Here is a 288,358-nt window from a genome sequence, read left to right as displayed (position 1 = left end):
GTACCATAGCCCACTTAGGCTTAATCATGCGTTGCTAATTCCAGGGCAAACTATAATCTTCCCACATCCTGCAACAGTTCGTCAACACAGCAAATTCGGTATGTAATTAATTGATACTCTCTCTGTGCCATGCACAATAACTCGTAAGCATTTTCTACATCTCTTGCTTACAGAGAGTTGCAAATACTAAGAACATAAAGCTAATTTACCATAGTAGTATTTGTGATTATCATTGGAGATTGGGAGCTAATTGGTCACACTAAGACAAATAAAATTTAGTGTTACTGTTCCCCTTTTTTATGTGATGGAACTGAGATATAGATCTGAGCTGCTCAAGGAAATAATAGTATTTGGCAGCATGGCTGCTGTCACATTAATGTCACTTTAATATATGCCTAAGATAAATATAGTGGTATAGAAAGTAAAACAACTTTTCTTCAATCCATTCTACTGGATATATACAGTACATACTGAATGGGCTCAGATCAACTTCAGAGCATACAGCCATCCAGAGGAATGGTAGGCTGGAGAAATAGTCTGACAAGTCTCTGAAAAGTCCAACAAAGGGAAGTGCAACCCCCTGCACCTGGCAAGGAGCCATGCCATGTATCAATACATGCTGGGAGTCACTCAGCTGGGAAGCAGCTTGGCAGAAAAGGCCCTTGAGGTTCTGTGGACACCAAGTTGACCTTGAGGCCAGCAAAGTGCCCTTGCGCAAAAGAAGGTTGCATTAGACAAAGTGTTACCAGCAGGTCAAGGGAGATGATCTTTCTCTTCTACTCAGCTCTGTGAGGCCACACTTAGAGTTCTGTGTCCGTTTTGGACCCCTAGTACAAACAGACATGGACATACTGGAGAGAGTCCTGTGGGAGCCCAACCCAGCTTCAGCAAAGGAAAACAAGGGTTGACAAAACCTCGTGATCTGAAGGAGCTGGACCCTTCTCACAAGACCTGTTAAGTTCTACCTTATGGATCAAGCCTGGCTCCAGCAGATATCAGAAAAGACTTTTGAGATGATTGTAATCAAACCATGTCTAAACCCCTGTAATTCCTCTATCCCCCATGTAATCCTACTATAAGAAAAATTAACTATTTAGAAATTGCAGTAAAAACTTGTGTAATTCCATAATTAACATAACTCGTCCCCTTCATTAACATGTCCAGCCCAGATGCCTTTAAAATAGTGTTCTTGTGTTCAATAAACTATTCCAGTTCCCCCATACTGGATCGTGTCTAGCTTTTATTTTTCAGACCGCCACTGAGTCCAGCAAAGGGACATGAAGATGATAAAGGAACAGGAGGATCCTTTGTATGAAGAGAGACTGAGAGAGCTGGGATTTTTTAGGCTGGGAAGGGAAAGTTCTGGGGGGTATCCATCAATCTGTACAAATATCTGAAGGAAGGATGCAAAAAGGACAGAGCCAGGCCCTTTTCAGTGGTGCCCAGAGACAGGCCAAGAGGCAGCAGGCACAATCTGGAACCCAGGAGGCCCTGTTTGAACTTCAGGAAACTGACATTTCCGAGTAAAGATGATGGGCCAACTCTTTCAGAGCACCTAAATGATTGATAGGGAGTGAGAGAGAGTTTTACCTCTCCTAGGCCTTTTCCTTGTTAAAAGTCAGGCCCTTGATATTTAATCATTTTTCAAGGGACTATTCTTCAGCTAAGAGGACTAAAACAATTATGTTTGTCTGATATTTCTAGTAAGTGCTCCTGAGAAACACAAGCATCACTGCTGTCCCTAAAGGAATGGCTGGTCACAACCATGAACAGAGCAGTGAAACATAACATAAGTTTGCTGGTGTGAATGCATGTGTTCCTACCTAATCTGAACCTGATCTTACAAAGACCCACGTGTCAAACATGATAGGCAGCTACACATACTGAGTTACGTAAGTTCCCCTCACCCCTTTAAAGCCATTCATCTGTTTGGACAAAGACAGATCTCTCATCCTGACTGTCTGCAAGGAGGCCATAGAGGTTTATGTTCCTGGTCACTAAGGTTCTCACACTTGTCCATGTACATCTACCCCTGGCTGCAAGTCCTTTGAAAGGAAGGCAGTGGTCTTCCATCCACAAGGGTGGTGAGACTCTCTGAGTTCGCAGGGTGTATCCTCATGCAGTTCGGCAGACAGGGTGAACTCAGAGACCTGGTTCAAGCCAGCCTGCCAAACCTGCAGCAGATTACAGTCATTCCAACTCATACTTTACATATCAAACTAGTTTTTCTTGATTTCTGGTCATGATTAGAGTATGAAGCTACCATCCTTGGTTTATGGTGACAAAGAGATATACAGCCTGATTTCTGGGGCCTCACATTGGGTTTTTTTCCCAATCTATCATGATCAAATTTTCATTCAGGGTTAGTAAGTACCTGCAGAGATATTTCTGTAGGTGTAACAAAAATCTGCATTAAAGAGATCTTATGGAGATTGTTCCTTTTCAGTTTCTCTGCTGATAAACTTTTGGTTTGACGACTCAGGGGGAGAAGACCATCTTAAGATGGCTGAAGGGCATGGGCAGCTGCTATCCAGGACTGAGTTTTAAGCATATGTATGTGGGGTTACTTGTGGCAGAAAGAGGCATGAGAGAGAAGTTTGCCTTGAAATTAAAGCAGAAAGCTTCAAGCAAACCTTCACATTTGTTCTGCTACTGCAGACAGGGACAAAATATACCTCAGAGAGAAAGAAAGTGAAATTCAGAGGAGGTAAAATGGAGCTCCTGACAACTTTGGCACTTCTCTTGTAAATCTGTTTCTTTCTGAAATCTGTTCTTGAAAATAGATGCTGCAAGTCCTATGTGGAGTATAAACAAGACTATTTGGGGAACACAGTAGACTTCCTACAGCTCCTGAAGAAAGCTACTTCTCTTTAAAGCCGGAAGTAGTTTGGGAGAGAGGTGTTTGCTTGCTTTCACTCAGCAGCTCTCCAGCAGGCTGTCTTTGAAACTCATCCAAGTTGTCTGCTTTAGCCAAGTGTTGCAACTCCCTGCCACTCTTCTGCACCAACATTTTCTACGGAAGCATGTTTCCCACTTGGCTAGTCTTATCCCAGGTGGAAAAAGGGAAGTGCCATTTACACATTAGAGGGAAAAAGAGATGGAGTTGACGATTTGAGTTCAGCTGAGGAGGGCACAGAACATGGTAATGGTCCTGCCTAAGTATCATGGTTGTTCCTCTGGCTCTGGAGCTCTTTTTTACACACCAGACAGGGTGAAAGAACTCAGGTTAGGTGCCTGGATGAAATCAACTTATTGCAGAGAAAAAAAGTATGTCCAAGACTTGCTGTTCCTTTCTGCTTTTTGCTTCAGTGTTTTGGGTTTGTTTTTGGGTTTGTTTTAATTTTTTTTCTTGTCTGGTGTCCCTACCTAGTGTTTTTCTGTTTCTACCCTGAACTCCTGCCCTAAACTTGCCCTAGAATTGCTGTTTCCAGGCAACTTGGAAACTGTTCCTCCTTAACACCCATATATCATTGGGTGTTAAAAAATGGGTATTCCAAAGATGCTAAAATCAAACCAAGGACACTTCAACTCAATGGCATAGCTGATTTGACAGCTGAGAATTCAACAGCTCCAAATTGTGAGGGAAAGCACAATAGAGATCACAGGAATCTTTTGCCATCATTAATAGTGTGTGGTCTCGAGGGAAACATACTCTGAACTTTGGCTCAGTTGCAACCAGAAATTTTATGTGTCACAACCCATAATTATTATTACTTGTCTCTGACTCCTCTCTACTGAATGTTTGTGAGAGGGAAAAAATTTTAAAGCATTTTAAAATTTTGTGACTGTGGAGAAGAATAAAACAGAGATTACAGGAATGTTCCACCATCCCCCTGAAAGGTCCTAGGGGAAGAAAGTGAGCCATGAGAAACTGTATTTCCCCTTCAGTGAGGCTGAATTTTTGTGGACACAATAAGGTGAGGTTATGTGCTTTGACTGCCACTGACAGCAGAAGTCTTCTCCCTGTGTCCAAAACAGCCTACATCTACTCTATTACTTTCCTTTTGCCAGCACCAATGCTAATGCTGCTGTGCTGCAAGCTGAGACAGAGATGTGAACTTGTTGCAGAAAGGAACTTGAGAAAAATGTTTGTTTTCAGCTGGATGGGCTCTTGATGTGTTGTGAGAGCTGAACAAGAATTAACACTAGCACAAGGAGGTACAGGTGACTGCATACTTGAGGCAGAGATAAGGGTGAAGCTGAATCCTCCTGACTCTCCTGCTTCCCATCTCCAATGCATCTGCATCCCAAGACACAACATACCAACTGTTGATGCGCCTTGCTCTGCTTCCATGCTTTTGTATCCTTCTTTTCTGATAGTGACACCCAGTGGCGGGGGGGTGAGTTGGGGGGGGATAGCAAATTGTCTGAAATCAGGCTGACGAAGGGACTACCAATTCAACACTGAACTGTGCTTGGTGAATGGATAGCAAACTAATTCTTCTTGACTTTTCGCTCTCTGAGAGCAAATTGCAGAGAGCTACACATAACAATCATCACTGTGACTAATTTTCAGGATCCATAGCATAGGGGCCATAGCATCAGTGTTACTGAAACAATATATGGGAAAGAGAGGAGATGGCCAATGTTACCTGATGGTCTATAGTTGGATGGTCAGAATACAAGCAGAGGAAAAAACTATTGTTAGGGTAAAAAATTTTCACAATGCTAACATAGTACTTGCTGTGGACCCTATTCTTGCAAGGTATTTGGGGAAACTGAGTACTGCCATGTGGGTGATTATTTCCTGTGGGTTGCCAAACAAATGAATCACAGGACTGGCTTGATCAGTTACTTATTCTATTAAGTCTTAGGGTGTGCATACCATAATTCTATTTGGCTTAATCATGTTCAAGGCTTGCACACAAGGAGCTCATGCACATAGAGGAGGCAGTAAAACCTGGCTTGAGAACTGAAGTCCAGACGGCCAGTAATTGCACAGTAACTAGAAGGTCAGCAACTGGAAACCTTTCCTCTTAGCCCTCTTGCTCTATTACCAATGTTCACTGCCACTGAATTAATGAACCTTTCAAAGCAATAATGAAATTAATGGAATGTGTCTGAAAACAGGAAAGGGGTGAGATGTTAGAATATTTTCATTGTTAGCAACCTAATTTTTTAAACTTTGGCCTATTTAAGAGTAGGAAGAGAGTAACAATGAGAATATTATAATGCTTAGGGCTAGAAGTAGCCACAAACTGAATGAGAGAAGTGAATGGTTGCGGAGCCAACATCCTTCAGAAAACTTGCTCCTGTCCCATCCTGTAAAGGAGTGACACAACTTTCTGCTGGAAAGTTCTGTTGAGCCTTGGTTTATGGTATCTCAATAAATGAGGTGAAGGTAAGAATGGGTGCAAAAACTTATTCAAAGTATAAAGCAAATGTGAATGTGAGACAGAGTTTAAATTGTTTGATTTAGAAAGACTAGATAGTGGGAGGGTGTGCACATAGAGGGAAGATTTCCTAAAATCACGAATGAGAAAGATGATGATGATCCTGTCCTTGTAACGAAAGAAATAAGAGAAGTTGTCAACTAAGACAAAATCTGCTTTTACAGGAAATAAATTTTACTTCTGGAACAGTAAATTTTCTACAAGGAAAAAAATTAAAGTGTAGAGAATCCAGAGGTTGGTTTTCCTTGTTTTGTTTGGGATTTTCCGTAAGGTAGATTACATTCATACCATGTTTAGAAGCATAAATCTACTGTATGCAGTTGGAGATTCAAGAGACTTGTTCAACAGCATTCTCAAGTTGAAGCTCTACCAGGAAAGGGACAGTTAAATGTACTGCAGATTCTCCCATCATCGGTGCTGGTATGCTAGTTTACAGGACACTGACCCCACCCCCCAACAGGCACACTTAAATGCCTTATATGCTTGAGCATATACATGTTATATACATGAGTAGATCTGATCCTGATATAAGCATTTAAGAAACCTCTGTCATCTTTCTGCATCATGCATGTCATTGGTCAAGTTTTCTGACAGAACACTGAGTGAATGAATTGCCATTGTGTCACAGTATGGCCAAGGCTATGTTACCCTACTTTTACAAAATAAAAAAGGGAAATCATTACAAGCATCAGGTAACCCTGAAATTTAATTGTAGTGAATGGCCTTGGATAACTTGCATTACCTCTCCCCATTTTCAACCTTACAACCTGCAGGGTAGAGCTTCCATTTTGGTTAACTCTTGTCTCCCAGTAGGCCTATGTTGATTAAAAACTTTGACTGTATCTTAAGGGGTAACATACTGTAATTCTTGTCTGCATTAAAAATTGGACTAGGTTGATTTTCTCAAGGATTTTATTTATTTAAATTATTATATATATTTTGACTATACATTTTCAAATTATTGTATATCATTAGATTACACACATATCAGTAGAAAATGCACAATATTATTTTAACAATACATGTATTCCCAATGTAGGGAAGGCCAAGTGCTATCAGTTCATGTTTCACATTACACCGAAGTTGTTTATTCAGATATCTAAAAAGCACCCCACTACCTAGTAGGAACTGGAATTTCATGTAGAACTGTCTGGGACATTCTTCTAGATGATTACACAGATAACATGCTGAGGAATGCAGCACTGCTAATAGAGTATTAGGAAAGTAGTCATTACCATAAATGACTGTATTTTTAAGAGTGACTTTTTCTAGCAGGTTTATCTAAAGGGTTATTATGTAACACAAACAGCCCACAGCCGTTGCATTTTTATGAGGTAAATCTGACTCTGTGACACTGTCTAAACCCACTGACCTCAGTTAGCCCATTCAAGTGGGTCCAAGAACAGATGACCTTTGACCAACATTCACCTCTTCTGTTGTCTCATGAGGCTACACAAACAGTTCAGGGTTTTTTTCATGTTTGAAATACAGCCTCATGTTCTTTTACGTTAGAATAGAATACTATAATTCTAGTTGGAAGCGACCTACAGCAATCATATAGTCCAGCCGCCTGACCCCTTCAGGGCTGACCAAATTCAAGCCTATTATTAAGGGCATTGTCCAAATGCCTCTTAGACACTGACAGCCTTGGGAGCACCCAGCTCCTCTCTAGGAAGCCTGTTTCAGTATCTGACAACTCTCTCAGTAAAGAAAAGTTTCCTAACATCAACTCTAAACCTCCCCTGGTGCAGCTTTGAACCATTTCCATGTGTCCCATCACTGGATCCCAGGGAGAAGAGACCAGCACCTCCCACTTTCCCTCCTCAGGCAGCTGTAAAGAGCAAGGGGGTTACCTCTCAGACTCCTTTACTCCAAACCAAACACAGAGTATTCAGCTGCTCCTCACAGCATATGCCTTCCAGCCCTTCTACCAGCTTTGTTGCCTTCCTCTGCACAGATTCAAGTGGGGCACCCAGCACTCTGTGTGGGGCCACACCAATGCCAAGCACAGTGGGATGATCCCCTCTTCTGACCAGCTGGGTCTGATGGTCCCCAGGACGTGGTTTGCCCTCGGGGCTGCCCGGGCACACATTGCTGACTCACAATGAGCTGCTGCCCAACAGCACCCCCAGGGCCCTCTCTGCAGTGCACTATCCAGCTACTCCTCTCCAGTTTATACTTGTGCCCCACATTAGCCCAAACCTAGGTGCAGAATGTGGCATTTGTTTCATGCCATTGGTGACTGCCCAATGCTCCAATCTATCCAGATCCCTCTGCAAGGCCTCTTATCCTTCCAAAGAATCAACAGCACCTCCCAGTTTGGTATCATCAAAAAACTTGCTAATGATGCACTCAACTTCTGCATTCAGATCAATCCTTGATAAAAAGAATTGGCCTTAGAACTGAGCCCTGAAATGCTGGTGGTAACCAGTCACCAGCTAGATGTAGCCCCTTTCACTAGAACCCTTTCAACCCTGTTGTCCAGCCAGTTCCTTATGTAGTGCACAGTGTACCTGCTCTTCTCACAGCTGGACTTGTCCAGAAGGATGCTGTGAGAAACAGTATTGAAAGCCTTACTAAAATCCAGAAAATCTACATTCACTATCTTCCCTTCAACCACTATGCAGACAATATCATAGTAAAAAGATACCAAGTTGGACAGCACTTTCCCTTTTGTGAATACCTTGACTGTGCCTGATGATTTCGTTGCTCTTTAAATGCCTTTCAATAACACCCAGTATGATCTCCATAATTTTCTGGGTACTGAGGTTAGACTAACTGTAGTTTCCTGGGTCTTCACTTATGCCCTTCTCATAAACTGGAATAATGTAGGCTAGCTTTCAGCTCCCACTCAGTAATGAATTCCCCAGACTCCTAAGGCCTTTGATAGATTATTTCATCAGGTAAATGGACATGCATATTAAGTTCCATACTAGCTGTATTTTAGAAGAGAGTTCTGGTCTAGGAAGAAAAGATCATGAGTTTTATTTGGAACTTTCCAAGCTTTAAATTTTCATGACCATAGTAGAGGAGTATTTGTAATTGCTTCTTAAAATTGTTTTCATCTAATAGATCTAAAATGTTGTACCATTATTTTAGTGGTTTTAAACTTAGACTGACCATAGGCTTTTCTAATCCAGTATATACCACCTCTGCTGACATGCCTCTGCTATATGGTTCTGAAGAAGATAAAAGAGCGCCTCACAGTTAATACCTTGGAAAATAATTTATTCACCTTTGCCTTTTATTTTGAAATAAAGGCTGTGTTTTCAAGATTTACTTGATTGTGCCTAAAGAATTGCCCCAGATTTATTATTTTTAATAATATACTGACTATAACATGTTGGCAATTCTGATTCTGCTAAAAAGCAAGTAGATATGATCCATCTTGTTACTCGTTCCTTAGGAGCTGAAAGAATGAAGTGACAAATTGTCCACGAAATTAATTTGACTAAAATAGACACCAAAGTATGCTCTGCTTGGCATTATACCTGAAAGGCTCCTGGTGATGTAATGCTATCTTTTCTTACACTTCCAAAGCACAATATTATTTGTATCTGGAAAAAGATCTATGTTTTTCTGGGATAGAATAGCTGTTACATAAGAGATTACTAAGGCAGTAATTCTGATTAGGGTACAGATGCTTCCTAAATTACATGTAGGTATGTCTGGAGAAGGAAGACAAGGAAAGGAGCCAGAGGGGAAAGACTATAGTTAGGTTTGCTTAATTTCATTCCATCTGAGTCATCATAGCATATTCAGAGCGATGAATAGAAAGACTAGCAGGAAATATTAATATATCAAGAAATTATAGGTTTTGATCAGAAGCAGATGTGCAGAAATTACTCGAAAGGGTTGTTAGCATCAACAAGTTGTATAAGATACGTCATTGTCAGTCAGCATCTTTTGAATTGAATAGTTTGAATTGTTCCTGATTAGAAACCGTATGGACTTTGCAGGACCACTTTTTAGAGAACACCCGCTACTACAAATAATGGCAGTGTTAGAGAACTGCTTCTACTCTTTTTTGTTATGAAAATGGTGAAAGTCATTGCAATTGTAAAAACTATAAGTAAGATTTGTTATTCATCTAGAACAGCTGAACTATTTTTGATGGAGGTCTTCATTCGAAGGAAACTTCAGGTACGTATTTAAACTATTTAAAAATATGTTTTGTTTATGTATTATTGTAGTGTATATCATGAACTCTGCAAGTTTTATAAAGTTCTGTTCTCTGAAAGGAAGCATAAATATAAAATAGTCTGTAATATAGACTTCTGTCTCCCTACTTTTGTTTTGTTTTGGTTATGCATACAGAAGCCTTTAACTTCCAGGACACTTGTAATTATTCTGTGAACTCTTAAAAGTATTCACAGAAATCCCATTTGAATTGTGGCTGGGATGGACGCAAGGATTCTCTGCTAAACCTCCTGATGTTCTAGGGAATCAGGTTATCAAGAAGTCATGGCGTCACCAATGATCTCAGTGAAGCACAGAACATTCCCTAGCAGCAAAATTATCTGATAGTGTGGTGCTACTGGTATGTTTAAGATCTCTAGTAAGTTCTCTGAGGTAAGAGCCACATGATCCAGTTAAATTGCTCTTGAACCCTGTGACTTGCCTGGGGATCATGAAGAGCACGGGAGGTGTGCCTGCAGCATACTAGAAATCAAGTTCCTTTCTGTGTTTAAGGCTAGACACAAACTAGAGGCTGTGGCTGTTTGTTGCATCATTCTGTTCATGATACAAGATTACTGTCAGAAAGACAAGTTTATTTGAAAAGAGAACACATTATTTTCACAGTGTTTTCCATGTCAAATACCCAATGGCAGGGTATTTGACATGGAAAGGGTTACCCAAGTACCTGAGACATAAAAATATGTTCTATCCAGAGCTACAGAGTCCTATAACAGGTCTTGTCCAAATCCACTGTGCTGTGGCAAGTACCAAATCTTTTCTCAAGGACCTTGCTGAGTTTAGTGTTAGAGGATTGGTGATTAGGTACATAATGCGACTTAGTCCCATTCCAGGATAACCTGGTCCTTGTAGACTTCACTGTCCTTCACTGGTGATCCTCCTTTTGCATGGAACAATACCAGGACTGTGCTATGCCAGAGAAGAAAATGTAGGGCAAAAATTCTATAGAAGCAGAAAATTTTGGATTGCCATCAGGCAATCCACTGAGTTCAGACACCCCCCAATATCCAGAGCATGAATGAGATATACATCTTTGTGAAGTAACAAAATGCTATTGTTTATGACCCATGTGACAGAGTTTGCTGAACAGCATTGCAGCAATAAGATATCATAGATATAAAATATGATAGTGCTAGCTTCAGTTCTGTGCTGAGAGGTGGTCTGTAGCTGGGGATAATGATAGAGAATGGGAACAAATTAAGATAACTCCCATTAATCTGCTTTTTTATCAGTCTGGAATTGCTGTATCCCTGGTCTGAGTCATAGGCAAAGAAGTGAAAATAGTCAATTGCTCCAGAAAAAGTTTCTATGCTGAGCTCCTCTTCTACCCACAGCTCTTCAAATTTCTTTTCTGATTTGATTCCTAAGAATCAAGTCTAAAATAAAACACTCCCAAAGTAATTTTGAACTAATATCAAAATAGATTCAGTAGCATTTTCGCATTCTGAAAACTGTGTGCCCTTGGGGTTGCAGAGGAATAATCTGGGCACTATGTGTGACCAGAAGCAGTTGATATTTAGAAATGCTGAAGTTCTAATAGATGCAATGGATATCTCTATAGATTTAGTCACATCATATACCTTTTTATGTATGACTTTCCCCATGTGAAGATACTGTGATGTTGTGTAGAAGGGATATACATTCTACTTTGTCACAATTATTTAACAAACATACCACCAAAGCAGTGTCTGTTCTAGTGATCGCCTTCCTGTCTTCCATCCTTCTTTCTGTCTTTCTTTTTCCAAAGAAGTTTTGCCACAGGCCCATGGAAATATTTTTCTATTAGCTACACAAAAGAGCACAAACAAACAGAACTTCAAACACATCAGTTCCATTGGTTGCCTTTGCCTTGGGTATAATGAAATAACTGAAATGACTCAAGCTCAGTAAATACCACTGTCCCTGTGTATGTTTAAACTTTTCCAGACTCTGTTTCAAAACCTCTATAAAGTGCAAAGAAAAAGACCTAAAATACAGCTTAGTCTAAATAGCGACCTAACTAAAGTGAAAGAAACTAATCCTTTGGATTAATACAGTAATTGACTACATATGGACACAGATTACAGGGCTACAAATTAGAGCAGACTAACTGCTGGTTTTTAGAATTAATTATTTATTCCAGAGGGACAGAGAACCACTTCTATTCTGTTTTCAAACAGTGCAGAGTGGTGAATATGTGATGTGGGAGCACTGACACTGAAAACCATTTTGAGGTAGTAGAGTACAAAGAAATCAACATGACAGTCAATGTGAAACTCTTGGTATGCATATTAAAAGTATTATGCAAGAGAAGGAATGTAAATTGTTAATTAATATGTAAATTGTTAATGCATCTGAAAAGTTAAAAAACTTGTTGAAGGGAATCCTAAGAATGAATCAACGATTGGAAAAAACGTGACTGGCACTGAAAAGCTTAAAAAGTACAGTCCATACAAGTACTGAAAAAAATAAAAATGAGAAGTGCCACTTTACAACTGTTAAGTGTCTTCATAAGGAGAAAATGCCACCTTGACAACAGCTCTGTAAAGTACCTGAGAATGACGTAACAAGAAACAGTGGCTTAGTACTTAAGCCAATGTTAATTTTAAATGAAAGGACTGATATTATCTGTAACAGCAGCGTTGATTAACTGGGGAACAAAATTCCTCAACAAATGGTAAATTTTTAATCCTCAATACTTTCTGGAACACAGACTCTACCTAAATGTCTTTACCCAAATCCCTGATACGTGGAGAGTTATAAGGATCTAAGATATTTGGAAGGCCAGGCTATGTGATTTTAGGGTTGCTTCTGGCCTTAAATTGTAGTAATCTCCTTAATTTCAAAGAAGCAGAGAGCTCAAGTTCAGTATGTGTGAGAACAGGGGTGGAGAGGAAGGATAGTGAGAAATAAAGGAAGGTAGAAACAGCTAAACATAGTCAAGATCAGAACTTATCATGTACAAGCGTCACCTTTTGCAAAAATGGAAATAAAGCACATTTTGTGTTTGACTTTTTTCTTGTCTTTGTCCTCCTGCCCTGGCTAAAGCCAGAGGTGGAGAACAACCTATATTCCAAGGAGTTTGTCAGTGCTGTGCTAGTCAGCTGGAGAACTATTAAGTCAGTAGGAAAAGTGTCTGTGCCTCATTAAACTGTTCCTTGTATGTTGAAGCTGAAACTGCTTTACTCTTTGTGCTACCATTGCAGTGTATCCTCCCTTGTTTTATAAAACGGAGCACAATTCCTAGAATCATAGAATTATAAAATGTTAAGTGGTTGGAACGCACCTTAAAGATCACCTAGTCCCAGCACTGCCAGGGTTGGGACATCCACTACCTCCTTGGGCAACCTGTTCCAATGCCTCACCAACCTCACAGTAAGAAATTTCTTCTTAATATCTAACCCAAATTTCCCCTCTTTCAATTTGTACCGTTGTCCTTTCACTACAGTTCCCACCAAAGAGTCCTTCTCCAGCTTCCCTGTAGCCCCCTTCAGATACTGGAAGGTTGCTATGAGGTCTCCACTCAACCTTCTCTTCTCCAGGCTGAACAGCCCCAACTTTCTCAGTTTGTCTTCATAGCAGAATTCAGGTAACTCTAAACTAGATGCCTATGAGCCTTTTGTGATAGAAGACTGGTACCTTGGCCTCCATTTACACAAGTGACAAAGATTAATGATCTTGTAGAAATCGAGCTCTACACCTATTCTACAACTCTATAGATGAAATCTAACATTAATTCAGATGAAACCAAGATTTAGTTTTTTTATCTGGTATGTTAACTCTGGTATGGTCAAAGATTGTCAGTCATATGAGGTGTTTTGTTTATCCTTCGACTCTTTGAATTACTTATGTGCACCTTGCTGGCTTAAAAATAATTACATATGAAGTTACTTCCTATGAGATTGCACCAAATAGTGATGCACCTACATATTTAAAAGATAATAAATCTAATGAAGCATTTCGTGTCTTTATTTAGATAGTATATTGTGCAAGAAGTGGTTGCAAAGTACACAACTAGTTGAAATACACATCGTCACAGGCTTCTGTCCTGACTGTTTCTGGGTATTGGCTAGTACTGTAATACCATCTTGAGTTTTAGTGACTGGGGCTAAGAGAGTTAGCATCTGCTGTCTCATAACTCTTACACGCTTCTTTACTGCACATATTAAAGGTATTTGCCTCGAAAGTTATACAATTTAGGATTCTGGGCACAACTCTGTGTGACAGAGAGAGGCCGCCCCGCTTTGTTGGAGAGTGGACTAACTACAGCAAGACCCACTTACGAAACAACTGTTACTCAGGATAAAGTGAAAGCTAATGTAAGATAAGATTTGTAATTTCTGATACATATTATTTCATTCATCTTCTCTTTTCTAGTAGTGTTACTTTGATGTGATCTGTACTGTGACTGAGGATGGGGTTCCATATCTATAGAGCACAAACCAAAAGAAGGTGCTGCAGTGCCAGAACCCTGTGCTGTCCATGAGCCCATAGACCTGTGTTTTGAGCAAGTCACTAGTCACTCTTTCCTGAGAGAAACTCTCCATGTAAATATGTGAATAACAGCACTGGTACAAGGGAAAAAGATGGACTAAAGAGAGCTCAGGTTTTTTCGTATTGCCTTAGAATTTCTCAATCAGCTTCTTTTTCTCAGTATTTTAAAATTCTTCTAACTGTTTTCTCATTTGCAAAGGTAAAATTCCATCTTTTCCTTCCTGTATTTCAAGGCCAAGGTGGTGGCTTTCTGAGTGGTTATCTGTTTCAGGTTTTTTTTTTTTTTAAGCAAGGGACTAAATGCTGCACCACCTTGATGTGTAGTAGACCAAAAATTAGAAAGACAATAGAACAAGAAAGTGTGAAGAAACTCCCCATGAGAAAGGTTTTATGTAGGAATATTTGTGGTAGGTTAGCTGACTGGGATTTACTCAGTTTTTTGAGCAGGTTTTCTCACCTATAGTGATGTCTGTGATGACTTCATTGCATTTAAAGCTTGCTCAGGTAAATAAGATGGAAGACACAGTAGTGACATCAGTTTAAAATTCCCCAGAAGGATAACATTTTCAACTGCTCAGAGAGAAAAATAGCTGTATTTACTGTCAGTTTAATGGTTCAGGTGTTTGGAAGTGCAGCACACACAGAGAAGAGATATGGAAGTCATAGGACTACAGAGTCTGTATTCAGAGACAAGATGCATTTTGAAAATTGTTTGGTTTGTATCACCGAGAGGCAGAATGTAGTGGGTATTGAGTTCCTGGCATTGATTTGAATATTCTGTGATATGTAAGAGGGCTCATGCATCAACTCCCTTCAGAAAACGGCTCAACACATTCATTCCTGGCCTTTGGCATCTTGAACAGGCCCACACTCTCTTTCACTAGGGAATACAAAAGCCCAAGGATCTCACCTGGACCACAACTGATTGCAAACAATTATATATTCAGCATCTATAATCAGGGAAGTAGGATTCTGGCTCAAATTGATGTAACTGATCTCTGAGGGATTGGCCCAGATACAAAAAGTTTCCTTTTTGTATAGAAACATTTTGTACCAGAAACAGAGAAAGTAAATGTAAACTCTCTTAAGGGTGTCTCAGACCTCTGCTTTGAGCAGAAAAGTTTTAATTTCAGAATTGTCTGAATTTTTCTAATAGTCATAAATATATTCAGAATAAATTATCACATAAACCAGTAAAGCTTTATATTCGCTAACACAGAACCATCTTAGGGTGAGAAAATAAAAACCAGTTTATGTTGTGCTGTTATTACTTCTGAACCAGAACTCTGTTCCAAAGGAAAGTATCATTTCAGCAGGTATGTAGGACATAGATATCAGAACTTTTCTATGTCCAAATACAGGTTAAATAATTTTCTGTTTGACTGAGCCTTTTCAACAATTATTATCTTCATATTCAGCTGATCTAACTTTCAAAAAAGCTGAACTCCTATGAATTCTGATGGAGAGCTTAGCCATAGAGCAATAGATATCACCCATATAGAAGACTTTTTGCTTAGACAGAGGACGTCTGCTAACCATCACTTACCATATTGTAAGTCAATGGAGAGAAATCATGCAGTAAATGATGCTTATCATGATTAGCCTCATTCCTCTCTGTTGCTATCTGCAAAGTTCTACTGTCACTTCAGAATCTTGAGAACAAGTCCAAATCATCTGCTCATCTATTTATGTGATTTTTTTTTAGTTACAGAACAATGTAACATGTTTTGTCCAAAGGTGGCAGGATTTTTGTGGGGAAAGAGGAACCTTAATTAAAAGCTTTTTCAAGGAGTCCCTCCGTGTCTCAGATTGCAAATCATTATGTAGAGCAAGACATTATTTTCTTCCAAGCTGAATCACTATGTTCCAGATATTTTGGATGAAATTTGCTCTAGCTACTAGTCCTCATTTCATGCAAATGGCTTAACTCTGAGGAGCCAAAAGTGTGGCACAGTTCAAGAGAATGTGAATAAAACAAGCAGACAAAGAAGGATGCATTTTTAAAAAAATTATTTATTTCTATTACAAGAACTCTGTTAGCTGATAAAGTAGCATTTTCAAAATAACTAAATGAGACTCATTGTCTGAGCCAGGGTGCAGTCAAGCCTGGGAATGAGAACAAGGTATATAATTTTATGGACAAACTCCCTGACATTTAGGGGTAGCAGCTGCATTCCAAGGTTGTAAATCTGGCCTCATAAAGCCTGTGCACTTTTTATACGTAGGCTCTGATAAACACCCAGGTGTCAATGGCTTAGCTAAAGATGAGAGTTTAGGTGGGGATTAGGTTGATGTTTGTAGCCACTTGAACCAAAACCTAGTTCAAATGGCTTGTATTTCATTAAGGTTACCAAATATATATATCTTCTCCAAACAGAGATACGCTGAGCAAGTATCTCAAGTTCAGGCAGAGATGAATTCCCTCAAGCCCTTCCTGTCCTCCACTAAGATCTCTGCTGCTGCCTTGTGTTCATTTATTCTCATTGCAGCAGAATGGCTAAGGCATCCTCACCACCGAGCTGCCTGTGGTCCTAGAGTAACCATCAAGACTGAGAGTTTAAAGTTTAAATAAACATTTGAGGTAGTTGTTTGAGGTAGGCCTTTTTGTGCTGAGTTGTTCTAGGTATCTCTCAGTTCAGCACATTTTTTTTTAGTGTTAGAAAAATAAAATAGACTGTTGTTCCTGTCTCAGACCAAATTCATTACATTTACTTTCAAAAAAATAAACCAACACCACCCCTAAATCTTGAGCCTTTACATGGGAACTGATATGAAGGATTGCTTTCTGGATGGTTAGGAAATTTAGGTAGATTTATTAGTATTTGGGTCATTTTCAGTAATTTTTCGCATGTGTCTTTGCATTTGTAGAAATTTATGTGAAAAGGTTTCCCATTTAGGCTAAAAAGCCATTGACCCTGTCCACATGTTTTTGGATGTTTTTTCTCCCTCTTTAGCATGGAGGAGCCCACAGAGTCTTCCTGGCCCAGTGGGAAGAAAGAAATACAAGTTTTGTGCAAAGTAAGTGTATTTCTGTGAAATTCTAAAGTTTAGTTTTTGTAGTCCTGAGAGGTTCACATATATTTGTCTATATCTGACACCTTTTCCATAGGCCATCAGATTTGCTGCCATTTCAGTGTTGGGCCTGTTTTCTCAAGGACAGTATTGCTAAGTCTTTGGGGGAAAAGAGGAGTAGAAGGGAAGGGAAGGGAATATATACCTACCCCTTCCCCCCCCCAAAAAATAAAAGAACTACAAAAAGAAACTGGTCAATATATGTATCCTGCTACTCTTGCCAAACCTATGCTGCTCAGCTCTGTGTCCTGAACAAAATTATGTTAATCTTTTGCAGGTCACTAACACACTTGTCAGAACTGTTGTTACCTAAACTATCAGCCAAGACAGTCCTTGCTGGATTGAGGCAGCTCTTTGAGTAAGAGATGGGTGAATGAAACGGCACCACTTCTGAGACCATCACTAAAGTACTGTGTAGAAAGCTACAGCTTTCCTACCACAGGGAGCAGATGCTCTGTTCAAATAAAAGCAAGTGGAGTTCTGTCCTTGTTTTAGTACTGTGACACTGTTAAAGTATTTAAACAAACATACATGGAACGATACCCTCAAAATCTGGAAGGGCTATCTGAAAGTCAAACTGAAATCATAATTAGTGACCAACCTTCAGGCTTTAAGGATTGCTTTGAGGGTTAATAACGAAACAAAAAAAAGCTTTCATACTGGTATGTACTTCCAAGAGAAGTGACAAAACCTCATTGCTTGAGTCATCTTAATATGAATAATTGGTGAGTAACACAATCAAACATGTCTGGGAAGAGTAAGCCTAGTGAGAAATGAGCTGAGATTAATTCCAGTATTAAAAGGTAGGAAAGACACAAAAGGAGGGAGCTTCTCCCTGTTCTCTTCCTTTGTTGACTGGGACTTCCCTACAGATTAGCAATAACATTTCAGAGCATGGAAGTACCAGGCAAGTGATATTTTGCTACTCTTCATTATAATTGTAATCAAAATATATTTAACACTTCTTTACTAAAATGGTCAGGTTTTCACCATTTTCACATTTGGGCTTCTGTCACCCGCAGAAAAAAAAAATCTGTAATAAAAGAACCTGATTTCATAATTCTGGGACACTTCCATAGCCTTGTTACCAAAGTTCATCAGATCTGTACAAGTATCTAGCCTTACATGTGCATATCCAGTCAGGTGATGAGCACCTACTTTAAAAATAATTTCAGATAATATATAATATATTTTACAGAAGTTTGATTAATGTTTTAAGTAAGGCATATTGCATTTACTGCATCTTCACAGAATTTTAATGGTAGACTTTAAAAATTCATTTTAGGCATTTTAGTATCATGAACAACCACTGAGAATAAAAACAAGAGCATGTTAGGCACAGATGCAAACAATTTTAAGGCAAAGGTAAAAATATACAGTGACCTTATTCTTAAAAATAAAGCAATAAAATTAGTTAGAGTGGCCCAAAAGAACAGAACAGAAGCCCAGAAGATTCAGGTACAGTGATAAGAGATCCTTCTGCACAAACAGAGCTCTGTAAGGCCACAAAACAGTCCCCTCAAGCATAGAAGGCCAAGCTTTTGTAATCTAAATGATTTAGACTTCAGAAATGGCTAAAAGTGTGATTTTGGACTACCTAAGGTGGATCCCAATGAAATAAAATTCCAGGATTTCATGTATATTTTCTTCTGAGAAAAATTATTACTTTAAGCTTGACTTTAGACCATATTTGTAATCAGCTGACAGGGCTTTTTTTTTCCTATATGTAGTTCAGATTTAATCTGAGTTCATTCTTGACTCTCTCTAGGAGTAACAACTGACAGGAAGACCACCAATTTTCTTGAGGAACCTGCTAAACTGAAGAACATCTACATTGTCGCCATCTACATTGCTGCCTATTTCTAACACTGAAGACATCATAGTCTGCATGGATAGAGAGAAGCTGTAATGACTTCAGAACAGCCCTTTTTTCTATGAAGTACTCAGAAACCATGGAGAAACATATGAAGGGAACTTAGAAGCCTTGGTAGAAGGGTTTCTCCCATCTTTTTCTGGTACACTTGTGGAGGATCAGGATCTACTTTCCATAATGGATTTAGGGTAAATGATGAGCCCTAAATCTTTCAATGTTTCATTGAGACTAACATCCAAATACACATACATGATACCTTTGTTTCCTTGTGCTGAAAGACAGCAAAACAGAGGTCCTGGACTGTAACTGCAGATGTTTATATCACCCACTGGACTATTGAGAACTATTACAACCACTTAATTATCTTTTTAATAAATCAGGTATCTCACTGCTGGTAAAGATGAGTTGCTGACAGCACTACCTGGTGTTATGCAGAACCAGTGAATGCTGAAAAAGTGCTAACTATCAATTCAGGCATACTCCAGTCCTTTTCTGAATCCTTTCAGCTCTTTCTTCTTTGGTTTCTGTACGGCACTTTGCAGATGCAGGTCAGAGAGACTGTCCTTTTTCTAATTTGGTTCTTCAGCCTTGTGTATCTGTGGTGCAATACCTGTTGGCAAGATTCTCTGTTACCCCGATCTTGCCCTTTCAGCATGTTTGTCAGTAACTGCAGGCTTGACTTCTCAATTTCTTAAGCACAGCCCACCCAATTAAAAGCAGGCAGAAGGGTTTTCATTTGCTCCCTATGAAAAGCATGATGCCGCATGTTGTTATTACATTTTCTTAGGGTATCGCTTTAATTTACTTAAGTTAACAAACTGATAAAGAAGTTTTTTCTTTTTTTTTTTTTTTTTCATTTTGGCAAATAAACCTGGCTGGATCCATACAGGGAGAACCCCTGTGGCTCTCAGTATCAGAGATAATTACAATGGGCATGCAGCCAAGTTTTATTTTCCCTAAAACTTATTTATTTCTCTTAACAATGACATCTTTATCTTCAAACTTTCCAGAGGGGTCATTATGTATTGTATTCAGCTGCAGCTCCCATGCTGGGATGGAGCAAGATGAAAGGTTTGAATATTTAATTAGGATTCTTTTTTTACCCAGATTTCCTGGTTAGAGCAGAACGATGGGAATCAAAGAGACAGCTTTGTGTTCTCTCAGTGTATTTCCATCTGTCAGAAAGAAAGCATTTGGTTACTGAATTTTGTACTAAGACAAGAATCACTGATCCAGTTTACTTGAGACTGGTTGATGAGCTTGAAATGGGAACAGAAATTCAGAAATAATGCCAGGAATATGTGCGATTTCTGCATGGATCTCAGATGTCACATGCTAGAAAATGATTTGAAGGTAATTTGACACCTTGTACAAAGTCTGGTCAAGTGTAATAAATGTGCAATAACCCTGGAATGCTGAATTACCACCTGAGTCAGAATTATACTTCTTTTGTGACACTTTCATCAGCTCTCTAGTAATTTAAAAGCTGAATTATCTTCCAGTTATGCAAAATGTCTATAAAATGATCTATAAAAGGCAGATAATTTATATATATATATATCTTGAGAGTTCTTAAGTGTCTGCTGTCTTGAGAACAAAAACCACTAACCAAGTCTGGTTTGCTGATGCAGCAAAACTCATTTCCTGTAACAAATGTATTTATTTTAAGACTATGAATAGGCAATTTTTATTGTTCCAGGCTCTGGCAGCCTCCCCTGCTCCAAGCCTTGAAGGGTAACGAGCTATTCAGAAGCTTCTTGCTTGTAAAACCTGTGGTATTTATCAGAGGGATAATACGCCTTCTTGTACTAGTCTAGACTGAAACATTTTTTTAGAGGAAATCTTCTAGGGCCTGTATGTTTGGATAATGGGCACAAGACTGTAGCTGTAGCAGAGAATAAACTTGCCAAGCTGGACTGGAAATGGCTGAATGGTGGGGATTCAGCACTGAGATGGTTAATTTATTCATATGTCTCTAGGTGCAGTGGGGGAGACAGCCTTGTAGGACAAAGTGGATGCTGCCCAACTTTGATGGAGGCAGCCCCAGAGCTTGTTAATGAAACAACAACATCTGAGCTGTAAGCAGGTATAAATGCAGAGCTGAAAGGACAGTATCAGGATACCCAAATGATAGAAAATGATCCAATAATGGTCCTGAACCATGTTAGAGATTCACTGAGGATCTCAAAGAGCTACCAAAAATTACCTACTAAAGGATGTTTTATTTTATTATCCCATGACTCAGTTTTTTGATACCTCTGGATACTCTGCTTTCACTCCAAGAGGTAAACTGTACCTACACTGTCTAAGAAACCTATGTACCTAAACTGTGTACTTATGATAACTTAAAAAGACCATAAGTTAATTTCGTCCTTGAAATGTAGCCCACTCTCAACTCTTTTTCACAATTTCTCATTCTGATTTGATTTGTCTGGATTAATAATTGAGAAAGATCACATTGTGATAACCTCTGCAGACATGTTTCAGTGCTGTAAGAAGCAATATGGATTCAGATGCTGCTGCTTTTCCTATCTGAAGCTCATTCTCACAGATGTTGCTACAGAGACATGCCAGAGGAAGCAATGTAAGCAGTCTTAGGGAGGAGCCTCCTCTATGAACAAACACAATCCCTGAGAGGAGAATGCATCTGAAGTTCTTGTACATCCATATAGCCCTCAGGAGCAGTAGTATTTTTTTTTTATGGGTTCACCTAAATTTAAGGGTGAATATTACATTTTACTCTGTGAATTTTTCAAAGATGATATCACTTTTTAGAATGATTTCACAGCAACTCTGTGCATTGCATGGAAATTGCATCCTCCTGTTCCAGAAAAAAGTCTGAAAAAAGTAGGGAATATAGTGATTTATGTGCAAAATGTAGCTATGGTCAATTTCCTATTTATGAACAAGATACTTCATTTCTCTGTGCCTCAGTTTCTCCATCTGTAAAATGCAAATTATTTCAGAACCATAAACAAAGGCTGATGCAAAATTTGTTGAAGTAACAATTCCAAGTACTTGAGGTACTCACATAGAAGCTATCAGAGAAGTGTAAAAATATGAGTGGGAACAGAAGTGGAATAAACAAGGTGCTAAAACACTTTAATGAGAAATATTGGCGGTGAATATTGTTCATTCTGAGTGCCAATTAATTTCACAGCTGTAGTACCTACTTTTGGGTCAAAGTAAAATGAACACTGCACAGATGAGAAACTAGACCAGATCTTACAGTCCTTCTCACAGGACAAAATCCAGACTGTCTTCTACAAAGTCACTCCTAACAAGAAAATGAGATGAGAATCTCGAGAATTTCCTGAGACTTCAAAGAAATCCTACACTTCATCTCCCTTGTTCCATGGATACTCATTACTTATTCTCATGGAAATCTTTGAAAATCCTGTATTTTCCCAAGTATCTCTTGGTATATCTGTGGCTGTGCTGTGGATTTCTAATTGTTGAAGTGCTCCTGGCACATCTGATATGGTGTGATAGACAATAGGAAATCACGTGTTGGAGGAGAGGCTGCTCCTCACCGTGCTGTGATAAAGAAACCAGCAGTTTGGTGAAGGAGATAATGGAAAAAGGAGATGATGTCAAGAGAAGATCAGCACAGTGCCTTGTTGCATGAGAGAATCATCTTTTCATTGTACTGTTAATCTGAATTATCCCTGAAGAACAGAAAATCTCTGCAGGACAGATGGAAAAGAATGCAAATCCAAAACAATTGTTTTCATTTCCATATTTCATTTCTATTTTCATTTCTCCAAATTATATACCTTGCACATTGTATTTCTTCTTTCTATAAAGTTGTGTTTTTCCCTCAAGATGCTACTGGGTTGAATTGTCATTTGATAAAAACTGGAATAGTGCAATAAATGCCAATAGTTAATTTATGTTAGACAATGATCTGGCCACCGTATCTGGTAATTGTCAATACCACAACCTATGAGTGTAAGGAAATAAGTTTAGATGAGAAATTTCCTACTGCTTTTTATACTGACCCATCGATTCCTTCTCAGTGTCTGTGGTGTATATGTATATATATATATATATACCTGTGGTGTGTATACATATATATGTATACATTATGCTCATATATGACTGTACTATGTGTATATTAGAATTTATTTAAATTTCTTTCCTGGTAATATCAAAATCTACTCCTACTGAAATTAACACCACAGATCTTTCCATCCTATTGAGTTTCCAACATTCTCCTTTAAAACTGTTACTGGTCCATTGTCTAATTTCAGATTAAGAAAGCATGAAAGCTTCCAAAAAAGGGTCACTTATCTCTTCATCTACATGTTTAATGAAAGCAACTTTTCAGACAGTTAGACATTTTTCAGATCAAATCTGCTAGAGATGGTGGTCTAATCTTACTCTTGATTACTTCACTGTAAATATAGTGACATTTCATTGAAGGCATTTTAAATGAACTACTTTTATGAGGAAAAAAACCCCTGTTTAAATAGAACCATTATGAGGCTGATGAACTCCTTTACATCCTACTCACACTATAAAATAAGATTGAAGTGGGACATAAGCCTTGTACTGCTTCTCTGTGCATGATGAACTGCTCTTACTTACATGATGAATGCTAAGTAGGTACATCCACTCAGGTTCCATTTTGCCCCATTAATCGAGACTGTAAATAGTAGGTAAGATTATAAACAGGGATTAATATTAATATTTATTTCTCCCTTTGTTTGTCCTTTCTAATGTTTGCAAACAATTATTATCTTTGTTATGCTTCCACTTGCATTTCATTATATGAATAGCTCTTTTTCATCATCCTCCAAAATCAAGAGGAAATTTCTCCTTTAACTCCTGCACCAAAACGAAACACTAAAAAACCCCAACCCTGTTATAAATTATGCCTTTGGCTGTATGGCTTTGCAGAAAAGAGTCGGGGGGTCCTGATGGATCACAAGTTGAACACAAGCCAGCAGTGTGCCCTTGCCACAAAGAAAGCTAATCCTCAGCTACATTAGGCAGAATGCTACCAGCAGGTCAAGGGAGATGATTCTTCCCCTCTGCTCAGCTCTGATGAGGCAACACCTGGAGGCCTGTGCCCAGTTCTGGGCTTCCCAATACAAGAGGGACATGGAGCTGCTGCACAGAGTCCAATAAAAGGCCACTAAGGCAATTTAGGGACTGGAGATTCTTTCCTATGAGGTGAGGCTGAGAGAACTGCGACTGTTCTACATGTACAGAAATCTGAAGAGACTGTTTAAAGAAGGCAGAGACAACCTCTTTCAGTGGTGTCCAGTAGCAGAAAAAGAAGCAATCAGCACAAACTAAAATATATGAAGTTCCATCTGAACATTAGGAAATGTATTTTACTGTGAGGGTAATAAAGCACTGGAGCAGGTTGCCTAGAGAAGTTGGGATTTGCTGCATTTTCTGTTATTTTGAGGCTGTAGGTCCAAAGCAGTTTCTTACTTTTAAAATTCTTCATGGGTTTGCTTGTTGTTTGTATGTTCTTTCTGCCCAGTCTGGAAGTTCTTCTTACTCCCTCTGCCTTCTCCTCTGATGAACATAAATCTTTCATTTGCTCTGTCTTTACTCTCTGCTGTGACTTGATTCTTTTCAAAATCATTTTCTCTCTTTCTCAAGCAAAATCCCTAGATTCCTCTACTACTTTTGCCTTCAGCAAATAATTTTGGAATGTTGTTGTGGGAATTTCAAATGAAGTTGTAGTGTGTAAATGGAGACATTTTTGGCACAGAGTCCTCCCCCTGGATCATTTGAATGGTGCTTTTCAACCTCAGGGTGAAAACTATTCAATATAAGCCACTAGTACACTACAAACTTGAAGAAAATGAAATTAGTTCTCCAGTTTACATTCATTGGATTAGGGATAAATCTATACTTCTTTTTGCCTAATGCTGCCAATCTAACCAGATGATTGAACAAGACAGAGGAGATCCAAGAATGATCCTTGATCCAGCTTGGTATGTCAAAAAAAGAAAAAGCAGGGGAGATTAGGGTGGGAGGGTAGGGTAGGAGGCTGGGACATTACTTAAGAACTTAAGAGTAGTTCATTATTGTGGGATCTTGATTATAATGGATCAATTTGAAAAAAGTACTGGAAAAAGTGGATGTTATTTTTTAATTCTATCATCAGGTTAAAAGACTCAGTAATTCACACGGTTACATGCCCATGTGAATGGGATCACGGATCCCAGCTGATGTGTGGAAATAACACTGAGTTGCTATGATGGAACACATACACCATAGTCTCGTGCAATCCCAACAGCACAGTTAGAGTTATATAACAAACGACAGGATAATTTTACAGCATGACCATCCAGATCCACTAAAAGACTAGAACACCTAAATGCCCAAGCCTGTGATCCACAGTTGCTCTACCTAATCTATTTCAGTGAGAAGATGCAGTTGTTTAAGATTTTGTTGACTGGTTTATTTTAGATCCTAGGATACTGCTGCTATGCTTGCCCATCAGATCACACATATGCGACTTAGAACCAATATATGGCACGTGGTAAAGCCTATCTTTGATAAGGCCATTAAGGAGACTAAAGTTCTGGATCACTTTAATTTTTAGGCATTTTATATTTGTACATTCTTACTTGCCACTAAAATAATACCAAGCAATAAGGCCCAGGATTTGTGACTTCTGCCCTTGGAGTTTCAGAAAATTGAAGTCACAGGTTCATTCTGTATTGTATTTAAGAAGGCCTTACAACCCAGGAATAGCCAGATGCCTGATTCTTCTGACAAGGTCCCCAGCAAGCAAAGGAAAACTGTGTTTAGGGAGGAAGTGGCAGACAGTGATATATTTTCCTTAATTAAGGTGGCTCTTGTGAGTATTTAGTTTGAGATTTGGATAGCAAGGCTCTCATAAAATTGATCTCATGTGGTCTAAACTTGACTTATGGACCATTTTATGGTCTATTAGATTGACAATACTAACTAAAGACTGCTTAGCATTGTAAAATGCCAATATATGTGATTCCATGATTATATAAAGATCCATTTTTTGAAAACTCTCACCCAGGGTTAGTCCTTGACAGATGGGGAAAAAAGAGTGCACTTTCTATCTACACGGAATGTGTTCCCTAAAAAAAAAACATTTATGTCAGAAGGATCAGAATGTCCTAGTAGTCAAAGAACTTAATTTTGAAGGGCTTACTATGATCTGTGGGTGAATATGTCAGTGTAAGAGGCTGGTTTCCTGTCCATGTATAGTAATAGTGAGACTGGTTTTGTCTGTTCTTGATATTCTCCTCTTAAAAAGGAAGCCCAAAATTGTGATGAAGAAGAGAACCACAGCAATGAAGGGAGAACTAAAAAAGATATGTGACAGGAAGACATTTAAATATTTCAATTTTTTAGAGTATAAAGAAGTGAATATGTGACCCAATGATGGTGGAAAATGCAGAACTATCAGATCACAAATAGCTCTTTATCCCAATTGGGTAGTGTAAAGAAGGGTCAGGCAAACATCAATTAAACATTATCATAGCCATGGGAAAAAACAGTCCAATGTATCTCGTAGATTCATTATTCCTGAATTAATCAAGATGAGATGCCTTTCTAGGAATGATTCTTCAGTCAAGTGTAAGGTAAACTCACTAGTGGGTCAAGAGGTGAAATGTAATGTCCTTGACGGTAAAGATCAATGTTCCCTCTTCTGCCTTAATTTCCATGGCAATATGCTCATGGCTTTTTGTGAAAAGACTTGGTCTTATTTCTAGTACTTTGTATAACCTGCAGATGATATTTGGAGGCCCCATGTTCAGACTTGGGTCCACAAAAGGAGAGCTTATTCAGAGGATCTAAATTCAGGATATGAGTTCAGAAGAAGAGAAGACATGTAGTCTCCTACTTGGTAGGTCTGATAGACTGATCTTTTATTTTGCAATAATATTTTACCTGTCCAAAAAAATCCAACCATTGCTTCTCAGTACAAACTGCAGGCAACTCAGCTGTTGACTATTCTTACTGTAGTCCTCTTCATTGGGGAAACCCACACTTGTTTATCATGATAATTGTTATTATTGTTATTGCTATTAGTTTGTTCTTGTTATGAGTCCACAAAGATGACAGGTTAAAATAGTAACAGTTTTACAACATATAATAGAGACAGTAAGGTTATATTATAATTACTGTCCTTTTTAACAGAGCAACATGAATAGATCTATTTTTAAATAGCTTATTTCAGATAGTGCCTTCTCATTCATATCTGTCGAACTAGCTGATTTGTCTGAGTAAACCTGATTTTCTTATTTTTAATCTCCTGTTCACTTGCAGTTAGTACGCTTCAAAGAGGACTAGAGTCTGTTCTCAGCAACAGAATTGTTTATAAATGATCAATCTGTTACAGATCGGGCAGTATAGGTTTGGCTAAAAGTTACCAAAATGCAGAGAGAGAGAGAGAGTTGTACAGATGTAACTAAAATTCTAGTATCAGCCAGCAGCATGTATGATTTCTAGAGTCACTGTAAAAAAACCCAACCTTACTCAGCATGGTCTGAATTTAAGGGATTAACTTTAAGAAGCAAACAGCTTTATCACTGTTAGCTAAGTACACTTGGTCTTGTATGAGATATAAATAACAGACCAAACTGTATTAACTAGTTGAGGCACAGATGCCAACCCATTGCACTCATACTTGTGACTTGCTTTTACAGCAGTTGACTAGAAGACATTACATTACTCTGTTCATTCAAGGAAGAGAGATCATGGAAGAAACCAGAAAGAAAACTCAGTATGTTTTCATGAATCTGCATGTTTCAACTGAGAATATTTCAAGAACAGAGTTTTCTTATCACCTGAAAAAGGGAAATGAAATAGCTAAGCTCCAACGCTTTTTGAGAGCAGCTCTGTATTTCAGCACACCAGGGGGAGTGATTCCTCTTTGAACAGGCCCCAGTTACAGATCGGCAAGGTCTAGAAGATGGTGATTTCTCATTAACTCAGTGCAGCCCTTTCAGTAACACTGAAGTGGAACAGCTTCATACACACAGCACAAAGACCTTGAATGCCACAACAAAATGTAAATTCTGAGACAGGTGCCATTTTTTCCACAGATTTGAAAAGTGAAGGATTAGACTAGCTTTTTAGTTGGACATGAGGTTTGCTCCTCCATACTGTCTTTTAATGATATCCAGAGATTCAAATTTACATGTGGTCTGCAATCCTCAGGATGCTCGGAACCCATGAATAGTTGCTAGCATGGAAAATGTGATCAGCTGATTTCATTGCTCTTCTAGCATCACCTGGTTTCAGGAAAAGGAAAGAACCCAGATCTCTGGCTTGAACCCAGATCTATCGCCTAGCTGCATCTGTATGTGTAAAAGTCGTGTAGTTGACCGGTGAGAAAGCAAGCCAAAGGCAGAATGGATTCAATCTGGCTGCCTTCACTTAGAGTATCCCTCAGGTAGACTTGGCTGGAATTCCCAACCAAGGAGGATCCAGTGGTAGGGACAGTTCTATCCTTATTTGCTTATTAAAGGTGAGTTCCTTGGTGTTTCTCATCATTTCCCACCACACCCAGAGGTTTCATTCAACTTTATAACATATGAATTTTCTGGGACTAAGGAAGCTACAGCAGTTTCTTTCTTTCTAGATAGCCCTAAGTGCTGAATATATTTGTACTAAACAGACAGCCTCTTTCAGCATTTCTCTCCACGAAGCAGCTTATGCTCCCTAAATTAGCCTTAATATAGTGTTGTACTAAGTTTACATCCTTCAATTAAAAAAAAACCCAAACCCAAACAAACAAACAAACAAAACCCAAACAGGGTCTGCAAGCCATTTCACCTGCATGTGCACTAAGGATACTCAGGTTCAAAACATAGAAATCCCTCTGTAAGTCAGACCATCATGGAGTCTTTCCTCAACATCATTTCAGGTATGGATGCAAAAATCTTAGTTTACATGTTTGTCTTTGAACACTTTGGTGAGCGGGGCCTGTTTCAGAATAAACATGCCACGGCTTAGTGAGGCAGGGAGTGCACAGGCATGTAGCTCCTGGTTGAGAATTTCACTTGGCTGCCAAAGCGGCATAGGTGGGAACTTGCTTGCCCGACATGCTCTTTGGCAGCACAATACATTAACTGACATACTGGTGCAGATCCAATTATCTGTCTGGGAGGCTCTCCAGCAACTGACACTAAAAAGGTAGGTTCAAGGAACCTCATCAGGAATAATTACAAAACAACTTGCCTTAAGGTGAAGTTTCTTCCTGTTTCCAGACAGTGAGAAGTTGATGTTCAAGCTATTAGTCTTAGCAATATATTCTTTTTAACTATAGGTATGACTCTTCTGAGCTTTCATTAAAAATACCTAATGCCCTCAAGAAGGTCTGTGCATTGATCCTTGTGCATTTAATTTACTCATTATTCTTATACACTGCATACTATAGAAATCATACAGAGTAAAGGCAGGCAATAACTTGTTAATCTCCCATTACTCCTCTGGCAAACAATATGGCTCTGTAAGACTTTTTGGCATTGTTTCTCACTGTTCTGGTGAAGGACAGATATCAGGTGCCTAGGTGAGCCCCACTCCTTTCCCTCCTGATCCTTATCCCTACCTGTTGAGGGTGCTCATATACTATAGGACATCCCAGATGACTGTGGAAACAGAATGTAGCATTTCTGTTTTCAGACAATTGAGAAAAGTAAGGTCAGGATATTTCTAACGCTTTTGCCATGACTGCCTTTCCTCCATGCTTGGAGAGTTGAGGAGTGACATGATGACAAACAACACAAGTTGCATTGCAACATTAGGACATTTGCATTCCAACCTATGGAAGAAAATAAGCACTTGAAAATAAGGAACAGACTGGGAATAAAGAGAATGGAGAGACTTAGAGAAAAGAGTTATCCATTTGCACTCAGTTTGTGATGCCAAGTCTGTCCCTGTGCAGTTCTAGCCACAGCCATGACACCTTGATACTTGACTTGGAACTATCATGGGGAGATTTCAAAATGCCTTAGAAGAGGAGGAAGAGGAGATCTATGACAGCCAATCACTACATGCCTTCCTTGGTATAGCAAGTAAATCCCTTTCCACTGACTGTGAAAACAACTTTGCAATACACTTCATATGCTAAAGTAAATGTTGTACTGCCTGAATTACCAGTGAGCAGGTTAATTCACTGCAGCTCCCCACAAGGGGCTACTAAACCTCATTGACAATAGAATAAGATTCAGACAAGGCTCCCATAGTGTATTTTCTGCATAAAAATTTCCGCCAGGCTGAAAAGAGGCCGTAGGATTTGAACTAGATCGCTAATTTCTCCACTGATCCTGGCCACCCAATGGAAAAGAAAGGCTGCCACGTTTCCCCAAATGGCACGTAGAACTTCTAGAATATACTCATATATAAAGATGCATATATGCACTGTTGTCCTCTGGTGAATATATATGGAAGGTGCTAGAGACCACAGATTCCCCTCAACATCTTGTGCTCAATATGCTTTCTGAAAAGGACAACACTTGTTCTGTCTCAGATGCCGTGGGTGGAGCTGACAGTCAGTCAGCATACATGGGACTGGATGTGTGAGTATTACAAGTTTACAGAAACCCCTTAAAAAGCACAGACTGAAATTTTCTAGGGTTGGACTCTAGGCTGATGTGTGGGGTTTTTTTAAACCTTCACACTCTCTTTGTACTGCCATGAATGTTTTATTCATGTTTCCTTGTATTGTTTTTGTATTGACTTTTTTATATCTTGAAAGAATGCCCTGCTGTTTTCCCTCATCAGCTAAAAAAAATTAATTATAATGTTGCTCTAATGGCTTAACAAAGAGCCTGAACTGTGTTGGCTATTCTAGAGCAACTATTCTGGAGCACCTCCCATCATATTATTGGACTCTTCAATCACTATTAAACATGCCTTTAGACCGAAAGTCTTCAATTGCTGGGTTGACTGGGGGAATCCTTAAATCTGTACAGGAGTAGTATCTTAAGTAGTTGTGATATTCTAACCTTGACAGCTGGAGAAATACAGTAAGTTCATGACTAGCTCACAGTGAGCCAGCAGATGAGCACATATTGGAACAGTCAGGGTTATTTCCTCTCTAGACACAAAAAAGGTACAGTCATTGGGGTCTTGTTTAACAGGGACATTTCTATTTCCCTTCCTATGTATTAATGAGGTAGCAAGTGTATAGTTTTCCCCAAGTGTATGAGTTTTCCTCTCAAGCTCAGCTTCATGTTTTCTTACTCCTGCATAGGGATAGACAGAGAGATATAGCCCTGAAACTCTGCCCCTTCTCAAAGCAGATCTTTCCTTAAGTCTGTCTGAAGGGGTATATAAGCTCTGCCATTCTGGTCACTCTCACGTACCTCTACCAAACAACATAGTCAATCTCAAGAACATTGTTAATGATTTTTAAGGACTGAAGTGACTTGTGGGACTGGTACCATTCCCTGATCACTTTTGACAAAAACTTGTGAGTTTCACCTTCCTTGTTCCAATTGTCTATTTAAAGTTCACTACCACAGGTCTGCATTTTCTTCAAAACCAATATTCAAACAGCTGTGCCCAAGGGCCAGGGTGAGAAAAAGAAGTATTTTTCAAGAGCAAAGGATTTGGATTTTGTCACACTCTTCAGTGTCTGTAAGGGGGTCAGAAGAGAACAAAATCAAAATTCTGGGTACTCCGGATTTCTGAGTATCATGGCTTTCCTCGTAAGAATAGGCTTGTGAGAACCAGAACCTATTTGTTTCCCTCTCCACTTGTAGATCCAGCAGGATTGGTTCTACGAATTCTTATTTATCCATTCTGTTGCAGTCGCAGAAATAGGGTTGTGTAGCACCAAGGATGGACTGTTCCTCACATAACCAGAAAAGATCAGTAATTTCTACCATGGAGCAGATCCAAGAATAGCATGTGAAATAGCATTGAATTTTGAACCCTTTACTCTCAACTTCTTTACTAGGTAATGTGTTATTGCTTACGACATATTGTGCACCACCTGGAACTTCAGTTCTGGACTGAGCTGGCATACCAAGTGATAGCCTCATGCTCCATCTGAATAATAATCTCTCAGACCATTCTTCTGAAAAAAATGCTAATTTTTTTGCCTTTATTATGTCTTTGTAGCTTTGCTGGGCTCTTGGCCATAGACAAAGCCTGCTGATGACTTTGTAAACTTGTCAGATACCTTTCGTTGGCAGAGAAGAGGCAACAGGTGCTTGTGATCTGTCCAAGTTATTATCCCATCTCCGCCCCATGTTATTATAACCTTCCCACCCCAAACCCATTCCCAATGTATGTTGTCAGCCACATTTAATTGCCACCAGTCATTTAGCTCTGCTTTCAAATCATAGCAAGGCTTTGTTTTTGTTCATGGAACAGGACATGTAGCGTGCACTCTGGGTGCATTAAGTCTTCAAGTAGCATACTGACGATTTTTTCTTACAGTGAAAATCCCTCTGAATTCCCCCAGAACCTTTCCAGAGTTTGAGACTAGTGGAATAAGGATGGTGTAAACATCACACTTCAACCGGTTCAAGTTGATTCAAATGGACTCGCATGAGCTGGATACTGTTTAGAATCTTCTTTTGGTGACCGACGAGGGTGATGCCAATACGTTGGATATCTCTGCAAAAGAACAAAAGACACGGAAACTGTTAAAATGGGCTGCTTGTTCTCAATGGTCTCAGTCCATTTTGCTGTACATCCAAATCAATGCGTATGGATATATATGCGCATATATCTGTATATTCTAAGAAACTGCTGACAAGGGTTCTGCTTTTGCTTGACAAATGTGTGTGGGTGGAGGGGGGGTGTTGGCAGAACTTGGTAGGTACAAAAAGAAGCAGTGGAAGTGGGCCACAAAAAGGATCAGAGGATTGGAACTCCTCTCCTTTGAAAAAAAAGGAGAGTTAGAGTTGTTCAGCCAGGAGAAGAGAAGGCTCCAGAAAGACCTTCTTGCAGCCTGTCAGTATATAAAGGGGGCTTACAAGAAAGATGGAGAAAGACTTTTTACCAGGCCCTGCAGTGACAGGACAAGGCACAACAGTTTTAAACTGAAAAAGGGTAGTTTTAGAGAGACAAGAAAGGGTAGTGAGACACTGAAACAGGTTGCCAGAAGAAGTTCTGGATGCCCCATCCCTGTAACTATTCAATGTCAGGTTGGACAGGGCTCTGAGAAGCATCATCTAATGAAAGGTGTCCCTGCTCATGGCAAGGGTCTTGGACGAGATAATCTTTAGAGGTCCCTTCCAATCCAAACCATTTTATGATTCCAAGAATGTTCCTTTTCCTGGCTCCTGTCTTCTAAGTAACACTTCAGTACAGTAGATGGTGTGGCTGATTCTACATATCTACTTAAAAGTGGTTATTACCTGTGGTAGCTGTCATGAACATTCTGATGTAACAGTTTCTCTGCAACACTGACAATATGTTTTCTAACGCACACTGGATCAGTACTAGTGCTTATAGAAACACACTACAAATGTATCATGGTATGGACGATGCCCAGAGGCCCTAGCAATATGTAAGAAACAGCAGCTACTTTGCTCTGGCTTCCATCTCCTTTTTCACGTGTATATATTCTCCACATAGCTCTTACTGAACATTTCTCAGACTGCTTTCACTTTCTGCATGGAAAACTCAGTGTCTGGTATCTTTTGCTCTCTGTCCCACTACTTACTCTAGAGTCATGCGTGATATGACATCAAACGTCATCAGACCAGCCTGGTCAAAATTCTCCTTGTAACGGCCCATCTTGATAGCATCCAACCACTCATGGGCATTGCTGAGTGAAGGGAAATCTGGAGGACAGTTGCTCAGGAGAGGCTGAGATGGTCTGCAAAAGAGGCAGGTTCTAAAACCCAAGTTATCAACTTCAGCTGACCACACTAGTAAAGTAAAAGACATGAGAGGAAGAGAACACAATCTCTGAAGTGTACAGAATGAAGAACCATGGCATTTGTTCTTCATGCCCTGATTCATGAAGTCCCACCATGATATGCTGTTTCTTGGCTATCTGTGTCCCTTTTTCTGCCTAAAAACAGTCAACCAACCCAAGAAATTGATCCTTCCCATTGCCCATTCTTGCTCAGGCACATTCTCTTCTCCTTGCCCATAATCTTTCCACACTTTCTGGGTCTAAGCCTAGTGGTTGGGCAAAGAGCTTCAGTGATGAGGTTTCTGAAGGAAAGATGAGACCTTATATACCTTTTCAACTTTGTGACTAATTCTCCCTCTCCTAAATGCTTTCCTTGGATCAGATAGTAACCTATGAGAGAATGAGTGTGTTGTTTCAGCTCCAACACCCATCAGATAAAAGCATAGTAGTAAAAGGCCAAAGAAATGAATGTTCACACATGGTATTTGCTCTTCTCCCCATCGTCTGAATCTGTCCTGAAGCTATAACACTTGCTGCTTTTAGTAAACCAGAAGTCACTAGATACTTTCCCCCTCCCCCAGATGTGGAGTGCATTCCACAGAGACAAGATTTATAACCACAGGGAAAACCCTCCAGGCCAGCAGGATGTAATTTTGTCATCAGCCCAGCAGTCATCTAACCTTGGCACCACTTATTCCGCTGAGACTTCTCCTTTGCTGACCTCCTGCCCCCTGTTCCATCATGTTGCAAAATGCAGTTGGGAAAATACAGGATGCAAGCTGCAGTTCTAATTATTATTTTCTGGAGAATTTCTTCTCTCCATAAGGTCTTCTTTTCCTTCATCATCTCTTGTGGTTACACAGTATTGTGTGATCACAGAATATCTTATGCAACCACACACAGATTTGTCCCCTACCTTCATTCCCTAAGATCCCTCACTCATTCATCCTCAGTGCAACTCACTGAGATTTATCTCCTGTCACATTCAGCACTCACGACTCCTCATCACCCATTAAATGAATCAGGATACATATTTCTTCCAACCTGCTTTCTCTTTTTTTTTTTTCTTCTTTTTTGTTCCCAGTCTCAGATGGGAGGGTTGGAAAAAAAATGATTTATTGTTTTCTGTTCCTCATGATGCCTATCAAGAGCCAAGTCCTATTATTTTGCATTTAATCCTCATCTCACCTGCTGGTCCCAGTGCCAATGGCTTTCAGGGCAGATGGCTTGCGAATCATTTTATCTAGGGCACTGACTATCTGCTCAAACTTGGGTCTCTGAACCCGTTCCTTCTGCCAGCAGTCAAGCATCAGCAGGTGCAAAACAGTTGGGCAATCTGGGGGTGGTGGCAGGCGATAGTCCTGGTCAATGGCATTAATTACCTGCAGCAAAAGAAGAACAAGGCTTTATCATGGCTGGGAAAATAAAAGACCTTCAGTGAGTTGGTGTTTATGATTTTTCTCTGCTTGAACTGATATAGAATAGAGAGGCGGATGTACATTCTCACCACTTCTAAAACTTACATCCTGATTGGACATGTCCCAGTAAGGTCTTTCACCATAGGACATCACCTCCCACATTACAATGCCATAGCTCCAGACATCACTGGAGGAGGTGAACTTGCGATATTGGATAGCTTCAGGGGCAGTCCAACGGATAGGGATTTTGCAGCCCTAGAAAGCAGACAGAAACCAACCATAACATTAGTGAGATAAGGACTATTTGTGAAAATGACATCAGTGAAACAGCACAACACAACTCTGAGCATGGGGTGACAGTCCAGTTGATTCTGTCTTGTAGACACTTGGTTTAAATTCAAATCATGTTCAAGGTTTCAACCTTGTTTTATTGACAAATCTAGATGAAAAGAGAGAATCATGCCTCCTTTCTGCTACAGACCTCTACTTTACAGCATTTGAAAGCAACATATAGTAAAATCCTCCTGAAAGTTGCAATCACTTGGAAATCTAAAGCCATTTAAATAATCCCAACCTGCAACACTATACTCAGTGGCTAGCATTAGGTTCTTTCTCTTTCCATCTTTAGGTATGACTGGCAAGATGAAGTATCATTCAGGTGCTGGTTCTTCAAAACGGATATATCTAAAAATTGTTTTGCTTTTCAGTGACTGGATTCTTCTGCATCCCCTTCATATTCAACCCACCTGTTATACTCCCACCCTTTTTGTAGTATGTGTATAAAGTGCCAGAACTTCATAGACAATAAGTTCATTTGATGGTTAGTTATAAGCCCATAAATATACTTAGGCCATTTATCTTTTCTGTAGGAAAAAAAGAACTCTTTCCTCAAAGGGTGGTGGTACAGGATTTCAATCTCTCTTTCAGTCCTTTATCCTTCCTGTAAAAAGCTAATGAATGGAGGAAGATAACAGCTACATCAGGCTATGAGGTTTGACCTATTCACCATCATGCCAAAAAGAACTTCACCTGGCAGAGTGAATCAGATATTGCTACCTTTGTTTTTTGCTGGTTTGGAACAAATTGCCCCAGAGACAGAAGGCTCTACTCCACTGTTCTCTATGGTCTCAAGATGGACTAAAAAGGGTACACCAAATCAAAGAGGAACACAGAAAATAACTATAGCTGTCAGCACTGCTGACTAATTCACACCATTGCAGTAACTCACCAGACCTCCAGTATAGGTGGGATTTGAAGCATCGTCCTCCAGAAAGCGGGACAACCCAAAGTCTGACACCTTGCACACCAGGTTACTGTTGACTAAGATGTTACGTGCTGCCAGGTCACGATGCACATAGTTCATGTCGGAAAGGTAGCGCATGCCAGCTGCAATCCCCCGTAGCATTCCTACCAGCTGTAACACACTGAACTGTCCCTCCTTCTGCTGCAAGTGAGGAGGCAAAGAGAAGCTTTTATGATCACAAAACACAAAGCCAACAGGGAAGATTAACAAAAAGCAAGGTAACAAGGTGGATTTATGAAGTTAGAGAACATAAATGTTAACTTCAGCCAAAATCTGAAGGTTCAGGGACAGCGAATAAAAAAGTGCTTAAAGTAATCAGTCTAAAATGAAATCAGACACTAGTAGTTATCTTTTTCTGAAGGTAATTCTCCTATTGTGGCCACATTCTCCTTTAGCATCCTATACCCAGTTGCACTAAGATGACTAAATGAATGGCAGTAGACAATTCTGCTCTTACTAAGATCTTTACAATGGGCTCTATGCAGTTCTACACAATGGGTTCACATACTCTTCAAAATGTACCTGCCAAAGGATTTGTGGTTGAATTAGTGTATGAACCAGTAAAAAAGAGAAGTGAAGCAACTATACCAAAAAAATGCCTGCATTTTTGTTTCATTACTAGAAAAAGCATTGAAAACTATGAGTCTAAAAATAACTGCAAGATTCATTACTTCATTACAATGTTGAAACTTGAAAATATTCTGTGGAATAAAGTCTTATATACATTACTAGAAAGGCAAACTGGAACATGCACATAAGCAACTGAAAGGCTGTGTACAAAGATAAACAATTTGGTACTGTTTACGTTAATTATTGCAGTTTGAGAAGTCTAAAATACTGAAAAAATGTTATATGATGGTTGAGCTTTTGAAATATTTTCACCACGATGGCCCAAAACCACTTACTCTGGTAACTTGCTATTATTTCTATTGCACCTAAAGAGGGCAATTGAGGACTTAAAGAGATAGGAGTGAAAAAGAAGAACAGGCAAAATTATCAGATCTGAGACTGGTACACATCAAGATGAAGAGGTAACGACTGTGGGAGACTCTGGTTGTGGTACCCTGAGGAAGGAATCCAGTGATCCGTTCTCCATGAACTCTGTGACAATCATGACTGGTCGGCTCTTGGTGACCACACCCTCCAGGTGGATGACATTGGGATGCTCAAATTGCCCCATGATGCTGGCCTCGCTCAGGAACTCGCGTCGCTGTTCCTCTGTGTAACCCGACTTCAAGGTCTTAATAGCTACTGTGTATTCACGCTTCCCTGGGTGTTTTAGGCGCCCAAAGCACACCTCTCCAAACTCTCCTGTCAGGAAGGGAAGAAACATACCTCAAGTAACGAAACAGCAATGAATTTTAGTCAGGTGTACTAAAGCATTCTACTGTGGACGACTTCAGGCACTGTTTGGAAATAGGGTTATTAGGACTGTTCAGATTAAGGTAAAGTTCTTGATGAAGATTGGAGACTACATATTCAGGGTTCAAATGAGGAATTCTGAGTTTTAGGGTGTTTTAAACTTGGTTTGGAGCCAGCATCTAAGGGTAAGTAGGTTAAGATGAATTTTGGTAAAAATGAAGGTTAGCAATCCTGACACACTTGATGTACCATGGGTCCATGGGTCCATTTCAGCCCCGTAGTGTGCCAGGTCTCAAGGTGAACAAGAAGGCACTTTAAAATCTGGAGATTCTCACACTACCTGATCCAATGACCTCCTCAATCTTGATGAGGGACACATCAATCTCCTTGGCAAATTCTCGAATAGCTTCATTGGGATCTTCATAGGTTGAGGGATCAATATAATACTTCACTCCAAGTCCTGCAGCGGAGGAGACAGCCCAAAACATCACCAGAATAAAACCCTGAGACATATAGGTGTTAATGATTCCTGAAAAGAGACAGGCCCTTGCCTTCTGTTGCTCAAAACCACTTACCTCGTGTACCGATATACTGCTGCAGGCGGTCTGTGTATGGAGTCTCTCGCCTTTTACTGCAGGACATAAAGGAAAGTAAAGTCAAAACACACACAAGAGTCTCTCACAGGATGTCGGGGTAGGCTTCTCAATGCAAGGCTCAGAGAACCCTTGAATTTAGGGGTACAAGATGGGTGTTAAGATCCTGTCCATCTCCAGGTAACCAGTTCATGCTTGTTTTCTATGTGGTGGTTTTTACACCACTGTTTGCATCCTCACTTTAGATATGACAAATGAGAGGGCCTCCATCACTACCCTGAAAAAAAATATTACAGTTTAACATCACTGTCTTGGAAATTTTCTTGCTATTCAGGCTAAATTTGCATTTTAATTTCATCAAATTACAACAAATGATTCTTTTTGATAGCAATCTAAGCCATCTCCTGTGATGCCTTTTAATTTCTTTGAAAACATTCTAAGAGCCATTTACTCTAATACTTAATTTGTATAGATTTCTCCCAGTTGTTTTTCCTCCTGGACTCCTAACAGCATTTACGTTGGCTATTCTTTTCATAAGTATGGCACCCAAACACAACAACAAAGAGCCAGAGGGACAGAAATCTGTACCATGATGTTATTTTTGCATGTGCAGATCAAAACAGGTATTGTCTTTATTACTGTAATCTTTATTGCATGTATGCAACTAATTTCCAGTAAGTATAGGTGGTCCTTCTCAACACAGGCATTTCTCAGATTTCATTCTCTCTTTAAATGTATGCAATTCAAGCATTTTTTCCCACACGATCTAATTATTTTCTAAGTTTCATCTTATTCTTTGTTTGCTCTAAATATATTTTCCAATTTCAAGCCACTTTCTTTGTTCCCAACAGCGTTCATTTTTTCCTCAAAAATCTACAATTCATGCTAGTTTATAATCATCATATTAATTAGATCAAACTCTGTGTTATCCTGCAGTATCTCTGCTGTACGCACTGATTTGTGTCAACCCATATGTTTTGCTGTTTCAGCACAAGACCTTTTAGTTGCTGATTCAACTAGCATCTGAACGCAGAGTATCATGAAACGTTATTTTTCCTTATGAACATAGCTAATTCTGTCATTCCAACAGATAACTGCATTATTCTTACTTGTCAGGCTTATCTCTTAAAATTCTGCTAAAATTTCAAAACCACAGACAATTCTACCTTCAAATTCTGTTCTGTTGCGCAAAGAAACTGGCTTTACTGGGGGCACACACCTAAGAGCTCTAACTCTGCTTTTACACCTGAAAGTCAGGTCTACTTTAACTTTTTTTTTATGGATTATCTAACATATTAATGGTTTTCCATCTTAAAAAAACCCCAAAACAATTAGTTAAAATAGCTGTTTCACATTGCATATTGCCTGAAAAATGTGTATCAATAATTTATAAAAACAAGCTAAAGTTATAGCATTTGACTCTACATATGTTCAGCTTCTTAAAGAACTACTCATTTCAAGTGGTGTTCCTCATTACCTGCATCTTCAAACTTACTTTTCTTATAGAGGACAAATTTAAAATAGAAATTTGGTATCTCTGCTTCTTCTGAAAAATTGTCTATTAACTGTACATTATCCTTTAAGTATAAATGGATCAATTTTTTATGATATTTCCTTATATGTATATTTACAGATACCCATAAATGTCTTTCCCCAACACAGTTTCGGTAGTATTAACTTATTCTGGGTTTAGTTTATTTTTTTTAGAAAAATATATGCTTTATTGAGTTGTGCACAAAATATCACATTTCCAGCTGTAACAAGAATTGATATTTTTAACAGTTCAAAGCTACAAAAGAAGGCAACAATTCAATTATAACAATATTTTATAATTTTTTTCTTTCTGGAAAGAAAAATATTAAAAAAGAATATACACAGAAGGAGAAAACAAATGCGGAAAAGGGAAGACAACAAAAAAGAAATCATTAAAACTAGATGTCAATTTCTAAAGTTAAGTAGTTTATACATTTTTTAGGTCAGCAGAAAAAGCTAAAAAGTCCCTCTTGTGCAGAGGCACAGTAGAGAAAAGATACAGAATCCATTACTGACAATCTAGGGGATTAAGTTCAAACCTCAGTAAATTCAAGGAGTGGGTAATGACTGTTTCTTTTCTTCAAATAACAAAACCCCCATTGTTTACTTTTGTATCTCTACGAAAGCAGCAACTCTTACTTTTTTCTCTTTAAAATTCGTCCTTCTATTTTTGCTATAACCGATTATCTCTACAATTACTTATATGCCCTTTATTCTTTCCAAAATGGAAAGTGGTGCCTGTTTTCTTTAACCTATATTTTATGAGTTAGTGTTTCATGGAACCATAGGGTTTTACTCCTCAGCAAATGAGCCCTTGATTCTTGGTGACAGGATATTTAGCACCTTCTAAATAACTAGATCTGAATACTTATTCCACCACTCCTTCTCCACTACAGTTTCATTCTCCACTTGTTGCCTAAAATGCAATTTACAGTCCCTTCTTTACAGTGATACATTTAAATACCTTTTGAGCACCAGCTTTAAAATATTTTCCTTGTGTTCATATTGCTAACTAGCCAAATATCAGCTGAGTATTTGAGTGGTTTACCAAAGAGAGGCTTCTCAGATAGGAATAATGGGGCAGATCTTTCCTTAATTACAAAATGGCATCTCAAGGACATGTGGAAAAATGTAGATCAGGTTGTTTCCCTTGGGACGGGGTTATGTTGCGGGGGTAAGAAAGTTCCACTGTCTGAAGTGCACATGAGCAGGTCAAGGAATTCACCTCTTGAAGATGATGGCAAGGATGGCAATGGCAGCAATTACCAAGAAGGCTAGACCACCGAGTGCTGACCCCACGATAAGCGGCAGTCGGTCCTGCACCATCTCCGAACGTTCCCCTAGAACGGAAGACACATGCATATACACACACACAGATGCAGAGGACAGGAATTGTCAGAGTTTCCCTTCTACTCAGCTGGGTCTCACCTGTAATTCCATCCCTACCAGCCCTTTGGTTCCCAGTCACTGTGCTTCTCCAGTGCCTTCCTTCCTACTTCTAAAAGGCCAGCGCTCCTGAGTCCACTTTTCCGTCCCCCGGTCCACTGACACCTAACTAGCCACTTAAGTATAGGCTAGCTCTACACCTGGGCTTTGATCCCATTGTCACCTATCAATTTAGCTTGCAGATGACATATATGAGTACCTTTGATCCATACAAACTGATTCCATACCGCTGGAAAGCAAGCTTCCTCATATATGCCTGTGCCCCATCTATCTTTGTGTCCTATGTCCCACCTGTCTTTAAGACTTTCACAGAGCTTTCAGCTCTAAGATATCTCATCCCGTGACCCATGTAAGATGTCCAGCTGGAAGTCAAACTACAGCTGGATAGTGCTATGTACTGCAACATCTCCCTAAAGAGAGTTCTACTGACATACTCTGCTCCTGTTGGTTAGATGTACAGAGGCAACAAGGAACAGGACTGGGGAGTATGGCAGTAGTGTAAACAATACACTCTGATAGCATGAAGCTTCTTTGAGTGAACAAATCTGCATATGCAAATTAAGATATACAGAAATACAAGTTGAGCAGGAGTGTCTGGTAGGAGTCCTCCAGAGGATAAACTAATACACTCAGGGACACACACAAGTGACAGATGATCATATACAGATCTGACTACAAAATGGTAACACTTACCTCCCGTTAAAGTCTGGAAATACATCTTCCCACTGTATGGGCCATAGCCCACTGCTGTTCTAGCTCGTACTTGGAAGGCATAGATCTTGCCTGGGCTCAGACTTGATATGGTGGCCATGTTGGTTTCACTAGTTAAGGTGAATGAATTATCCTCATCTTCTGCCTGTGAATGTCAGTGACCAAAAAAGAATGTGAAACTTCTGCCCTCGCTGCTCACTCTCCTCATCAAGGCATGATAGTTTCCACATCAGCCCAATATTCTCTGAACCTGTTACAGAGCCTCCCAACCACAGCTGCTATTCCAGACCTTACTTTCCCACACACTACTCATTCCTCACTGCTGCTTTTCATTCCCTTAGGCCTGGGCTTCTGCTAAAGACTTCCTAGGCTCTGATAAAGACTTTCAATCTAAACAAGAGTGAGAGAGAAAACTACCTGGTCCTGTGATTTGCTTTCTACAAACTCCAAACTTGTATTCTCCTAGGAGAATCCTGAGTAAGAACACGTGTAATGCTGTATCCAGGAAGCTGCTAGACATCACAAATAGCAGTCCCTTTTACCACTAGAAAAACAGTAGCCCCGCACAATCCTGCAAAAATATTTATGTGAAAGATCAAGAATATGGAATGGGAGCTTGTCTGAATAGCCCCACATACCTCTTCCCCTCAAATCAGACGGATTAGGAGTCACAAAACATGTGAATGGAGGACAACTCTGTATTTGCCACCCTGCAATTCCAGCACACAAAGAGGTAACTGGTATTTACCACTTAGTGAATGAAAACGTGCATTCCTCCTCAAAAATTTTCTTGGAGACATCTGCCCAGGCATAAATGGGGACACAAGACTTCCCTCACAAACATGACAGACTTTTGCAGTCAGTCCAATTCCAATAAACACATTTAGAAAATTGAGTTCCTTCTGCTGTTACCTGTGTCAGCTGGTGCTAAACTTATTGTAAGCCACAGCTTTTATGTTTAAGCAAGTGTCTTCTATTTGTTTTAATTTGCAATGTCCATAGATGTTTCCAAGTCGGGAAATGCACATGGACTGATGTCAGATGAAGTGTGTATTACTTCTGGTAATAATTCTGCTACAGTTTGTTCTTTCCTCCTCTGTTCTTTCCTCCACCTTGTTCATTGCATCTCCCAGACAGAAGATTTCTCTGTTCTCTATAGAACAATCAGCACGGTATCACTTTCTACTCACCTTATCAAAGTAGCGTAGCTGGTAATCCAGGATTACTCCATTGGGCTGGTCTGGTTGAGGCCATGACAGTGTGATGCTATTGGTAGTACGACTCACCTGATGCATCATAGGGACTGCAGAGGGGACTGAAATAAAAGAGAGAAAGGAGAGATTGCAAAGGGACAAGCTTAACAATGAACTATGATTGAATATTCATTATGATGAGTTAATAAGTTAGGTCATCTTTTCCTTTAATTTCCCATAATTTGCATTATGAAGTGCTTTGTAGAATAACCAGAAGAAATCTGGCACAATACTACTCTGCTGGGAGATACAGTCATTGACAACACGGACAGAAAGAAAATGAAGAAATCCACATCCAACCGATCATGCACAGGAGCTAAATTACCTGTATTGTAGCTGGAACATAATCTTCAAACTCACAATTTTTACATCAAGCTGAGAAGATGTTCAGTGCCACTGCCTTGTTTTAAGATCACACTTGGACAAAGAATGTGATAGTGGTCAGAACAGAAGCAGAACACACTACCACCCTTCTGCTTCTCCCCCAGATTCTTTGCCTGGGGGAAAAAATCGTGTATTGTCTACTGGAGCAACGGAGGCCTTTCACTATCAGATCATTGCTGCAAACCAGAAGACAGAGGCAGATGAGACCACTGCCACATTAAGGAACAGACTTTGGAGCATGCCTCAGTTCAGTTGCAGACCCCAGAGAATGAAAGCACTTCATTTTCATAGCTTGGTATGCAGCCTTCTGTTCAGATCAGCTCCTGGATCTCAGACCAATCTGTGTCAGGACTGTTGCCTAGATGTCAAAACTTTTACTGTATTTGAGACCCTCAGTCCTTATGTGGGGCATTGGAATATGGAAGTCCAGTCTGAATGGGCTTCTAACTATCACTGCTGCCTGGGACCACCACCTAAAGGTCACTGTTAAGTGTGCATGTGTAGGAACATCACATACAGTTTTTTCTGTCTCTCTAACCTGGAACTCATTAAATCAGTAGGCAGGAAACACAATACTATCTTGAAGATAATATGAGTAATAATTTCAAATACTGTTCATGGAACCAAGATTAGATTACAATGAGAAACAATACAAGGGACTACCTGGAGTAGTTTTACTTTTCATTTTTTTATCTTCTTAGAGGCACCACTCACATGTTCTGAAGACACCAGAAGTTCAGAACACCTATTTAATGGCAGGTCCTCTCCTAAGTAGTTGGCTCTTCAAAAAAATGTCCTCAGAGTAGGAAGGGAGATGAATGGCTGCTAAAGCCACTTGTATGTGAAGCTTCCTGGAGAATAGAATTTCACTTCTACCAAAAGCATCCATGAATCCATGTGCACACACATGCATACTCTCCAGTTTCATGCAAAAGCTAAAAGAATGTGAGTTACATCTTAGGAAGAGTTTTTCAAGCAAAAATTCCAGGATAATTGTAAGAGGATCTTTCAGCCTGTCAGCTGTCTGTGCACAAAGCTCTTCTCAAGTTTTGCTTTCTCTCTGAAAGCAAAAAAGTCATGTTGCCAAGAAACCTCAAACAGAGCAGCTAGGGAATCCTCATTTTCCTAATGGATGCAACATTTTCAGCAATGCTTAAATTTTCCAGAAAAAGAATACCAATGAAAAGCTGCCACCTAACTCCACTGGTTTTACAAAACAAAAACCATAAACTTCCTTGATGTGAGGAATGAAGCAGAGACATTTGGTAAATGAGCAAAACCTGCAGAAAAGTATTTTCTTCCCTCATTAATTGTGAGAAAGATAAAAGAAATGTTTTTAATAACAAGATAAAATTATTCAGAAAAACATAATTCAGATGGGCTTCAAACAGCTCAGGCAAGTGGGAACTAATTTAAAAATGTAAATGAAACAAAAATGTAAGAGTATAAACAATAAAACGTTTTCTCTTCTCCTTACTCCTTTTATTTTTTTACCATTGCTTGTCTTTCAAACAAGACTGCACAACTAGTTCACCTGAGGTAATAGGTCAGCTAGCACTCGATCAAGACAGATTCTGCTACATTTTAATGTTACAAAAAGTTTAACTCCCTTGTGATGGGACATAAAGCACACACCAGCAGAGGAGCAAATGTAAATGCACAGCTACACTGTCAGGGAAGAGTCCACTTCCTTCTAGTTTTGGATGAAGATTTTGCAGATTGAGCAGAGTTAAATCTCCCCTCAATTCCTCTCCTTATGCCCTCCAACAGTTAATTCTTCCCGTCCTTATCATTCCTTCCTGATCCCCAATTTTTCCCCTACCTGAAAGAAATAATCAAAGTCAACTAGCAACATTTGACCTGCATTTTAGCAAAAAACATATCCATTCTGACACGAATACGTGCTATGAATTTTCAGCTACCCATCAACAGGCTATCTTTTGCCAGCAGTAAAGAGACTCAAGCTGGCACTGTGCATAGTACATTTAGGCACAGTAAAATCTGCAACAGAACAATGATGCTAAATGGCACTCCCCTCAGACAGGCAGCATGCATAAGCAGGTTATAACTAGTTGAACTAGACATACTGGGAAACAACAAAAAATCACACAAGTGTATCTTTTGACCATGTGCCACAGACTTCTAGAATCTTCCTGCTATATAGGTATGTCCATCACTCAGGGTAATCAGATGTTGTGGTGGGGATGACCAGGATAATGCAGTCTGTTGTATTAAAAAATACTAATTTCAGTGATATGTACCTAATAAGCAGACACCACTTAAGGAAAAAGCCAGTAAAAATTCTCAGAAATAAAATCAGATATGAATCAACGCAAGGCAGGTTGTCTTTAATCTGCGTCTCTGAGACAGAGTTCAGATTTTGATACGTGTGCCTCTCTTTTAAGGACAAAAATTACAAAACACTGGCCAGGGAGCTCTCCCATCACTTCAAGTAAAAGAGATATCAAGATTTCTACACTGAAAAATTTTATACTAATGTGATGTGAATATTAATACTAAGGTGATGTGAAACGTGAACGTAATTGTTGGTGGACTAAGAACCTATTTCCTGTCAGAAGTGTATTATAAAGTTACCCTCCCAGTGTTAATACAATAAGAAATACAAATTTCAAGGCTTTATGTCTATAGACATTCAAACTACCATACCTGTGCTGCCACAGAAGTGCTAGATGAGTATTTTCCTTTGTATGCACGCCAACTATAAAAATGTTTATAACAGAACCTTGCTTTCAAAGCTTTGTTTTGTGTACACAAATGTGTCCAGCTCTATGTTGATTTGTCACTTTTATTCATTTTGTTCTTTTCACATGGAGTTTATACACATTGACATGTTAGGTCCCTGTCTAATGACAGCTGAAATCACAGGGCCTGATTCAATCCAGAGTAGGCGGTTGTATTAAATGATCATTGTAGGTGACTTGCAACTATTCTATTCTATTCTATTCTATTCTATTCTATTCTATTCTATTCTATTCTATTCTATTCTATTCTATTCTATTCTACTCTACTCTACTCTACTCTACTCTACTCTACTCTATCCTATTTACTGAGACGAAAAAACATGCTGTGAGATCAGACCTCTAATTAAGACTGAAAAAACAATGCTTTTTGTACACTATTTATAGAATAGCAAATGTATGGAAATTTCTTGTACATATAGACATAGTTGAAGCTGTAAAGCAGTCCAAACACCAGTTAAATTCAACTCTCAGGTTCTATATTCTGTGAGTTGTCAGTTGCAACTCTTCTACATCGTGGGACAAATTTTTTCCGGGTATCAGTGGATATAGTGGATTTAAGATAGTTTGAATACCTTGAAAATGCTACATTCCCTGAGTTACTAATGTTTGACAAGTTTCAGCTGTTTTCTAATAAAGGTGATGTCCTTGGCTGTGGTACCTGCTTAGACCAGCAACACATGCCTGCAAGACTAAAAATCTTATCTCAATCAACAGAGTAGGTAAGGAAGGAAGGTGAAGGAAGTGCAGACTCCTGTAACAGTACATGGAGATCCCTACTCATCCAAAGCACAGCCAAGTGCCATTCTCAGTAGATGACGAACATCTCTGGCATGTGACATTCAGTCCATATTCCATGCAGATACTTCAGGAGAGCAGATGTGACCCCTGTGTGGAGAAGTCCCATAGCATAAGGTCTATGAGGAAAGAGTGGGTCCTAAAAAGCTAGTTCATATGCATGGGTTACCTCTTCCACGTGCAAAAGCAAATCAGCCCAACAAGCAGGAATTCAGGCAAAAAATGCCAGGAGGCCTGCATGTTTGAACAAGGAGTTCCTAGCTAAACTCAAACACAAAAAAGGAAGGATACAGAAGGCAGAAGCATGGACAGGTAGCCTGGGAGGAACACAGAGGCACTGTCCAAACATGTAGACACATGGCTGGGAAAGCCAAAGCCTACCTGGAATCACATCTGGCTACCAAGGTCAAAAGCAAGAAGGGTTTCTCTAGGTACAGAAGTAGCTAAAGGAAGACCAGAGAAAATGTGGGCCTACTGCTGGGTGGCACGGGGGTCCTGGTGACACAGGATATCTTCTTCACATCAGTCTTTACCAGCAAGACTGGCCTTTAGGAATGTCAGGTCCTGCAGACCTGGGGGAAGGCTGAAGCAAGGAAGACCTTCTTCCTCATACCAGATCAGGTGACTCAATATTTACACAAACTATATAATTTCATGGGCCCTGGTCAGATGCATCCATCAGAGAAGCTGGTTGATGTCATTTTGAGGCCACTCTTGATAATCTCTGAATCATCATGGTGACTGTGACAGGCACCTGAGGACTAGTGGAAAACAAATGTCATTCCTCTTCCCAACAAGGGGAAGAAGGAGGCAGCTAATCCTTACCTTCGTCCCTGGGAAGATGGAGCAACTAATCCTGGATACCTTTCTGGGCACACAAAAGACAAGAAAGTAATTGTGAGCAGGCAGCATGGATTCTCAAAAGGAAACTCAGGCTTGATCAGTCTTCTAGGATGAAATTTCTGGCTTGGTAGATGAGGGGAGAGCAGTGGATAGTGATTTTCTTGATATCAGGAAGGCCTTCCACACTGTTTCCCATGATATCCTCATGGAGAACACAGTGTGGGCTTTAAGAACTGTCTCCCATAGTGTCCTTACAGATAACCCAAACTTGATGAAGTGTGGGCTGGATGAGCAGACAGTGACGTTAATTGAAAACTTTCTTAACAACTGAGCCCAGACCAGTGGAAGGAAGTGACAGAGCAATGGACCAGGCAAACCAGAGTTGTTGTTGACTCTCCAACCTTGGTGATAGTTCAAAAGTGTTCTGGATGTGGTCATGGGCAATTTGCTTGAGGTGACCCTGATAAACAGAGGGGTTGTAGAATATGTTCTCCAGAGGTCTTTTCCAAGCTTGTCCGTTTTCTGATTCTTTCCAGGTAGTTATGTGTCTTCTTCCCCTTCCTTTTCACCTCATAATCTTCTGCAAGTACACAGTTTGATCAACCTCAGCTATGCCTCTAATGTTCTCTAATATGCCTCTATATTCTCTAACAGTAGCCCCAAATCTACCACTTTCACATTCTTGTTTGTCCTTGTTACCACTTCAGGTATCCTATTTTCCTCATATTCTAAACAAATGACATGAAGATCCTAGCTTTGTTCCACACAGCTTCCCACATATCATCTTCAAGGAAGATCAATCTGAATACAACATGGAAACTCCCTTCTTTATGTGTTTATTATCTTATCTTTATTTTGAAAATGTCCTGTGTCTTTTGTACACATTTCATTTTAGCTCTGACCCTTTCTCTAAATACCTGAAAATACTTTAGAAGTATCTTGGATTGTCTTCTGTCGTAACCTTGTACTTTACTTCCTATGGGGGAAGAATGCTTTAGAAGGGCTAATTAGTTATTTTCACTTCTCTTATCTCTATTGTTAATACTTTTTATGTATGCATTCCACTCATATTTAATAAAGAGGAAAAAAATCCTTTAGGACAAAAGGTGCCATGTTTTACTTTGTACCTTCTATTTATTCTTGCTCAAAAGGTTTCTGTCTTCATTCAAACAGTGGCTAATACCTGAATTGTGAAAACAAGCACATTTTTTCTCTGCTCATGCTGCAGAGATCAGGCATAGTAAAGAGAGAAACTGGAATAGCTTCTTTTTGTGGAGTGACCACAGAAACTGTTATTAATTCCCAGTCATAGCTGGGCAAATCTGCTGAAGATGGCTAAGTTGACAAATGTCATTAATGCCACTAAGGGGAAAATTAAACCTTAAAACAGTATTTTTGTTGTTCTATGTGAACAGAAAATGAAAAAGTTAAATTCTTAGGGACCTTTGGTGAATGCTGAGGGCTGGCAATTATATCATAAATAAGCAAATAGCTTATTGCTTTGAAGAACAATGTAGTTCGTTCAGAGGACAATGAGCACTTACATTCCACTTGCTTTACCTGCTGGTTTTAGACTGGCAAAATACAGTACGTAGGTTTTGACAGCTCTCTTCTTATTCCTTTCTTGTTTTGAACAAGAAAATACCTTGCCTGTGTTCCTGCTCTTGCCAACTAAGTCTACTATATTCCTTTGGCTCTCTTTGGAAAAGCAAACATCTTCCAGTAATTCATCCACTTCCCTTCATAATCTCATAATCACACTTGGCATAAAATTCTTTTCCTCTTCTCATACCATGTCATCTGAAAATCTTCTTTCAGGTCCTATTAAATTTCCTGGCATTACCTGTCCTTGTCCCCATTCAGCCTCTTACACAAACCTTCAGACTGTCTAGCACTCATTTCTGCAGTGCTAAGATTTTTGGTATTCCCAGGTCCCACTGCTCTGATTCCAACTGATGCAAAAGGCTGCTACATTTCTTTTCACAGGTACAAGGCAACCTGGTCAAACAACCTTTACCCTCACATACCTCCATTAGCTCTCATAATGTCTCGATTCAGTTAAAAAACAGTCCATTTGCTTTTAAAAGTATTGATTTGCTCCAACATTTGAGTCTCTGCTGTCTTTCTCTTTTCCTCTTCTTTCTAGGAATGTAACAACTGCCTGAATGAATAAGTTCAGTAGCATGTCTCTGGCAACAGACATTACTACATGCTTCAGTGCAAGGAGTAAGAAAAAAAATGGACAGATAGTTAAAGCTGTGCACAGAGAAAGTTTCTTTAGAGTCCTTTAAATGAAAACCTGACTTCTGTCCTGAGACATTCGAACACATATTTGTTTACCCTGATAAGTACACTTGAAGATGTTCGAATAATGAATAAAATTGTAGTCAGGGGTTTTTTTTTAATAATATGGTTGGAGTTTAAGTTCTTTGCATTCTTTGTGTCAGGTTCCCACCTGTGAAGAAGTGTATCTTCATTAGAATTACATAATAGCCTTTCCTCATGTAGTTCCTGCTATTTAGAACATCCAACATTTTTCTATATATCCTTATACTTCTTCAGGTATTCACCCTCAGCACTTCAAACCTGAGCTGAAAGCAATTCCCGTCTCTTGTCTCATCTCCTTACAGTTCTTCTGGTAATTAGTAGATCATACTTGCATGTCCAAACAGGTTTTCTTATTACTATCCAAACAGGTTTCAGGTTAAGGTTGTCTTATTATAGTAAAGGACATTTTTCAGTGCCAGCCCTTTTTATTCTGATTTCAGACACATAGTCACTGAAGAACAGGAACACCATAATCAGTCTGCCACAGAAAATGTGATTGTGTAACCAAAAGATCCCATCACACTTTGAAGAAGGGCCTGAAGACTCCGAGGGGTAAAAAACTCTTAGACGAACAGTTTTGGAGACAAAGATGAAGCGTGAATAGGTACCATGGGAAAAGAAAAAGTATAAATGTTCCAGCACAGAATATTGCCTAAGATACCTCTAGGGGGGCAGGTATATTTCTTGGATCAGCAATGGAAGAAGCAAGAGAACTCGGACTGATGTATGAGTAAGCAGAATATTCAGAAACTGCCAGGATTGGAGGGTCTTTTTTTCATCATCTTTAATTCAACAGAGAGAAAATTTTTGCTATGGCCCTTTATTCTTTCTCCAGTTTGCTTTTTTTGGTACCCTTCATGCTTTGCTGTACCTTTTTGGTTTCTTTCTGCATGTAAGGTCCTGAAATTTCCATCTCTGCTTGTATAACAATAATAGGAATAATAATAATTGTTATAATAACACAACAACCATAAGCATTGCTAATGTGAAAAGCTGCTGAAGGGATCAAAAGGAAGGGGTATGGTTGAGACAGTCCACGTGATGGAGGAAGCAGGGCCTTGTTAGTATGAGCTGTCACCACAAATCAAGGGCAGCTCATCTCAAGCTCACTCCTAACAATCCCGAGAAAGAGGAAGGAAAAAAAACCTGCAACCAAACACAAAAAAGAAGCCACTCAGTACACATGGCTGTTTAAGAAAGTTGGTCTCCCTTGAAACTGATTCAGCACAAAAGAGAGGCAACGTAGAGAGAAACACCCACATACCCAAGACACCCTGAGACACCAAGAGATACCTGGAGAAATAGGAGTGGTCAGAAAAATCAAACAGAAGAAAAAGAAGAGCATAGATTTGGTGATTCCAGGAAGGAGAAGAAAGTAGATGCTCAATTAAATTATCTCTGATATAGATGAAGACAGGTGAGATGAGAAGTATGAAGAAAGAGAATTCTGTAGGATGTTAATAGAATACCCACCTGTCTCCAGGAAAAGCCAAAGGAACTGCCTGGAATTACCATACAAATTACCCAGCCACATTTTACTGTAAACGAAAACTGATCACCCACTTGCAGCCAGCCTCTTAAGGGGACCAGGCACCCTATAGATGCTCTGCTACTCAGTGTCAGGTAACATTTCAAAGGGAAGAAACAGATGATGTCAATCCCCTGGCATCCCCAAACAGTAGGAAATTACTTGGGGTGTATATATATTCCCTTTCTTTCTATATCATGGAAGCAGAAATGATAAGATGTGATTTAACCAAGATCATGATGCCATATCTGGTATCACAGCACTTTTCTTGAGATTTATCAAAACCCTTGTTTTGCAGGGGCTTCCACGTGACACTCTGGAATCTCATTTGGGATTTGTTTCAGTTTAACATTTACACAACTCTAAATGTTTGCAGACATTTTCTGTCACTCAGTTCAAAATGTTCCCCCTCTTTCTCCTCCTCATCACATTACTCCTCATTATATCCTGTTAAACAAGCTGTGTACAATTCCTCTCCATATTAGCTTATACATGTCTGTAAAAAACAACATATGCCCAGTCACTTAATGTTGACATTTAGCAGAACTCTATGCCTGTACATATGTAGCTCTCTCCAGCTCCAGTCCCTGTAAATGGTATTTACAGACTCTGACTGCCCACACAAGTCATTAGTATCTTGGTTTAGTCATCCCCATGGTTTAGTTCCTAGTTACAAGGATCACAACATCTTTGAATATAACTGTACAACATATTTTGATATTTCTACCATGCAAAAAGCAAAACAAAAAAAAGTTTCTTATTAACAGGAGAACAGTACTCCAAGGCTACGTATCAGAACAGGAAAGTTGAAAAGGCAAGAACAAGGGAGAAAAAAATACATACAATGCAGAAGAGCACAGAGCAATTTCAATAAAACGGGAATGGTGATTCTGCTTCTGGATTTTTTTGTCAAAACTCCATATAATGGCTCTCTAGGTATTGTAAAACTGTAGTTTTCACATCCTTTTATGACCCACCAGACCACACAGTATTAACACGTGCCATCCCAGGAACATGTACATTTAGGTGATGAGAAAATATCATTGTATACATTCTTTCTTGTCATACAGCACCTCTCTGTAAATTTTAACTGTACTTTCATCTTTAGACAGTGCTTATCTATTTTCCACCTCCTTATTTTGATATGCAGAAAGGCAAAAGTGGATGGATTTGATGAAACATTCAATACTTCTTGTTAAAGTGCAGTAGAGTATGACTGAAATGAGGAGAATGGAAGGTGGTATACAGAAACAAGAGAGGACGGAAAACTAGAGTACCTCAAAACATAGAAAGACAAAAAAGAAATGTGAACAGGTGAAACATGTTAGAAAGTCTCACTGAAGAATAAGAAGATGAAGTGGAGAAGAGTAGGAGACAGAGAAGATGAAGAGAAATGAAGAAATGCTCACTAACACCTGCTCTGGCAAGCTGATGCTCACAAAATCCTTGTCAAACCCTGGCAGTATCCCTTCTCCTGCACAATCAAACAACATTCTTTGTCTGATGTACAGAGCTACATCTCCCATTGGCATCTTCTCCAGGGCAGCTTTTTCCTCAATAATCACATCAGCTGCTATACTCATTTTTCTGCCAAGAAGGAAGAATGGAAAGCCCATTCAGAGAAGGAAGGAATGAGAAGGGCAGAAGTGAAACTGTGAAGCTAGCAGAGCACAATAAAAAAGGGCAAAACACACAAGTAAAAAGACAAAGCAAAGCAAGTGAGAGACAGAAGTAGAAATTTTGGGACTTAGACACAGGGGTCTCCTCACCTGACTGGCTGGTGCTAACATTGATGGTGGCATAGTGGGGTGCTTCTGAACTCAATTCAGTCACCAAGTTGACAGCCTGGATCTCAAAGGTGTACTGCACACGGGCCAGGAGGTTGGAGACTTGCACGCGGCTTTCTGTCAGGCCCACTTGGCGTGGTTCAAACTGAACACTGTCCCCACAGCGCACGCACGGCCCTGAGGACCCTGCTGGGCACACTTTGCAGATGACATTGAAGAAAACATCCTTGCGGCCACCCAGGTCCCTCGGGAGGCGCCAGGTCAGGAGCACATTGGAGCCAACAATTTCATAGCTAAGGTCACGAGGAGCAGAGGGGATGCCTAGAAGAAAGAACGAAAGATCAAAACCCCGTGAAGGAATGGGAAAGAGGTGGGGGAGGGGAGAAGACAAAGCAAGGGGAAAAGAACAGAAGAACAAGTTGCTTTTTATTCTCATTCTTACTCTTCTCTAGTTGTTTCTTTGAACAAGGCTAAGAAAAACATATTCTTTGCTACATCAAGCACACACATAAACAAAGGAACAACTTTATGATCACATTTTAGAGAAATAAAATTATAAACAAGGGTCTTTGTTTCAAGGGTGTGACTTTTTCATTTCCCTAAAAGAACATTGTTTAGGGAAATGTAAATCCTTTGAAATTTTACACAAGTTTAATAAATATATATCTCTACTGAGATCTTGAATTCTCTCCTTTGGCACCTAATATCTCTGAACTTTCTCAGACTTCAGTTAGCCTGTTCCATCTATTACAGGAACTGGACAACAGTTTCCCTGGGATTATTCCTGATGTCAGCCAGATTCCTCAACGGTAATGGGGATAAACTCTGACAGCTGAAAAACTGCCCATTCTGTGCATCCAACACTTCTCCTGCAATCACAGTGAAGAGAAGAAGGAAAATGCAGAGAGTCAGAAGAAGGTATGGGGATGACAATGGGACAGAACACTGCAGCTAAAATGTGAAAAGTTCAGAGAGGTAAAATAGGCAGCATCATTGCACTGCTAAACCTGGGTGCAGACACAAAGCAAGAGGGGAAGGGCAGGGACACAGAGGCTCGGTGACGGGAGGGGCAAGGAAAACATTATTTACAGAACATTTCCCTCTGAAGGCTCTAATGAAATCCAAGAATCCTCCTTCTCACCACTACTCTGTAGTCAAGAAATACTGATGAAAAAGCAAAACATTTGCCCTGTCTAACACTGAGCAATGTAAAGGATGTCATCCTCTATTAGTACAAGTGGATGAGGTCTTTGGGGGGGGGGTCTCTCTGGCTGCAATTTAGTTCATTGCTGGAGCATTTGAGTATTTCCAATAGTTATATTTCCCATGTTGTTAAAAATATAAATGATGTTGGAAAATTGCACACAGAAGACTGTCACATAATGTATTACTGAAAGATGAAGTATTTGTACATCAAGAAATGTCAGAATTATGTTTTCTTTTTTGATCTTAACTGGGCCCACTCAACATTTGCATTGTGGTATAGTATTTAATTGCATGATCATGCACTAGTTTCCCCTGACCATTCTTACCACAGTCAATCCAAAGGATAGACAACTGCTCAGGAAAAAATAATCCCTGCAAATTAGAGACTGCTTGATGCTGGCTGCTGAAGGTGGATTCTGTGCAATACAGGAAGCAAGGGATTACAGAAGAAAACCCACAATCACATTTCCTAATTTCTGAGTATTTAACTTTAGAGCCATACAGTGTTTCCCTGTCACTTCTACAAAGTTCAAGGGTGATGCTTGATACATTATTTAAACTATATTTTTGAGTGCTGATAGGTACCTTTATTTAATTTTCTACATCTACTTATTCTTTCTTGACCTATTAATAAATGACTGAAAAATGTCATAACTTAACTGATGAGAACCGCTGAGAAGCTAATGGAAAAACAATCTATTTTTCCATAAATAAAATTCACAGAATTTGAATTTTGTGTAGTAAATATGGTCTTCACACTTTGAATGATACAGGGAAGAAAATATTGGTTAACTCCTTCAATGAATACCTCGTGTATGAAATGAGTTTAGCATTTCATGAGAAATTAGTATGCCATTTTCCCATGAAAAGCTGTACCTTATGCATACTTGCAATGGACTTATTTAAGATTGCATGAGTCATCTACAATTTGACATTTTTTAATTTCTGAAATCTAGTATTGCAACACTCCAGTATTCTCAAAACACATTTTCACCAATGTATCAGCATTATAAAAAGCATGTAGGAACACTTCTGCTTTGTCATCCACATGCAGTGAGTGGATATACCCTGCAGTAAACTGCACGAGCAATGAGAAGTTTTGGATTATTCCAGAGGTCTTGAGGAGAGGTGAATTGCAACTCCCCTGAATCATTTGGGCACATCCTCTCTCACTAACTGCCCTTCTTGCTTTCAGACACTTTGTCCAAATACTTACCAGTGCAGGGAGCATCAGAATTGTCTGAAGCAGATCGATAATAGCGGTTCTGACACACACATTCACGGGAACCTGGCAGTGGAGCGTGGCTGTGGGCAGGGCATAGATGGCAGGGGTCATCTCCCACAGACACTTTAAAGAAACCAAGTGGACAGGCTAAGAGCAGAAAAATGAGAGAGACAAAAGCAGGAGAATCATTAATTCAGATTTCAGAAACATTGCAATCTTATTACATTTAAGTTGTGCTGCTTCTGCAGGTAGAAGTTATTACACAGAGTAGCTACTACTGTTTTTGATGCTTTATGGAGCACATATTATTCAAGTTGCAATTTCAAAACAGTTTATTCTATGTAAGTGCTTAAACTGATTCACTGGTAGATGAAAGAGATCCAGTCCAGAGACAGCTTTGGCCATCTGAAATAATTGTCTTCTCATTACTCATTCAAAGACCTTTAAAATTGGAGAAACCAAAGAGCACAGTCATGTGATTTTCTGGAAATATCATACAGTTACATATATTACCCACATCCACTTCCCCCACCCAACACACCTATAGTAATTGCTTAAACTAATATACACTACCATGGCGGATTTTACATCAAAATGAAGGGCAGACACTAAGATTGGCAGTCCTGCTGTTTTCCTGTAGGTCTGAAAACTTCCCAGTAATGGATAAAAGCATCTTAATTAGTCAAATTTTATCTGCAAATGCATAGAAACATGTATATGCAACAAGCTGAAACAAGGAGGGAAATCCATCCTACAGAGAAAGAAAATATAAAAACAATAACATAACAATATGGGAGTATGGTACACTCTAGGTTTGGGAAAGATGCTATGCTGAATTACCTAATAGAAGGTGCTGGGAGCTTACACTGAAGTGCTAGGATACAGTTTTTACCATTTTTATCTAGGTTTTATGCAAGTTTTCTAAAGTTGATTTTCTATAAATAGATCTATATATAGATCTATAAATAGATCCAGTTCTTTTAGATTTTATGGACTAATAAGCTAGGTGAAAGTTCATTTGCAGACTGACATTTGGTTAGTTAACTTCACAATAAAGAGCATTTACAAGGAATGGGACACTTTCAGATAGACCTCAGCTGAGCATTTGATGTCAAAACACACAAAGGACACCCTCAAGAGAGCAAACTGCTCTAGTGGTTACCAGAAGCAGAATATTCCCAAGGATTGCGGATAGCAAAAAATTATCTGAAAAAAACCCAAACATGTAAGAGAAGAATATTGTACACAGGTGTTATATGAAATTAGGATCATATGTGTTCAATTCCCTTTGCAGTTACAGGCGCAGTCCAGACATAACAGCCCATAACATCTGTGGAGTCCCATCAGCTTTATACCTCTTCTTCAGCATGTTACTTCATCTTCTCTCTCAAAATTCTTCTTGGCTGCAGAGCAACCTCCATATGTACAGTGATAAGAATAGTAAGTCCTGAAACAGGTCAGACTGTAAAAGGGACTTCAACAACTCTGAATGATAGTTATTAAATAGGAGAACACTGGTTCTTCCCGGCACTCAAAAATTGACAAAATTCAGTGTCATTGCTGCAAAATTCATTGCTATATGGAAAGGAAAAGGGAAGAAGAGACTGGAGTTTTTTCATATGATGTATGATGGTAAGAAAAGAGCAACTGCCTTTGACTTCAGGTCTGTATCCAGCAGAAAATCAAATCATTCTTATATGGAAAGATATGTCCATATGTTCCGATAAACAAAAAAATAAGATTTTGTCCACTTTATGAATTATACCCCTTTCCCTCAGTTTAAGACTCTGCTAACAGCCACAAACATAGAATATAATTTTTCACACTAATTGGCAAATGCACCTGTACTGAAACTATGAGTATTATGAATTGGAAGTTCTCATTCAACTCACTGCAGCATCATTCAACCAAAATTTACCACTTTCAGGGATCTTTATTTATTTCAAATTTGAGAATCCTGAGCTGAATGTGAATTTTTTTCTTACAACTAATTTTATCTCATCTGTTTTTTCTTGCATCGAACTCCTTCTCAAGCTTTTGTCAAGGCTTAGAACTAATGGCACATTCATTCCACTTGTCAAGGTAGACACTGTAGAAGGTTTCTTTTCTTTCATTCAGTACTACAGCCTGATATCAAGTGGGACAACAACCTTGCTGCTAGTCACAGTAGTAAAAATGAATAGGTAATGGTAATATCTGTCATCTATGTGATGCTAGAAGGAAATCTGTAGAGGATATGGACCTTACCCCTGCCGTGCAAAACCACATTTACCCTACAAGGGCAGTGCTAAGAGAATTCAGGTAGATTCATATTTAGCCCAATTGCAAATCATATGAAAAGCCAGCAAAGCTGTGAATTTGTCTGGTATTTAGTAAATAGAATTTATTTAAAAATAAACACGTTGTGTTAGAAATAAACAAATATTTATTTTTACACAGTTCTTTGAAGTCTACCAGCAACTTGCTCTTGAGCCTGGGTATGCAGGGATGAGGTCTGCAGGGGTGGCACACTATTGATGAATTAGACAAAGATAGTAAGCAAAAGTGCAATGTTGTAGGTTTTACGTAAAGGAACAAACATGTAGCTCTACTATCTCGGTAAAGAAAGCCAGTTTATATAAGGTAGAACAAGTCTGTTGCTTAAAAGGCTGTGCAAGATTTCATCAATGCTATGGGCAGTCACTCCAAGTGGCCATAAGCATTCAAAAGCTGCTTATAAAAACCAACCAAGTAACACACAGAGAAAGAATACAACAGGGATATGGTGTCAGCTAATGGATAACAATGTTATCCTCATGATATGAGTATATCCTCATATCACTGACACAGTACACTACTGTAGAGACAGCACTTTGGAATAGGTATGTATAACAAATACTAGAGATCAAACACCTACATCTGTTCTTTCTTATTTGCTTCACAAAATCTAATTTCATCATCCGTGCACCGTGCTTGACATTATCTGCCTGAACTATATGCAAAGGTATATTATTGCCGACTTCCTAGAACTGCCCAGTGTGCTGTCACACTTAGGTGATTTCTTGCTACCTATGAGCTCTCTTACTCATTGAGGTAGCATCTATTTTTGAATGAAGTTCTGGAACTGTAAAAGTCAGTGAATGAAGAATTGTTTATTTATGCTGAAGAGATATGACAACCTGAAAACAGGTAACGTTACAGTAAATTACAGGTTACAAGAACAATACACGAACTACAGTAGCAGGCTTCTGAGAAAAACTTCCAGTATGAGCAGCAGACAAAAAAGAAGGAAAAAGGCCTAACCACATTTAAGAAGGAACCTGGCCTGTTTTTGAAGTGATTTGGTGATACAGGTACCATTTAGAGCAAAGTATGACACAATGTACACATTTCCAATGTCTCCACACCCAACACTCCCTTGTCCTGTATTCAACTTCAGCAGAGTGTGAAGCAGACACATAGGCTCTTCTATAGTAAGCACTCCACTACAGCTCAGTAAACTGAACAAATAAAACTTCACTGTAGCTGTTTCACCAAAACCCCACAAATTTTAGTAATGTCTTATCTGGTAGTCTGGAGGAGATTGATGTCTTGGCTACACTAGCATGTCTCAGAGGGCTTTAGATGCTTACTTGTGAAAAACTGAATGGAGCTGTGAGCTGACAGCTGGAATTAGCCTCACATTCAGAGGCACTGATCCTCAAGGGGGACTTCAACCACTCTAATATCTGCTGGAGGAGGAACACAGCAGGTCATAAGTGATCCAGGAAGTTCTGGAACACATCAGCAACTACTTCCTGACCCAAGGAATAGAGGAGGCAATGAGAGAGGTGCTCCCTGGACCTTATGCTCACAAACAAGGAAGGGCTCATTGGTGATGTGAAGGTTGAAGGTAGTCTGGGCTTCACTGACCATGAGATGATGGATTTCAAGATCCTGAGGTCAGTGAGCAAAGCAAAAAGTGAGCTCAACATGTTGAACTCTGGCAGAGCAGATGATCATCCCTTGGTGATCTGGAGGATTCCCAGAAGGTCTATGAGGAAAGAGTGGGTCCTAAAAGGCTAGTTCATATGCATGGGTTACCTCTTCCACGTGCAAAAGCAAATCAGCCCAACAAGCAGGAATTCAAAAAATGCCAGGAGGCCTGCATGTTTGAACAAGGAGTTCCTAGCTAAACTCAAACACAAAAAAGGAAGGATACAGAAGGCAGAAGCATGGACAGGTAGCCTGGGAAGAACAGAGAAGTACTGCCCAAACATGTAGACATATGGCTAGGAAAACCAAAGCCTACCTGGAATCACATCTGGCTACCAAGGTCAAAAGCAAGAAGGGTTTCTCTAGGTACAGAAGTAGTTAAAGGAAGACCAGAGAAAATGTGGGCCTACTGCTGGGTGGCACAGGGGTCCTGGTGACACAGGATATCTTCTTCACATCAGTCTTTACCAGCAAGACTGGCCTTTAGGAATGCCAGGTCCTGCAGACCTGGGGGAAGGCTGAAGCAAGGAAGACCTTCTTCCTCATACCAGATCAGGTGACTCAATATTTACACAAACTATATAATTTCATGGGCCCTGGTCAGATGCATCCATCAGAGAAGCTGGCTGATGTCATTTTGAGGCCACTCTTGATAACCTTTGAATGATTGTGGTCATGGTGAGATGTGCTTGAGTAATAGTGGGTAGCTTGGGCTCATCTTCGTCCTTAGGATGATGATGGAACAACTAATCCTGGATACCTTTCTGGGCACACAAAGGACAAGAAAGTAATTGTGAGCAGGCAGCATGGATTCTCAAAAGGAAACTCAGGCTTGATCAACCTTCTAGGATGAAATTTCTGGCTTGGTAGATGAGGGGAGAGCAGTGGATAGTGACTTTCTTGATATCAGAAAGGTCTTCCACACTGTTTCCCATGATATCCTCATGGAGAACACAGTATAGGCTTTTAAAAAACTGTCTCCCATAGTATCCTCACAGACAACCCGAACTTGATGAAGTGTGGGCTGGATGAGCAGACAGTGACGTTAATTGAAAACTTCCTTAACAACTGAGCCCAGGGGGTGATGAACAGTGGCATGAAGTTTAGACAAAGGTCAGCATCTAGTGGTGCACCCCAGGGCTCAATACTAGGTCCAATATTGTTCAATATCTTCATTAATGAAATGGATGATGAGTGTAGCCTCAGCAAGTGGGTTGATGACAAAAGACTGGTAGCAGCAGCTGATACACCAGCAGCCTGTGTTGCCATTCAGAGGGACCTTGAGAGCCTGGAAAAATGCATTGACAAGATCCTCATGAAGTTTAGCAAGGAGAAGTGCAGAGTCCTGTACCTGGGAAGGAATAATCCCATGCATGCTGGGGGCTGACAACCTGGAAATCAGCTTTGCAGAAAGCATTCTGGACGTCCTGGTGAACACCAAGTCATACAGGAGCTAGCAATGTGTCCTTGTGACACAGAAAGCTAAAATGGTATTCTGGGCTGCATTAGGGGAACTGTTGTCAGCAGGTCAAGGAAGGTGATCTTTCCCTTCTACTCAGCTTTGGTGAGGCCCCACTGGGAGTCTAGTTCTGGACTCCCCAGTAAACTAGAGACATTGACATATTGGATAGCAAAGGGCCACAAAGATGGTTAAGGGAATGGTGCATTTTTCACAGAAAGAGAAGCTGGGAGAATTGGGATTGCTCAGCCTGGAGAAGAGAAGGCTTTCAGAAATCTCATGAATGTGCACAAATACTTGAAGGGAGGATGCAAAGAGGGCAGAGCTAGGCTCTTTCAGGTGTTGCTCAGTGACAGGCCCAGAGGTGAAGAGCTCAAATTGAATCACAGGTGGTTCTCTCTCTGAACACATGGAAACACTTTTTACCATGAGGGTGACTGAGCACTGGAGCAGGTTACCCAGAGGGGGTGTACAGTCTCCCTTCTTGGGGAAATTCAAAATTAGCCTGGACCTATTCCTGGGCAACCTGCTAGAGGTGACTCTACTTGGGCAGGGAGGAGTTAAAGTGTCCTCTAGAGATCTCTTCCAAGTTCAGCTATTCTGTGATTTTCCTTAAACATATGCAAATTAAAATGTGTGGAGAGAACCCTGTGGCCTTGGCTGCCTCACTGCCAGATCATTCACCACATTTGTGATTGTGGGTGGACAGGGAATAATGAATGGAAAGTTCTTGACACTAGGCTACATCTCATTTCAGATGTTCAGAAGTGAAATGAGAATAGGATTGTCAGGTTCTCTTTGAGGGAGGAATCTGAGAAAAGACTTTGAACAAGATAGAGAAAAGCGTAAAAAAAAAGCAATAAGAAAGAGGATTCCCCTGCCTGGTTCCACTCACATTGCAGAAATGGCCGTTGAAGAATTATGGAGTGGAATACTGAGCAATTTAGGAGGAAAGATCTCTCCACAGTGACTATTTTTTTATTGTCTAGTGAAAAAAATAATTACTACATAAACCTATAATCTCACGCTGTTACTTCCAGGAGGGATGGCAGATAGAGAGAAATGATCATGCTTTGAAACTCTCGTTCTGCCCCTGGGTATTTCTATTTCCAGAAGAAAAACAGCAAAATGAAATCATACAGCATATTGCAAGCAAAGCTGATTTACAGTAATTAAATATGATTCACATCTCTCTCACCTTCCTAATGAATATATACCTAAAAAAAATACTATGACTTAAAATTTGTTGTTACTTATACTTTACAACTGCAACTGCAATTCAGTCCAAAAAGGCTGGACTGAATACAGTAGACACTAACTGGCCTCCAGCTAAAAGATGCTCAAGAATGGCCTTCAAGAGCAGGCACTGCAGCTATCACAAACTTTCTGCTTCCATCTAAACCCTGCCTCTGCATCCAGTCACAGACATGCTTACATTCATGAGCACCTTTATCTCTTTTCAAAATTGTCTAAGATAGGCTAGCTCACAGCACTCAGGACCTTAGCCCACAGATAGCAATAGTAATTGTTCCCATGACATGGAGTTTTTCCTGGCATTGCCTCAGTCCAGTCACTATAAATAGTCAGGTCAAGTCAGGAGGAAAGAGAAAAAAATTCCCTGGCAATTTAAATAGGCAAAAGCCACTTCCCTTTATTCAAGCAGCCACAGTGAGCCTAGAGCCGTCTTTATACTCACAGACAGAATTCATCTCTCATTTATTTCTGAAGGATCTTACCTTACATTCCCTTCTTACTGCAGATCATGGCATCAGGGCCACTTGCTCTGGTCTTAGAACATCTGCAGATGACTGTTGTGTCACTGGAGATAGTTATAGCAAATATCCAAGCTGAAGCAAGTCCACCATCACTAGAACTCGCATGTTTTGCCTTAGTGAACATTACCACTTCAGGAGAAAGACCCAGAGAAAGCCTGAACAAGAGCAGCTTCTCCTGAAACACCTCCACTGTGTGCTTGCAGAACAACTTCACACAAAACACCAACATCAGCCAAGCCACTGAAGGCCTTGTCACCAGCGATAGTACAACTTATCACCCCCCAGGCACCAGGACTTTCCAAGAAAACACAGATCTAGCTCTCATTGATTCACAATATCCAATGCAAGGACAGAGGGTTGCAGAGCTAGCACCTCAGGGGGCAGAGCAAGCTGCCACTTCCCATCAAGTCAAGGCTACTATGAACGAAGAAGGCAGAGTTCAGAGTGCGCAAGCGCTTTTCCTTCAGCTTGTCTCAGTTGTTTTTCATATCTTGGCACAGTGTCAGAATGCCACAATAGTTCAGCTCGGCACAGCTCATCTCAGACATTGACCCAGTTTTCCTCAGCTACAGCACTCACCCCTGTGTTGCCTGTGTTTGCCTGACTGCTCACTGGAGACAAGTTCCACCCGGGAGGCCAGAGAAGCAGTTTCTGACAGACTACTAATAATAACAAATATCAAAACCAGCAGAGAAAAGTGCTGGAATCACGGAGTGGCATGGGGGAAGAGGAGTAAAGAAAATGAAAATCAGGAGAGGACAGACCTAAAACCAAAGAGGTTAAGAAAGAGAAAAATGCATTGGAAAGCTCACTTGGACAGTAAGGCTGGAGAGGAAATATTCTGAGAACTAAACAAAATGCAGCAAGGGAAGAAGGACCAAGAAGAGTAGTTGGGAACTTCAATAGGGCTTTATGTACTCCCAGTAGTGGTTTTAGGGAATGTCATAAAGATGAAACTGACTTTTCGTACACAGATATGATTTGGAACTGAAGTGGGACACAGGGAGACATTTAGAAAAGCATAAAATTGCTCTCTTCTTTACTAAGACAAGTGATCTGTTTCTTATATGGGAGTTGTGCTCCCAGGTGTACTGTGGGGCAGCAAGAATAAATACTATATGTGAGAGTATTGAAGATGAAGAATGTCAAAGCTGGCATTGGAGTCAAAGCGGGAAGGATAAATGGACATAGCTGAATTTGCAGCCTAGGGAAAACTGGATGTGCAGAGTTACAGAGGGCCTCAAACGAGAATGACTCCAAACAAGGGATGGAGTTTGGCACTTAGAGGGCAGGATGACGGAAAGGAGTTAGTAACTGATAATATTGTAGAAATATGATGTAGACATTTAGACATTACATCTGTCATAAAGCAAGATAGATACAATAATTAGCATGCAGAAGACACACCAGAAAAGAAAACATTAAGTATTTTTTAGATAAAACACTGCTTTTTTCCCTCACCCAGAAATAAGTCTATGACTAGCTCATGGTGATAGGAAGCAAATTCCCACTGGGCCAGGCTGTTACTGTGTATCTTGCATCCTATTCTGAGAGAGATGGGATCAGACAGAGGTAGAAGCAAGTCATGGTGAAGCAATAGCACCCTGGGTTGATCTAGTTTCATTGTTGCTACAGCTGTTTGGGTGGGGAAGAGACAGTGGAAAATAAAAGACACATAAGGAGAGAAAAGTATGGATTTTGAGTTGTAAAGGAAAGCATCAAATCAACTGAGATAAAATAAATGAAGTGACTAAGAACCCTTTCCTGCTGAACTGTTGATAGGAGATCAGTTGAGTAAGGGATTTTTTAGTTAAAAGAGGCAGAGCTAAAGCAATTACTAGCTAATTATATATGGGAGGACTGCCAGGGAATGCGTTGCGTGAAGGAAAAAAAGGCAAAAACAAGAGAGGAAAGATTTGGGCAGGGTAAGGATGAAATATGAGTCTAGAGCAAGCACTTGATACAAGAAAAGCAGCAAACTACTTGAAAAGCACCAAAATGTATGTGTATGTAGCAGAAAAACTGATGAAAGGAGCAATATGGAAGGGGGAAAAAAAAGAAAAAAGAAAAAAGTAATCTAGCTCAAGGCGCCAAACATTATTGTCAACTGTGACTTTACCTTGAAATTAAAGCTCTTATTCAGGAGAGGCTAACACACTGGTTTTTTTCATTTTGAAGAAGAGTAGGCTGCAGGGTGGGAACTTACAGCTGGCATCAGCCACCTAATGGGAGGATATGAAGAAGGTGTAGGCACAAGGTGGTAGAACATGAGATAACACACACAAGCTGTAATAACCTCTTATTACATCTTACTAAAATCTCCTTCTACATAGGAAAAAGTAATTTCACCACAGGTGTTGTCAAACACTGGAACAGTTGCCCAGGGACATTGTGTAATCTTGATCTTTAGGAATAATGAAAACTAGATTGGAATAGGCCTTGAGTGACATAACCCAATTTGGTCCTGCTTTGAGCAGGGGTTGGAGAAGATCACTTCCACAAGTCCCTGCAATGTAAATTATGCTGTGGTTTTAAAGGAAGTATCTTTTAAGTGATTAAAATTTGAGAAAAGCTTATTGTGCTTTTTTCTTTGCTAATAGCATGTGCATATTTTTATCAGACTACTGAAGCTTTTGCTTTAACATAAATCTTAACATTTTCTTAGACTTGTACACTGAAAAAAAGTTTATCTAGGTTGGTCAGAAAGGGCATCTTTCAATAATAAAAAAATAAACATGAAATACTCTTCCCAAATGAGAAGTCAAACAGCTGTGTGCACAGTTGCTAGCTCCCCTAGTTATCGGTAATAGAGATGTGATTCCTTCAGCAACCAGAAGGGACTACATATAGCCACAGGACATGGGCACTTTTACGGAATCCTTACAGCTACTACAGATGACAGGCAGACCTTTTGCTTGCTTAATATCCCTAGGGAAAGAAGAGAGAAGAAGCAGGCATGTGGATGGCTAACCTCTCTCACTCCTCCTCCTCAGCCAGACATAGGGAGAAAATTGGATTAGAAAGATGGTGGGCAGAGGTAAAGAAGTTATAAAGACACGGAGTTTGTTTACCAATTATCATCACAGGCAAAACAGACTTGGCTCGGGGAAATTTAATTTAATTTATTGCTGATTAACATAGATTTGGATAATGAGAAAACAAAAACAAACATTGAAACAACACCTTTCCTCCTCCCTGTCCCAAGTTCAAATTAACTCTTTCCACTCCAAACTTGTTCCCTCCTCCTCTCTCTGGCTGTTGTTTTCTATCCCCAGTTAAATACATTTGTACAGAGGTGCCACAGATATAGCCAATCAGCTCAGCTCTGTCCTGAGCTCTGTCCTTAATTCAGAAGTCAGCTTAGCACTTTATCTAGCAGTCATTTCTCTTCTCCTTTTTGTCCACACTGCAATTTCTGAAGTATTTTTAAAATGTCTCAGTCATGAATTCTAAATATTATTTTCAAAAGCATCTGGTAACTTAAATCCTATATGACTTTTAACAGCAATGATAAGCAGCAGGCAGTGTATCCCAAGAAACACATTATTTAATTGTTTGCGGGGATGGATTCGGGAACAACTGTTTTCAGTAACGAATATGTGAATCGGAGAGAAGGCTTGGGAGAACAGCCAATCAGTCCAGAATTTTGGGAACCAGTAGCCTAGGATAGCCTAATCACACAGAACATTCCGCTTCCAGCCTTCTAGGAGGAAAAACACAAGCTGCAGAAAACCTTGCCAGGCAAGGTTGCCTGTGTGTATATATCTACCCAAAGAAAAGGAGATTAGGTCCCAACTTTCTTTTTTTTCCTCTTCAAACTGCCGTTCTCCTTTCTGACTGTTCAGCATGAGAAGTCTGCTCAGATAAGGTCAAAAGTGAATCCCACACAGAGCACATCCCACATCACCCAGAGGGCTTACTAAAGGTTGTTGGTTCACTCTTCTATCTAGTTGGAGAAATTTGCCATATAGTAAAATACAGCAGGCAGTCTCATAAAACTAATAAAAGAAAGTATCTTAACTTATGATAGGGGGTAGGGGGAAAAAACAAGGGCTTTCTATCTTTCTCCTCAGAATGGCTCTTGGCAGATTCTTTGTTCTAAATAAAGAGATAACAGCTGGTCCGGGAAGGACTCCACAGGCTTGCATATGGTGAGGGGGAAGGCAATGCCCACACACTCTTCTAATAAAGTGTAAGAAGGAAACTTGCTTCTCCTTCCTATCCTTGGTTGATTCTTCAGTCTTATTAAGAAGAGCTCTCTGCGGTATCATCAGTAGAAATCTGCCCTTGGGCTATTGCTTTTGTTCTGTATTTCATCTACAACACTGTAGCAGCTCTGTATCATGGCATACTTCTGTTCTTAGGAAGGGAGAACATACATATAGAGGGGAAGTGCTGGAAAGGACTCCACACAAAGAAACACCAAGCAAGGGGACAAATTACATGAACTGAATGTGGCTCCATTCAGACAGGACAGCAACGTATTGTTAGCAGGACAAGAGATCAGGAACAAATGATGAAGCCAGAGGAGTTTACAAGAAACATGAGCAGAAAAAAAATACCCTCTAACATTAAGATTCATTATTTGGTTGTCTTTGGCTGCTCTAAGCTGCTCATGGAATCTTAGGAAGTAATTGATGGGAATGAAGTTTTGTACCTTGATAGACTGTCATTGTTTCAGTTATTCCTTATAGTGTTTATCATTTTCATCTTTCTCCAGCTTTTATGATAATGAGGCTGCAAGGGAGTATCAGCTTTCACTGAATGGTATGAAAAATAGAAGATAGATTTTTTAAAATTTTATCTACCGAGCCTAATTCCCTTATTTTTTGAGTGCTTAAGACTACTATCTGACACTAAATTATTGACTGGCAGTTTATCTAAACTGTGAACTAGTCATGTGACTGATGCAGACAGCAGAACTAGTGCCATATAGAGCTGCTCTATGTCCACCTGAGCTTACTGTCTCAGGAACAGCACTATAGCAATGTAGTTACATTTCTCTCAGGATGAGCAGGATAAAAAGGCACACACATTTTAATTATTCTCAAAGTTTAAACAAATGAAAAGCACTTACCAATTTTAATTGCTTTATAAGTCTCCAGCACAATGACCTGTATTTTAATAAAGCTATTTTACATGACCCAAATCACTTCATGAAGCACGAATGTAAAGTATCATATTGACAACCATTAATTATCTGTTGCATTTGCACTTGGCGTTAACCAGGATATTTGTACACCTAATGTTTGACTCGAACTCTTATTTGAATAAATTATAATCCAACTTTAAAATTGTGTCTGCAGCCAAAACTTGTTTCCACATTACATTTATTTTTTAGATTAGTAAGGGTGGTGCAGCAACACTTTATATTGCTGAGAGCTTTTGAGTAGATGCATATTAAAACACAGGAAGCATGAGAGGAATGTTCTACAAAAAATTACATAACCAACATAAGCAGTTTCCTCTAATGGACAGTCTTAAGCTTGAGATAGGAATACACTCATGACATTAGACTGGGTGTTCAGGCTTGGCCAGATTTTGGCCCAGTATCACTTCTGGGTGATACATAATTTATTCTATTTCCTCCAACAAACACAGAAAATACCATGGGCCCCTGGGCAGAGAGTACATTATTGGTAATGATAATACTATTATGACTATTCTTTCTTGTCAGGTCAGCCCTGCTACATGTTCCCTCTCCCATGACCAGGGTGCTGCCATTTGCCTTTTTTTTTTTTTTAATTCCTAGTTCCAACAGTACTAGCAAAAGCGCTCAAACTAGCTAGGACAGTAGAGTGTATTAGCTCTGAGCTCGGCCCTGCTCCATGTGGCATGTTTCTTCTAACACTGTTGCCTCTTGGTAAAGAAGTGGAGTTTTGGTAGGTCTGGCTAGTGACAACTCCTGGTAATTCTGTATAAGTAACCTAACAGGCTGTCTCTTGTGGCAGCTTGAACTAAGGCCTGAGTGGAGTTTCCAACCATGTTGTTATCACCAAGAAGCAGTGTCCCAGCTTTAGTCAGGACAAGGTAATTTCTGCAGTGGCTGGGAGGGGGTGTGGCTGAGGGGGCATGACCAGGACCCAGATGTTATTCTGCACCACCTAGGGTCATTGCCGGGGGCAGTGGGACAGGACTCTCTCTTCTGAGGAGAAGGGTGTTCTTTCTGGTCTGTAGAAAACGTGGCAGAGAAGAGCTGATTGGTATTTGTATATTGTCATGGACTTTCCATGTAAATAATTTCTTTGTCTTATACCTTTGCTTATTAATATTGTTGCTGTTACTGTTCATTTTCTTATCTCACTGCTGTTTCCAGTAAATTGCTCTAACCTCAAACTGTGATCTTTGCCTTTTGTGCTTTCAGTCTGAGGGAGACGGGGAGCAAGAGGAACATGGTTTTAGCCAGAGCACTAAATTGAAGAATACCACTCCTAACTAAACCCCTCCAGCTCCAGTTCGGGGTGCTAAAAGTGTCAGAAGAGACTGCTAGTAGGCATTCACTGTAAGAAATAGTTTAACCTCCTAGCTCTGTGAACTTTTCACTAGTACCAAATATTGCTGATACAGAGAACCAACAAAAAAGGGGCTGCCTAAAGGGTGGAAAAAAGGTTCTCTCACCTTGGCAGGCTCGTTCATCATCAACAGGCTGGTAGCCAGCCTTGCAGGTACATCGTCCAATGGCCACCATCCACTCCCCTTCTCCATTGCAGTGCAACCGAACACTTGAAGACCCAGTCGTGCTTGTCTCTTCAGCATTTGGCACACATGTCCCTGGTGACTCCACCAGCGAGGTCCTCTCCCCTCCTGCAAACGTTTCAGGAAAGGAGGCAAATCCTTTCACCACAGCTGGGCACTTGTAGAAAAAGACTTGGACTGCCACCAGGGACATGCAGGCTCCTGAGTCCTGGAAGGCCAGGTAAAAGCCATGCTTGGTAAGTGGTCCAAAGCTACGCACTTTAACATTCATCTTTACCACCTTCCCAGTGCTGTCCACCTGGGAAAAGCTTTCATCAGCTGCAATAGTATCCACTTTGGTCCAGGGGCCCTCACGCCACTCTGGCAGGTCCTGAGAGGCTATGTCAGCCTCCGACTGGTGATAGTAGAGTGTGAAAGTCTCCTTGCAAGAGGAGGCCACAGTGCGCATGCTGGCACAGTCTCTCACTGAGAAACGGAGGCGGACATGGACTCGGTGGGCTCCACGTCGCTCTATGAAGTGAGTACGCAACCAGTTGTTCTGACCTGGTTCAGCCACATTACAGACTTGAAAGGTCCGGATCAGGCGCTTCTTGTCATCCAGGACGCTTACCTCATCCCACTACAATGGAAATAAGGGAAAGAAAAGAAAAAAGAAACTGAAAAAAAAAAGATTCAGTGTTCAACTGCATCAAAAATACGGGACAGGTCTTTGTCTTCCCCTTCCTTCTCCTTGCCAGTCTTGTCTATGACAAGACTTGAACCTGCTGATGCCATGTGCAGCACAGCACTCTACACAGGACAAAGTATGACCCTGTAAAGAAGAGTGGTCAAAGTTTTGAAGTAAGAACTGTTGTGACAGAAAACATAATTAATACAAACTTGTCACATGGCATTCAGAATCTTAAAATGAGACTCACTTTCTTCCCTCCTATTTCCACATGTCTTATCTCCAGAGACAAGACACAAGTAAATGAGACAGAGCAACAAGACATTGTTCTTTGGAAAACACATTGAAGTAGAAGTCCCTTCTACCCAGCTTTACCACAGCTGGAGCTATCCTCTGACATCTCCTATGCACACAAGCCACTCTGCATGACCACTACAGGGGCAGGCCCAGATCTGGTTTGTGCCAGGAGGAAGGCACAAAGGAAGGATAGAGAGGGGTTACTGTACTGGAAGCGGGTTACTCTACAAAGCTGTAAGAGAAACCCCTCCTTACCCTCTTAACTAGTTTTATAGAATAGGTACAAGGTCCTGAGTATGACAGAGGAAGTGCACAGTGAGACAGAAGAGAAGAGACCTGCTCAAGCATTCTCGTGAAGATCTGACCAACAAACTGCTCGCAACAAGATCTGCATTAAACCAGCACCAAGAAGAAAAATTGGCAAGTTATGGTCATTAGTGACTGTCCTGTGTGAAACAGAAGCACCCATTTGCAGATCAGAACATCTTTTTAGGCAAGTTTGCTGCCTCCCTGGGGCCTAGTTTAGGGCTGTCACCAGATGACAGAAGAGCTTAGTACAGCCTTCAGACTATTATCCACTCCTGCTTTTTCACATGGGTACTAGTAATGTCCCAACAAAAAGTACAAAGTTGATCAACAGAGATTTTAGGGCCTTGGGAAGAACGCAAAAAAATTCAGGAGCACAGGTAGTGTTTTTCCCAATCCTCTTAGTAACCGTGAGACACTTTGGAAGAAACAAGTGATCTCAAGATATCAATACCTGGCTTCAGGACTGGTGCTTCTGCCAAAATACTTGGTTTTGTAACCATTGAGGAATCTTTGAGACATGAGGTATGCTGGGACCTGACAGGATCCACTGTCCCAACAGGTGAAAGGTATCTTTGCTCATAAACTGGACAGACTGATTAAGAGAGATTTAATCTAGAATTGATGAAGGAAGGGAATATCAACAGGAGAGCTGGAGGTAAACCAAGAGTTGGCATGGTATAGCCTGGGGATAGCAGTGCTAGTGGAAATATGTATGCTGCTCCCGGGAGCATGGAGGGCTCAGGAGCACAACTGAAATGTTTGTACATCAATGCACACAATACAAATTATGGAATCATGGAACATCTGAGTTGGAAGGGACCCACAAGGATCATAGAGTCCAACTCCTAGCCCTGCCACAGTGTTCCTTGGACTCAATTCTAGAGCCAGTTCTGTGCAAGGTATTAATCAATGACCTGGATGCAGGAGTTGAACTCACCATTAGCAAGTTTACTGTCGAGACTAACCTGGCAAGTGCTGTTAACTCTCTGGAGGGACAAAAGAGCTTGCAGAGGGATCTGGATAGATTAGAGCATTAGGCAGTCATCCATGGCATGAAACTTAACAAGAACAAATGCCAGATGCTGCAGTTGGGATGGAGTAACTCTGCACACAAGTATGAAGTGGGAGAGGAGTGGCTGGAGAGCGCCCTGCAGAGCGGGCCCTGGGGGTGCTGGTGGGCATCAGCTCAACGTGAGTCAGCAGTGTGTACCCGGGCAGCCCCGAGGGCAAACCATGTCCTGGGGAGCATCAAACATGGCATCATCAGCTGGTCAGACGAGGGGATTATCCCACTGGGCTCAGCATTGGTGTGGCCTCACACAGAGTGCTGGGTGCAGTTCTGAGCCCCACCATTTCAGAGGGGTGTGAAGGTCCTGAAATGAGTCCAGAGGAGGGCAAAAAAAGCTGGTGGATGGGCTGAAAGGCATATGCTGTGGTGAGCAGCTGAGGGTTCTGGGTTTGTCTAGCTTGTAAAAAAGGAGGCTGAGTGGCAATCCCCTTGCCATCTGCAGCTTCCTGAGGAGGGGAAATGGAGAGGGAGGAGCTGATCCCTTCTCCCTGGAGTCCAGTGATAGGACGCATGGGAATGGTTCAAAGTTGCCTTAGGGGAGGTTTAGAATCAACATCAGGAAACATTTCTTTACCAAGAGGGTGGTCAGACACTGAAACAGGCTCCCTAGAGAGGCGGTCAATACTCCAAGCCTGTCAGCATTTGACGATGCTCGTAACAACATGCTTTAACTTTTGATCAGCCCTGAAGTGGTCAGGCAGCTGGACTAGGAGATTGTTGTAGGTACCTTCCAACTGAAATATTCTATTCTACTCTATCAGTACGGAGGGATAATTATTTATATTAGGACAGAGGAAGGCAGACAGTAAGGAGGTGACAATAGTATTCCACCCAGTATCCTCCTCTCTTAACAATCTGGCTTTGCACAACACATTGTGTTCAAATTGTTCATATGTACAAAATCCATGAACAAAGTCTCATTGCTTCCAGTTTCCCTTTCTTCATCAGATGCATGCACATCTTCCCAGCAGAGGCACAGTCAAGAAGAGGACAAGGGAAATGCTTACCCCATCAGAAGGGTGTGTGGTCCAGCCAATCTCTGAGGTCTCTTGAGTTGTATCCAGAAGTATTTCTGTTTATATTTAAAAAAATTAAATAAAAAGAGTATTTTGTGCTATTGCAAGTCAGACTAAAATCTTATCTGTTCCTCACAAGATTGTCTTGTAGAGGGCTTCCATACACCAAAAATATACATTAATGTTTTGAGATTAAATATGACAGTTATGTCCACACTAGTAAATTAAGATGGGCCAAGATGGGGGTAAAGGCACTGGGCACATAATCATGCTAAGTCATGATTAGCAAGTTGCTTTGCAATGTTCTGACCAGACTTTCCCAGGCAAAGTGTAAGCACACTGACAGCATGGAGCAGAGTCATCATAATGAGCAGTATATACAAGGTCACTCTCTTTTTGGAAAGGAAAAGATGAAACAGAGAGATGAGTTACATGAATGCATGCCAGTCTCCTTAGGACTAGGGTTGCCTGTTTCATTCGCAGGTGTAAATGTGGACACAAGGCCAAGACACGTTTGTTTCCAGTTCTGGAACAAAATTTCTTTTGGAGTTTAGGATGATGACCCAGTTGATCCTGTAATGGATTCACTTTGTTCTGGATCTGGGCATTACATTGCAAGCCTGTGTAGGAGTCCCAGTTTTATCAGAAAAATTAGTATTAAATAGTCTGTTGCATTATCCTGCTCAGGAGTAGGGTACATGCAGAGCTTCACAGGCCAAGTTTATTCCCACAAGTGGTCTGCATTTCCATTGTAATTGAATCTACTACTGGAGGCAGATACTAGCCTTGACTGCTCTTGGACTTGTTATTCTCTATTTGGGAACAAAGAAATACAGAAGAACTTGTGACAGTGCAAACTATAAACGTATCATTCTCCAAAATACTATGTCAAGGTCTGAGACCATCCTAGAAGTTACTAGTATGGAAGCATGCGCACTATACTTTGTACATTTATAGTGAGGACATAGAAGAACAACAAGACTCCCTTGAATAGATACTTACATGTGTTGATAAACACTGTAAAAATCAGTTGCTTTTTCTTTAATTCTGGAAAGCTTTATTTGTTTATTTTGACTTTCCTATTTCCATTTTGTTACTTTAAAAAACCAAAACCTTACAAAACTGATCAAAAAAGCCAACCCAGAACCCAACAGCAACAGCCACCTTATTTACAAATAGGATTCATTATTCCTATTCCCCTTTTAGAAGTTTATAGATATGACTGTTCCATGTTTTATGCAGGAGAGAGATTCTCAATGGTTTCTATTTCCAATTTATGGATTGTTGATGTCACTATCCGTACCAATGCACCTGGGGATTCATTCCACATTAATCATCAGAAAGGAAAGACTAGACTCATCTTAAAGCAGACATGATCAAGTGAGCAAGTTTATCCAGACCTCAGCCTTCATCAATGTCCCTGAACTATGCTCCCTATATTCCTACAGAGACCTTATATTTCTTAGACCTTCCTGAAGAGCTGATTCCTTGATTCAAAAGCAGTGCAAAATACCTGGGCAGGCTTGCGAAAACTGGAAGGAGCTTACTGGTTAAGCACAACCTCACTAAAATTGTCTAACAGACCTTGAGAAATGCTGAGCAGCTCAGTACTCAAGGGTAACTTGGCTCAGATGGTTACTCTGAGCAGCAGAACCTCTGCAAAAGGCCTATACCTCCCTGAGGCACAGGCTTCCCTAGGCTGTCCTGGCAGCAGAGGAACTTGGCATTCCCCCACGCCCATTACGGTCTCAACTGCATGATCTGGCATAGGGGTTGCACTGCATCATGTCATTACTTTGCCACTGGGTTCCCAGACATTGCCTTGATATGGTGAAATAATATGCAAGGTAATTTTTCAACACAGAAAGAACATTTTTTTTCTAATCAGGTCTGAGTCTCCCATTTACCAAAGTATAATGCCTCTACCCCACGGAAACTCTAGGAGAAAATAAAATAGAGAAAAGTTAATCAGGGCACAGAAAGTCAGATAAAAAGTGAGAAAGGAAAGAAGAAGAAAGAAAACAGAGAAGACTTGCTCAGCAGACTGCTTGCCATGTCAAGCATATTCTCCAGATAGCTTCTCACCAGTGAGCAAGGTAATATTTATCAAGCACATAAGTATTTCACAAGCAAACAGAAATAGGTAGCCTGAAGCAGACAGAACCGTCCCTCTCACAGTGAATATTTTAAGTCAGAAAGCATTAGGAAAATAAGAAAAGTACACAAGAACTTTGTGTGCATAAATCTCATTTCACAACCTGCAGTCCAACGTCCCTCACTATTTTTCTTCTCTTTCTTCCTCTCCTACTGGCTCCATGCCTTGAATAAGATCCCCAGTCACACCAGCTGCAGGCACACTCACAAACCTAACAAGCTGTTAAACTGCTCTCTAATTCTGAGGACAACAGGCACAGTATGGTTCATGTTCACATGGCTAAGAATTCCAACTTCCAAAGAAATGCACGGTCACATCCAATCATCTCTGAGGAACAGTCCTTGGTCCACTCTACCTTCCAACTTATGTGTAGACACTGTTTATGATAAGATTAATTGGCATGGGCCAAATGCATGGATGTGCTAATAATTTAACACTATGAATGTGTACAGGCAAAAGCCTTCAATCTGCCACTTTACTAGTACAGATGACTGATGTATCATTTCAGATCCTCAGTGTGTTCAGTATTCTGCTACCCATCAGCATAGATATAAATGATCTGTTCAGCTGAATTTGCCAATTTGGAAAAAAAATGGCTTTCACCCCTTCTATCTTGCTCAAAATCAAGGATCTTGCAAGATCAGGTTAGACCTAGGCTCAGTCCAGTCCCTGATACTGCTAGAGGCAACACTGATTGAGGTCATCTCAGAGTATCAATAGAACAATATTACATTCTACATTAAAAATGAGGAATAAGCAAGATATCTGAGCAAACTGGAGGCTTTTAAACACATGAAATGATGACAATTCTTTTTTGACTTCTGCTTTAATTTCAGTTTTGAAGAATGATATTCCAATTTCATATTATGAGTTATTTTAGTTCAAAGAAGAGAAAAATAACTGATGAGAGATTCTCCTGTATTTCTCTTCCCTAAACTAAAAAGAAAAAGATCATCTTTTATAGAAGAGTCAAATGGGTTCATTACAGTCTCTGTAAAACAAAATTTTAAACTAGTTAAACTCTCATTTAAGTATCCTTTGTTCTTGCAGGTCAGAAAAAGTGAAATAAAAATCCCCAATACTTAAGCTAGTACTAGTCTATATTTACATCACAAATTAATCTCTTGGGCTACATTATACTATAATGTCAACATCAAGATCAACTGGGCAGAGTGTGGAAATTGCTATTACGGATCAGGATGTTCAAAATAGGCCTTTAATGATTTTAAGATTTTGGATAGACTGCACCTTCAAGTAAGACTATTTAGTGCTTGTGTTACAGGCAAAATGTTCTCCTGATGTGAGAGGATGACAATTCACTCAAGGATCATTGACCCTTAGACAACCTTCATGAAGGCTTTCTAAATTGAAGAATACTTCTCCTCAGTGCCTTAACAGTGCAGTGGTGCAAGAGCGAATTATACAACCCAAGCCTGCCCAAATTATAGCCAATGACAAGAAAGTTGATCCTGAGAAGACAGTAAAAGAATCTCTTCACCTGTGGGATGAGAATCTGGTGCAAAGAATGACAACACCACAGAATTACAGAATGAAACAAGTTGGAAGGGAGGTACCAGTGGTCATCGTTATCAACATGCTGCTCAAGGCCACGTTAAATTACAGTAGGTTGCTCAAAACCTTGTCCAGTTGAATTCTGTATATATCCAAATGTACATGTACATTGCTAGATAAGGCGAAGGGCAGTAGAGTAAAAGGTAACATTCAGAGAGTTCACTTTGCTATGGAGTTGAATGCCCCAAGTAGCAAAGCTCTAGCAGACTTCTTGAAAAGAACTGAAACACTACTGAGCTTATTCTGCCTTCTATGATCATGCCTTGACCATGCTGCTGCAGCTTCATGTCTCTGGGTACAACCAGTAGCAAGGTTGAGTGTGTATTCCCTACAGGCACACACACAAACACATGCAGGCACTGCACACATGTGAATGGCCAGCCACAAAGATTAACACAGGCAGACAGAAACACTCACCAGTCATGCAAATAGAAACAGCACCACCAATGGCCTCATCCTGCTCCCCTTTCCGGGTGGTCAGGATGAAGGTCTGTTAGTGGGAAATATATATGCATTTCTATACAATACAGATCCCTGCAATAACTGTCCTTAAACATTTAGCCTCCACTAGCTGACCTCTGGATCTGCGGTCTCTATGTATGCTGACACCTGAAGCTTGCAACCCTACTCCTTTTGCTAGTATTCAGACAGCCTCACTCACTGATACATCCCTTCACACACACACACAGGCATGCTGTGGATCTTCTACTAACTGGTTTCAAGCATGCAGCCTATCCAGTAGCTAGACCTGGATTCTTGTTCTCCTGGGTTACCGACACTTGGACTTGTGAGCCTCCAAGGTCTGCAGCCAGTTGCTGTAGTGCTGTCCCACTCCAGAGAACCCTACTTACACACACAAACACATGCACAGGCACACATACTATGAATCCCTCCATTAATTGGTCTTAGACAGCCTACCCAGGAGATGGCCTTTGGATCACCTTGTCTCCAGTTGCACTGATATACACAATATATAGACAGGACTCTCAAAGAACCTCCAGAATTTATGGTGACCTGGACCTCCTGATTCCCTCAGTAGACAGCCCCCTCCATCTGTCTTGCTCACAGAGATGCACACATACAAACCAGTGTTTCATTCATCTTCTAGACTCTCTGGCCTTTCCCTGGTTTCTCAACCCACTTACTCTACTAATAAGCTAGTCTGGCTTGATATAGAGATTACAGACTCACTAACAAAAGGTCATCTGTGGTCCAACCTGAGTTCCTAGCACTTGATTTTCATCCATTCCAGGCTCTCCAGCTTCTGGTAGCACTGACTCATGGGCCACTACAATCTCTGGTTCAGCTCCAGTTGCTGGTATATAAATGTCCATGTACACACATACAGCTGCAGACTGTTTACACAACTGGCCCCTTATCTCTACTTTCACACACATAATCCTCCCCAAAACCACCTTGATCTTTCCCTTTCCCCACCTATGATTCCTCTCCTAAACAACCCACAATAAGTTTTGTAGAAGCCCTAAATGGTCTTCCTTACTTCCCCTAATAAATACCATGGCCCCTCCGGCAGTAACCGCCTTCAGTCTCCACGGTGTTCCAGAGAGCACTTCCATTGACTTAATGCTTTCCATTCCCACTCCATGGGCTGATCACACTCCTCTGATAGCCCTGGGAGAAGCTGGGTCACAGTGCTTGTTTCTCTATTAGGTTATTCAGATTCCACCGCCTTTCTTTGTTCCTCTGTGCTCCTTTGAGCATGTGGAGAGGACTCTTTTATCAGGAGCCTTTTATCACTCAACTGAACAAATATTTTTATGCATGGGGTTCTATCACCTGGAGACAGAATACAGTCAAACCTTTGGGAAGCCTTAAATACACTAGAACTTCTTCCAAAACTAAACAGCTATTGTGGTGAAGTAAAATCAACGGCCAGTGACATATGCAACTGTAACAAGTATTCTATTTTTCAAAAATTAGTTGATGAAATAAGTAAAAAAACAAACAAAAATAGTAAAAAAATCCTACTTGTTCATGAACTACCCAAAGATTGATATTATTTTTTAAAAAAAACCATCTTTTTTAAAGTTAAGCTATGACTTAACACAAAAAAAACAAGTTGCAGGTTATAAAATATGTCTCCTAATATAAGAGAATATATACAAACCCAATCTATATGAGACAAAGGAATTTGAATTTTTTCTTGGATAAATCTATATTTTGAAATAATTCTGCAATCAATGATCTTGTATTACTTCTGCACTCCTATACAATTATTTTAAAAAAGCTATTTGGAGCCAATGGGATATGTGTTTAGTAAGTTCCATGAAGTATATATTATTCTGACTACTTGCTGTCAGAGCAAAATGCTGATACTATCAGAACATCAAAGTTGTCATCTGAAAGAAGGAATTCTCACACCCCAACCAGGAGTTATGTGCCATCTGTGAAAGAGAGAAATCACAGCCAAATGGTCTAGGATATGGAAATACACAGCTTTTTGTAACACAGATTTTAAGCTTTATGAATGACTGTGTGTTTTTCTCTTTACCTGCCCTTTTCTTTTGTTAAAGCTCTAAGGAAACTGCCAAGACTAGCATGTTGTGCTACTTCATCTACTGATGTCAAAAAACGCAGACATTGGGAAATTTAAAAAAAAAAAAGTTTCACCTTTGCATATGAAATCAAATTAAATTACTATCTACAACTTTTCTAGTGATAAAATATAATGTGTACTCTTCTGCAGCTTAAGATGTTCATTCTGTAAACACCCACTACTGAGTCTAGAAATTGGATCCAACCATCACTGCCATCAAACTGGCTACTTTTGATGACAGTGTGGCTTCTGGTGTTTATCTATGTTTTCCTGCTTACTTTTTTGCATAGACATTAAAAAGTGAGTTTATGTCTTCCACAGTTTCACTGAAGCATGTATTTTAAGTCCCAGATACCCTACACTACAAGAATGCCATTCTTTCTCCTTGAAGGTTTAATTAGCTTTGAATATAAACAGTGTTAGTTGCAGCATGAATAGTCTCTACTGTCCTACTGGCCTCTGAGCAGCAAGGGCTAGCCTGCAGTTTGGGAGTAGATTCATCACAGCACTATGGTACGTGCCTGGGAATATGGATGTCCGAGCACAGGGAACACACACGAATCTACTCTGGAAGAAAACAAATCAAACAGAGCTGCTGAGACCGACCAAGAGGATAACCTCCTGTCTGTTTCCCGTTTGCAAACAAGCTGCACATCCAGTCAAGTCTCCTTCACCTTCTACATGTCTACAACAGGATATTCCTCTGGGAAAGCCCTGGGCTTTCCAAGCATGCAGTAAAGATTTTGGCACGGAGGTGCATGCCAGGAAAGAACTTGGAAGAAAATGTTTGCTAGGATTTTAATAACTCATGTGAATCACAAGTAGCCAAAGTAAATTAACACTAATTTAAACCTTTTTTTGTATATACTAAACTGTATACAATAAAACAAAAGACAAATGTATTTTTTTTCTCTGAAAATTCCTTTCGAGGAAAGTATAGTTTTCCTCCACTTCAAAGGCAAGTCAATTTAAGCAATCAATATATTATTTTCAACAGCCTAAGATGACAACCAGTTAATAGAAAAGACAGGGGAAAAAATGAAATAAGAATGTCTGACCTCACTACCTTTTTCTTTCATGTTCCCTTTTGCCAAGGAGACACTTTCAAAGCAAAGAGGTTCTACCAAGGCAGAATAATTTTTCTCTCTCTATCTTGCACTTCTGGACGATAGTTAGAAAGGTTGTCCAGCCATTCTGCAGGCTGGAGAGCTTGTTGTAAAATAAATGCAGTCACTTACATACATCATTCCTTTGGAACATATTTAATGAGTTCTGCAAAATGAACTCTGCTTGTGTTTATAGCTGTAAACATTTATAACTCATTCAAAGCAAAACCAATATTCCACATAAAATTCATCTCAGCGCCCTAGTAAGAGCTATTTCATTAACAAGTTATCACTAGCTCTCACCTGTCTTGACTGCAGCCCATCAGGCATTCTTAAATTCTATGTTTCACTAACTTTTACAATCAGAAAGGTTAACCTAAAATGTTAACTTAAATGTTAAGTGATAAATTGTAATTACATACATATATAGATTTTCAAAGAAATAAAATTTCTATGTAAGTGTCTTTGAGAAAAGGGAAAAATCCATTACTTCACCCAGCACGTAGCTCAAAAATTATGCTCTCCAAACTAAATCCTCAAAAACTTTTGCAGAGCCATAAACATTGGGAAATGTAATTGTAATGAAAACTTTCATGCAATCCTGTTTCCTTTTATAAAGCTAAAATAACAAGTTTACAAATGTCTTCTGTTTGGCAAAGCAGTTTTCCTTCATGTTTCCCATGCAGGTTTTTTGTCTACTGTGAAAATCATGTCTGGAAAACTTTGGACAGACATGCTCATTCCTGTTGAAATCAGTGTGTCCAAATACTAGAGCTGTATCAAATAAATTCAGCCTAATGATTCCTTTTTATGCATTAAAACCAACAACAATAACAACAAAAGCATCTTCAACTGCTTACAAGAATTTCTTTACTTCTGAGTCACGAAGGAGTCTGAAGTTCAACTAGGTCCTGTAAAAGCATGCTGCCTTCCATTCATCAAAAGTATTCTGCATAAAAAGTATTTGCTCTCTTCATACTGCATATAAAGATGGCTTGAATACTTTGACTACTTCTCTTCCCCTCTCTACAGTTTCTCCTTTTCTTAATTATTTATAGTAAGGTTTATAAAATTTCAAACAAAGCTTAGTTTGAGAAAAAAGTGATTTACATTCAGACTGTGAAATCTAACTCAAATGCCTGAGAAACACTTGGAAGAAAAATTACCTTGACTGATTTTCCCACTCAATTTTCTGCAGTTAGAGGTGAGACATATTTTAGACACCATATAAAACTTCTAACAAACACTACAAAAACTAAAGACCATGCTGGATATTCTCTATATTTTTCAACTAAAATCTGAAACCTGAAGTTCAAGTTTCTACTCTATATAGTAATGAGTCAACAAATCAGCCATGGGCTTTTTTTCTTCCTTATGGACAAACCTGTACTAAAGCAAAGCTTTCTACATAGTTATCATCAGACTTTCCTTCCCTACTGCATAATTTTTCTTTGACTTTTGACCACAACAAAAATACTTACCTCTGAGATGCAAATCAGCTTTGGAGTGCAAACCTAGGACCATGCAGCACGGTCACAATGAAGGTGCTGACTCCCCTGACTCTGAATTGAGAGTTAAAAATCAGCTCATGGGAATCTTTACTACTTCATCTCCATAGGCAAAATTTTAAATTTTACTGTTGTATTTTAATCCAACCAATTCAACTACGTGATCTGTGAACCTGTATCACACAGTGCTTTCTCAATTCTTTTATCTCTACAAACTTACAGGAGTGAGTACAGAATTCAAAAAATGTCAGTTCCTACAGGCATCACTGAGTTGCTTCATATTTGCAGAGAGAATTAACATTTTCTCCCCCTTTTCTATCTCAGTTCACACAAGGAATTACACAGTACTTTGTAAGATAATTTTAAAATCAGTAATTAACAGAATTTCAGAGATTTAAGAATTTGTATTGTAATCTTATATCAATTATTTTGTCTCTAAACTCCTCCCCCACTCCACTCCTCTCCTATTAAGAGAAGGGATGCTTTAACAAGCTTTCCTCTTTTTATTAGACCTCACACTACTCTCTTTTCCTATCCTCTAGGTCTTTCCTTGTCTTCCTTTGATTCCTCCTCTCCTTTTTCAGAGGCTTTTAGAAATGCAAGAGATGAACATTCATCACAAAGCAGTACAGTTCATTGAGCACATGTAGCTGCAAGGATATTTCTTGGAACAAACAAGAGGACTGTTTACAATACCTCTGCCCTTCTCTAAGTCTCTTCCACAGCTCTCATCTTACCTCCTGCTCTCATCGCCCTCCCTCCTACCATTTATTCTTTCTTCTAGTGTTTTCTTGGCCTTCCTTTTCTACCCACGTTTTCCCTACACTGCCTTCACTGCTCTCTCCCTCCTCTCCTCTACAGGCTGAATGTGAACTGCCTCTTCTTGTTAATGCAAAGCATTCTCTCCATATCTATTATCTGAGGCAAGTTGTTCAAATGCGAGAAAAAGACTCTTGATTTCAGCCCACTGTACGCTGCCTTCTAGAACAGCCTAAATATTCAGAGATTGTTTCACAAAACAAACACAGTGCAAGAACAGGAACACAAGAATCAAATACATGCAAAGCATAAACAAGGAGCTTATTTCCTGAGAAAAAAAATTATTCTTTGAGGCCGTCATTTCTGAGACAGCTAGCAGTGATGTTCGTTAATGGTCTTTCATAAGAGGGTTTGCCTCTCCCACTAGAAACAATACTAAAACTTTTACATCTCAAGAGATAGTCATCAACCATCAAACAGAAAGACATGTCCTCAACGCTCATCTGGACTAGGATAAGTATACTGGAGAGCACATTTTTCTTATTTATTCTTTTTTTTAATCTCTACAGAAAACTTCATTAAGTTGTTGCAATATATAGCATCCGTTCTTACCTTCTAGTGAGGTGACTAGATGAAAGCAGCAGACCATCCAGATCCAACCCATTCCCGCCACTCTTCTTGCACTGATGCCACCATTAGAATCCATGAAGATTCTCTGTGAATACCACCATCTTTAACAAACACACACCACTCCCTTGAAACGGTCAGAGATTTCTTGGAGTGTTTTAATATCTTCCCAAATCAAAGCACAGAGGCCTTCGCACAGAAATACTGTTTAAGGAAAAACAGAAGATGGAAACAGAAATCAGGCCACAATAATACAAAACTGACAGTTTTTATACATCCACTCCATCACTTACTTCTTCCGAGATACAAGTGAAACAGAGTAGCACAGACTCAGCATTTACCACATACCCGGCCCTCAAGACTTCAGTCAGTCACAGGTGTTCTGCACACTGCCCGTACAGATTTTGAGACATTCATGGCATCAGTGAGAGAGGGTTCCCACATCAGTGTTAATCTGTACCACAGTATAGGCTGTGCTCCTACTTAAGTTCTGACCCTTCGCATCTCCAGCAATGTATCTTAGAAGGCGTGCATTCCATTTCCCCTGTATGTTTTTCAAATTCTGTCTCATTTTGCCTTTTCAGGACTCTGCAGGGCAGTAGCTATGACAGGAGAGCTTTTGCCAACACAAATCTGCATGGCTGACACACTTGTAACTGTGTATCAGATGTAGGCATTTGTCCCTTTAAGCATACGACTGCACATTACTGAAGCTGGACAGTATTTTTCCCATTGGTATGTTGTACATGAGGAAGCGAACATTGTGATATTTAAGGTCAAATAGGGAGACTGTTACAGCCAGAAAAAGCAGAAAAAGTCCGAGTTTATCATCTTAAGTGGGAAAAAAATCGAAACAAAACTCTACCACTACCATTAAGAATCTGACACGCAGGCTTATCTCACAGAAAAGGAGCAGCATGTGGCCTAATCTAGCATTGCATGAGATCAATCCAGCACAATAATTTTGCTAAGCAAGGTAATTTTGGCTCCATCTGACCAATTCTCAGCCCACCAGAGAAATATCACAATAATATGTAGGTTGCATGCAAAAAGCCAGTATGTTTTGTTTCTTCAGGTGCTCTTTGCGCAGAGCATTGAAAATACTTCAATGTCTTCAGTGAGACAGTGAAGCGTAGCTAAGGAGAAAGAAAAATGTCTCAGGCAATATAGAGAAATGGCTCAATAACTTGGCTGAAACAGCAGAGGGAAGAGTTGTAATTAAAAGGGGCAGCATCAGCGCAATTATCTGAAAACCTCGCAATGTGGGATTTGAGCAAGTTCGGCATAGCAGAGGAAAAAGCAGCCTGGGGAGCATGCAAAAAGGCAGTGGAGTGCAATTTGATTTGCTTTCCTGGAGAAGGGGAGAAATTACTGAACAGGATGGAATAGTTCTCTCTTACACTGCCCCCAATAAGAACCTAGAACACCAAATACAGTTGAACTCTGGGCATTACTAAAATGTAAGGAAACTAAAGAAACCTCAGCAAGAGGCAAAACCTTTGATTCATGACTTATAATAAAAGAGAAAAATAAAATCACTTAAGTATAACAGAGGAATAACGAAGATAGTATAATATACAGGTACTGCATATTAGTTAATGCATGCACCACGATGTATCACAGAAGAAAAACACCACTGCATGTAACTGTAAAAAGGAGAAAATTTCAGGCTGAATGGTCAGAAGGCACTTCTTTACAGAAAGAACTATCCAAGCACATAGCAGTGTTCTCCTGGAACAGGGCTGAAGACTGTTGCCTGAGCCACAAAAATCAAGACTGGGTACATCAGAACCAAGCCTGCATGAGTATTCCATATGGAGACATAAATACTCACCATTTGTACTGACAGTCAATCTGTAACATTATAATATCTAAAAGCTTTTTTATTAGGCCAGTAAAATCCTGAGAGATGGGGACTTTTAAACGTTCACTTTGAAGGCAAATAAATGCAGAAACAGAGGTCAAATAAACTGAACACAACTTTGATTTCAGTCAGTGGGACTGCATTCATTTACAGAAGGTTTGAAGACGGTTCACAACCCCGATTTTCTCATGTCACATAACAAATGAGTGGCAGAGCAGAAGACAGAATCCAAATATGCTCTGGCTGCTGAACTTCAGGCAAAAGTACTGAAATTACCACAGATATAACTAAAAAAAAATCCCTTGTACACAAAACCAGACATAATTTCTGGTTTCAAGGAAACCGATTTTTCTGCTTCCCTCCTGACCTGCATCTCTCTCTTACAACACCTATTTGGCTTACTCTGGTCAATTCTGTATCCCAGCAAAGTTGCATGGCTCTTCATGAGGAATCATACAGCCGTTGTCTGGATTAGACTGGAATTTATTTCTCCCTGAAATAAATTGTGGCTAAATGAAAAAGCTGGTTATGATTTAGTAGTAAAAAATAGGTGAATTTGCCTTTTTTCTTTCTTTCCTTTTTTTTTATTTATTTTATTCTGCCTCTTCCACACCTCAATGAAAAATGCTTACTCCATAACGAAGGAGAGAGACAACATTATGGAAGCATTTAAGGGAGAGTAGGAGGGAAGCGCTAGCCTCTCTGAATTAAAGAGTACCAAGCCCCTAAATTGCTAACCACTGCCCTGCCCTTCCCCCTAGCACTTGATGTGTATAGAATCTGACTACACCCAAAGACGCTCATCTTTCATTCTTCAGTTCTCCTACTATTTCTTCCCTACACCAAACTACGTAAACAGAAACCTCAAACCATCCCAGCTTTTAAACCACCCTCTTCTCTTGTCCACACAAGCACCTTTTCACAGCCTTCTCAGCTATTTACTTCTTCCAAAACTGCTTTCAGAGAGATTACTTCTTCTTGCTACGGAATCCACTATTCCCCATTCTCCCCCAAATCCAACTGCAAAGTAATACACCTTGTCACAACAGGATTCTCAAAAAAAATTTCCTTAAATACCCCTTCTCATCCTCTCTCTCTTCCAACTACATGAACTTGCTGGTCATGTACCATCTGTCAATCCTCTTACGCTAACTCTTCCATAAAGGATTCTAAACCACTTTTAGGCATATATTTCCTTAGGTAGTGGAATTATCTCAATCTCCTTGGAAGTCCTGAAAATCCTAAAACATCTGAAAAGCATGACAGCTCCTGAGGATCCCAATGTCTTTTAATGATTCAGCTCTATAAAACTGTGAAGATCCCAAGCAGTCAGAAAAGACGAGTCACTTTTGCTTTAGTACCAAGCTCCAAGAGATGGAAGATGGAAGTCTCCAGGTTATCTGCTTACATTATTCACCAGTGCTATCATGGCTGTTTACTTTGGCACTATCTCTGTGCCACTGTACCTGGATTACCAAAATTTATGTTCAAGATCCCAATAAGAGAGATGAATACAATCATTACCAGTATTTTCAAGAATATTGGTTTCTTAGTGGAACAACCAGAGAGGAGAAGAGTTCTTTGGGAAGCTTGTCAAGATGAGTTTTGAACATTGCCAAGGATGGAGATTCCTCAGCCTCTTTGGGCATCTGTACCAGCGCTAAACTAATTTTTTTTTTGGTATTTTTTTTTTCATGGGGGATTTTTTTCTTCCTTATATACAGTCAGAATCTCCCTTGCTCTATTCCATTGTTTATTTCAACAGCTCTTGCCCAGCATCTCAAAGCTTCTTATACCCCAAACGGCAAACAAAAACGATTTCAGCTGGAAAGCCTCAAATGTGAAACATAATATGCCTGGCTTAACTGGCATTGTTTAAGGTCTGTTTCTTCTCGCCAGACAGAACCCGTGCTGTAATGTCTCACTTTTTCTGAACTCAGTCTTGAAGTGGGAACACTTTAGTACAATCTCCAGGCAAATGATGCTCAGTGCTACAGAACAGATAGCAATAGTGTCCCCATATGTAATAAACCAATTGACATTATTACAGTTCTGAGCTCGTGGGATTTCTCTCACAAAGGGGGCTGCTGTGTGCCCATGCTATATCGAAACTCTGGCAAAGTATTTAACACAGTCAGTATCTCTGAGGCAGTTTCCTTATGCAAATAAAGGGTTTCCTCAAAGTTCAAGCACCTGAAGAGCCATCGGCACTAGTGTTGCTTAAACAGGTCAGCGTTAATTCAAAATTCTCTTATATCAGTACATGTGTTTTTATTAGAAAGGTAGCAGATTTTCTCCTAGGTTTGTGTAGTCATTTATTTTAGAGTACCCCAATGGTATGTGTCTTGAGTCTCGACGGAGGTGGTCATACATGTGAAAAATCTAAGATGGGTCTCCTTAAAATGGACAGATTTTTTTTCTTCTGGGCTTGCATGACACTCTGAGACTGATCAAGGGCAGTCACAACTATATAAACTGTGTTAATTCTGTTCTGCTGGACCTAAGCTTTAAAGAAAATACCTTGTTCTCTAATCCTTTTGATTCTATCCATAAATCTTTAGAGAGACCTTCACTGAAGCATGTTCTAGCTTAGTATGCAGACAATATGTAGTCATAGATGAGAAAGTAATGCACATTGACCCTATTCCCCTCTGACAGATACCCTGTGCAGAACCTGACATCAAATAGCATTAAACATGCATCTGAACCATGCACCTGGTCTGGCTTCTGCAGGAGGAATTCAGGCATACCTTTAGGATTAAGAAAAAAACTTGAATTGTTCAGGCACTGCACAAGCCTCTTGAGAAAATACGAGGGCCTGACAGATTCTTCTTCTCCATTAATGAAATGTAGCTGTTTCTTTGAGTTCTGTCAAATTAGAGCAAACCAGAGGCATCAAGAAGAACTATCAGTACCACAGCCCTAATCTGTACAGAAGACCTATGGGCAGTTCAAATATTCTGTTTCTTAAAAGCTGATAGGAGATCGATCCACTGCAGAGAGGATGCTCCATCCTGCACTACTTCGTGAAAATCCCAACTCTAATATTGGTTCAAATACTTTATTCCCAGGAGGTATGGAGGCAAATGGAAACAATGGACATGTCAACACAATGTAAAAATTGTCAGTTCTCAATCAAGAGTTCCTGACAGTCTTCCTTATTGGAAGAACACTTGTGTTTTTGAATGTGCAGTCAAGAGAATAAAAATTCTGCACGCTTTAGTGCAAACTACATTTCAAAACACAAGCTAACACTGAAGTAGACCAATGTGCACCTAACCCAAGTTTTCTCTGTACCACCAGTGCCAGGAAGAGCTACATGGAGATGGCTTGCAAGTCTGGCCTCTACGTGATCCACTCCCCCTACTATTTCTCCAGTATCCACAAATATAAGACAAGGGTTACTAGAAAATATCCCTCAATACATGCCCATTAGTACCTCTTTAGGAAATTATCCAATCCCTGTTTTGAAATTGCAACAGATTTGGAAATATACATATCCTCGTGCAACAAAGTATTTTTATATATTTAAAATTGTTCTACTAATAGAAGTTGAAGTAGTAACAATGCCAATTTTTTTTAAGCTTTCAATTCTTCTTAACTGTCCCAAGATCTTTTCCAAATCATCTTGTTTCCTCCCACTGAACAATGCTTCTTCCTCATTCATTGTTAACTGACTCCTCTAAGCTTATCTCACAGTAGAAATCACTATATGGGTACAACTTCCCTCTGCCACATTCGATTCCACATATTTCCCCCATATTTGTCATACTTCTTCATACAACGCACCTCAAAAATACTTTGGGGCAGAGAAAATGCTGTACCTTTGCAAGCACAGTCTTCCCTCCTCTTGCACATTTTCCGTTGTGACTCATATCAGCTTAATATTATCTCTGAGTAAGAAGCATTAAGAAGATAAATGAGCACAACATCTGGGAGAGTCAATAAGCTACTATTCCAACTGATTTGTGCTGCACACAGATTCATCACATTGAATCTGTGTATAGAAAGTGGAATTAATACTTCTCATTCATGATAAATAGGGAACCACGACAGTGTTATACATCAAGGAAGAGGTCTTCCCTCCTTCTTTATTGCCCCCAGTGTTCTCCCACTATAATTGCTCCTTTGCCACTGAGATGCCCTTGCAGCTATGGTCACACATCTCAGGAGGCTAAATCTCACAATGCTGTTGTGAAAATCTGTCATTCAGTGCCTGTCCAACACTTTGAGCATTATATAATACTGCCTACCTTCTTCCTTAGACAATAACTACAATAACTGCTATTCATAGAAATCTTTCTACACCCCAAACAGGAAATGAATGGGGGGAGAGCAACACATAATTTATTGCTCTGGGCTTTAATATTATGAAGTTAATGTGTTTTCTTCAAAAAATCTATCACTGGGACATATATAGCAGCACAGAGAAATGTTCAATTAAATAAATAAATCATCTTGATAGTTGCTGTATATCCTTTTATTTTATGTTACTATTTGAGATTATTTTTAATTACTGCAAAATACTTTAAAAATATCTGAGAGGAAAGTAGAATTGGTAACAAAGCCTTGTGGATTTTTTATGGTCTGTTCAGTTTATTAATGTAATTTTGAGAGAAAGGTTCAAGGTGAAATATATAACTAAGCTTAAAGAAATTCTTCTTCAACAGCGTACTTCATAAAATATTTCCTCTAGCTGGCTTGATCATTTGCTTCCTACAGATTATCTAAATAGAGCTGCGTCTTTTGGGATTTCTTAAGTTTACAATGACAATCCAAAGGTTAATTTTGAATGTCCTCCAAAGAAAGGCATTTATTTCCTTGTTTACCATGGAAACACCAGGAGGCTTGAAGCTGATCTTCCATGTTCTGATTATACATTTCCTAGTGGGATCCAAATTAAGAACTTTCATAGGGAAAGTTCCCTCTTATAGGGAAGTAAGAGACACTTCTCATGAATTTTTATTAAACCCTTGAGGTTCAAATAGGGAGCCCAAATTAGAAGCATAATCACTCAAATGACCTCTACAGTCAGTGGACTGAGCTGAATCATATTCAGTAGGTAACTAAGACCTGCACTAATTAAAAAAAGGGAGCTATGGACAGCTGAACAGCTCCCTCCAGATGACTCCCTAGGTGCAGCCTAAAGGTATCTGGGGAGATTCTGAGCCTCTGTGCTGCCTTCCAACTCACACAGGTGGCCACATTTGCATTTCTTTAGATAACTACCGTACTTTCCCTCAAATCTCATTTCTCTGCCACAACACATACTTGGCTGGAGTAGGCTCGCAGCGCTGCTTGTGACTCTAGTCTTTCTTCCTAACCAAAATTCATTCACAGCTGCCCTGTGTTTCCATAGACTCTCAACGACTTCACATTACGTTTCTGCTATGCCCAACAAAGATGGACACTGATCCCTTGAAATTATAGCAATTAGAAAAAATATTCAAATTAAAGATACAGAATCTTCCTTCCATCTATTAGGTACTTAAATTACATGTATATTAAGTACAATTAAGTTCCTGAATAAAATCTCTTCCCAACTCACAAGATTTCACTTCATTGACAATTTATATAGAGAGCTGTGCACTTTTCAAAGAAACACTGGTCATTATACTCAAGTTTCTAACATTAATGCCTAGAAGCAAAATTCCAGCTCTAGAATATTAATAACATTAAATAATAAAATATGTCAAGAAACTAACTGCTGTGTTTGTTATCCATCACTTTCCTGATAGAAACTCTCCTAAAAAATAACAGGAATTGGAGTGATACAGAAATCACTCCCTTTTTATTTCCATACAGTAAATAAAGGAGACTACACAAAGAAGAGAGAGGAAAAGAATTAGCAGCTGTCTATCACATTTCTCTTCTTTGATTGAAAGAGAAGATGACAACCGTACCTGCTGGGTAGAGTTTCACTGAGCTGTTATCAATTTTACTCTAATTTCTCAGGATACTTCTCTCAGTACAACTGTGCACAGATCCTTGCAATGCACTTTCATCTATGCGGAAATAAACATGATGTTTTCAACGTCAAGTATGACTTACCTTTGTACGAAAGAAAAAAGGAAGACATAAGGCTTCAGAGATAAAAAAAATACGCAATTCACAAGCTCTAGGGCACAGCAGCAAACCTTTCTCAAGCACTGTGTAAAATGCTGCATTCTAAGCACAGGATTTTATGATTACGGTACTAGACTTAAGTATCTGAAGATCACCACATTATTAACTTCTAGGTAAAAATAATCTGTGGTAGTAAAAATCCTTTGAAAAGTGATATTTCCTTTTCTGGTATAACTGGTAATAACTAAGTTTAAACAAACACTTCAAATTTCAAATTTTATGATAGAACAAGTTTGAAAACAACATGGGAAAAGATGTATACTATTTTGGCATTAAAAAAGGGAAAGGAAATGAAACTTTTACAAACAGTTTTTAAAGAAAGGATGTATGACTGTCCCAGTTTCAGTTGAGATAGAGTTAAATTTCTTCTTAGTAGCTGGCACAGAGCTGTGTTTTGGATTCAGTATGAGAATACTGTTAATAACACAGATATTTTAGTTGTTGCTAAGTAGAGCTTACTCTAAATCAAGAACTTTTCAATTTCCCATGCTCTGCCAGCAGGGAGATGTACAAGAAACTGGGAGGGAGTACGGCCAGGACAGCTGACCCAAACTGGCCAAAGGGATATTCCATACCATGGAACGTCATGTTCAGTGTATAAACAGGGGAGAGTTGGCTGGGAGCCACTGATCACTACTCAGGGACAGGCTGGATATTGGTCAGCAGGTGGTGAGCGTATTGTACATCACTTCTTTTTCTTGGATTTTATGCCTCTCTCTCCTTCTCCTTCTCTTCTTCTTCATCATCATCATCATCATCATCACTATTATTACTGTTATTATTTTATTCTAATTATTAAACTGTTCTTAATGTTTTTATCTAAATCCATGGGTTTTACCTTTTTCCAGTTCTCTTCCCCATCGCCCTGGGGGTTGGGGAGCAAGCAAGCAGCTGTGCAGTACTTAGTTGCCAGCTGGGGTTAAACCGTGACAGTGACGCAAAGAGTATGTCCCTAAAATCATATTCTCATCTACACAGCAATGCTGATAGTGCTTCTTTTTCAAGTGGAATTTAAGTTATTATATACCAAGTTCTGATTGCAGATGGATGGAAAGTGATAAAGAACTCAAGCACAGTGTTTGCAATGGCCAGACAAGCAATGCCACAAATCAGACAAATAATCTTGACATTTGCTGAACAAGTCTGCAATTGCATCTGCAAATCTGCACAGACAAACCAAACACAGAGCTGCAAAAGAGCCTTTAAGGCACTGTCAGGATGCTGAAAAAGAAATCATGGGCCTGCAGGGTTGAGCAGGGGAAAAGTAAGAGGGGCTTGCAAAACTAAGATATGGATAAGCCTAAGAAAAGGAATGTTTTATACTAATGCTGTTTCCCATTTTAAATTAAGAATGCAGTCTTACATGGCATGTCTAGAAATATATGAACCAAGATCTATGCACAAACATTTAAAAGACACAATAAAGGGGAAAAAAAAACAAATCAAAAATCGTTTTCTTAAACTGTTCTTTGTGGACTAATTTGCGAAGTCCTTTAGTAAGGATTAATATTTTCTTCAGCTGCAGTAAAGAATCTTCATTTTTTGTAAAAATATGCTTACTGTCCTCTTCTCTGCTTTTTCCTTCATAAGGGTTTTACAGTAAGAAATATTTAGCAAATCTATTCATTAACAGTATCCAAGGCTATGTTGTGTATGAGGAGATAGTGGCAGCAATGACAGCCAGTTCAAAGATAATGTTCCTCTTCCATGGGAATTCCCAGCATTTTGAAATTGTCTTTCATTCCATGAGAGAAACTATCATTTCAAAACAGATTACAGAAAGAACTAATAATATTAAAGCATCTTAATTTAAGTGCAGCTCTTTTTATTAACCTCCTTTCTGGCTTCAATGAGGCAACTTGGGTTTTCAGAGAATGTGCTTCATAATTTAAGGGTTAATTAAAACTACCTTTTTCCATTTTAATCAGTTTCACAGCCTTGGGCTGTCATAGAGCTTGGTTCACAAATTGTTGGCTTCATGCATTTGCAGATAGAGGCTACTTTTAGAACTATTTAATTAGTAGCATTATTTCTCATCATTGCTTTTATACCTGTTAAGAGAAGCAAGACTACTTCTTTGTAAAACAACAAGGCAGAAAAGCACTGAAGCATAATCACTTTACTGACTTGTGAACTGCCTTTATCTTGCTGTCCAAACCTCCTCCTCAGTCCCACTGCATGCAGTTGTTTACCAGGCAGCCTCCATTCAGTTACATCCTCACAAAATTGCAAATGCCAGGTTTTGAGTTCATAAGGTTGCCCTAACAGAGGCCTATAACATAACATATTCCCTGAATGGAAGTGGGAATAAAAAACTATCTTCAGTCAAGCTGATCCCCTTACGTTTTACTAACTGCACCAACAGGCTATACAATACACAAGCCCTAGCTCCAACACATAAATTAGAGCGTTTGATGTGGAAATGCCTGCACAAAACTAGGAAGCTGTGAAGGAGAGAGAAAATGGCTCAGAGAGGAGTTCTACCACACAGTTTTCATCTCTATATGACCACGGTTTGCCTAGACGGGAATTCTGTCTGTTCTACTATTAGTTTGAGTCTCCTGTTCCTATTAGGCTCTGAAAAACTACAAAATAATCCTACACTGCCCCAGTCATAACTCCCCAGAGTTGTACACCAACACAGCTGCGGTCTGTCTACAACCATTTTTGCAGGAGGCATTACTGAACTGTGCAGTAACAAGCAACTAGGGAGGTACCTTGGCAGCAATCTCTCAAGGCACAGTAAGAACACAGAGAAAGGGGCTATGAGACTTAAAACTAATTTTGGAAAAACTTTGAGAAAATAGATGGTTTCTTCAGTTTTGCTCTCTTCAGTTCCAGTCTCTAAATCTATAATGCTCAGATGCTTCTCCTCATCCTACCATGGTCTCATTGTTAAAAGGAATGAACTGAGCAACAAGAACAGACACTACGAGGGTCCCGTTGAACTTCGGAAACATCTCACTTGGTCTTTAACACTAAGTTTCTTTTAAAGTTTGTCAACAGCGTCTAGATATTTATTTAATGATTCATGCTAGTTCAATGCTTAGACCAGGCTCTAACTTTGGTTTTCGAAATTGGGTTGCCCAAAATTGGCTCTTGTCTACAAGACAATCAAGAGAGAAACAAAGCAGAAATGGTAGCTTGAAGAAAAGAAATGAGATTGAGGTTGCAAAGAAGCAAGAGATGACCTGAACAGGAATGACTGTTTGGAACAATTACCTGAGTTCAGCGAAGCATCACAAGGAGCCCATGTGTAGCAAAAGCAGGTTAGAGCCCCACCAAAAATTTGAACTTGCCACTGGCAGAGCCTGAAGAGCAGCCAATTTCATTCTCAGGTCCTTCCCTCCTCCTCCATCCTGCATTTCCAGTTCGATGTTTCCACCCTCAGGAAATGGGAACATTATGTACCACTAATACTTCAGCAGAACAGAAATAGTCTTAAGGGGAAATGGGAAGGCCAAGCAGGTTATAGTAGAAAGACATTTCAGGCTCATAGCATCTCTTTCTAATGCATGTTTGTATTATTTTTCATGACAGAGAAGAAAGCAATAACACATAAATCTCAGAGTTCATTCTGCCTTCTCTGTGTCTCAAAGGCTTATTTATACTTCAGTGTGGATGCTGGGGCTCACTGTTCTTGTTACGACCATGTCCAACCTCAAAACCAAAGGATTACATTTAAAATGGAGCTAGTACAATACACCACTTCCTTTCCTTGGACACCAACCAGTCTTGGTTGTAACACAGCAGATCCAAGATGTATTTTCTGTCAGGAAGACAGTCCCTCCCTCACTTGCTGGTGAGACTGTAATAATAGAAATGAAAAGAGTGGGGCAGACATCTTCATCTAGACAACATCTGGCCTACAGTCCCAGTCAACTGTAGGATTTTTGTCTGTATATTTCTTTAAGCTTTCCTAGTTATGTTTTTAAATGACATTAGCAATAGGACTTACATGACTTTTTACAATCTACTTGGACCTTTGCTGGAAGAAAACATACCCTAATACTGAACCCAAAATGACCTACTTTGGGCAACTTGAACCATTCCTTTTACTTCGGCTGTGTTGTCTAGGATCCCGTCAATAGTCTCCCAAGTACTATAACCACTCCAGAGCAATCCCTTTTCAGTCATTAAGCTAGTTCTTTTTAATAGCATTTTAAAAATTCCATGTAGTCTCCTAATCACTTCTGTTGGTCTTCACTGAGCTCCCAGCTCATCAGTGCTGCGACAGAGAAGTTCACACAATCAAATACAAATAGACTATGTGCATTTACATCAGGGATTGTCCAATTTCAACACCACAGGTTCAGAGACACTAAAGAAAATACAGTAGAAAACACCAGGCTGACCTGCTATGATCTGGAGGGTGGGGAACTAAGCTGTTTTCAAAAGAATCATCACCATTTTAAAATAACTTTCTGAGTTTTTAGCGCAAGTTACCCTTTCCAACTCTGAGTTCTATACACATAACTCTTTATAATGCTGTTAGATACAGTGGGCTGGTACAGACCATCAGCTAAGAGAAGCAAGACAGGTATAACAAACCAACAAGCCTATTATAACCATTTCAATTATGGTCATCTAATAGGTGTTAATTTATCAGACAGAATAAGACTTGTTTTAGTGTAATTCTTTTAAAGAATTGAACATTTTTATTTTTAATCTGTTTCCAATGTCAGATTTGCTTTCCTTACACTCTGTCATCACACACACTCTTTTGGGTGTAATTCATTAGGCGTAATCAAAAGAATCTACTCAGGAAACAATTTTTAAGTTATTCTCTTCAGTCAACAGTGATTTATTTACTAATTTGATTTCATAGATTTCATAAAATCTATGAATTCATTTCATAAAATCATAGAATCATGGAATGGTTTGGGTTGAAAGAAACCTTAAAGATCATCTAGTTCCAACCCCACTCCCATGGGCAGGGACACCTTCCACTGGACCAGGTTGCTGAAAGCCCCATCCAGCCTGGCCTTAAACACTTCCAGGGATAGGGCATCCACAGCTTCTCCGGGCAAGCTGTTCCAGTGCCTCACCACTCTCTGAGCAAGGAATTTATTCCTAATATCTAACCCAAACCTATCCTCCTTCAGTTTAAAGCCTTACATATCCTGGTCAAAAGTCCCTCTCCAGCTCCCTTGTATCTCTTTTAGGTACTGGAAGGCCACAGTAATGTCTCTCCAGAGCCTTCTCTTCTCCAGTCTGAACAATCTGAGCTTTCTCAGGCTGTCTTCATAGAAGAAGTGCTCTAGCCTTCTTCTTGGCCTCCCCTGGGATGGCCCTCCCTTCATGGCCCTCCATCTTCTACCCAAAGTTAGTGCTTAGTGCTTGCAAGAACCTGCAGCTTCCTGAGACCACCTAGAGTCCCTTCTATTTCCAGACTGGTAAAATTATCCATGAGAAACACACAACTGTCAACACAATTCTTCCAGTCGGAGTTAAGAGGACTTTTGACTAAAACAAGGAGCACAAATCATGCATCATTCCTCTTACGTTATTTCACTAAATGTGTTTCTGGTACTCAGCCAGGGGCCCTGAGCACGAAGGTAGCTACAGTAAGGCTCAAAATGAAAACTAATTACTCTTCAGCACCTGACTCCACATACGTGTCCCAGCAGAACACACCACCAAGGCACATGCAAACTAAGAAAATTCCCTCTGTCAAGAATCTATCTATCTCCTAGATTTTAAGAGACCACTGACTTATAGTCAAGTCACCAGAATTTGTTCTCAAATCACCTTGTACTGCTCCTTTATGTATTTCTAACATGCCTAGACCCTGGAAGAGGAGAAGGCCACTAAGATCCTCTCTGCACTCGTAAGAAAATGAACATTCCTCAACAGAACTCTTCCACTCCTGATACCATAGTGATGGCAGTGGTAACTGCTGGTATGGTACCCCTCTTATGAAGAACTCATGCACCAAACGGGATTAGCAAACTCACTGAAAAGTGAAAATGTCAGTACATATTCACATTCTCTTGCTGCTGGCACCAGCTGAAAGCCTACTGACATTAGCAAGGGAAGAGACCATCTGGGAGACAACTGCAGGCAAACATCCCAATCCAGCTGTGCTTCCAGCAGCTTCTTCCTGGCTCAAACCCAAGCAGGAATAATTTCAAACATCTTCCTGGTGCAGAAAGCATTCCAGATTCTGTGTACTGGAATCAAACTGATCCTAGCTGTGAGTGAAACTTAACATTTGGAAATTCAAACAGGTTTATAAACAGTCCAATTTGAATTTCCAAATTGAAATTATTCAAAACCTGCCCAGAAATCTCCACAATACTGTCCCTCTTGTGACATCCCACTCTCTTTTTAAAGAATAGTTAGGAAGATAAGAGAATTCTGCCAAGGAACTTTGCTTCCATTTGTAGACATCCTCAGGATCTGAGAGAACCTGTGGTAAGCCTGATGCTAAAGGCCTCCACACAGGCGTCTGTATCCTACACACTGCCTCTGAAGTGGTCAGCTGGGCCAAACAGATTCATATCATGTGAGTGTTTTGCAGTAAGTGGGAGAGAGATCAGGTCATCTAGGGATCTTTGAAAGCTTTACAGTAACTTGAAGTAACATCAGTATGCTAAAACAGAAATGTTACAAAGAGTCAGTAGTCCTCAGTCTCCAGCTTCTAGGGTTTAATTACATGATTTAGACACACTGGATATTTTCCAGAGACATGGTACAGAGCAAAAAACTGCACTTGGAAACTGCAGAATCAGCAGAGGAATCATTTACTTGGCAAGCTTAAGCAGACAGAAAAAAAAAGCCTCTCTGAAAATGAAGTCATATATGTTTCAATATGCAGGTCTGGGCTGGCGAGAATTTCCATCCTAAGGTGAATCAAGACCTTAAGGACTCAGCCTTTATACGTAAGGCTATAGTTTTCAAACTGGATAGGCTGTGTTCTTATTGTATCCAGCATCTTCTCTCTTCCCAGGACAGCACTTTTTTTCTCCTCTTTACCCATTGCTGTGTGCACATATGAGCATGCACATGCACACGTGCATATGGGAGTGGGGGTGTGCGTGTGAAACGTTTGAACAAAAATTTTCTTGACAAGCAAGCCTGAGTAGCAGAATGCACAGGGGCCTCTGGAGGCATGGAAAATTGAAACCAGTGACTAGAAGAGCTTTTTTCAGAAGTGCTCTCAAGAACAATCTTCAAGTAGGACTTCTGTGACAGAAACATCAGCCTGCTCCACAGTGACTTTTTAAGGGCAATACAGTGCCTTCAGTGGGTCAGTATCTCCATAAAGAACACACTTTTTAATTTTTTTTAAATACAACATACACTTCAAATAAAATTCCGCTCCTGGTGGCAGAGGAATATTTCTTGAAAGTACAACATGCCTCTAAGAGCAAAGTACTAGTGTAGTTCTTTGTTAAGTTTGAAGCTCCTTGTATAAATCAAAGGTGAAAAGAGTGACAACATGAAATGGAATTTTCTTACTCAGATTTGCTGGTCACATGTTAGAGTGCCATGGTTGACATGAGTAATTAAGGAGTTTTTATCCTTTTGGGGGTCTGTTTACACAACACAGACAACACTGGAGACAGAGAGCTAGTTTGTTGCTGTGCAACATCTACAGAATTATTTACAGAATAATAATGTTAAACTTGTGCATACCGTAGAAGTCCATGACACTGCATGGTTGCCAAAAAGAGCAAATATGGGGAGAAGAGGGATGTTTGGCTCAAGTCATGCTCAGCCCAAGACTTAACACACAGAAGCTAAATTATTAAGGTTGCAAAGAGTTGGAAAACCACTGAATGTGTGGAATCAGTAGTTGGAAGAAATACTTTAACTCTATTGCTTTAAGATGATACAAAACTCTCTAACAAAACATAATTTTTTATTTTTTTAAACAGTAAGATATAACACTAATATAATATTAAAGTAGGTTTAAGAAAAAAATGACAAAAAATGACAATATTTATAGGAGGCTCATCAGTTTCCCCATTAAGTTTTGATCAGCTTTTCACAGAAATTAGTCTTTTAGCTTCTGGAAAAAAAGAATTACATGTTTATGACCAAGAACAGCCAATCTGGAACATTCTTAATAAACACATTTTCATGATAGCACCCTTTTTGGGGGATACTGACCTTTTCTTTTGGTGGCTAAACCGCACTACTTGACCATACACACCACTTTGTACTTCTTCCATATTCTACTGTTTGTGTGTGCAGTAAACATGTGCAATGTGGCCACAGAAATGAGAATTAAAAATAAACTTTGCAACCTTAAATGTGCTCCAAAAGTACTTTGTAGTCATCTGTAGGGACTTTAGGATAACCTCTGCACTGCTGAGGGATAATGCATGAAACACAAGGAAAGAAGGTTTTAGGGAGAGTGGATCTATAAAGGGGAGCATTCCTGAAGTCAGAGGAAAACCATGCATAAATTTTGTAACAGTGCAGGTATCCAGGGAAGGAGAGTTGACCACAAAACCATTTTATCTTAATGGAGGCACACAAGATAAGGGGTGAGAAATTATACTTATCTCTTACATGATTCTCTGCATATGGCAAATACAATATCAAAGGGCACAAAGAAGGATGTGAATTTGTACAGGCATAAAGAAGACAATTCTCAATGGACTGAGGGATCAGCTCCCTTGTGGGACACATCTGCTGGAAGCCTACGGGAGCGTGCTGAAGAATAAGCAGCTGTCTCCTTGGAGCCACCACCTCCCTTCCCCCAAAAAAGGATTTACACTGTGTCATTGGTCAGCCCGCAAGTAAAATACGGAAGGAGAAGAGAGTAATGGCCTTGGGCAAAAAAAAAGACCCTCTCCAAAAAGTCTCTATAACCCAAGCTGTTCTTGCCACAGATAACAGCTTGGAAGAGCTGAGAACCTCAGAACAATGCAAGAAGACATGCCCTTCTGCAGGGTTTCTGTGGTTAAATTAGAGAGAGATACAATCCTAGTTCATACAATCTCCAACATCCCACAGTAATGGTCTTTCAAAATACATGGCCATGTAAACAATTCTGAGCAGTTCAGTGTAAGTGCAAGAAAGTCAAATAGGAGGGAACTCAGAAGACAGGAAAAAAATATTTAGGCTAAGACAACATACATGGAAAAGGCAGCAAAGGAAAGGAAAGGATGCAATTACATGCAGTTATCTGAAGTCTGACAAAACACTAGCAAAATAAACTGAAGTAGTGGCAAGGTGTTGAATTTATGGAATGAAGTTCTAGACAGAAACAGACAGTATTTTCTTTCAGCATCGAGATGGGGTAACATCAATGGAAAAGGATTATTAGATAGTGGATTATCTTTTCCTTTCCTTCTCCCAAAGGAATCTCAGCACTGGAATTATTTCAAACTAGGAATAAAAAAATAACTAAAAATAGTCAATAAATCTTGTATTAATGGCTTAGGGCAGGTGGATCAGCTGTGACTAAACAAGAAGTGCACCCACATCCAGTTTCATGTTTCTGATTAGAACCTACATAACAAGGAAAAAGGGAGCCTCCCTCCATCCCAACTGAAGCTGCAAATGTGTTTCTGTATCAGATGCATGTGGTGGCAGCAACTCTGCTTGACTTTGTTGTTTCCATTTGCTCTCTCACTCTCATTCCTCATGAAACTGCATAACTTGGTACACTGATAGTGATGGATGACCCTTGGGACATTTGCTTCCACGTCTTTACTCTCTGACTTTTAGAACTTGTAGGAGAGGGAGGTGATATTCACCCTTCTTCCCAATCGAGCGAGTGTAATTGCAAGAGAAATTTCAGAGTAAGTGAAATCATCTCAGTAGATCCACAAAAGGCAAATTTAAAATTACCCATCACAACAGCCCCTCCCACATTCACAGATTTATTTAGCTTGAGTAGTAGTAACTTGCATCATCTCCTCGAAAAATAGGTTAACATGGTTTTTCTCTGCCACAAGCACTCATACAGCCATCTGTCCCCCAAAGGGCACTGAACAACCCTACCCACAGACAAGGCCACACAACCTTCCACGTATCGTTCCATGAGAATCGGGAACCTACACCAACATCCATCCACCCCTACTTCAGAGACTTCAAAGGCAGCAATTCCTTATGGCTCTTCAGAGAGCTAGAGGGAGAGGGAAACAACGGGCATGGGAGCACACCAAAAGCACCATGCATCTGTGGAACGTGTCTGTGTGACAGTAATTTCCGTGAGCAGAGAAGCCGACCCTATTCCCCACATCTGTCCTCTCCGTGCCCACAGACGGCACCTGACAGCAGAGGTGCGCTTGGCGGAGGGCCACAGTAACGCAGCCTTTCAACAGCACACACCAGAAGAGGAGAAAAAACCCCACACAATCTGAGGAGTTTTAATCCCTCTCGAAGTAGTACTCGTTTGTTCTGTGTCTGCCCCTCCCTCGGATGGCAGAGACCGGAGAGTGTACCCGCGACCACGGCCCGCTCCGGTCGGGCTCACAATGCCCGTCCCCGCCGGCCCGATCGTCCGCCACGGTACCTTGTGCGGGACTCCAGCAACACCCCTTTCACTTCCCAGCATTACTCGAGCAGTTTTCGCAGGAGCCCTTCCCGACAGAGCCGTGCCGACCGGCCTCCCGGCATCAGAAAAGTTGGACAAAGACCATTTTTCATCGCGCGAGTTGCACCATCCCGACGGGCCAGCGCAAGCTCCGCCGCTTTGTCCCCCGGCCCCAGGCACAGCCTCTGGCTCTCGGTCGATGCCTTTCAACAAGTCGGATGCTCGCCAGCAGTCCCGATACTTGCGCTACTCTCCAAGCCCTTCTCCGGGAACGTCCTCTCCCCGCCCAGGATCTCCCTCCTGCAGGAGTCTCTCTTCCTCTCTCTTCCCAGGATCTGCCTTGTCCCTTTCTCCGGGCTCCTCTCTCTCTCTCTCCCTCTCTCTCTTTCTCTCCCCCCTGCCTCCCTCCCCTCTTCGCCGTGCCCCTCCTCCATTCTCTCTCCGCCCCCCCGACCTGCTTTCCTTCGCAGAGGCCCAGCGACGGCAAAAGAGGGTGGGGGCGCTGCGAGACCCCGCGCTCCGGGGCGGCTCCAGCCACTCCTGTCACTTCCGCGGCCATCGCCATCCTCTCTCCCGCACAGCCCCGTCGGCTCCCTCGTCCCCCGCCGCCTCAGGCTGCCTCCCCTCCGCCGCCCGCCCCTGGCAGGCTGGGCGGGCCCCTGGGCGGCACCGGGTTCCCTCCGCGATGCCGGGCTGTGCTGCTCGGGCTCCCTCCCGCTCCCCCACCCGGTCTCTTCCAGAGGGGGGTTTTCCAAGTGGGTCTTCCCTCGCCGCAGCATCAAGGTTGCGGCCGGGCGCCCTCTGGGGATCTCGAGCGTGGCTGCAATTGCGCCTGCCCCAGCCCCTGCCCAAGCCCCGGCCCCCGCCCCTGCCCCTGTCAGGTTCAGGTCAGGAGGGACAGATTGGCCGTACAGGACTGAACCGTGGCCAGTCTCTCTTGACAGTGTTGAAATTCATGTTACTATGTAGCGTCTTCTGCTGTTCGCGGCAACCCCGCCTCAAGCTAAAGCGTATGTGCTTACTTGTGTTCTGCCTCCAAATGCTCTCCGTCTACTCAGCCCCAGTGAGGGGTATCTGGAGTACTTTGTCCAGTTCTGGGCTCCTCAAAACAAGAGAGAGACAAGGGGCTGCTGATGTGAGTCCAGCAGAGGAAAGGCTGAGGAAGATGGACCTGTTTAGCATCTAGAAGAGTTGTCTGAGAGAGGGGACCTTATCAATAAGTATCTGCAGGGAGGGTATTAAGAGGAATGAGCCAGGCTCTTCACGGTGGTGCCAAGGAACAGGACATGAGGCAACAAGCAGAAACTGATGCACAGGAACTTCCTCCTGAATGTGAGGAAGAACTGCTTTGCTGTGCGGGTGACTGCACACTGGAACAGATTGCCCAGAGAGTTTATAGTGTCTCCCTCATTGGAGATATTCCATAATCATCTGGACACAACCCTGTGCAATGTGCTCTAGGATGACCCTACTTAGGCAGTGATGACCTCACCAACCTTATCCGGTTTGTGATTCTGTGAAATGTCGCAGAGGCTAGGTGCTTGTTTGATTCTAGGTACTAACAAACCTCAGTCATTGGGATGAATCAACCAACTCTCCCATTGGAACCTCAGCTTCCAATGTAGAAACAAAGGACTAGAAGCATCTTTCTGGGTCTCTCCATTCTCATTCTGCAGATGTCACTGGGCTGAACACAGAGAAATGCTAGAGGATGAGGCATGCTGTAACAGCCTCTGCATGTATCTACCATTCACTGAGTTACACAGGTAAGTGGCAGAAAATGAGGAAGGGTGCAGTGAGCTACAGTGTAAGCACAGTGTGCATTAAGGACTGAATGGAAAATATATCAAAACTCAGTGGTTTACAATTCGCAAATAACTTGATAACACAGAGCAGAGTTTTGGGCTTCTGCTGACAAAGTGACTTCCTTTGGTTTGAGGTATGAGCTTCACATTATATACCATAGAAAGTGACTGTGATTCCCTTCCACATAGGACACTGGTACACATACAAAACGACAAAGCACATTAGACACCCCACTGCATGGTAAAATATATAAAGTTCTGCTTAAAAGAAGTACCATCAGCAGATAGTGGCACATCTCAGCATTCAAAAAGCTAGGGCTAATTTCCATACAGCACAGCCTTCTCTAGCAGTTCTGTATATATGCAGAATAACACAAAAACCTATGTCTTCCCAGACAGCATAGTTTCTTTCTTAATCCTCTCTGTGGGGGTTTCTAGACACCAATTACAACAGACTTCTTTCCTTCCAACTTCCCTCCCCCCCTTTCTCCCATCTGATTCTAAAACAAATTTTCTTCAGGAGAAACTGCAGGTATTCAGCTCTTGGAATCTGGTCCTTACTCAGTAGGGTAGTAAATTTTTGCACATGTTTTCCTTTCTTCCTCGTTTTTGTACTATGAGGAGCATCTGGCCCCTAGAAAGGAGCAGTGGGACTGTACCATTGCACTGGGGTCGGGAAAGAGGTTAACAAGCTGCTTTGTTCAATAGCTGCAGAAACACTTCCTCCCCTTTATGGTAACGGAATATTCCCCCAAAACCTCCTCCTCCTCCTTCTTGTGGAATGAAAGCCAAGCATGAGCAAACTGCTACACTGAATAGGGAAGTCTGGGAAAAGTTCCTGTGCACGTGTGCACATGCAACATCCAAACAGTGTTTAAAACCTCACCTGGTGAAAGGCAAGCTGACAGTCAATCTTTTACAAGGGATTAATTTTATGGCAGTGTTTAAATGTTCTTCAATGTTGCAGGATTTTGCAATGCTGTGGCATTTATATATTTAAAAAAAGTTTTCAGTTTCTGAAATCTCCCTCTGCTGGGCAGATTATTACACCCTACCAGAAAAACTCATCCCTCTCAATATGAAAAGAATCACAGCCAACATGACAGAAACAGGGAAGCAAAAGCTCTCAATCCAAAACTACCATGGGTGGATCATGTTCTCAGGACAATCTTAAATGTGACAAACCCAGCATTCCTCATGCAGCAGTGCGGCTGCATGATATAGAGCTGTGATCTCCAAAGGGGGGTGCATGCACCCCAAGGGGTATGCAAGACAACCCATTGGGGTGCAGGAGAAAAATATTAGAACTGCAGTGGTATATAATTTATAAATAAGTAAACATATGTATATTGGGGGTGTATGCTAAAGCCTTTTAACAAGAGGGGTACATGATCAAAAAACTGTGGAGACCACTGATATAGACAATCGTATACTCCAAATTACATAGACATACATTCATTTTATAGACATGTGATTCCACAAAATATTGAGTTTCAAATATCCAGACACACAAACAGATCTTGCAATATTTGAAGAAAAGAAGAAGGTGCAGTTATTAAAAAGATGGTCAGGACAGCAAAGCATAATTCATTTCTTAAATACTCTCTTCACTGTGTGAAACATGTTAGGTCTTGAAGAGAAAAGAATTGGAATGTGCAGGGCAGACCACACAAACCAAAGAGAAGAAAACCACCCATGAGAGAATAGCTGAGGAGGATAAAAGGGAGGGGTTGGGTTAAGACAGGGGGAATAGAGTTTCAAAGGAAAAAGAGAGTAAAAGGAGGGTAAGAGTGAGAGAGGTGGGAGACAGAGGTAGAGAAAGAAAGATACAGAGTGACTATAAAAGACAGACAAGGAAAGAAAGGGATGTGGAGAAGAAAGGGAGGAGCTGGCAACAGCAAATAGAATAGCAGGCAGAGGAAAGAATAAGAAGGGTACTATTTATACATGAGAGGACATGTTTGACAAGCAGTTTTGAAACAGAACTATTCAGCGGATAAAATCTTCAAGAAGATTTTTTCAAGGGCAGATTTATCACTGCAACTGTCTGAAATAGCACATTTTCCTTTACAGATTTCTGGAAAATAATCATACATCAGTAAATAAAAACCTTGTAATATCCTCTGGATACCATATCTTATGGAATTGTTTTGTTTGGTGATGTGTTTGGTGAAGTAAAAAATTATTTTCTCCCTAAGAAAGACCAGCAGAGAAAGAGGAGAACTTATGTAAAATTCATAAGAAATAACTGAATGTAATTTGGGGAAGCATAGAATTGCAAAAGGAATGAGGGGCAGCCCAAAATAGAGTGTGAAAAACCAGACCTTTACAGTCTCCACACTGGTGCTTGGCAACCATTAGTATTCACCCCTGCTTAGAGCTTTGTTTCCTGAGCTTTAATGGAAATAAATCTAAACCAGAAAGGGGAAAAACCCCAAACTTCATTGGATAACTTGTATTGGATAACTTGCATTCACTTGTATTTTTAATTATTATTTTTATTAAGTATGTGTATCAGTTGTTATGAAAACTACCTTCCTTGATTATTATATATCAACCAGTCTTTATAATATGACAGTGTATTTATTTTGCAAATATGTATTATTTCACATTATACACTGTATTGTCATAAAGTTCTGAAATTTTACTAAAGGCATTAGTATTGTTCCTGCTTAAGTAAAAGAAACTAAAGGGTGACCTAGTCCTGGAAATAAGGACTTTGCTTCTTGGAAGCTTGCTTTGTCCATGAAGGATAAAGAATACCTGTGGACAACCAACACAACACCACTGTCCTAGACCACATCTTCGAAACCTTCCCAGCGTCAACTGGCATCTTAGGTAAGTAACTATAACAAGACTGACTCCAGGGATGTCTGCATCAATAGATAAGCATTAAGAATTCTGCAAAAAATGTAGATGGTTTGCAGAGATTTACTGTGATTAATAATCAGTACTGTGCGTGTTAGTGATTAGTCAAATCACGTAGTACCTGAATGTTTGAAGCGTATAAGAATTGTGTGTAAAACCACATATGGGTTGGCCCAATTTGGCTGAGACACATCATGCACATGAATTAATATTTACCCTTGTAATTTTATGCTTTGCATCCTAACCTCTCTCCTCAGTTGGCACGGGCCAGTTGCAAATTTTTACAACAGTCTCAAAGGTGAAGAAACAGCTAGACTTGTGCCAGTTCACCGGAGCTACAGCCTAAATGTTTGTTTATCTATCCATTTTCTAGCATTCTCCCTATGTAACCCAAGCATTTTAACACACTCATCACACAGATGGAGAGGCAGTGTTTATGATGCTAATATCCAGGAGGAAAACCAGTCATTTTTGCTGTGGACCAGGATCTGGGGAAATTTAATAAGATAAGTAGCTACCTAGGAATCCAGGACTGAGTTTACAACAAGCCTAATTCCATGCTGGGACTGAACACTATTTAGTCAATTCCATGCAGACCTGCAATCCAGCTGTGTAAGTTCAATACTGTCTACTAGGTTTTTACCTGAATGCCCAGACACAGTAAATTAATTTGTAGCTTACTAGGGCATGAGACACTACAGGGTTTCTGAAGCTGTCAAAGGGGGAAAAAATAAGATTCATGAGCCCTACAGCCATGGCTCAGGAACAGAAATGTACAGTGAGAGAGATGTGTATTTGTCTTGTGCATGTTGTTACTAAAGTCCTCCTAACTCCCGAGAAAGTATGAATGTATAGGTATATCTCTTATAAAGGTAGTGAAGTTGTGAACTTGTATGTGTTGCAAAATTCTCTCTTCTATCAAGTACCCTGTCTATCTGCTGATCCATGTTGATCCATGTTCCAAGCTTCACTCACTTCCACTGAAGATGTGCTGCAACTATAGTTCTTGACCAAGCATGAAATTTCTAATTTCTGCTCGTGAAAACCAGGAACTTCAAACTCCTGTTGGAATAGCATGGGCAAAGTACCACTGTATTTTTTTCGGTATAGTCTGTTTAACTTGGAAGGGAGGTGAAAATAAGTTGCAATTATCCCACTGTTTTGTTGCTTCTATAAGAGTGTTTGAAAGTATTCCATACTTAAATCAGATTTGTGCTAGATTCAAGTGACTGTTGCTCATCTAAAGAATGACTCCAAGAAGCTGCATAAGATTTCAAAAAACTCTGCTTTTACAGAGCTTATGCTCTAGTGGAAAAAAATGGACCAACAGTTACGCAGATGGAAAGGGAAGTTGCATTTCCTAAGTGCCCTGGGATTTAAGCAAAATTGCCCTGCTGAAAAGTCACATAACATGGAACTTTTCTTGGAAGCCCAATAGAAAAACAAGGACATTAAGTTACTGGCCTTGAAAGGCAGAGAGGTGAAGGCTAAACATCCTCAGGAAGCTGAGAGGATTGGAGCCGAGGTTTTGTAGGAGAACGTAAGATACCCACGGTCTTTTTCAAACTGGGCAGCTTGCGCCACCCTATGTCCAAGTCCGCCAGTAAGGTCTCTCAACCTGCTCAAACTCACAGCAAGAGGTTATATAAAAGACTGCCGTTGCTGTTTAGCTCTTGTCTGAAAAATTAGTAGGGAAGGAGAACTACAAATTTAGTTCAAAATAAAATGATTTATTTTCTTTCTGAGAGAAAGAGAATGTGGGAAGTGTTAAAACAATTTTGTTTAGCCTGAAACTCCATTTAGCTTAATTATTTCAGGAGTTCTTCAGAGAAGGAAATGAATGGTTAGATACATAAAGCTGCTAGCAGAAGTATTTCATGAACAGAACCGGTCTGTACTTTGGCAGTTCCTGGGTCCCAATCTGTTGCCTGGGTGCCAGTTTCTTCCCCAGAGAATGCTTAATTACTTGTAAGATATGGAAACATCTCAATAGGAAAATTAATTTCTCCCATCACTCATTCCATCTCTGATACACAAACTGGCATGCTCAGGAATCTGGTGGTAGCAACATATTTGTAGAAAACAGTTCAAAAGCACTGTACTGCAAAATGGGAACTTGCTACTAAGGCTGTTATCCCACAGACATTTCAACCCAAAGAGAATATGAGCCTTTACAGAGATAGAAAACCTTACACTCTTTATTCTCTGCCCTGAGCTGTATTTCCTCATCACCTTCCTTGTACTACCAGCAAAGATTTGTGCAGTGATCTGGATCAAGGAATTGATCTGTCTGAAAACTAATTCATCAAAAATTATATGTAAAATTTTGGAGTACATGTAGGAGACTTGATGGGGCTGAATAAACACTACAGCTAGAAGATGGATGGGAAGGCAAAATGTGTGCAGGTTGGAGAGGGACAGTTAAGGCCACTCCTTTCAGCAGCAACCTAGTTGATACATGTTTTAAGTGGACATGTGCCAGTCCCCGGAGTATAGGCCTTTAAAACTGAGTATCCCATAATAGGGATGTGTTTACATTACCACTTGCTCTTGAAGTCTGTGCATTAAACTGTTCTTTTCCTACCAAAAATAAAGCTGAAAAAAGAAAGTAAGAAAATCCATAAGAACTATGAAGGAAAATAGAGCTAAACCTGAAATGCCTCCAGAAATCGTTGACATGCCATTGTTCCATAAATCTGGAAAACACTGAGGGTGTGGATGTGTGAAATCACACAGGTTTAGCCACAGTCTAACAGAAAAAGAGTAAAACCCCTATGCATGAGACAGCACTCCTGCAGAAGGTGAGTAATTACTTTGAAGGTAACAGTAGCAACGAACTGTTGCTTCTGTTTATCATGTTGAGGAGTGATCCATTATAATCACCTCAGCTCTCTTGCTTATCACCCTGAATCACAGAATTATAGAATCACAGAATATCTTGACGTTGGAAGGGACTCATAAGGGTCATTGAGTCCAACTCCCTGCTCCTCACAGGACTACCTAGAACTAAACTATATCACTAAGTGCTCCTTGAACTCCAAGCTTGGTGCCAAAACCACATCCCTGGGGAGACTGTTCCAGTGACTCACCAGGGAGGTCTCAGTGACTGAAGGTTGACAAATCTGTTACCCATTCACAAGAAGGGCCAGAAGGAAGATCCAGGGAACTACAGACCTGTCAGCCTGACCTGTGTGCCAGAGAAGGTCATGGAGCAGGTCATCCTGAGTGCCACCACACGGCAAGTGCAGGGCAATCAGGGGATCAGGCCTAACAGAGGTTGATTGCTTGTGACTCCTCGCTCGCTGCTTCTCAGAGACTGTTCTGTGGCTCGAACCCCCTTTGCCAGGAGGAAAGAACCACGAGGTGTCCTCTCTGGATTCCAGTGGCGAAAAGTAATTTATTTGAACTCCTACGGGCTTTTAAGAACTCCAGGGAAAGGTTTAGAAAGAGGAATGTGACTGGGTAAAAGTTCAGGGGAAAGGGAGTGGCTTGAGGACTCTGCTAGCCAATGGGGGATACAGGAGGACCAAAGTCCGATAACAAACCAGGGATTGGGGAGAGACGGATGAGACAATCAATAATGCTTGTGCAGGGGCGGGGACTGGTTCGGAGAGGGAAGGCAACATGGCGCTGTGCAGGGAGACCGCGTGGGTAAAGGGAATTACAGAATTCCAGGGAGAACGGTACAATAAAAATGCAAGTAATCGGTGTCTTTCCACTCCACCTGATCGCAGAGAGCTACCACTGTGATGAATCTGCTCCTAAAGGCGTTCTTTCCAGGACTCCTAATCTCTGTGTTCTCCCACACAGGCCCAGCCAGGAGGGGTTCATGAAAGACAGGTCTTGCTTGACCAAACTGTTCTCTTTCCATGACATGGTGACCTGCCCAGTGGATGAGGGAAAGGCTGTGGATTTTACCTTCCACTTGAATTTAGTAAAGCCTTGACACCGTTTCCCACAGCATTGTCTTGGAAAAACTGGCTGCTTATGGCTTGGGATAGGTGTATTAAAATGTGGCTGGAGAGAGTGGTGGTGAATGGAGCTAAATCCGGCTAGTGGTCAGTCACTAGTGGAGTTCCACAGAGCTCAGTATCAGGGTCAGTCCTGTTTAATATCTTTACTGATGATCTAGACAAGGGGATCTAATGTATCCTCAGTAAGAATGCAGCCAACACCAAGCTGAGTGGGACTGTTGATCTGCTGGAGGGCAGGAAGGCTCTACAGAGGGATCTGAACAAACTGGATCAATGGTTCAACAAGGCCAAGTGCCGGGTCCTGCACTTGGATCACAACATGCACCACTACAGGCTTAGGAAAGAGCAACATGGCCCAGCATAAAAGAACCTGGGAGTATCAGTCAGCAGCCAGCTGAACTTGAGCTGGCAATGTGCCCAGGTGGCCAAGAAGGTCAATGGCATCCTGGCTCATATAAAAAATAGTTTTGCCAGTAGATTCAGGGCACTGATCATTCCCCTCTCCTCCACACTGCTGAGGCTGCACCTCGAGTCCTGTGTCTAGTTTTGGGCCCCTCACCACAAGAAAGACATTGAGGTGCTGGAGCATGTCCAGAGAAGGGCAACAAAGCTGGTGAAGTGTCTGGAGCACAAGTGGTATGAAGAGTGGCTGAGGGAGCTGGGGTTGTTTAGACTGGAGAAAAGGAGGCTCAGAGAAGACCTTATCACTTTCTGCAACTACCTGAAAGGAGGCTGTAGCAAGGTGCAGGTCAGTCTTTTCTCCCAGGCAACAGGTGATAGAACGAGAGGAAGCAGCCTCAAGTTTGGCATGGGAGGTTTAGATTGGAAATTAGGAAAGATTTGTTCACCAAAAAGGTTATCAAGCATTGGAACAGGCTGCCCAGTGAAGTGATTGAGTCACCATCCCTGGAGGCATTTTAAAGATCTGTAATTGTGGCAATTAGGGACATGGTTTAATGGTAGACTTGGCAGTGTTGGCTTTATTGTTGGATTAGATGATCTTAAAGTTCTTTTCCAACCTTAATGATTCTATACTTTCCTTGTGTCCCTACCACTGGTCATCAGTGAGAGATCAGCACCTCCCATTCTATTCACCTCATTTTTTAAGCTGAACAAACTGAGTGACCTCTTACTTTGGAGACCTTTCATCGTCTTAGTCACCCTCTTCTTGACATGCTCTAATAATGTGATGTTCCTCTTACATCGCGGCACCCTAAACTCCATACAAGGCTCAAAGTGAGGCCACACCAGTGCAGAGCAGAGCAGAACAATCACCTCCCTCAACCAGCTGGTGACGCTTTGCCTGATGCCCTCCAGGACACAGTCAGCCCTCCTGGCTGCCAGGGCACTGCTGACTCATATTCAACTTGCCATCAACTTAAATCCCCATATCCCTTTCCACAGGGCTCTTCAGCCTCTCATCCCCCAATTTGCGTGGATTAGAATCCAGGATGTAAAGAGAGACGACTAAGATTTTTGAAAAAGATATGAAAAAGAAATGAAGAAGAACATGGAGAAGGGAGTGTAACTTCGAACCAGACCTCAGGAGAATAGAACTAGTGGAGGTGTTTGAGAGTACTGCACCGAAGTCTGCACACAGGGATTCAGAGGTAAACCTCTGAACGATGTGGAGAGTTCTAGTATTTCTCCAGTTCTTTCAAGAAAACATGGATTTCTGGGTCGCTATGGGTGTAAAATCACACAAAGCTTGCAATTTAGAAGTAACTTTCAAGAACTGCGCCTTGGGACCGAGAGACTCCACTTTGTGTTTCCGTGGCCGACAGTGCCACCCGGTGAACAGAGTTGATACTGTTGGCTAACAGAACACGCTGCCCAACATCCAAGCATCCCAGCGCAAGCTGAACGCATGGGATCAGCCCCCACTGACCTCCAGTTGATGTCTCACGAGTGCCGTTTACTAGAACCAGAGATATAAAAGCATTCTGTATAAAAATTTTAGAAATTGCATAGAAAAAAACCCCAAAGCCTCGAAAAGTACTAACCCTCTTTGTTTATGGGTGTTCACTAGCACTGCACAGTTCAGGGTACTGAACTCAGTAGAGAGAGAATTTTGAAACTACCTACCTTATTTCCAGCATTGCAGGGATACTCATGAATTCTAAGTCACTGTGATTAATCATTAACTACTACTCTGATGGGCTTTTCTTTGCCACAGAAATTGTCTTGAAGCTCTCTGTTTAAAGTCAGCCTTATCCTAGTGACCCAGTGTGATGTTGCATTGTGGAATATTAAGTTAGTTTTTAAGTCTTTTTTTTTTTTTCTATTTGTCTATGATTTCCTCTGTGATGCGTGTTGAACTCTACTCTTTCAGTCAAGACAGTCAGGGTCCTCATGCACCAATAAGCCTTAATTGTCCTGGACAACTTCACCTGCACCCTCCAACAATGTAGTTTCTGTCCATTGCCCCAAGAACTGTATTTAAGCTGAAATGTAGACACACATTCCCTGTCTAAGCTATGTTGTGGGCAGGTCTTTACCTTTGTTGTTGGTAAGATGGCTCAGGTGCACCTCTGCTCTGCAGATCCTGCTTTACATTTGTTGTTAGAAAAAGCTCTAGTGATCTTCTATGGACCATATTTACAAATTATCTATCCTCACGTTGACAGTCACCTGCTGGGCCATCTAAAGACTTTCTCTCCTACTTAGTGACCACTGTATTGATGCATAAAGGTTTTTGGGAGCATCTTAAAGGCCAGCTTGAGGTCTTTGTCACTGACACAAGGCTATGCTACTTTGGCAAAATGCAGATATTTTTCTCACATCCTATTAGCATTGCTAAGACAATAATTCAGTCCTGGTACAGACAAGAGCGGGGAGATGTCATCCTAAAAATACAGTAGGTTTTATAGAAAATGTCATGGAGCTACTTCTACAAGGTCTATCAGTGAGAGTCAGGCTTCTGAGTACCATGGGTTATTAGATCTCACTTGCACATCTTCAATAGGTTCCAAAATGCCAGGCAGAAGGAAAAATTGGCATGGCTGTAATCTTAACTTTAATGCAGATTTCAGCTTTCATATTTCCTTTACTTTTTAAAAGACCATTAATTTATTAAAAAAAATACTATGCTTAAGTTTCTTGTTATGACTCAACAAAGCAAAGATAGAAACTGTAATGCTGCTGATACGGAACCATGCACTGCAGCTCACTTCCTGCATAAAAGGAGTAAGAGTTTTGACAAGGTACAGTCAAGTGAACAATAAAGAGCTGCAGAAAAGGAAGGAAAAATGATGAACTTGTTGCTGTGCTTCAGATTAAGATAGGACAGGTCATCCAAATAAAAAATATGATTTGTGCATGCAAAATATATGGTACAGTTGTTGCATCCTGACAGTTGATTTTGTGCCTGCTCAGAGAGCAAGACATAGCAAACAGCTTGTCTGGGCACAAAATGCAGATGAGCAAGAGGACACTCCTCCTAAAGCAGCTAATGTAGCCTACTTTCAAGGAGGTGCTTTCTGGTTTCACATTCAACAAGATAAACATGGATGTGGCTGAAAGATTTCTATCTGTCACTGCAACAGTTTGCATCCTTGACTAAGTATTCTCTGGCTCAGAGAAAAAAAAAAACCTTCAAGAAAAGGCTGTAACTTCAGATAAATGCAAGACTGTTTTTGAGGGTCAGTTTTTAGACCATGGCCTGTAAAGAAAGTAAATCTATTTTGTCCACAGTAACATGGGTTTACTTTTTTACTATAAATAAACTAGCCTAATGTCTTGTCTTCTACCTCAGTGCCCTAGGGACAGGCCTTATTCCCAAATTATCTTTCTTTTGCTTTCTACAAATCCATTTTTTCTCTCATTCCCATTTATCCTAAAACACAGACTGTGTCCAACTGCCTACCTTAAAAGGAGTCTATGATAGTCTAGTATTTTTATCTACTGACTTTCTGTCATTCCCCTGATACGAAGTGCATTTTAACGAACTGATGAAACTCTTCATTTTCCTGGACTTTGAGTTACTGCCTGAGCAAGACCAAATCAATAATTGTTTTGAGCAAACCATTTAAGAGGAGAGGTAGTTGCCACACGCAAAGAGGGTCTTGACTGACTGTTAAAGAACTGATTGCCTAATCAGTTCACGGTATCGGCATCAGATATTCAAGCTCACATGTAAAGAAGAACAGAAATTAATGTGAAAAATTAATGTTTAATATAGATTTATCTCTTCTTTTGAAGAGGGAATATAACTCATAAAAGGAATAATCCAGGAAAATGTGACTAATTTGATACCCAGTTTTTCAGTAATTTTCTGGTAAAATGATTCTGTGGAATCTGAATGCTGAAAAAAATTTAATAAAAAAAGCATTAATTTCTGATTTTCCAGGAAGTTGAAAAGATAATTGAAGAGGGAGGACCAGAAATAAGTTAAAGGAGGGAAAGTAAGAGCCACAGCGTGTCCAAATAACAAATCCAAAGGAATGAGTTAATGGAGATTGGAAAAAGAAAGGTTTTGTCGGGAAAAATAAAATCAAGGCAACAGATCGAACATCTGGCTTCAAAGTTCCTGATAGCTCTTGCTGACATCAGTGCTGTTGCAAGACAGGAAAATGCTGACATGGTTGTTGTTGTTGTTCCTCCTTACAGCTGTTGAATGTAAGAACAGAATGGAGCTGGCAGGACCAAGAGGTGTGTCTTCTCTTTTTTTTCTCCTTCCTTCTTTCAGATGTGCACTCTCAGAACTTCCACTAGCTTCCATGTTTCATTTTTCATCTCCAGGGATCATCAGTCCAGCTTCTTGGAAAGCTAAAGTGGAAATACTTTTATGAACTAGCAGTTAGCCCATAAGGAAGCCTTCCCAGCTCTGGCAGTTTGTGCTGCTCCAGATAGTGCAAGTATCCTGCACAAACATGTCATGGCTAGTTGTCAGAACAGCCAGCTCACAGTGAGCACAGGGAGTTTTACCAGTAATAACACAAGAGTTGTGTTACTGGTGCCTGGTGCTTCATGCCGAACAAAGCTACCTAGCACTTCCTACCCTCGCTGATGGTAAGGGCCTCAGACTGCTTCTTGATAAACACAGGCTATTTACCTTTTGTTAGTCCTGGAAGCTGAATTAAAAAAGAATCCCTCATTACTAAAGTCTTCTTTAAGATCTGCATTTTCAGAGTGTATGGAATGTGGTTCATCCACCTCAGTCTAAGGAATGCTGATCAGTGAGAAATCCACAAAAAGGTGCGCCCTCAAGTGTGTTCATGCCCTAGGGGAAGGGGAAATAGGATCAGCTCACAATCAGCTTAATTATGTGTGGGAGGGGCAATTTCTTTAGACTCATCCTGCTTATATTTATGCACTATTTTGGCTAACACAGCTCATGCTAAGGCCTCAGGTGTGCTGGGAGCAATGCCATTACCTCAGTGTGAGAACACCACACAGGCAGGACAGGTGCCCAGAAAGAGGTAAAGGGCCATTATGCAGCCATTGTCACCTGCAGATTGCTGGCTCCTGCAGCCATCTTCTTTGTAATATTAGTTTTTACAACATTAAGCATGTGGGGATTTTTTGCTTGTAAGTGCACAAATTAATGATTATGAGTTCTAAGTTATGAAACCTTATGATTTGAATGGTGAATAAGTGAATTCATGTGATAGACTAGTCTAGCTAAAAGGGGATTGAGCCCCTGTTTGTCTTATTGGTTGTATGTCTTAATAAGCTCATGAAATAAAGTTTAAATCACAGGGTATTTTATCCTGTAAATTTGGGAGATCCAAATGGACCATGACAAGGCATATGATCTGATAGTTCCTCAAAACATGGAGTATATCCTAGTGCTGCTCCATGTGCATTCTTTGCTAGACATCTTGATGTCATCTTTTCTTGATATCTTCCCTAATGTCAAGGAAAACAAAAGGGTAATGATACATAAGGACTTGTTTTAAGGACAGAAGAATGTTGAAGATTTTCATGTAGAAAAAACTTTGTTTTCTGCTTTCTTTTAGATTATCTTGATACAAGTTTAACTATAGTGAATAATATGAATAGGAAAACATCTTTTAATCCTACTGTTGATAGAAATTCAGCCTAGCTGTTCATAAATCATCTTATGCAACTGCAGAAATAAGACATTCATTGATTTTAAGTCTTTTATATTATTTGTTAATTTGACATATATTTGTTGCCAGCTTTATTTCATAGAGTTGGATTGAGAGAAAATTGTGTTGTCACATTTTGCATGTACATCAATATAAGTTCATTCCTATAACCACACTGCTCCCAAAACTCTTTTTTAGCTTCATTAAACAGTTTCAAAAGCTTGCAAAAATGTAATAAAGATTGTTCTGTGGATTCAAGTATATTTGTAATAGTCAATAGTGCTAAAGCAATGGAGAAGCCCACATACATCTTAATGATGGAAGTTTATTAACATTTATTTAAAATACTTTATCTTTCTCTATGAAAAAGTGAAGATACTCAAGTTTTCAAATGGAGAAATAAAGTTTATTTGTGCTTTAGCTTGTGAGATTTTTTTCTTGCAAGAAGTACTCCAATTACCAACAGAATATCAAACATCACCATAAATAAGGGTGTTTATGGACTCAACTCTTATTTATGGTTCCCTTCTTCTTTGCCAGAGTAGAAGTGTTTTCAAGTGAGTGTGACTAACTGTATGAGTTCTTTTCTTAGAGTGTGATAAGAATTATGAAATATAATAGGGTTTGTGTACACTGTTGCATAGTGAAAGTGGCCTGATAAACAGATTATGCTCATCAAACTACAAAAGAAGTTGTTAGTGTCACTCAGATTCAGCCAACTTTCCCCTCCATGTGTAACTGTTTGCAGCTTCTAGTCAATCTCAGCCCATATGTAATGACATTATTGGAATAATCTGAACAGTGCAAAAATGGAGAGTTGTGACAGATATAGAAATAGTTGTATTCTTTCTCAACCACAATCTGAGCGTGCATACCAAATAAATAGTTTTATCTGTTAATTAAAACTATTTTAAATATTGTTGGTTTATATGTCTATCTTGTAGTATCATCAGACAAAAAGATTTCTTCCTTCTCCCATACAGTCCTGCTAGCCTCATAGAATGCAAGCTGTGTTCCTTAGTCCTGCCAGTGTGTGACCCTCACTTTATTCACTGCCAGACTATATGTTACTTGTGTATTGTTTGCAAAGTCAAATACTTTGCGTTTAATTCTTTTTTTTTTTTTGTCATATGGATAAGACTGGGACAAAGAAATTAATTTCCTCTGGTGGTCATATGTGAGATTTTGTACAGAGGTGCCAGAAAGCAAACTCTGCTCTTAAATACTTTTATCACCATGTGATAAAATACAGTTTCAGACTGGTTTTAAGGTTTTGCTGACTTGTCTTCTTTCCTTAGTTTTTTGGTAAGCTGTCAAATACTTAATGAGCAGTATCTTCTTCCCAAGAATGAGTGGCAGACAGCATCCTTTAGGTTTTCTTTGCAGCTGTGCTGTAAAGCGTGCTTCTTCACTTACATGAGAATTTAGAGATCTATGGCTTTTGCTTCCTCTGCAAAGTCTTTTATTGACTTCAGTGACAGCAAATTTACTCAAAATCAATAGTTTGAATGTTAAGCATTGCTTAGGTGAAGGGAAAGCAGGCATACTTGCTGGATTTCACTCTGTAGCATTGCAAGTTGACTAAACATTCTTTCCTTGACTTTCTATTCTGTTTATTTAAACCTCCATCTAACTCTCTTCTGAATGAGGCAATACATTGTCTCTTGTCTGCTATTTCCAGTTTTGTCTTTTATCTCACCAAATTAGTTGCATTGTTGATAGACAAGAGGACTTATCTTTGTGCCAACCTTTCTCTTGTACCATTTGACTCCTAATGGTGTCCGTTCTCCCACTGGTTCTCCTTTTTAAAGCAGACACAAGCTGGTCTTTTAGCAGAACCAAAGGATGAATAGGCCTGCAACATCCTTGATGCTGGTAGTTAAAATAGAAGGCATTAAAATGTAATAGAAGTTGAGATCAGCTGCCTGAGGAGTCATCTGTCCTGCAGGACAGAATTTTCAGGGCTTCTAAGTAGTGTGATACAAAAGACTAAACCTGGATGAATCAGAGAACATGGATTGCTGAACTGAAGGAGGCTATAAGTATAATACCTCTCATTCTGTATGTGCATTTGAAAGAGCAGAGGATAGGATTTGTAGGATGAGGTTGTGTAGTTCATCAGACCAGTTGAGTGGGTGGGGAAGTCTGAGAGTTTCTTGTGTTCTTAAACACTTATAAGATGACAAAAAGTAGTAATCTAAAGATTTGATAATGGAAATTTTAAATGGTTGCTTTGTTATCTGGAGACCAACAAAACTACAGCCTTACCACAGCTGAGATGTTTGGCAGGCCTAAATGCAAAAGGACTGTGATAGGTACAGAAAACATGTTTAGAAATGATGAATTTTAATTGAGTGCGAAGAGGAAAAGTAAGATGAGAAAAGGGGAAAATGGAAGTAATCTGTAAGAGTGTTATATGGAAATTACAGAGCACAATAGGGATAAGCATAAGGATATCACAAATGGTAGGGGGAGATAGAAAGTCTGAAACAGTGCTTGATTTAACTAATCTGCAGATTTAACTAATCTGTAGCTTTTACCTACCTGGAGGAAAGCCAATTATCTGATATCGGTGATGTTGAAGGAAAGAAAGATACCTGGGCAGCTATTGCTTCTTCTTTTTATCATGATATTCACTAAATACATGAGCAGAAATGATCTGCTACGCATGAGAAAACATTTCTTCTCTTACCCCCCCTTTCCTTTTCTTCTTTTCTTTTACAGGTAGATTCTCTGATTCCCCACCAGGAGGAGCACAGAGACAATCTTGCATATACTGGTTCCAACAACGAGTTCGGTGAGTCGAGACAAGAAGTTTTAGTGCAGGCAACAAAAGAAGTGGAAGTTTACACTGAGCATAAAACCACTTTATCAGAAAAAAAACCCATAGGGATGCACTACCGTGTCAGGAGCCTTCAGTATGATCAAGCACGTGCAGGTCCTGCAACAAAGAAAAAATAATCTTCTTTACTCTGGGCTGTGAGTGGCTGAACAGATTCAGTTTCAGTCAGTAGGCCAGTTTCTTTCCCTTCCACCCTCACCAATGGATGTTTCTTGGGATGTGCAGCCCATTCCTTAATTTTGTTATATCTACAGTAAGAGTTTAGAACTGGTTCAAATGAAAAAAAGAAGCCATCCAGAAAAAATGAGATTGAAATTCTAGGCCTGAGTAGGAGGGGGATAGCACCAAATCTACATTGCCAGTAGCGTAACTGTGATGGCAACAGTCTTGTGCTGTGCTGAAACTTCCAGTACTCTCATTGAGCAAGAAACACATAAAGTTCTGAAACACCATCAAGGGATCTCCTGGAAGCAAACCTATGACTCAGCCCTAAATAATAGTAGCATTCAAAATTCTATCAATGAAGTGTGCTAAGAAATTCCTGATTTATGAGATAAATAATTTTGCAACATCTCTCAATGTCATGAAACAGATGAAATCCATGCTGAAACCCACACTGAAATCCTTCATTATGTAACTTATCCTCACTAGAAGAGTTGTCTGAAACTGAATTGACCAGAAAGGAGGTTATGGAACATGCAAATGATATTAAATGCTATTATCAGATCTCTTTCAAATAAAAATACTGTGACAGCACAAGTCTGAAACAGCTGGCTTACAGACAGGAGTGTGTATTTTCTCATGTAAAATGTTCTTGATACCCATGATGGGAAGATGGCAAATGTAACACTAATTTTCAAACAAATTTGACATATATAGGAAAAAAAGGGCATGTCTTCTACATTTTTTCTTGGCTTTTTTCCTCATGGGGTAATAGTTAGGAGATTCAAACAAATTTTTTCTGAAAAAAAAAAAGTTATATTTTTTGTAAGTTTTTTTAATTGTATGTGTAATATTGTATTTTTTTCCTGAAGGATGTATTTGTATTTACTGGACCAATTCTCATCATATTTCATTCTTGTAAGTATTAACATTGCTACTAATACCTTTTTTCCCCACACCTTGCAATTTCAGAGTCACACAAAAATCAAAAAATGACTAGCTAAAGGGATAATCCTGGCGTTTGTTGAGAATCGTGCAGCTATGGGACACGAATATAAATGAGTTCATATGTATCCTTGGTACACAGGGCATACAATATCTGAACTTGCTGGTCCAGCTTCATATAATAACCTGTTGGGATGCAACAGCATTTAGTGATCTGAGTCTACCGATAGCAGGGCTGCATTTTTTCAAAGCATTTTAGTTTTTTTATGTTCGTGGATGCCAAAGCCACAAAGGTCATGTCCCCGACATTCATTCCCACTGAGAAGAAAGTAAGCCTATCACAGCATTGAGCTGATGATTGCCCAGGTCATATTGCGCTCAGAGCGACAGTAAGACATTTTGATGCTTTATTTTTACAACTTCATTAGGAAGACCAACCTCTCTCCAAACAAACTCACTGTCAGGATTAGGTGATGAGGTCTCTCCCTCCAACTCCCCACACTTAGTAGTCCTCAAACTAATATACCTAACTGGACTAGGTTTTATTCCTCCCCTTGCTTCCTTTGAGCTTGACTTAACCACTAGTGTGTAAAAGGATGTTGTGAATCAGATTCTCCACTTGAAATTCTTTCTCTTTGTATTAAATATTTAAATATTTATTGATCAGACATGGAATCTGTTCCATGTGAAAAGACTAAGCTATAAATTTATACTTTTTATAGAGTAGAAAAACAGTAGTCATTAATCTCTTGGTGATACCCTACAACACAGTGCACTACGGAGTTGGTTTGTCTGGATTCAGATCCCCTCTTGAAAAAACAAAAATACGTGATTTGAATCTAGATATTGTCCTTGAACATTTTACCTGTGATATTGCTGTAAACCCCTTCTCTGCACACTGTCCCACATAAACCCAGGGGAAAACTGTATATGTTCTGTGTGAAAAGGGATTTCTCCTTCCAGCCCATTTACCTGGATCTTAGGGCAACTTTTACAGCATGTCTAGTTAGGTACTTCTTCAGCTACTTCACACACTAGTTCCCCTCCTCATCAGCATTATGTTGGCTTTGTGAAATCCCATTCTCAATACCAGCTCTGAGATCTTTCTCCTACAGATAAAGAATCTGTGTACTTCTGAGTCAATACATTGAATGCAGCGTTTCACAGTCTCCAGTTTCATGACAGACATATATATCTCTGGTACAATAGTTCCAGTTCCTTTTCCGTGAAGTTCTGCCAGCGCAAAAATAAAGAACTGTGGAAAATGTAGCCCCTAAGGATCACCGTAAACACCCGCTCATTCCACCAGATGGTATCCTTTCACTTAAATAAGAAAGAATAGTTTCAGTAGCACAGACCTGAGGTTGCTTAATATTAGCATTGGTCTCTGGGCCCACATTTCAAAGCCATAGATGGCAAATATGACAACTCTGTTAGTTCCCACTGTGCATTCAAAATGTCGTGCTAGGACAGTGATGAGTCTTTTTAACATAGGTTAAAAGACTGTGTCAGAATCAGTGGTATCACTCTGGATCCTGGAAAATGCATCTATAATTAGTACAGGTACTGCCAGACAACCACTGGACAAAAGGTCACTAGATACTTGCTTCAGGAATAACCCGAATTTCCTTCACTTTTGCTGCATGTTAAGGCTACAGCAGGTTCCCATATAAATTCCCAAAATAATATCATGCATACCTGTTCTAACAGGCAGAAAAGGAAGAAAAATAATTAAGATCTGACCATATGTATTGTATTTTTCCAGGAAGAAAAATTTCATTAGTAACCAATGCAAAAATAAAAGTACTTTATTTGATTGCACTAAACATTTTTTGGTTTATTCTGGAAATAAAATATCAAAAGCTAAAATAAAACATAGAGTGGTAAATAAAAAGACTGTTGCCATGTGTGACAATAGAATAAGAAAATCTTCCAGCTGAGTCAGTTTGAAACTTTCTGTGTGTTGTCAACACCTGCACAAACAAGTGTTTGCTTGACATTTCTTGCAGGAAGGAGCTTGTTTTCAGCATAGATGTAGCTGTTACAGAGATCTCTGCTATTGGTTTAAGAGAAGCATGTGAAACAGACCTATATAAGTCCCTTCCAGGGGTAGGTTCACTGACTACCAAGCCAGAAACGAGGATGTGGACTGCTTGGTGTGTGGCCATGTTCTTCTTTGGAGCAAGTAAGGAACTGGTAGAGCCATAATACCTGCTCTGCTGCTGGGATAATGTAGCTTACTTGTTTTACTGATTTTTTGTTTTGCTCTTTCTTATAGGAGCTAAAATCACCCAAACCTCAAGTCTTGTGGTGAGAGAAGATGAGAAAACTACTCTGAAATGCAGTCAAAATGATAATCACAATAGTATGTTCTGGTATATGCAGCAGCCAGGGAAGGGGCTGCAATTGATCTATTTTTCCTATGGTGCAAATGATAAAAGAGAGGGTGACATTCCCGAAGGATTCCAAGCTAACCGGCCAAACCTTGCAGATTTCAGTTTGGATATTTTATCTGTGAAGATGAACAATTCAGCTGTCTATTTCTGCGCCAGCAGTTTGGACACAACACTTCAAAGTCACTTACTCTCTTTACATAAACCTCTCTCCTTTCAGAACTTTCCCTCCACTCTCAGCACAGGAAAAGGGTGTGTAGGCTAATAACCTATTCACAAACAAGGTGTTGCCAAGAAGTTGGAACAAGAATAGGTAGAAATAAGACCTAGATAGAATAGGTACGTGAAGTGTAGGCTAATTGCTGAACTCCTCTGATCAGCCATTTATCCCCAGTCTCATCAGGACAATCAATAAAATTGGTTAATCAAATGCAGACACAAAATAAAGGAAATGGAAACTGCAATCTACACAGCCACAAATTATCATCCCCTAAGCCATTTTCTTACCTGACACAGAACAATTACTTCATATACATAAGTCTGAAATACTTTGTAGATAGTGACTTCTATGGACACTCTCATTCCTTCCTGAAGATTATCAAGTAGTGAAAACCATAAAGTTTTCCACTGTGCTTGGAAATGTTAGCCTAATCACAACAAAACTCTAGAATTACCATCAGCAACAGTGATGAGAAGGAGCCTGAACAAAAGATGGTGCAAGAATAGAAGCTGAACCGAATTAATATGCAACAGATTGGATTGAAGTCACCAAAGAGGAGCCATTACCATGGCCTGCAAGTGCACTAATGCAGTCCTGAAAAGTTATATGTATATGGAGGATATAAAGTGGAAAGGGATATAAAGGATATAAAGGATATAAAGTAGTAAGCAACTTAGAATTAATTTTTTATTTACTACATAACCTCGTCCTGATTGATTACTTGAGGCTTGCCATGAAGAGTCTTGTGTCTCACACAAAAAACCTTGCAAAAAGACTTTCCATCACCAGCATTCTCTCAGGTGGTGTCATTGATGCAGTGGGAGTAGTCATAGCCTGAGATACTCTTTGGTGTAAGCTTTCCCTGATGACAATATAACAAATTGTTCTAAATTGTCCTAAACAAAAAAAGCACTAAGCAAGGTTCTTGTGATGTATGAAAGTTACCTGCATAATTTGCTAGTTCTGAAATAAAGAAGAATAATGATGTGTTTCCAGTTTTGGAAAGGTTTAAATAAAAAGTGTAGAATGGGAACATTCCCTTTATAGACACAACATCCACAGTAACATTATTCTTATCAATCTGAATTATGTCAAATTATATTGTAAATGTTGTAGGGCAAAGGAGTATTATGACATATGAATGAAAACCATACTGACCTTTGAGGGAAATTTTCAACTTGTGATTATTGTGCAGCATTTCTTCATTGGGAAGGGAATTATTGGATTAGAGGCACATCACTGGAGAAAAGGTGGAAGAACCTTTATTTGAGCCCTTTAAATATCAGCTGACTGACTAGAGGGCAACTTCACAGGAAAGCAATTGAACAAGAATAAGCAGTAAATCCTTTCAGCAATGAAGGGTAATTGTATGTTTGGTTGTGTTAGCAAGAATGCAGTTAGCATGTTGAAGCACTTTTGAGACTGTATTTGTAATACCAAGTCTATTGTCCATATACATCCCTGCCCAGTACAACAGAGATATCAAAAATTTTGGAGTCCAGCAGAGGGTCAGTCACTAAGATGATCAGAGAACTGGAGCAGAAACGTAAGAAGAGAGGTTGATGGAATAAATTTTGTTCATTATGGAGAGAAGGTGGCTAAAAGATGACTAATTGCATGACTCCAAACAAAGTTTGGAGTCTTAGAGGGGAACAGTGGAAGCAAGTGGAAACAAGCTGCAGCAAGATAAACTCTGATGAGACATAACAAAAAACACTTTGTCTTGATGATGTTTCAGCACTGGAATAGGTTTCTAGAAGACCTTGTCAAATCTCTGTCCTTGAAGATATTCAGAGATCACCTGGATAGAGCTCTGAGCAACATGATCTACCACTGGAGTTAGCCCTGTTTTGAACAGGAATTTGGATTGAAGAGAACTCCAGAAGTCCCCTCCCATCAAAATGTTTCTACAAATTTCTGATTATCTTGCTTTGCTGATTTGAGATGCCTAGACAAAGCATGAGGGTTTTTTTAATTTGTAAAAGTAGATCAGCACCTCCCCCAAACCCACAAATCTTCAACTTTTTTGTATGTTGCACAACAGAAAAGCAGCTGCACATGCAGGACCCCATCTGCAGACTTGAGTAACAAGAAGACTATGTGATAACTTGAGACAAAAAAACCAACAGCTTTCATAAGGCCCCTTATGTGTCACTGTTTCTGTCCAACCGTAAAATGGTGAACAGAAAGCCACATCCTGTGCCTGATCCTGAGAGGTTGGGGTGGTGTTGTGGTAAGGGAGGCTGATGTATTATCAAAATGGGGTTTTTTTGAGTAAATGTCAAACCGCATCCTGTTTTGCTAAAATTCAACTGCTGTTCCCTTAAAGAGGTATTTTCAAACACATTTTGGCACATAACCTGCTCTCATTCTGAGGTACCATTTTCTGTTGAGGCCTTCAGAGACATTTTCCCCTGCTGCTGACTCTATACTAGACCAAAACTCCATTCAGGCTCTCCACTTTATGCCTCCTACTCCTTCTGCCTTTCTATTGCATTCTCAGATATTCTGCTTCCAAAGCTCCCCAAGGACTCCTCTACCTAGGTCTGCATTATTCCTACCTCTGTTTAGGAAAACAGCAGTGCCTACCAGCAAAAACAAACACAGGACACATTGAGGCACATATACAAAAGTCATATCTCTCTTTGCATACACAGGTGTATATGTAGACAAACAAATTCCCTGTCAAGAGGGGAAAACATGAAGGGTTTAAATTTCTACTGAAAATACTGCAGTCCAAAAAAAAAATAGAAGAAAAAAAAGGAGATATTATTTAAGCCCAGATGTGCATCAGACCCTCTTTAAAGTGCTCTGTTTGCACAGTCATTTGTGTAATAGAGGGTGTGTGTGGGAATGAGAATTACATGGCTTGTAGCAAGCTTAGAGAAGAACAAGATTGGATTCCTGTGCTTGGTCTCAGTTTCCAGGGACTGACAGATATGAGTTCAGTGTAGGAATATTCTTTTTATTACAGAATCTTAAAGGAAGTCTCTGTTATTTGCCATAATTTTTTCCTACATAGAACTGTTTAGTTGTGTCACTCCTCCAAAACGTAGCTTGTCTGCTCCAAAACACCTATCCTCAAGTTTGTCCTTCATTCACTTTGACCAAATTCTACCATAACCACTATGCAAATCTATGTGTGAGGTCAAGATTGATCTGTGTTTTTTTGACAGGCTTGATCAATGCAGCCATTTCCACCAAATGTCCTTAGAAATTATATTCATCTTAATGTGTTCCCAACTGAGATGGAATTATTTTTAAATATTGCATTCTGCTGTGCTCTAGTCTGTTCTAACTTCATAGAACATGAATAATAAGGCATCTTGGGAAAAGAACTCATAATCTGAATCCAAGGACTTCTCTTTTTTTATCTTTGTCACACTCCCTGAAATGTGCCCCTTGCACAGCCTTCTCATGAGTCCCACTTGCTGAGAACTGTTACTTTTGTTTCTTCTCCAAAATACTGGACATTGGCACAGGACAGCCTCATAGGGTAATATCAAAACTACTCACACCTATCCTGGATTAATGTTCAGTGATAATCACGTTGAATCATTAATTTTTTTTTTTTCAGAATAATAACCAAATGATAGCATAAAAGCAGCCCTCATTTTTCTGTTAGTAGTAAAGCACTTTAGTGTCTGGTGCTGTAGTTTGACATCAATATCCTCACAATTTTTAGGAATCATTATACATACTACAGTATCCAGTCTCTTTCATTTGAACCCGCTCTTATTTTCTTTCCCTCCAGCCTCCACACCTTTTGGCAGTTCCTCATGAATACATTTTACATCCTTCCTAGTCCTTCTGCCTTTTCCTTTCATGGACATACATTCTATTTGGATAGAACAGTGGGAGATAGACTGCAAAAATAAGAGGAAATCATAATGATTAGCTCATTCCATAAGCAATTTAATTTTGTGACAGTCTTGGTCAGTCACACAGTTCATTTCTTCTGGAAGACAGCCAGTAGACTGAGCACACGCTGAATAAAGTCTCTGGGAGCTCTGCATTGTAGAAGTGGCATATATTCTTCCAGAATGCACTTATCTGACTTGAGGTCTCTTCTTCTTTGGTCTTGTCTCAACCTTCTTATTCCCTTCAGTTTATTCCATTAAGGTTGCCTGATTGCTAGCTTTCTTCACAGTTTTATTAATCTGTTATTTTTAACACTAAAATGTCCTATTCACAGGGCAAATTCAGTAATTGGTGAATTTGTCACCTTCTTCTTCACAGTCCTTTCTGTCTCCTTATTTCTTGTCTTTCCTGAAGCGTCATCTTTAGCCTTCTTAGTGAAGCTCTGCTGACTTCTCCTTTTTTTTCCTTGCCTAGAACAGTGAGACATGCTCCTTATTCAAAATATGTTATTACTGCTGACCTTCATATGAAATTTGCCTGAGAAGCTTGTTCAGTCTTTCTGTTTCCTAATCTATCATACCCAGAATAGCCACTCCTGAAATACTCCCCACCACTGAAAAGAGCTGTACTAGCCCCTGGAGATGTAGTATGCTACTTCACTTAAGTAATGTCTACTGTGTTGAAATACTAGGACCACTGGGAAGATCCTGTTTATCCTCCCCTTGCAGTCCTTCACTTTTGTTACTTTCCTTTCTTTAAAACTTAAAAAAAATAAATTTTCATTTAATCTGTTTTGATGTTAAGCATCCTCTTTGCCATGACCCTACAAATATTGCTTTTAGGCATAGGATTTAGCAAAACATTGACTGGTAAACATCGCAGACAATGACTTTTCTTTTTTTAGGCAAGTTGTCATATATCCTAACTTTTTGCAGTCCAGCAAACTGAAGTATAATCACATAGCCTGACATTTGCCCTCACTCCTTACTTAATTCTGCAGAATTTGGAATCACCTAATGGTAAATCCCTTACCCATGGACATTCCTTCCTGTAATGCGTGTAACAATTGGGTGTCTAACTCATGAACTCTGTTTTCTCCTCTCCCATAATAAATGTTCTGCTTGCCTCAAGTGAGGAAGGACACAAAACTAGGTGTACTTTTCAAGTACTTTTAAAGGTTTATCATAGCCACCAGAAAGATTTTCTACTGTATACATTTCATGTGAGATGTTGTTTCAGATATGAAAAGGATGGCTCCCACAGGAAGCTCAGTACCTCTGGCATGTGCTAACAAATATGTTTGTCAAGGAAGGTGCAAGAAAAGCTGAGATACACTCAGCTTTGCTGTCAGACTTTGCTTATTACTCAGAGTAGCCACTGTGGTCTGTTGTCTGAATTTGAGAGAGAAACAATAAGAAAATAATAGTGTGTATCTGTTGTAACAGTTAAGGTTTTCAAGGGTCAAGGACGAAAAAGCCTCCATTAACTCCTTGGTTCCCTCTCTCATCACCTTCCCATCTTCTGTGATCTAGGAAACTTTGGGCATGGGAATTCATCAAATGCGAGGAGTATGGAGTTGTTTATTTTCTGTTCACAGGACCCTGGAATACTGACTTGTGCCAACAGATAATATTCCCCTATTCCATGCCCCACTTGGCACTGAAATTGCTCACCAACCTTTTTTAATTCCTTCACTCCAGATTATATGCTTCATCCTTTTTTTTCAAATGCTATTTCCTAAGTATAATAGTCCCTTGTTTTGATTTTCAGACAGCAGTTCCTCATCATCAACCCTTCTTCTCCTCCTCAAATACATAATTAGAGGTTTAATTTGTCCCTTAGTCTATTTTTCTATTCCGGAATAGAGTGTTAGTGCCTTGATCTGCAAGTTAGCTTGTGATTTTTACTCCAAGAATTAAAACACCTTATTTGTTCTTCTAGGGGCTTTCCTAGAACATGTCTGTGTTTCTCTTTGGGTTTTTTTCCCTTCTTCTGAATTGTAGTCTATTTTCTTGAATCTTTCAAAAGCAAAAATGACCTAGTATTTTACAATGTTCAGGGCAAACATGGCAAGAAGTATTTATGAAAACAACAATTGCAACTGGAAGACTGATCATCAGCCAATCATCTCTCTCACTGATACATAGAGGAACTTATACATGACTTGACTAAAATAGAAAATATAAATATAAAAGGAAATAACTGAAAGGAAAATTGTTTCTGGGCTTCCTTTGTTTTATTTCAAACATACTTGGTAAATAACATTTTGTTAATTGTAATAGTCAACTTGGTTTCTCCTCCAAATTGCAGTGGTTCTGTGTAAGCACAGATAAAAATTATTGCCTAAATTTGTAAAAGCTTACAGATTGTTGTCCAAATGGTCAAGATTTTTTCTCTGTGCTTAGTTTGTGTAATGGAGAAATCAACTCAAATTTCCTTCTTAATAGTGACGCAAATGCTAAGACTTTTTGTGAATTACTGAGGGACAATTAAATTGTTTGGTTGAGGATAACAAAAAGTGTTTCATAGAATCATAAAATCACAGAATTGTTTGGGTTGGAAGGGACCTTAAAGATCACCTAGTTCCAAACCACCTGCCATGGGCAGGGACACCTTCCACTAGTCCAGTTTGTCCACATCTTTTGAATGTGAGACCCATAAACACATTTTTGAAAAAAGTATTTTCAGGAAGCAGTTCTCCATTTTGTTTGAAACAGCCATAAGACTACATAAATAATTTCTGTAATAATTTTTCAATATAGTATTTTCTCTTGTTTTGAAGTGGTTAGGGGAGATTAAAGGAGTTACACGTACAGAGCAGGAAAAATAACCCCATTTTATAGGATTATACCCATCTATCCTCTAGCACTTAGATATAACATTTTTTCCTTTAATGACATTAAAAAAGATATGCCACCTTCTTCTCAAACCTGTCATCAGATCCTTTTGAAACAAACACATTAACTGTCAGGCAACCTTTAATCTATTCACAAAATTTTTCTTCACTAACACAATGAGTGTGGTGCCATCACCAAGCTAATCTCAAGTAAGAATACAGTGAGAGACAAAGCAGCTACCATGCCTCTCCTGAGAGAGTGTCACTTTTCCTCTGGCTAGAGTTCTGTTTCCTTATGCATCTGTTTTGTCTAGAAATTAGCCACTGGAGTGTGCAAGCCTCTGAAGCCTGCAGTGTTGGCACACAGTCTAAGTACAGGATGAGTCGTCTTCTGTTCCCATAACAGATAAATTATTCCTATAAAGATTGTCAGTGAATGATCTTTAATGTGAGTTCCCTATGACACCACTCATCACTGAAAGTTGTGTGGTAGGACATTATTACTACAAAAGATCAAATTAAAAAACAACAACTCATGTTTTTTCAATGGAAAAGAAGCTAAAAATTTATTCCTAAATCAAGGAGCTGAGTTCTCAGCCTCTGAGCATTAACAAGATGCTAGTTTTAAACATGAGACAATACAATATGATAACATATGATATTGAAGCACAGGAAAAATCCAGCAGTGAGTACAACAAAGTGGAGAACAGGAGTGGGACAAAGAATAATCAAAAAATATTTAGAAGTTCTTAGAAGCATAGATCCTTTGCTATGGAAAGGTAGAGGGTATAATTTGTTGTGTTTCTGCTGACGTGATGAAGAGGGGTCTTCATTCATTCTTTATACAACTTGCCACCTACCTAATTGAAAACAAAACAAAATAAAAAATATTTTAAAAAAAGTGATAATAACAACAACAACAACAACCACCGAGCAAAAGAGACAAATATAGGAGTTGGCTGGATGACCATGCCCAGAGAGTTACCATCAATGGTTCAATGTCCAAGTGGTAACCAGTAATGAATGGTTTCCCTCAAGGGCCTGTACTGGGACCAACACCATTTAATACCTTCGTCAATGTGTCATTGATACCGGGATTGAGTGCACCCTCAGCAAGTTCACAGATGACATTAAGTGGAAGTTGATATGCTTGAGGGAATCAGAGTTGTCATCCAGAGGGACCTGGACAGACTCAAAGAGTGGGCCCATGTGAACCCTGCAGCCACCAGGATCAGTACAAACTGGAGGATGAATGGCTTGAGAGCAGCCCTGTGGTAAAGGAATTTGGGATACTGGTGGATGAAAAATTGTATGTCACTCAGCTGTGCGTACTCACAGTCCGAACAGCCAACCATATCCTGGGCTACATCAAAAGCCCAGTCTGGCCAGCAGGTCAAGGGAAGTGATTCTGCCCCTTTGCTCTGCTCTCACATGACCCTGCTGATCCCACCTGGAGTACTGTGTCCATCTCTGGACATGTTAAAGCAGATCCAGAGGAGTGTCACAAAAAATTGTCAGAGGGTTGGTATGAAGACAGACTGAGAGAACAACCCCATCTTCAGAAGGGAGAAGAGAAACCTCTGGGGAGACCTTCTTGAGGTCTTTCAGTATACAAGAGGACTTTTAAGAAAAACAGAGACGTTTTACCAAGGCCTCCAGTGACAGGACAAGAGGCACTGGTTTTAAACGGATACAAGGTAGCTTTAGATTAAAGGATGAAATTTGTTATCGTAAGGGTAGCGAGACAGTGGGACAGGTTGCCCAGAAAAGCTCTGGATGTCCCATCCCTGGAAGTGTTCAAGGCTAGGTTGGACAGGGCTTTAAAAAATCTGGTCTAGTGAAAGATGTTGCTGTCCATGGCAGGGGGGTTGGAACTAGATGATCTTTAAAGGTTCTTTCTGGCCTAAACCATCTTGTGATTCTATGATTGTGATCCAGTAAAATACACATCCACTCCCTCTGGAATCCTTGGAACAGGTCCAAAAATATAATTGAGATTGTGTTCATACTTGCCCTCAACTCTGCCAGGTCACTTTTCAAATACGTCTCCCTGTCCTGCTTTTAAAGGGACAAGTGCTGAGGCTTCCCCTGCTCTCACTGGGTACATCTTTCAGTCATATGAGAAACTTACTAATAAAAAGTATTTTCTGGCAGTTAGTTCAACTTCTCCCATTTGTTCAGATTTATCCCACAATTCTTTGTAAATTTTTGTAAATATTTGTTTAGATTTATCCTCTGTATCACTTCAAAAAACCTGCTTGTTATTTTCACTGCAGGCATAAGTCCCTTTTTAATGGTTACAGAAAACTACGATATATCTCATATTTCCCTTCTTTACTTTCTACAGAATTTGTCCTTAAGTCTCATCTTTTTCATGTGTTTAAAGAGTATTTTGAGAAGGAATTTCTCTGCTAGATAGCATTGATTTTATCTGAGTTCTGGAAAAACAGGAATAGAAAACTCATCTCTTGTGATTTTTCAAACTAGGCTGCACAGAGCCTGGCAGATCACACACAGGAAAACCATAGGTCTGAGGATAGATCCAGCCTGCATCCACTGATCCTTGACTAGTGAGTAAGCTCAGCCTTCAAGTGGCACACTAGCTTACCTTGGTTCTCCACAACAGACTGCTCACCAAAGCTGCATAGATCAGGGCTTTGCCACAGAGAATGAGGTAAGTGAGCTTCACAGAATTTCCATACCGCAAGTACGAGTCTGCAAAGCAAGCATCATTTATGTATTGAATTGTCATCATCACGAGATACTAGATCTAATGTAGTTTTAATCAAATATGAACCCTTGAAATCTTTAGCTAAGTGACATAACGGAAGTAGAGCCAAATGAATGTTTCTGTTGACACCAGATAGCAGGTGATGGGAAAGAACATAGCGATCCAAAGAACCAAAAGAGAAAGCAAACCTAGGAAAGAACAGAGATTGGTTTTATGCTAAGAAAGTACTGTGTTGCCACTCCTACTGAAAAACTAGGCTGTTCATCTGAATCCCCTCTAAGGAAGACAAAATAAGCTGAATCACAAGATACGGATTTTTTTTCTCTCATTACTGTCAGTGGCCTTATGAGTGCTGCTGACATATCAGCAGAGTTTTACACAGCCCAGAATACCATGGTATCTAGAAGTTTATTCTTGTAGATTTTTCACTCTTAAGGAGTTGCAGTGGTATTGAGATACCACCTCAATGTTGGTTCAGCCTTAAGATTCCTGAAACATTAAAGAAGTTAGTTAAAAATAGGAGTGAGTAAATACGTATACATAAAGGAAAGAAATGTAATCTGTAATCTGGATGTCCTCCCTATATAACTCCAGTTTGGAGAGGGATGTGACTTGCCATCAGAAGTATGTTGAATTTTATATAGGAAATATTCAGAATTTTGGATTCTCAATCTTCATGTCATAATTGCTTGGATAAGTAGGAATCATTTCTTTCATGGCTGAGCAAGAATCTTCCCAACAGAAGGCGGTGTTAAGGACAGGAGGAGATGATAAAGAGCAAATTACACTGTACAGGAAGGTTCCAGTATTTCTCCTGTGTTTTCAAAAGGGAACCATAAGGAAGAGCTAAAACCCAACACCATTGCTACATACAGTATGCACAAACAACTCTCTCAAAGCCTTTTCTTCCTTTTTTCTTTTTTTTTAATCTAACATACAAATCACTTAGATGAGAAAGCAGAAGCTATTCATGCAGTAGAAATCTTACACACCTTGTACTTAGTGTCAGTAAAACTGGAATTCAAATACGTACAGATATTTGCCTGTGAGAAGACACACATACCTTCTGTAACTGCACAGCCTGAAAGACAAAAATAAACTGAAAGTCATGTTTCTTTTCAAATCAAACAGACCATAAATTTTAGAAATTTCAGTTGACAAAACACTGCCTAATTCATTATAATTCATTAATTCAATAAATTCATTATACTATAATATATATTTTATTATACTATATGTTTTACTATACTACTGAGATTTCTCAGTGAAAAGCTGAAGAAACTATAAATGTATAATGCTAATGTAGATAGAGAGGCCCAGGAATATGAAGAGACATATGTTAATACCTGCATATTTAAATATATATTTTGCCATAACAACACCCTGGATAGAAGTTTTACAAAGATGTGTTTCATATCATAGCACACACACTTTTGATTTTTGATTTCTAGTTTGTACAGCATGGTGATACACATTTTTTACTCACCAGCATCACCAGATATAACTTTGTGTATGGATTCCTCTTTTCCATTCTGAAAAAAATTGGCAACGCACTCAAAATTATTCAAAGGGTTGAACCATTCCCAGGCTGGGATCCTCAGTCGGCTGGTCAGCGAGTAGGTGCTCCCATTCTGTGTGGAGAATTCGTCTGTCCCTACTCCTTTTGTCCTTTTAACATCATTTACCATCCAGACCAGAGTCAGGTGGTCAGGGTAGAAACCAGAGGCCAGGCACACCAGTGTGGCCTTGTTCTTCTGTTGGATTTCCTGCTTTGATGGGAAAAAGATGGCCACAGATGGAGGTATGATTTCCTTATCCTTCTCTGAAACAGAAAGCAATATGGCCCAGAGCCTCCATTACTCCATTTGATCAGAAACTCCTTAAAATTGTACTGTGTTTGTGTTATGTTACTCCTGATATACCTGGCCTTTTAACAACTGTCTATTAGAGAACTAATATCTATTAGATATTGGACACTGGGAAACTGAAAACATTTGTTTTCCTTTAATACACAGAAATATAAAAGGTCTGGCTACAGAAATGCATAAGTATTTGAATTTCTAGTATTACCTCTGTCAGAAGAATAAGAGAGTTGGAAAGAAGTTGAGGAAAGAGGTGGGCAGAAAAGTACCCAGTTATGTTGTAAGGCCTGTATTTGTAGTATTGTATTAATAGATAAGGGAGTCTGTTCTAAGGCACAAGCATCTTCAAGGGACTGAGCTACATTCCTGAAGATGTAGCTAAGACATGATGGTCATTGCAGTGTTCAGAATTATACTGTCATGTGGTACCCTACTTGGACCCCCTAGGTGACTTGAAAGGAAAGAGCTAATCTTTCTCACTGTCTGAAGTGAACGTTTGAGGTAGGTAATATGAATCAGCCTGGGACAAGTTTTGCTTTGGGTCTTAACTTGTCATGCTGTTTTAAGACTAATAAATATCTCTTCATGCAATTTTTTGTTTAGGTTATCCTAGGTATGAGAAGCCCTCATCCTAGACTACACATCTTCACAAAATGATGCCAGATTCTATACACTACAAACCAAAAGTTGTCTCCCGTCCTATAGTGTTTAATACCTACATGTAAGGCTAATGGGAACAGATTTTAGTCAAAAGGATGTACAAGGCAGCAATGAGAAGTTACTCAGAAGCTAGCCACTGACGCTAAAAGCCATTTTTCCCCCAATATACTGAGTAGAATGCCTTTTTTACTCGTCTAGTATGATAAACCAAACAGGTCTGCAGAATGCTTGTGGAAACAGAAAGGCAGAGCCAAAGAGAAAACTATTGCTGTTCTTTCAGTGTGAAGGCACCCTGAATTGTAGATGTCCTTCCTGATCTTTCTCTCCTTTGTAGAGTAAGAGAGTTAGTAGAATTAGCAGAAATTTATATCTTCATAGATCTCGACTCCTAAGCACCAGTGTTTGCTTTCTAACGTTAGCCTTAATTGTACCTAGATATTAATAGAGATAATTCCCTAGAAGATTTGGCACTGCTCTGCTTTGCTTTCAGTGGATATGAGGTTGATCACTTTTACTGCCTCCATTTAGCACTTGGCTTTATAACTTTTCTTCCTATCCTAGAAGTATCTCCGACAAGTTTATTGACTCATAGCCTAAATGGCTAACGAGTGAAGAGATGGAAACAACAGGAGGACAGAAAAGAAAAAATTAGAGAGATTGAACAGACCAATAAAAGACAAAGAGGAAAGTAGGTGAAAAAGACAGAGAGAAAGAATGATAAAACTACTGGAAAGACAAAGAAAGCCAGAAAATGAGCATGTTTTACATGGAATAAGGAGACTCGTAAAAGCAAGAACAAAAGCAACCAGGAAAAAGTGTTATCAACAGCCCATTGTGTTCTCATCTTCCACACTGTTCATGGTAGACACTGGCACAAAGCTTAATCACTTCCATGCATAAACTCATGCATTCTCAGTCACACAGTTTTCATCCACCTAAGAGAAAAAGTACTGCAGTTCCTCCATTCCCATCATGGCAAGGTCAGTTTCATAATTCCTTGTTCTCTTTCACTCCTACTCTCATTTTAAAATCATCTGTGTATCTGCTGCATATCATTAATACAAGGGAAATTTTCAAGTGTCCTCCACATTGAGTACTTGGGTTAATCACAGCTACTTACCTATAACTCTGAGCACAGTGCCAGCTCCAAAGGTAAGTAGCCCAGTTACACGGCTGCACACAGTCAGGCTGTAACTCTCAGTGCTGTTATGCTTTTCCTGTCAGACACCTAGTTCCTTGAAATGCTACTGTTTAAAGGAACAGGTACCAGCGTGTATTTCTACAGTTTGCTATCAGATGGGAAAGGTTACTTTGCCCTGTGATTCCAAAATACCTTGATATAGATGATGATAAATTCTTTCCTGGGAGGGGAGAAGGCAGAGACAGCAAATCTGGAAAAGGAGAAGGAAGAGAGGAGAAAAGTGTCCTGAGAGAATCAGAAGCCGTGAAAAGGACTGTTAGCAGATGCCGGTGTCCCAAAGCAATGTTAGGCAGCCTGCCAACCATCTATGGAGAGGCAAGCAAAGTGCCGGCAATGTTACTCTTTCCCTGCCTAATTCAGCACACAGGAGAATCCAGACTCTACCTCTGAAACATTGCTTTGGATTGTTACATAGATAAACTGCAAAAACCTGTAGACCGAAGAAGTATTTTTCATTCTCAACCTCTCTAATGTTTTCTTGGAGAATGGCAGGAAACAGAATTATTTATTCCTTTGATGCTCCCAGAAATGAAAGACAAAGGCTACAGACACAAAGATCTCAAAATTTATGCCTGCAAATCCTACATGTCCATAATAGTGTACCTCATTTTAATAAGCAACCAATAAAGCATTAATCCTGTTCTCATGGTCGTATGAAAAATTATTACAGATCATTATTCTGCTTTTAATTAAGACCGCTCTTGTACCCTAAACCAGTATCACATATATCACAGAGATCTGACTTCTGACTTACCCATGACTGTGAGTTTTGTCCCACTGCCAAAGTACAGTCTTTCATTATTCACACTGTTTTGCAGCTGCAGAAAAACCTCTCCTCTACTCTCAGTCCTCTTAGACAAACCTGCGGACTAACTCTCCCCTCACGTGGTACGAGCAAAAGAAGAAACACAAAGTACAACAATCTATGGTCCCTAAAAACAAAGGTCTGTAAGGGAACACCACCACATCTGAGAGTTTAACCAGCTGAGATCAATATCAGAAATACTGCATCCAGAGTCCTTTTGCTTTGGGCTTCGGTGAATCAGTTATCGACACTTTCACCATTTCTTTAGAGGATATTTACCCCTTTAACTAGGTGTAATATTAAAAAATGTTTTCCATATGCAGAAAGAATAATTTGCTTATTCTAAACTAAACAGCCTTATTTCCTTAATTTCCTCATTTTTTTCAACATCACGAATACCCTTCATTTGTAAAATAAATGCCTTTTTTCTTCACTTGCAAAATACTTTTAATATTTAGCACAGGATCCTGGTCCACACTCCCAATTGTAGCAACTCCTAAACATGCCTCCCTTTCTCCTTCCCAGGAAAGAAGTCTCTGCTTTTATTCTTTCTGTTCTCTTAGTGGTGATTATTCAAGTTAGCTGCATAATTGTCTATGGTCAATGAGGGATCGGTGTATTCATTTTCATCAGTTCAGGCACCTCAGATACACATTGGATTTTGAAAAATGATCTGATCACTGAGTTTTTTCCTATGGAAACTGAATTTTATCACTTGTAATCAATTTATTCTGTAGTAGCACAATGTGGTACAAAAGTCTCCAGGAGCAGTACAGTGAGAAGAAGAGATCACCATCAGCTATCAGTCTTAGAAGCAACCTTGTTTTCCTCTGGATTGGAGAATCCAAATCCATAAATGTGGCCCAGAAAGAAACATTCCCCGAGAGCTCCTTCTATTTGAAATGAAACATATATTCTGTTTCTGTGGTTTTCAGTGGCTGTTTATCATCTATTCTGAAATAGAAAGACCGTTGTCCTTAATGATCTTTTATCATCACCCTGATGAGCCTGTTTAGTGGAAAGAAACTTGCTGTGCTGTGGAGAGTTACTTTCTATGACAACAAGGAATTAAACAGCTGCAGAGAGCTCTTAGTATTGCTTATTATAAAGTCAAGTATTTATTTGTGCCTTCTGTTTTATCAACCAGAAATGCTAGAACATTTGTTTTTCACAGTTATCTGAGATAACACATGCTTTAATTTACCCTGAAAAGATCCAAAGTAATTTAAACTTGTATAGTCTTGATTTTGTTTTCTAGGACTGTTCAAAGTGTAACTGTAAGTCAGTTCTTTCTAGACAGACAGATAGCTTTTCACTGACTTTTCCTTAGTCATCTGTAGCCCCAGGAGAACTAGCATTACAGATAATAGTTATACTTTTGGGGAAATAAAGATTTTTGCATATGTCGATTTATTAAGGCAATTTTTTTTATGATATGCACACATTTTTTAACCCATTCCTTATCCTAATTCTTTATATTCTTTATATTCTTTTTATTCACTGACATGCAATAATTTAGTTATCCAAAATGAAACTTGTGTCCTTACCTAGAGTACTAAACTTAGTCTCTTCTCCAAAGTAGACTGGTTTACCAGCATATCAGGAGCACACCAGTTTAATAATGAAAGGGAGAACAATGATGAAGTGAAGTTCTCTAAAGAGAAGTGAATTGAAAGAGAAACCAAAAATTTCTTACCTATTACTGTAAGTTTTGTGCCATCGCCAAAAATCATATTACCGTAATTCACAGTGACAAACTGTTGTATCATAAGCTAAGAAAAGGGAAGCACTGCAGTTGAGTTACTATAAGCAGAAACTTAAGCGATCACTCGTGTATTTGGAATTCCAAAGGTCACTTAATCTCTGGTTGAAAGGATTTGATGGAAAATTAAGAAATTGAAAGAGAAAACAAAAATTTCTTACCTATTACTGTAAGTTTTGTGCCATCGCCGAAAAACAATTTATTAGCATTCACAGTGACAAAGTGCTGTATCATAAGCTAAGAAAAGGGATGCACTGCAGTTGACTCACTATAAGCAGAAGCTTAAGCATCATTACTTTATTTGAAATCCCAAAGGTCACTCAATTTCTGTCTGAAGAGGTTTGACAGAAAACCATCTTGAAATCTACTGTATAATCTGTAGCATTCATAAAAGCATTTGCCAGAGTTTTTTGATACCTATTGTCTACATTTCTCCTCAAGTTGTGTTTTGCAACCTTTCTCAGATCTCCATGTTATGCCATTGATATTCCTGCTATTCTCATTTTGCAGATCTCAAAAACATGCAGATGTACCCAAAGGCTGTCATTGACTAGAAACAGAATTCCTCTACAACCAGAGCTCCCTCACTCTCCATTTTGTACTCTGAGCATTATGAAGGCTTCCTTTCTGTGTCTTGTGGAGTTAATAATCAAATAATACTTGTTTTGTGGTTTTCATAGTCAAATGTAGGTGGTTTGCCTTTGGCACTGAACTAAAGCAAATACATTTGTTTTCCCTTCCATGACAGGCCAGTCATCTTGAAGAGACTTTCAGGATCCCATTCAATTTTCTCATATGTTAAAATAATCCACAGAAGGGGAGTCCAGAATAATCAGTTGACTGGTCTCAGACAAACCGTTCATACCCATTAGGAAGAACTGATGTGAGACAGTGTGGAGAAGGATTAGAGAAAACCTTTGTTCTCACAGGCATTGAGTCAGTCAGTGGACACCGGAGGCTTATTTAAGAGAGAAAACTCCAATACACTTCATATAGCGTCTTTGCTACATGACAGAATTCCTTCTCTAGCACTTGCATCACATTAATAAAGAACCATTTTGTCGTCTATTGCAAACATTGGTGCATCAGAAATAAGTACTAATTTCTGCTTTGCATACTCTGAAAAGCTTTAGGTGCACCTGCAGTCAATTTGGTTTGCTGAAAATTATTTCAATATCTCGGAATTTCTTAGCTTGCTTCCCAGAGAGGGCAGTCTCAGTTCTCACATGATGAAAGTCCTAGCATACTAGGTCTGTCAAGAAAAACCAAGGCAGAATATGCCCGCTCTGCTGCAGAATTCTCTGCAGCTGCCTCAACACGCTCTTCCACAAGGCTTATGTTCATATAGGTTTTTGTAAAGCCCTCTTGGGGAATGTATCATCGTGTACCCCTGTCCCCACAATGATACAACCTCGTACAAAAATAATCCCACCCATGACTCCACCCTCCCATTTTTGTCAATCAGTCACCATGAAAGATTGCCATAACAACCTGTGCTGGTTTTCACCGAGGTGGAGTTAAATTTTTTTATGGTGGCTAGTGCGGGGTTGTGTTTTGGATTTGTGCCGGAAGCACTGTTGATAAGACGGAAATGTTTTTGTTGTTGCTGAGCAGTGCAAACACAAAATTCAAGTCCTTTTCTGCTTCTTATATTGCCAGTCTGTCAAGGAGGCTGGGAGTACATGGGAAGTTGGGAGGAGAGACAGTGGGGACAGCTGACTCCAGCTGATCCAAGGGATATTCCATATCATAGGGTGTCATGCTGAGTATATAAAGTGAGGTGGGGGAAGAAGAAGAAGGAAGAGGGGGATGATTGGAGTGATGGCCTTTGTTGTCCCAAGTCATGGTTATGCATGGTGGAGTCCTGCTGTCCTGGGAATGACTGAACACCTCCTTATCCATGGGAAGTGGTGAATGAATGCCTTCTTTTGTTTCCCTTGTGTGCACGGCTTTTGCTTTACCTATTAAACTGCCTTTATCTCAATCCACGAATTTTTTACTTCTACTCCTCCAATTCTCTTCCTGGTCCTGATGGTGGGGGAGTGAGCAACCAGCTGTGTGGTGCTTAGTTGCTGGCTGGGGTTAAACCATGACAGAACCACAGGCCACATCCTTCCTTTGCCACTGCTGTTTCTGTGTGATAGTCCAATTACCTCTTAGTGTAACCTTTATCCCTGAATTTAAAATCCCAACCTTTTTCTTACACTCAAAAAGGTAATACTTTATTTTCTTTTATTGATTTGTTTTAAATGCAGTTATTTTTCACTTGGTAACATCATGACAATGTTCATGCTGCTTTCCTTTCCACTCTTGCTCTTTTCTTGCCCCGGGGGGACAAAGAGGCTTCAAGCCCACAATAACTGGTTTGCAATGAGAGTGGTTTGCTTACAAACACCAGGCTGGTGTTTTTGTTTGAAGCCTGGTCTTGACTGAGAGCATCCTCTGTGGTCTGTGCTGCACTTGTCACAGCTGCTCTGAAAGGGAGAGAACTAGGATGCTGAGCTCTTAAACTTGTGTTCCTCTGATTCCCTTACACAGGAAACAGAAGCACAAGCTTCTCCCAGGGCTTGTAATTCTTCCTCTGAAAAGGCTTTGTCTGGGTGTGAGTGAGCCTTAATTTTGCAGACTGTCTGAAGGGTGTGGGAACTGATGGTGATAGTTAACCGGCTACTTTTGTCTCCCTCCCTAACACATAAATGGCCCAATCTTCTCACGAAAAACGTTAACACATAGTTGCAGTAAACGTTGTTCATATTGCTCTTTCATAGCTTCACTTGAGTCTCTCTGGTATAAGAATAGACTGTAAAGCCTATTTACAGGACACAATCATTCAAAACAAGATTATTCTACTAGGAAAATCACAAATTATTTTCTGATCTTTTCAGATATTACAGAAAAACCCATAACTTCTGATACAGCCTGTTCAGCTGGGAACAGTTGTCATGTCCCAGGGAAAGGAACAAAAAACATAGACTAAGCTGAAACATTTAGGACCAAGACATAGGACTATGGAAGGCAAGGTATTGGACTAGTCATCTTGGAATGCACCTAGGTTATTCTCTCTTCTATCACAGGAAAATGGTTGCTTAAGTCACTAATTATGGAAGTGACAAAGGTATTTGTCTGTTTATGTTGAATTCTTTTAAAAAATATATTTAGGATTGTATTTGTCTGTCACTACCTAAATAATAACACTAATAGTGGGATATTATTTGCCTGCCTTGCTCTTAGTCTGCCTCTGATCTCAACACTATTTATTCAGAGTCTAAACCCATTGTATTAAAATTAATTTAAGATTATTTGTCTTCATGTCCAGTCTACTGCTCCATTAGTGTCCTCACTGTCACTAACAGACTCTATCTCATACGTGTCCCTGATTTAAAAAGAAGGAAATCACCTGTCTATTAGCTTTGAAGTAGTATGTGGTGCTAACAGCTCCTCAGGTCATGTTCATTAGGCAATTTCCAAGGCATGCCAGCAGAGACCAGCCTTGTCCCACTTTAATGTTCCTCTGTAACCTTCCAAAAGCAAAGGTCTTTCAGGCCATAAATTCAAATGAGTGAGAGTGAGGAAAGAAAGGAAAGACAGTTCCTTGATTTTCATTTTCATGTCTTTCATAAGAAGCTCGTGGGCCATGCTGTGTAAGGCTTCAGACAAGGAAAGACAAGAATATGTAAGAAAGAGACATCTAGGGAGATACTTTCTAACAATTTTTCATTTTAGTGGGAGAATTTCACAAGAACACAGTGATTGCATCACTTACACCAGTCTTCAATTCTTTAGAGTTTACAGAAGCAGTAGCTTACAAAGAAGCAGGCCCTACTACAGAGACTACCGGAGATTTACAGACTTCTTTTAGAGACACTAGGAAGATTTTCATAAACAGTCAGGGCTTTTGACCACAAACCCCTAAAGTTAAGCAATGGCCTTTCTTCAGGACATGTCTGCACTGAGAATATAAGATGGTGAAAGAAGGGATCTGATTAATAGTCTGAATAAATATGATTACAGAGAGTGGGATGAGGAGGAAAGTAGATGTTTCACAAGAAACTTATTAGAATAGCTGCTTTTTGTGCAGAGCCACTTCAAGCTGATAAAAGAAGTACTGCATAGGAGCAAATTGTACCTTAGAGCTGGAAGAGGGAACTGTGACCGCAGAACTTCAAGATAGCAATGAACACAGATCTTTGTGGTTTTCTGCTACTGCCTGGAAGTTGCACAGCTGTGACCAGTCAATAGCCAGCTCATTAAACTGCTGTATGTTGAAGGTCACTGATAAATTTGTTATGCCAAGGCCTTAAAACTGCATTTGCCATGCTAAATTAAAAGCGCTCAAGAGTTGAGAAAGGGATCCTTCCTTTGTTACATTACAAGAGTCGAAAAAGTTGGTTTGCAGTGCTTATGAAAAAGGTCTGAGCTAAGACTATAACATGGTTTTCAGGAACTGGTAGTTCAGTAAAAGAGTATTTTAAAAAAGGATCTAAAAGAAAAATCACCCTAAAGTCACCACCATAGTGTTTATATTCCTTCATGATTCCAGCATGAACTATTTTCCAAAAAACTTTCACAGGGCATTTGAATCACCAGTAATAATTTCAGACAGCAATAGCATGAATATGTTTCATACTTGTGTAAAGATGATCTCTACAAAAAGATCAGAGGCTGAAGAGGATAAGGAGCTCAGTTTGTTTCTGCTGTGTGACAGACAATGTGTTCTCAGTGCTTCTTTGCTGTATGTCTGCAGCCTGATATGAACAGTGAGGAGATGGTGGACCTGAGGGTGCTCTAAGGAGCAGACAAGTGCTCCCTGGGAGCAAGGAAACGTGTGTTACATTTGCTGAGCAGCTCCTGAAGTCAGAAGAATATTGACTGCAAGGGTGTGCACGGGGTGGTATATGAAGCTGAGGCTTTCAGAAATGTTTTTGGAGGACTGGAGTAAGTCTGGTATGCAACTAGATTTAACCTCTTCAGAGCCTCCTCTGTGTGTAGGGTGAGACTACAACGAGCATGAGTTTCTGTCATGGGTCTGGATTTTCTTAGCCGAGAACAGGTTACGTGCTTTCAGAGCGGAGCCTGGAAGCAAAGTAACATTTCAGTAGCATGGTTGATCAGGAGACTAGGATCCTGGCATGAAGTTGAGAGATCCATCCTGGCAGTACAAAAGTCTCCTAGCAGTGCTGGTGAAATGGAGCATGAGGCTCTTTTACAGGATGTGCTCAGATCTGATTCCAGCTCCTTGCTTTCACCAACTCTTATCGTCTCTCTTTTTTTTTTTTTTTTTTTTTTGCTATAATCACACAGTGTGTTTCACTTCAGCATACTCAGCTTTGCCATATCAATGAGCAGCACAGAACATTGGCTACCTGTGTTGGTTAAATGCTCGATATGCAATGCCCTCCACAGGAGCATATGAGACAACTGGATTTTCATCAATGGTATGCGGATGTCAAAGCCACAGCCTAAAAACAGAAACCTAAAGCACACAAGTGTATAGCCATACTTCCTTAAAAATACCTTTTGCTCTTTCATGTGCCGTTTCCCTTCCTTTGAAGAAGAGGTAAGTTCCAGGTTATGCAATAAAAACAGGAGCATGGACAGGGAGTGACAGGTAAGGGAACCCTAATAAAACTCTGCCTTCAGTTTTCCCAGGTCCATTACAGAAGAGCAACTAGCTCATCAAAAGTTTGTCTCTGCAAGCAATGGAGAGAGAAGCATAATGGGAGGAAATTTCTGCCTTCAGCTGTTCCTCTCAAGAGGAGCACCACGTGATGGCAGCTTTCTGTGGTTTCTTTTCTCTGCCAATGAGGTTTTGCCATGAACAGATGCCTTGGTCCAGCTCAGAACTGTATGCAAGGAAGGGAGGGATCCTGCACTTAAGCAGTTTGTGAAGCAGGTGAATAAAATGCTGCAGTGCACACTGTTGCTTTTAAAGATGCCAAAGGGCTGTCCCACAGTGAGAGGTATGCTTGGTCCCCTGGGTACGTTTTCCCCCACTGGCACCACTGACATCCTCCTATGTCCATAATTAGGGGCTTGGCTCTCCTCCCACATCAGTCAATTTCTGTTTGGGTACCTCAGTTCTGTGTGCATCATCAGTATGTGGAAGAACTTTGAATTCTCCCTCTCCTTTGTACTCTTTCCCTTGTGCTATGGTGGTATCTGTGAGGAACTATTGGCTCAGAACATGAATGTGCTACTGCAGCACTAATTTTAAGAAATACATACCACCTTTCACTAACCACATCAGCAGTGCCTCAATTCTTAATGTTGATCTATAGGTTTATATTTCTGAAGGCTTCTTGTCTTTGAAGCTAAAGGCTACTGCACTGTTTTGTCTCTCTCCCCTCCAAAGTGTTCTGGGTCTATTTCTCCAACATCTTCCTTGTCTTTTTTTCTGCTCTTCCTCTGCCCCTCTCCTAACTGCCTCACATTTTTCAGAGACTCCATCGCTCTCTCAGTCAGGGTGGGGATTTTATCTTAGTGCTCAACCTTCTCTCTGTACCGTGTGATCACTCGCGGCACAGAAATACGTGGCTACGTCCTTGGATGTCACATTCTTGATTGTCATCACAGTGTAAGTATACTTTCTGCTTATCTCAAACTTGGTCTCACTATAACCGTCCTCATAAAATTTCTCCCTCAATGAAGTAGTACTGACTATTAACTTCAGACCGTTTCTTGGAGGCTGCTGGTACCAGAACATAAAGGCAAGGTCACTGTTTTTCTGGTTGCAGGAGATGTTCACAGTGTCTCCAGCTCTGAAAGATTTCTTCTGGCTGCTGTGCAATGAAGATGTATCGGATCACAATACCTGTATTAGTGAGAGAGAAAAAGACAAAGTGAGGAGTAGGAGTACAGACGGTAACTAAAAGGGTCCTTTACCTAACAACAGCCCGGCATGGCCTGGATGAGGGCTGTGCTGCAGGTGGATCTGTTGTCTCTTACCAGGTAAAAGAGCAACCAAAACAGTCAGCATGGCCCTTCAGCTGTCCCAGAAAAAAGTGTTCCTGCTCTCTGTGAGCTTTGAGTTAAGAGAGACTGATACTCCTCCCCTTCCTCTGATTTTTCTGTCAGCCTTGGGCAGAGAAGAGAGAAAGGACTGTCCAACTTTCATACTTTATTTGGTAAATTATTAAAAGCAAAGCTAAGTATTCATGTGACTCTTAAGTTTTGCTTTAGTGTTTTCACAAGAAATCAGTGTTTTACACACAGATTTAATTCCAATGATCTTTAGTAATCCTTCACACTTTATTGATATCTCCCCTCCCATACTTACCTGAAGCTCTAGAGAGATTTATATCTTCCCTTTACCTCTATTTAATTGTAGAAGAGGCATGTTCTCTCTGTGATCCTGGCAGTACTGTACTTTTTTGGGGCCTAAGGTTGAGTTCCTAGCACCACATGAGGATTCAGAGCAGTGTGAATCTCAAAAATTTGGTAGTGAATGTTCCCTGTCTCACTTTTTTAATCCTGCTTTTTTAAGGTGTTAACAGAAATTGCCCAAGAAGCTATAGCTTCTTCCCAGATGGGAAAGAAAATACATTTTATATCATGTATGAAAGTTTTGTATGATCTCTAGTATCACCGACACTTAGCATCTGTGAAGCAGGGGTTCAACCATTGCTCCTGTGCAGTCCCTGCCAGTTCTTGCCACTGTGGGTTTTCTCAGGATAAATTACCTGTGCTCCAGTGAGTCTGAGCCCTGTGCTGGATATATTACAGTTTCAGTGATTTTTTCAAGGAATTGTAGACCATATAGATTTGTTTTTAATTACCTGCTATATCTTTTACATTTTTCTTTTAATGTTTATGCTGTTTTCAGAGTCAGTACATCAGTTAGCAGATGAAGATTTTTACTTAGAATAACTTTTTTGTCTCAGGAAACAACAGGTGATTGCAGACTCTCCAAAAGAAGAAAGTATTTGGAGGATACAACTCAGGACCTCTAGTGTGTGTCTCTGGGATTGCCTAACGTTGCTGCTTTCTGAAGAGCAGCAAGATTGACAGCCCTTTTTTTTTCATTTCCAAACATTTAATTCTTTCAGTCTATTTTCTTTTAAGATTAAAGAAGAAACAAGGGAAAACAAAATGTACCAAGATAAAGGCAAGTATGTTCAGACTTCCCAAGTAAGACGGAGAACTCCTGTATTTGAGGAAGAATAAACGCAGGGAAATAGAGAAATACAGTTATGAAAGGGGTCACACAGGTAAGCAGGATGCTGGTGAATATGCTTGTCTGGCTATGCTTTGTACCTACTTAGCTCAGCGTATCCACGTCTTATTAAGTCCCATTTCTAAGTATTTACTTGAGGGTGGGACTGTCTATTACCACAGGTACCAGCAACTGGAGAGACCAGAGTGAGTGAACTTAAGCACCAGAAGCTGGATTAGGGCCACTGACCACTAAGAGGTACCATTTGTTCATCATACTGGCAGCAGGGGTGAGGGACAGTGTGTGAGTGTGTGATCACTAGTGAACACGAAGCCAGACAATCTGCAAAGTAAGTGAGGCGACCTGGGTTCCAGGTGTATGTCTCTAATGGCAAGAGCAGTGGCAGGTGGAGCAGGGGAGTCCCAGGCATCTCCTGGAGAGGGGGTTGTGTGGGAGGTTTGTGTGTGCATGTGTATACCAGCAACTGCAGGACTTGTGGGCTCATGGGTCCAGGTGCTGGCACATGTGGCGACTGGGATCCAGGGGCATCTACTGGACTTAATGTCCAAATATGGAAACCTATGGAAAGTTTGCACATTGTACATACGTATACGTCTATTTCCTGCTACTGAATCCTTACCTAGAACCCTTATTTCCCACTATACACCCCAGCCAGAGGGGGATGAAAGATAAGATGATTAGTGCTGATTCTGTTTGTGGGTGGGGTGAGTGTATCTCTGTTGATCTGTGTGTTCAGCTTTGTGTACATGTATATGCTTTGTATATATGTGTGTCTACTCAGGATACATTCTCAGCCTTGCTACTGGCTGGGCCAGGGGACATGGAGCCATGGCAGCCTCCTCTCAGGCCACCATATTCAGCCCAGCCTACCAGTGAACCTCATCTCCTCCTTAATGGAAAAAGAGATCATAGAATAGATGTGACAATGAGGAAAGGGCAGAGGTACCCTGACTGCATGGAAGAGAACCAAAGGAACAAGGAAAAGATTTCTACTGAAGGGTGTTTAATATAAACTGGAAACAGTAAGTACTGGCTTAGTGGGGATCTGTGCTGGATTTGGAAACTAGCGTCATGGAACAGACCATCAAGTAAAGGCTGGCTCTCCTGTTCCAAATGATAGAGAAAAATGCCTGTTGCAATACAAGGAAGACAGTGGCAACCCATTTTCAGAGATACATATAGGCTTAGTGCTTATGGCCAGGACTAGGACTATATCTGGGTCAATGGTGACTATGAGCATCAGATGTCTCTTTAGTCATAGCGGATTTAAGGCATCTCAGGCCAGTTTCTTTCAGTAGCCTCTACCAGTACAGAAAGTTTCTCCAGGGCCAACTCTTTGCAGACAATTCTGAGAGAAATCTTTCCTCTTCAGGCTTGTCATCACAGATCCCTTGCCCAGCCAGACCCATGCTGTTCCTTTCCCACCTCTCATCCCCAACCAATCCATTCTAATTCCATTTCTAATGGAAGCAGCTGTGTCTGCTTGCTTGGTGCAAGTTCCTCTTCCTCATCCATTCTATTTCACTGTGTCAGCTTTGCTGGTTACCGCTTCTAAACTTCTTCCCAAGTTTTTCAGACCTTCTGACTTTTCACCTCACCACCTTTACACTTTTCCTGGTTCTTCTTTGCCTTCCTTTTTGTTTCCCAAACTTTCCATCCTGCATTCTTACAGCAAAGAGGCAGCTTCTAGGTTTGGAGATGGTAAAATTGCCCAATAGTGGCCCAGTTCACACAAGCTTGGGGTACGCAGACCATTCAGGGAAGGGTCTTCATGCTGCTCTCTTACAGATCATGTACTGGGTAAAATGGATTTAAGAAATACTTTCAAATCTAATCTCCCCCATCTGCTATGTCCTTTCTGGGCACTTCCTTTCTGATCCAGCCATTTGCCGAAAATTCCTGGGACACAGTCTGTTTCCTGCCTCAAAGGTGCATGCTTTATGTCCACATTTGGCTCCATGTGGAGAACCCCGTTCTTATGATTTTCCTACCTTCTTCCCAGTACCATGCTCTCTTCTTACTTTGATGTTCCCTCAGTGCCTTTGGTCACAGTCATCTAGTACCCTTTCCTAGTTGTGAGCTTAGACACTCTGAAAGAAGTCATAACTTCCCTTCTTCGCAGCCCAAAAAATTAGTAAAAACCAGAATTACTGCAGGGTAGCGAAGAAAGTAGCGATGACATGAAGGCGATGCAGAAATAGACACTGTTGGACACTGTTACAGCAGAATGTAAGAAACCAAATTTAAGGTATCTGTAGGTATTTGTTGAAAGTAGTAGAACAGTGGTCTCCAAATATGTTTCATTGTGCACTCCATCAATAAAATATTTTTAAACAAGCACCACCAGTACATGTATATTTCGTAGTTGATAGTTATATACAGATAACATTAAAGTTCTAATGCACCCTTCCCACACTTCAGTGCATCATCTTGCTCACCCGCAGGGGTGCATGCTACCTACTTTGAAGACTCCTGCATAGGAACATTGTAAGCCAGCAGCCTTTCTCTGAATATCAATTACAGATGTAAAGACTAGAAGATGCACAGAGTTTCACCACTCTCCTGTCCCCCAGCAACTGAGGAGCTGATGTTCCTAGGTCTCAGGTGTGCCTTTCCAGAAGCACCTCACAGGCACAGGACATTTGGGAAGAGAGAGAACCAATGGTGCCTCCATCACCAAGCTCTGTGAGATGTAAAAGGACTAATCTCAGAAGCTCCTCTGATTTCTGTTCACAGGAAGCTTTATCTCTGTCAGCCCATGGTCTCACCAGGTTTCTCTTTCCAGGGATCTTTCATCAGCCTGGACAAATGGATTTCCTTTATTGGAGTCCAGTGTTGACACAGCTGACTGAAATACTTGAAGTAGGAAGATGGAGTTCTAGAAATGCAAACTGCTGTTGCTTGTCCATTGATAATACCTAGTACAGCTGCCCTCAATTCACCAGTCCTCCTCCTTCCTGTGCCCCTGAAGCCACCAGCTTTCTGTGGCAGCATCACTGCATGAACCAAGAGATTCATTTGCAGCAGCAGATGTACAACCTTGAGTGTATTCTTTCGAAGACCCTATAAAAAACTTACAATATGGAATGTTTAGTAGTGTATCTGATTACAGCCTGTCTTAATGCCAATGACATGTTTAGGATAAAGAAATTATAAATCCACAGGGAGATCAGATTATACATTCTTGTAGACTAGAAATTGTTCTTGTTTTGCTTAGCTATGATGGCATTGGATAGCTTTGGTAATTTTTCCACAAATAGGGCTATTATGGACCTTTTGCTTTACCACGGAAAGCTTCTAATCCTTACTTCTTCCCCAAAATAAAACATGCTTCTAAGAAAGCTAGGCAGTGATACCAGTTTAAAGGTCAACAAAATCCATGCAGCCCCTTAGAAAAGTCGCTGGCCTTGGACATGTGCTTTAGCCTCAAGGAAAACTTCATCTGGACAGTGCCACTTTGGGTGTCAGTCCTCCAGGGCTCTCAAAACATGGATCATGGAATGGAGTAGAGAGAGTATTCCTATCTAGTCTCTCCTCCTATTCAAGCATCTCAAAAAATGTGGCTTCTGTTTAATGTCTCTTGAGAGTATCCCACGTCTTTCAGGAGCTAACATGATGAAGTTGGCACCTGTCTGGAAAATGAAAAGGATTTTTCATCAAATGCATTAAGCTTTAGCAAACTTTGCATCATGACAGAAATCCTCCACCTACCCAAGAAGGATTTCAGAAGATCTCGCTACTTGTGTTCCCAGTATTATTTTTCATATACATTACATTCATAAACATCAGCATGACCCTGAAATTCTTCTGTGGCAAAAATGAGCCTCTGTAGAACACTGCAAAGATGAATAAAAAGCAGGCCTTGGTACTTTGGCAGGTATTTTCTTAGAGATTAGGAGAGAGAAATTAGGAAAGGGAGACGGTGACCATTCTCACATTTGAAGTATATAACTTGGGAAGTGGTGGACGACACAAAATACTTTTCGTCATACTCCCTTTGGAAATTACTTGTGAGGATTTTTATTTAGGAAATCACTGTTTTCTATAGGGCAAAACACACAGACACTATTCAAGGAAAGGGATAAACTTAACAAAGTTAACCAGTGGTTTGTTGGCTTTCCCCCATCTCCCCAAATAAATGCCTTGTATCTTTCTGCCCACTACCTACAATATTCAGCTTCTGGTGAAAAAATGCATTTCTACGAAAGACATCATCAGCACAGAGGAATCTCAAAGGGGTTTGAGACTTCTTCTCAACAGGTGCTGAGTTTAAGAATGAGGCAGACAAACAACTAGGCATCTGCCAAAGCCAAAATGGATTTTTAAATTGAAGGCTGCCCTCTGGAATAATTTAAAATAGCTCTCTGTCTTCAGAGAGGTTTATGATTAACAGATCTATTATTTGTACTTTCTACTAGGGCCTGTTAATGCCCACGTTTGGATCTTCAAATTTTCCACTGTGTATTTTTGTCTGGAGAAAACCTTGGACTAGAGATAAGGCCATATCCAAAAATGTATTTCTAGCAGCTCCTGCTTCCAGTCAGCCTGTCTGGGCTTGAGGCTGAATCAAGACCATGAAGTGCCTGCTCTTTCTCGCCTTTGTTGGGGCGGCTGGTGAGTATATTTTTTACTTGTATTTCTGTAATGTAAAAGGAAGCTGATTATCTGAGCTAAATGGCAAGGTAGCCTGTTGTGGGAAAGCCACACCTCGTTTCAACTTGCAGAAGTTTCAAGGCAGAGTCCTGCAACTTCTGTCTTCTGTCCGCAATTGCTTGTGTCAAAACATGGGGAATGAACACCTTCATAGGGGTTCCTGACCCAGCAACACAGGAACGTGTCCATAGCTCAAGAAAAAGACTCCCTCTCTCTTAAGAAACACACAGATAACAGTTCTGGCCCAGGAAGCCCTAAAGCAGCTGTAAAATTTTTGACTCTAGGCGGGCGCTTGATCCAAGGAAATGGCACCACGGACTTGTTTTGTGCTTTTGTGTTCAGTCCACACTTGACCATTTCTGCAGACAGGATCCTGGGGAAGACACACCTTTCCTCCGATCCATCAAGCAAATTTCTATGTTCTTCTGTTCACTCAGGGAGTAGCTGGACATGCTTTAGTTGTGGACTTGGGAGACACCAGACTAAGCCTGATCACCTTATTGGAGGGTGCCGCAAGTGAATGTCCATTGCACTTGCTCACCACTGCTACCCCGAGTTTTATAGAAGCGCAACCTACAAGTGCGGTGCACAAGGTACCTTAGGCCAGGTGTTGACATGTGGCACTTCTTATCTCCCAGTTGCCTTCCCCACCATCGCTGAGGATGATGACGACAAGATCGTGGGAGGCTACACCTGTGCAGAGAACTCTGTTCCCTATCAGGTGTCCCTGAATTCCGGATATCACTTCTGTGGAGGTTCCCTCATCAGCAGCCAGTGGGTCCTGTCAGCTGCTCACTGCTACAAATAGTGAGTGGAAAAATTTACATTCTTCTCCAACTGACTTCTGTCTTCCAGCTCACTTCTAGCAGGAATTCGGAGGTATGAGATACAAATAGGGAAGTGGCCCTGTTCTGACCTGAGACAGCCAAGGGATGGGTGGCTCCTTCAGGAAGGTGGGCTGAGGCACCCAAAGGGGTTTTTTCCTTCTGCAAATGTTTCTGTCAACGCAGAGCACTTTCTGAAATGACAATGGAATAATTGATAAAAAGTTACAGGCTATGATTTCTTGTCCATTGCGTGAATCCAGCTAAAGCAGGGTCACTGCAGAATAGGAAGAGGAATGAGGTCAGGCTGATGGCGGTTTGCCTTTTCCAGACTGTTTCTATAATCACTGCAATATATTCCACCGCCATCTATACATAACCCTACAGAAATCCACCACCCCTACTGGCAGTGGGTAAAGATCTCCGTGTGGATTCCCTCGGCTTATGCAGGACAAGAAAGATAACCCACCCAAAAGAGCTACTGGGGCAGCGATGTTGAAGCAAGGGCATCAAGTGACAGAGAGGTTTCTCTCAAGCTGTATAAGGGTAGCAGAAAAGTACATGCCGTGCCTTCTCTTTTTTGCAGTCGCATCCAAGTGCAGCTCGGGAAACATAACCTGGCCCTGACAGAATCAACACAGCAGTTTATTAACTCGGCTAAAGTCATCCGCCACTCTGGCTACAGCGCCTATACCCTGAACAATGACATCATGCTCATCAAGCTTGCCACCCCAGCCCAGCTCAACAAATCTGTCCAAACGGTTGCTCTGCCCAGCAGCTGTGTGGCCGCCGGCACCACTTGCCTGATCTCCGGCTGGGGCAACACACTCAGCAGTGGCAGTGAGTACTCTGGGGGAACGTACAGACCCCTGGGGGCCTGGGAGACTCTCAAAGACCTCACCATTAACTCCCAACAGGGCAGGGTAAAGCACAGAGAAGTGCTGTGCAACAGGGCTTTTGGAGTGATGGGTCAGGGAAGGACAGTAACTGTTTGACTGCAGTGATGCCAAGCCTTTGCAAGGTCCTTCCTCTCATTCTGTGTTATGAACACGGGATCACTGAAGCCACCCATGCACTGTTTACCAGCACGTTCACAGAGCCATTAATTTCATGGCCCCGTGCTCTCAGCTGGGCCATGCCAAGCACTAGCAATGTAACTACTGTCAACAGAGTTGTCAGTTCTCTGAGAACAAGGGTAAAGTCTGGGATTGTGGATCTACAATTCCTCCTAGACACCTTCTCTCTCTTACATCAGTGGATAGTGACTGATATCTAATCCACTGATGACATCTAAACCTGCACCAGAGGAGAGGATCGTTGTCCCGAGGCTCAGGCTGCTTCCACCGTATGTGCCACAAGAGTGGCTCCACACTTGCCAACTGATGATTTTCTAGGTACCAGAGAAATTAAGGTGGCTGTAGTGTAGAATGGTGGGCCCATAGGTAGAGTCTGTTCCATCTAAACAGAAGGAATCCATGCTGTGGTTACTGTTCAGATGAAGAAGGACAACTGCTGGAATAGGATATCCAGTGACTACTTGCCTGTTAAAAAACAACTACTCTGGGCCATGAAAGGAACTCAGTGATGTCATCAACCATCTCTCCTTGTTTTCTTGTAGGTAACTATCCAGATGAACTGCAGTGCCTGCAGGCTCCGGTGCTCTCTGCCACTAACTGCAAGAACGCCTACCCTGGTCAGATTACAGACAACATGATATGTGTAGGATTCCTGGAGGGAGGAAAAGATTCCTGCCAGGTAAATCCTCTGCCTCTCCTGTCCCATTTGCTTCTCTCCTGCCTTTTCCCAGCCAAAGAGGCCTTCATGTCACACAATCAGCTCTACTCCCTGCCCTGGCACATCTGAATTTTTGAATGACAGCAGAGGTTTAGGGCACGCATATCCTAAGCATCTGACAAGGATGACATCCAACAAAACCAGGCAGCTTCTTCATCCTTAGCTGTGGTGCCCCTGAAGCTCAAGTCAGGCATGCTAGCATCAAGGGAAGAGTGCTCATCAGAAATGTACAACTACATTCTACCTTTGCAGAATTTCTGTGTAGAGTAAGCCTGATAGAGGTTCCTGAAATGTCAGGGATTTCAGGGATCTCTGGCTCATTGCTCAGGCTGATGCCATTTGCTGACTATCCATATCCTTTGTGTGCACAGGGAGATTCCGGCGGTCCCGTGGTCTGCAACGGAGAGCTCCAGGGCATTGTTTCCTGGGGCATTGGATGTGCCCAGAAAGGCTACCCTGGAGTTTACACCAAGGTTTGCAATTACGTCTCCTGGATCCAATCCACTATCGCTGCCAACTGAGACCCTCTCGCTCAATGTGACCTGCTTTTTCTCATCATCCTTTCCTCTCTTTTGGGTCTGGACATACAAACACCATGAAAATTAATAAAGACTTTCAGGCACCCCTACTTTGTGCACTGTTTCTCTGGGAACTTCCCTCGACTGAGATAAGGAGGACAGAGGCAGTGAACGTCACTCTGGGCAAAGTAGTTAATAGCTGTAGTGCCTCTCAAGTGCTAGCATCTTGGAACACTTTGCAGACACATCTTTAAGAGTCAGTTACTTGCAGGCATTCTGAGCAGAACAGCTCTTCTGTCCTTTTGGAAAAGAAAAGGAAGAGCCCATATTCCCACAGCTCTTGAAGTCATTCTGAAATTCATCCTCCAACTCTGCCTTTTCCCCTCCTTCCACTGAAAACACAATGAGCTGCAGCATGGCATCCTTTCTTTGAGCCTGCTTATACCAGGGCAGGGAGGAATGGGAGAGGGAACAGGGTGATGTTTTGTGAGGAGGTCAGCAGGAGGCAGGGCATTGAAGCAGAGACTTTGGACCTCCCATATGAAAGAAGTGGTCCTTGCCAGGAGACTGATTGGGTTGTCTCATTCTGTGCTTGCCGAGCCCCAGAACGAGGCCTTGCCATCCCACATCACAAGAAGGAAAGAAGTTCAGGAGAGAGGAAGATGGGAAGTGAGGAGGGAAGGCAGGAAAGCAGCAAGAGGGAAGGACTCAAGGTCAGGAGGGAAGGAGGAAGACATGCCAGAAAAGGAAGAAGGCAAGGAAAAAGGCAGGGGAGAAAGAAGGAAAAAAGGCAGAAATCTAGGAAAGAAGGAAAGCTAAAAGCAAGAGTGGAAAGGAAGAGTGCAGGAGGGCAGGAAGAAAGGCTCAGGGAGTGATGCTAGCCATGAGTTTCTGCTGCAGCCTGGGGCTCTTTCCCTACAGTCCCATGCTCTGTCCCCACACACTGTGAAGACTTGGCCTACATCACATACATCAGAGTGCTCAGGTCACAGGGTTGTGGTGGGACTTGGGGACCCTGGTTCGCAGCAGCGTGCGCATTCCCTGGAGACCATGGGACCAGGACCAGACGCCTAGTCCTTCCAGCTGGCTGAAGAAAAGGCTGTGTGAACTCTTCCACATTGTGCTTCCCCAGGAGTTTGTGTAGCAGACTGAAAGGAAGAAAAAATGGATGAGGATGAAGGAACTAGGAGAGGAACAGTTGTGAGAGGACAGAGAAGAAAGGTTGGCAGGACAGACAGAAACACCTTCAGGGAAAAGCGTGACAAGCAGTCTGTGAATGACAGAGAAATGAGGTGAGGCAGGGAATACAAGAAGAAAGGAGAGTCAAAAAGTGATTCAGAGATGGGAAGGAAGAGGAAAGAAGTTAGAGACCTCGTAGAAGACAGAGAGACAATACCACTCCTTTCCTAAAGAGTTGGATGGCAAGTGAAGAAAATGGGTTACTGTCAAATACAGGGCTCCCTGTGCACTAGTGCCAGATCCCTGTTTCCATGCAAAGGTTTGTGCTATGTTGCTCCAGCTATTGAGTCACTGTGAATCTTTCTCAGCACAGAAATATGTGCCTGAGTCATTGAGTAGGGCATGATCTATCTTCATAGATAAACGTTTGTTCTTAGTCCCATTACTCTGGATGTGATTTAGGAATTCCTTCTCAATATCTGCTTTGCTACCTTCCACTGAGTATACAACCAACTGCAGAGAGGCATCCTTCCCAGTGGGCAACTTGTACCAGTACATGGTACTGACTCCACTCAACGTCCCGGAGCAGTTCAGAATCACAGGGTCTCCCACTTGGATGACTGTATCTGGTGATTGCTGAACAGCCCCGCCTGGAAAGAGAAGGAAAAATGTGGGCAGTGAAATGCCTTGAAGAGGACACAAAAATACATCCTTGAAGTATGTCATGGGATGCAGTGGTGTCTGGGTGTAAGAAAGCTGTGGGGCAATGCCGTTTCTCTGAAAAAGATAGGAGAAAACAAACAAACTAACAAACAAACAAACCAGCTTCAAAACCAAATGCATCTGTTTGAAAATAATGGCTTCAGGACTCTCAGTTGAAGCATTAAAATGGGACAGAAAAAAAAAATTGTGGGCCTACAAATTTTCGTTTAGAGGTAGTGGAAAAGTTCACCTGTTCATTGCCCATCCTCCGCCTGGACGCCTTGGTGAAAGGACACTGCCAGCAACTGGGCACGCACGCTGAAGCAGCAGCAGTGGCTCCAGTGCAGATGTTCAAGAGGAAGGGAAGCTCACTTACCCAGAGGAGCCAGGATGGCCACAAGGAACCAGTGGAAATCCATTGAAAAAGGCCACCTCCTTCCAGCAACCTGCCCCTGGTGACAGCACAGACACAGAGCTGTGTACAGAGGAAAGGCTGAGAGGAAGAGATACATGTCTTTGTGGGTGGGCAGGGGAGTGGGAGGGAGTCAGAAGTGTGAGAAGGCAGTTGTCTGCCTGGGAACAGTGGGAATCACACCTGCACGCAGTCATGAGGTGCATGTACTCTGCTCCACTGACTTCCTGCTCTGTGTGTGTGTGCATGAGCAGGTGGAGTTAAGTGTTATCACAGGAGCATGATGGGGTTGTGTGGCAGCCTGAGTGTGGTCATGGCACAGGGATGCACAAAGAGGCACCAAATGAAGGGAAGAGAAAGGGACCTCAGGAATGCATGTTTGTGTCTGTGCCCCCAGCTTTTCTCCTCTCTAGACACGCTCAGACACACAGATCCCAACCCTGCAAGCTGCAGAGTGGAATCTTCTTTGCTGATCCCAGTCAGGCCTGACCTGTTACCCGGGTATGGAAAAAGTGCTGACCTGTCATCCTGGTGTCTGTTGTTGCATGACAGAGAGTAGTTCTTTAACTGTTCTTGTCTTACTCCAGAGGGGGATCTCAAGGAGACAAAATGCTGTCTTTGGCTCTGCCCTGGGACTACCTCTTGAGAGACTGCACCCCAGAGAGATTTCTGAAGAGAAGGGTGCTGCAGGGATTACTGGTACAGACTTTCCTTCTCCATACCAGAGAAGAATTGATGCTCTCCTGCACTCCTTATCCAACAGGACAAGAACGGACAAAGCTGGAGAAAATAATGTCTTCTTCTTGACACAGAGCCTTGTTCACCATCCCAAGGCAGTGGGAAATCACTGCCAGCAGGAAGAGAGGCTCATAGTTTGTGTACACTGGGTTGGTGTACAGAGGTCTGACCGAGACTCTGCATATCCATGCTGTGCTGCCGACCAGCAATGCAGGGCAGTGTAAGGCTGGCCCGTACAAGACAGCAAGTGATCCGGTTGCTCAAGGTTCTCATGGACCTTGCAGTAAAGATGTTCCCCTGTGCCCCTTCAGCTGAAGAGAGCAGCAACACTTCCAGCTCCCAAACCCTCTGTTGCAGGTCTAAGTATGGCCCATTGCATTCATTTCCACCAGTTGCCTACAGAAGATTTAGGAAAGATCCCAGATTCCTGCAAAGAAAGAAAAGGGAGAAAAGAACAAAGGGGGTGGGCTACATTGTGCAGGCAGCCAGAAGGAACCGCACACCCTCACAACACCCCCAGCACTTCAGTTGAGAGGAGACTCAACTTGCTTTGTACATGGAAAGGGACTCCATTTCCCATGGGATTCCTGAGGTGGGCAGGTGGCAGGGCAGTGCATAGGGAGCCTTGCAGAGCACATGGTATTCAAGGAGTTAGGGATCTCAAACAGACATATCTGCTCTGTTGGGCCTTGTGTTTAGGTCTCAAGAAGCCTGTATGTTACCATGGGAATCTGCAGTGTGGGAACCTTCTGGAATGCCTGCTGCTGGCCTGTGCCGCACACTGGTGTATGGTATGTATGACAGAAAGGATCACAGGATCATAGAATGGGTAAGGTTGGGAAGGACCACAGTGGGTGATCAGGTCCCACCCTCCCTGTCAGGCAGGATCTTCCCAGAGCACGTTGAACCGGATTTTGTCCAGGTGGTTCCTGAATATCTCCAGGGAGGGAGACTCCACAAACTCTTGGGCAACCGGTTGTAGTGCTCGGTCACCCTCACAACAAAGAAGTTCTTCCTCATGTTCAGGTGGAACTTCCAGTGCATCAGTTTCCGCCCATTGCCTCTCGTCCTATCGCTCAGCACCACAGAGAAGAGCCTGACTCCATCCTCTTGACACCCTCCCTCTCTGGTGGAGGTCCTCTCTCAGTTGCCTCTACTCACTTGAGGGCAGTCTGGCCCAGTTTCCTGAGCCTTTCCTCATGAGAGACCTGCTCCAGTCCTTTAATTGTCTTCAGATCCCTCCACTGGACCTGCTCCAGGAGCTCCATGTCTCCCTTGTACTGAGGAGCCCAGAACTGGACACAGCCCTCCAGATGTGCCTCACCAGGGCTGAGGAGAGGGGCAGGATCACCTCCCTCAACCTGCTGGCAATGCACTTCCTCATTCACCCCAGGATACCATTGGCCTACTTGGCCACGAGGACACACTTGCCTCATGGACAGCTTGTTGTCCACCAGGACCCCTAGGTCCTTCTCCACAGAGATGCTTTCCAGCACATGCCCTCAGGTGTACTGGGAGTAACGTGGAGTTATTCATCCCCAGGTGCAGACCCTGCATTTACCTTTGTTCAATTTCAGATGGTTCCTCCCTGCCCATCTCTCCAGCTTGTCAGGTCCTTCTGAAGGGCTGCACAGCACTCCAGTGTCTCGGCCACTTCTCCCAGCTTTGTGTCATCAACCAACTTGATGAGGAGACTCTCCACCTGTTCATCCAAGTCATGGATGAATAGAACACTCTATCCTGTTGGAAAATTTCTGTTAGCTGCACAGCTTGCTAAGCCAGTCTTTGGGAAAGGTAAACTGTGTGTGGATCAAGGGGTGGAAGGCATTGATGCTGACCCAGAGAGCACTGTACATGGAGGAGTTAGTGATGCACATAACAGTTAATGGAGTAGGCAGAGACCTGTGCTGTGATGCACACAAACCACAAAGCTTGGCTACATAACAACCACAGATGAGTTGTTGCAACAGAGGAGCATGTGGGCAGCTCCCACTTGGAACTGGCTACTTCGACACCTGCCTGGCCTGGCCTTGCTTTATCTAAAGGTGCAGCAGGAACTTCTCACGCAAGCATCCTTTTTGTTTGATAGTGAGAATAAACTCTCAGCATCTGAGAAGAGGAAGAAGGGAAGACTGGAATCAGAGGAGGTAAAGAGTTGGAAGCAATCTCCCTGCCTTGTGCAGCACCTGGAAGGAGGAAAGTAGGTCCTGTTTGTGCAGGGAGAGGTTTGTGCTCAGCTGCCTCAGCAGCCTGGCCACTGTGTTTCACTCTCAGCACAGTAATAAGTGCCAGAATCATTGAGAAAGCATGCTCTATCGAGAGGGTCATACTATCTCCTGTATCGTACTGGTCTTGAAATGGCTCTCGAAATCCTTCTCAGTGACTGCATTACCACCTTCCACTGCAGAAGCCACTGGGGTCAGCCTGGAGTCCTTCCTCGAAGGCAGCATATACCAGTACATAGCTGTGCTGGAGTCTTTCTTCTTGAACATCTCAGAGTCACAGAGTGGCCTTCTTGTATCACCGTGTCTGCGGACTGTTCCAGAGCCAACACTGGAAGGGAAAAGGAGGAGCATGAAAGAGAAGGAAAAAATGGAAAAATGTGAACTAGGCACTGTGAGTTGGTAGCGAAGACGGTGCACAAAGAATTAAAAATAGACTGCCATTGCAGGAGATTTGAGGATTCCTTCCCATCTCGTTGATTGCTCATCCTCAACACTTTGTGGAATGAAAGACTGCCAGCAACTGAGTACCCAGCTGGGAGAGCAGCAGTGGGATCGATGTAGGTGCTCAGGAGTGAGTTGAGTTCACTTACCCACAGAGACCATCATGGCCACAAAGAAACAGCAGGAAACCATGGGGGAAAAGCCCCTATCCTGTCAGCAACCTGCCTTTTGTAGCTGTGCAGAGATATGTGAAGAGTAGCACTGTGTTATATTGAGACATGTTGGGGTGGGGCAGGACAGGAAAGCGTAAACCCTTCTGTGTTGCTGTGGGCTGGGGGGTGGGGGTTGTGGGGGTGGTGGAGAGGCAAGAAGGGGATTATATGAACCAAACTATGCTGATGTTGCCTGGCAGTCTGAGTGTGCAAGGCAGAGGAATGCTGAGAGCTCCCCTTCTCCTTCTGAAGGCCTTGAGAGATGAAAGAATGAGGTATAAAGGACATACATTGGTGCCTAGAATTTTTCCCATTAGTTTTCCCTGTCCTCCCCAGACATGACTGGTTCAGTTCCCACCCCACTGCCCCTCTTCCCACCCAGCTGTGTGATGGCTCTTTTTTTCCTATGTGGTACTGTGAGCACAGTAAATGGCATCAGTGAGAGGCAGGAACAGGAAAGACACCCCAGCAGCCCAAGCATTTCAGTTTCTGAGGGCTCTCATGGACTTTGCAGTGAGAGGGAGAGGAGAAGAAGGTAAGTTCTTTTGAAGAGCCCAGGGACAGTCAATGAGCTCACATTGGAAGAAAGGAGAGTCATGAGGGAGAAAGGTGCTGAGGATCAGAGTCAGGGTGACCTCTCCCTCCACTTTCCTTGCTGACAGGACCTCACCTAAGTTCCTCCAGAGGTGGTTTCTCCCTGGGACCTAGTGCCAAGCTGGAGAACCTTGGCTGTCTCAGCCTGGTGCTGCTTCTGGGACCAGGGTCAAGTGAAGTGGACTAGGATTCCTGGTGGTACTTCTGTTCATAAAGCTGGGAAGGAGAAGGCACTAGCCTTCTCTGTGTCACCCAACTCAGTGTTCCTGCGAAGAAGAAAGTTCATTGAAAATGAACTTTGTATGCAAGTGCTAAGCAGGATCAACAGGGGGAGACTGTGATATGGCGCTGTGTCTTAGATTGAGGATGAGAATAATGTTGATAACAGAGTTTTAGTTGTTGCTGAGCAGTGCTTACCCTAAATCAAGGACTTTGCATTTTCTCCTGCTCTACCAGCAAGGAGATGCACAAGAAGCTGGAAGGGAGCTTTTCCAGGACAGCTGACCCAAACTGGCCAAAAGGATATTTCACACTGCAAACCATCATGCTCAGTATATAAACTGCAGGGAGTTGGCCAGAAGATACTGATCTCTGCTCAGGGCCAGGCTGGGTATTGGTCAGTGTGTGGTGAATGACTGTATTGTGTGTCACTTGGTTTGCTGAGTATTATTCCTCTCTTTGTTTTCCCTTTCATTACTGTTATTATTATTATTGCTTTTGTTTCTATTGTTGTTATTTTGATGATGATGATGATATTTTTATCTCAATACATGTGTTTTACCTTTTTCCTTTTCTTATCCCCATCCCACCAGGGGCAAGGGGTAGTGAGCGAGTGGCTACATGATACCTAGTAGGTTACTGGCGTTAAACCACAACAACTGGCATGCTAGACAGCATCTCCATTTTCCCCCAGCTACAGCATGAACTGCAGCCTCCATGACCAAACCTATGCTTCTCACTCCATTAAGGAATTTCCAGCTTCTGTCCTTGGTTGATTGTGAAAATACCTGAGCATCAGATTGCCCTGGGCACTGGCACTCTCTTTTGCTTATCAGCAGCACTACAGATAAAGAAGAGCAGACAAGTAAGGACAGCCCTCATCTTGCAGCGAGCAGCAGGGATGCAATTGAACCAAAAAGATGCTAGAAAACACCAAAAATCTCTTCTGAAAATCTCTCCTGGACTTCCTCCTGGTCGTTGTCCTGGTCACCAGGACCATTCCATGACTAACCTGGGATGTCTCCTGCTGCAGGCAGTTTAGCTCCTGTTGCTTCCTTCATCCCTTTAAGCCATAGACCTCACTGTTTGCCAATACAGGACAGCTGGGGAGACAGCCTATGTATTTGGCTACAGGTAATTACTGTAGTCAAATTAAGGTAGCCCAAGTTAATGCCTGTGTTACCTCTGCCTGGAGGTCTGTGATCTTGATAACCTCATGTCCTAGGCAGCTGGAGTTGTGGTTTGCAAGCTTGTGGCTCCCACATAGTTCCCAGAAAATGCAAACGTAGAAATTGTGCATCAACCATCCTCAATCTCTTCAAGTTACTCTGCTGTCTGTCATCAACATCTCTAGTTACTCTGCTGTGTGCGATCAACATCTATAGCCTCAGTTTGTCATCTGTGGTTCTCCACAAACCCAGAGTACCTAGGTTTCATGCTGAAGGGAGTGGAGAGCTACACATGGAGGAGGCAGAGGCCTGAATTTTCCTTTTGGAAAGGAGAAATGGGTAGAAACTGACATAAATGGAAGGCTCCGGAAACAACTGCAAGTAACTAACTGAAAGACTCCTGAAGATAGTCTGCAAAGTGTTCCAAGATGTTACCACATGAGGGGCACTACAACTATTAACTACTTTGCCCAGAGTGACGTTCACTGCCTCTGTCCTCCTTATCGCAGCTGAGGGAAGTTCCCAGAGAAACAGTGCACAAAGTAGGGGTGCCTGAAAGTCTTTATTAATTTTTCATGGTGTTTGTATGTCCAGACCGAAAAGAGGGAAAGGATGATGAGAATAAGCAGGTCACATTGAGTGAGAGGGTCTCAGTTGGCAGCGATAGTGGATTGGATCCAGGAGACGTAATTGCAAACCTTGGTGTAAACTCCAGGGTAGCCTTTCTGGGCACATCCAATGCCCCAGGAAACAATGCCCTGGAGCTCTCCGTTGCAGACCACGGGACCGCCGGAATCTCCCTGTGCACACAAAGGATATGGATAGTCAGCAAATGGCATCAGCCTGAGCAATGAGCCAGAGATCCCTGAAATCCCTGACATTTCAGGAACCTCTATCAGGCTTACTCTACACAGAAATTCTGCAAAGGTAGAATGTAGTTGTACATTTCTGATGAGCACTCTTCCCTTGATGCTAGCATGCCTGACTTGAGCTTCAGGGGCACCACAGCTAAGGATGAAGAAGCTGCCTGGTTTTGTTGGATGTCATCCTTGTCAGATGCTTAGGATATGCGTGCCCTAAACCTCTGCTGTCATTCAAAAATTCAGATGTGCCAGGGCAGGGAGTAGAGCTGATTGTGTGACATGAAGGCCTCTTTGGCTGGGAAAAGGCAGGAGAGAAGCAAATGGGATAGGAGAGGCAGAGGATTTACCTGGCAGGAATCTTTTCCTCCCTCCAGGAATCCTACACATATCATGTTGTCGGTAATCTCACCAGGGTAGGCGTTCTGGCAATCACTGGCAGAGAGCACCGGAGCCTGCAGGCACTGCAGTTCATCTGGATAGTTACCTACAAGAAAACAAGGAGAGATGGTTGATGACATCGCTGAGTTCCTTTCATGGCCCAGAGAAGTTCTTTTTTAACAGGCAAGTAGTCACTGGACATCCTATTCCAGCAGTTGTCCTTCTTCATCTGAACAGTAACCACAGCATGGATTCCTTCTGTTTAGATGGAACAGACGCTACCCATGGGCCCACCATTCTACACTGCAGCCACCTTAATTTCTCTGGTACCTAGAAAATCATCAGTTGGCAAGTGTGGAGCCACTCTTGTGGCACATACGGTGGAAGCAGCCTGAGCCTCGGGACAACGATCCTCTCCTCTGGTGCAGGTTTAGATGTCATCAGTGGATTAGATATCAGTCACTATCCACTGATGTAAGAGAGAGAAGGTGTCTAGGAGGAATTGTAGATCTACAATCCCAGACTTTACCCTTGTTCTCAGAGAACTGACAACTCTGTTGACAGTAGTTACATTGCTAGTGATTGGCATGGCACAGCTGAGAGCACGGGACCATGAAATTAATGGCTCTGTGAACGTGCTGGTAAACAGTGCATGGGTGGCTTCAGTGATCCCGTGTTCATAACACAGAATGAGAGGAAGGACCTTGCAAAGGCTTGGCATCACTGCAGTCAAACAGTTACTGTCCTTCCCTGACCCATCACTCCAAAAGCCCTGTTGCACAGCACTTCTCTGTGCTTTACCCTGCCCTGTTGGGAGTTAATGGTGAGGTCTTTGAGAGTCTCCCAGGCCCCCAGGGGTCTGTACTTCCCCCAGAGTACTCACTGCCACTGCTGAGTGTGTTGCCCCAGCCGGAGATCAGGCAAGTGGTGCCGGCCCACACAGCTGCTGGGCAGAGCAACCGTTTGGACAGATTTTTGAGCTGGGCTGGGGTGGCAAGCTTGATGAGCATGATGTCATTGTTCAGGGTATAGGCGCTGTAGCCAGAGTGGCGGATGACTTTAGCCGAGTTAATAAACTGCTGTGTTGATTCTGTCAGGGCCAGGTTATGTTTCCCGAGCTGCACTTGGATGCGACTGCAAAAAAGAGAAGGCACGGCATGTACTTTTCTGCTACCCTTATACAGCTTGAGAGAAACCTCTCTGTCACTTGATGCCCTTGCTTCAACATCGCTGCCCCAGTAGCTCTTTTGGGTGGGTTATCTTTCTTGTCCTGCATAAGCCGAGGGAATCCACACGGAGATCTTTACCCACTGCCAGTAGGGGTGGTGGATTTCTGTAGGGTTATGTATAGATGGCGTGGAATATATTGCAGATTTATAGAAACAGTCTGGAAAAAGGCAAACCGCCATCAGCCTGACCTCATTCCTCTTCCTGTTCTGCAGTGACCCTGCTTTAGCTGGATTCACGCAATGGACAAGAAATCATAGCCTGTAACTGTTTTATCAATTATTCCATTGTCATTTCAGAAAGTGCTCTGCGTTGACAGAAACATTTGCAGAAGGAAAAAACCCCTTTGGGTGCCTCAGCCCACCTTCCTGAAGGAGCCACCCATCCCTTGGCTGTCTCAGGTCAGAACAGGGCCACTTCCCTATTTGTATCTCATACCTCCGAATTCCTGCTAGAAGTGAGCTGGAAGACAGAAGTCAGTTGGAGAAGAATGTAAATTTTTCCACTCACTATTTGTAGCAGTGAGCAGCTGACAGGACCCACTGGCTGCTGATGAGGGAACCTCCACAGAAGTGATATCCGGAATTCAGGGACACCTGATAGGGAACAGAGTTCTCTGCACAGGTGTAGCCTCCCACATCTTGTCGTCATCATCCTCAGCGATGGTGGGGAAGGCAACTGGGAGATAAGAAGTGCCACATGTCAACACCTGGCCTAAGGAACCTTGTGCACCGCACTTGTAGGTTGCTCTTCTATAAAGCTCGGGGTAGCAGTGGTGAGCAAGTGCAATGGACATTCACTTGCGGCACCCTCCAATAAGGTGATCAGGCTTAGTCTGGTGTCTCCCAAGTCCACAACTAAAGCATGTCCAGCTACTCCCTGAGTGAACAGAAGAACATAGAAATTTGCTTGATGGATCGGAGGAAAGGTGTGTCTTCCCCAGGATCCTGTCTGCAGAAATGGTCAAGAGTGGACTGAACACAAAAGTACAAAACAAGTCCGTGGTGCCATTTCCTTGGATCAAGCGCCCGCCTAGAGTCAAAAATTTTACAGCTGCTTTAGGGCTTCCTGGGCCAGAACTGTTATCTGTGTGTTTCTTAAGAGAGAGGGAGTCTTTTTCTTGAGCTATGGACACGTTCCCGTGTTGCTGGGTCAGGAACCCCTATGAAGGTGTTAATTCCCCATGTTTTGACACAAGCAATTGCGGACAGAAGACAGAAGTTGCAGGACTCTGCCTTGAAACTTCTGCAAGTTGAAATGAGGAGTGGCTTTCCCACAACAGGCTACCTTGCCATTTAGCTCAGATAATCAGCTTCCTTTTACATTACAGAAATACAAGTAAAAAATATACTCACCAGCCACCCCAATAAAGGCGAGAAAGAGCAGGCACTTCATGGTCTTGATTCAGCCTCAAGCCCAGACAGGCTGACTGGAAGCAGGAGCTGCTAGAAATACATTTTTGGATATGGCCTTATCTCTAGTCCAAGGTTTTCTCCAGACAAAAATACACAGTGGAAAATTTGAAGATCCAAACGTGGGCATTAACAGGCCCTAGTAGAAAGTACAAATAATAGATCTGTTAATCATAAACCTCTCTGAAGACAGAGAGCTATTTTAAATTATTCCAGAGGGCAGCCTTCAATTTAAAAATCCATTTTGGCTTTGGCAGATGCCTAGTTGTTTGTCTGCCTCATTCTTAAACTCAGTACCTGTTGAGAAGAAGTCTCAAACCCCTTTGAGATTCCTCTGTGCTGATGATGTCTTTCGTAGAAATGCATTTTTTCACCAGAAGCTGAATATTGTAGGTAGTGGACAGAAAGATACAAGGCATTTATTTGGGGAGATGGGGGAAAGCCAACAAACCACTGGTTAACTTTGTTAAGTTTATCCCTTTCCTTGAATAGTGTCTGTGTGTTTTGCCCTATAGAAAACAGTGATTTCCTAAATAAAAATCCTCACAAGCAATTTCCAAAGGGAGTATGACGAAAAGTATTTTGTGTCGTCCACCACTTCCCAAGTTATATACTTCAAATATGGGAATGCTCACTGTCTCCCTTTCCTAATTTCTCTCTCCTAATCTCTAAGAAAATACCTGCCAAAGTACCAAGGCCTGCTTTTTATTCATCTTTGCAGTGTCCTCCAGAGGCTCATTTTTGCCGCAGAAGAATTTCAGGGTCATGCTGATGTTTATGAATGTAATGTATATGAAAATAATACTGGGAACACAAGTAGCGAGCTCTTCTGAAATCCTTCTTGCGTAGGTGGAGGATTTCTGTCATGATGCAAAGTTTGCTAAAGCTTAATGCATTTGATGAAAAATCCTTTTCATTTTCCAGACAGGTGCCAACTTCATCATGTTAGCTCCTGAAAGACGGAATACTCTCAAGAGACATTAAACAGAAGCCACATTTTTTGAGATGCTTGAATAGGAGGAGAGACTAAATAGGAATACTCTTTCTACTCCATTCCATGATCCATGTTTTGAGAGCCCTGGAGGACTGACACCCAAAGTGGCACTGTCCAGATGGAAATTTTCCTTGAGGCTAAAGCACATGTCCAAGGCCAGCGACTTTTCTAAGGGGCTGCATGGATTTTGTTGACCTTTAAACTGGTATCACTGCCTAGCTTTCTTAGAAGCATGTTTTATTTTGGGGAAGAAGTAAGGATTAGAAGCTTCCTGTGGTAAAGCAAAAGGTCCATAATAGCCCTATTTGTGGAAAAATTACCAAAGCTATCCAATGCCATCATAGCTAAGCAAAACAAGAACAATTTCTAGTCTACAAGAATGTATAATCTGATCTCCTTATGGATTTATAATTTCTTTGTCCAAAACATGCCATTGGCATTAAGACAGGCTGTAATCAGATACACTGCTAAACATTCCATATTGTAAATTTTTTATAGGTCTTCAAAAGAATACACTCAAGGTTGTACATCTGCTGCTGCAAATGAATCTCTTGGTTCATGCAGTGATGCTGCCACAGAAAGCTGGTGGCTTCAGGGGCACAGGAAGGAGGAGGATTGGTGAATTGAGGGCAGCTGTACTAGGTATTATCAATGGACAAGCAACAGCAGTTTGCATTTGTAGAACTCCATCTTCGTACTTCAAGTATTTCAGTCAGCTGTCAACACTGGACTCCGATAAAGGAAATCCATTTGTCCAGGCTGATGAAAGATCCCGGGAAAGAGAAACCTGGTGAGACCATGGGCTGACAGAGATAAAGCTTCCTGTGAACAGAAATCAGAGGAGCTTCTGAGGTTAGTCCTTTTACACCTCGCAGAGTTTGGTCATGAGGACACCATTGCTTCTCTCTTCTCAAGTTTCTCCTGTGTAGGAGCAGCTGCTACATTCTCCAAAGCTCTCCACATCGGAGCAAGCCTGCTCTTGCAGCCTCTTTCTGTATCTTTCTTCAAGTGTTCCTCTTTCACCTATGGCCTCTAATGCTTTTCTTCTAATTCTATCCATGCCACAAACATGGCTTCTCAGTGTCCTAGAGAGAAAGAAGACATAGCACATGACAGTGGCCTGAGGAACCAGGGGAAGGATGGTTTGTTTGTTGTCTGTTTCTCTCCAAGAATCAGGGAGAAAGATGCAAAGCTTGGGGGTTGGGGCTGGTTCAAAACACTTCCTCCTCTTTTAGGGAAGCTGTGAAGTCCTTCCCACAGGTTTTTGTGGGAAAGGTTGCAAAAGATTTACATGGCCTCAAAAAGAGCAGGGACACATTTATGGAAGAAAAATTCATGGAGGGCTATGACATCTGATCCGATCTCTCTCATCCTCAGGAATGACTTGGTGCTGGACAGTTCCCTGCTACTGTAGCCCAGTAAGAGACCAAAGGTTATCATAGATCTCTCTGGACTGTCACCCGTCTGCCAGTGTGTCACTCATGACCCAGAGAAGGACAGGCAGAGTTGCTTAAGTCCTGCATAAGTTTGGAGAGTTACCCAAATGCATCCCTTCATTTTCTGGAGCATAAAAGGTCTCCTGGGAGCATCTCGGCCCCTTTTGAGCAGAATGGGAGGGTCTGATCTGATAAAGGTGTGTGTTAGAAGGTGGGTTTATCTCACAGTGTTGTTGGGTAGTTCAGGCAGAGATGGAAGTAGGAACAGCACTTAATGATGGAACCACTTGCCCTAGTGGTTCCAGGTTCTGGAAGGGGTTTTCTTGGGGTAAAATACCTGTATTTCCTGGGCAACATAAAGGGTCCTCAGAGCATTGTTTTCCATTGCCTCCTCCATCACTTCCTCCATCGCTTCCTCTTTCTCTACTTCTGCTGTGTTCTTCCACAACCTTTTTCTTTTACTTTCTCTTTCTCTTCTTTTTCTTCTCTGCCATCATTTGCCACCCCCTCCTGTCCCCTCCTCTGTCACCTTCACTTATTCTGCAACCTTCTTCCTCCTCTTCCATCACTCTCTTCTGACACTTCCTTCTGCTGCCTTATTCCACCACATTCTCTATTGCCTCCTCCCCTCTTCTTCCTCCACCATCTTCCTTTGCATTCTTTTGATGTCTTATTCTGCTGCCACCTCTTCTTCCACTGCCTTCTTCCTCTACCCTCTTCTGCATCTTTCTTCTGTCAACTTCTCCATTGCCTTCTCCCCCTCTTCTTCCACCACCTTCATCTGCCACATTCTTCTGTTGCTTTCTATGTATTTTCCTCCTTTTCCTCCTCCAATGCCTTCTTTCACCACCTCCTCCATCACCTCCTTCATTTCTGCTACCACATATTTTGACCACCTTCTTCTACCACCTTCTTCCATCACCTCTGTCACTTCTGCTGCTTTTCTTCTTTCACCGCCTTCTTCCATCTCTTCCTTCTCTTCTTACACCACTTTCTTTCACCCTCTTTTATCACCTCTGTCATTGCCTTCTCCATCCCCTCACTTTCTCTTCTTCCAATTCATTCTGCTGCTCCCTTATTCCATCACCTCGCCTTTCTCATTTTCTACCACTTTCTACCACCACCTCCTCTGTCACTTCCTCCGTTGCCTCCTCTTTCTCTTTTTCACCTGCCTTCTTCCACCACTCTTTGTCACTTATCATTCTTTTCTTCCACAGCCTTCTTCCACCACCCTTCTGCCACATTCTTCCATTGCCTCCTCCTTCTTCTGTCTCTTTCTCCATAACCTCCTTTTCTTCTTTCACCACCTTCTTCCACCACCTTCTTTTGCACCTTCCTTCTTCCCTTCTTCTACCACTCCTTCTCTTCTTCTGACACTTTCCTATGTCACCTCCTTCATTGTCTCCTCCTTTTCTTCCACCTCCTTCTTCCAGTGTTGTCTTCTGTCACTTCTTCACATTCTCCATCACCTCCTCCTTCTCTAATGCCAGTACCTTCTTCTGTGCCTTCTTTCACCTACCATCACCACCTGACCTTCTTCTGTTGCCTTCTTTCACCTACTCATCCCTCCTCCTTTTCTTCCTCTGTCCTACACCTCTGCTGTTTTCTCCTTCCCATCCTCTTTCACTTCTGCCCTCTCTTCTTCCATCCTTTTTCCATTACCATTGCTTTCTCCTTCACTTCTTCTGCCACCTTTTTCCTTCCTTCTCTGTTGTCTCTTCCTTCTTCTTCCACTGCCTTTATCTATCTTCTTCCATGAGTCCTCTGTTGTTTCCTCCTTCTTTACTACCACAGCCTCTTCCATCCTCTCCTTCACTGCTTTTTTCCATATCGCCTCCTTTTTCTTCTTCCAATGTCTTCTCTGCTGCCTTCCTCCATTGCCTTCTTCATAGCCTCCTCTTTTCTTTTCCAACACCTTCTTCCTTCACCTCCTCTATTTCCTTCTGCTTTTTTGTCTTCTGTGACTTTCTTCCTCTACCTTTTTGTCACCTCTTCCATTGCTCCTCCTTCTATTCTTCTGCCTGTTTCTGTTGCCTTCATCTTCCACCACCACCTTCCATTGCAAAGGCCTTCCTTCTGCCACCTTCACCTTCTTCTATCTTCTTCCACCACCTTCTGCTGATGCCTCTTTCCACTGCTGCTGCCTTTTTGCACATCTTTCTCTCCTGCCTTCCTCCCCTGCTTTCTTCTGCGCTGCCTCCTGTCAATGCAGTCTGCTGTCACATTCCATCACTGCCTCCTGTTTCTGCCTTCTGCTTCCCCACCTCCCACTGCTGCCACTTTCCACTGCTGAATTAATCAACCACTGCCTCCATACACCAGAACTGCCTTTTGACTTCACTGCCTTTATCACCACATTTCTCCATGAAACCCTTCTATGACTTCACCTTTAGCCACTGTATTCCTCCACCTTTTGCCTCTGCCTCTGCCACCTTCTTCTATCACCACTCTGTCACCTCATCTATCATCTTCCCTTCCAGCATCTTCTTCTGCCTCTTTCTTCTATCATCTTGTCTGTCACCTGTTCCTTCTCTCCTACTTTAGCCTTTTGCCACTTCTTCTGTCACCTTCTCCTTTACCTTCTTCTTCTCCTCCTCCATGGCTGCCTACTGCTGCCTGCTGCCACCCCTTGCTTCTGCCACTCTTCCACCACCATTTCCTCCTTCTCTTCTTCCAAGCCATCCTAGCGAAACACTTATTGGCAAGCCCAATATGACAACTGTTGTTGTTAATGACTATATAGGAATTTCCATGTCAGGTCATGAGCAATTATTATATTGGAAAATTTGTATTTGAAATTATAATTATGAGAGAAGTGTAGCATTCAACAGCATAAGAAGAAAGCTTTTTTTCCTCTAGTATATTACTCACTGGTACCACTCAGGTCCTAACTCTGCCTCTGTCAGTAATCTTGTGCTATTCTACTGACTGTTGAGTAAATAACATCACTCTTCTATGTGTTTATCTTTCTGCCTTTTTGTGTGTCTTAGCTATATATGATGGAGATTTTAAGATAGGGACACTTTACATTAGTTATTTTCACTTTGCCCAGCATAAAGGAAATACAATGGGATCTTTACAGCAAAAAGTAGCACTGAAGTGTCATATTCAGACTATCCTTTGAGCTCTTTGGCAACCAAGACACTATTTCATAGTATCATAGAACATTTTTGCATGAAGGAACATGCAGGGGTTGGGGTCTGTGGTCTAACCTCGAACTTAAAGCAACACCAGTTTTTAACCTAGAAGAGGTTAAAAAGGTTAAAAGAGGTTGATTAGGGACTTACCCAGTTGAGAGTTGGAAACCTATAAGGAGGGAGATTCTACAGTCTTTCTGGGCACTTTCTGTTCTAGCACTGTAGGACCCTCAAAGACATTTCTTTTGCTTTTATTCCTGCAACTTGTAACTATTCCCTCTTGTCATTATGGCACATACTCTGTCTCTATGTCCCTACATCTGCCTTCTTTGGCAGTGAAAGATTGGAATTACACCTCCCACTGTTCCACCTGCCCTTAGCTTTCTTCTCTTCAAGACAAAGAATAACAGCTCTCTTGTTTCTTCTTGTCTGTCATGTGCCACCTCATCATCTTGGACACTAATCAACTTGTTGACCATATGCTGGAAATTCTCAGGTTGTTAATACTACTTATGCATGGAGGTGAAGGTGTGCACAAAACTGGGCTTCATTCAGTCCTTTACAGTATTCAGGTCTCTGTAAGGAGCATAAGGGGTTAGTCATCAAAGTCAATAACACGGGTCAAGCAGAAAATGAATAAAAATGCTTTTTGCTAATGAAATAGGTCTGTACATGTGATGACCTAGAAACTATGAAGAGTCTATGATCCATGTTGCCCTTAAGTGGAGGAGGGCCAGAAAATTTTTTCACTATTTTTACATGGTACAAAAGAATGTTAGCTATTTTTCCTAACCTAGGAAGCAGGGTAAGAATACTGGTAGTACTGCTATCAATTTCACTGAACAAAAGACTGACACAGTTTTTAACATTTTTCCCTGTCCTCCAAAGGACAAGTATATTTTCTTACATAAGACCTCAGTATTAATTCAGTGCAATTCTGTCTTAAGGATAGGATAATTTTAAGGTATCAAAGCCATATCAACTCTAGCATGCATCTTAGTTGTAAGGGCTACTCTATATTCTGTCTATGTAAGTTGTAGGTAACACTCATAGAAGTCAGATAAAAAAGGCTCTATGCTTTGACACAAGAAATTTGTGAGAGGGAGAAAACTTTCTTTTGCACTTCTGCAAGAGTAGGCCAGTTAACAATGGAATCAAGCTCGAGGTTATTACACCTAGCTCTATCTATTGCTGTATTAACAGCTAGTGCTCATGGGACTTGGAAATATTGTTCTTATTGGACAGTACATTTCTGTACAGCTCTACATTGATTTCAAAGTTCTATAATTGTGTTTGTATGGTACTGTAACCCAATATGTCAGGAAGAACTTCTGTTATTAAGGTCCACAGAAATTCCCTTGAAGTCTGTTGGATTCCAAAATCTAGATATGAGAAAAAGAAAACTGCTAAGTTTAAACAAAACCTTGGGCTGACAGAGACTGGGAAAAAACCTTCATCCAGAATCCAGACAAGGATCCATTGATGTCATGGCTTTGGAATGTCCTGCCTAAGCCTGGAGAAACCATGCCCTAATCTCATCAAACCTATGCAGAAGACCTTTTGTGCTTTATGTCTCCCTTTATGTTCCCTGTATCCTTGCATTCTGTAAACCCAATACCTTTTTCCCCATGGAAATCCCCCAAGATAAAATGGGGTTTTCCCCATGAGGTAATTCCTAAGACCCTAAGAAATGTAACTTTGATTTTCCCTGATGTCATCTCTGTGAAAACCCCAAATTGTGTAAGTCAGGTTTTTCCCTTATGTCATCCCCTGAAACCCGTTTGTAATAATTGCGATAGTTACAACCCCGTTGAATATGTAGACCCTAAACCCTTGAAATATGAACTTGTAAGTCCAATAAAGCATTCCAGTTTTCTACTCTGCTGGGATTGTCGTAGTTATTGACTCGCTACAGAAGTCAGAAGCAGGAAGATGATACTTCAATCGCTATGAACAATACACTAATGCCTTTGGAAAATAAATACTCTCTGGATCATATCCTGTGATTTCAGAGTTCTTCCTTCTTATTTGAGTTATTCTCACTGTTTGGACTTTCACTTGATGTTATTCTAGCCTTTTGAAACTTACTCTGATAATTATTAAATATTTATTGTGCAGCATCCTGCAGCTTCAGGGCATGCTGAAGGGCACTGCTGATGTTTTATTGGAGTTGCCAGTGAATGTGGTAATATCTGGGGTGTGCTTTTCTCTGGAGTGTTCACTTTACATTCTGTTATCCTACTTATTTCCCCATTTCTGAATGCTAAAATGGATGCCTGTAACTGTAAACAAACAAAATTTGGATCATAGTTATGAATGATTCTGGATGCTCTCTGAGTAGGATGGTGTTTACTGGAACAGAAACTCACAAGGGCTTCCTGTACAGTTAGATATAAGTGGTCAACTAGTATTTTGGCTTGCCCATACTCTTGGCCGGACATGAAACAAAATCTGTTCCCAAAGCCATTTATACATGTTAACATAGGACTGAGCCTGATCAAAGAAGTGCTTAATCTCAAGACTAGAAAAGCCTTCTGATGATGCAGTTCATGGCAAGAGAGGACCTAGCTCACAACTAAATAATTAAGAAAAGGTTGTCTTGCTACTAAATCTTTATTTTAGAGCAACTTCTTTTGTGTAACTGTGTTTCCATTTCTCCCAATAAAATGCATTTGCATGGCAAAGTTTGCCCAGGATTTTTTGCTGAAAATTACCACTTTGGACCATAACTTGTTATTAGTAGTCACAGGAAAACATGATTCTTTAGATAGTTTGCAATGTCACGTGTTCATATCATGTGCTTTACACTTGTGAAACTGAGAACAGAAATAGGCCAAGTAAACAGAGTTCTTTACTGTAACTACTGCATGTTATTAAGCTTTTGTCAGTGGTTGGTTTATGCTATGTGCACTCTTTATAAGCTCCTACTGAATATTGCAAATACTCTTTAAGAACAGCTTTCCCTTTCCTTCTCTTTTCTCATAGCTTTCTGCTAGTTTTTTACCGCACTTCATTTCTCTTCTCTTCTCAGAACAAGGTCTTTAATCTTACACTTGCGACTCAATAACTTACTGAGATTTTAAGCAAAATGGATTCATTCAGAGAACTCAGAGAAACTTGACAGTTATGCAATTATTCATATCCACTGAATTATACTATTGACCATTAAAAACTTTTGTTGTAAACTAGCCCCAGGGAGGAATGAGTTGAAGAAGTCAATAAAATCTTTGCTTTGACTTTTGCTTAGTTAGTATGTTGAAAGCCATTAAATCTTGCAGTCATATCACACATATACTTTGTGTACTTCCTGAGTTGTTTGACTGATGGAAAAACAACTGAAACAGGGCTAAAGACCTGGAAAGTAAAACATTGCATAAGATTTACATTTACCGTGCCATTGATGTTGCTTAAGAATTATTCTTTTGATACCATTGTTTTCAACTGCAAGAGAATTTAGTTTCCCCTGGGCAACTGAAACATAGAAGAGAAACTGACTTGAATCAAATAACAGCAAAAATCAAAGCCCAATGTATGTTGGCTCAGCTTTCAGAGCTCAGGAATACACTGAATGACTGGTGTCTTTTTCAGGCCTGAAATGAGAAGCTTTAATAGATATCCCCAGTTATGGGAAGTGGTTGTTTGCAAACTCACACCAATTAAAAAAAAACCAAATTATTCTCACTTTAATTTGGAAAACTAGGATTTAATGGAACAATCTGCTTTTTCCCTCGATCAGAGGGCTCTGGCAGGAGGATCTGGCAGTCAGGCAGATAGCATTCTTTTGTCCCTTCTCCTGGCTGAATATAATTTTCTTAGTTCAGGTAAGCAGCCCAATCAATCTGCCAGCACAGAACACAGGTTTTGAGAGTGAATGCAGAATTTCTTCCCACATTTCATTATTTTTAAAACATAAAGAGGTTGCAAAGGCAATATCCATGTTTACAAAAAGAGATTGTGGTCTTCAGAGCCAATGTACTTACATATTTACATACTCCATCGCTGGTACTTAACTGTGCATAGCTGCAGTTCTTCTGCTGAACTGTCAGAGGCATTGTGTGCCAGGAAACAAAAAGTGGCACTGTTAAAGCACGAGATTTTCAGCCAATAATGACCAGCAGCAATAGACTTTACCCATGCAGAACAATTAAAAAAACAAACAAACAAAAAACCCAAAGAAACCGAACAAAGCCAACAAACCAAAACATAAACAGTATCTGGATTTCTAAGTTGTTTCTGTGATAAATGGTGGCTTTGATTAACACATGTGAAAGGTTTAAGAAACAGAAATACAAAAGATTTAACAGAGACAAAGCCCAAGCGTTTCTAGATGAAAGTCATCTTTCATCCAGGGTGAGAGAAAGGGTGAAGGGTATCTAGTAAATACCCTTTGAGAAAGTCATTCTTTAGCTCTTAAATCTGAGACTTCTTGCATCTCGCTTTGAAGCACTGGGTATTTGCCTCAAGGCCAGTGTACTACTTCTGTGTTACCCTTAGCATCTGATGAACTCAGTATCTGCTTGGTTGTATGCTTGGAAAGATGTGGGAAAAACATGGACTTTACTCCAGTATCTTCCCAATTACAGCAAAATATACTGTGGTGTTCACTGACACCGTAGGTGTCAAGCTATGAGTTAAAGCTAAATAAATACCAAGCATATTTTGCTGCAAAATTGCATTTATTCTTGCAAATGTCATGTCTGGTTTCCAGTGAAGGAAGATGAAAATCATCATGTTGCACTTCAGATCCATTAACCTAGTGGATGTTTAGAAAACACCTGTATTTTTATCCCCTTTAAAGTTCCAGACATCACTGCTAAGAATGTTTTATACTTCCAGAACTCCATTCTCTATCATTATTAGTTTGCAATTGTCCAGACAAACAGGATTAAAGGCATTCATCAGAAACTGAAGTATCATTTGGTGCATTAGGTTTTCTTGCCAAGTGAAGCAGAGAGACCTCATTAAAATTAATTTTAGCACATCACTAATGGAATATTCTCCTGGTAGGTTCAATATTTGGTTTTTTTTAACAACTACTTTCTGGAGCCAAGATAACTACCATACTTTTTGTGCAGAGTTGTACATTGAGGAGACTGTGCTTCCATATCTTTGGCAATGTTTCCCCATGTGTATTGATACAGCTTTTTGTTCTATGCTGCTGCTTCCTTCATTCAGGATGGTACATTTAAAAACGAGAATTTGAGAATAGCTATTTACTCCCTCTAAGCCCTGTAGCACATAAACTAGACTGAAAGAGCCACGTGGCTGATTTCCACACTGTCCTTATGCTATAAGTCAGAAGAATCAGGAAAGAATCCCCACACTTTTCATTCTTCCTGTTTGGTAGCATTTTCCACCTTTGACAGGGCAAAAGAGGGGTGCAGCAAGCAAAAACATTTTTGCCACAATCTCTCATTCTAAGAAAGTCTTAGAAGCTTATTTTTTTGCCTTGCTTCATTGCTCTGTGTAGCTCAGCAGAGATCAGAAGCCACCCTTAGCTTCCAGGACCTTGGGGGGCAACTACTACTTTTCACATTTGGGCAATTTTTAATCAGAGCACAGTGAGATGTAAAGAGATGGGTGATCAGAGAGGTAGCATCTTAATGTAAACATTGAAGCTGGATGTAAGATAATGGAAAAGCAAACCACATTACTCTGTAATTTCCTTGGTTATTTATTTACTTTTCTTTTAATTTTTATATGAAAATCATGGAAGATATATCCCAGCTCTAACCTGCCATACTTCTTGAAAAAGTTCCAGCCCACTCTTGGAAACATTCAAGGTCAGGTTGGATGGGACTCTGAGAAACCTGGTCCAGTTGAAGATGTCCCTGCTTATTGTAGGGGGGTTGGACTAGATGAGCTTTAGAGGTCCCTTTCACTCAAACTATTCTACGATTCTACAATTTTCAGAATTGCAGCAAAAGCCTGGTGGCATAGGAGGCAAGGTCATGACACCAATATAAAGGCCTATTAAGTGCTCGTAATGAAGCTGATGAGAAATTATATTTTCAAAAGATGACTTTTCTGAGTGAAAACCGTTTAGAATTTTGCTAAGAGCTGGTCTACATTGCCAGTTTGATTTTTCAGGATAATTGTTTCCCTTTTCTGAAGAAAATTTATACCTGAGCTTGGTGTCTCCTCTTGCACACCTAGCTTTTCTCCAAATTAAGTATGTTGATGGCCCTTGAAACAGAATAATTCTGGTGTTCTCCAGTCCATAGCTCTGGAAGTCTGATGGATTTACCATGGTGTCAGGTCTGCCATGTTTCTGGCAAACTTATATACCTGGATACAAGGATTATACTCCTTGTTTGAGTTCAAAGGAGGCTGCTCTGTCCTTACTGGTATTGATAAATCTACTGGACTTTATTCTAAAGTGTCTTCATTTTGCAGCAGTGGGTTGCAAAAAGAATCAAAAAAAAAGGGACAAGAGGGGATAGCATGAGTGTCCTATGGGTACAGGAATCTTACAGAGTGGGAATGTCTAGAATTGTTGGGAATCTGCTGCAGGCCCAAATTAACATAAAGTATTAATATAAATTAATATAAAGTATTAATTCATTAGGCTGCAGGCCTAAATTAATATAAAGTATTTATCATTTTTGCGGTATATTCCAGTGATTCTTCCTTAGCAGGAGCATCTCAACAAGTCAAAATGAAAACATGGCCTTGGATGAAAAAATCTTCTCAGCCAACCACAGCTTTTGCGCAGTGCTTCAGAGAACTGGTGACCAAATGCAGCTGTGCAAAATGCAGTGAATGCTATGTGAATATGATTATGAGCATGTAAGGAAAGACATAAAAAATAAGAGTTTGCACTGAGAAGAAAAAGAAGCAACTATAAAGTGTTTTGGAGTTTAGCCCTTTAATAAATGGAGTGGATGAAATTTTGTATTTATGCTCTTGTCACTTGCTTATTTGCTCTGCAGCCATCACAGAACTGCCAGGTTCCTCAGTTTGTCCACTTGTAAAAGTTTGCATATGTAATATTGTGTGCAGATTGTGGTGCCCTTTTATACCAACGCTCACTAGCCTGAAAAATAAGGCAGCAGTCTAATTATATCATAGGTTCTGCCAAATTTTTGTTTTCATTCTTTCTTTTTTCAGACATCTTTATACATGCAATTCTTAATAGCTAGAAGTATGGTAAACCTTTCTTGGATTGTTTCCTTTTGGAGAGTATAATTTGATTATACTGAATTCAACTCACAGTAAATTAAAAATATACAGAATATAGGTCTGAATATATATTATTTTAATGCAACTTCTTGAAAGTCTAGTGACTGAAAGGCAGCTGCCATAAAGGCATATAACTCATTGTAATCTGATCAGAGATGTTTTCTACCAGCAATTGGATAGCTTTTTGTACTGCTTTTATGTAATTCAGTTGCTTAAAAAAACTTTCTTTTTATGTACCTTTATTGAGGTTGATATGTGCTTATATACTTTCATGTCAGTTCCTGTGTTTTGGTATTCCTGCCTATGAAGTACTTATTACTTGACCCAATAGGGCTGTAATACTATGCCTCAAAAAGTGAGTTAGAAACAGCTACCATAAATCTGTTCTTGATCCCAGATATATGAGTGTAATCAATCAGCAGTTCCAGCCAGCAGACTTTAGTGAATCATGTGCTTTGGTCTACTTTTGGTGGTTGTATAAGATATATTAATCAACAATCCATGCATGTTTAGAAAATACTAGACTCAGCCTTTGCTTTTCGATTTTAATTTTTTACATTGCTTTGATGATTATAACATCATTAGGTATAGAGGGTGGTTTGCTCATCATAGTCTGATGATTTGCTTATTAAATCAAGCACTAAATTCAGAGAGGAATGTGACTGCATCTGGCTTCCCTTACTATTTTTAAAGAGACAGGGGGCAGTCAGTATTCCAGGAACATGACAGCTTTGCAATAATATTGCTTATATTTAAGTTTTTTGTAAAGATGTTCATTATGTGAAGTGTTTATGCTAAGGATGATTATGAAATCAGTGGTGAATAAGGGGCTGCCTTTTCCATTTATGAAGTCTTAATGGGACCCTGGACCACTCTTGCAATGTACAGCACAGCAGAGTATCAAGACAGTCACAAGGTGGTCTTCTGAAAAACTTCATATGCCATTTGAGAAGCTGGTAATGAACGTGTCTGGTTAGAGGAGATTAATTTCACTGACTAGTGTCAGACAGAAACACATTCTGGTCTGATATAGAGAGAAATGTGCCTTAACCTGAAAGATCCTACAAGAACTTACAGTATCAGTATAAAGTTTTTAGAAGTTTTTCAAAGTATTGGGAAAGGATTTTTTGTTTGAAATTAAAGAGCAATATGAAATTGTTCACACAAAGTCAATGGTAATCTCTGCATATAGAGCTATCTAGAAGTCACGTTGATAGCAAAAATGAAATTGTTTTCATAAGGTTTTTGTTGAAAGAGGTTGTAGAGTAGCATTGGCTTTATGGCTGTTCATCAGTTGCCAGCGTAGCTTTCAGGTTCCTTATTTATTGTCCTATTTCACATTTAATCCATACCCCGTTTCCATTACATATGGCAGCTAAAAGTCCAGACATCATTGATCATTTTTGAATTACCTCATTCCAGAAGTAATTTTGACTAATTATCACTACTCTGGCTTCATCCATGAAGTGTGATCTAATTGAAATTATTATCTTGTTGAGATAAGCAAGACCAAAACATACTTTACTAATTCTCATGAACAACCTGTGACATGTAAATAGCTATACTGCCCACACGGTGCTCCTCTGTTAGGGAATCAACATTGCCTAAGACGGTCTGCAGAAGTGGACTATCGGCAGAGAGGCTCGGAACAAATTACGCACAGGCCAATGTGGTCAGACGATGTCCAATTTATTATTTAAATCAGTTAACTTTTATACAGTTTAGTTTGTTCCGGGTACATGCTCACAACAAGGCAATGGATAGCTCAGTCTGTGCACGCGTCTCATGCTTTCAGTTTATTGGACCTGGTGCTCTGTCCACGCAGCCTGAAATCATACTTGGCATGCGAAATCCCTTGTATTGATCTGCCTTTAGGGGTTTTCCCGAGATCTGCAGGTGTTTCATTATCTCCAGTTTCTCAAGGCTTTCTTACTACAAATATGCTATTTTCTCAAACCTTATAACTATAAACACACGCGGCTATCAAGTATAAACATTGCGTAGTTTCACACAGCTTACAACTTCTAAAATAATGTCAAGCAAGGTCTACAGAAATGCAGGAAAAATTGTTCAGAGAAAACTCTCTGCTCTGGCCACAGTGGACAGGCAAATTTTTAGTCACTCTCCTCTTGGTCTAGAGACTGTCTTAAAAAAAACCTTAAAACGGATTTGCACTACAATACCAGATCACAAACATGAGCGTCTGAGGTTTATATCTATTCTAGTTACTCTACAAATGACTACGTCCAACCAGTCTCATTATGTTGTATTATTATAAGAGCATTTCAGGTAGCAAATCTACTATGATAAATGTCTACGTGAAGATAGCATCTTCTTATCGAATAGACTTGCTCTCTGAGTGTATTCAGAGATTCATGTCCTCCCTTTTGTTACTGGAACATCTCTTTTTATCTCTAGTTCTCTTTCAAAGTCTGAAGAGAGGAATAAGAGTACTTTGAGAGAGTGATGATATGCTTTCTTTTATGTTATCAGTCTTTTGACCCAGTAGACAATTGTTTACAATAGAAACTAAATAAAATTGCCTGGGAGCTGTTACAGGAACATGACTGAGGTGCTACGTTTGTAAAGGAATAAAGGAAATTAGTCACTCAGTGACTAATATTAGCATTCGTAGCTAGATGTGCTGAAGCCTCAGACCTCAAGTTGTGAACTTTTTCCTGGATATGCTGAGTTTTTCATCTTAAGTAAAGGGAGACCCCAGAGCTGGTTCATGCTGGAAGATAAGGAAGCAAAGAAGGTCACTACTCCCATCCCCAGAAGTTGAAACCTTAGGGTTAGGAGGAGAAACAGCCTACCTAGAGACAGTGAAGAGAACCCAAGAAGACCCTAATAATACCATTGGACCAAACTGTTGCATGATGGGCAGGAAACTTAGATTGCAACGGTGTAATTCCCATGGATTCCTTTGTTTGGGGTACCAAACCTGAGCCGTTCCATTGTTGTACCAGCGGAATATTAAATTATTTCTTCCTGGAATCAAACATCTGAGACTCTGCTGCAGGAAAGCTGGGGTGAAGACATTTTTTAACACATTTACATAGATGCCAGTGAGCATCCTAATTTATTCTGCAGAGTTTTGTTGCTAGCAACAATAAAAATAGAAAGTTTGGCTCAGATTCCAAACTGTATTTCAAGGGATGACAGGTAAATTGTAAGCAAAAACTATTTTGACTATTCTTTCACCTGAAGTCTAAGCTTGGTACTTCATAAATTTTTCTGTGCTATTAGAATACAACAAAACTTTATGAATGATAGGTCAAACAATCAATGGTTGTTAATATTGTTTACTGTATACATACTACCAATACATATTGCCCTTTACAGAGTCCAAGAGAGAAGTCCTTACCTTCGCATCCCATTCTTCTTGGGAATGGTAAAAGCAAAAGAAGAACACTTCAGAAGTCTTTTCACAAAAATGACACGGGTACACAGGATCACAGAACGGGTTAGATTGGAAGGGACCACAGTAGGTCATCTAGTCCAACCTTCCTTCTCAAGCAGGGTCATCCTAAAGCACATTGCACAGAATTGCATCCAGACAGTTCTTGAATTTCTCCAGTGAGGGAGACTCCACAACCTCTCTGGGCAACGTGTTCCAGTGCACAGTCATCCACACAGTTAAGAAGTTCTTCCTCATATTCGGGTGGAACTTTCTGTGCAGACAGATAACTCTTGGACATGTCTAGTAGTGGAATTTACCCTTTTCATTCCTGCCTATACTAGCTTCCAATAGACAAAAAGAAGTGCAGAGGTTCTTTTTTTTTTTTTGTTCAAATTTCATGATTCACATCTGAAAACTTACATACAGTGAATTTTCTATACCTTGTAGTGAAAACAGTGCTCCATCTGTGAGTGAGCACAGGGAGAGTGTTGACAGGGAGTAGCTATCTGTTTACTGTCACTGTTGGCAATGTAGATTATAGTTGATTCTCAAAGGATCAACAATGAGAAATTAACTGTTCTTGGGTGTGTGATATTCAGCTTGGCACTGCCCTCATCACTCAAAAACTGTCACAGAATCACACAATATGCCGAGTTGGACGGGACCCAAAAGGATCAAGTCCAACTCTTAAACCTGCACAGGATACACCTGTGCATCTCAAGTATCTCACACTTGTTGTATGAGTTCATATGTGAAGATGGCAACAGATTGACTCCAGAAGACTGAGCTTTCCTGGCGTCTTAGATGCCTTCTAATTGGTATTGAAACTTGAATGTGTTGAGAGAAAGTAGTTGTAGTGGGTCAGTGAATTGTATACATGGGACTGCAGATCTGGATCAAGAATCCAGCTGACAGTGTTAGATCTGGTATAGAATAACACAAATCAGATGTGAAAAGCATTGTTCTCAACAGTGTACTTCTTATAAATATTTTCAGTAGTGCTGACCTCTATTGACTTGCAAGAATTTCAAGTATTAGATTTAATTACCATTCTTTACTCATCTCTGCCAAACCCCACAGAGTGGTGATTGCAGGTGTGCTCTTTTCTTTCCCCTTAAATTATGTCTTATCCCTATGATGTGCAGAGTTCAGCTTTACCATGTTACTAATTAAATGTCTTCAGTTACTCAGCAACACCACAGTTGTCTGTACAATTTTGTAAATGCATTCTTGTCCTGGTTTCAGATGGGAAAGAGTAAATTTTCCTCTTAGTACCTGGCACAGTGCTGTGTTTTGTATTTATATGAAAATAACATTGATAACACACTCAGGCCTTAGTTGTTGTTATGTAGCATTTACTCTAACTCAAGAACTTTTCAGTTTCCCATGCTCTGCCAGAGAGGAGATGCACAAGAAACTGGGAAGAAGCATGACTAGGACAGCTGACCCAAACTGGCTGAAGAGATATTCCATACCATGGAATGTCATGCTCAGTTATATAAACAGTGGGGACTTGGCTGGGAGCTGTTGATCACTGCTCAGGGACAGGCTGAGCATCAATCAGCAGGTGGTGAGTGACTGTATTGTGCATTACTTATAGTATTATTACATTTCATTTTGTTTCAGTTATAAAACTTTTCTTATCTCAATTCATAGGGTTTACTTTTGTTCCTCCTAACTGGGGAGTGAGTGAGCAGCTGTGTGGTAACTATTTGCTGGCTGGAGTTAAACCATAATAACTCCATATGATAAACACATCCTGCTTTCATAGCCTTCCTGGTGAATAAAAACCCTAATGTTTCCCAGTTCCGTTCCTATGAAATTAAAACAGTTGCTAAGGTAGTCAATTAAAAGGGAGCTTAAAATAGGGAAAGAAAGTATTTTTAGGACAGGAATGTTTTCAGGTTTTTTTCCTTTCTTTTTTCTTCCTTTTCTTTGACTGGCTTTGTTTTTCTGAAAAGGCAGTATACCTTCAGAGATGAATGTAATCAAACTAAAGAACAGTGTTTTGGTCAACCTCAGGCTATTTCTGTAGGGATTTTAAACAGAAATATTGCATCACTCAATGGCTCAAGGTAAAGCAGACAACTCTCACTGTCTTGTTTTTATAGTCTAAGCCGAGTGCTACAAAAATAGTAAATGCTTGGCACTGGCACAAAAAAAAAGTGATTAAAATCATCACCCCTTTTATTTCTCCCTAATTAATCTTAAGATATTAAAATTATCACATTCCATTGTGATTATGGCATCAGAATCGTATTTGTTATTCTTACCTTGCTTCTGTAGCATTTTCATTCAACAATATTTAGTGTCCCTACATGTTATTGGCAGAGTTTACTAATTAGTTGTGATTTGTATTCTCTACAATTTGCATCTATTCTTCCTTAATTTGAATGTTCTTTTATAACTTAACAGCAATGAGATATTTTTATTTAAATGTACTATGTTCTTAATTATCTCCTTATGTATATGCCCTCTTTTTACATAGCCCAAAATCTTCAGTAGTGACAGACCACACCATGTTACATAGGATATTAAAAAAAAAAATTAATGGATTGGATTCTTAGCTTCTGGTATAAATCACCATATTTGCAATGACATCAGTAGTGCTGTTTCAGTTTACATCACTGAAGCTGTGACCGAGGGTCTTTTAAGATATCTTTACAGGTGAATTCAGTCATATTTTATATGACAGTTTTTTAATACAGGTTTGGTTTTTTTCACCCACCTTTACCCATATAATTTAATTTCCTTACGTATCATGTCAAAACATTCTTTCTGAGAATTATTTGGTGGATCTGTTTGGCCTCACTAATCGGGATAGATACATCATTGCCTACTACACATTTCCGTACATTTGGTTTTATTTCTCATAGCAGGGAAGAAAGATGTATTGTTATTTATATTCAAATAATGCTTCATCACTTAATCTTGAAATAAGTTTTCATTTGGAAGTGCACAAATAAACAGCTTTGCTTTCTTTTCTTTGTATTGTCTCAGTTTTCATTTATTTGTTTTTATTTAAAATGCATACTCTCAATTGCTATCACAGAGCAGTTTTGGAGCTAGCCGAGGTATTGACAAAGGCTTACTAATATTATGGGTTGATAAATCTAGAATTGCATAAAATTTGAAAATATTAATAATAATACTCTCAAAATGCTGATGCCTGGCATTCTGACTTTCAATACAGTCAATAGACTGTATCTATATTTGGTTAAGTCTGTATTCCATGACACTATTTAAGGATTGAAAACTCAGCAAACAAAGCACACCTGACAGAAAAAGGTGATGTTAATGCCTTAATTAAGATTTTGTAACTCACAACAATAAGTAGGGAGATGAGAACAGGTAATTTGTAGGAACTTCATATGTGATTGGAGCTTTAAAAATGCCATGTAAAACATATTTTTGACCATATGCGGCTATCTGGAATTACCAAGGAAGGAAAAGGAGGCTTTTAGTTTTTTCTTATCTTGTTTGTCTTCAACAGATTTCCATGGTATAGTTCCCCTCATGGCAATACTGTAGTGAAATTCTTTTGACTATAATTAATATAATCTTGATATCCATGAGAAGAAAATTAGGCTCATAATTAGGACGCAAGACTTGCCCTCTGAAGCAAAAGATTTTAGTGTTGACCTTACAAGCTTATTGCAAGTCAAGTGAACATTTTCGATATTGCACACTGAATATCCTTTTAAATAAATGGGAATCATTTAGTATTAAATTGCTTTTCTAGTAGGGTCTTTAAAATAATGAGATGATCTCTCAAGTCAGAGACAGATATATGCAGAAATGACTATGATAGCATCCCTTAAAATCCTTAAAATCCCTTACCATCCTTCCCGCACAGCTAACAAAGTAGAGCATCTGTGTGTTTCTCATTTTTTTTCATTTGAAGGTGGGAAAAGTCCAGAGCCGCATGCAAGGCTTTGTCAACAAGGGCAGGCAAAATTATTTTCACTGTATTTAAGCGTTCAATAGAAGTTCCCAACTAGCCATAGTGGTTTTTAGATCTATGTTGCATTTGCTTTAAAGATGTTTATTTCTGGCAACCTCACTGAAATTTTCTGAAACTCTCTTTATTGTTTAAATTACAATATTTTTTGCTATAGATTGCTTTTAAACAGGCAATGTAATGTTGAGGAAGAACAGGTTGTTTGCTTTTTAGATTTGCTTTTGTATATGTTTTTTCATTGGTAGGGGAAAAGAGCTTAGGGAAATTAACATTGTTTTTTGAAAAGAACCCCTGAGTTTAAAATGTGCATGCACAATTTGATTTTAATTGCTGATTTTGAAATATGAAAAAAAAACCTTCACTTTTCAGATTTAAATCAAATATATGGTTGTCAATTTGATAAATTTCAGCCCTTTTCTTCTCCCCCATCATATTATTAGAGAAAAGCAGTTTATGAGGTTTCTCTCTATTTTTTTTTTTTTTTTAATATATAGCAAGCAGAGGTTTGGTCCATGTCCTGTATGTTATCAGCAGTTAAGAAATTACCTTTGTAAAGTTCAAGATTTATGTCTCAAGTGCATCCTAGTCAAGTACTCAGAGTTCATTATGTTAATGGCATTCAAATTTCCGGCTCTTTGTCCTTTTGTCTCCACCCCATCTCTCTGAACACAAAATTTGCCCTTTTTTCTAGCTCTCAGGAGCAGTATTTTCAGATGCTCTTTGTTTGATCTATTTGACCTGTTCTTAGGCAGATGTTTTTGTCTAAAAGATCCAAAATTTGTGCACCTTTAATTTTAGCCTACATCATGTTGCCAGAACTTCGTGTAAGTTGGATTAAAAAACTTCCCATTTCAGTTTGGAAAGACTAAAAGACCGAATAGAGAATAATAAAGAGAATCAAGGATTGAATCTCTATGGTTCACATAGCATAGGTAATTGGAGTACTTACATCTGATCCAGATTTTAGCTACATATGAGAGTACAACCTGAATTCAAGTACGTTGCTGAAATGTCCATTCTAGATATTTTCTGTAAATATATACCTTTAATATTACATTTAGGTATTTATTTTGTATTAATTAGGTATTATGTATTATTAGGTCATTTACATTAATACCTTTAATATTACAAACAGTGAAGGATATTGGAAAAACAGATAAAGCCTCTTTGAAAATACCGCGAATCAAAAAGTTTGGTTTGTTAGAGATCAATTACATTCAAGTCAAAAAATGGTAGAAAGAGACAGAATTAGTTTATGTCTGCACATATTTAGGTTTGACTGAAATCAGTGGAAAAACCCCATGACTTTTAGGGAAGTCAGTGTTTTAAGGTAATAGTCAAATTAGACAGCTTTTAAGACCAGGAGGAACTAATTAGATCTTTTTTAACCTACTCCAAAACGCAGACTGTAAGATTTAATTCCAGGATATCTGCACTGAATCTGCGTTTCGACTGCTCTTGCAAGGATATTTGGTTGAAACTTGCAAAGTGATTTAGCTGTTCCAGAAGAATGAATAACATCTAGACCCCTGGCTGAATTGTGTGGGCTCTGCAAGGAGACAGGACAGGAATAAAAATTGTAAAGGCATATTTTTGTCTTTGAGGTAAATAGATCTAACTCTGAATAAACACAGCAATGAAATCTGTTGAGTAGGAAGGTGCAATTTTTATGTAATCACTTTTGGAATAGAACTTCCAATATTCTATACAGTTATCCATTTTTTAAGTTACATGAGTACAATTTGACTTTAAGTACCTTTTTGAGATGTCCATTTTAAATCTTGTCTCTAAAATAATGCATTCACCTTTACCACTTGACCTTCCAATGTAAACCTGAGTGATCTCTTCATGTCTCTTGTTCTCACAGTAGCAGTTTAAATCTTACTGTCACCTTTTTTAGGATTTCAGGACTTCAGTGCTGTCATGTCTCCTTAAGCATTTCTCAAGACTATCTGTGTCTTGACTCTAATGTGAAGTGTATATCTCTCTATTTTCTTTATCACTTTATTTGGCTTGCTATCTGTTTTTTGTTTGCCCACTGAAAATGCATGCTGTCTTTCAAATAACACATAACTCAGGAGGAAGAATAAACTGCCATTAAGATTGAGAGTATTGTGTTCTGATAGTACTATTTGCACTTACCCTCTCTATTCTTAGAGAATCTACCTTAGATCAGAAGTCAAAAATCTGAGTGTACCACTGCATGCAAATTCTTCCTATTTCCCAGTGCATTTGGCAGGTCTCAACTATTTATATTTACCTCTGGGCATTTATTTTGTTCAAGCATACAACTCTCAATAAAAACATTATATTCCTCTTCTGAATCTGCTTGTCTGCCTCATTTCTCTGCATTTGCTTGACTTCAGCTGTTTCCTTTTAAATGCAGCATTAGCTGATTTTACATGGTCGAATTTGCATAAATTGCTAATGGTATTATAACTTTCACAAAATTCAACATAAAGCACTTGTCCCCAACTTCTGGTCTGTTTTCAGGCTTTCACATGGACCCCAATAAGTTTTATTCGTTACTTCCTTATTCCTAAATTTGCCAGTGAATGCAGTGATAAATGGGTGAATTTTCTTTAAAGTTATCTGACAGTGCAACTCTTACTAGAAATTGAAAGGTCTTTTGTTCTGTAGTTATTGAATTTCAGCACAGAAACTAATTTTAACACCTCCTACCTTCGCTATAAACAACCCAAAACTTTCTTGCACCACATATCATAGCAGGATTTTAAAAATCCTCAAAAAAATTAGGTAGTGGTTTACTTAGCAAAAGTACTAAAATTTTCCCAGCATTTGTTTTCCAGAAAATTCTCCAAAATATTGGATTGGGTTTGTTTTCATTAAATTCTCGTGTGAAATTTGAAAGACATGTGGTGAATTTTGTTTTAACCAATGTCTCTCAGGTGCTGGATAACAATGCCAGTGGAAAGGAATGGGGAAATGGCAGAAAATTGCAATCAACATACAGTTGTTTATTGTACAGTAAATTCTGTATTTTTACTGGAAAAAGCCACCACAAAAACCCACACATGTCCCCATCACCATGTCTTATATCAACTGTTGAAATGTAGGAGCTGCCTTGCTCAGAGATAAGGTGTCTCTGCTTGCTGATAATGTTTTACAATGTGAGTTAACATCTCTAGCTCCTTTAAAGCTTTTGCAGGAGCTCAGTGTTAACCCTCTACACAAGGTCAGAGTGGTGATGCTAAGGCAGAGAGGAGTATTTGTCCTGATTTCAGCTGGGAGGGAGTTATTTTCTTAGTAGGTGGCACAGTGCTGTGTTTTGAATTTAGTGTGAGAATAATGATGATAACACTCTGATGTTTTAGTCCTTGCTAAGTAAAGCTTACTCTATATTAAGGACTTTTCAGTTTCCTGTGCTTTGCCAGTGAAGAGGTGCACAAGATTTGGGAGGGAGTATGGCCAGGACAGCTGACATGAACTGGCCAGAGGGATACTCCGTACCATACAACATCATGCGTAGTACAATAACTGAGGGTAATTGTAGGCAGAAGCTGCTGATTGCTGCTCAGGGATGGGATGGGCATCGCTCAGCGGCTGGTGAGCAATTGTACATCAATTATATTCCTGGGCTTTAATTTTATTTCTCTTTTCCTTTCATTAATTTTTTACCATGACTATTACTATTAAATTGTTCTTATTCAAATACACATTTTACATGTTCCTAATTCCACGGGGGGTGGGAGGAAGCATGAAGCATGTGGCTGTTTAATTCTTAGTACCAACTGGGGTTAACCATGGCAGTCCTTTTTGGTGCCCAGTGCTGGGCACAAAGGGTTGTGATAACAACAGATCTGACCAGAAAGTGTTAAAACAAATTTGTTTTAAGCATTCTTGTATTAATTCAAAAGTCACTGGTCACAATGCTGATTAATTTGTTCTTAGAGTTTTGCATGTGTGTTTATGTAATACCTTAATTGGCTGTATGTGTTCCTGGTTGTGGTGGCTGTCCTCCTTGTGTCCTGGGCTAAGGTTATCATTTTGTTGTTCTATACAATACTGGTTTATGATATGACAGAATCGCAGGTCGCAAAACTAATTTAATCTGTGTGCTCAGCATTGCCGTCACCCTCTGTGTTTCGGGAGCCATCTATTGGGAACTATTGACAATTACACCTTTCGCCTTTTCCGCTTGCAGCGCCAACCTATGGGGAACACTTCTTCCTAATCCTTCCTTCCGTCCTTCCTTCCTTCCTTCCTTCCTTCCTTCCTTCCTTCCTTCCTTCCTTCCTTCCTTCCTTCCTTCCTCCTTCCTTCCCTTCCTTCCTTCCTTCCTTCCTTCCTTCCTTCTCGTGGCTCGTTATAGTAGCGTATGAGATTTTTAAAGTATTGAATACTTTGAATCTTTTGAACCCTAATCCTATCCATCCTTGAATAACCTTGAAACAAACCTGGTCCTTCTGCAAGGATCCAGCATGTTGTGAATATGATTCAGATCTTGTTTAGGGTTAAGTAAATATCTGTGACATGGTACTTCCAGAAAGGATTGTGTCAAAGGGACTCATTTCCAAAATAACCTCATACACCCTTGGGCTAAAGAACAAGACATTGACTGGGTATATCAGATCCCCTCTCACACACCAGCCTCTGAAAAATTGAACAATGCATAGACTCCTAAAGACTACGCTGAGAGCAATGAGTGGTGGGGACCCTCAAATATTAGGATATACATTTAGCAAAGGCCACCTGGTTAGTCAACAGCAGGGGATCTGCCAGTTGGTCTTGACACTGCTTTTTATGTACGTAGAAAGGGATTAAATTTCCTGTAGTGCATGTAGAAAAGTATCCTGGGGAAAAGAGTCTGCGGTATTCCTGCCTCAGGCAAAGGCAAACCATCTGGAAGATTGCTTTTGCTCCAGAACCTGAGTGCCCTTGGTGGGTAAAGTGGGAAGTCTGGTGTGTGCCTCAAGGGGTTTTGGTTTGGGGTAAGAATATCCAATTAACTAAATTGCATTATATTAATTGCTATATAGCACCTGCATATTATCACTTCTACAGTGGCTATGTGCTCGTCATCACACTGGGATCGGAACCCCACTCCCTTTTGATTTGCCGCATTAATGTCAATTAAGTGGAGAAGTGCAGTGGTGATGGAATCAGAACTGACTTCAACATGCAACAATCCAACACCACACACCATCTTTGGAGCCTGAAAAGAGTGTTTATGACAGATGGAGCCTAATTTCATAGACTAAATTAACTCAATGGATGGTCCATAGACTAAGGGAGTATATCTAACGGAATATATCTATGTGCATATATCAAAAAACAGAAAGGTGATAGAGTATTGAAGTGTGCCATGACATAACTGATATGGAACTGAAACTGTTCCGGTTTTCAGTTAATTTCTTCTTAGTAGCTGACACAGTGTTGTGTTTTGGTTTTAGTGTGAAATATGTTGCTAACACACTGATGTTTTAGTTGTTGCTAAGTAGAGCTTGCCTTAAATCGAAGACTTTTTAGTTTCCCATGCTCTTCCAGTGAGAGGTGCATAAGAAGCAGGGAGGGGAAACATGGCCAGAACAGTTGGACCTGAACTGGCCAAAGGGATATTCCATGCCATGGAATAACCATGCTCAAAATATAAATGGAGAGGAGTTATCCAGGGGCCCACCGATCAGAGATGGGATGGGCATCGGTCAGTGGGTGAGTAACTGTATTGCACATCACTTGTTTTTCTTGGGCTTTATGGCTCTTTCTCTTTTCCCTTTTAAAATCATTTTTACTGTTATTGTTATTATCATCATCATATTTTACATTTTTCAGTTATTGAAGTGTTCTTAAACCCGTGAGTCTTACCCTGCACACTCCCTTCCCCATCCCATTGCAGGGAGAGGAGTGAGCAAGTGGCTATATGGTACTTAGTGACTGTCTCTGGTTAACCACAGCAGTTAATGCAGACATGGAAGCAGGGAAGCACAGGATAAAGAACAGATGAAATACAGCAATGTGAGGTGAGTGTAATTAGGTTAATTCCTATTTTGTGTGAGATGATTGGCAGTGACAGGAACATGATATTTGGGTTCTGTTTAGGAGGTAAAAACATGTGATATAAGGGTCTGGAATTGATAGCATAGTAGATGTAGCATCACGTTATATTTCAGGTGAAATTTCTACTTCTTCCCCCCTCTCAAAGAGACATAAAATCTGGGATGATCTGTAAGATCACCTTGTAGTCAATAATATGTTTTCTTTGTAGTATGGTGTTGTACATTTCTCAGGAATGCATTAGTCGCTTCAAAATAGCATATATACATGACATATCTAGAGGCATGTAGTAAAAATGGGAAGTAGAGAAGCATAGGCTGAAAATTTCTTTGTGAGAAGCAATTAAGCTGCTAGACCCACTTGGCTTAGAAGAGAGAGGCACAGAAGGAGTTGTGAAGCTACAGTATTTAATACAATAAGCATGGAATGAGGATTTGGAAGGATTCTTGTTTTTATTATAAAATTTCAGTAGCATAGGTAACTGATTAATTAATTAGTATTTATCAGTGTCCTTATCCAAGCATATGTGGCATACCAAGAATATTTGGTACAAGAACATAATGCAGGATTGGGAACAGTTATGAAAGAAATATTGGTATGGAGGGGGAGGAAATAACTAAAAATGTACTGTTGTGGTTTAACCCTCGTAGGCAGCTAAGCACCACCCAGCCACTCTCTCACTCCCCTGCAGTGGGATGGGGGAGATAAACGGAAGGGTAGAAGTGTGAAAACTCATGGGTTGAGATAAAGATGGCTTAATAGATAATGCAAATGCTGTATGCATAACCGAAGCAAAAATAAGGAATTCATTCACTACTTCCCATCAGCAGGCAAATATTTTGCCATCTCCAGGAAAGCGAGGCTCCATTATGCATAACAGTTATTTGGAAAGACAAACACCATAACTCTGATCCTCCCCCTTTCTCCTTGTTTCCCTGGCTTTTTAGCTGAGCACAATGTCATATGGTATGGAACATCCCTTTGGTCATTGGGGCCAGCTGTCCTGGCTGTGTCCTCTCACAGCTTCTTCCACATCCCCAGCCTACTCATTGGCAGGGCCGTATGAGAAACAGAAAAAGTCTTGATGTTGTACAAGTGCTACTCAGCAATAACATAAACTTTGGTGTATTATTGACTCTCTTTTGGTCACAAACCCAAAGCATAGTACCATATAAGCTACTACGAAGAAAATTAACTCTTAGCCCAAACTTTAATCCCATTAGATGGTCATGGAACATCTGCAAATAATCAATATACATAAAAATCAAGGACTTTTCTTCTAGAAGTTCCTCAAGAGTCAAATTGTACTCCCATTTTGAAAGGAGATAGAGATGATCAGATTTTGCATTTCTATCAGAAAGAGATACTAACTACTGAACAAACCTAGTCTATTGCTGGCTATTATCAAAGGAAGCTGCTATCCTGTACCTCAGAGCCCTTTGGATCATGCTAACTTTAGATACATTGTCTAGCTGCAGATGGTTCTTTTTATTTAGAAGGCAGAAATAAAAGGCATTCATTTAAATGCAAATTTGCCACTATGTCCTATGGAATTTCCTCTCACTGAACAGTGTTGTGGCATACATTCACTGTGACTGGAAAATACTGACACTCATGTATGCCTGTCCCTATTTTTGTGCAGTAAAGTGCAAGAGCTGTTAACTGTCATGATTTCAGAAAAACAACTGCCAAGAAGAAATCTTACATTCTAACATGTTGACATACTGATGTATGAGTAGGGGATAGCTGTCCAGCTTAATTTTTTTAATTAAAAACAGAAGACTAGACTATCAGCTTTTTGCAGAATCAAGATTCACATTATCTGAATTTTTCTTGACTGATGCAAAGGTTTTCAAAAGATGATAACCAAATGTAATATTTCATGACAGCTAATTTGCATCTTTTCAAGGTCCCACCTTCTAGCAGTTGTCAGATTTCTCATATTTCTTCCAACAGGGTCATGAATCTGATTGTTATAACAAATATTAACAAGATTATATCAAGTAATTTAACTCTTTAATAAATTAAACTCTTAGTCCTGCAGGTAAATCTAAACATACCACTTCAGTCAAAGCTACATGAGGCCTTGAATTTAAGAATATCTTTAAGAACTTCGCAGAATAATAGCCTATAATTGTGTAAGAAATTATTTTTTTGGAAACACTGTTCAAAAGTACATTCTCCTTCCCTTCATACCATATTTCAAGCAAATTCAATTTACTAACCACAAAATCTTTTAGGTATCATGTGGTATTAGAGTTTTCCTGGTTTCTTTGTCTGTGGAATATTTGTAAGGAATAATGATATTTAAAAAGTGCCCCAGCCCTGCACTTAGGATGATAAATCATACTCTAATTAAAATAAATCATACTCTAATTAAAATTCAAGGTATTAAAATTAGTTGAATGCCTCCAAGTTGTGTTCCCCATTTTCCCTCTTTCTACTTTTTTTTCCTATACTGTAACAACCTTTTCTTTAACCTGTGAATTCCTGTTGTTTGATTTTTCAAGCCATGTGCTGGAAGTCTGTTGATGTAAAAGCTCTAAATTCCCTTTTCCAAATCAGCAACAAGTGTAATAAATGAAGCAGATCTTGGCACCAAACCTATGTTACCCCATCACAGATTTTTCCCTCTAACACACCTCGGTGTGGATTGGAAAGACGCACTGTGGTAATTTCCTAGGTTCTCCCTCACACTGCTAAGTATGAAAAGAATCTCTCCTCTGCCAGTAAGCGTGCCTTGGACTCTCTTCCAGTCTGTTATGCACCTGCTTAAAATAATCAGTGAGGGAGTGGCAAATGCTGTATGAAACATTTGTGTTAGTACTTGAGCAAGCTATACTTTACATCAGTGTACTTTTTTATGCTTATTATTTATTCTAAATTATTATTTAGGAAGGTGACTTTAGTGCACATTGCTGCCAGGTAAGAGAAAGCCCATGCTCTGAAGAATTTACAGTCAAAATACACAAACCAGAGTGGAGAACAGAACAACACTCTTGTAGCACATGAGCACAAAGAATTCACATACAAGGTCTACATCTGCAGCTCATTGCCTTCTTCTGCTGCTTCTGCTTCCTCTGCTTTTTCTCTGCTTCTATGTCTTTTATGTTCCATATCCATCTTGTTCTTTATGTTCTTCTTGTTCTTCTGTTTCTCCTTCTTCTTCTTCTCCTTATTCTGCTTCTTCTCCTGCTGCTGTTTTTTTGGCTTCTTATTCTCCTTTTCCTTCTGCTTCTTATTCTTCTGCTTCTTCTGCTGTTTTAGCTCCTGCTTTTCTGCTTCTTCTTCATCTGCATCTGTTTCTTCTTCATAGAATCATAGCATCACAGAATGGTTTGGGTTGGAAGTGACCTTAAAGATCATCGTTTCACCCTCCTCAGCCAGGGGCAGGGACACCTTCCACTAGACCAGGTTGCTCAGGGCCCCATCCAGCCTGATCTCAAAACATTCAGGGAAGGGTCATCCACAACTTCCCTGGGCAACCTGTTCCAGTATTGTTGTTCTTCTTCTTCTCCTTCTCCTCCTTCTCCTTCTTCTGGTTCTATTTCTTCTACTGGTTCTATTTCTTCTGCTGCTACTTTTCTTGCTCATTTTTCTTTTTCTTCTTCTGCTGCTGTTTTTCCTTCTGGTTCTTCTTCTTCTTGTCCAGTAGATGTCAACTAACCACTATCTCCAGTGAATTTTTTTTTATGTAAGCAAGACTTATATCATTCCTCTCTAGATTCGTCTTTATCAGATGAAACATTCCAAACACCTTTGATCTATCCTGCTGTCTACTTAAAGGAATCTACATTTCTCTGGAGGGTAATTTTAAATTATTCATACAGTTTAAATTGCTGTGTGTAGGCAAAGAGTATTAGAGTCACTGTGAAATACACATAAATTGAAATTATAAATGCAATTATTTGTTTCTTATTTAGGTTTGTTTGTTTGTTTGTTTGTTTGTTTGTTTTTAAATTCTGTGCAGTATTTTGGATTTCATAAACAGATAATCTAGACATAGATTATACAGAGCATTCTGATGGTGGATAGAACCACCTTTCAGAGGAACCTCAGCAGATTGCAGAAATTAAACAAGCTTCATTAAGGTACATGCAAAGTCCTCCATCCGTGATTGAAGACCACATGGCCACGATTGACAGTGCCTTGCTAGTGCCTTGAAAGGGAACAAGCTGGCCTTTACCTACTCAGTCCAATTCACTCTGTGGACCATAGAACGTAAATGTAGTTGCACGTTAACACACTGTACTGGTTTTGGCTGAGACTGAGTTAATTTTCTTCATAGTAGCTTACATGGTGCTATGCTTTGAATTTGTGACCAAAACAGTGCCATTAATACATGAAACTTTTGTTATTACTGAGTAGCACTTGCACAACATCAAGGCCTTTTCTGTTTCTGACATGGCCCTGCCAATTAGTAGGCTGAGGATGTGGAAGAAGTTGTGAGAGGGAACACTCAGGACAGATGACCCCAATGACCAAAGAGATATCTCGTACCATATGGCATCATGCTCAGCATACAAAGCCAGGGAAAAGAAGGAAGGAGGGTGGAGATTCAGTTACAGTGTTTGTCTTTCCAAGTAACTGTTACGCGTCATTAAGCCCTGTTTTCCTGGAAAACATCTGCCTATTGAATGGAAGTAATGCACGAATTCCTTATTTTTGCCTTGCTCATGCATGCAGTTTTTGCTTTAACCTCTTTCTTTTTCCCCTTCTCTTTTCAATTTTTTTCTTACTCACCGGTCCTGAGAAGAGTAAGAACCATTTTTTGCTTCTCATGTATTTGCTTTTTGTACAGTGTGAAAAAAAAGTCTCTTGTATCTGCAGTTGCTTTAAAGAGTCCTTCACAATCAAAGCACTGTAAAGGGAACTCAGTATACGTCCAAATCAGATAATTTATCTCTGAAAAAACTTTAGCCTTTGAAGAAGGAAAAAAACTCTCTTATCCAAGTATAGCTATTAGTGTAACAACTGTTGTTTAACTTCAGGCAGTCATATGTTAGAATAGAGGTAACTTTAAGAATGAAAGGACACATATTTATTGATGTGTTACAAAAAATAAAGACCAGAGGGAAATGTAAGTAAAATATGATTATATTCATTAGCTATCTAAAATGTATCTGGAATTGAAGAGAGATAAATTTATGTAACAGGTAATCTCAGATAAACGTTTATCTAATAACCTTTTTTTTTTAATTAATGTCTCAGAAAAAAAATAAAAATACTTGCCTCCTGTAATGATCCTGACTGTGAGACTTCTACACATTGAGGAACATTGAGGCTGCTATACGTTGAGGATCCACATAACAGTTTCCCGAATAAGCCCAGATTTGTGCTGTGATGTGCTGCATGTACAGTGTGGCCTTCAGGCTTGTGTTGTACCACACAAATTCCTTGGACCAGGGATAAGCTCAGACTGCTCATTGTAACAGAGGAACTTCTGTGAAGCTTCCACTTGGTACTGGCTACCTGCATGGCTTTTCTTTTATCTACCTGTATGCCAACGACTTTCTTGTAAACATCCTGAAAGGATAGGGACCCACATTTATTTTAGGCTAGCATGTTTCAGATATTTTTATGGCTCAACAAAAATCTGAGATATACTGGTTGACTGGAAGGACCCTCAAACCATTACACCCTGTGAGAGGAGTGAGGATTTGCAGAAATATCCTGTGGAATTATGCTTTTAGAATTTTGGGGATCCTCTAAACATTCATTAGCTTTGTCTTTGTGATATCCCTTTCTTACTGTAGTGTAGACACTCCCAGGATGGTACAGGTCAAATAACATCAGTCGTCCAATTTTAGTTGTTTCTTAAAACCTGGAGGAGCAAATCATAAAGGTTTAAACATAAGAAATATAATTGCGGGTCATACACTGTAGAAATATTTCATAGATCTTTCGTGTGCCATTTATTTGAAATCTTACCACATGTTCTGTCTCTCAAGAGATAGAGTTTAAAGTTCTGCCTCTCATGTCTCTCATATTATCAGTCCAAAGAGATAAGCATAAAAAGTTCTTTCCTTTTGTATTTCATTGCACTGCTCTCTTTCGTAAAACCTGACTTTGGTCTAAATCAATTCAATCTAAATTCTGCCAATAACAAGAGATTTTTTCCTCCAGACTTCTAGTAAAAATATTCTTTGAAATCGATTACTGTCAATCCTGCGATTTTGCTTTAGGAAAAGCAGAGTACACATCAGTTCCCATGGGTCAGATCCAAAACTATTTATTCTGCTCAAGGTACTCTGAAAAGGCAGGTTCCAGTATTACAAAAATTTTGAACATTACTTCCTTTAATTATCCTTGCTTTTATACTCCAATAAAAAAATCATAATTCCTATTAAAAAAAAAGACAGTAAGAAATATTTTTAATAAACAGAAAATATTCCCATTTGACATTATTTTTCTCTTATGAACCATGATTTATGGCAAGTCAAATAGGAATAATAATCTTAACATCTGAGTAAAACTCTGAAATAAATTAAAAAAACAGAGAAGGTATTCAAGAAAAAAAATGTTTGGAGAAAGTTCTTTTAGAAAAATACCAACTTTGGGTTTTGATGCACTGACTTTAGCAAAGACTGCATAAGCTCAGATGCCTTCCAGAACTTTCAAGACAGCCCACAAAACCTCATTCAAATGCACTAAGACCCAAATGACCAGTTGGATTTTGCCTATCCCTTTAGATAAGCATGAAAAATATGGTATATTACAAAAGGCAAGTTAAATATGCCATTCTTTAACTTTTAAAGATCATCAGTTATGCATGATTGCATACGTTTTTTGTTAATTAATCAGTGTATAAGACCAAATGCCTTAGAATTTCCAAATCGAAGTGCTCAATGAAAGACTCTAGATTTTGATATTTTCTAACTGGGATTATTGTCAGAGCACTTTGATTAGATAATTTTGCTTCTGGATATCAATATATTAACACTTTTCTACCACTTCTTGTTCCTAGAGGGTCCTTAAAGCAGAAGATTCTTGACTCTTAGTTCAAAAGTGGGAGAGAGAAATTGGGAGAAAAATTTTGGTGTATCTCATAAAGAACTTTTAAGAGTGAATGGCTCCAAAATTCCTAAATGCATCAAAATTGAATATGGAAAAAGAAATACTAAAAAAAAAAAAAAAAAAGGCAACAAACAAACAAACAAAAAAACCCAAAAAAACCCAAAACTAAATATGTGGAAGATACTCCACTAATGAAGATAACATTGGAGGTTTCTCACAGTACAGAACATTCTTCAGTTAAATAGTTGCTCACTTTTTGATGATGCTTTCACTTTCCTAGATACACTGGAGGAACTGTCAAAAGAAACAAATGGGGTCCTTAGCCTCATTTTCTTTCCTGTCCTAATACTTATGTCAAATGTGCATGTGACAATAACCCTGCCACTTGATGCATGACAAAACCAAAGAACTGACAAACTAAGTAGGAATGCTGAGTGCCAAGATAAAATCTATAGCTAATATTAGCTAACAGTAGATGATTATCCCAACACATTTACTGTAGGTGCAGAGAATAGAGAGGAGTTGAAAAGAAGACACTACGTTTTTTAAAAAATTATATTTTAGAGTAATGCAAGACAATACTGATAAACAAATTGGATTTTCCCTAGTGAGAGACACTTTTGAAGCAGGTGTCAAAAAGCATAGGAGGATTTGTATATCAAAAGAACTGTGTCTTTTAATTATGAGACTCCCTCAGAACTCTTATCAAGCCAAGGAAAACATGCTTATATAAAAATCAACCGCTGTTGTAAATGGATTTTAGGAATTGTGTCATGTACTGGCCTGACAACTCTGGAGGCTGAAATCATTCAATAATAAAAAAGGAAGCAGCTGTGCAGACTTTCCTGCCTCCCTCCTGCAAAAGTGTCTTATTTCTATTGTATCAGAGCTCTCTCACAAGATTCTTCCTTTTTTTTCTCTGAGTCTGTTTCATCCAAGGCCTTTCTGATGGAGACTGAAGGTTTAGTTCTGCCACCACAAGGATTCATTGAGTGAGACTTAAGCAGGGAGGAGAGAGCGCTAAGTTTTCACTATGATAATCGTGTTCTTGTAAATAAAGGAATATGCAATTTCTGAGAATGCTCAAATGGATTTTTATCTGTCTTTACACTGTGAGTGATGTCTGTTTGAAACTTAAATAAGAATCATGTGTTAAATTTAAATGTAGTCTGTGCTCCTCTGCAAACCCTGGGTTCCACTGTGTGCTTTCCACAGATTTATCAGGAGTTTGCACATGGAAATTTATTGGCCTTTTTCCAGCTTCTCAAAAAAAACTTAAACCAATTCTTAAACAGGTTCAACCAATTGTAACATGATTTTTCTATCTAACATTGTTGCTGATCCACAGCTACAAATGGTCGAATCTACTTAATGTAAAAATTGCAACATCAGCATTAACAGGCTCACAAAAACAAACTCGGAAATACCTCAGTGAGATCTGTAAAGAAGAGTGTGTCATCTCGTTTTGGAGAGTAGAACAAATTAAATCCAGATAAATCAAACAAATAATTTTGAGCGTGTCTGAAATATCTGGAAGAAAGAAAACCTGATTCCAGTGATCTTATTGTTCATTTTGTACTGTTTAGCTACTTTCTTCTCTAAGGATAATTTCTTCCTGGGCTTGTATAATATGGTCCTTTCACTAGCCAAGAAGACACATTGTCTTTGTAAATTTGCTAAATCAGTCATGCAGTAAAACACGACTGCTAAAACACTCAGATCAGATTCTTACTTTTGTCATTTTCACTGTCTTTAGAAATGGTGAATTTTCTATTTAGTAGATGAAAATCTTATTCATCATGTACATTAAGCAACATTTTGTAAAGAAATGGAATTCAACTCAAAACTCAAAAGGATTTTAATTTATTTTATCCTTAAGTGAAGCTGCTGTAAAGATTTTGGCTATATAAAAATAAAGTAGTTTATCAAATTACTTTCACTGAAAAAGAATCCTTCTAGTAAGAAAGATAACTATTACCTATAGTTATATTGTTTTGGATCACCATGCCTGATCTAACAGAAAAGAAAAACTGAATTTGTTTGGAGATTTGTTGTTGTTGTTGTTGTTTTGGAACATCAGTCAGTTTTTCCCTTTTGAATAAATCAAATATTAAGCAGCCCCAGATGAACCGATTCAAATGAAATGACTGTTCTTTTTTTATCTGAAGGATACAAAACTAGTTGCCAAAGGCAACTGGTGGATTGATGGGAAAAGGAATTTAAGTATTGTCATTTAGGTATTCTACACAGAATCTGATCATCACTGACTTTGATGGATTTTTATGAGGTTATGAGAAACTTGATCTCATTTTTAAATGCTCATAAGTAGAACATAACACTCATGAAGAATGATTTAATTTCAGATTTTATTTTTGGGGATGTATTCAAAGAGTAAACTTGGAAAAATTATCACAGAATCATAGAGTCATAGAATAGTTTAGTTGGAAGGGATCTTAAAGATCATCTAGTTCCAAAACCATGGGGGGATTTTTATGATCAAAGTTTAATTTTTCTAGTTGCATCTGAAAAGAAAATGCATTTTCTAATGTCATTGAATTATTTGGATTATATAATCTCTTTTTTTTTCTTTCCTGACAGAATCTTAATATTTAACTCATGGCTTTCACAATTTTTATTTAACACTTAAAAGAGTTAATAGTCAGGGATGCGTGCATAGTCAATAGCAAAATATCCCAACATATTTTCCCAAGAAAAGTGATTTTCAATAGACGATTTTTTTCTCAAAGAAAAAAGGTTTCTTAGATTCACATTAGTTAATACTTCCACATTTTGAGTCACAAATGGTTGCTAACAACAGTAATTCTCTAGGTAAAAATGTGCCCAGATTTATGACTGAGAGTATATCCTGGGATCAGACTTTTTAAAACAAAGGAGTACATGCATATGAAAAGGCTACAGTTTTTGAAGATACATTGAACTTGGCATTATGTGAGATGAAAACCTCTGTAAACTAGTTTTTGTGGAGTCTAAGGTCTATGAAAGAAGAATCTGCTGACTATTTCTTTGCAGTTCAAGAGATTCCTGCCTGTAACTCTCCCCCTTGGACACTATGCCACTTACATCTGTCCTGGGAGTAAGGGTGATGACAGGGAACATGAGCCTTCATATTAACCACTTCAGTGGAAAATCTTATATCTAGTGTATTCTGCCAAGTGTTTTGGCCTAAAATATCATGCCATGAACTGAGGAGTTTGAGAAACAGACATGTTGTTTTCTTTTTATTCTGTGGCTGTATGGAAAGTTTCCAGCAGCAGGGACAAAAGGCCATGGGTAATGCCATATACTCCTTCAGAAAGGAAACACTGGAGCTTGCTTAGGAAGACCCAGGTTCTTAACTAAGTTGTAGCTAGATGTCACTTTGCATTGTGCGGTTCTGCAGTAACTTGAAAAAGTAAAGTTTTCTGTTATGGTTCTCCAACTTCTTCTTTACCTTAGCTGCTGATTTTTATGGCACATAGGTTAATTTTATTATTTATTTATTTGATGAGTATTTAATACTGTACATTGCACATCTGTTCTTTAAGCAGAACTCACAGTGGCTTTGAAAGCAAAGATATATATAGATGGAGTAGGAACAAGCGTAGTGTTTTGAAAATTTTCTGAGATTCACTTATGTATTGCAACGTGGATGTGTGTCTAATTTGATTAGCTAATTTGCTATGTTAATAAATGGATGTTCCTTTGGGGTCATGTGCTTCCTCTTACGGAACAATCTGATGAAAACTTGTACTTTCAAAAAGACCATAATAAGTTGCACTTGCAAAAGCAAGTCTGTGTTCAATCATCATCTATAGAAGTCATCCCACTGACTGATGCACAAACCATGTTTGTATTCACAGTCTTCACACTGACTCAAGAAAAAAAATGCTTTGTCTCAGATATTCTTTAGCATATTTGCTTAGATTAAGGACTAAGTTAGCTTTGATGGATTGACCTGCTTTTTCTTTCAGAACCAAGAATTTAAATTTCACCTTGTAATCGAAGATGCAATTTTACAACAATATTGAAGTTATATTGGGGGTTATTTGGTTTTAAAATAGCCCAAGGCATTAATGATTCTGACACAGGGACTTGAAGAGTCTCAGGAATTGAGACTCTGATAATCTCCTATGTGCTTTATATTTTGCATCTATGCCTTTTTTGTGTCACAGTCCCATTCTTTCCTACAACATCCTCAGGAAGAATATGCTATGAAAAAGCAACTTTCCGATAGCCATTTCTAGAGCAGAACTGCATATTAATTCCTTTAAAATTCATGGTTGCTCACTCACCTGCAGTAAGGTATGAATTCTGACATGAAAAAGAGGGAGGAGATTGGATTTTGTCCCAGCCTAGAGTATTCAATGAATACTTAAAGCGAGACAGCAGTGAGACCCTTTTAAGTGCACTGTAATGCAGGTATTCAAACTGTGGGAGGAAAAAGCTCTCCTTAGCACTTAGCACACAGTGGAAGTATTTGTAAGCTCCCCCGGTTGAAATCATAAACTCAAATCTACAAGTTACAAATTTCGAAGACCTGGGAAGGGCGTTCACCAATATGTCATGTCGCTCCCACGAAAGTATTGAGAGAAATTTCGTTTATAGCTTCCCAGCTCACTGGACTAGCATTGGTTGGCAAAGCTTTATCCCTTGAAGTAGAGTGTAGAACCCTTAAGATTCTAGAATTTTTCTCTGTATTTTCTTTCTGAGCTAGATTTTTCTGCACCATTCTTGTTTAAGAAGCAAATTTCCATTCAAATGGAGATTAAAATATAGAAAGGAAGCACTGAAATAGTATGGGAAGGAAACATAAGAGGCTCTAAAATGAAATGTGACAAAGTTAAGGATCACTAAAGGAGTCTCTGAGTTACTTTGTTTTCATTACTGTGTTTATATTCTTCATTATCCTTGATTATGTTTGTATGAAAAGGGTTAATAGATTTGGTCAAATTCCAAAGTAGGTCTATTTTATAAGGTGTTGTAAAATATTGATAAACCCAGAAGATATTAAAGGGAATTAAAGTTTTTAGAAGTATGTTAATGGAAAGATTTCAGAGAGGCAGATATGTGATTGGAAATATTCAGAAAAAATGTTTAACAGTATTAAATTCAGGAATGCTAAAATGAAGAATTAGAGATCAAAGTTTTAAAGGAATATGCCAGCACAAAAGGCCCATGGAACTGAACTTTGTTAACATGCAGCAGTAGTCTCTCTCTCCCTGAAGCTAACAGAATTGTCCTACGGGCACTACTAGACATGTCCTTAAAGACAGATAATCCCATAAAGGATGAGTTTGAAGAGAGAAAAAGAAAAAAAAAATCTGATGAGTCTGTTTGGAGGGATTAATTTATGGGAAAAGACTATGTGAAGGAGGATATAAATATGCCTTGCTCGACTAAGGAACAATTAAAAGAGAGAAGGGACAGAAGTATCTACATTTTTTCAAAGGGTAAACAAGTCTTAAATTTATTTTTATGCCTTTTTTTTTTATTTATTCAAACACATATTCCCACTGAGATTTCTTAGGAAAAAAAACCTTCCCAGAACTAAGCCCTTTCATATCAGCAAAACAGAGATCTACTACGCCTAATGGCAACATCAATCAGTCTTCATTCTCTAGGACAGATTTTAATATGACACTTAATAAATAGATAAAACAGATTTCTTGGAATTTAAAGCTGTCTAGGTAAAAAAGTGAAACAATCAAAATAAGAAAGAAATATGAATTTATCATTTTTAATATAGTTAGAGATTCATTCATGTCCCCTATGAAGCAAGAGTCCTTATGTAACCAGTATTCACTGTTTAAAATACTGTGTTAAAATGTGTAATCCTGAAACAGAGTAAGCATTCCCACCATCCTCTCATGGAAGGCTCTTGTAGCCCTCCCCTTATTAGCTTAAATGATAGTGATTCCTTGGGAGTGCTGTCTTTGAAACTCTGGTGCTGCCTGGCTTGTGCTATGGATCTTTATTTCAAGGGATCTGAGAATCAGACCCTTCCTGTTTAATTAGGATTGTTGCATTTGTTTCCTTTTTATTTACAAATGACTGTAAATCAACATCTATTTTTGATTGAAGTAGTTCATCTTTAATTTCTGTTCAAGATCAGCCTACCCACACTCATCTACCTTTGGACCAGAAATTGTAGTAGGTGAAAGAGGTTTTGTGTGGAATAAGGGTAACTTGGGGAAAGAAAGGAAACAGGTGCCAACACCAAGCAAAAAAAATCTAGTAGGTCTTAAAGAGGAGGGGTAGGGCTGAAGGGAGTGAAAATTGAGCTGCATCAACATTTAGCAATAAAACCATATCCTATTGGGTAAGATTTAATCAAGAAAAATATCATAGTGATACAATTTATACAAATAATACAATTTAGAATGACACAGCTCTACTTCACAGTGCATGTGGCACTCTGAGGAGAGTTAATTTTTCATTGCTTTTGGGACTGTGATGTTCTCTTGTTAAGGTGCAAACTAACTTGTCATCACTTCTGTGAATTGAGTTTTAGTGGTCTGGTATAATTTCTTGGGGTAAATATACACTGCCATTACTTAACATACATTAGCAACAGAGCGTTTTTTTTGTCTAGTTATGAAAATGCAAATACAAAGTTTTAAGACATCAATATGGAATATAAACTGCAACCTGGCAAAGAAAACTCCTAAATCTAAATTAGTGAGATTGGCAGACTTTTTGTTCTGTTGTAGGACCTGATTACTCTTTTCACATAGAAACCTTTAAAACTGAAACGTTCTGCAACCAAAAGCCAAATTTTAAAATATTTTGTGTCAAGAAACCAGAGTGAAAAGTCATACTGTAATGTCTCCCTTTATTAGCCCTATTTTAAGAGATACTCCCCGTGGTATTCTATAACAGTTTCTTAAATGACTAGAACAGTTTGAAATATATGTTTCATTACACTGTCCATACTTTTAACCTACATTCTGCAGGCAATTTACTTAGTTGGTCTTGTGTTCAATGGATTTGATGCCCACTAGTGTCTCACTAAAAAACCTGCTAAATGATTCTTACTTCATGATAGATTAGGAGAAAATAAAGCCCCTAATCCTTACCAATTTTTTTTAAGCCTCAGTTCAGAAGAATAGGACCAGGAAGAATGCTTAGGCACATAAATGCACCAAACTCTGATGTTAAAGTGCGCAATTACTGGTTTTTTGGAGCCAAGATCTTTCTAATACTCAAAGGGTTCACTCAAATATACACTTAAAAATTAAGTATTTCCACTTCTTTTTCTGTTTATTTCTGTTTATTTCATAAACAAAATTTGTCTATACCTCTGTCTACTAAATATGATTTTTCATGCCATACTAAGCTCAGTGGACTAGTGTTCTGTTAAGAATTTGTGATGCAAGTAAGAAGTAGTTAAGCTCAAAACCACTAATAATAAATGTTATATAAGAAGAATTGGTGAACTAAAGAAGCACTTAGACAGCAACTAATGATACAAGAATTGTAGAACCAGAGATGCAGTGAATAGAATGAACCTCAGAGGTCTCCACCCCAATTTCATTATTGCAGTGGGACTGTTGCCAACACTGTATGAGGTGACTGGCTTTGCATACCCGAATCTTGAAAGTTATCAGACAAGGAGATTACCCAGGCTCTCTGAGTGACATCTTCTAGTGCTGTACTCAATGAATGTTTTCATTTCCTCTAAGGTAAAACCAGCTTTTCCCAAGTCTGGGGAAATTCCTGAACAATTCATAGCCCCTTGGTCCATCTACTCTAACTGAGAAGAGTTTTGCTCTATCATCCTTCTAAACTCCCCTTCATGCAATTAAGAACAAACTCAACTCCAACTATAAGATCGGCTCCCACTTGTAGGACCAGGAAGGCCAGTGTGATACCCTGCTCCCCACAAGGTCAGAGTGTCTTGTGTTCATGGAAGCTCAGCAAGGTACTGTGTTGCCCTGCAGACCACTTTGCCTCTGAGACCCAGTGGCCTGTTGTGGTGCCCCTCTCCCCTCAAGACTGAGCGTTTTGGGCCAACATAGTGCTCTCCTCCCATTAAGGTCATCATGCCTGCAGGGTCTGGAAGGCGATGGTTTTACCCTGTTCTCCTCAAGGCTGCTGTGCCTCTGTGACCAAACAGACCAGCACATTGCCCCTCTCTCACTGAGGTCACTGTAACTCCTGGGCACAGTGAGGTAGCATGGTGCCCTGCTCCCCTTGATGCCACCCTGCCTCCTGATCCTCTCAGGCTATCCCACCTCCAGGGCTCAGCATTGTGCCCTGCTTCTCTCTAGGCTACCCATCCTGGCAAGGGTTCCGCTTCCCTCTTAGCTGCCCTGCTTTGGGGTCCATTAGGCTGAAGTGGTGTCCTGCTCCCACTCAGGATGCCCAGCATTGAGTTCCACCACTCCAGGCTGCCCCACCTCCAGAGTCTAGCAAGGAGGCCTGATTCCCTCCAGGTTACTCTGCTCCTGGAGCCCCACACGGAGGCCTATTCCTCTCAAGGCTGCCAGACGAATTTGGCTCTGGACAAGCTGCCCTGTCTCCTTGGCCTGGTAGGTGGGCTAGTTCCCTTTGAGACTGTCTTGTCTTCAGGGCATGGTGTGGTGCCCCGTTTCCCTTGAGGTAACCCCTCCTCTGGAGCTGAGCATGCTGGTGTGGTTTGCCAGTCCTCCACAGCTCCTGTGCCTGGCAGGCCAGCATCATGCTCCATTCCCCTTGAGGCTGTGCTGCCTCCATGCCCAGCCTGGAAGCTCAATGCCCTTTCAGCTGGGATCACTACGTTCCAGCCCTTGATCCCTTCAAGATATTGTAAGTTGCAGATTCAGTATGTGATTACTACAATTAATAATACAAGATTAGTGGTAAATAAAACAAGTGCTGATTGTGAGAATGTGTAGATTTATTCTAGCATGGAAGTCTTAGTCAAGTATAGTGGGTGCTCACTACAGCCTCTGGCCTCTGTGGAAGGGAGAGCCAGCAATCCAATAAAGGCCTTCTCTACAAGTGACTCCTGTGATAGGGACACCCTGTCTTGTAGCTGCCCCAAGGGGCTCATTAGCCCCACTGTTCTGGCATGAAATCCTGAGGGTAGCAACTGGAATCAGATCACAGGTTGGAGGGGCCTATTTGTCTGTGGTATGAGCAGCTGAAGAGACTTTACCAAAATTGCTGGTACAGGCATTAATGAGTCACTACCTCCACTATAAACAGAGGATTGAAGCTGCCACATTTCTCTCAGCACTAAAGGCAAAATTTCTATACCTTGCCTTTTGGATCTACCCTGCAACAGCCCCAAAATTGTGCTAGTTCAGCTCTTTCTTCAACTATGCAGTAAATTAGTCTAGTAAATGAAATAGAATAAAAATAAACCCTTCAAGAGAAAAATGTCACACCTCAAGAAAAGGCAAAAGATTGGTTTTGTAATTCTAGTCATTGCCCTGGTCTGAATCAACCTGCATCCACACAGACAAGTGGTTTAAAACAAAAAAAAAAAGCAACAATGAGTAACCAGCATTGCTGTTGAGAAAAATGCCATGTTGAGCTGCATCTTGAGCTCACCAAATCTTTTCAGACGCTGGTTCACATAAATGCTCATTAGAAGAGAATTATTTCTATAACTACCAGCTGCAGCAAATTTCTGGTTCTGTGATCTAGGGATTAAAACTCCTGTTCCTCTAATAATCTCTTGTGCCACTGTTCCACTCTGACATGCACTCTCAAATTTATCCTTGTGATGTTGAAGTAGGATTCCCAATGGAAGTAATTGCTGGTCTTTCTGGAAGATAGACCTTCTTTACAAAAAACTCTATGGAGCTACATCAAAAAGTTTGCACCTTTTGCAAACAAAAACAATCCCAACTTGTCACTTCCTCAGAACACAGAGCATGGAAATTTGTTGCACTTTAAATGAGGACAGACTAAAGCATTCTGCAATTATTATGCAATAATTGGATCCACATGAAGGAGTTTGGTATTTATTGCCTTTGTGAAAGAGTGGTTACTAATGCATAAAACACTGCAATGTTACAGAGCAGTGCTTATTTCTACTTCTCCTTTCCTTGATTACAAGAACAGCTGCTGACTGTCAGTGTTCTGGAGGAGTAGGCTGTTAAGAGTATCTGTTCCAGCCATGTGAGCTTGGTCCCAGGTGTCCCTGGAGGTGGCTCCAGAGTTAGGTATTCCAGAAGGTAGAATTCTCCCCTTCAGGATGAGGTGCATGAGCAAATTCTGGATTTTTAACCTTATTATTGATGGACTACTCTGAGGTGCTCTACATTGATCAGTGTAGTGGGTTGCCAGACAAATATCCTTGAATAGTTAAGTTCTGATAGTTCTTCCAGTTACATGTGTTTCATAATACCTGTCTAATTGCACTTTAACTAATAAAAGTTACATCCCTAGCAACCTCATAGCAGTATATCAAATGTCAAACTCTGGGCCTTCAACCCCAGTCTAATTATTCTAGTCATGTTAGCTGAGTAGGGATTTACCTCCCTGTAAGAAAGTTTGCTTCTGAGCCAAGTCCCCATTTCTCATGAGGTTTCAGCCCCACATATTCCCCCTCTGTCAGTTTCCCATTTTGAACATTGCATTGGAGGTAATGTACACTAGAATGGGTGCACAGACACTCATAATACATATTGTTTGTTAAAAAATACATATTTTTGTTTGGATTTTTCACATAAGATAATACTCAGGTAGGAAATCAATTTCTCAAACAGGTTGGTCAGCTGTATTTGGATAGTGACACTGTCAGTCTCTGTTGCAAGCATTTTTGCAAAAGCATCTTCAGCTGAATCAAATGAGACTCACTGAACTGCTGGTCTGCTGGATTCTTATAACACAGCTGGCACACAGTCTTATGTGAGTAAATGTGGTCCAGATGTCTTGTTTTGAAGTGTCTTGTCTGACCATTTCTGTAACTGCAAGAACAATTCTAAAGACTAGTTACAAGTATTTATGTACAGTTCAGTCAATTCTGCAGCACCAGCTATGGGGAAGCACCTCTGACACAACAATGCCTGTCAATTAGCTTATACACAGCAGGCACTGCCTGAGGAAACCTCCAGGACTGTCTGAAATTCCCACTTGGAGAGCTTCTGCAATGGTATGTCAAATACTTTGTTGTGAAGGCAAGTAGGAGCTTGGTCAACCGCCTCATATTGTGTCAATCCATTGTCTCAAATGAGTTGTCTCAGTCAGCAGAATCTATCTGTAGAGTTCCTCAATCACCCAGAGAATTAGTGATTGTGCTGAGTATGCATATTGACAAAGCCAAGATAGACAGCTACACTGTGGCTGTAACTTGTCACAAATCAGTGTATCCAGATATTATATATCACTTAGGGAATTAGAGATTGCTGGAATGGCAGTGCTTAGAAAACTGAGAAAACAAGGTCAGTTTTAAACTGGAAAACCAATTTTTTTCTAATTTCATCCACCAGCAACACACTTCTAGGTAAGAGTCAATACTTACACTATACTAATCATCAGTACTTACACTATGCTAATCATCATTACTACATGTACAGACCTGTCAGTCTTTAACAACCATATTTTAAATTAGCTCTGAGTACACATGGAACCGATGGCTCACAGGTTAGGATGATTAGGCTTGAGAGCACAGCAACAAGCCATGTTGTAATATTCTTATTAGTACATTTATAGTTTTCAAAGGTTTCTAAAGTGATCACAAACTATACATCAAATGCAAAGCTCAATCTCATATCACAATTAAAACTTAAAATCCGTAACTTTTGCCACAAGAGGCATTCAGGACTGATTTTCTTTTGGGGTGTTTTCAGATGTTTGAATTTTTGTGTCTTTCATTACTATGTTTGTACTGAAGATACAATAGCTATTAGATGTGCCAGAGAGGCAAAATAATCACTCAGAGAGACAAAATCATTTAAAAATAATCTAATCTAAAAATATATGAAATACATTCAGCTCTAGGGAGTAACCATGACTAGGTTACTGTATCTGACAATGCTCTCTACTTGACAATGCCCTCATTCTCTTTAGCTCTTTTCCTTTTGCAAATCACAGTTTGAGGACTTCTTCCTCTTTGTTACTGCAAATTTTAAGGTTGTACTGGACAACATAATGTTTGGTTTGCAGTGCATGGGATTATTAGTATAATATAAATTTGCAGTTTATAGGTGTTTGCATGATAATACCACTAATATGATACAATGATACTACAAATATCACTGTAATACCTGATAGGATGTCCCAATACACTGTCTGAAATGATAATCCAGGTGGTCTCTGCCATTCTTGTGTCACATATAAGAAGTACTTTAAATAATACTTTGCACTTAGGGAGCTTTTATATTATCTCTAAATATGTATAACACAAGGCATGTACAAGATAAGATGTGTACCACCATCAGCTAGCTGCTTATCCACACCTCAAAATGCACCATGTATGTATTTCTAACATAGGATTTAAAACCTTCAATATGTTTTCCCATTAAAAAGATTCTTCAAGGCTTATACTCCTGTTTGACCATAATTTGTAGGGGTCATTATAGGATTCATTGCTCTTAAGGTTATTGAAGTTTGTTTTTTTATTTATCCTGACAGCAAAAGACAGAACAGCTCAAATTCCTCCTGAGTTCATACTCTTACAAAATGAGCATGACCTTTCAGATGCCATTTTAAAAACATGCCTTAAATTTGCTTATAATGTAAATCTGTGGTTTAGATTGCTGTAGTTTCCTTTTCTCTCCTCACCGAGTTGGTAATTCTTTGAAAGCTGTACACACATGGATATACTACACATAAACCATAATTTTTATTTATTTGCAGAACATACTATATGCAAGGGAGAGACTGTGCCACTTTCTTTTATTTTTTTCTATCATTAAGAAATTACATATTTTGTCAAACCTCTTGCACTAAAGATTAGAATATTTTCATTTGGAGTTGCAGTGGTTTACCCTTCTTGTTAAATTCATCCATTCTATTATTGTTGTTTCCCCGCTGAAGTAGGTAGCATTCCTAATGAAAAGGAATGGAACACATGAATTAGCTTAGTCACAAGAAGAGTTCTAATTCTGCATTATTTTTTTTCTAAATCCTCCATTTTAATTATGTACTGTTTTGATCGAGCAGCTTGAATTTCATTTCAATTTTTTCCAGCATGCCAATTCTTAGGTTTACGGACAGAAAGATCCTGTCAGCAACTGAAATAGACCTGAAAACTGGCTCTGGCCCAACCATCCTGGAATTTGTTTTATGTTTCATGTAATTCACTTGAGCTCCATGGCACAAGTGTAAAGCAAGAACTGGGGAAATAATGCTTTGCTTTCATCAACTTAGTGGCAAAATACCAAAGCAGGATCTGAAAAGCAATACCTAGAAAAACGGGGTTTCAAGCTTTATGGGCTCCTCTAGGCCACTTCTGTAACAAAAATAACTAGTGTCAAAAAGTCTTTCCTTAAGGAAGTTTTACCTCACCTTTAGTAGTATTAGCTACGTTCTAGCTCCTCTTTCCTTCTCAGAACAAGCTTTCACTGCCACTGAAACTGTCAACAACTCTGCTACACTGACTTCTCTAACTTAAAAAATTATGCTCAATACATCTGTATTTCCAGAGGGTTTTTATTATATCAGGCAGATTTCTGAACTCTACAAGCAAAACTGTTATGTACTGCTCACAAAATGTTTTTTACCCTGAAAGAATATACAGGTACACCACATATAAAGTTCATGTAATTCTCAGTATTGGCTCTTTTGTTTATACCCCTTCTATTTTATCTACTGTGAAGAAAGAGAGAAGATGGGCATTATTAACACCTAGGTCACACGATTATACCTGTTATGGAGAGTTTAGTGTAAGTAAGTCGATCTCTCTGGCAGAAACCACAGGTGAACTAGCAGAATCTCTAGATTCTGCCAAAGTCCAGAACCACAGCAATTGCCAAAGTCCACTACCAGATCAATAACCCAGGAGGCTGAGCTCTACTTGCAGCCAGAAATATCATCATCTTAGGCACCTCAGAGTGCTGAGTCCATGCTATAACCTGGCCAAAGCCTGAATGTATTTAATTTATTGGGGACCATCATTAAGAGACGTTCTAAAGAGATATGACCTCACTTTCACTAAGTTCTAGACACTTCTGGAAAATGGGCTACTTTGTTCTCAGCTCCTGAAATACACACAATACTGACCAGACTTTCTTATTTTTTTATGTTTTAGAGGGAGTCAGCAGCACTTTGGCAATTTTCCTTAATGGAAGAGGAAGGAAAATACCAAACTGGGAAGAAAAAAATGCCAACCCACTATCATAGTTGCAGTTGGTTGCTTGTCGACGGTGACGGTTGAACACATGTGCATGTGTTTGAAGAAAATTGCTCACTACAGGAAAATGTGAGACATGTAGCAGAATTACTTACTCCCTAAGACAGTTATGGGAGAGAAAGTAAGAAGACAGACAGCTATTTGCCAGACCTGACAGAGACATCTAAGTGATTTTCATAGCTCTTTCAGTTAAAATGCTTTATGGGAGTGCTCCCAAAGTATTCTGTGTATTACTGAAGAAGGCAAATAAATGCCTCTACCATTTTCTGAAAAACAGAAAGTGACAGAAACCACCATGACAGAATGCCTGCTATTGAGCAAAGAAACAAAAAAGGGGTGTAATTTGGATTGTTGCAACTTCATCTGTACTCAAGATAAATTCCTCTAACCCCATGTAACATAGCAATTCAAAAGTTTAAGCACAGACAGTATCCTGAGAAGCAAAGAAACAACTAAGATTTGATACTTTCAAAGCAAGAAAACCTCTTGTTTGAATGAATAGTGACATTTTTACATATCTGGTCTTCACTTCAGACTTGCTAAGCATACTATAATCCGGTAGAGAAAAGCAGAGCAGATGAAAAAGGAGAGGGTCTCTAAGGGTAGAAATTTCACCTCAGATTCCAGAAAACAATATAAGGCAGAAGGTAGTTTTTCTCAGATAGGAAAGTTTCTTAAAGCTATCACACAAGAACAGAAAGTGACAAGATAGGATGGAAGCTAGTGATTTGCATTTCTTTTCAGTAAAGATGGGTTCATGATTCTGAGAGTATTACTTCACTTCTTTTCTGATAAGCTGTGTGCCAAGAACCAGTGTTCTCTACCCATTGATAGCTTATGGGTAATGGCATTATAAAGAGGTTTAGCTCTTCAAACAACATTACACACCTTCTGTCTCCTGTGAGTACTTAAGAATAGAATGCAAACAACAGTCTGTCACTTCTCTCAGCATATTTTTTTCTGTGAAATTATTGGCTGCACTTATCAAATCACCCTGATGTAGACTATACATGTATAATCTTTTCAAGGCTTCATAAGTCATATGAAGAGAAAGCAAGAAGACAGATGCCTATTGGCCAGATCTACCAGAGTCGTCTACGTGATTTTCATAGATCTTCTAGAATAACATAGAACCACAGAATTGTTGAAGTTAGAAAAGACATCAGGAAATCCTGTAGTCCAACCCCCACTCAGGATTGTCAACTGCAGGGAGCTGCTTGGGGGCCATTTATAGCCAGGTTTTTAATATGTCTAAGGAAGAAGACTCCAAGATGGTTTTGGACACCTTCTCAGTAAAAAAAGGATTTTTTTAATTTTTTTTTTTATGTCCTATACTTCAGTTTGTGCCCATTTCCTCTTGTCCTTTTGCTGGGTGCCATCGAGAAAAGTCTGGCTTCATCTTCTTTACACCCCTCTCTTCAAGCACTCTCAACCTGTCTTCATATGAGAGAGCTCCCTGGTTACTTAATAATTGTTGTGGCCTTTCAGTGAACTCACTCCAGTATACCCATGTTTTTCTTACAAGGAAGAATTTTGCATAATACTTCTTAGGCACCTCTTAAATTAGGATAACTCTGACATCAAACTTCAGAAGTATTTTTTGTCTGTTCTGAGTGCATGATTTGTGATTCTTCAAAAGGCTGAGTAGGAACCGACGAGGTCAGCATATAACATTTAATGACATTATGTCCATTTATCTCTGCCGTTGTAGTAATCACAACTCTCAATGGCCTGCTTAGCTCCTCTAATCCACAGAGGACTGGAGACCCACTTTGGTGGCCTTTATAGAAGTTATCAGAATAGGACTTCCATCTGACCCACTTTCAACTTTTTTAGAGTTTAGCACTCACAACAAAACAAAAAAAAATTGAAGGAGCATTTGGGTTAAACTTAGATAAAGTTTTCAGTTTGCAAAAATAGATCTTCTGTTGTTAATAAAATGAAGTCTACAACCTTAGAGAAAAAAATTTAAATTCTGGTGATGAATCCTTGCAGAGATAGTTCCTGGTGTTTCATTATTTGTAAGCACGGCTAAGGGCTCATTCATGACAAGATGTCTGTAATTTAACCCTGAATTATCTGAGCCCTGGACATATATTCTTGGCTTGTGGAAGTGGGTATCTCAGGCCAGTTTAGCTTCTGATAGACTCTTCTTCACTCAAACCTAGGACCAGTGTTTTAAAACTGCAGTGACTCCCAGGAAAAGGCTGGAATATGAAGTGTTCATGAAGAAGGATAAGAAGATAATGTACAGGGGAAAAAAGTTACTGAGGAAAGCTAAATGATCATGAAGGAACAGCATAAATTAAATAAGATCTTTAAATCCACAGTGTCAATTAGAATTCACTTCAAAATCTTTAGAATTAACATGGGCAAATTGCAGGAATAAGAGAAATATTTGAACTGCTGACAACTTTGAGAGACATAGTAGCAATAGAAGACATATTAAGAGATTGGAAAGATTGCCAAACATATGGTTTGAGGCAAAGGAAATCATTGGGACTTCCTGAGCAATAAAGAACAATGCAAAGTGACAAAAGGATCCTTCCAAATGTTTTCCTTTGATCAGATAACAAACAAAATTTGGTGAGGATATGGAGTAAGAATAGATTTTTGCTGCAATGTTTTCTAATTAAACTAGGAAGTGGATCTATAGCTCAAGAGTTGTTCCCAGTCTCTCTCTAAAGCCATTCCCCACTTTTTCTAAACAACAAATAACAAAGGCACGTGACACTCAGCCTTTTCTGCTGAAGTCTGAGGTGAAACAGAAGGGAAGAAGTCTTTTCCAGGCTGATTATGGCTTGTCTTCTTCCTTTCATCAAGATGCAAAATATTAACACAGATGAAATTTCCTGGCCTAGTCTCCCCTATGACCTGTGAATTGGGGAAGAGATGGCCAATGCTGTAGAAATGAGGATGACAGGAGGGTTTGGAATACCCAATGAAAGGACTCTGTTTTATATGACAGAACATTGCAGTGTAATAAATGCAACAGTTTAACATTGATCCAGGCCATATGACCTGTGATACAAAGTGATATTTTGTTTAACTTTCTCCTGTCTTCAGCATTTCATGTCTGCTTTTCTTTGCTTTCCATGGCTACCCTATGCTTCCCCATGCAGAACCTTGCTACACGGTTTTTCATGTTCTCTGCCAGTCTTCTTTTGCTAGTCTTCCACCTGACTTCCTTCCTTATTGATATTTCTTTTACTCTCCTTATTTGTCCTTTTATTTCCTGTCCATTTTTGAACTGGAGCACTGTGTTTGCCTCCTTTTTGAAATTATGCCAGATTATCAGTGTTTGAAATAACTCTTACCTACTTCAATCGGAATCATCACAGCAGAAATTGCATTCCATCTTCTTCTCAAAAAAAATGTTTTGAGGAGAAAGTTTTTATCAAAGGAAAAAATGTTCTGTTCATGCATGTCCATAGCTATTCTTTAGCAGATCACCTATTTCACTGCGTTATACTCAGGCTCATATGTTCAATTGTAAAAAAAACCCAAACAAACAAACAAACAAAAAACCTCAAAACAAACAAAAAACCAAACCAACAACAAAAAACCAAACCAAAACCAAATAACAAAAAAACCCCAAACTAACCAACCAACCAAGCAAGACAAAACAATAAAAACTTTTCTTCATAAAGCACAAAGAAAAGTTAGGTATTTTTATGTGGATGAACACCCTTTGGCTAATAATGAATCTGAACTTTCAAAGCCACAACTTGCAGCTGCTGCTCTTTTTCAAATGATCTGCTGTACTAAGGGAGTGTGGATCGTCTTAGTTCCAATCCTTAAAGCTAGTCATAAGCCACTACTGGGTGTCTCTTGATCTATTCTTCTCCAAACCTGACATACCCAACTGTCCTCAGAGGTTGGTGTCCTAAGAGACCATCGTAGTAGTCTTTCACTGAATGATCTCCAATGTATAAGCCTCACTCTGAATCAGGGGACCCAGCTTGGGACGCAGAAATCGAAGATGCAGTCTCACCAGTGCCAAGTAGAGAGAGAATCATACTTCCCTCATTCTAATGGGCACTTTCCATTTAATGTAGATAATTATACAGTTTGCCTCTCATGCAGTGAGAAAGCATGATGAGTCATATTCAACCTAGATACACCTCCACCCATAACCCCGGATGCTTTCTGTCAGGACTGCTATGCAATTTCTCAGTCTGTACTCATGCACAGGATTACCCCACCTCAAATGCAGACATTTGGATTTCATCCAAAGCTAATGACAAAGCTGGCAATAAGTCTGAATTTTCTGAGGGCCAGCACAGTATTATTGCCACACTCAGCAAGTAGCACAGCAGTCTCAACCACAGCTGCTATTATTGGAGGTCTGAAGTAATAAATACTTCCCTTTCCACTTTCTCTTTAGCACCACTCCACTCAATTTCTGATACTTTGTGACCTTCACATGTACTTATACATGATATATTTAAACTCAGAAGATGCTTTTGACATCTGGCTTTGTTACAAATGCGTTCACATTTGCATTCACATGGTGAAAGTGGAATTTGTCTGCTAAACAGTATGTAAGCTCACCAGTTCAGTGTTGCTGTGAATTTCAGTATCAATAAGAACTTGCACTGAGACTCAAACTGAAGGACTGAGTATCTTTGTACACACAAACATCTCTGTGTGTGAACAATCTGGTTTGAGTATATTAAAAGATGCTACAAGGAGTACTTCTAACTATAACTGATTAAAAAAAAAAACAAAAACAAAAACAAAAAACAAAAACGTCCTGTATGACAAACCATTTTCCCTTTGGAATAAAGCAGATTAGAGCAAATGGGGTGTGTGTTTTCAAAGTAGTTTCCTCAATCACATATAGAACATAAAAGGAGTGAAGACACCAACCATCTGGCAGGTTCCCAAAGGAGTTCAGGACCAAAACATTCAACCTCATGCTGGAAACTATAAGACTGGAAGGTTTTCCCAGTATCTGTAAAACATCAGCACCACGTTCAAGGATGAGCAGTCAGGTATCATCTGTGTTGACAAAGAGATGGAGGAGGACAAGAATAGGTGCCAGAGTAAGTCATGCAGTATCTGAAGCAGAAGAGGGAAGGATATATTAAATCTATGCCTGCCAGTTTTGCTGGTTGCCGAGTGCTTTTGAAAATCTGATGCCTCATTTAGCTGACTAAAGAGTGATTGAGCTGTACCAGAAATACAAACCCAGCTGTCAGAGAAAACTGGAAAATATGTTCTGGAGTAGTTTTGCAAAATCTAATTCTTTTTCTCTATATAGAACACTAGTTTATTTTAACTTATTAAATTAGACTAAGTTTAGTTGTGTATATCACCTGAAAATAGAAAAGACACGCTAAAACTATGCAGGTTAGTCCAAATGCATGCTGACTAAAAATTCATGCACCCACTAACCACCAGATACTCACGCCGTAGCAGAGAAAAACATTGTGACAAAGATTGCAGAGACATTAAATTCTTATCTGCAGATTATTTTTCACTTATTCCTCCACCTAGAAATTGAAGTACTTGATGAGAAAGCTGTCCATAGCCCAAGACTTTGAGGGTAGCTTTGGAATATTCAGCAATAACTGTATGGGTTTTCATGTTTGAAGGGTTTTAAGACCCTTGAAAGCTCTGTGAATGTCCCAAAGAAAAGTGGAGATAGCCTGCTTCCATTTCTGTCATTATTTGAGGCTCGAGCCTCATGCCTAGAAGGTGTGAAATTAAATTCTACTGTTTAAACAAAGGAGATGTGGATGATTATTGAAAAAATTAGCAGTGATGTGGAGCTAATGAAAGAACTTGAAATGCTAAAATATATGTAAACTGAAAGGAATAGGAGGAAATCAGAAGCTTGTGAAAAACTTAATGATCAAATGGCTCTGCAAAGTATCTCGCAGAGGTCCAGTCTCAAGCTGTATGGCATGTGTGTCTATAACATACTTTCATATTCTGAAACCATTTCATATGGTACCCTTGTACCCTACATGGCATACTGTCATTGTCACTTGACATTTCAGCACACCACACACCTTCTGCTTCCCCAGGTTTCTTACTTTCATATGATTTATTACAAATTCCTGAATCTATTGCATACCTACTGCTCTGTGTCTGAGCAAGAATTTGTGAGGGTCATTCAAGTAAAAGGGAGAAATTTGCTTATTTAATTTTGTTGGCCCCACCTCCTCATCCTCATGGGGCAGGAGAATAATTTTGCTCTCTACTCTCTAATTGACTTACTCTATTTTCATTCCCCCACCCCCAGGAATATTTCTACCTCCTGTGTGCCCAGGGACCTCCTGTTTTTTGGCAGTACTTCATGGTATGTCAGTATTCCAGAGGTCAGCCGAGGACAAACTCTAATTGAAAGATATTAAAATAGGCTGCAAGGGACAAAAATTCAAAACCCCAGATCTTTCATAATCTGTTACTGATGAAGCATCTGAGCTGGCTATGTCCTTAAAATATGCATCAGAAGTAATTTTTCAAACCTCTTCTTCAGGTCTCCACTGGCACCCCCAGAGGAAATAATTTCAAACTGTTCAGAGAGCAGCAATCCTGTTCTGGTCCTCAAAATCCTTCGAGCAACACACACCCACACACCAGCATTATTTTGTCACCTCCTCCATATAAAAACAAAACAGAAACGTGAGAACAGTGGGCTGGAGATAGAGCTGCGGAAAGTGAAGTTGGAAGGATTAATTATGTAATACGCCCCCTCTCCCGCCCTTACCCACAGCAACACGAGTGAGGTAAACCCAATCCTCCCAGCTGACAACTCAGAACTAGAAAGTGCCCGGAGGAGTGAGAGCAAAATAAACGTGTGGGGAAGGTGGCGATGCACTCCTACAGAGGAAGATGTCATTAGGAAAAGGCTAAAAACAAGTTCAAATCACCTTTAGCCTCTTCCCTTCCCACCCCACAAGACCTCTCCCTCCGCCTCTTCCCCCCTCCTCCCCCTGCTCCTCCTCTCCCCTTTTCAGCAGGAGCTGCAGCGGGATCGAGACTATATTTCTACAGTCCACGGCTATCTGACGGAGTGTGGATCCTCCTGAAAAACTTCAAGTAAAACAGGAGCTGGGAGCACACACACGAGAAGATATATTAAGAAAGCAGGTTTGCTACTTAACTCAGAGGAAAGAAGCTGGAGTAGACTTCTTCGGTTGCTCTCTAAGAGCCTTGCCGAGAGTCCTTGCAAAGAAAAGTGTTACTGATTCAAAAGAAGAGGAGGGATGGGGAAGAAAAAAAAAAATCGTGCATGTCTGCGTGAGAGGGAGACAACGTGTGTGTGTGTGTACGTGTGAATGCGTGCTTGTGTGTGAGAGGGTGTAGGCGACGGATGGGGGGAGCTTGAAATAATATTTTTTTTCTACCAAAGACACGTGAGTGCAATTCCCAGCGAAGGGCACCAAGCTCTGCCCAACAGCAGAAGGGGTAGGGAGAGGGAAGGGGAGAAGAGAGGGAAGGGAAGAGGAGAGAGAAAGGGAGAGGGAACGGGAGGGGGGGGGGGAGGAGGGAGGGAGAAGGAGGAGGAGAAGGGATTTCTATTTCAGAAGACATTCATAGAAAGAGGGTGGCAAATTCTGTGACCATCTTTAAAGGAAGTGTCTTGGGACATAGAAAGAAAGAAGCCCAAAGAAGGAAAATAAAGGGCTATGATTTCCTTGTCCTGTTGCTTTGTCTCTGGCTCCCTCTGCCTCTGGAAGAGTAGCCACAGGACACAAAGATGCCCAGCTGGTCACTGCCCGCCCAAGTTCAGTTTAGCTGGTGCTTCTCTCCTGTTTAGCCTGACTGCTTTCACTGAAGGGGAGGACTCATAGCCCGACAGCCTTATAGTGTAACCTGAAGAGTGTGTGCCGTCTCTCTCTGCCCACCCCAAGAACTCGCTGGAGGTGGAGGAGAGGGGAGAAAGAGGAGGACTTGAAAGTGCCCGAGGAGCTCTCGATGCTAAGAGGAGACAATATTCCTGTGGACGACGCAGAAGGGACAAAGCTGACTGATTTATTGCTGTTTTCCATATTTATTTTTTTTCTCCTTGTCCTTTGGCGCACACCAGTGTTTGGAGATCTTTGAAAACACAAACCTAAACACCAGCCCCGAAGCCCCAACCCCTTGGCTAGCTCTTATGGGAATGAAACACTCCTCCCGCTGCCTGCTCCTAAGGAGGAAAATGGCGGAGAACGCTGCCGACAGCACCGAGGTAAGGATGCGAGCCGGAGCCCGGCACCCGCGCTCCCCCAGACCCGAGCACTGATCCCTAAGCAGAAGCAGCAGTAAGTGCAGAAAAACTTTCCCGGCCCCTCCGTCCAGCTCCTGCCTGCCTTGCTGCTATAGTTTCCTGCATTTGCCCCCCCTCTCCCCCCACATACTTCCCCCCCGTTCCCCTCGTTCCCCGTAGACAGAGAAGTTTGCACCCCGCCGAGCGCTCCCGGCGCTCGGGCTGCTCGGGGCCGCCGCTCCACGGCTGGACCCCCGGGAAGTTGGGTGGCCGGGCGGAGGGGAGGCTCTGCGGGGTTGAGGAGTCTGGGGGAGGCAGCGGGGGGTGTGAGCGGCGGTAATTCGGGTGTCTGAGGAGGCCGAAAGGGACAGACTGTCTCTTGCGGCAGCACCTTGGCCAGCTCCCGATGCTTTCCGCCGGCAGCCTTGGCTAGGATTGTCTGGGGGGTCTTTAGCAGCATTCGTCTCTGCAGCATCCTAGATATTACCCAGCGGAGCTGCCCGGGGCGGGGGGGTGTCCGGCTGGCCTGGGCATTGCCGAAAATAGCTTTGCATTGCCTTCGTGCCGGGAGGGTACCCTGCGAGGTCTCAGGTTTTTCTGCAAGAAATCTACTCCCCCCCCTCGCCCCCCCGCCCGTTACCTTCTGTTTCCTCAACATTGGGGTTGAGCAGCCCTTGTTTACTTGTCTGGGGCTATCTTGACCTCACTGAGACTTCTCAAGGGATACAGCAGTGTGTGAAGCCTCAGGTCTGGAAAAGCAGAAGGATGCAGGATGCAGTCCCAGCATCTCTGGGAGCATGTGAGAAGGAGACAGGCGAAAGTGTGAGCGTGTGCCAAACTCCCTGTTTCTATTAATAAACTGTGCCTAGCACTCTGACTGAACACTTAACACATGGTTAAGCGAGATGCAGCACAGCCATGCACAGACACAAAGGACATTGCACCTCAGCCAACTTTACAACGTTACCCTTACACACACGGGTGGCATTGAACCTTCTCCCCAGTTGCCCTGCAGGGGTAATAAAGAGCAAAAGCATCACTTCAGTGTGAGTGAACACATAACTATTCCATCCTTTATTATTTCAACATCTCTGCCAAATGTCTTTTCCTTTCAGTTAGTCCTCCCAGTAGGTGTCTTGCTCGCTCATGAATTCCACATTTCTCTTTGCAATAATGTTCTCTCTGCTTGACCTTCATAAATATGCCTCCTTTGCCATGCCAGGTGAAGAGCCAAATTTTCTTAAATGAATATGATGTAAGCACTTAGTCAACAAACATGCCTGTTACTGTGCTACAACCCCATAGAGTACTGTTTGCAGAAGAGGCATCTATAAATAGCAAGAAGTCTGGCTGCACATCTGTAAACTGTCATAGTCCTGACAGCACATATTGCATTATAGGTCCCAGGATCCCAGGACAGGATTGCAATGAGAAATGTACAAGCATAGACAGTTCCTTTCAAAGCCATTTTTTTCAATGGAAATCGGTTTTAGACAGGGAAGATAGGTGAGAAGAGCTCTTTAAACATTCCCCTTCAATGTCAGTTCACTCTTAGCACATTTTTGTTGTTTAATCATGTTTATCTTTCTGTTTGTGCAATGCTGCACACACTGCAATGTTATTTTATGGAGAAGGATTTTTTAAACGATGACAGATTCATTTCAATGCTGCATATAAGTTAGAAGAATATTAAAATGCTGTGCTTCGTCTCCTTGGAGTACCCATCAGTGACAGATTTGTGAAGTGAGAGTGAAAATGTTGCAGATTAGGCATATCCTGCTGCCCTTCTACCTTAAGAAACCAAAAGGGATACATTTGTAACACGTGCCTAGATATTTTCTATTTTAATAATTTTCATATTTCTGATATATACTGAGAGAAGTAGTTTGTATATGTGCAGATATAGAAGTGCACCAACCAAAATATGCCAAGACCTTTGAAGTTCTTTCATTTGTCAAGTATCTATATTTAGCAAAGTCATATGATACTAGTTTGACCTTCAAACCTGTATTTCTCTAACTTTCTCTTGAAGTTAGCAAATATTCTGTGACAGAAGGAATGCAGCACAAAATATCTCACTTTTGGAGTTACCGCAGTGTGAGAGAAAATTCAGAATCGGTATAAATTTGTTTCAATTGAAACCAATGGGGTACCGTAATACTCATTATTTGATACTAAATTTCTGAAGAACTTTGATGTCATGGTGATAGGCATGATATAAAAGATATCATCCATAATGAGAGATGAAGAATTAAAACATTTAAGAAATGGTCAAAACGCCCCACTTCCAAATCATTCCAAAGACCTTCCAGTTCTTACTCAGATTGATTTGACCTAATTACTTATATTACAGCTTCATAGTACATTTTTTATATTTGCAGTTGGGTGTTTTTTTCTTTTAAATCTAACACAACTAAGAGCATGAATCTAAACTTTGTCCAAATATGACAAGTACTCTCTTTCAGTAGCAGGGCAATTTAAAACAATATATTAAGTCAAAGAACATGGACATTACGTGAGAAACTTTTTATTCCCTTAACTACTCTTTGATGACCACAGTGCTAAGTCTTTAGCTTAAAGAGCTTAAAAAAATGATGACAACAAATACAAACAAGGGAAAACCAAAGCTACAGTAAGACAGTACTCACTGTTTCCTCAAGCAAGAAGACAAGAGAGTAGCATTACCACTCACCAGCATTACTTCCCAGTCAAGGAAGACACATCATGTTACCAGAAATCTTAGAGAAAGGTTCTCCCATGATACAGATAGTTACATTACCAGTATTCCTGTAGACTTACATCTTGGTCAAATGAGTGGAAGGTCTTGGATCAGGCCCTGCATAGTTTTGTAATTTTATTGTACAGATAACAGCCTGATATCAGTCCATCTGTCAGGGTTTAAGTGTAACTAGTGGGTTTTTTGTATGTGTTTATAGTAGCCCGAGTGGTTTGTATAAAAATAAAAGTCAAGGGGAATAAACCCTTGACTCACTAAATAGGTTGCAGGGTCCTCTATTGCTAAAATAGTTTCAGATCCTTGTTTGAAGTGCACAAGAAATGCCATAGGCCATCCCATGAATTTTAAGAGAAATTCCATTGGAGTAAAAGTTGTAGAATCTCTCCTCAAGATGTAATAGTGAACCTCTGTATCTTTTGTCATGAAAGGACACTTTGTCTAAATAAAACAGGGCTGTTTGCATAAATAACATGCAAAATCGAGTTCTCTGCAAATAATTAAAGACACTGACAGAAAACAAAGTAAAAGAGAAACAGTACTTTGTAGAACATATGCATGAAAATTCTGCAAAATTCATGACCTGCTGTAGATTTTGTTTTCTGGGTGTTTTTAGTTTAAATGTATTAAATGAAAGCCTCATTAATAGTAGGCCTGATATCAATGATGGGGAAAAAATTGAAAGAAGTATGTTTTTGCAAGTGTGCCTGAATGTAATTTGTGAACCTGTGCCATGTGAAAGGAATAGAATCATAGAATCATGGGCAGAGGCATCTTCAACTAGATTAAGTTACTCAGAGCCCTGTCCAACCTGATCTTGAATGTTTGCAGGGATGAGACCTCAACCACCTCTCTGGGCAACCTGTGCCAGTGTTTTATCATTCTCGTTGTAAATAATTTCTTAGTTATGCCTTGTTTAGATATAAATGTAGTCTAAATCTATCTTCTTTTAATTTAAAACTGTTATGCTTTGTTCTATAGTAACAGGCCCTGCTAAAAAGTTTGTTCCCATCTTTCTTACAGGCCTCCTTTAAGTACTGAAAGGGTGCAGTGAGCACAAAATGCTCAATAGCACAAAGTGCCAGGGTTTATGTGCACATCTAGAAGACATAGACGTGTAAGAGGTTAGTTGCCAACTGAAACAATTCTAGAACTTGAAACTGGTCTGGATTTGTACAACGTACTTGCACAGTAACTTCATAAAAAGCAATATCTGTGCCGAAGACTTTGTGGTGTCTGTAGAGAGAAATGATTCTTGTATCATTGCTAAGAATGGAGAGGTTAGTTAATTTATTTGTGGTAACAAAATAGAGTCCTCACTGAATGTCCTATTATAGAAACGTTGGGCTTTGGTTAGACTTGGGGTAATATGCTTAACAGATGTGCTTCCTCCTCCAGATGAGCTGGTTTGGTATCATGCAGTCCAGGTCAGTGAAAGTAACAAACTGCTCAGTTATCAGAAGAGGGGAGTTCACAGTGTCCTATCTACATTAAATCCCACCATACCACTACTGTAGTGGGGAGGGGAGGAGAAAGAGGTTGTAAAGTCTGTTGAAATCATGAGCTTCTATTTGTGATTCATGAGTAGGAAGAGGGGGTTCTCCTTAACAAGTTACCAATGGACAAATTAACAGAAGCAGAGCAGGCATGTGCCTGACAGAGAACAGTGGACTGAATTTATTCAGTAAACCTAAGCTTTGCTCCTGGCTATTACACTGTATGGTTTTGGAGATATAATTTAATCCCTCTGATCTTTCCCATTCATACTGTTGAATTCTGTGATTTATTAGTGAAAGATGTTGCAGAAAATTCTTATTTTGTGTTATTAAATTGCCATATTTGAATGAACATTAATGAGTGGGTGATGTTTACCCAAAAGAAAAATAGCACTGCTATGTGGTGTACTTCTTAGACTAACAGAAGTCATGAAAGATCTGGCATGATGTCAGATAGCCAGCTGAAGAAGCAGCTTTTGACATAAATTTCAACCTTACTGAGTGGTGTGCCACCAGCCTGTGTCACGTAACTTTGAACAGGAAAACTTGTGGTAGCTGGTGTGTGCAAGTAATATAGGTGAGCTACAGAGACCAGACCACTGGGTCATGATCCAGATGTTTTGCAATGCTGACAAGGCAGTCAGAAAGCCGACCCATGATGTCAGAGAGGAATCTTTCACCGTGGGTGTAGCCGAATTCCCAAGGGCTATAGAGGCAGCTCTGAGTTAAAGCAGGGAATATTCCACTTCAACACATTTTGATCCTTTACAATGCTCCTACTAGAACTATATAAACCATGCTTTTAGGCTAGTAACAAGGCAGTTCTAACATAGTCATAGGGGTTTTTTTGGGTTTCTAGACAATTTAGGAGTGGAGGAGTAGAAATATGTCTCTGAGCTATCTTCTACAACTTCAGCTATGTAGAACATTAATTTAGCTCAGCTGAACACATAGCTGAATGCATGCCATTCCTTTTTCAAAGTTAATACTAAAAGCTCAAGACATTGACCATAATATTTTGGCCCCATTGAAAAAATAAATTTTGGTTGGCATTAATAATATAGATAGGATGAAGAAACATTTATGCTTAAGTAATGAATAACAGCAACCATTCAAAGCAGAGTTTCAAGATAAAAATATCTTAGCATGGATCATCCTGTGCCAGCATAGGTTTGTTTTAGAGAACAGCATTTTAGTGTCAAGAAGAGTGGTATTTTTTAGAAAGGGTATGGTTCATCTTCGTGGCATCATAGGCCAGATCATATTGCATCATTGTGCCAATACTAAAAGAGAGATTCCATGCTACTGAGTGGGCTTATAATGGCTCTTTTTTTCCTAGCCTCAGTCTGTGAAAAGCACCAAACACTTGAAAGAAGAGAGCAAGAAATTCTGTAGGTTTGTCACCTTTGTCATTGTTCTACATCCATACCAGAAATGAGCTTAGCAATAGCTCACACACCTTCCAGAGCTCCACCCTCAGCTTGATAGTGAAAGATGAAGGTTTGTACAAGCCTACTGGTACAGGCAGAGCAGAGAAATACATGGAGGTAAAAAAGCATTGAGCTTATTCCTTTCATAAGGTTTTGTTTTGGCCTTTCTGAGTTTGCAATGAAGTTCAGTCCGTTGACAGATGAGGTAATGAACAGCTGAAGGGGGTAGGTGATGAAACTAATTGCTCCTACCTCTGATTCCAAAGAGAATCCTGCTACCTGCTGTCCTGTTCACTAGCTTTAATACGATCTTTATTTTGATCTAGAGTTTTGGATAAAATGGGACTGTCTTTTCCATAATTTTCTTTCTTCGGGAATAAGCTCTAAATAACAGAAACAAGAAGCACTCATCTGAAGGAAGCAAGAAGATTACCCACTAACCACTCTAGAATGGAGCAATTGCCTACCTGGCTCTTTCCTGTGTTTTTGAACAGGTACTAGTTGGCTTCGTGGAGTCTCTTGGCATGCTATTGCTTTCAGGCTCTTGAATGGGAGCTTAGTCACTTTGCCATGACTATGAGAGGGTGGGCATCATTTCACCCTTAGTATTTCAGTTTTAAACTGAAATTAAACTTGTGGAGGGGCAGGTGACAATCTCTTTACACTTGTGACCTCGTAACGGCATGAGGCTGACTCAGGAGAGGTTTAGGTTGGACACCAGGAAAAGGTTTTTTACCCAGAGGGTTGTTGAGCACTGGATCAGGCTCCCCAGGGAAGTGGTCACAGCACCAACCCTGTCTGAGTTCAAGAAGCATTTGGACAACACTCTCAGGCACGTGGTATGATTCTTGGGGTGTCCTGCACAGAATCAGGAGCTGATGATCCCTTTCTAACTCAGTACATGCTATGATTCTATGATTTAAGAGGTATAGATTTATTTCTTAGGAGCTAGGTTTGTCAGGTCTCAGTTTTGAAAATCAAAAAATCAAAAATTTTAAAAGATATGTAAAATTTTGGGGGGTTTCCATGATCTAAATAACTGTAAACATAGTTTGACATTATTGAAATAACCAATTGGAACTGAATAGTTTAAAAACTCAGTTTGAAAATCTGGATTAGAAAATCTATTTATCTTCATTTTATTGCATCAAGAATTTGGAGACTTACAGACCAGAACTGGAAATAAGGCAGACTCACTTTAAGTTTGCTTTTCTGCAAACTCTATTAAGTGCAGAAATTAGAGATAATTTTGCTTTGTATTTTGAGTTTGAAATGCTAGGTGATCATAAATAAAATCTCAATGTGTTTGCTTTCCAAAATGAAGAGAATATTTCAGTAACAAAACATTTGCAAGGGTATTATGTTGGGAACAAAATGTTTAGTTAAAATTTTTGACAGAGGCACAATAAAGAAGGTGAAGAAAATAGTATTCTCCTTCACTTAAAATATCCTGCCCTGCAGTTAAGACATGTGCTTGAAAGTTTGTGTGTATTGAGGACTGCATTGTACCTGGGACTTTTTAAAAGAAAAGATAGCACTTCCCTCTCATGTAACAGTATGATGAAAGTAAACATATACTGATTGGGAAACAGTAATATGTAGTGGTCTCCAAGGACTAGTATTGAAGCGTTCTCTCAGTGGCCACAATGCACACTTGGGTTCATGTGTGGCTTTGCAGTTCTCCTGTCCTTGTCCTTTTTTGGCCATACAGCTTACGTTTCCAATAGGAGAGCTCAAACCCAGACTGAGAGCCCAGAATAACATGTGACCAAGCCAGGGCCTTCCAGCAACAATCCACCAATCCAAATTTATTTCTGTCGTGGCCCTTCTCATTTAGAAAGGAAGAAAGGTGATGTTAGCATCTATTCCAGTTTCTAGTTACATCCTTGTACTATTCATCAATCCATTGTGAAACTTGACCCCAGCTTGGGATAAAGACTAGCTGCCGATTTTCTTCTCCTCAGTCACAAACAGGGAAGTAATTACCCTTTCTGTAACACATTCTGAACTATTTCTGTTTGAGAACCACATACGTAATGATGTGCCCTATCTTAGCCATGAGCCTGTCTGAAGTACAGGATACGTACTTCTTTTTTTTTTTACTCTGTGTTACATTAGGGTATATCAGGAATAACACCACTGAGTCCTCTATAAATAGGGATCACAGTGGTATGCAGAAACACCGACGTGTTGATTAGAAAGAACTCCTATAGGACATCTCATGCAACCTCACACGCAGTGTAGAATAGTCACCAGCATGTTAGCCATTGCTGTTTCTAGCCAAGTCTTGAAAATAACAAGCACAAAGATTCCACTGCCTCTCTAGGCAACCTATTCCAGTGCTGCAAAGACCTCTCAGTGAACAAGTTTTTCTTGTTGTCCTATCTGAACCTCCAAAACAGCAGGTTGTGACCTTTGCACCTTGTTATATCGTCTACCGTTATTGAGAAGAGTTTGCTTCCCTTGTCTTTGTAACTACCTTTCAAGTAGTTGCAGGCTACTATTAGTTTGTCCCTTAGTCTACTCTTTCACAAATCAAACAAGTTCAGCACATAGTAATTTCTTCTTACAGGTCATATTCTCAGGCCCATGACCATTGCATGATATAGTTAATCAATTATTAATCTTGCAAATAACAGATTTACAATACTGTGAGAGAGGCTGGCAATGAAAGCTTTTCCCCCACTATTACACCTTTGCACACACATCTGAAACCCACCTCAATCACCATTCAAATAAGTAGAGCCTGAAAAACATGCAACACTCCTCACTAATCTCCATGTCAGGATTTTGAGCAGCACCTCAGCTCCACCTCACCACAGCTCCACGTCAGGCACGCACTCTGGCTCTCACCTCACCTCACCTCACAGTGACACTGTCATTGCTGAACCTGAAATATTACTGAGAAGATCATTTTCCTAGCTTGGTCTTTCAACTACATTACCTTTCTATTTATATCTGAATTGCTGAATCTTTATATTCTATTAAATAAAAAAGCTGATTGTAATTTTCAAGGCAGTTTGAAGCATGTGTCCTGCTACCTATCTGAATCTCTTATTCAGTACCAAGAGATTAATTCAAGCCTCCAGTGCCAAACTCCATCTCACGTTCATTAGATTTTTTTAATAATACTAGTATCATGGACAGCGTGTATGCTGTTTTAATGGAGGTTAGCCTAAAAATTGTGAAATTAGGCTAATGGGTTTATATTTCTGTTTTCTCCATATATGACAGTGAATTTCTGTCCTGCTTTTCTAAGAGAATTTTTTTTAAGCAGATAAACTTGATGGAAGACAAAGATAGATAAGGATCTAAGTAAAGAAGGTGCTTTCACCTATTGTGAGATTTTCATGAAAATGTGAAACTATTCTTGTAGCCTCAGTACCATTATTTTATTGAAGAAAAAAATCTCTGTGCCATCCTTCTATCTTTTAGATCTGTTCCTTTCTCAACAAAAAAACGATAGTGCTCTTTAGTGCTCATAAAATATGTCATTGTTGCCTTGTAAAAGGGAAGACAAAAGTATTAATGTTTGCAAGACCTATTTCCACCAGGTAAAACTGAGTATTCTAACCATGCATACTGGAAACAAAGGCATTCTAGGCTCAAGATAGGTTTACCCTCATGTAAATGCATCAGTTTCAGCAGAATTATTTGTGATTTATATAGATTCAAAACCAGCTCACATCTATATATAAAATTGTATATAGAACAATGAATCACCAGTGGTTTTGCTCAAGAATAGAATTTTCATCATACTGTTTTGTGATTGTATAAAAATATTAGGAGTGTACTTTCTTGTATCCCTTTCTTAACTGTATTTAAAAGATGGGTCTAAAATAGCAAAAGCTTATTCAATTATTAACACAAAGCTAAAAAGGTATGATTTATATCAACATGACTATCAGCAACTGCTTTTGAAATACACTATGTATTTAACAGGTGTGTTATAGAACCCATTGTAGTTAACATAGCTCACTGAAGATTTTTGAACACTTCAGTAAATGTTTGATTAATAATGCAAGAAATGCTGAACACACTGGTTTGCTCATGTGTGTCAATAGCACTCAGCATGGTTATTTATTGTAGAATCAAGTTCCATGCCAGCAGGGTATTTAAAAACCTTCCATATCTACTTTATATATTATGGAGCAGGTTTAATTCCACTGAACTAGTGGTACTATCTCTGTTCTGAATGATAGGTACATATCCATTTTCTTAAATGACTGCTGCAAACACATTTAAGTCAAGTGAGGCATTTGCAGCCCTCTTGAGAACAAATATTCCAAGCCTGGAATTGACAGGTTATTAATCTCAGTCTTTTCCAATGACATTTCTCACACTAGGTGAAACAAAACCAAATAATATTTAATGGCCAAATATGAGCAAGTATACTTCATTCCCTCAGTTCAGGAAAGATCCTGGAGCAGGTCCAGAGAAGAGCAACAAGGCTGGTGAAGGGACTCGAGCACAAGTCCTATGAGGAGAGGCTGAAGGAGCTGGGGCTGTTCAGCCTGGAGGAGGCTCAGGGGAGACCTCATCACTCTCTACAACTCCCTGACAGGAGGTTGTAGCCAGGTGGGGGTTGGTCTCTTTTCCCAGGCAACTATCAGCAAGACAAGAGGGCATGATCTTAAGCTCTGCCAGGGGAGGTTTAGGTTAGATATAAGGAAGAATTTCTTTACAGAGAGGGTTATCAGACATTGGAATGGGCTGCCCAGGGACATAGTGGATTCTCCATCCCCGGAGGTTTTTAAGATGAGACTGGATGTGGCACTTAGTGCCATGGTCTAGCAACTGCAGCGGTAGTGGATCAAGGGTTACACTTGATGATCTGGGAGGTCCCTTCCAACCCAGCTGATTCTATGATTCTATGATTAGGACAAATTTACAGAGCAGTTAAGAACATATGTGTTGGCTTTGCTATAAATGGAGACTAGTCTCAAAGTATACATGATTACCTTTGCAATCTGAAGAAAGATTAATATTTCTTTCTCCATTACTAAGCAAACTGTTGTGGTTTAACCCCAGTTGGCAAACAAGTACCACACAGCTGCTCCTTCACTGCTCTCACTCACTGGGGGAATAAGGAGGAGAATCAGGAGGGAAAAAAATAAAACTCACAGGCTGAAATAAGAAGAGTTTAATAATAGAAAGTATAATATAATAACAACTACTGATACTATTACTAATAATACATATTTTAATGAAATGGAGAGAGAGTGAGAAAAAGAAGTGATGCACAATATAGTTTCTTGGCACCCACTGGCTGATGCCCAGCCCATCCCTGAGCAGCGATCAGCAGCTCCCATTCATCTCACTCCGGTTTATGTACTGAGCATGATGTTCAATGGAATATCCCCTTGGTCAGTTTGGGTCAGCTATCCTTTGGGTTACGCTCCCTCCCAGCTTCCTGTGCACCTCCTTTCTGGCAGAGCATGAGGCACTGAAAAGTCCTCACCTTAGAGTAAGCACTGCTCAGCAACAACCAAAACATCACTGTGTTTTTAACAGTATTCTCATACAGAATCCAAAACACAGCACTGTACAAGCTACTAGGAGGATAATGAGCTCTGTCCCAGCTGAAACTAGGAGGCAGACTTATGAGAAGCTTTCTTTTACTGGGATTTTTTAACTTGATATTTAAGTTTAATTAACTGCTTCAATGCAGTAACAAAATACCATCACCATTAAAAAAAAGTTAATATCCAGTGTAGTTCCAGACTCTGATAATTAATGAATTACCAAAAGATATTCAGTCACACTATTTCAAATCAAGAAAGTTACTCTGCTCCTCATCTTAGAACTAAAATGCAAATGTGATATACAACCTTAGTTCTGAGCGAGCAGGACTATGCTATGTAAGAATTCAATAATTGCCTTACCATTGTGATAATTTTTCATTTCAGCCACACAGTTCCTTAAACACTCATTAGTATGCTTACTTACAAAATCTTTGAATATTATGTACAGTTTTGGTCACCGCAACATAGGAAACACATTAAGCTGTTAGAGCGTGTCCAGAGGAGGGCCATGAAGATGGTGAAGGGCCTTGAGGGGAAGCTGTATGAGGAGTGGCTGAGGTCGCTTGGTCTGTTCAGCCTGGAGAAGAGGAGACTGAGGGAAGACCTCATTGCAGTTACAACTTCCTTGTAAGGGGAAGAGGAGGGGCAGGCACTGATCTCTTCTTTGTGGTGACCAGAGACGGGACCCAAGATAATGGCCTGAAGTTGTGTCAGGGGAGAGTTAGGTTAGATATTTAGAAAAGGTTTTTCACCCAGAGGGTGTTTGGGCACTGGAACAGGCTCCCCAGGGAAGTGGTCACAGCACCAAACCTGAGAGAGTTTGAGAATCATTTGGACAACACTTTCAGGCACACGGTGTGACTCTTGGGGATGGTCCTGTGCAGGGTCAGCAGTTGGACTAGATGATCCTTGTGGGTCCCTTCCAACTTGGCATATTCTATGAGTCTGGAAATTACCTACCAGGTGTATGTGTGTGCATACATATACCTATACACACAACGTTTTATATTTACACAAAATTTGAATTGCATATTATGCTGTAACATTCATTTCTTTGTGCACACGTGCACTCATGTTGTCAGTGTTAATAAAACTGTGTCAGAGAAGACACTATTGTGCCTATGTGGGCTTATACATGGTAGAATGATAAAATCCTGGTTAAAGTCTTATACCACATCAGATTTTTATATATATATATATAAACATATATATATGTTGACAGAGAAACTCTGTGTTTAAAAAGGCAGTTTCATGGAAAAGTCCTAGCTTTAAATTCCTTTACCTCCTTTATATTTTCTGTGTTCCTCTGCATGGGTGTTCTGACAAAATTCAGTTTAGTTGTGGAGAACCACAGGAGGATAAACCCTTCCATTTCAAGTTAAAATAACAAACTCATATTTGAGATACAGCACTAATAGAGCTCTAAAATATGTTTAAATTCAACTAACTTGGTGAGCTGTTAGGAACAGAGGCTCCCAATTCAGAAAGGGAGCATTTAAAAATATTTGTCTGTTTCAGTTTAGATCACATCCAAGCATTCACACCTTTGATTCAGCAATTAAATACAATTGGTTTTGTTTTCCTAAATTCTCTAACACCTCCACATCTCAGAGGCCAGAAAGTTCCCCACAGGATCCTCCACTTGCCAGCTTGGTGTTTGTTGCAAATATGCAGCACTCCCACACTTGTCCCTTATGTGCTTCACGTTCACAAGTCTCCCTGGGTATAGCGGCACAGACCCCCTGCCCAGGGAACCCTGGCCTGGACCCCAGGCCTCCCAAGTCATTGGCTATTCCAGCTTAAAATTTGATGATGATTATGCCCTTGCATGGATGGAACTTCAAGGTAACTGGTCCAGTGAAAGGTGTCCCTGCCCATGGCAGAGAGGGTGAAAGAAGATGATCTTTAAGGTCATTCTAGACCATACCATTCTGTGATTGTATGATGGATCCAGGCTCAGTTCAGTGGTGCCCAGTGACAGGATCAGAGGCAACAGGCACAAACTGAAACACAGGAGATTCCTTCTGAATACCAGGAAAGTCTTACTGAAGGATGACAGTACTGGCACAGATTATCCTGAGAGATTGTGGAGATCCTGGGAGATAATCAAAAGCCATCTGGGCAAAGACGTAGGCAACTTGCCTGAGGTAGTCCTGCTTGAACAGGGAGGTTGGACCAGATGACCTCCAGAGGTCCCTTCCAGCCTCAACGGGTATGTGATTCTGTGAAATCAAACACAAGATATAAATAAAATTGAAGAGCTTAGAGTTTCATGTTTCTATTTAATACATCACATTAATCTTCTTTCCTTTCTTGATATTTTAAAAATCTGGTAAATCTGTAACAAAGGAACACAGTCCCTGGTTTTCCTCAAACATTTAAACCTGTGAAATGCTGAGTATGTTCACATCTCTATCAACTCTGGGGTTTTTTACGCGTGATGAACTGAGCCCTAAACAAAATGAAAAGGACCAATGATTTATTACAGTTGCTGGATTGTACAGTCTGTACAATCCAGAACAAAGGAAGTTATGTCAATTAATTACTTACTAGCCAACAATTCTATATTTAGCTTTTATCACTTTGCATTATTTTAAGTTTTTTAGCTTCTGGATATGACTTCACTGACACAAATTTAAAAACCAAAATCCTGCTTTATCATTTGTTTTTAGTGAGAAATCCTACATAAAGATAGTATTATTTATTTGGACCTTTTTAAGGAGATAGGGGAGATGCTGTTGTCAGTTTCTGTTTTTCTTCCTTCAATTTTTAATTATTTAGATCTTTCTCCATGGTATGGTCTCCAAAGCAAACCCTATTGTTTGTAATACACAATTTGTGTTCTGCTGGTGGCAGAACATTGCATTCCTCTGACTTGCATCATGCTTCAGAATTCTGCTGAAAATTATTATATTGTCACTAAAAGGAGAAAAATAAGCCCTTTTTTGTGTGTTGCTGAAAGGTTTTACCTCCAGTGATTCCATGGCTAAAAAAGAACCATTTTTACAAGCCTTTTGCAATGCTTAAGTTCCTGAAAAGGTTCAAGAGTTGAAATTCAAATCACCCTTTTGGAATCTTCTTGATTACAGTAATTTGATTTCCGTGCTGTTTTAACAAGCATGCACAACTCATTGGATAGGGTCCCAATGTTCTCTATCATAGGATCAACAAATCTTATGAAAATAAGATTTTAATTTTTCTTTGAATGTGTTAACTAGGATCTGGAATCTGCTTATAAATTCAAATGCTTTAACAAGGTGTCTGAGTTGATGGTCTGCTTGTCCTGTCTAATCAGCAGAGACAAACACCTCTGAATGGCAACTCTGCCCACCTCAAACCTGAATCATACTTTAAAGGAACATTTTTCTTTCTATTGATCCTAAACAGATCCTAAGGTGGCTTGGCAGCCAACCTTCAGTAATATTAACAGACCAAGCACGGTGTTTCTTCATTTGTATAACAGTCCTGAAAACATACTCCTATGAAAAATCCTATTTTTTTCTGGTTTTTTCCATTTTCAGAATCTTCTCTTCATTAGAAGGCTCTCCCTACCCATTAATTCTGAATGTGCAGTCAGTTCAGAAGTGAGAACGGATGCTTCTTCTTCTCTATCCCATTCAGTTGCCAATCATTCCATGAACAGCAGAAATATTTAAAGAAACAGGATCTCATGAAGCTTGATATGTTCCAAAAATGAAAAAAACCCCACTCTTCCATGTCAATAAAACCTTGAATCACCTTGAAATGAAACACTATTTTTACTTCTGTTATTTCTCTGTTCTTCTTTTTTTCCCATTTTTCAGATCATGTCAATATTCAGAAAACAAGCAAGTAAAACTTTCAGTCTTATCCTTTAACTCCTTGTTTTTGTCATTGCTTTTTAATTTTATTTACTTTAGGGTTTTTTTGGCCAACAGCACATCAAAAGGCAAGAAAAACTGAAGGTTTGTTCCATCATCAGAACGCAGATGGGGTTGGTGCAACAAAGAATTTTGCATTGCTATACATCATGCCGTGCCCATACTGTGGCTAAAGAACAATAATGGCAACCTTATATGTGGAAAGGTGATAAGACTAGCTAAAAAAAGACACTGAATTTGCGTCAATGTGTTCCTTTTATAGGCCTTTCAGTACACAGAAACTTTTACTCAGTTTTTTCAAGGTTTCTTCACAACTGTGAATAGTAAAAACCTTTCTAAAGCTGAGGCACTCTGTTAAGCTTTTCAGGTTCAGAAAAGTCACATGAATCATTGAAATTCACAGGTCAGAAGCACTTCAATCAGAGAACATCAGTCGTCATGCTAATCAACCTATTTACACAGCATCAATGCAAGGCTAATTTGAACAGAAGCACAGTTATACAGATCTTTCTACTGTCAGTTACATTTTCTGCTCATGTTGTCACCAGTAATTTCCTTTTTGATCTACAGCTCTTCTAAGTTGAAGTACTTCAGTCTGTACTGATTCTGCACCAATCATTTGTTTTGCTTGTCTGTATTTATTCTACCCCAGTCATTTGTGTTGCTTCTCTATTACTGCATAAGTAAAGGGAAAGATGAACCACTCATGCATGTACATGGAGGTCTCGCTACCCAGCTGCTCCTGTGAATGCATTTGGCAGAGCCAAATCTTCTCACAGAAGAAGGAAGAATCAGAACCCAGAAGGGATGTCAACAGAAAAGCACGAAAGGGCATGTGTACAGAAATTGGGTGGCAGAATGAAGATTGTCCTTGCGTGCCTGAGACCTGCAGGAAGGAGTCAGCTTCAGCTAACACTGTGTGGTGCAAGCAGCAGTTGCTTGTTGCAAAAGAGGCATTGACAACTCTCAGGACAGTCACAGGTTGTATTTTGTGGACAAAGCATTCTATGTTGTGTCCATAAATCAGTCAAGAGTTTCCATTCCGTCTTAGCCAAGCATGCACTCAGCGCACAGTAACATATGCTGCCTTGTGAATCAGCATCAATGGAAGTGCTGAGACACAAAGTGCTGACAATCCCTTATGAAAATGGCAGCAAGCAAGGAAGGGAAGGCACATTGTAACAGCAAAACCCAGGATAGAGACAGCCCATTAATCTATAGCAATGAGGTGGCTCAAAGTCAGCTGTTTATGATACTTTAAGTAAGCTGAAAACATTCAGTATAAAATTCATACATTCTGACTCCCAGAGAAGCCTGGAGAGGGAAGAGAAGATGAACTCTTCATTATAAGTCTCGAGGGGAAGTGTCTTCCTGAACTTAAGGTGCCCAGGAGAGAACAGAGTCAGAATTTTCCTCCTACCATACACTTTACCATGTTTGAAAGGCAGAAAAACCACTGATTTCCTTTTAGAAGCTGTGGCTCCTGAGCACAAGTTAAAGGCTTTCTGCCAGTTTTCTCCCCAGGGGTTTAATTACAGTTGGACCCCTTACATCTGGTAAAAAAGTAAGCTTTGGATGTCCTCACAAGAGTTTTATTTGAATGATTACAAATTAAAATAAAAATTGCGGATAGGCATTAGAGTTTAATATGCTCTTGGTCAGTTTCTTTTCAATAGTCCACACGTGGAGGGTGTAACATTAAATCTCAAATGACTTATTAATATCTTATTTGAAGGCAGTTGACTTTATATGGGATTTCTGATTTAGTACAGAAATACAAAATACACCGAAAATGCAATACAAATGTATGTTACATTAGCAAAAGATGAGATTGCAGCTCAATCATAATATGAGTGTGCTTTTGTAATATGCTCACTGACACGGTTACCAGGAAGGAAAATGTGAGTAGAAGTAAGCTGAAGCCCAATGCTCTCATTGAAATTATTAGTTGTTCAACTTTTGAACTTTACGTTAGTCTGAGCTATGTAATCACTTCCCCCCATGCAAATCTGGCTAACCCAGGGAGATATTTATGCTCATTTAAACCACGAGTTGATCCACTCAAAGTCAGTTTCTTTGCAACAGATGTGGTCAGTCACACCCTGCATTATTCCCTGAATTTCATGGGACTTCATCCTTACCCGTCTCCAGCGAGCCTTCTTCACTGGTAGGGGCTGATTCAGAGAGTTACATCCCACCTCTAGGGGTTTTGTCCATTGCAAGAGGACTGACTCCTTCAAAGTCACACAATGAGATGGACTTAAAATCAACACAGAAGAAAAAAAGACTGCCAGGTGATCAAGAGAAAATCTGTGCTATAACATATTAAGATCCACTGAGGTACAGTTTCAAAGGAGGTGGCAGGGTGTCATTACTCTGTGCAGGGAAATAGGCTATTTTTTGCCAGTTGACAAATTGAAGTGCCAAATTGACTTCCATTCAGTGTTGGTGCCTGTTTGCTGGTAGTTCTGAAACAGTGCTGAACTGTAAGTCATTGTGCTGATTTTCTCTGGCACTCCAGCTCAGGAATTATCCTTTCTCAGTCTTCTCCTTTCTGTCCTCATTTATCCTGCAGAGGGTAAAAAGTAATAAACTTGGATACTTTGTAAACAGAGACGTCTTCTAGAGCTGAAGTGCATCTGAAACTACGCTGAAGTGTAGATTAAAAGCTTGGCTAGGATATGGAGTAGGGGGTCACTTGAATGTTTTTCCCTACCTCCATACTAAAACTCAGTAAAGGCTACAGAATATAGTGTCTTCCTAGAACTGTTGTGAAACAGCTGAAACTCAGTGAGAGGGGAAGAGAAGACTGGGATATCAGCAGCAAAGTGACTTTCAGAGATCAGCGCATCAGAAATTTGCTAAGCAGAGGAGGCCTTCTATTAAGTTTTCTGCTAATTTAAGAAAATAATTTGTACAGAAAGAATACTCTGGTTATTTTTGCTAATAATTAGCCTCTAAAAATAGTGGAGCTCTATTTTTTCTTGTGAATTTCAGCTTACTGCCTAATACTGAAAAAGGGCCTAAAAATAACTGGGTTTATAGTTGATTAGCACTTTCTGGCTTTTGTTCTTTGTCACTAGAGAGTCAGTCAAGATGATGCTGGGGAGGAGAAGAGGCCATCCATTGGCACAGCTACTTTCCCTACAAGAAATGTATTATGAGCACTGATAATGGAGACTGTAGCTCCCCCCAACCTTTTCTCAACAAATTTTCATGCACTTGCCAGGGTGATGTGAAGTAGCTTGAAAGTAACAAGTCCCTGTTTTTTTTTCTTTTCCATTTTGTGTCCATCTTGAGGAGTTTCTCATAAGGGGGTGTATCACTTGTTATTTAGTTGTGCATCACTGGAATCCTGATCTGTTCAGCAAGGCAGACGCTTATGCAGCAGCAGTGATAGTAAAAACCAGTAAAAAATCACAATGGGAAGTTCAAGCTTCTCTGGCTTTGTATCTTCATATCTCTTTATGCAATGATCTGCAACAAACCCTTTTCACTGCATTCAACTTTGGTATTTTCAGTGCAGGCTTCTATAACTTCTGTTGCTATTTCTACAGCAAGCTGTGCCTTGTGATGTGAGGCATTTTAAAGTAATCTGGCACATGAATATCTATCTCTCCTCACTTGAAAATCAATAAAAACTTTCAGTCACATTTACATTCTGTGATAACAGTAACATGTCTACCCTGGCCTGTAGCTGATCACAAAGTGAAAACAACTGCAAAGAGTTTCATACCTCAGAAAATGACCTTGTCCTTAATTTTTTTTTTTTCTTGTCACAAAAAGAGCTGACTTGCCTAGCCATCCTTAAAATAGAACTAATTACCATCTGTTAACAGACCCCTAATGCTCTGACTATGGATCCCTATGCACCATTCCTGGTTTCATAGCCATGATGATAAATTGTCTGTAATTCAGAATTTATGTGGAATTACATTCGTTTACCTGGGTGACCTATCACACATTATGGAGGCTTCTTTTGTAGAGGCTTTCACACTGAATGTTGAATTCTCCAGAGAAATGCAAGGGCAGTCTTTTAGTCTACCTGCTCTGTGAGCTATACTGTAGAAAAGGAGCATTAAGGTAGCACTGATGAGTCGTCTCTGATGCACACAGAAGGGAAGGAGCCAACAAGGGCAGAGAGTAGTGAGAAACCTAGATTCTCCTTCCAGCTAGTCCAAGTTCGTGCAAAGGCAGTCCTAGAAAAGTGGTTCATTTTGTACTGAGCCCCACATTACAGGAGGAAAAGGAGCTGAATCGTGACTTGTTAAATAACGATACAGGCTTTGAGCTACTTCTGGGGAAACATAGCATGGAATGATTTCTTCATTCTGTTTGACTGCATAGTGCCAAATCTACCCAAGCAGTAGAGAACATGACTCACCAGGAACCCTGAACTTCGTTCATATGCACAGAGGAAGAACCATTTACCCTTTTTCCAGCTACTGCTTCACAGTACCCAGGTGTCCTATAACTAGTGCTGGATTGACAGGTCTTGAAGACTCCACTCAGCCACACACCAAACTGAGGGTTTCCTTCCTGTCTCAGAAAAAGAGGCAGGACTAGTGCTATTTGACCAACTGTATTGCAGAATACAAGGGGAAGGAGCAGACATTACACCTGTAGTTATAAGTCAGTACTGGTCTAGCAATATGACACCTTTGCAACCTTCTCACTCTACCACACCAAACCTGAATGGGAGTTGGAAGTGGTAGGGAGAGTTCAGCCCCTGAAGAGCACCCCATAGGTGTGTGTTATTTGTTGATGGTATAGAAGTGCTTGCCCAGTCAGGTCAGACGGGACATTACATATTGTTATCAGTGCAAGTATTTAATGTTGACAATTATCACTGCCAAATATAGAGGTGACTCTGCAACGAATGTCCAGGAATTAAATTGATACTTTTTTTCTTTTTTTTATATTTTTTGAGTTTGTGATCAATATGTTAAAATCATCTGGAAGACCTGATGCATTTTATTAATTCAGAGATATTTCTTCCATTATGCAACTCCCTGAAAGGCAAATCAGAAATAAAATGACACTAAAATTGGAAAGGCTCTTTATTTCCCAGAGGCTGTAGCCTAATTCAAATGGAAAATTCTGCTATCAGCTTTTCCTCTTTTCACTTTCAACAATGGACAGGCAGTAGTCATACCTCAAACCTGCCCTCTGAACAACCACGAAAGCTAAAGCTCTAACAGCTCTGTCAGAACAACAGGCGTTTCCACTTCTTATATCTGTGTGTCTGGGTTGCTTTTGTTCTAGGGAGTTTTGGATGTAGCACTTTAGAGGCAAGAGATCTGTCAAAACTCCCCAAAACCAGAAATCTCAGAAGGAAAATCTGATGCAGGAAAACATACAACATAGTTTATACCTACTGCTTGTTCTTTTCTGGTCAATCAGGTGGAAGAGGGAAAGTATTCCATGGGGATCAGTCAACTTAAGTGCTCCCTGGCCTTTATTGACTATTTTAGGTATTAGGGACACTTCAAATTTTTATACAAGTAATACCAATTATGGTTGGCAATAACAATCTTAACTCTCACAGTTGACCTCAGTTTTAAATTTTAAATTCTCATGATAATATCAGAATTTCACTTAGTCAACATTGATAGGCTGAGGACCATGCATTAAGGCACCTTCCTGTTTTTCGCTACTGACTCATCTTCTACCTAATGAATAAAGAATGAAATTAAATTAAATTATCACCTTCTTTAGTCAGAAAAGGAGAGGTTTAAAATGACAGGGAGGTAGGAAGGATTTTTTTTTTTCTTCATAATTTGGTTTTATTTGCCATTCATGAATCCTTTAAAAGGGTAGGGATGCTCCAGTGGAAAGTAGGAACTTGCAGTGTTATCATGTCAGACATAGCTGTAAATCTGTATGAGTCCAGAAGCTTCCACCTGTAAGGGACACTGGCTTTGGGAAGCTGCTGGTTGCAGTTTGTGCTGCTTTGTGATCCACACACACTAGAGTCAGCTGTTCAGACTGGATTCCGGAACAGGAAAAAGTCTGCTATAATATACAACAATCAGAAAGCCCATACTTCTTAACAAGGCACCAAATTCAGAAGAGCTCTCTCAGAAAGGATGCTCTTCCTAGCTGTCCAGATATATGGTACTGAGTCAGAAAAAGGCTGAGAATTCAAGAATGTCTCTCAGACCATAGCCCTGATGGTCTGGCCTTTGTTTCTTAGCCTACCAGATTTACTTATAGGTGTCAATCTTTTGACAAAATAACCAATATGCTTGAGTATATCCACCTCTTCCATTCCTCATTACAGCGAAGAATGGAAACAAAACCACAGGACATCTAGCCACAGATCTTCACATATTTATTTATTTATTTATTTATTTATTTATTTATTTATTTGAAACTCTCTTCTATTTAATTCTCCACCTTTCAGACTCTTTCCTCATGCAACAGAGACTATTATGTTACAACAAATCCATATGTTGTATATATGGAGGGAGCAGCATGGTTATACATGAAGATCCATTTCCAGATTATTAAATGAGGTTAACCCCATGAAATGGAGAACGAATTTAGCCATTTGCCAGCTGTAGTTCACTTTTAATATTATCCACCAGAGGGCAATGGTTCTAAAACACAATATCCCATTGAGCTGAAGCTGTGAAACTTTTCAATAGAAATGTGTTTGAGACTTCAGCCAGCACTTGAGAACCCCCTCACTGTGCAACTTAACTCACTCCTCAGGAGGCTTAAGGGGTTTCAAACAAACAGATGGGCAACAGAGTCTAATGACAGACCATCTGCTCAACACCACAGAGTACAGGTGAGAAAGCGCAAGACATTTCTCCAGCTGTTCCTTTTCACAGGGATCTTATAAACCATAAGGTGTTGCAGTTAAGTATCTAAAACAGTAATAGGCATTAGATCTATCACAATCCAAAGATAATGAAAATGAAACCTTCTCCTAAAGAAAGGTACCTCTCCGCACTTTTAAAGTAATGCTTTGCTATCCTTTCATAACTGCTGTGCAAAGAGTAAAGTTCAGTTAATTGTAATACATTTCTCTCATATTTCCTACTGGTCTGTGCTGAACTAGGACTGTTCGTGGTCTACACAGGACCTTCTACTCTCCATCTTTGTGAAAAGGAACACAACTTCAATTCAATGTCAACATCTGTAACTACAATTTGTCACTGAGAACAGGTTGGATGAAGAGGATTTTCATTCCGTGCACTGGCACACAGAATGGTCTAGAACTGCTCAGACTTTTATAAATGCTACAGATACTTAATATCACTCCCATCCTTGCACTTTGTCAACTCACATCCTATCATCTCAGTCTAGTTCTGTTACGTGTAGTTTCAAAAGCTTTTCATTCCTGGGTGCCATGTCCTCCTGTTCTTCTTATAGTGTGCATTCTTTAATCTCATGAAAACAGCTTCTGTTTGCATTGTGTGTACAAATCTATTAATCCAAGTTTATAATTCACTTTATAATCTACACTAGGCTCAGGTTTATAAACCTTGCCACCTGTATCTCCCACATAATTCAAACATAACTCTCTGTGTCTCAATGTCATAGAAAAAAAGGTGGAAAGAACCTCTGGACATCACCTAGTCCAGCATCCTGCTCAGATAAAAGTTAACTTAAAAGCAGGTCAGGCTGGTAAGGGATATTCTCAGATGAGTTTTGCAATCTACAAGGTTGGAGACCCCACAGATCTGTAAACATTTATTGCAGTCCTTAACCTCTATTAGGGAGAAGAATTATTCCTGTGTACTCAACTGGAAATTTGCTTGCTTAATTTGTGACTTGTCACTAAGAAGATTCTGGCTTTTCTGAAATAGACAGTCCCCATTACCTTGGGTCAAATCCACAAAGGTATCGCAGCTCTTATCTTGAATTTACACATTTAATTTCCTTTTTAACTTTTAAACAATAAGTAACAACTTTGCAAACCTTTGTGATCTTTACATTCCTTCTTGCTACTCGGTGCTATTTCTGCTGAAGCCTAAATATCCCAGTCACACCTTTATCATACTGAAGACCTGCTTGCATCTTCTGCTTTGACTTTTTGAGGATTTGTACATTTCAGGCAGTGTTTTCACAATATTTTTGCTATCACCATTACCTTAGGGATATGATGTAGCAGTTATATTGTACTCTAAGTTATGCTTGTCTGTAAAAAGGACAGTGAATTTCCTGCTGATAACAAATGGACAGGTTTGTCTATGACAAGTTGATCTGGCATTTCAGATACTCCATGTAGAAAGTTCAGAGCAGTGCTTGACTTTGAAGTGGCTAAAAAGGGGTAGCTACAAACCAAGCAGTTTTAAGAATCAATTCTCTGTCTCTTACAGAGTTTGTCTGACTAGATTCGCAGTTTTAGAGATATTTGCAGTTGCATTGAACTGATGGTTATCTGCAATTTAAAACAGTCTGAACCTAATTTTCATCAGGCAGAAAGTGGATTTATAGCTGCTGAAGAACTGGCTGTTTTATCCTGGTTTTGAGACATATCACAGCATAAAGCTTCCACTAAGCAAACATTCTTTACCAGTTTTTGAAGGCCCTATTTCCTGAAAATATGTACCTAATACAGGCACATATAACATCCTTGTTTCCAAGTAGTTACATCTGTCTGCAGCTGAATGCTTGTCTCATCTGATCTGTGTTGGAACCCTTTGATTTCTGGCCATTTTTCACTCCTTGTGAACTTCACATCTTCAGCATAAAAAGGTTTTTCCAAGAGTAGAGGAGCTAATCATAGAATCATAGAATCAGATGGGTTGGACGGGACCTCCGAGATCATCAAGTCCAACCCTTGATCCAATACCACCGTGGTTACTAGACCATGGCACTAAGTGCCACATCCAGTCTCATCTTAAAAACCACCAGGGATAGAGAATCCACCACCTCCCTGGAACCTTGTTTCCTGCAAGTACGTGCTCTTTATGCCCTCATCTCCCAGCTTAGTTCAGAGCAATGCTTATTCTTCTTCCTACTCCTTCATCACCAATCAGACAGTATGGTTAGTCTGCAGGCTGCACATTACACTTGTCACACAAGCCAGTGGGCTTAATAAACCTAGAGCAAGTAGAAAGCGTGACAACTGAAGTCCAGCTGTTTAAATTTTAGTGGATTGTCAAATCACTTATCCTTCTACCTTATTTCTGATTTTCAAAAAATGTATAGGAATATGAATGTGTTTGACATTTGATTCTTCTCTCCAATTAGATTGAGTTGGACAAACTCAAAAGTTATCGATGGGGGATGCAGACAAGATACTGTAGGGGCTTCACTTTCTCAGCAAAACAGGTTAAAATCTCTTTGATAATGGACTAAATTCTTTGCTCAATCCAAAGATCACTTAAAATAAGCCTAGGACAAATATTTACTTTAAAAGAATACAAGATAAAGGAGTCAAGGGAGGTTTTAACATGTACCGTTGTGTAATGGCTTTCAAGGAGTGGTTGTAGAAGCCTAAATTTTGGCAGAAGGATATCAAATTCCTCTTATATTTGGCTATGCCTTTATATCTACAGCAGGAAGAAGCTGTATTGCTAGAATTTTTGTGGTGATTGTATATCAGTTGATAATCTCTTCCACACTAAATGTTTAGATTATTAAATTCAGAATAATGAAAATTATGCTAGGCATATTCTATTCTAGTAGTTCTGACAGAGAAAGCTGTCTGGCCCAAAAAATAAGTATAACCAACATTTAGATATGATAAAACCATTTTTTTTAAAAGAAGACAATGATGAATCATATTAAACTATAATTCCATTCTTAATTAGTTACTTAAAGAAAAGATAAGCATTTCCAGGCAGAAGGTGCTGTTAACATCTTAAATTACATTAAAATGTCATAAATAACTAAGAATTGGTCAGGAATAAAACACTGGAGCTTGAACAATCTTTTTACAAGGACTGGAATTTTAACCTCCAGTCTGGTGTCTCCATAGTAATATCAAGAAAGGAGAATTGAAATTCAGGTTTATTTTTACTCTACACATCACAGCTTTTGTCACAAACCTTCTAAAAAATGTGTTGTGCATATTTCAAAATCTTGCCTCTCTGTAGACAGATGGATACATTTAAAAGGCTCAAATTTTCAAAAATAGACCATTATTTTTGAATACCCAGTTATCTTTTGTATTTTGGGAATTTTAAACCCAGATTACCTTGTAAGTCTACGTTGAATTGATCGAGTTTTCAAAGAAGAATTTCAACACTGAATATCCACTGATGCACATGGGCAACTCTATCTGAAGGTCACATCTGTCACTGAGATGCCTGTGTGTGTTTTAGAAACCTACGTCAAGATGTTTAGATGCGAGATTTTGAGAAATGAATGAGGGTTATGAATTTTGCCTTTTGTACAAATTCAAAGCTTTTTTTAAAAAAGCAGTCCTGCGCTAGTGCATTTGATGTATCTGCAATGTACCAACTTTGTCCACAAAAGAAGAAGAAAGAAACTTCATTTAATTTTTAGAAGTAGGAAAATATCTCCCTAATTTCCTTTTATTTAAATGTTGAAGCGGTACAGAGCAGTGGGACTAAAGTCCCATAGTAGTGGTAGAAAACAATTGCTTCTCGGATCCTTCAGACCCTCCAACTCTAGCTTCAGTAGCAAATGGGAGATGGATAAATAGAGAGCTGCATGTTTAGCACAGGGATTAATGAATTCTGAGGCAGCTGCTCGCATTCTTTCAAACTTCATCTGCATTAGCAGTGACCAGTGTTCTGGAACCGTGCGCAGCTGACCAGAATCTATACATGAGTTTGTTGGGTTCTTTACACTGATGTGAGGTTTGCCCTCTGCCCATATGCTTTGCCTTTTCAAGAGTTACTCAAAAGATGAGCTGATTCTCAGGTAGGGTATACACAAGCTAAGCTTGTAAATCATATCAGGGATTCTGTTCAGTTCTAGAAAGAATACAGAAAATTATCTTTCCTCGATAGCTTTTCTCTTGGAGGCGTGTTTTCTGCTAAAGCAGTTATATCATATCCCTAAAAGCTTAGTTGTTTCTAGTTTACAGTCACAGAGCTGTACATCTGAAGACTTCATTGTTTCTGATACAATAGTAGCTTTCATTACATTTCTTTATTCTGTAATTGTCCACTGTGTTTATATGTCTTCCCCAGATATTTGTTGTCATAGGACATGAGTTACTCCTAACTGAAGTTGTTCACAGAGTCTATAGCAAATTTATGACAGAGGCATTTCCTGAGCCCCACTCACGAAATTATTAATGTAATTGTGACCTTGTCCTGGTATTCCAGAATTACAGTGCTACACACAGAAATTTTAGCAGTAGGTATTACAGATGCTGCAAAAAAATTACATCATTTTAATTCGAAAGGTCTGTGTTGTGTTAATATGCCTAAAACAAAAGTGAAGCAGCTGATTCAAGGTCCCTGTGACAGTGCTGCTGGCTGAGAAGATCACCACCTCCGTGCAGTTTTCTTTGACCCCATCTGCATGAGGCTGTGGTACCCACAGCACAGGATGGACAGCTCATGACCTAATGGTATTTACAGCGTAATATTGTCACACAACCATCATCAACACATTGTAGCACGGGCTGCTTGGCTGCAAACTAAGGCAGTTGAGGAGCTGACCTAACAGGCTTCTGCTTCTGCTGCAAGGGATATGTTCTTTCTGGCGGAGGTGTAGATGGACAGTTGAGAACAGAAGTCTTCAGGTACTATAGATACGCCTGAAAAGGACTGTGAGTCAAAGGGGCAATACTGTCTCAGTAGCTTAATAAAAGTCATCTTGCCACCCCTTGGCTGTAGCAAAATTCAGCTGTCTTGCAGATTATGAAATAATTATGTTAATTCTTTTACAGGAAACAAAATTGTTCAGACAACTTTCCTACCTAAGTTGCTGGATTTATTTTCATTCTGTGCCTTCAGTCACAACAAGCCTTGTTCTCCCAGCCCTGTCTAGATCCTTCCATGCAGCCAGGAGCAGAACAAATACTTCCTGAGACCCATATAGAAGATTTGCCTTCAAGACTAGTCTCTGTTTCTGTAGAAAATGCCTTTGTACAGCAAACCAGATTTGAATTTGTAGTTTGACAGCACCAGAAATGCTAGAACCCCCTTGTTTTCATTTACAAAAACTGATACATCTTCTCTCTAGTACGTAGCTTTAGAGTAATTGCCTTTGATGTACTATCTTGTGTCGGGAAACCTTCTTACCTAAAACAGGAACAGAATTAAACATTCAATGACTGTTCTACACGGTTTTATTTTGTAATTTATACGAAGATATGTATTTTGGTTTTAAAATGATGCAAAGGACAAGATTTTAGGAGAAAAGTATAAGACATTAGAGAGTTCAAATTATATTAGACCAGAATTCCAAATATCTACAGTTTAAGTCTTTGTAATCCAGCAGACAAATACACAAAGTACTACTGAGCAAGGTAACTGCGAAAATTACATAGTGTGTACATCAATGGAGAAAAAGGTTAGGATATAACCTCAAGTATATAATGAAAAGTAACAGGATCATATTTTAAAGGGTTGAATATTACAAGCAACACTTTGAGAGAATAAGTTATCAAGGTGTTACTGGTGGTAGTGAACAAGCAATGAAGAAGTGTCTCAAGAGAAATGACTTCAGATGGACACTTTTGAAACCAGACCAGGCAGAAATACGAACACCAATTGGGAGCAATTGTATTCTGCTTGGGAGGTGAACTGGGTGAGGTGAACCGGGTAAGGTGATGAAGTAAAAAATGTCAGAAACAGAAAAGACTTATAAATAAAGCACTTCTGTATCTTTGGGGATGAAAGGTGTTACAGGAACATAAACCACTAGTATTCATTTTTCAGAGATGGACCAAAAAACCCATGAAAAGATGACACACTTAAATCTTCAAATGAACAGGGGGAAAAGGTGTGGGGGGGGAGGTTGTTGTTTTTTACATTGAAGCAAACTGAACTAGGCTAATTGATGCTATTCAAAGAGAGTACAGTGCATTGATATCTCACAGTACCAAGCTATAGAAGATAGAGTGAACTTTATGAAAGGAGCTAGAAGAAGCTCAGGCAACTCTGGTCCCCACCGGGAAACTACTGAGTTTTAACAAAAAAAGAAAAAACAACAACAAGAGGACGTGGTACATTTTAAGTGGGATTGACCTTAATATATGAAGTTGTTGACCCATAATTTACAGTGATTTAGTACATATGTGAAGCTGTATCATGTTGTTCAATCGTTCCTTGTTTTCAGCATTTCACTTCATGTTAGGGATCAAAGATGTAGATATACACATGGGCCAGAGCATGGGCTGTTTTATCTCATATTTGCAAAACACTCTGTTTTCTGTCTTATATGCTACAGGCATCAAATCTGAGTCTAAGGGGTGCTAGCATTCTGTGTCTATTGAAATGTTGATATTGGAGATATAATACACACCAAAAAATTAAGTGCAGTGGGCCATAGTGTGTTGGTAACACATGACTCCTGCATCTCTCAACAACAGAAAATTACATTAAGAGATCACATATGCCACGCAGCCCCCTGCGGTGCTTTCTGGACATGCTGAGAGACTTTCAGATAGCATCAGAGACTTTCAGATACTGTGAACATTCTCAGCCCTACCTCATCAATACAGACAGGTATATTACCTGACAATTAAAAATCGATTTGGAATCCTGTTCTCCTTGGCAACACAGTTCAAGATGCTTTGATTATGAGCTCTTCTTTTCAGGGGAATTATTTATTTATTACAACTTGCCTCTCACAAAGCTGTGGCAGTTTGATAGAATATGACACTAAAGAAGAAAACCTAGCTCTTCGCTGCCTTGTGTCAACATTTGCAGTAACCCACTCTAGCTAACACCAATAATTTGCCATTACTCTGCACTAATTTAGGTATCTGCAGAGAAACATCAAGGAAAAATCTATTAAGGCAATTTTTCAAGGCAGAGTAAATAAGTCAAAGATCCAGGAATAGAAGGTAGCCTCAATTTCACTTATGATGCCCCAGGTGTCTTTGAACTTGCTGTCTCCTAGATAGTTAAAATAATATCACTATGCTAGATATAGAGAGAAATGTTTTCTTTTAATGATGCCTTTTTACAATATTCCATGTCCTCCTAGGTTTGCCCCATTCCATCCCAGCCTCCACAGCCTACTGTTGTTCCGAAGCCAGTTCAATCTGTCATACATGTTCCATTGCAACCAAGCTGCCCAGGCCGAGGTAAGATGGCAAAACTCATCAATCCAGAAGAGATGACATCCAGGGATTATTACTTTGATTCCTATGCTCACTTTGGAATTCATGAGGTAATGCTTATTTTTATTTCAGCAATTATTAAATAACAATGTAGTAACAATAATAACAATAATAATTATGTTTTCTTTGATTTATTACTTATTTATCCCCATCCCACTTGCTTATGCGTATATTCCTCTGCCTTTTCTCAGATGAATGTATAATCTGGTTAAGTGCCAAAGATCTCTAGAGACCTGTACCCCAAACCTCCGTCCCACTTAGATACTTACATATGAGTTCTCCCCAGAGTTTATAGTAGCTATCTGTACAGTGGTGAGCTTTACAAGTGCATCAATTTAGTGCATTTGTGAGGGCTGCAAACTAACTTGATTACACATGGAAACTACATTATTGCTGAGTTAGGTCTTCTGTTCTATTGCATATTTGATCACAGTCAGCAGCACAGCTACTCCACGGACAAGAGAAGCTGAGTAGTTTCTTGACTCCTGGCATGTTACTTGAATTTCTGAATGCATAAACTGCATTGATGGGAGCATTAAGCTCAGTCATCTCCAGTAAATACACTCTTGGAAATAATTCAAAATACACAGTGGACCATATTTATCTTCAAAAAGTTTACTGTAAACCAGTTCTAAAGAAAACACTTATATCTTGCCCCACCGACATTTACACGTCCCAGGAGGACAGGATCTTTAAGACTAGGATGCAGAAAAGCAACAACATGAAATGAATCAGTGGCACTTTTCACAAACTGCATAGCAAACAATTTCTATTTCCATTACTCTAGTAATTGTTTGTGGGGTGTATACATAAAAGTAAGATTTCTATGTGCCAATAACATCTTACCAATGTAGCATTCAGAAATTCAGTCCAAGGAGGGAAGAAGAGAGAGGAACAATTGAGTGGGAAGAAGACCTAAGAAATTCTGAAGACACATCAGAGACCTCAAATCAGATTGATCTCCAGATGAAAAGATACAGTCATGTAGGTCTTGGGGAATTCAGGGAGTATGTTAAGCCTCTTGCTGAGGCTGGAAAGTGGGAGGTTTCCTCCTTGCCTGCAGGAGGTGTGCACTGGTAGAGGATGTGTCAACAAGTAAAGGAGCTGCTAAAGGAGGTTGGCAGACTTCGGAGCATCAGGGACATAAGAAAGAGACCACCTGGATCTTCTCTGGGAGCCTGAAGATACAAGAGCCTAAATCCCCAGCTGTGCTGAAAGGAGGGGCAGTCAGAGTCTATACTTAGCAGGTTTGGAAGTGTAGACTCCTCTTTTGGTGAAGGCTGGAAACTTGTGACTTCTGGTAACAGGAGGAAGGCTCTTGATCCACCTGCAGGTCTCTACCTACAGAACGGAGTCAGTGACTTCATTGTAGATGAGGGGCAGGAATCTTTGTTCAGAAGACTGTTAGAGTCAGTTGACCCTGAACCATGGAGAAGCACTGGGAGCAAGTGCCAAGCGATAGCAGCAGAAGACTCTCCTGCAAGGTGTGCTGTGACAGGTGTTTTTTTGCCTCAATCCTAACAGTTCAAATGGCTTGAGAAGAAGTGCTCCCACAGGTCCACAGTTGGCTGTGCAGCTGGTGTCAATGATAAATTTTCAGTTTTTATGTCTATTGCACTCTTTGAGGATTGAGGTCTGCTAGGAAGAGACACAATCCACCTGAAAAAAACCAGGCCAAAAGGCATCAGTATTGACTCTTGGGGAGACACCACTAATGACCAGCCTCCAGACTGACTTTGCGTTGATGATCACAACATCTTGAGTGCAACAGTTCAGTCAGTTTTCAGTCCACTGTCCATTTTTCATCCATTTTTAAATGAGGATGTTATGGGCAACAGGGTTGAAAGTCTTGCTAAAATCAAGATAAAAAGCATCGCCCCTCTTCCCTCATCCACAGAGCCCATTATTTCACCATAGAATGATACCAAGTGGTCAATCATCTCCAAATCCATGCTAAATATTCCCAGTCACCTTCTTGTCCTTAATATGTTTGGAAACTGTTTCCATGAGAGTGTGCTCTATCACCTTTCCAGTGCTGATAGACTGATTTTTGCCTGATGCCAAACCATGCTTTATGATGATTAAAAAAACCCTTTTATTCATCTGCAGTTATTGCGCACAGATAGTCTTCTGCCAAGACAAGTAAGTGAGCAACTGATACATGTAACAATCCAGTTCACTAGTGCCTCAGACTGCATGACAGTGAACAGATTCTTTTTACAGCAAAATTAAAAAACTCATTTGTCTACTTGCTTCAACTATGAAATTACAGCAGTAGTATAAGCAAAAGTTCAGCCTTCTAGACCAAAAAAAAAAAAAACATTTTCAGAAAATAAAAGTGTGTACTGAGTGGCCTAAACTTCTCTTGAAAATGGCACTTGGGTCTTGACCTGAGTCCTCTTTATTGATATAGTTTGACTGACACATGCACACCTGAAAGCAAGGGATCAATGGAATTAAATGCATGTACTGCTGCTATCAATGAATCAAAAATCAGCACCTAACAATGGCAACTTAAAACAGTGAGATAGGGGTCGGGGTTATACATTAATATCTTCTGGAAATTTGTCAGATAAATGAGTGAACAGAAGAGTGGTAAGGGAGGACCATATAGCACAGGATTTCTAAGTTCTGCTATGGGCTTCCTGCCTCACTTTGGGCAAAGCTATCAAGACTGCTATCTTACAGTGGTTTATGAAACAATTTCTTTTGTGTTCAAAGAGGAACCTCAGAAGGTCCCTTCGCTGAGGCTCTGGGTTGTGCATGCTTTAGGAGGAGAGGAACGTTTGGATTTCTTTATGATTTCTGTCTATTCCCAAAGCAGAGCTGTGGTTAGATTATGTTCTGGTTGTCAATTGTAAAAGTGAAGCAATAGCAAAATAAAATTGTACAAGGGGCAACATGCTGCTTCTTAATAATTCAATTCTAAGTAGCTATCATTTTACAGTTGCTTTGATGTGTGCACCCCAAAGTATTTGAAAAACCCTTCATGTTGTGTATTAATAATGCTTAAATGACAACAAAGGAATGCTTTCAGCGGCAGTGTTGAATACATCTAAGCACTTCAAATAGTAACACAATGCTTTTATTTCCATCACAGGAAATGTTAAAAGATGAAGTGCGCACATTAACCTATAGAAACTCAATGTATCACAATAAACATGTTTTTAAAGATAAGATTGTCCTTGACGTTGGAAGTGGCACGGGAATCCTCTCCATGTTTGCTGCAAAGGCAGGAGCCAAGAAGGTATATGGGGTAAGAAGACTTTCTCTCATACTTCGAATTTGTTTGTGGATTTTGTCTGAGAATTTGGCTTGGTGATTTACCTTTCCTTACTTGCCTTGGTTTGAAATTCTTCTCTCCAAGCTCTTCTATGGCTTGATTTACAGTGACTTCAGTGGAGTTCTGTTGCACTAGTGTGCCTTTTCCAAACTGAGATGTAATACCTTTTCATCTGTGGAACCTTTGGTGACCTGGTACATAACCTCATATCTTCTTGGCTGAAAAATAATGTTAAAGAGACTCACTCCTACTCAGAGAGGCTAAAGGAACGATCTTGCTTTTTTAAATTTTCAAGGTCTGCAAGTTTGTAGTCTTGGAAACAAATTTCTTTAATACACTTTTCCCTGCATATTACAACTCAGCAAATTATGAAAGAAAGCCTGTGCATGTTTTCTGTGCCAACAATAACGCTTTTCAAAGGCAGAAGGAAATTATTACCTTAAATACATTGAACTTTAGGAGCATGAATGTGCAATTGTCTGAAGAGAAGTCATTAGAGAGAGCACAGATTTGCTTCCTAAGTATTCTGTTATTTGTACTGACTCTAAAATGACAAATATGATTTCTTTTTGCTTTGGACTTCTGTTTGCCCTGCAGACACAATGCAACATAGAAAAGGGGAACTATATCCTATCTCTCTATGTAGTTCTCTTAAAAAAATTGTTTACTAAAACTTAATTGGCTACATCTGTGCATTTGAAGACTGATGTCACTAAGTACCTAAACTGTGTGTCTTTATTACTGGTAATGATACATGAAATGCCAGGGCTCCTGTTCAATTCTCAGGCTTATGTTTTCAAAATCCAATGTTAATTCTGAGTGTCTCATCTGAGTGTTGGACTAGAGCATGGAAGTATAGATAGATGAAAACAAAAGGTGCTGGCAAAAGTTTTGGAGCTTAAGCATGAGATTTTGTGTACAGAACTGGTAGCTAGAATGTATTTTCTTGTAAATAAAATATAGAATTTATTGTCTCAAAGCCTCAAGAAGGAAAACCCCATAGCTTTCTCTGATGCAGAAATGCAAGTCTCATGCAAATATATTGCAGTGCTCCAAAAGTATAAGCATATACAAAATGATGATGCTATGCTCCCACCTTCCTATCTCTCAGATCCCTGGCCATATGGTCTTCCTCCCTCCCTTGTGCTGGCACTGATGCTTATCTGATTCTACAGTGAGCCAGCTCACTGACAGAAAATTCACCGAGTGAAATAAAAGCAAATACTTTTCCACATGTTTGGTGGTGGTGGTGGTTTTTTGTAGTGGTTTGGTTTTTTCTCTGGACTTCTTTACAGTTCAGACTGTACCTCAGGCCTTCAGAAAGCTCAGTGGCTCACCAGTGCCAGCTCACCTATGGACTGTTCAGTACTGAAGCTGGGGGGTGTTCTATCCAGGGAACTCTCTTAGGTGTGAAATCCTCTGCTACAGCCTGCAAATTTAAACTTTCCTGTCACATGAGCTACCTCGCCATGAACCCTGTAACAGAGCGAGCAGAGTGGTATTTGTGTTGAACGAGCAGATATTTCAGAGATCTAGCAGTGGAAATCTTATAGTCAAATTCAGGCTTTATGGTCATATTGGCAAAGAGTGCTGATGGAAACTATGAGTGTTCCATTTAAAAAGCAAACATTTGCCATGAGTTATTACATAGAGCCGAGCTGTTCCAGCTTCTTTTCTAGAGTTAGATGTGATTTTTCAAATAGCACAATGTGGGAACTGTTGACAAATGCAGAGTGTTAGTTTTCTGATTACAGCACCACTAAAATCCATCTCCTCTTTCTCACTCTTTCCTTTCTTCGGGTTCAAATTCATCCACTACCCTGCCTAGTTCCTCTTATTCCCTCTTATTCACTGTTGGAACTTATTCCTTGCCACCACCTAAGCCAACTGCTAGAATCATCTCTGGGTCTTCAAGAGATGTAAATCATAGAATCACTGACTTAAAGCTATATCAAGTTGCCCAAGGATGTCCAGTCCAATTCAGAAGATGTCCAAGGATAGAGATTCTAAATCCTCTCTCAGCACCTATTCCAGGTCTGCAATCAGCCCGAATCTCCCTTGCCACAGCTCGTGATTACTGACTTTTGCCCTGTCACTATGCACTTCAGAGAAGAGTTTGACTTCACCTTCTCTGCAGGCCCTTTTGAGGTAGTTGTAGATAGCTGTCGAATTGGGGTGGTCTGTTCTACAAGCTGAACATAACCAGCCCCCTCATTTTCTCTTCTTTCTTCGTGTGCTCTGAGCCCTAACCATAGTGGAAGGGTAACAATGATGTTCTTCTAACTGGGGAATTGTTGTAAGACATGTAGAAGAGAGGACTGGCATGTAGATGTTGGTGTCTGGGAGGAGTGTGTGGGGGACAGAGAAAGACATTCAAATATCCTTTGAAACCTTGGTTAATCTGCTGCATTTAGTCATACAAAACTCAGGACAATCACTGCAGTAAACTATCTGAATTCTACAGCATTTTCAAATAAACAAAACAGTGCAGGTTAAGAAGGAGTTAAGCAGACACAGGAAGTGAAGGCACATGTTAGATGTTAGCTGATTTGCATAAAAAGGTGCTGATGAGGACACAGCCCAGGGGAAATATGGGAATGTGGTGACTGTTTGAGAAAGAGACCACAGTAAAGTAAAAGAGGAGACATTTGCAGAATCAGATCGAAGACTGAGTAGTAAAATGAATGTAGAAATGAATATACACACATAGAACCAGATACAGCTGAAGAAACTCAACGGTCCATACTGGGACCACTACTATTTAATATCTTCATTAATGACATAGATAGTGGGAATGAGTTCACCCTCAGCAAGTTTGCAGCTGACACAAAAACGCATTGTGCAGTTGATATACTTGAGGGAAAATATGCCACACAGAGGAATCTTGTCAGCCTTGTGGAGTGGGCCCATGTGAACCTCATGAATTTCAACAAGGCCAAGTGCGAGGTCCTTCACTTGAATCAGAGTAATCCCCAATGTCAGTACAGACTGGGTGATGAACTGATTGAGAGCAGCCCTGCAGAAAAGGACTTGGGGATACTGGTGGATGGACAATTGGATGAGAGCTGGCCACGTGCGCTTGCAACCCAAAAAGCTAACCGTGTTCTGGGCTGCGTCGAAAGCTGTGTGCCCAGCAGGCTAAGGGAGGTAATTGTGCCCTTCCACTCCACTCTGGTGAGACCCCACCTGAAGTGCTGCATCCAGCTCTGGGGCCCCCAGCACAAGAAAGATGTGGACCTATTGGACTGGGTCCAGAGGAGGCCACAAAGATGATAAGAGGGGTGGAGCACCTCTCCGGTGAAGTCAGCCTGAGACAGCTGGGGTTGTTCAGCCTGGAGAAGGTTCCTTGCAGTGGTCTTTCAATATATAAAATGAGCTTATAAGAAAGGTGGAGAAAGGCTATTTACCAGAGCCTATAGTGATAGGACAAGAGGCAATGGTTTTAATCTGAAAGAGGGTAGATTTGGATTGGATATAAGGAAGATATTTTTAACATGAGGGTGGTAAGGCACTGGCACAGGTTGCCCAGAGACGTTGTGGATGCCCCATCCCTGGAAGTCTTTAAGGCCAGAGTAGATGGGGCTTTGAGCAATCTGATCTAGTGGAAGGTGTCCCTACCTGTAGAATAGAAGTTGGAGCTAGCTGATCTTTGAAGTCTCTTCCAGCCCAAACCAGTCTGTAATTCTGCGACTGTAAACTGAGGTACAAACTTATTTTATTGGAACACACAGTTTTCATAAAATCCAAATGCTTTGTTAAATAGGACAGATTTGAGCAGATCACTGACTTGAAAGAGAACCTGGAAAAAACCTGAAAACTCTTATTTTTTTTGCTCTTTTTCTTCACCTACAGAATTCAGTGCTTTCTTTTTTTTCTGAAATGAATTACTTTTTAAAATAAAATTCAACTACAGTATAGAATCCAAGTCAAAATGCCAGTGAACAGCTTTAGTTACCCTAAAGGAAGTTTATTTTCTGAAGTATCTATTCCTTCATGAAACATTTAATTGTTAAGTTTTTTTATTATTTTGCTTCTTTGCAAATGAAGCAGATTTTTGGAAACTTGTAGTCATTCATGAAAGAGAACTTCTTATTTCTCTGCATTTTTTTCTTTAGAAAGGTTGGAAAGCCACCTCCAAACACCTACATGCTCATGCTTTATTTAAAAATCATCCAAAATGTGCAGTGGAATTGAAAATGCCAGACAGGTGTGAATACAGACAGGGAAAATCACAGAATCACAGAATATGCTGAGTTGGAAGAGACCCACAAGGATCATCAAGCCCAACTCCTGGCCCGGCACAGGACCATCCATAAGAGTCACACCATGTGTTTGAGGGAAAATGAGTATGTTATAATGGCTGTAACTATAGATGGGGCGTAGAGTCTATACAGTTTACAGTAATGGAAGAAGTTGGATGGAGCAAAAGGATGGTGCTCTCCCCAAGGGATTTCTTCCTTGAACTCTCTGGACTGACACTCAAGTGTCCTTTCTTCAAGACAGTTTTGGTTTATATTCAGACCATTGAGCCAGACATTTTAAGGAGTAGTTTATATCCACAGGCGAGCTAAATAGAATTAATAGTCAGGTTCCCATGGGGACTGGGATTGATATTGTGACTGCTATTATGTCTGTGTCGTATACGATATAAAAATAATAAGGGATTTGTGTGTCCTTCCATCCATTGTCCTGCCATCTGTGAGTACTATCAGAGAGGTCAGGCACAATTTAGCTTTTAGAGATTAAATGGGATTCACTGGATACATAAAACACTTCATTAGAGATAATACAGTTCTATTTGACATTCCCATAGGGGATTTAGAGACACAAGGATTACGCAAAGTAGTATTGGCAGTTTAATGTCAAATTTGGAAAAGGTAAATTAGGAACTGATTCAGTGACTACAAGCAACTCTGGCCTTCGTGATTTTCAAAGGGCACAAAAAACAGATTAATGGAATGTAGTATTTCTCTAAAAGATAGTAAAGGTCATTGCAAACATGGGCTTTTATGCTAGTGCGCAGATTGTACCAAATTTAAGGGCAAATCTAAAACTAGAAGGTACTTTGTAATTATTTTCCTAGTAAAAGCACAGAACTCATCAGAGGAAAAGACATGCAGTTCTGAATGTTTTTGTAAATAGAAAATTTCAGTCATTTCTTATGTGTAAAACGTCCACATTCTTTTGGGATAGCATGCATTGCTAAAGATTATAGAATTTTCATGTAGACAAATAATTGCTTCTTGGTACAGACCAGTATTGGCATAGTTTGAATTTTAACATTATTCACAAAATTTGGATGTATTTTGTTTTAAAATATGTGTGGAAATGTAGCACCATGCTAATTCATTCCCTTCAGCTGAATTTTTGGGGAGAGGAGGCAATATTCTAAAGTAGCAGGAATAAATTAAATAATGCAATTAATAAATCATATAAATTTTGTAGTTAGGACCTCTTCCCCACATTTCAACAGTTTTAAATCTTTTCTGTAGGAACCAGTTCAACTCAAACACAGACTGCAATTTAAATATTAGGATATTATTGGTTATGATTCTCCAGACACAGGTTTGATTTACTTTTTATCAATGGTTACATGTTCTGTAGAGTCTTTGCTGCCTTCAGTAGAAATATTTTATTCACATAGCTGAGATCTTTAACATATTACTCTTCCTCTTGCTTTTCTTTTTTTCTTTTTTTTCCAGATTGAATGCTCAAGTATATCTGACTACTCAGAAAAAATTATCAAGGCCAACCACTTGGACAACAGTAAGGCATATATAAATACATATAAATATATAAAAATACTTTTTTCTTCAGGAAAAAGAGAAGATAACTGTTTTGCTTTCTCTGATTAATTTAGGTTGTGTGGTTTATATATAAATGTTAGTTTTGCAGAATTGACTTACATAAATACAAAACTAAGCACTTCATTCTAGGCACTACAGCAATTCTTCACAGGAATTACTGTTACTTCCACATTTACTTCTAGACTCACAGACAATAGAAGCAAATAGGACTTATCAACAGGCAGTTTGGTTTAGCAAAGCAGACAGAAGATCCCATATTAGTGCTGAACTTGTCAAATTAATTCTGCCATTTGAATTCCACCTTATTGCTTAAATAGAATTCACACACACACACATACACTGACATTCAAATTGAAATAAGGTTCAAAACAAAAAAGTATTCTATAGCAATATACATTTTTCACTAAGATTTCTGACTTTCAACTTTAAAATTACTTTTTTTTTTTCCAAAACATCAGAACACACAAACAAAAATGTCCTGTTCTCAAAATAAAACTATCATAGAAAACTTCTTTTTTTCTTGGAAAAAAAAACCTGATGAAATTTCCAGGAATGTTGAAACTCTAAATTAAAAAAAAAAAAACAAAAAACAAAAACACACAAAAAACCAACCCACCACACTAAAAATACCCCCAACCTACTGAAAATTCTTAGCACAAAATAATCTCTAAGCAGCTCTATTTCATGCCTTCAGTCCTCCTCCAAATCACAGTACACAAGATATCTTTGTAACAGCCTAAAAAATCCATCTTTTTTTAACTGAGGCTGTGAGACAGCTCCTGTTAAAAAGTACTCTTTGTGAAGAGCTTGCCTTTGCTGCAGAACAGGTCAGGTCTGAGCTGGCTGGGCTGTTCCATGTGCCCCCACTTTTAGCTGTGTCTGCACTTATGCTCTTCTCGCAAAGGTAAAGGAATAGATTTCTGTTCTGGTTCTAATTTTTATTGCTGTCACTGGCACTTTCTGACTAACACAGAGCTCTTTGGGAGGAGAATTTTTTGTACAGTATGGATATTCAAGGGGTGTGGTGTGAAACAGCAGTGACATGGGATATAAGAGGACAGCCAGCATGTGCAACTTTTGGTTCAGGAAAAGAAGGAAGTATAGTACAGGACCACAAAATACTCTTCTTCACAGTAGGGATAAGGCACTAAAGCTGTGAGGTGTGAGCTCAGCTTGATTGTCCTGCACCTTCGGTGCACAGCTCGTATATTCCTGGAGTGGCCTTCTATCAGATAGCAACAAAAATAGCATACCACAAATCAATTTGCATTTGGGTTTCCAGCAACAGGAATTGTGTGTGAAGGGACCATTGTCAGAATAAATTAGAAGGTTCCAGTGTGCTCCAGAGGTTGCAGAAGGTATTTAGCTCCACTTCTTTCTCCTGTTTCTACAAGGAACAAGTCATTAAGAAACTGTGGAGGAAGAAGCAGACACCCCTCCCCTTTGTCAGGAGACTTGTCTGGACAGGTTCAGCAGTCTGCATGAGTGCAGTTTGGTCACCAGTATAAGCAATTTACACACCTGAACTAACATTTACACTCTCGCACTTTACACTGACCTGCATTCACTTTCATTTTAATGCAGCCAGGTACCAAGTCAAAGGACGTTGTTGTTCATGGAAATTTTTCTTTTTTTCCCCCTAAATGTTTAGAGATATGTAGACTCAGCAAAAGGGGCTGAACCAAGAGAAAACCCACTGTTTCCAGAACAGATACAATACAGCTGGGGACAGCACAGTCTGTTCCCACATGATGCCTTACGAAGATGTTTCATCAAAGTGAGGGGAGGTGGAAGGAACTTGTGCTGCTGCTGCTTTTACTGTGGCTGTTCTAGGTGTAAACAGAGGGCTTCAAAGTCTGCAGGTGTGTCAGTCTGGCAACTGTCAAGAATGCTAAAATTCACTCCGAAAGAACTGTGACAGTGAAAGTTCCTAGGAGAAATGAGAACTAAAGAGAACTCATGGCTGGAGCTTATAGGCATGCACAGTCTCCAGTATAACAACAGATGAACTGTTGAGTACTGCGAAAGAAAGGAGTTTAAAGAATGGGAAAGAGAACTCTTTTCCAATCAGGTTGCTCTTACCAGCTGATACTCCGTGTTACCAGTCTGAATCAGTGTGTTTCAAGCCTCTTAAGGGGCCAGTCTGGATTATAAATTTACTATGCAAATAAAGTGGTCGCATCTGGTTAGAGTCATACTAGTACTGCACGTATTTGGGAAAGACAAACCTCATTTTTCCTGGGCCAAGTTCTAAAATTCACTCAACCCACACTTCCACTCTTAACCAGCTAATCCAGTTATAGCTAAATTAAATTACCTTCATCTTTCCCAAACTGAATGTTGACCATTTCATCAATAAAAATTGCCATTAATTAAGAGTAATAGAATAATGTTATCAATTAGTAATGGAAAGTAAAATATTCTCTATTCACCTTATTCCTAAATTTCAAGTGTATCTGTTACCTTGTCAAGGAAGAATCCAGAACCATGAGACTTTATGCACTGCAGCAAGCAATATAAATAGCAGAGAAACACACTCTGTAAGGTATTTGTCACAAGCTGAAAATACATCTTTAAATAGGAAATGTATTTTTTAAAAAAGCAGGAATGATTGGTGACTTGTGTCACTTGTCCTAAAACAAAATTATTTGTTACAACTGAACTGAATATGGACCACCATTTAATTTTTCCTTAAGCACTGTATCTGTTCTGGTGTCAAAGAATTCTATCATTAGTCATTGATTTACTTTTGCAGGGCATAACCAGCGTCCTGTAAAGTAGTATACAGTATTGCCAGTAATTTAATGTGCTGTGTTGTAATAGTGTCTCTGAAGATCTGGTATTCTACTATATCAAACTCCTAACAGTCTTTTTAATTGCCTTGAAACTAATTTGGTGATGAAGTACTTGACAACAATGTTTCCCAGCAGTCACTTTGAGTAACTCTGGAAAACTGTGCAAATCTAAAACAGATAGAAGATTTAGATATGAATGAGTCAATCATGAAGCAGAAAGGAATGAAAAATTATTTTTCATGAGAGAACTTTTTGTACAAACTTTCTTGTTTGTGTACTGTCAGGCTAGATATGACTTTCTCAGTTGAGTCAGCTCCCCCTAATTCATGGAAAGAATAAGTCCTAGTTTTCCTCACTGGGAATCCATCATCGTATGTTTGAAAAGCAGATGAGAATTAGATCCTAGTTCAATAATCTGTAATATCTCAGTGGTAGTATCGTGTATGTGCAAACCTGCAGGCATGTTTAAAGGATTCTAGGTGGATTCTTTGCATTACTTGGTCAATGATCTAGAAATCTTCCAAATTTCAAAGGTCATGTAAAATGAGATCATGCAGGTGAGCAGGTAAGGCTGGTTTTTCTGTTTTTTAAATATGGGGGGTTTTTGTTTGGCCTTTGGTTTTTGGATTTGGTTTTGGGGTTTTTTTCCTTTTATACTGATTCTAAAACTTCTGTTTATTATACTTACTGGAAGTAGTTTTAAAATAGTTTAAAATCCATTGAGTCACATGGAGTCACCCCTTATCTACAGGCATTCAAGAAGAGAATCATATTGAAAAGGTCAGCCTGACATTCACCAGTAAGGAACTTATTCAGGTGTTTTATTATGTGAAACATATTTCTTTGGATTCTCTTTTCAGTAATCACAATATTTAAAGGTAAAGTGGAAGAAGTTGAATTACCTGTGGATAAAGTAGACATCATCATCAGCGAGTGGATGGGTTACTGTCTGTTCTATGAGTCAATGTTAAACACAGTCATCTTCGCACGAGACAAGTGGCTGGTAGGTGCTCTGCATGTCATACTTCTCGCTGGAGCAATCATCATTTATTTTCTGACTACAAGCCTTCCCTTTGCTACTGGCACCAGAATAAAATTCAGTTACTTCTCCAAGTGCCATTTCTTGGGCTTTAAGATAAAAACCGGGAATCTCAGTGAAAGAGCTTTGCTTTTGATTAGCTGCTGGCTGGTGAAATTTGTATAGACACTACCTAATGACATTGCTACAGGCTGCAAGAATTGCTGTGATTAAAGCTGGTGTGACAGTCTGAAGGAAAACAATAAAGGCATGCAAGGGGTGCTTGTCTGGTTTTTGTATGTGCAGTTCAAAATGTGATGTCTTTGTCAGGTGAATAGATTACGAGATCCATTTCCCCAAAATTCATCAACAGAAACCTGGAGGGCTAATGTTTCCAGACCGAGCTGCTTTGTACGTGGTAGCAATTGAAGACAGACAGTACAAGGACTTCAAAATTCACTGTGAGTAACACTTTTCTGTGGTTATTTCCCTAAAATACTTGATTTATAAAGGCTTACTGTAATCTCATCATTGGCAAAGGATTGCAAAAGCCAAGAAATCACACTGACCAGGCCAGAATTCCAGTATAAATGTGAACATTAAGAGTACGTTAGTCTGCTGATAAATTCAGGAAACTTGCAGTAACTTAAAGTGCACAAAGGAAAGATGCATTAGTAAATTGATGTAGACTTTGCTTAGAGTTATATTAATACCCCTACCTCTATTTAAAATGTGGATTATAGGAGATTTTAGTTTTTTGGTTCTTTTAATAAATATATAATCTACCATAACAGCCAGGAAAATTGGTAATATTCCTTTGCCATGCAGGTCCTTGTTTTTGTTTTTTAACATAACAAGAACAGAAAAATAATAATATGCAAATTAATTGTAAATGTTACGAAATAACCCTAGAAAAAATTATATCTCCATAATAAGCTCATCAAGGAAAAAAAACCCACAACATGTAATGCTTTTTTTAACTTTTAAAAGCATTTTCTGTGAGAATTTTTAAATTAAAAATAAAGATTAGAAATTTCAATTTTACTTTTATGTTAAAAAGGGTTCTAAATTTTTTTTTATATATATATATACTTCATAGATGCATAAAATTGACTATTGTCTTGCTTTTAAAATGTTGGGAGGATTTCCTTGAAGTATCATGGAATAACTGGTACTGTTAGTGACCTCTACAGGTGACCTAGTCCAGACTCCTGCTCCAAGCAGGCCAGATTTCATAATTAAAGCAAGTCACTCATAGGGCCCTGCCCTGCTGTGAGGAGATGGGGATTCCATAGCTCCTCTGAGTGAAGCACCCTTAGGAGTAAACATGTTTCTAAATATCCAGACCGACTTTTCCTTCCTGAGATTTGCCTTCATTCCCTCATCACCAGAAATGAATCTGACTTTTACTTTTTTTCTGTGGTAGCAGATAGCAAGTAGATACTACAATTAGTTTTGCTGTCCCAGGCTAAGCAAACCCCGTTTTGTTGGACACTCCTTCTGTCTTAGCATGTGGTTCATTTTCATCACTAAAAGATCATCTTCCTGGTTCATGTTCAGCTTGTTGTCCCCAGGTCACACAAGTTTGGATTTATTTGATCATAAGATCATAATAGTTGTGATGAAATGAGTAAGTTTTACATTATTTCAGTTTTCTTTTCCTTTTAAAGTTTTTTGCTTTTATTTATTTTTCAGAGCTGGACAATTTCACTTAAAGGCATTTTCCATTAGGGGACAAAAACCCCCACAAAATTCCTAAGCAGTTACATTAATCAAAGATGCATACAAAAGTTTGCGTTAGTTTAGTGGGTTCGGTCAATCTTTAATAAAAATGCCTAACTCCTTGCCTCTCACCTCCTCTCAGAAGAAAGTTTGGTGTTTCTGTAATCAAATTCAGTACTAATACACAGAACTGTCAATTGGTCACATTTGCTGTTTTGGGTCAAAAGTGAGCCCAGTGCAGCGTGGTGGTGACAAGATGTCTCTGAAGGTGCTAGAGTGAATTGTATCTCCTCCTCAAGCACAGCCTAGATTTTTCTCCTTGGTTACATGATGACCTTGACAGCTAAATTCCTTACAAAATGTACAGATTCAAATGGATGTATGAAGCATCCATTCTGTAAAGTAATCAAGGCCATTTTGGCCTAAAATCCTCTATGTGCTTTTTTCACCTCACGTTTGAACCCTTTCCTTTGTAGACTTTGAGCCTTTTTCTTTTCTGTTCTCAACTCGGGGAGAGGGGGGGTCATAATTAAAAGAAATGTTTCAGGTTCTCTTTTTCTCTTCTAAAATGTTGTTTTCCTTTAAGACACTTTCTTTTCTAATTTCACCTCTAATTTCTCTTTCCCCCTCAATTTACGTACCCTGTATTTTCAGTTATTTCCATCTCACTATCTGTCTGCACCACCACCTTGTCTCTCCTCTATTTTGCTTTTCTGTCATGATGTACATGTAGATTAAAACTTGGATGTCCCAAATATTGAAACACAGCTGTAATTCTACTCCTGTCAGTAATTCACTTGCTGAAACTAAGACTACTTAAATAATCAAAAGAGCATGCAAAGTGCTGATTGCATAGCAATCTATGAAAAAAAAAATATTAACCAGAATGGATAGGAAAGGATAGAGTAACCCTAACAGATATTCCAAAGACTCGGCCTGACATATTATATGATTTTGGGCAACACTCTCAAATGTCTAAACCCACAATAATCATCAACAAATCTCATATAATATGGCTTTGGAGACACCAAAGAACAAAGACCACTTCTTCAAAGATGTACATTCAGGGGTTATTTTGCCACAACTGCATTATCTATAAAATAGCAGTGATGACATAGACAACTGGGACAGAGAGCAAAGAGCTAAAGAGGAAATCTGAAAATTAGGGGATGGTAGAAATTCTTTCAAATGAAAGATGCCTTGAGAAACAAAATATACTTTCTATTATTACTGCTAATCTTGACATATCTCTTTGCATTGACAGGGTGGGAGAATGTGTACGGCTTTGACATGACCTGTATTAGGGATGTTGCCATGAAGGAGCCGTTGGTGGACATAGTAGATCCAAAGCAAGTGGTGACCAATGCCTGTCTAATAAAGGTTTGGTAATTCCAAATATACTTAATTATGAATGTTTACAACTAACTGTAGGATTCTTTGGAGACCTGCTGCTTGTGTTTTACTGCTACCTTTATATGCCTTTATCTAGCTGCAGAAGCCATCATCATAAGAATGCTATCATGCTGAGAAGGAAAGACATGCAATTTTAAATTAGTCAGTACTGGTATGCTGCACATGCTTAATACTGTCATATGAGCTAAGCATGAGCATTGATACCTTGATTTCTTATGGAATACCCAATGTTCCTTGTGACTCCTCTCATCTGGCTACTGCAAGCTGTAACTCAAGACTCTTACAAATTCTACGTATGCAAATACTGGATAAAGAGAGACATAGTATATTTAGATATGGATTTTAATTGCCCTACCTTCTTGTAAATAGAGGTTGGAAATTACTGGTGGAATGTTGCTGAGGAGAAGGTGTAAATGAATTTTGTTTGCAGTAAAAAAGATGGAAGCATCAGTTTCTTGTCTGTCTGATGATACAACTAACTTACTCCAGAATGTGATCAGAATTGAAACCTAATTTATTTGTCTAACTTCCTAGTTCTTAGCCTTATCCAGAATGCTACTGTGTTCTTCCAGCCCCAACATTTCCACTCAGAGGTTAGCTTGTACCCTGTCCTACATATAAGACAGAATGGTCACTAATCCGTTTTCACAAGATCACGTTAAGACTGGAGGAACTGCCTGCAGGAATATTTTAAAGCTCTAAAATTCCTTCCACGTGAAGTAATCCTCCTCATGTGGGACTACTCTCATAAATAAGGCTGTCTGCATCAATAGCAGTGGAAGGATCAGGTCCATGAATCCAAGAGTATGCTCATTTATCCCAAAGAGTCAGTTTTAATTTTTCACTTTCACTTTTTGCCAGTAACAAACACAGCATTAAGCATTCCCATATGTAATAAGGAAAGACATACCTCCAGTCTGCAGAACCTTTACTGAAAGCAGCAGAAAGGAACAGAAGTAGAAACTCTGTGTGACAACGTATGCATGCACAGTCCACCTGCACTGAGGGGAACACAGGATGGTTGTACCTGAAAACAGCCTGAGCCAGAGCAATTTCAAATTGCAATACACACAAAAGAAACAGCTATTTAGAGTGTGTAGAATATGTCCAGAGAGTGAGAGATAAAGGGGTAAAAAGGGGTTGGCTTCTCTGGAATAAAAAGCTGCACACCCTTAAATGAAGTGCACATCCAGCGCTTTATTTAGAAGGTCTTTGAGAGTAATTGGTTTTAAGAAGACAGACAAAAATTTTCAAAGTGTTCCTATTCAGGTTTTATATTTAGTTTTGACATCTTTTGTCCGTACAGTGAATGGTGCTATACCATGTAGTGGCACTGCGAGAGCAAAGCAGGTAATAACTGCGCAGTCAGAAACCACTTTCCATTCCAGAATCTGTCACTCTCACAAACTGATCACTAAAAAACCAGAAAATTGTTAATGAAAGGCATGAAGGAGGGAGGCCTATATTCAAGCTAGCAATATGGAAGCCAGAAAAACAGAGTCTGCATTGTTGGGTGTTTTTTTAATTTCATTTACTTTTGCACATGGTGTAAATATAAAGTATATTTCTTTAATCCTGAAAATATTTGTGAATTCAGAAAATTATATTAGCCTAAGAAAACATTTGAGAATAAACAAAGCCATAATGTTTAATTATTCAAATGTTTTATTACAGCACTTCAAGATGGCACAGTTTGTTCATATTAGATTCACAGAGGGATTTTTAGGGTGTATTCAACCCAAAGCCAGTTAACTTAGGATGCCAACAAGATGAGTCTGGGTTCTCTCTACATTAGTCAGTGGATGGACTAGTCACTAGATGCATTCCTCAGAGACCAGTCAGAGCCCTGTGCTTCTGCAGTTATTTTGATTCCCAATTTAGATGCTCTGAATTGTTCTACAAAATCAGCAAAATAAGACATCAGCCCCTGCATGCTGTGTAACCATGACACTTAGCTAAAATGCTGGAGACTTGAGTAAAATTTCCTGTTTTGTACTCCTCAGAAATTGGATGTAACACAAGTCTTGAATCCTTTAAGGAACTCTAGCCACTAGGCCACAGGTGTACTGGGGGTGGTATGCAGAGAATACAACATGTTCTGTGTTGTGGAAGCCATTTCCTTTTGAATGATCTCTTAAATATATCTCAGGGGCACAAGAATGGGAGTCCTCTGTTTAATTTTCAAGCCAGGGAGGGTAGTGGGATCAAAGCATCTTGAAACCACCAGTCAATAACTGAACTCAGGATAAGTGTACAGGTGTCCTACTGAGGGACTACTGCTTTCAGTAATATTGCCAAAAAAAGGAAAAGTTTGTTTCAAACTCAGTAAAACAGTTGTGTTTCCTTGTCTGATCCCCTTGTACTTTGGAAAAATACAAATGTGTTTGGGTTGACTGAAAACTTTTTCTGCCTGTTAATTCTGATTTGGTGTCAGCACCAGAGACTAAAATAACAATAAATCAATTGTTCACACCTGTAGAAAAATCTGCAATGAAAGAGTGGCAAAAACTGACAAAACCAAACAAGAACAAAGGACATGCCACATCCAGTTTGTAATAAAAAACACTGTTAAGCTTTCCTGAATATCCTTCCCTATCTAGACACAGAACTAAAAAAAAATAAAAAAAAAAAATCTGTTTGTGTTCTTTCCAAGTACAGATTACAGCTCCTGCAGACACCACTTTAAGATTACACAGTTTAATGCTACTTAAGTCACAAACTGCCTTCCTTGCACAAAAAAAATTATGCAACATTCTTGTTTATCAAAGCCTGTCTGGGAAGGGGATCAGAAAAGAGGTGCTGTGGCACTCTAGAACCAACCTTAATTCTGATTCACATGAAGAAATGGGACAGGTAGCAAGTCAGTATTTTTTCCATGAGTAAACCTGATTGAAAGCTGTTTCTCCCATTAGAAGAGAGCTGCCTTCATCCAGGGTGATACCACTCAAACAAGAAATAGCAGCTGGCAACACAGCATCTCAACCTCACTGTTGATTCTAAATGATACATCATCTGCTCAGTCCTAAAGCGATTTGTGCCACAGGACAGTCTAAGAACCATTCTTTATGAAGTGAATGTCAAAACTGGACGTCTCTCTGTGCAACAGGGACATGTACCATGGGATGCCTCATGGTCTTTCATGCAGTGTCCACCATGGTCTGAACCCCCTTACTCAGCTGATAATTCTGACACTTTTACTGCTGCTTAGCTTAAAATATTTTATTTTTGTAGTGTGATAATAAAGAGCTGTATTTTGATCACATTCCTGCGTAACTATGCCCATTTTGTTGTTGTTGTTGTTGTTGTTGAAATCTGAATGAAATCTGGTAAATCATGACTCTTCCATTTATTTTATGCAATGATAGTATTTGTCCCCTGTACAGTTAGCTGCAATAAGCAGTGCCATTGAATATAAGAATATATAAGTAGCCAGACTACAATTCAAAGAGATCACCAAAACTGGACTCATCCATTCTCAAAATTATATTAACTAATAAAAAAACCCACATATTTGTCTCATACCTTGCATAGTAAAAAAGGCATGTTTCTGTCCTTAAAAAAAAAAAACTGTGAAAGTGACCAACATTTTAGGTAGCCCACCTGTTCAGTATTTTTGATAAATTTCTACTAACTTCTCTAATAAAAATATTTCCTCGTTCTTTTGATTCCACTTTACCCTGCAGAGCCAACACAGCTCAGAGAGAGGGAGCTAGTTCCCTATTATGTGCCTCACCATTAGACTTAAGTCACAATTTCCCCACAGTGATACCACTAAAAAGACACCAAAAATTACAGAAATCTGCAGCTATCACCCACCAGGCCAGTCTAGCTTGTCAAAGCTTGCAGTCTGCTGTGGAACTCTGCCAGGAGACCTCAGAAGTTCTTATTCCCACTATGCTTTTTTCTTACCTTCTTTTAAGGGCAAAAACCCCAAAACATTTTAAGGCTATCACAGTTTTAAATGACCAGTTATATGCATGGGTCACTTGTAAACACTAGTGCCTCAGGGTGTCATCGTAATGTAGTACAATAATTTTCATTATGTTTAAGTTGTTCTTGAGCAATGCTAACCAGACAGGACTAAAAAAACCCCTCCAATGGGCAGTCTAGACTCTGTCCTCCATTTTTGCAGGATGGATCTGAAAAAATGATGGTGAGATCAGAGATAGGATTCCTGGCATAGGCTGGTAGAGAAAATTTGGATTTCTACCTACAAAACTTTTCTTTCTCTGTATGCATGAGCAATGAGGGTATCAGAATGAGCAATGAGGATATCAGAAAGTGCACTGATTTCCCACAGTATTAGAACACAATTAGTAGTATTGCAGACTTATTATCCTCCTTATCATGACTACAAGTTCTGGAAACAACCCAGATAAAAGCAATACCAAAAGCCGGGAAAATCAGATCCATCTGGCAAACACAAGTTTAAGCCTTGAACAGGGAGATTTAAATATTGATGGAAATAAGCAATCTTAAAGACTACATCATTGCTTCCAACTACTGCAATCCAGCTGTAGCACTAGTTACATAATTTGCTTCTGTCTTGTTCAAGAGTAAGGTCCCTGTGGACTGTCCAATTGGAATCAGTTATCTGACAAAGGACTAGAAAGCATTACCATTAGAAAGCAGGACCCTCTCACACCTCAAATGTTTCAATTGCTTGACATGGTCAAATCACTTTCCCTTTCAGAGATGCACAAACAAATAAAAAGTTTATTTTTATTAAAAACCCAACTCTGCCAACATCTTTCCTCAATGCTGACAGTCTTTGATAACAAAAGGTCTTTGAACTGGGACCTATATTTTCATTTCAGCATCCATCATGCCTGCATTTCTCAAGGCAGATTTTTACCTGGATTTCCTCCAGCTCCTACAGCCCCTCCCTGCCATTCCCAAGAACACACAGTCTTCCATGAGTGGCCTCTCTTGCCACACTCTGTCAGCTTAGTCACATAACTGGATCGTTTGCTATTTTTTTGATATATTCAAGTGTACCATTGATTTCTTACAGTATTAAAGGGCTGCAAGTTGTCTTTGTGGCTGATAATTAAATAAAATGCTAAAGTACATAACTGAACACTTACCTGAGAGTCACAGACTTCTGCATGTAAATGTCTTTTTCTTTCTCCTCAAAACAGGAAGTAGATATTTATACAGTGAAGACTGAAGAATTGGCATTTACTTCTGCATTCTGCCTCCAAATTCAACGTAATGATTACATTCATGCCTTGGTCACCTATTTTAATATTGAATTTACAAAGTGCCACAAGAAGATGGGATTTTCTACAGGTAATCTGTATTTCTTTTAATTTCATTTCTGTTGCTATCAGTCTATCAGTTCTGCTGTTCAGATGGCACAGAAAGGTTTAATGTACCACCAAGTTTGAATTTCAGTGATAAAAATAACTGTCATTCTGGGGGAGGTGAGCAGGATTGGGAAAGGGCAATTGCTTACAAGGATTCTATAGAAACAGAGGCTGAATTTCACAATGGCTACCAAGCTTAGGGTTCAGTGGGAATTATGACCTAGGAGTTTATGCCCCTCACCAGTTATATCCAAATCCCATGTCAAGTTTTCAGATTAGACAGGGAATTATCGGCTCAGTGAGAGATAGCAGCTCTGCATCCTGGTTTTCCCTAAATCCAAAACTCAACAAAGCTCTTGCTTGTCTCAGAGTCTAGAACAAAATCATCATTTTTTCCAAGTACACACTGCTTAGGTAAATCATCTCTAACAATGTGAAACTCTAACTTACCTCGATGAGCAGATATTTAAAGGAATAACCCCATTCCTTTAAGGCATCATTTAACTGACTGAATAAACCACAGTGTTGCAAGAAATGCAAAAACCTCATCCTGTATTAGCCTGACCACATACAGGAGGTTGAAGGAAGTGTTTCTCTGCCTCTATTTAGTACATGATGATAAGGTAGGTGCAGAAGCAGTTACTCCATAAAAAAGTCATTTGGCCATCTGTTGCTGAAGGTCACCACCATCTGGAAGACTGATTTAGATTCTCAGCTGGTGTCTGTTGGCAAAGTTCTACTGAATTCAGTAAAATACACCAGTTTGTAGGACATGATGAAGTGCCACTTGATTGATATGTAGTTTTTTAATTATGAAGAAAATAAGTATGTGATTTGGAGTGGACTTGAAGACCTGTGCCTATATTACACACACACGCACACTCTTCATGGGGCATAAGTTTCCAGTTATGTCAGGCTTTTCTAAGGAACATAGCTCTGCATAAGGGTATATGTGTGTGTACAAGGTAGCAGTTACAATTTAAAATATAAATTCAATTTAGTTTTGGTCTAACACATTTTCACTTAAAAGTTTTACAGAGGCATGTCCAAATAGTAAACAGAGCCTGGATCTGAACTCCTACAAGAAGATTGCTCCATTTAAATACTGCAATTAGTAGTCATTAAAACTGTCTGGACACATAGAGAGAAATTATCTGGTAAAATACTTTTCCTTTGGAAGATACCAGTTTGCCAGCACAGTTTCTGAGGAAAAGTTTGTTTATGTTAGTCTTCTGATACTAGAATTTTTTGGGGAAAAAAAAAAAGCTAAAAAATCCTGTCCTGACAGTTTTTTGAAAATGCAACAGTGTTTCCCCAGTCACAAAAAATTTCAAACTCCAAATATTTTTTTTAAATATTGATGTTGAAATGAAATAAGATCATTATTTTATTGCACAGTGTTACTATATTATTAGTATGATACAATACAATTGCCTCATGTGACTGGGGATACAAATAGAAGAAAAATAAATTTATCAGAGGATTTTTTTTTGCCAGGTCAGGAAGCCTTTGAACTTGTTTAGCTATTCTTAGCTTCCTAGATGCTCCTGACTGCAAGAATGCTAGAAGCACTAAGTAACCAATATAATTTCATTAGGCACTGCTCAAAGATTTGAATTTAAATTGGGGGAAAAAAAGTAAATTAACAGCCTGAAATAGCAGAGGAGTGTCAAAGTGATTCTGCTAAGCAAGACTAGAAATTAATTCCATCTCTGGCAGATTGCCCACAGTATATGCCTTTTAAAAATCCAAAGCCAGATCAAGGTGCAAGTACCCTTTCACCATCTCTATCCTCCTGGAAACTATAAAATCTGCTGTTCTAGGATCATGAGCGAAAGGTTTCATCTGTGGCATTGTAAATAATAGTTTTTGATGATTTTGTGTAATTATTTTTTGAACTAATTTAGACTTCTGACATTCAAAGCACTTAGTGGTAAAGATTTCCCCAATCTGAACATGTGGGGGTTGAAAGGAAAGCATCAAAAAGTGCCTGTCTTGCTCTGTAACCCCCTTTGTGGAATCCTTCTTGTTGGGTGTGATTCACATCTGACATTCCAGTAAAAATTAGAAGACAACCCACTGACAGCCATAGAATTAATTGTGCTGTTGTAAAGTATATTTACTAGTATACTACATAAGTTAAAGCATTCTATGAGAAGAAAGGTTTTTTCCAACAGTTTCCAAGTCTTAATTGGATTTGCAAGACATGTAAGAAATTTTGATAAGTAATACCCATATATATATTTTTAGCACCTGATGCTCCTTATACTCACTGGAAGCAAACTGTCTTCTACTTAGAGGACTATTTAACTGTGAGACGAGGAGAAGAAATCTATGGGACTATATCCATGAAACCAAATGCAAAAAATGTGGTAAGTCAGCATCCCTGATTCTAATTCCAGCTCTATAATCTCACAAACTCACAAACTATAATCAACAGTAAAGAAAATGCATATGAGTAATACAGTGAGAATGCTAAAGGCATTCATGTTTATTAGTAAAAGCTCTAGTCACAGCTTCACTAAAGCTGCCAACCACAATGAGAAAGCAGTGGTAATATTACAGAAGTCAGCCTGCAAACAAGCTAGCATGGAGAGAAAGGATTCAAATACATCACCAAATCAGGTGTCCTCTGTCATCTGCTTTATTCATATTTTGTGATGCAAGTAGGCAAAGGTCCCTTCATAATGTCACTTAAATCAGTGGTAAGATCCCTTCTGCCAACATAGGATGATCAAGAGCAAGCACTTCAGTTCCACATCTATTGTCATTGAGTGATCTCCCACTCAGTGCCCACAAACTCTCCAGTACAAAATCAAGTGACACATTTCATTTGGATGTCTGTGTGAACTCACTGATCAAATCTACTTAACTCACTAATCTAGTGATAGGGTTGTTTAAAAATTGTGGCTTTCCATAGACAATGCAGTGTTTTATTCAAGACTAAAGCATGATGGATTTCACACTACAATGACTGGTGGAAACTTCCTCAGTTTCTCTGCTATGGGCTGAATCCCTCTCTGTCAGTTATTCAGTACTTCTTTTAACTTGTGAGGAGACTATGAGACACGCAGCTGCAGCAGTTGTAATTATTGAACTATTGCATTTGTTGACTGCAGCAAATCTTAGCATTTGTCTTCCTTTTTTGTGTTACTTTTCCATTTTTGTACCAAACACAGCTTGGATATGGTTTTCATAGTAGTGAAATATTGTACAGGAGAAGAAATAAACATAAAATAAATTTGGCATTAAAACAAACGCATTCACCCCTGAAGCTACTGCTTGCTGTGAAAGAGAGGAAAATAGTCTGTTTCCTACCTTTATATTGTCCTTGGGGGACTGGAAAATTTTCTTTTGCACTAAGCATATCAATTTTCTTTGAGGGAAATGAATAAAATATCTCAAATTTGTTTGCACAGCAGTAGGCACCTGAATGCAGATTTACATGCTAAAATTAATGTGTTCTTGATAGTTGTCATAAAACAGAGAGACCACCTTGGTTCAAAAGGAAAGATGAAGGCTTTCAGAAGCTTGTAGAGTCAGAGCTTCCTTTTGTAGGGCTATGTTGTGTCTCTTTCCTAAAACCATGTCATTATAAGATAAAGAATGACTAAGGGCTTCTCTACAATGGGAAGTTTACTAGATCTATTCTGGAATAACCCCTAGCGTGAAAGCTCTTTAGCCTAGATAAGGAGCATCTCAATGGGGAATACCCTTCAGAAATTTTTATACAATATGTATGATAATAGCACTTCAAAAACTTCCTAGTAGTAACCGGGACATTAAATCAGCCTCAAGAAGAATACAGAAATATGACCTAAGCATAGATTGTATGGTGAATGCTATTACACATCCTACACTCTGCTTTTTCAGTGTTAGCAAAGTTTAAAACAAAAAGAAGTTAGAAATCACTGTTGGTATCTTGAATCTGCAGGTCTTTTCAACTCAAACAATGATAACTGAATTGATACACTAAACTTATGGTGTTACTTACATGTTACATTTAAATCTTTTTACAGCGTGACCTGGATTTCACAGTAGACTTGGATTTTAAAGGACAGCTATGTGAAATGTCAGTATCTAATGACTACAAAATGCGTTAGCAGGAAACCTTGCAGAAAGATGAAAAGGAGAATTTTATCAAGTCTTGAACTGCTGAGCTTCAAGCTAAGAACAACTGTTCACAAGATTATTTTATTACCTACTAGAATGTTTACTCTGATGGAGAGTGGTAACCTGATCTTTCTTGCAGATAGTACAGGGGGGCTGGGATCCCACTGTGAATGTACAGTATACAGAACTGTAGCTTTTGTCAAACATAGGAAAAATTAAGCAACAGTCTTGAGTGTTCTGGTTAACTGCAGGATGGCAGAAGATACATATACAAATTGTATTACTTACTGTGAATTTCTGGTTCTTCCAAGCTTTGCATGTTGATTAGGGCAGTTTTCTCACTATGAAAGACTACTACAGCACATTACTGTGACAGTATTACTGGACTTATATTCAATATAAATGAATATATATATATATATTGTACATGAGAAAAAAATAATTTCATAATAGGAATTTGTTTTGTGATTATTTAATTCTCATTATGCAGTTATGGAAAGATAATGATGTTACCTCTGGCACTACTCTAGGCAGTGATATATTCCATTAACTGTCCATCCAATGTTATAGCTTTGGTAAATACTTCATGCAAAGTGTACATAAGAGCTGGGCATTTACAGGAAGTTCAACAACTATATTTTTGAATGTCCACTGGAAAATGTGGACCATTAGTTTTGAAATTCACCTTCACAACTGGATGTCTGTCAGAGCTTTAAAAAACATTTGCTTTTTATCCTTGAAGATATTCTGTGGTGAGTTTTTATAGTTGGATTTTGCATGAGACCTGAAATCAGACACCTAGTATTTAAATGTGATGAATGCAAAGTCTCTGAAATGGTGGATAATTCATGTTTTTTAGCCATGCCATATTTCAGTTCTTTGCAAGATTCTTAATACAAAATAATTAAAAAAAATAGGAATTAGTGTTTCCTTTTGGTGATGTTTTAGATAAGTTTTAAATTGCAAATACTATTCTCAAGAGTGCAGTGATTTGCAGGAACAGATTAATGTCTTTAAAAATTGTCAATGGCTTCTGATAATACTAAGATGTCTGTAGCTTCCTCATCCCCTTAAGCCCCTTATTTTTCTTACAAAATCTCCCGATCATTATTAAAACATTAAGTGCTTACAATTCCGTATATGTATGTATCAGATCTTTTTACTATATGAATGTAGACCATTTAATCACATGTAATTCATCAACAACTGCGTCATCAGTCCTATCTACCCATTTTCCAGTCTGTCTGGCATTAGGCACTAAACCGCTCTATCATGTATTGGATAAGATTGACTAGTTTTTTGCCTAAAAATCTTTTTAATCACCTGCAAATAAAGCATACTTGAAGATGTATTTTGCCAGTATTTGTCAACTTCTCATGCTTTCGAAACCTACATCTATTGATTTTCCCTTCACAGAAACTGTACAGTGCCTCCATTTTCTTATGGTCTAAAGATTACGGTCTAGGGATTGTATCACATGGTATCTATGTAGAATGAAATTAAACTGTATTTCAGCAGTAAAAGATGCTTTTTGCAATGTAGTTCATCCCTGTTGTTTTAAAGCACTTTTCTTTCATTTTTTTTAAATGAGGATGAACAAGTTTCCTCACAAAAACACTAGGATTTTATCTGTCAAATAATGCTGTCATTTTCAGGGAATCAGTTCGGCTACTCTTTCAGTAATGGACCGGGAAAAAACCCTCTACAAGTCCCTTTCTAGTCACACTTCTGTGATTCTAAGACTTAAAGGTAAAGAATTTTACCAGATTTTTTTCTCAGGCCCCTCCATTCATATAAAGATACTCAAATGTTTCCATCTTCTCTTTTACCACTAATCACTGAGCTGACTATTACTGAAAGAAGAAAGACTCTTGCTTCATTTGCCTGAATTATACTTTGACAGCACTTCAAATCATCTACTTCTATTGCCCACTGCACAAATCTTTAATAAATTTAATATTAAAAAAATAACAAAGAAGAAAAAAAATCCACACCTTGTTTAAAACAAAAATAAGAACATTTTAAAAAATTCCCTAGGGTCTTTACAGAGAATATGCCATTTTTGCCTGACAGACAGCACTGGTCAAGAAGCAGAAAAAAAACTTGATCAGGACAGCTCATTAACCAATTTGAGAGGCATTCAAGCAGTGTTGAATATTGACTGCCCTTTCTGCCTCATCTTTCAACTACTGACAGTGTGGTGAAGATTTCTCTTCAACAGTGGCCAGTGGCCACCTTGCCTTAGTACTTAAAGTGCCCATTCACTTCAGCATTGCAAGATTAAGCCCTGGCTCATACTGTTAATGGCACAGTTCTGGGATGGTAATCAGACCTCAGGCACACTCAGTCCTGGAAAATTGGCTTGTGCTTTTCTTCATTTCAAAAACATATCACGTATTTCTCCATCACAAAAAGAACTGAGAGTACCTACTGCAGTGTGGCTGAGTGTTTTTAAAATCAAAGTGATCAAAAAGCAAATTCAGGCTTCCAAGGCCATTATAGGTGTTACCTACCACAAAGGTTTTGAAAGCACCAATAAGTTCATTATCAACATTAGTGAAATAGGTATGCAAAAACTTACAGACTGTTAGGTTTTGCTCAGCAATCCAGCAAGTACCTGCCACAGAGTCTGAGCCTAATTTTCTCAAGGCTTGAACAAGAAGGTCTCCTGTGGACTCCAAGGTTGAACCAAAGCCACTGGTTTTCAAAGCTTTACATTAAAATACTAATGACAAAATGACTGCTGACAACTGAAACAGACACATGTTTAAAGCTTTAGTTTCCTTCCCACTGACAGGAAAAGAAGAGCATGAGCTGAGGACAGAGCATGAGAAAGAAACTGATATACGGTATTTACACAAAAGACTGTCCCTGATGAGTAGTACAGCACTGGAGAAAAGAGAAAGCAGGTCACCTCTGCCTTGACTCTGATCCAAGGCAAAAGTATTAAATCCCTCTCAGGGATTTTCCTGTCACTTGAAACACAAAGAAACATTAAAAAAAATTAAATACTGAGCATGGCTCTAAAAGGCATAGTGGGCAATTCACACTTGCAATGCTTGTAAGGATTAAGGAAGCAGTCTGTAATGTTAGGAGGGCCACTCTATTCCCAAGGTTCTCTACAGAACAGTATAGTATGACTCCATTCTCACATGCATTTCTTATTCCCAGCACAAACTAGCCCTTTACAGATGTTATTAAAGTTTCAGGCTTGGCTTGGGTTTTGTAGGGGTCATTCTGGGGACTTTCCTGTGTGCAAAGTTAGGAAGTTTAGAGCCTTTTTACACCATCTTAGACTTTTAATAGGGGTTGAAACAGTCCAGAATATAAACAATAGTATTACCCAAGGTGGCATGTTTTTACTACAGAGCTAATTTGAAGAACCTTCTCAGAGATAATTTCTTACAGGATTTGTTTTAAATTTAATATTAACTCATAATTTAATAAATAGAGATTTGATTATACATAACCAAGAGAAACTTCATTCACTTAGAAGGTAATTTATAAAGGATATGTTGTGTTTTATGTATATAAGGAAGAATAAATCCCTGCTTTAAGAAGATAAGGAAGTACAGGCTGGGAGCTGACCTGCTGGAAAGCAGCTCTGCAGAGAAGGACCTGAGGGTTCTGGCAGACAAGTTGTCCATGAGCCAGCAGTGCCCTTGTGGCCAAGAGGGCCAATGGTATCCTAGAGTGCATTAGGAAGAGCTTTGCCAGCATGTTGACAGAGATGATCCTGTGCCTCTACTCAGCCCTGGTGAGGCCACAGCTGGACTGTTGTGTCCAGTTCTGGGCTGCTCAGTTAGAGAGACGTGGAGCTCCTGGAACAAGTCCAGTGAAGGGCAATGAAGATGATTAAGGACCTGGAGCATCTCACTTATGAGGAAAGGTTGAGGGAGTTGGGCCTGTTCAGTCTCAAGAAGAGGAGACAGAGGGGAACCTCATCAAGGTATATAAGCATCTGAAGGGAGGATGTCAACAGGATGGACCAGGCTCTTCTCAGTGGTGTTGAGCAGTAGGACAAGAGGCAACAGGCAGAAACTGACGCACAGGAGGTCCCCCTTTACTGTGCAGGTGACCAAGCACTGGGACAGATTGCCCAGAGAGGTTCTGGAATCTTCTTCCTGGAGATACTCAAAAGCCACCTGGCAACAGTCCTGAGTAATGTGCTCTAAGGGACCCTGCTTGAGCAGGGGTTTAGACTACATGACCTCCAACAGTCCTTTCCAAACGTAACCATTCTGGGATTATGTGATTTCCAAGAACAGAGACTCCCCAACCCCTCTTGGCAGCTGTTCCAGTGCTGGGCTAATCTCACATAAGCACTTTATGTTCAATCGGAATTTCTCATGTTTTAACTTGGGCCTGTTGGCTCTTATTATTTTACTATTTGCCCCTGAGAAGAGTCTGGCTCTGTTTTCACTGTACTCTCCATTAGATACTGCAAGATACAATTAGTTCCCACCTTAGTTCCCTCATTGTACCTCCTCTCTTCCCTATACAACCCATGATTGCACCCTGGCCTTTTATATGAATTACATCTCATATCCACCTGTAATCACTCCTCCCCTTTTTTATCTTCTAACAGAGTCTAAGTATATATTGCTTCTGTTATACAAGTTTTAACAAATATATCTAAGGGTTTTGCAAAGAATATAACCCCAAGGATCCACTATTCAAAGAGAACTTCAGGTTCTCTTACTGCATTGTGTTGGTGGCATTGAGGACACATTTTATGAGTAATTTTCAGGTTGGCATACAAGGTCTAAGTTTATGCCACTGTGTGCACTTTCCTAGTTTGAATATACAACAAAGCCACGTGATTTCTTTTTCAATAGGCATTCAGCATTCACAGACTAGTTCCAACTGGAAAAGTGGGAGGTTTTCAGTCTTTTTTGAAAGATTTATTTTCAACATTTCTCAGAGATCATCTCAGATGTTAATCCCCAAAGCACATAGGTATGTGGGAGGAAGACAAATCCTTTAGATCACATCTGAACTTCCTAAAAATTAAATGTGAATTTACAGCACCTACAAATCTTCTTAAAGAGCAACTAAACAAATAAACCTGGTGTTTCAGATCTGATAGAACAATATATTTAAAGAGCATGTGAATCATGAGCTAGAGATTTCCCAGAAAAATTATATTTCTGCACAGTATGTTGACTGAGGTGAGCCAGGGCAGTAGTACGCCTACAGGGAACAAGAATGTCCCCTGAAAATAGCTGCTACTTCTGGGGATAGACATGAAAAGGTAAAAGACATGTGTTCTACACAGCTGAGATGGAGAAAGAAGTAGACCACTGCTCACAGATGGCTGCTAAAGCAGAGCACCCATCCTTTAGACAAAAAATTATTCCAGGGCGCAAATATGGCTGAAGGGAAAGAAAAACGTTTTTATGACCTCAAAATTTTTGAAATCTCCACTGTTCTCTTTGCCTATATTTCCAGTCTCTGCAGGCACCAATACAATTTCCCTGAATTTTCCCTTTTCTTAGCATGTTTGATATTTTTCTCATTTTTCAATGGAAACAAACATTGGAGATAAGTGATGATGCAAACAACATAAAGATAGCATCTTTTGAGAAAGCTTGGAGAGAACTGTAGCGTGATTGTGAAACAGAAAGAAACCACGTTAGCTTTGAGATGACAACTACAACACAAAATCAGTCTTACTTCTCACAGAGCACACAGGGCTACAATCCAGGTCATTCCTCTGAATCATCAAATGTGGTCTTCTAGAAGCACATCAGCAAAATCAAACCTAAGCTGACCTATAAATCTTCATGTGGAAAATGGAACATCCCCTTTTGGAGATTGACTCTGTGTTTTTGTGCCTAGCCATTTTCCATTTGCTCACATAAACCATCAGTATTTCCAGTACAACACAGCCCTAGAACCAGAAATGGACTCCTCTATTAAGGTCACGACAGTATTTAATCACAAACCATACAAGCCCTGCCATTTTAAAGCAGGTTATGAAATGGCAGCCCCGAAAGGCATGTATAACTCATTAAAAGTAACTTGCAATGCTGATCAGTTAGCAGAAGTACTTTATCATCATAGTGGCGTATTTTCACATTTATTGGCATGACAAATCAGTGTCATTAGCTAATGAGATCTGATTGAAGCAAAAATAATTGCTATTATCCCCACTAACAGAGTATCTCAGAGAAAAAAACCTCATTATTTTCCTTACTTTCTGTGGGATGAGTGTAGGTAGGCAAGCAACAAAAGTGCTGTGTCAGGCTGAAGCAGGAGCATGTGATGGATAGAATTTGTATGTCAAGTAGACAAAACACATCATGACAATAAATTCTGAGCTACGAATTGAGGGTATGGAAGCAGTAGAATTCAAAAGGTCAAGGTATCCTTTACCAGTAAAGATGTGGAGATAATTAGGAAAATAATCAGCAAATACTCAGAAGACCAGGTAAATTGGTCTGACTCCTCCCACTAACAAAGGTAGCAGAGACATTAAAACATTTTCTGGTGAGAAATTTCCATTTGAATTCTCTTGCCAAGTGATACTGTTAAGTAGGAATTCTGCTAAACAGCAGGATGTCTGATCTCAATCTGAGTAAATGCCTAGACCGTTCCAACCTAATGTTCATGGGTCCAAATGCAAAATTCACTTCTGCTTGCCAGAACATTTGACACTGTGTTATGTTCTTCCCATTCTTGTTCTTTCAACAGTAGTGGCACAATATGCTATTTCTTTTCCTTCATCTTGAGATGTTTCTAACTTTTACTTTAGTGATATACAGGATTCCTCTTCTGGAACCTGCTTATAAATCAAAACCAGACCTAAATCAAACTTTTCAACTAAGCTGTCCTCATCTCTTATTTGCCTGTGTGTCATGTGTTCTTTTTATTATGGTCCACTCATATAAATGCCTGTGGTAGTGAGGATAAATCTAGTCAGCCTGGAGATCCTGCCAGTCCCAAGGAACTCAGGACATTTATAAGGAGTCAGAATTTTAGAAGTCAGAAAGGTCCACTGTGATTTATCAATCTCTTGAAAACATCCATCCCCGCTGCTGAAGCAGGACAAGCTGGAACAGGTTGTTCAGGACCTTTTATAGTAGGGTTTTGAATATCTCCAAGGATGGACACTCCACAACCTCTCTGAGAAAACTATTTCAGTGTTTCACCACCAACACATTAAAAAAAAATAATTTTTTTGTTCAAATGCAATTTCTTGTGTTTCAATTTGTGCCTGTAGCCTCTTCTCCTGTCACTGGGCACTCTTGAGAAGAGTCTGTCTGCCTCCTCTTCATTCCCCACATCCATGAAGTATTTACACACTGATAAGATGCCTCTCTCTTCTTTAGACTCTCTTGGCCCAATCATGTAATATGCCTGTAGCAACTAAAAATGTGGGTCAAAACTCTAGCTTGGAGGACTGTATTCCGTAAAGTACTGACTTCTGAAAGTATCTAGAGGCTAGTTACAGTAGTCTGTCCAATCTTAATTGCTAGCAGACTATAGCAAAAAATGGTTAGACAATCTCATGATGGATGAGTGCAACAACATTTCTTAAGAACAAGTTACTGATGGTATTTCCGTATACCATAGCAGCAAAATGGGCACAGTAATTGCATGGAATTTTGGTGTCCTGATTTTTGATTTGGGCTAGTAGAGCTTGTTATTCGAAATAAACACAGGTGGTTCTCTATGAAGAATAAAATTAAGCTGTGGAACTCCTTGCCAAGGATACTGTAGAGCTGATAGATTTATATGAGTTCAAAATAAGATTCAACATGTTCCAGTCTTAGAAGAGAAGCCAGTGGAGGGTATTTTAATACATAAAACCCATTTCATCCTGCATTTCATCCCTGCAAAGTAGGGAGTGCAAATCAGAAGAATATCAAAGAAAATATCATAAATTGCAGCCCTATCAATATTTCTTTAAGGCATCTGGTTTTGGCCACTGCTAGAGACAGGATACTGTATCAAATCAACCTGCTGTTTGATCCAGTATGGAAACTGGAGAAAGAGTAGAAGATGACTTATAGTCTCTAGGTATTGGCATTACATATTAAAGGCTCTTTAGTCTTCTGTAAGAGAATATCAGCCAGAAGCTGAGGCCAGTCATTTCAAAGAGAAAATAACAGCATTTTTAACAGTGAAGAAGACTACCAACTTTCTGAGCAGTCTGTTCCAATAGTTAAGGTTATCAGTTCTTAATGCCTTCAAATCAAGATACAAACAGAATGTTTTAGATTTCATTCAGAGTAACTGGGTGCAATGGAATAGTAGGTGATACAAAATCAAATTGACTTAGTGGGCCTTTTTCCTTTCAAAATCCTACAATTCCATAAATCATATCTTAGCAAAAAAGTTCATTGCACATTTATGCAGGGAAGAAGTGCAAAACTACTGAATGTAATTCACTGCCAAGGACTTCTTGCCTTCTGAACCACTAATGGACAGCAAAAACAAATGGAAAAAATACTTTTAAATTAAGCTAACATTTTAACCTGAAATACTTTTCTTTAACTGCATAGTTGTCGGATTTACAAACTTTTATAAGAAAACTGAGCAGACAAGTGTTTTTCCACGACAGAAGATAAACTCGTCCTTTGATTTCTTGTTGAAGAAGGCAGTAGTTTTCTCTGTAGAAAGTAGAAACTACACATCTTATCTGAGTTTAGTAATTCCTTGCACAGTCTCCCCTGGGGCTTCTAATTACTCCAATGATTTCAGTGTAGAAGGTGACTTTACAGTGTGGTTACAAATAAAAATGCCTATAGCATACCTGTAGAAAGTTTTACTCCTATCATTCATCTTTCTCTGCTGACAGACATGTCATTTAATGCAAATCAGTTTCTCTGTTAGAATAATACCTAAAGAAGCTCTGTCGCTGAGAAGCTGCATTAATGATTTATGCCTCATTTCAAAGGGATGAGAAACGGTCTTATTACAGCTTCATAAATCCATACAATACAGGGTTGCTATGACAACTGATGAGCCCTAATAGCTAGATTCAAAGGACCTTGTTCAAAATTGTCACTTAGTGCAGTTCAGTGCATTTGCATTCAGTTCAGTGTCATTTGCACCTGTAAGAACTGGGAGAAGGCCATGCAGGAACAGAACAGAGCAGAACAGTTCACTTACAGTCACAGCTTTACAGCTGAGTGCCTTACCTCTGAGCTATGCAGTGGTAGCCTGGAGGCTTTTCAACCCCTAGCAGAAGTATGCAAACTGGTGTTTGGCTGCAGCAATACTGAGTTCACCACCGGCCTCTGAAGCCACCTGAGAAGCATGGTGAATTAGTTCACATCCAGTTCCATTTATCCATATTTAAAAGATGAAATTACAAAGAGATAAGACAATTAAACACCTTGCTGATACTGAAAATGGGCTGCCCACTCCTCTAGACTTCTTTTCTCAAAACTGTGATCTTAGCTGTGTTTTCCGCCCAAATCCTCCCACTAACTCTGATATTTGTCAGATTTTGCTGGGCTAGTTCAGCTCACTAATCCAGTAGATTAGTGAACTCTGTCTTCTCCCCACCCCACCCCCCGCCTTTTCTCTTGAGATTCTGACAAGGGAGTAACTTAAAGTGGTTTATTGCAGAGTTCTAATGCCTTGGAAAAGGTAAAATGGAGGAGTAATGACTAGCAGGGATGGTCGCAAACCTATCCTGTACTCTACCCCTGAAAAAGATGGCACCTGAGCTTTTCTAACAGCTATACAGACACAGCAATATACACATGCATGATTCATATGCTTGATTTGTTCTGCAAAGGGTAAAGATGGCACAAGATAAAACACCAGGCACAACACCATATATTATAGAGAGATGATAGTTTTGGCTGCTGCTGTTCCTTTTTGCAAGTCCAGACAAAATCTGAGCTGAGTACATATTGCAAAGGTGCAGATACACACACAACACAATAATGTCATCAGCCACACAGAGAACACAGCAGGGTCTTCACTGTTCATTACTCACATACACATAAACAGAACTCAAGTAATATGAGCATTTGAGTAAGACTCAGAGTCACATAATGTTCTACTTGAATGTCTCTGTTCCACAGGCTTCCCAACTCACTTCCTGACTTCAGTGAAAACCAGTAATTCCTAGTGAGAAAGCTCCTCTGAATCTGAGTTCTTCTAGGAATGGGAAGACTTGCAATGATTGTTGTGCCCAGAAGAAGCATGTTCTAGAAAAGGCACTGGAAGGACACTGATGGCTGCAGAAGCTAAACACCATTTTCCAGTATAGCTGGATTTGTTTGAAACACTTTCCTCTTCAGTCTGAAAGGAAAGAAGCAATGCTTATCTGACTACTCAGATGTCCTTTAACTTCCAGTACATTTGGAAGGAATCAGTGTCACTACATACAGTATTTCAGATTAGTAATAGGAAGGAACTTTTATACCTGCCTGTAAATTTAACCTACAGATTTTTTTTCCCTTGAGAAGCCTATTTTCATCATACAATAATCAGTTGCCTTTTACTAGTTTCATATTAAAAGAACTTTAGTTGTTTGAGGTGTAAACAGGTCAAAGTGTCCATCTTTCTTTTTTTCAAGAGCGTATGTGAGTGCTATTGCAATTCCTGTAATTTCAATAATCAAAAAGACCCATTATTTCAACAGCTGTGGATGAATTCAGGAAATTGCTACTGATTAGCTTTATGAGCATCTTTCTGCTTTCTAAAACAAGCTTCCACTTGTGCAGATGATGAAGTGGATTTATTCCAAAACTATCTCACATGGTAGAAAATTCTGCCAATATACGGATGTTGCAAACAAAAACGGTCTCAAGTTGGGAAATTTTGCTTGAGTTAATTTACTACGAAGCAACACAAATATTTTATCGATGATTCAGGTTCTGGGGAAAGAAAAAGAATGCAAACCACTAGACAAAAATATTCATGTACATTTTTTTCTCTCCTCCACTCCCAAATTTCAGTTTCTT

The 288,358-nt window shown here is 39.9% G+C and overlaps 5 protein-coding genes and 1 gene segment (V, D, J or C); 3 read left to right on the top strand and 3 right to left on the bottom strand.

The window, feature by feature from the left end:
• Positions 1-31,887: 31,887 nt before the first annotated feature.
• Positions 31,888-102,940, bottom strand: EPHB6 (EPH receptor B6). Of its 2 annotated transcripts, none has more exons than XM_032680336.1 (17): positions 102,793-102,940; positions 83,836-84,054; positions 73,558-73,622; positions 70,131-70,827; positions 56,316-56,471; positions 53,876-54,214; positions 43,404-43,528; positions 42,196-42,358; positions 41,282-41,396; positions 38,506-38,561; positions 38,271-38,390; positions 37,632-37,879; positions 36,494-36,709; positions 35,371-35,520; positions 35,036-35,229; positions 33,650-33,805; positions 31,888-32,595 (listed from the first exon to the last, which is right to left on the bottom strand). In XM_032680336.1, exons 2-17 carry the CDS (start codon positions 83,927-83,929, stop codon positions 32,487-32,489), a joined length of 3,003 nt encoding a protein of 1,000 aa, XP_032536227.1. In that variant the 5' UTR covers positions 83,930-84,054; positions 102,793-102,940; the 3' UTR covers positions 31,888-32,486. The 2 variants fall into 2 exon arrangements, with proteins under 2 accessions (XP_032536227.1, XP_032536225.1); XM_032680334.1 differs by lacking the exon at positions 102,793-102,940 and adding an exon at positions 102,318-102,707.
• A 20,184-nt stretch (positions 102,941-123,124) lies between these two features.
• Positions 123,125-123,645, top strand: LOC116782518. The segment is given in 2 exon segments: positions 123,125-123,172; positions 123,266-123,645. Coding segments are annotated over 2 exon segments (423 nt in total).
• A 7,190-nt stretch (positions 123,646-130,835) lies between these two features.
• LOC116782910 (M1-specific T cell receptor beta chain-like) lies at positions 130,836-157,795 on the bottom strand. Its single transcript, XM_032679993.1, has 8 exons — positions 157,538-157,795; positions 156,818-157,109; positions 156,621-156,627; positions 137,506-137,548; positions 134,515-134,850; positions 134,092-134,109; positions 132,906-133,012; positions 130,836-131,157 (listed from the first exon to the last, which is right to left on the bottom strand). The coding sequence occupies exons 1-8, from the start codon at positions 157,671-157,673 to the stop codon at positions 131,131-131,133; spliced, it is 966 nt and encodes a 321-aa protein (XP_032535884.1). The 5' UTR covers positions 157,674-157,795; the 3' UTR covers positions 130,836-131,130.
• On the top strand, positions 150,268-155,376 carry PRSS2 (serine protease 2). Its single transcript, XM_032679995.1, has 5 exons — positions 150,268-152,105; positions 152,783-152,951; positions 153,555-153,808; positions 154,587-154,723; positions 155,134-155,376. Exons 1-5 carry the CDS (start codon positions 152,066-152,068, stop codon positions 155,281-155,283), a joined length of 750 nt encoding a protein of 249 aa, XP_032535886.1. The 5' UTR covers positions 150,268-152,065; the 3' UTR covers positions 155,284-155,376.
• A 5,942-nt stretch (positions 157,796-163,737) lies between the features above and the next one.
• LOC116782342 (trypsin I-P1-like) lies at positions 163,738-223,490 on the bottom strand. The gene is given in 7 exon segments (XM_032678833.1): positions 163,738-163,971; positions 164,382-164,518; positions 165,296-165,546; positions 166,150-166,276; positions 166,279-166,317; positions 166,995-167,190; positions 223,330-223,490. Coding segments are annotated over 6 exon segments (744 nt in total). The 5' UTR covers positions 167,035-167,190; positions 223,330-223,490; the 3' UTR covers positions 163,738-163,821.
• On the top strand, positions 221,442-278,949 carry PRMT8 (protein arginine methyltransferase 8). Of its 3 annotated transcripts, none has more exons than XM_032678831.1 (11): positions 221,442-221,587; positions 222,528-222,671; positions 251,832-252,017; positions 255,068-255,223; positions 260,953-261,016; positions 264,713-264,855; positions 265,244-265,331; positions 267,857-267,972; positions 273,147-273,297; positions 275,565-275,686; positions 277,334-278,949. In XM_032678831.1, the coding sequence occupies exons 2-11, from the start codon at positions 222,597-222,599 to the stop codon at positions 277,415-277,417; spliced, it is 1,185 nt and encodes a 394-aa protein (XP_032534722.1). In that variant the 5' UTR covers positions 221,442-221,587; positions 222,528-222,596; the 3' UTR covers positions 277,418-278,949. The 3 variants fall into 3 exon arrangements, with proteins under 3 accessions (XP_032534722.1, XP_032534721.1, XP_032534723.1); XM_032678830.1 differs by having other exon boundaries at positions 222,258-222,671; XM_032678832.1 differs by lacking the exon at positions 221,442-221,587 and adding an exon at positions 221,601-221,905.
• Positions 278,950-288,358: the final 9,409 nt, after the last annotated feature.

This window comes from Chiroxiphia lanceolata, chromosome 2 (genome assembly GCF_009829145.1).
Source record: "Chiroxiphia lanceolata isolate bChiLan1 chromosome 2, bChiLan1.pri, whole genome shotgun sequence".
Lineage (NCBI taxonomy): Eukaryota > Metazoa > Chordata > Aves > Passeriformes > Pipridae > Chiroxiphia > Chiroxiphia lanceolata.
The sequence above is the reverse complement of the archived record's forward strand: the minus strand, read 5'-3'. Positions and strand labels throughout refer to the sequence as shown.

Excerpts from the sequence above, each read along its gene's own strand:
- EPHB6 (XM_032680336.1), bottom strand. The coding sequence starts at position 83,929 with ATGGATTCTAATGGTGGCATCAGTGCAAGAAGAGTGGCGGGAATGGGT. Across the intron at positions 38,562-41,281 it reads CTTGCCATCATCTTCAAGAG|TAAAAGGCGAGAGACTCCAT; the intron begins GTGAATTCCTTG and ends TATGTCCTGCAG. Across the intron at positions 38,391-38,505 it reads GCAGTATATCGGTACACGAG|GACTTGGAGTGAAGTATTAT; the intron begins GTAAGTGGTTTT and ends CCTCCGCTGCAG.
- PRSS2 (XM_032679995.1), top strand. The coding sequence starts at position 152,066 with ATGAAGTGCCTGCTCTTTCTCGCCTTTGTTGGGGCGGCTG. Across the intron at positions 153,809-154,586 it reads CAACACACTCAGCAGTGGCA|GTAACTATCCAGATGAACTG; the intron begins GTGAGTACTCTG and ends GTTTTCTTGTAG. Across the intron at positions 154,724-155,133 it reads GAGGAAAAGATTCCTGCCAG|GGAGATTCCGGCGGTCCCGT; the intron begins GTAAATCCTCTG and ends TTGTGTGCACAG.
- LOC116782910 (XM_032679993.1), bottom strand. The coding sequence starts at position 157,673 with ATGTATCTCTTCCTCTCAGCCTTTCCTCTGTACACAGCTCTGTGTCTG. Across the intron at positions 157,110-157,537 it reads GGCCATCCTGGCTCCTCTGG|GCGGGGCTGTTCAGCAATCA; the intron begins GTAAGTGAGCTT and ends TTCTCTTTCCAG. Across the intron at positions 134,851-137,505 it reads GACAAAACTCACAGTCATGG|AGAAGGATAAGGAAATCATA; the intron begins GTAAGTCAGAAG and ends TTTCTGTTTCAG.
- PRMT8 (XM_032678831.1), top strand. The coding sequence starts at position 222,597 with ATGGGAATGAAACACTCCTCCCGCTGCCTGCTCCTAAGGAGGAAAATG. Across the intron at positions 261,017-264,712 it reads GGCCAACCACTTGGACAACA|TAATCACAATATTTAAAGGT; the intron begins GTAAGGCATATA and ends TTCTCTTTTCAG. Across the intron at positions 265,332-267,856 it reads CAAGGACTTCAAAATTCACT|GGTGGGAGAATGTGTACGGC; the intron begins GTGAGTAACACT and ends TTGCATTGACAG.